This window comes from Nylanderia fulva, unplaced genomic scaffold (genome assembly GCF_048542155.1).
Source record: "Nylanderia fulva isolate GAGA-0341 unplaced genomic scaffold, ASM4854215v1 Scaffold13, whole genome shotgun sequence".
Taxonomy (NCBI): domain Eukaryota; kingdom Metazoa; phylum Arthropoda; class Insecta; order Hymenoptera; family Formicidae; genus Nylanderia; species Nylanderia fulva.
Genome location: NW_028189518.1, coordinates 1,098,816 through 1,324,461, shown reverse-complemented (window position 1 = coordinate 1,324,461; position 225,646 = coordinate 1,098,816). Strand labels below are relative to the sequence as shown.

General features: G+C 29.2%; 2 protein-coding genes and 1 long non-coding RNA gene across 11 annotated transcripts; 2 read left to right on the top strand and 1 right to left on the bottom strand.

Moving 5' to 3' along the window:
* Positions 1-12,133: 12,133 nt before the first annotated feature.
* Positions 12,134-15,276, top strand: LOC114932549 (MAPK regulated corepressor interacting protein 2). Of its 2 annotated transcripts, none has more exons than XM_085479719.1 (4): positions 12,134-12,386; positions 13,364-13,473; positions 13,564-13,689; positions 14,011-15,276. In XM_085479719.1, the coding sequence occupies exons 1-4, from the start codon at positions 12,382-12,384 to the stop codon at positions 14,085-14,087; spliced, it is 318 nt and encodes a 105-aa protein (XP_085335845.1). In that variant the 5' UTR covers positions 12,134-12,381; the 3' UTR covers positions 14,088-15,276. The 2 variants fall into 2 exon arrangements, with proteins under 2 accessions (XP_085335845.1, XP_029160656.2); XM_029304823.2 differs by having other exon boundaries at positions 13,361-13,473.
* A 36,023-nt stretch (positions 15,277-51,299) lies between these two features.
* On the top strand, positions 51,300-219,768 carry Nmdar2 (glutamate ionotropic receptor NMDA type subunit 2). 8 transcript variants are annotated; one of them, XM_085479749.1, is made up of 19 exons: positions 51,300-51,587; positions 131,741-132,241; positions 135,022-135,193; positions 177,386-177,564; positions 177,858-178,275; positions 180,422-180,605; positions 181,040-181,178; positions 194,792-195,021; positions 205,939-206,086; positions 206,922-207,105; positions 207,374-207,483; positions 208,259-208,371; positions 209,028-209,312; positions 210,352-210,533; positions 210,688-210,923; positions 211,452-211,645; positions 214,042-214,158; positions 215,455-215,556; positions 216,285-219,768. In XM_085479749.1, exons 2-19 carry the CDS (start codon positions 131,951-131,953, stop codon positions 216,337-216,339), a joined length of 3,339 nt encoding a protein of 1,112 aa, XP_085335875.1. In that variant the 5' UTR covers positions 51,300-51,587; positions 131,741-131,950; the 3' UTR covers positions 216,340-219,768. The 8 variants fall into 8 exon arrangements, with proteins under 8 accessions (XP_085335875.1, XP_085335873.1, XP_085335878.1 ...); XM_085479747.1 differs by having other exon boundaries at positions 207,374-207,513; XM_085479748.1 differs by lacking the exon at positions 51,300-51,587 and adding an exon at positions 96,328-96,685 and having other exon boundaries at positions 207,374-207,513.
* On the bottom strand, positions 136,478-136,896 carry LOC146724459 (uncharacterized). The gene is made up of 3 exons (XR_014924046.1): positions 136,849-136,896; positions 136,635-136,767; positions 136,478-136,561 (listed from the first exon to the last, which is right to left on the bottom strand). It is a non-coding gene; the product is annotated as an uncharacterized LOC146724459 (long non-coding RNA).
* Positions 219,769-225,646: the final 5,878 nt, after the last annotated feature.

The window sequence follows — 225,646 nt, the reverse complement described above, 5'->3', positions numbered from 1 at the left end:
TTTGTTTAATTCAATATATGAAAAATTTTTAAGATTATGTTTTTTTCAGCAATAATTCTCATATTTTTCAAACTTTTAGAACATTTTTACAAACATATCTAATAAATTTTTTTAAAAATATTTGTTATCAGTTTTAATATTGATTTTATTCAAGTGGCATTTAAGTTATTTAAAAATAATATTTATAATAGTCATTGCACGTAGATAAAATAATAGATGCAAAAAATTATGCTTCAAGTACCTTTTGTTACGCCTTTTAATCAGCATTGATCACATATTCTGTAGCTTATTGATTATTCGGGCCAATATTGAATCTTATCTTCTGTTGATCCTGGCTGTATTTTTTTATGTAGCTATCTTTGACCTTTATTAGATCGATGAAGGAGAGAAATTTCTTCTGCTGTCGACTAATTATCGTTGCTTGATAGATATTGTCGACAGATATGTAAGCTTCTTTATGATCATGTAACTTGATAATCGTGATTTGACGAATTAATTTACAAACGTAGCGTGACGTTATTTGTCTCCGTTTATTTTATGCATCTCTAAATTTATTTTACGTGTTTTCGTTCTGCATTTACGTGCTATTATACATATATGTATATAATAGATTTGTATATGCAAAGTACATACATTTTTAAAAAATATATTTTTTAGAATATATTTTTAAAATATATTTTTTAAAAATATATTTTTTTAAATATATTTTTTATACTTATTGATCAGTTTTGATTGTGTATTGTTTATAACTTAAATAAATTATTTTTCGGTGCTTTAGCAACTGAAAGTATTAAAGTTTATATAAATATATGTGTTTATTTCAGAAAAAATTTGTTTTAACATATATCTTCTTCGTCTATGATTAATTGATTTTCATTACTTTATTTCATAATTTGATCGTTCGTATTTTTTAGCTGTTTTAAATAAATTTCTGTGATTCTTTTCTCCTTTTTTTCATTTTACATGTTGATTGAGCGAAAGGAAATTTATTTTTGTAGTAGGATTTGGTTGTATTTGCAGGCGAATCACGAAACAAAATAAAAATAAAAGGAAATTGCTGAAACGTAGAACAAGTTGCAGTAGGTCTGTGCGGCATATCAGCATCGGAAATGAAACGAAAGACAAAATCCTGTCAATGCTAGCTGTGTTTGGCATATTCTTTGTTTGTTTTAAACAATTACAATTTTAATATTTTGAATATTTTTTAAATTTACAGATTTCTTTAAGAAATGTGACAACATATGTCAAATTATAAATCTAATTTGTAGATAGAAATATTTGTATTTTTTAAGCTCTCTATATATTATACCTATATATTATAAATTAAGAATTCTTGATTTATAAGAGTTACCAAATTATATTATTTTATCTATTATATAGATATATTATTTAACACAAAATTTATTTACTTTATTTAACATTTTATTTTTTTTATTTCAAAATTTTGTGCAGAAATATATTGTTCTCAAATTTATCTATATAATTAAAATTTTCCAATATATTCATATGGATTTCTGAAAACTAAATTAATAAAATGTTACACGCGCGCTTTATATCAACTATTATATGTATATGACGTGTTTTCTAAATATTTTTTTATTATCGAACGAAGAATTATTTTATTAATATTTTCCTATATTTTAAAACACGCTCTTTCATTTTTATAGTTTTAATTATGAACTATAATAATAATACAAATAATAAGTATTATACATTATAATATACATATCAATGTTCTATAATTATTTAGTAACCTCGCTCACAGTATACAAAATATCACCAAACTTTCTTCACTGAACTATATAAACTCAATGGTTATGTTTATATATATCTTTCTCTCTCACAACGTCTGTTAATTAACTGAACACTCGGGAAACTACATATATCAATTCCAAACGCGCACTTTTCTCGTCACGCTTTTTTGATAGGATGAGAGAACAAATTAGCATTTTACTGTTGTTTTTTTTCTATTAAAAATAAATTCACGTAAATCTAATAAGCGAATGTTGGTGTGTGCTGCTGTAATTATTTATTTGATCAATTATTTACTTGTAAATTTATTTGTTTGTTTGTTTAACTTTTCGATGAAGCATGACCAATTAAGACAAGAGTACCGTCAATGTTGATATTAATAATTGTAGAAAGTTCGAAAAACGCGCACATATATGTTTTCGTCTATATTAATTTATTTCAGAATATCAATTGCTAATTTTATATGTGCTCCTCACGTTCAGACCAATCTGAGATTAGATTTGACGCAACAATGGTGCATTGTTAATTCAATGGCACAGAGGAAACCAAATTTGGAATGAAACTTAAATTGGATTAAATTTGTAACGAAACTGGTATATCATCAAATTCGAGCGTATCACTTTTGCTATCAATATCGAACTACCATAAATTCCGCTGGGTACATTTTACGAGCATATGCAATAGAGCTTGTCACCGTATTTCGCAGATTATTTATCATGGACCAAATAGCAACATCAACCTTTTACATTGGTACTTGAAATATTTGTTTAACGGAAAAACAGATAATATTGCTTTTTACCTTAACATATATTTTTCAGTTTAAAATACATTGTTATGATAGCGTAAAAATAATTTACAAAAGATGATAGACATTGGTTCGTGCAGGTTTATTTCTACAATATGAAAACTGTGCAAAATATTAATATATAAAAATAGATCGTTATGAAAGAACAAAGGTTGGGAAGAATTCTCATATTATTTTTATTCTGCTTGCTCCTAAGTGTTTTTGTGAAATAAGAATCAATTAGATTTGTTAGGGACTTACACGTTGATTAACGAGATCACGCTTGATTAGCGGAGTTTACCTGGCAACATACATAGCTGTCTATTATCATCAACTAACTGAGGTAGTAAACAAAGTTCTGTTCGCATTAATAGCTAGTACGGCAGCTCGTCGTAAAGTTCGTTAGCGCCTGTCCGATATATCACACATACGCAGAATAATATCAAGTTCGCGCGATAAAAAATCGAAATTATATGTATATAGTATACATACATGCTCTGGCAATTGACATTTGTTAATATATTATTTGTTAATATCCGTATTATTTCGCTAAATATAAATAATTAAATTTATTAAAATTTATATTGTATTATCAAAGGAATCTGTAATTACATTCCACATGATTTTACATATTTGCATTAACATTATTATTAAAATATTAATATTATTATAATGAAAATTGTATTTTCATTTAACCGTACCTACACGAGAAACATTGAAATTTATAATCTTCTATGTATTAAGAGTGTTTTTTAAATTCTCATGTTCACGCGCGCATGAGAGAACAACCCTTAATAAAGAAATGCTTAAATATTTTAATATACATTTTTTCCCTACAATTAAAAATAAATATATAAAAAGTACCTACTTATAAAAAACTACAAAATATTACGTGAGAAGATATTTATATCAGTTATCAGCGACGTGGAAAAATTACCAGTTTCTTCTTGAAGGGATTTGACATACGACGAGTCAGCCAAAAATGGAAATATTCCGCGCCGATGAAAGATATCGGTCGAAAATGAAAGTAAAAAATTCCCGGAGGAAAACGCTCGATTTAGGGATGGACTGTGCGGGGAAAAATTGCTGTTATGACGTTAGCATAAATTTTGGAACACACGTACGCGCGGACATAAGCACGAGTGAGTTAAGCCGAGGTAGATTGCGAAGAAGGGGTGGCTCGAAGGCATGAATACGAAAAAGGGTTGTTCTCTCGTGTTCGCGCAAATCCTCGAAGCAACGGCATCGAGAAAGGAGAAGTCGCGTAATCCCTTCGACCGACATTTTCACGTTCTCGACGAGGCATATCGAGATATTGAGCGAGCGCAACGTGTGACGGCGACGAAAGATTTTTAAGAGATCTTTTAAGAGGAAAATCCTGCCAATGGCTTGTCTCGAACTCACGATTCTCTTATATCGTGCACTTATTCGCTATACTTTCGTTCTCGTTTCGAAAAACTCGAAATGACATCTTAATCCTATTACTATAATTCTGATAAACTAAAGTTCAATTTTTTGCGGATTTTTTTTAAGCTTTCGATTTAGGTGATCTTAAGTGATTTTTTAATAAACTTTCTCTTATGTTTGATATTAATAAAGAGAATGTTTGTTGCTAATATGTTATAGTATATTTTACTTAAACATTGTGATATAAACAGATTCTAACAATTATTAATTATTAAATTAATTTGGTAATAACTATAGGTATATTAAAAAGGCCTAAACGAGCAAACAAATTGTTAGAATTAATTATTTATTACATTATACAAATCGTTAAACGGTCGGTGAAGTAAGAATATAAAATCTGTTAAAATATGACAATTTGGAAACATATAATATTAGTTGAACGATAAACGGATTATAATAATGATACTAAAAACGGAAATATCTTCTTCATTATTATAATCCGTTTATCGTTCAACTAATATTGTTTCCAAATTGTCATAAATATTTTAACAGAGTTTATATTCTTGCTTTATCGACCGTTTAACGATTTGTATAATGTAATAAATAATTAATTCTAACAATTTGTTTGCTCGTTTATTAGGCCTTTTCAATATACCTATAATTATTATTTATAATACAAGCTTATAACAGTTCATTTTGTATATTTTTATTTTTTATAATTTTAAATAATTCTATTATTAATTCTCGTTAATTTTGAATAATTCTTCGCGATAGAGAAATTCCAGAATAAAGACACACGTAGTACATTGTGACAAATAGTCTGTACGTGATGTTTCGGTTATGTGGACTGTGTTGACGGAAGCAAGTCGTTACTAATGCAATATTTACATAGCTGTCTGTTCCAATCAAGAAGATCGATTGTTATAATTATTTCATCCTTCATATCAGCGCGTATATGGAGCGGAAATACCTACAAGACTATCAGAGATCGCCGTGGCGTTTAGAAACTGTAGGCATTTATCACAGAATGCAATTCCTAGTCGTTTCCTGGTTGAACATTTTGAAATGCGAGTTCACCATAATGTCAAGTTAACTTTGACCTTATTCTTGACTGATTCTTTGCATCATTACCGGAATAATATTAGGAAGAGAGTAAAGTAGATAAGAGCTTATTCAGTGTTCCAGTACTAATGTTCCCTCAGGCCTTATAGAAGTAATTATAATTACAATGCAGTATAAAATAAGTAGATTATTAATGTCGAAGATAATGTTAAAAAATAATTTAGTATTTAATATGTATGTATATATGTATAATTGCATATATTTTAATAAAAATAATTAATAATTATATCACATGTATTTGAAATGATATATAAATATGTTTATCATAGAAAAAATTATAAAAGATGGAACACATTTATTATTATTTATTTTTGTTGAAAAATTAAATTTTAATTAAAAAACGCTGGTTTTTGTGTATATTTGTTCAAACATTCGCGCATTTAAAAAATTAAAATAATTTCGTAAAATAATACATAAGTTTACTTTAAAAGCATATAAGAAAACTTTAATTTCTAAAGTTTAGATATAATTTCTATATTTCTCTGAATTAAATAAAGACTTTATCATTTAGAATAACAATTTTAATTGATATTGCATACAGTTTAAGCATGGAGCATCTTTAAAGGGGAAAAGCATTTGTTATCATGAACTCTACCATGGCAATCAAGTCTCCCATTAATGGAATTTCCCAGAATGCAATACTGAAATCAGACTATTGAAGAATTTAAACTATTCAAATAACGAAGTTGGGAAACTGACACAATAACTGGCGTTCATAACGACATTCGACTCCGACTGAATTTTACGTTGGCCAATACGATTTTTCTCGAGAGAGATTGTCATCTACAAGCTGTCAAACACATCTGTTAAATAAATGATGCACATCTTCTTTTCGACAAGTAGAACCCATCTTGTTTAAAACGATAGTCTGTACATAAAAAAGATCCGACAAAAAGTAAAATACAGATAATAAAAAATTGAAAAAAATAACATACTAAAAATTTAATTTATTAAATTTAATTAAATTAGTAAAATTAATTAAATTTATTATTATTAAAAATGCAATTAATTAATTATATTAAATTTTATTTTAATTGTTCTACAAAAAATTGCGACAAAATTTATTGCAATATTTTAAATATTAAAGTTGAAAATATATTTATCTTTCTTTGTTTATCTTTTGAGAATCTCGCATTTGTTAATTGACAAACAAAATTTGAAGAACCTATAGAATACAGAGTTGTATTTTTGTTGCTAATTAAGACAGAAATTAAATAAGAACTCGTGAAAGTAAAATGAAAAAAAATATCACTCTTCTGCAATAAATTTAATTCCATTTCAATTTTTATATGAACGAGAGATTGCGTATTTTCAAAATTCGGCGTATCTCATTCATAGTTAAATTCTGCGAATTTCTAGACTCTAGTGTAGCGACATTAATCTGTGCACAAGATGCACCTTGCAAATTTCATTTACATGGCGTATCCAACGTGACATGACACGTGGCATCACAAAAGGAATTAGTGTTCAATTTACGCTAAAATGTTATAAATCATTAGCAACTTGTGTCTAATTACTTATTTAACTTTACGTCGTCTCCTCTGAGGAATATTGGTACGCGTTTTCCATAACATATCATGGTGAAAGCATGGTAAACTGTTACATAAAAGTATCATGAGAAATAATAGAAGCTTTAAACATCGCTGTAATTAGCAGCCGTTATACTTATTACTTATTATACACAGAAGCTCGGTTATTTTTGTACGTAAAATCCTTTAGTAATGTTTTCAAATAAACCACTCGTTACGCGATCTCATTAAGTTTTCATTGTTAATATATAAAACGCATGGTAAATTTCCACATTGTTTTTAATTAAAAGTTATAACAAAATCAATAGTCCAAATAATAGAATTTTTGCACATAAAATTATATGTAACAACTAAATTTTTATTTTACTTGAAAGAATAAGATAATAAAAATAACATTACTTAAATTTTTTCCTGTATTATTTGTCAAAAGTTTTTTAGTGTTACTTTGCTCGTGCATTTCTGACTTGAAAAATTTATAAAATCTAAAGTAATATTATTTTTGGCGAATATTTTCGACGTTGCTTGATAATAAATTTTGCAACATTGATCTTTTTTCGTTTACCTCCTCTCTCTGAAGTATCTTATTCGTTGCATAAAATTTTATGAAAATCAACTTTCAACCAAAACATCGTTTGCCTGATATAAACATCATCCGGATCTTCTCTTTCTTCGTTTTTTGCTTCTGCCTTTTTTCTCTTTGTTGCTATTTTCTTGCCTCGTCATTTATGCATCTCTCCATATCTATTCAGAAAAACTCGTTATGACGAATGTAATTTGTACTTTGAAGTCTAATTTATGCGCAAATAATGTGAAAGTACAGAGAACTAATTTCATTAATATTCCATGACGAAACAGATGTTTTTAACGTCGGAATAATCCAGTTTACCACATCTACGCCAATCCGTTTTTCCAATCGAATGATACATAAAGAGAAAGTATTTTAATAAAGAAATACACACATATATATATATATATATATATATATATACATATTTTTTTTTTTTTAATACCAAATCTTTAATTAATTAATTAAAATACTATAAATTCAAATATTTTGTTTGAAATCTTTCCCTCTTTCTCTTTTGAAGAATAATCATGAATTATAAATATTATTTTCCTAAAATATGAAGAAAATTAAGAGATAATCGTAAGCATTTACTTGGTATTTTTTTATAGAATAAAAATCATAAAAGCTGACATATATAGCATGATATAATAAATACGATAAAACAAAAAATGCTCTGATTTTAATCAGATTCTATCCATTAAGATCATACGCGTGCATGAACGTATATACAATATTTCGCTGATATACCAGATTTTTCACGTTAGCGTGCAATCAATATCGATCAATACAGTTCGCAGCGTGCACTCACGATATAAAGCAGAGAAAAATACCGAAAATCCGTATATGTTCTTCACCATACTGGTCACATGGTTAACATGAACTAGAAAGGCAAGGTCAAAGGATCATGGTGTAGCGTAGCGAGTTCTATAGAGAGGAAGAATAGTATATAGGTATATATGGTGCATATACACACACATATATATATATATGTATATATATATATATCGGAAATCGATGCATGTGCCTGCCTGTTGCCACATTGCAAACGCATTTGTCCGATTTCATGAATGCATGTATTGCGCATCGCGTTCTTTCTGTCTCTCATACATGACCTGTGACTTCACGCATGACAATTCGCCGCGATTTATCGTCAATTTTGTTTCGCAATCGCGAAGGCGTTTGATTAATCATCTTGGTGTGAATTAGGATGATTTAGTTTCTTCAAATGCGAAAAATTTTTTTTTTAATTCGTGTCACAATAATAATTATAATAAAGTGTCGAGTATGTTTTTTTTTTTGCAACAAAAACTCGTAAAACGATTATAAAAAATATGTGATATTTTTTGACATTACTAATTCTATAAAAGTAAAAAAAAGTGTAAAAGGACAAGACATCTCATAATAATGTAGCTAACTACAAATATTTTTGAAAAATTAGTACTTATAGTTTAATTAATTTTATATCTGTATTGCATATACATATACGGAGACTGTCAAATATGATGCAATTTGAATAATCTGGATGTAATCAAACCTGTATCTATTAGCATGCGATCGATAGATACTTAATAAACACTGAATTCCTGGTTAGACGCATCTCTAGTTAAGCAAGCCGCTTTAATGATATTATCTTCTGATGCTATTAAGATCATCATTGCAAAACACATGCAACTTATAGGGAAAGTAAATAATCTAAAATATAATCTATTCTCGAATCATATTTTTCTTATCACCTTAAAAAATATCTTTGTCTATTTATGCGTTTAGTTTCTATTATTTTATCATATTTATATTACAATATAATAATTTAACTTTATTCTTCTAAATCATTATTTCAATGTACTTCATCAAATAAATACAGTCTTTATAAATTAAGCAAAGATGTTTATTGGTAATGCTATGTATATCACCATCAAAACATCCGAGATAAGATTTTTTTTCATTATATATATAGCATATATAATCATCTTATTATTTTAGTCTTTTATATATTTAAATATCAGCAGAATACAGACTTTATCATACAGTTTGTTAGGATGATTATTTCTCGATTAAATTACAATATGTTTTCACACATATATAACTGTTCAAGATATTTCATTGATTTCGATTTCTCGCAGATATTTGACGAAGAGAGATAAAATAAATTATCAAATTTTATCAAAAATAAATTCTTGCTTAATGTTAACAAATAATATTATATTTTATATATACTTTATTCCTAAAATCATTACACAGCATGCGTTTTTATCTTATCAAATATGTATATTAAATATACGATAATTAAGAAATATAATTTCGTAAATAATTTCAGATAATCAAAATCACAAAATCGTAGTTACAATCTTAGAAATATATTTGCGTTAGAGCAATTAAAAATGTACACTAAAAAAGCTCTTTAATTAAAATATATATATATATATATATATATATATATATACATATATATATATATATATATTTGATCAAGATTAAAAAATTTTATTGCAACTGATAGGTCTTTATTACAATACTACTGCTTGACAATAATTTAAAACTGTTTTATTTAACCCGATTAAGTTTAATAATCAAATGCATTTTAACGCATTTTGAATTTTGATGCGTTTTTAATTGTAAGTGTATGTAATGACATAGTTGAGAAACAATTTAAAAATATTGTATCTTTTTAATAATATCACAAGACACTTTTCGCAGTTTCAAAATACCTTTTTATTTTGAAGTAATATTTATAGAGTAGATAATAACTAGAGATGTATATTTTTATAATAAAAAAAAGAGAGAAAAAATTCTTTATATTTTACTGATATAAAATTCTTCGTATTTCACTGACCTTTTTAAAAAAATTATGTTCATAAAAATTGTATTGGAAAATCGAGACTTATTAAAATATAAGACAATAAATAAGATTATTAATACATAACTGAAGTTAAAATAATATTAATAATAACACATATTACGAAAATAAAATTAGAAAAAGTAAATATTATAAAATAAAACATATAATTGAGTCTAAAAATCATCACATTTTTTGAGAGCAGTGCATAAACGATTGTGTTAATATGCAATAAATAATAAAAATATATTGTATCTATATAAATATGAATCTTTATTTATTTTTATTTTATATATATTTTATTTTTGTTATATCCTTATATTGCATTATTTTTAAACGCAAAAATTAGAAATTTGTTTATAAAAGATAAAAAAAGTCATAGTAAATATTAATTAAATTTAATTTTTAAAGAATATTTTATGAAAATATTTTTTACGAAGCACAATAAGTGATAAAATCGTAGCTGAAGCAAAGATTAATTATATTTCTTTATTGATTTGCCAGCTAATTCCATCTTTATTGTTCAACTTTTTAAGCATGTATACAGTATAGATTACCATATGCGAGCGAAACAAGGAAAAAGCGCAATGTAATTAGCGTAAACTTTTGTGCTCATTTAACTTTTAAACTCCGAAGTAAAACTATCTAGGCAGAATGCTTGAAGATTAAAATGATTCGTCACAGTTTAATTATATATTTTTTTTATTTAAAACGCGTCTCACAATTTCACTACTGAATATTTTGATTTATTTTTCCTTTATGTTTTTATTTTTGCGCAATTATGTCACTTTAGAAATAATAACTTTAAAAATAGAGAAAATATTTTCTGGGCCAAAAGCATTTCTTTCAAATTTTATAATGAGACGTCGATAGTGTGTCACTTTTTGAATTATCCTGATACAAGAGAAAAATATTGCTTTACATCTTCTACAAATCTTAACTATATTCTTATACGTAATACTTTTTATTTTGATAAGAGCAGAACAAAAAAAATCGATAATATGATAAGTTTTGAAACAAGTTTTGTAACAGTTAAAGAGGGTCTGCTTTTCCAATTCTATTGTGTTACGGATGTATCTTTTAAATGATGACTAAATCTGCTACAAACAGTAGAATAAAATGGAAATAATTTCATTTCCCTTATAATCTTCTTAAAGTATTCTTATAAATTTTTAAGGGTTTTTGTCAATGTTGACGTAGAAAGAATGCCTATAAATTATTATATATTTTTTAAGAGAAATATATGTAACATTGATGTTGATTGCAGTTTGTATAACTTATATTTAATGTACATTTTTAAATATATATAAAATATATGTAAAAGTATATACCTATATACCTATATACCTATATATATATATATATATATATATATATATATATACATACACACATATATGTAAATATTGTTTACATAATTTAGCATATATATATAAAAATATCGTGTGTTTTGAAAAAAATTTCTTATTTATTGTAAATATTTCAACAATAATATCGCACTAATAATTTAATAAATTTGATGCTTTTGATCCAAGCATAAACAAAACAATTTTTTATAGTAAATTTTTTTACATTATATATATGTATATTGGAGTCTATTGCGCGCATTGCACTTTTATATTAATTAAAATAAATTAACTTTTTTTAATTATTAAAATATTATACAATGTAAATTTTATTATATTATTTTATTAAAAATATTATTTTTAATTGAAATTGTTTAATCAAAAGATATAAATTGAGGCTATACTTTCTTTTTGTGATATTTTCTCTTAATAATAATAATAATGTTCATATGTTCATAATGTTCATATTAATGTTCATGTATAAATTATACTCACATTATACATTCGCGATTCAGAAGCAGTTTATTTGAATACAGACACGCACCAAACAATGATTTTACCAGCAGCGACAAATATTCCTCACTACATAATTCTACACCTCTCAGATACATGCAGATGGCGGTGTTGAACAAGTCTGTGGTTAGTTAGCATCTTACAGAAAACGCTAGGATAGCTACTTTCAGGCCTTTCTGCTATTGGCTAGAAATTTCTAGTTATTCAATATCAGCCAATCAGTGACGTTTTGTCGCGTGTGACAAGTGAAATATTTGATCTATGCTACGTCTATCTTGATTATTCTACGGCTGTGTCGCGGGTGATTGTTGACAGTCAACTGCCGTAGTGAACGGGTAGGCTACGCACAGCTGGGCGCTTGATACATTGAACGCTCTTTCCTTTAATCAGCGGCACTGGAGCCTCGTCCGCCGTACGCGTCTCGACGCAGCCTGGTCCAGGCAACTGCGTACCCTGACCATCATCACTCACCGCGACAGATCGAGTCGCTTCGTCGTAGGAGTGGACAGACTCCAGAAGTAGGAAAAATGAGGTATTTATCACCGTGCGAGACCTGCTGGCAACTCAACCATCATTTTCACACGCGTCTCTCCTTGCGCGTGCATCTCTCCGCGGGTGTCTAATTCGTCGCCGCTGTCGTCTGAATTTACATCCAATTTGTAATCTCGAACGAGAGCGTGCGCGAGAACCCGCGTGATGGCTACTCGGTGAAACGCGAGCGAGAGTGCACGGGCGGTAAGGTATAAAGCGCGTCCACATTTGTCTTTGTCGCCATTTTTCCCGCGCTGATGTTTCCGTTCGTCGATTCGCGCCTCGTGCAATTATTATTTGTAGACATCTACAGATCTCTTCGAGCAAATTTCCTCGTCGAAAAATTGAATCATTTCCTGTCATTCTTGACGACGAGTATCTGTGTCGATTTTTTTTTTTTTTTTTTTTTTTTTATTTAAGCACCTACTGTACGTCTATTATTGTATGCGAAAGTGTCACAGCTATGGCGGGTTGCATATACAATGTGAAAGCGTGTTCGAATTATGACATTTCAAAAATAGCTAGACATATTTTTTATTATAATAAATATATATTTTTATTATAATAAATATATATGTGTATAAATATATATATATATATAAATATATAAATATATAAATACGTGAATCCTCTGCAGTTATTGCTTAATTATTATTTGCAAAGAGTTACTGAGGAATTTAATTATTATTTATGTGATCTTCATTATATTTATGTTAAAATTTAATATTTTAAATTATATGTATATCATGCAGGCAATTATAAAAGGTCAATCTTTTTAATTTATATCTTCTGAATTAGAAATAATTCTCAAAGACTTCTGTTAAATAATGTTTCTGTATTTATAAGATAACGCATAGTTATAATTAAAGTAGATTAGATTAAATATTAATTGGAATCAAGTTTTTTTAATGTTGTATCATAGATGAAAAAATTATATCTTTGGAACAATTGCTTAGTGTAATTTTTTATTTGTAGTAGTAGATCACAAATAACTACGATGAATGGGAAGAGGCCCTCCTCAATACCCTCTAGACATCAGCCAGAAACTCAATCGCAACATGGTGATTTGATTAATTATATCTGTGATTGTAAGTATATATAGATGATTTAATTTAATTAAGTAATTGTATATAAATTATACAAATATGTTGTTCTAAAAGAAGTTTATCATGTTTCAGCTTGGAATTCTGTATCTAGAGAGCTAGATATGTGTCACAATCAACCACATAGTAATTCCTCCAATTATAGAAATGGAGCATCAGTTACATATTATCAAGAACATGAACCAAATCCACATCTGAAAAGTAAGTATTATGCTTTCCTGATTTTATCTGAAAGTGACAAAACAGATCTTAATAATTTAAAGATTTAAAGATGTTTTTATATAAAGATTTATTTACTACAATTTCTTTTTTTCTTGATTATTTATCAGAAGAATTGTACAATAAGAGGAGACTCTCATTCTATTGAGATATTTAATTTTCTTGTATATATCTATATATTGCTTTAATATGCTATTACTGTTATTGTTTTTATACTATGCTATTTTTTGGTCTAGTAGTTTATTATCATCTAGTATGATGTTTTCGGTGGACATGTAGAATGCATCTCACATATTTTTACAGATTTTGAACCTTTCAATTTGGAGGCTTGGTGGGGACAGCGTGTTGTGCAAAGTATCACTAGGAATACAAATTCCTAGTGCCAGGCCCAACATGCTGATTATAATCGAACATTCTCAAACAGATATAAGAAACAAAAAAGATAAATTAGGAAATTACAATTTCGATTTTTTTATTTGTCAAATTTATTGTAAATTCAAAACTGATAAAATATGATAGTTTAGATATCTACTTATATATTAGGTATCTACTTATGTATTTCGATAACGTCTCTGAAATCTTTTAATAAAGAAAAGAGGGGAAAGCAGATAATAAGAAAAATAACTGACGAACTTAGCAAAAAATAGGAATCAGGAAACAGCTAAAAGAAAGAGAAATAATAATAATAATACAGAGATAGGCATATATTGCTAAGCGATTAATTTAAAACATGACGAAACATTCCCCTTATCTTCAATTGTATTTCAATGAAATATTAATTTTCTCTTGATCTTTTTATAAGTGTATATTCAACAGGAATTAGGAAGATAAAAAACTTTCTTGTTTCTAATATTGTCTTTGCAAAACTCAAGAGAGAAATTTAACAATTAAGAATATTACACCAAACTATTTATTTTAGCCACTAAATGATGCGTTATATGTTTATATATATATATATATATATATATATAAAATATAATGTATACTTTACTATGTCATATTTTCAATATTATTTAAAGAGAAACGATAATTATATATACATATATGTATATATACCTTTTTTATCTTCTTGCAATGTTGGGCGACATAAATCTGCTGCTCAATGATGCACAAAGCATTTACAACATGCTCAACCTTGTTTAATAAAAATTGCATAGACAAATTTTAGGAATTGTACCTTTTTAGGATATACACGTACATATACTTTTACACATATTGCATTTCACATTTCCAAGATTTTTCACTCTTACGTCCATAAAGTGATTGCACTTTAACTAAATAGCTAATATGTAAAATATAAATGAAAAAGTGTTTTCCACTTATCAAAAGAAATTTTATTAAGATATGAGAGATAGGAGATATCGCACTCGAAATTAATGATTATAACATGGAATAGTGTGATAGTTCTTGCGATTTCAAATACGATTAAATATATGTATATCGTATGTATACTTATATATATGTGTATGTATGTATATGTACATCTATGCATGTATAGCTATCATATAAGTTTAATCAGATAATGTTTCTAATGACAAAACAATAATGAGCAATGTCTTTCTACGCAAATGTGAATATTTCTTTCAGTCTCTATTTCCACACTTACTTATCCGCATCCTATCACACATAACATCATATATAAGAGTAAAATCTTTTACTAAATATATATTTTGTGTATTTTTGAAAAATATGGAATTTGTTAGTGTCTTGGTATGATTACTATTGCCAGGTTCAAATACCTCACATTCCATTCGAGAAACGTCACGCGAATAGTTTCCATATCAGTAACCCAATGCACTCGAAGAATTCATCGTTTCCCAGGAATTTCGTATATCTTATCGTTGTACGAGATTGACCTAGCTAGTATACAGAATATTATAATCGATTACTTTATTATAGATTCTTATAGTATTCTATATTCTGAGGATATTAAATTTTTCAGCGAACAAATATTTTAATATAAATATTTTAATAATTAATATTTTAAAAAATATAATATTAATTATACTAAAAGTGCTTTAAAATTTTATGCATATCGAAATAAGCATTACATTATTTTGAAAAATTAATTTTTGCACTTTGGAATTACGTAGGAGAAATGTTTTTTATTTATTTTCTTTTTTTTATTAATGTAATGCATGCATGACCTAGTATACAAAATATTAATCGATTACAAATTTGTTCTAGATTCATATATTATATGTTCTAAGGATATTAAATTTTTCAGCGAAAAAATATTTTAATAATTAACAATTTTAAAAATTTATATAATTTGAATTATACTGAAAGTGCTTTAAAATTTTATGCATATTGAAATAACAATAAGCATTACATTAATTTAAAAATTTAATTTTTGCACTTTGGAATTATATAGAAAAAATAATTTTTATTTTTTATTTTCTTTCTTTTAAAATATTTATTTCTGAGTTTCTTTCTTTTAATTAATGTAGTGCATGCATAAATGAGCATCAGAAAGGATAAATAGAATGTTAAGCAATTATTGCAATAGTTAAATTAGGTATGTCAATTAACATATGTAATAATAATTAAAGTTTTTGTTTTACATATCTGACAGTACATCATAAATAGTTTGAAATTGCGCGCGTTCGCCATGTTTGTAAGGCAACCACGTGACTTCCGCCAGTTCACATCCCCTCGCGCCAATTTGCGTTCGCGCCACAGTTGTCCAGACCAAAAGTATAATTGCTCCGTGTTTTTCTTGTTGTTAATCAAAAGTGAATTATGCATGTGTTGAACTGTCGGTTTTTGCACAGAAGGATGAGACTAATCATTATACTAAATCAGAATTCTTCTGAGGGATCTTTGTATCGTCGTGGATGACTTCCTGAAAAGATGCATTCCGCAGTGGTTAATCTGGTAGTTACAACTGTTGGTGAGTGAATTCATTTATTTTACTTGTGATTAATTGTGCAATTATCTGTACCTATAACATTGATTTGCGCGCATAATTTTGTTGCTTTATTACTTTTTACATTTTTATATGATGTAACTGTATGCTATATATGTACGTGATTATTCATTTTAACATAATTATTTATTGGTTATTTATACTCATGATGATGTGACATTAATTTTCATTCATAATATTTTAAAGAATATTTTCAATACATTTTTCAAATTTATAAATGAAAAAATGCAATTATATTTTAATATTTTTACTACATTAAAATTGATCAATTATTTTTAAAAAATCATTCATGTTACACATGTATATATTATTCGCATTTTACGCGTATAAGTATATGCGTGAATAAAATTTGCGAAGAGGTTTTACGATAGTTTCACGATATTTATAGTCTATACTATAGTTTTACGATAATTTGTCAAATGTACTCTTCGTTTAAAAGGGCGACTCTTATTTTTATGATTATGCACCCATAACTATTAAAATGTATCTTACGAAGTAAAAAGAAGCACAAATATACTATACGTATATATTTCTTATTAAAAATCTAAATTTCGACGAATATGTTGCAATTTGATAAATATGTACTGTGTGTATGTATTTTTATGTGTGCATGTAACCACATATATATACATATACAGACATGCATATCAATTAAATTGCATCTTGCAAATATTTGTCGATATTTACTTCAAATAATAATATTTCTATTACCTTTACCTATATTATATTCCAGAATATTTTTAACTGAACGAAATTAATTATCTTTATTATATTCTTTATATTAAAAATAAATTAATACAATGGTCGTTCGGATATTGAAAACAAAGTGATAGATATAAGGACAACTTATCGAGCTGAATATTCGAGATGTTCAGTCAACTACCATTTATTACATGTATAAATTATAAAACTACAGTCATTATATTAAAACTAACGCAAATTACAATCATTCTATAAACGTTTCGACCGCACGCGGTCTTCTTCAGTATAATTATTGAAATATAAATTCTTACAATTCACATAATATCGAAATTTAATTATAGTTATTCAGAATCAAGAGTTTTTGAGTAATTAACGCGTGTTTCAATCCGTCCTGTCCAACAATGTTCGCCTCGATATGATCCCTGATTTTGTTCAGATCTCGGATAGTTTCATCGTTAATATGCGAGAAATTAACCCGTTCCGTAGGCGCTATCATCGTTCTTCTTGATAATTTTGCTACTTATTAACAGTTATTAAGGATGACACATAACAAACCAACAATACAGAAAGACAGCTCATTTTAAACTCTCAAGAGTTTAAAATGAGCTGTCTTTCTGTATTGTTGGTTTGTTATGTGTCATCCTTAATAACTGTTAATAAGTAGCAAAATTATCAAGAAGAACGATGATAGCGCCTACGGAACGGGTTAATTTCTCGCATATTAACGATGAAACTATCCGAGATCTGAACAAAATCAGGGATCATATCGAGGCGAACATTGTTGGACAGGACGGATTGAAACACGCGTTAATTACTCAAAAACTCTTGATTCTGAATAACTATAATTAAATTTCGATATTATGTGAATTGTAAGAATTTATATTTCAATAATTATACTGAAGAAGACCGCGTGCGGTCGAAACGTTTATAGAATGATTGTAATTTGCGTTAGTTTTAATATAATGACTGTAGTTTTATAATTTATACATGTAATAAATGGTAGTTGACTGAACATCTCGAATATTCAGCTCGATAAGTTGGCCTTATATTTATCACTTTATTCTTTATATTATTTTCATTTTATTCATTATTTTATACGAGGCTGACCGAATTTAAAAATATTAATGTAAATATTAATTTTAAATGCAAAAGGAGTAAAATATTTTTATATTTATGTATGTCTAATTCTGGGGGAATATCTGATGTCGTACAGAAAGTTAACGGAAACGACGTTGCATGACTAAACTTTCCTATTGGAAACGCTATAGAGTATTGTACAATTGCACCATGCCGATCACGACGTTTTCGTCTCACTCAGGTTTGTCCGACGTAAGCGCGAGAGCTTGAAATGGAAACCTCGGGGACAGATACAGCGAACGTACCGTGTATATGCGATCGTTCCATCGAATAGCAATCGAAGATTATATCGATTTGATCGAAATTCACGCTATCCCAAGGAAGTAACGGCACCACTGTGTGCACAATCGTATCTTTTTTATTTTCTTTTTTTTTTTTTGGAAAAGAGCGAAAAATGTTTTTTCGCAAAAACTCTCTCAGGAATAGAATCTTAGAAATCGTTTCCGAAGCGAGAAAACATTTTACACAAATTTACATAACCTTCTTGAGCAATCTATTAAACAATGTTTTTACTTGCATAGAAATTAATGAACTTTATTGAGGAATAATAAAGAATTGTAAAACTAATATACCTAGTTGCTAAAGAAAAATACTTTGTGCTTTGGAAAACTGCAAAAAATACCGAAACAAAACGATAATAATTTTAGACATGATTTAAAATATAAACTTTTTACAATATTTACAACATAACTTTATAAAATATAATTTAAAATACACGCGGAGAATTTTTTCTTAGAATTTATCCTAAAAATCATGGTAATCGTGGGACAATAGGTATGTTATTGGAAAAATTTTATAAAAGTTTCTTAATATTATATTTAAAAAAGAATTTAAAAACTATTTTCTTAATGATTGTGTCAGCATTTATATAAGAAAAATAAATGATTTTCATGATAAAAGACTAATGCATCATTTTCATGATCTATGCATTATAGAGAAAACGTAAAGAATAAAATAAAACAAATACATTATCTTTGTATTTTTCAACATGCCGTTTTTTTCCATTATTTTTGTCTGAAAATTTGATGCAATAAAGATGTCAAACAAAATAAGATTGAGCTATAATAATTCAAGACTCGTAAAATTTTTGCATTAACTTAAGGTCGTTTCGCTTGGGCATACTTTCTTTGTCATTTCGCGATAAAATGCACTTATGACAAATAATGCATGACAAAAGTCTGTAAATATTTATCGTCATTATAAATTGAAAATAAAAAATGTTTATAACATTTTCAAAATATACATCTGCTATTAACATGAAATGGTATATACATTATATAAATTATAAATTGAAGTAATTATATAAATTATATATAAAACAGAATTTATTTTTATTTTTAACAATAAGACATATCATCACTTTTATGCCAAATGCATTTATTACCGAATAACTGGGATGTAATTTCTATAAGTTTTGTGGTTAATCATGGTCACGGAATTGCTCGCAATATTGTAGTAACATTCACATCAGCTTTGGTGAAATTGCAGATTTTATCGGTCGCCTGTCAAAGATAAACGATATATTAGATATGACGGCGTCTAGCCGACGCAATCGTTATGCTTTACTTTCCGTCCGTGCTTTACGTCCAACCGTTTTATGCCTCACATGGCAAGATTTTATTTAGAAAATTACGGTTACAACTCCTCTGTGACCCTAAGAAATTATATCTTTTACATTTTATCATCTGTCGATTTTTGTTCCTTGTCATTTAAGTAAAAAAAGCTCACGGCCTCGATAGTTATATGACATATCAAACCGAATTATCGATTAAAAATAACAAAAAATTATTTATTAATATCGTCAATACTATCGGAAATTTCTTATGATGAATAATGGAGGATTCTCGTAATAATTTTCGAGACAGCAGTTTGATCTCTCTCAATGTTTGTAATTACGAGCCGATGCAACAACTCGCATTTTATTGTTTGAAAAAAAAATATTTCCTCAAAGGGGCAGTTGCATTGTGCGCGATAAAATGTTTGTTCGAAAAACATACTGAAGCCGTTAGTAGATCGAATGCATATTAATTAGAGGGTGCTCTTTGATCTGGTACTGTATGCGACGCTGTATTGCGCTTGAAAGTTACAGTGCGAATTCGCTCGAAGTTGGGCTATTGCGCTATGTCGAGAAAGGTCGGAGGTATTAGCCGAAATTCTCGTAATTTCGTTATTCATTGGATAGAAAGAGATTGAACAGGCAAAATTAAAATTCAGTGAAACATAAATATAAATACGATATTGTGGAATTCATTTTTGTGAAGGAAAACTTGCAATAAATTGATATTGCAATTATATAAGAAATTTTTTATATTTTAAGCTATAAAGATAGAGATAATTGTACTTTGTTGTCTTTCACTGAACTATTTATAAAAATTTGTTTAAAACTTTTCATTTTTATAAAAGAAAAATGTCATATTTTGTAAAATTTACGGCTTATAAAAATTTATATAATTACATATATTGGATTATTAAATAATTAAAATTTAAAAATTATTAAATAACAAATGTTATGAATCTTATAAATGAATGTATAATTTAATGTTATAAGATTATAATTTAATATAATAACATTATGATTTAAATTTTAGTTTCTCTAATATTTTAACTGCTAAAGTAAATTTAATAGTCAGCTAAAATAAATTCCAAAACATATCTTGTGCCCGAAGATTAATTGATTGCACGTTAATTTATAGACAAATATAATGTATGTTTTGTCTTGATTCCAAACAATAATTGTTTATTCTCACTATTATTTTAATTGTTGGAATTTTTATTTTTTTGTTTTTTTCACGTTTTAATGCTTTCATATCAACGTTCTTTATAAGTAAATTTTCAGCTTCTCATATAAAGATAATACATATAAGCTTTCCTGTAAAGTCTTACGAGAAACTTTGTTCTCTCAAGAAAAAAGTTTCAATGCCGTGCAAAACATAAGCGTGCTTCTTCAATTTGTATCTAATGGATCTTGTTGTTATACATAGCTGATAGGATTTGTATAACAAGATCGGAAAGTTCAAAAAAGTTTAGATCTTGCTTGGTACATGTCAAAAATATTTTCCATAAACAATTTACGCATTTTATATATATTCGTTTTATATTTTTTTCAAGTCACTTTTCTTAATTCTTGATCTCTAATTTTTTAATTTTTAATTCTTTTTAATCTTTTATGAAAGTATTAGCAATTCCAAAATTATCTAAAATGTTACATTAAGTATGCATGGATTTAACTCTTGTGGACAGAATAATTAATTTTATGCCTTTTTATAAGAAATGTAAATTTTTCAAAAAAGATCTTAGACTCTTATAACATCGTTTATTTCCATTTCAAGATGTGAATATATTTATTCTTAAAGAATATTTGCGGTAAAGTTTTTGACAGTTGAAATGACATTTTTAGAAAGTATCACTATAAAAGAATAGTAGCTCTACAATTCTTCATTTCATATTATATGTATACTGTTTTGTTATTTACTCACATCATTTTATATCTATTATTATTTTATATTCTCTTCCCTTTTTTCAACAATTCCATGTAATACAGATCTATACCAACAAAGTCTAATTGTTTGTGCAATAATATCGATATACACACATATATATGTATATATACACTGCATATAATTACTAAATAAAATTCATGCATAGTAACCATCTTACTATTATTACTATATGGAGATTCAGCATATAACCGCGAGGTAATGAATGGCGATGTACGTACATATATATGTATACATATGTTTAATTTATAACCGCGTGGAAATTCAGAATCAGCGCGATGCTCAATAGTGTTCGTGACATAGGTATAATGTTCCGTGTAACTTTTTGGTGGTTAGTACTTACTCTTTGCGACATGTTCCATACGTAGGATTGTTAAATATCGTAGCCGAACTGATTTACATGCTTGTTTGCGGTTATACCGATGTTTCGAGTTACTTGATTCTTACAATGATATGTGTTCAAACGTCATGAAATGTTGCACTGACAGAGAGAGAGAAAGTGTGTGAGGGAGAGAGAGAGAGAGAGAGAGAGAGCTGCTTGACGATAACACGTTTACAAACGTGTAGAGAACATTGTTGGACAGTGATGAAAATGTTATAACGTGGCGCTCTCGGAAACTTGTCAGGATCGATAATGTAAAATGGGCCACAACATGGGCTGCCTTTTGTATGAAAAACTTTTGCACACGAAAGTGGACGGTACTCTCACAATCAGTTGGAAATCACTATAGAAAGATAGCAAGGTGATAGCTTAAACTTAGGTTGAACATAATATTTTATGTGTGTAGAAAATTTTTTTTATCCAATTATAATTTTGATTTTAATTTTGCTACCTATGGTAACAAAATTATTTTTATCATATGTAATATAAGGCTATTCGAAGACAGTAACAAAGAAAATTAAGCAAACGATAAACTTAAAAAAATACATATAATATAGAAATTAAAAAAAAATTTTTATAGTTCCTTTTTCGTTCAATGTACTATCAATGCATTTTAATTGATACGGCTACAGTGAAAAAATCGCATAGCATTGAGACACAATGAAGCGTTATATGGTACACACTCACATACATACACAATGGAAGTTAAGTAAATTACAATAAATTAGCGCGTAAAGTAAATTTACTTTACCAAAGCGGATAGAACGTCGCGTTGATCGTAAAGTGCGATCTTTTTATCGCGTTCCGAAGAGTTTAATTGGCTTGTTTGAACGCGCGTACAGGTATAACCATGTTCGTCTGCGTTCAATGTCCACTATTAATTTACGTACTCTTTTGTAGTTAACCCCGCTGTATGCACATACAGGTATAGCTGCGTTTTAAACGCATTGATAAACGATACCATAACGGGTCAAATCGCTTGTCAAATCGTTGTTGCGTTCCGAATTAAACTGTTAATATCGCATTTCATCAACAACGAATAAACTTAATCGCAAATCTGCGTATCGTGCAGATCTGTGTATTGCGCAAGAGAGTTCGATAGGAGTTCAACCTATTACTGTGAAATTATTTCTGTAATCGCCCGCGGCGAAATATTCCGCGCTGTAAATCCAAGACGAGTCTATGCTCTTTGTTGATTTATTTTTGGCTCGATGAAATATTCTTCGATAAATTTTCACTTACGATAAACACCAAGGCAGTTGAATTTATAACGCTCGATATGCTTTCTTGATATATTATTTGTTTTTGATTTACGTTGAATAATGTTTTCGGGAAGAAACCAATATAACTTTGACGCATAATACATCTTTCTTAATTTGTTACGTCTTTTTTTTAACTTTGATGTGTAAATATTCTAATTGCATTATATTTAAGAAATTTTTATGTAGCTTCTTTCTTTTTCTTAGAATTAAATGTTGAAATGTAAAGAAATAACTATTTAAAAAAAATGCTTATTTTTTGTATTACAAATTTTTATTATGCTTCCTAGAGTTTCAATATATTTTAATTAAAATATAAAATTGATTTCTCTAATTTTGAAATATTTGTTTAAAATAAATAATATAGTAGGTATATGTTATACTATTAAAATACATATTTAAAGATTATTTATTTTATACAAATTACAATAATAATATATTATTATATGCTTTCTCCTCTTTTTCTCTATAATGCGATGTATTATGCTTTGTGAATCAAAGATGACGTAATATGCTTTGGATATATATTTAATCCAATTTTCAAGAGAAATAACAATTTTAGTATAATTATAATTTACTATTGTTTTAATGGTTGAAGTAGATGTATATAATTAAACTATTAAAATAATAGTACATCATAATTATAATAAAATTGTTATGTATATTCTGTTTTAAGCATATGCAAATATAAATTTAAAGATTCCATAAATTATAAAACAGACAAAATTAATGCATATCTAAAAATAATTATGAATATATATTTTATTTTGAGGGAGATACATTATTATATTATCAAACTGTTTTGCTTAATCATTATTAATCGCATAATTTAATATAGTAGTTCATAATATAAATTGTTATAGCTGTGATTATTACGGATTATTACGGACGATTAATGTGTGTCTAGCATAATAACAATTTATTGAATGAAATAATGGGTATAATAATAACTGACTATAATAAGTTTGTTATACTGTGAGCGTGTGTAACAAAATGTATATTATTATAACATAATTTGCTTGAATTAATTTAAAACATTTATTTTAGCTATTTAAAAATAAGATCCATTTGCCAGGTAGATTCACAGTTGCGTGGACATGCACAATGCCCAAGGCGCTATTTTCTATACATCCATTTTGAATAGCCAATACCATCTATGTTACATATATCATTAAACCATACATGAATAAATAAATTAATTCTGTAGCACGAACATTATAGGTGATTTTGAGTGTGTGTCATTATATGCATATATATATATATATATATATATATATATATATATATAGAGAGAGAGCTTTTAATTATAATAATCTTTCCGAAGTGTAAACCGTAAACGCGCAAGTAGTTCGTGCACATATGTAGGCAGACCTTTTACTACGCTAGTAGTATACATTTGCGTGACGCATCCGCAGCTTATCTCAGTCGCGGTAAATTAATTCGTTGACGTTGCACCGTGATGCGTACACATCAGAGATGACTCTAAACTAAATCAAGTTGAGCTTGAAATAGGTCATGCAAATTGCAAAAAGGAATGCATGCGGAATATGTGAAAAAAAAAGAGTTCACAAAACACAGTAAACTGTTGAATGGTTGATCCTGTGAATAGTTTGATATTTTTTGGACGGCGTTTTGTTTTTGCTGTCAGTTGTTTGTTATTATAAAGTTTTTTTTTTAAGACACACAAGTAGTACTAAAATTATTTTTTAAAGACATTGCCATTACATATGGAAATAAGGTTTATTAATAATTCGTGAAATCTGTCACTAAACAGTTAAAATTAGATTTTAGACTCGGAAATTAAGTATAAATTCAATAATTGCGGATGCGTGAAGCGGTTAAGATACGGCCATCTGAATTACCACAAATACAGCCGTTTATTATTTGCGGATTATGATATGCGGCCCGCGGGTCTGCTAATTTGTATGGAAATTTCCAGCCGTCGCCACGAGTAAAATACGCGTGGCATAGTTATCCAGCGTTACAATATCAAATTATCCGCTTCATGTGACGTTGAATTTGCTGTCGCCAACATAACGGCTACCAGAGTTGTACGCGACAGTGCGCATGAATGTGTTATTTAAAGGTAGTTTATCAATCATTGATCGCATTTATATAGTGGTAATCGAGATACTGATTACATTCACTCAACAGTTGTCTGTGTCGATCCGCGTCTCATCTCTTCTGACAACGAATACACGTATTTGTAAACAAGAAATGTTTTCAAATGTCTTTTTATATACAATAGGTATATTTTAGAGCAAAATATTATTTTTTAAAAATATGATTGTTTTTTATAAATTGGAAGCAATTTACTTCGTAGAATTTTTTTTATAGATTTATTACAATTGATGCTGACTTATCAATTATAGAAAAATAGATGACGTAATAAAGAAATAATTTTTTTCATTCTACAATACATAATATGTCAGTATAATTATTTTCTTATTATTAGTATTCAAATAACTATCACAAACGGCGATAGAAGGGCGATTAAACTTGGATCAACACAAATTATCTAAAGATTAGCTGTGATGAATTAAAATAATCAATCAGATATTTTGTCAAACTTGAGCTTTTTATTGAGTAACGATTTTGTAGTACGCTCGGGGTAAGAACAGCTGAAGTATTTGCCGAACTTTTTGAAAGTCGAAAATGTAGCACGAACAATAGCGAAAGAAGGAGAAAGTATGTGGAGGCGTGTTTAAAAGTTTTCGATAAAGCATCGACTTTTTCGACAAACTCCGATATTAGCTGCCAATAATAATACGTGATATTAAGATTGCTGCATCTAATATAATGAGAATAAAATTGTGAAATTCAAATTTTTTTTACTTAAAATTATTAAAATTTTAATAAATTCGAAGTGACAGGGCATTGCAATTTTTATACGATTACACACATATATACACACAAATCGTTTTCATCATCACATTTTCTTAGTTGATAGCTGAAAAAAATTCATTTCAATGTAAATAATATTTTATTTATATGAAAATTAAAGTACCACGGAACGTAATAAATTAATTATAATATCTGTCAACAAACAGAGCAAACGAATATATTGTGTTTAATTATTTTAACGTTAATTGTAAATTAACGAAGCATGTATATAAGAGATCGTTAATCATAACATCTCTGGATTAAAAGTATAAAAAGCGATCTCACCACTTGCTCGATTTTATCTTAAGATAATTAATCATAATTTATATATATATATATCTTTTGCCAGAATCATGTCGATAAATTAGAGATCAAAGAGAGAACGTTTGCTAATTAAAAAGGGCTTTGTAATATTCTGCTGCTGCCTAGCACACTATACAAAGAAAATACGCGAAAATAAAGAAAATATTTTTCTCTTTCCAGAAATTGAGCGTTAATATTAAATATTTAATAAAAATCGCGCAAATGCTTTAATGTCTCATAACAGAATTTCTCTCTTTGTAATAAAATGTATTATTTTATCCAAATTGTTTTACATACACACACATATGCAAAAGAAAGTTTGCACCTAGTATAAAGCGTTTAAAAATTAAAGTAATTAGAGTTATGCAGAACGGAATTATATCGTTCTTTCGATGAAAAACTTTTTCGTTTGGTTATTAAGGTATTAAACGAGCACGTAAGAATTCGTTCGGAAATAAGCGTTTGTAGTTGTACCATCGCTGTTCACAAAGCTGCTTTGTGTGGTGGGCATTGTGCGCGCCGAACAATCAGGAGCTTTAAAGAAGCCGTCGCGAGTAACGCAAAGTAATTCGTGCGGAATAGATTGTCCCAACTTTGCTGTCGTATCGACTGCCACGAATTCCTGTCGGCCGTTGTTGCAACAGGGAACAATTATAGTCTTGCACGTAGTGGAAGTTCAACGATCCTTAGAAGTCAAGCGAATTGCAGCATTCTCGAGATAACATTGTCTCCGACATTGTTACGTCAAAGGTTTTCCACCATATGGTCGCGCGGCTCGTCAGTGAAATATGTATTCACATAAAGCATACTTAAAAAAAATATATATATATATACGCGAGGGAAGTCTTGTCACATTATGTGTCAGCATAAAGGAAAACACGGCCCTTTTGCCACCAAAACATGTCATAAAATAAATAAAATATTTCACCTTTTTTGTTATTATACAGAATGCATGTTTGTTATAAAATCATATATTTTCTTGATGACATATGAATAATTTAGTTTTCTTCATAATAATTTAATTTTTAGAAGAAAATTTTGAACAAAAATTTATTACATGTGATTTATTTGAAAATATATAATATAATATTCATTACATAATTACTGTCTCTTTAAAGATAGCAGATTACTTCTTAAAAAGAGTCATATAGAATAAATAAAAAATACTGTAAAATTAGTACTAAAGGATGCATACTAGAAAGAAAAACGTACAATTGAATTTACCGAAAAACGAAGTTAAAAAACTTGAGATTCGTATGATATTGTTTGTATAGTTTCTGTATAGTACTTATCTTTGTAAATACTTTTCTTTTTAAACATCTTGCTATGCAACAATTTAATTTTATCACGCAGTCATGGGACATTCATATTGCGTTTCGTATATATCCGGCTACAATCGCATAACGAAGTTTGTTGGAACTCGCTGGCAGCGGAAAGACCAAGTCTTCTAGATCTGTAACAGAGCTCTCAAAGCAAATACTGAGCTAGAATAGAGTTTACGAGGAGGTCGACTGCTCATCGTGTTAATTGATACGAAGTTACTTGGGCGACGCGCGAATAACACCGTGGAATAGAGTCTCGTGCTCGGACTCTCATGAGTCTTTGAAGTACGTGTCTTCACGCGTTAAAATGAATGGATAAAATGAAGATAGATGCGACAAGCGAGGATAAAATATTATCAATAGGAACTGGTAATAGGGACATAAAAATGTCTTTTAAAGATCAAACAGAAATTTGTGTTACGAAACGTGAATCAAAATTGAAAATCTTATTGAGTTGCACAAACTTTCTGGATCTTAGTGTATTGGATCAGTAAATTTTCCGCTCACTTCTTTTAAGATTGATTTTGGTAGTGAAAGCAATTAATGATCACTTCAAAATGTACTAAATGTACGATCACGAAAGTCGTATTTTTTCGACATTATCGATATATAACGTGGTATTATGTTTTAATACTATACATTTCATGTTTCTTATCTTCGAATCACGCGTATTATTCATAATATTGTATTATATCTTATAACATTGCGTAATTTTATTCTCTATCTTTCTCACGACAAATAATACGAGAGATTTGGAGATGAGAAGCACATATGAAATATAATATTAAAACGTAACTTTGTATCACTCTAATTTTGAATTAATGTAAAATTACCAGATAATTATTTTTCTCTTATTATATGTGTCAAAAAATTGCTAGTTGTAATTTAGTACAAAAAAAGAAAACGATAGAAATATTCGTTCGAAATATCCAAGCACAGTAAAACCGTAATCGCGAAAGGGAAATAAGAATATACTTGGCGTTTAATATTTCGATCCTACATTTGATACATTTCCGGGCGATCCTGCTGACCACAATTGGATTTTCCAGAAATCCCTATGGCGAGTTGAATATCCGTTTTTGTTCGGCATATTTTCCATCGCTTTCACAGTCTCTTTTAGCTCTTTCTCTCTCTTTCTCTCTCACTCATTCTTTTTTTCTCTCGCATATGATGGGAAATGTACGCTTGATCTACCGACTAATCGAGATTAATGGGAATTGCAGGCAGCATCCGTTTACTGGCATATGTAGATCCATCTTTCGATATGTTGAAAATGCACACAGCCATCACCGAGCTGATGTTAATTAATCTTCCTTCTTCACAGAAAAACACGTAGGAAAAATCACACGCAAATCTCATCATGTTTTTTTCCTAGGAATCTCGAAAACAAAGAAATGACATATAGTACATATACTAGTGACATTTCTTTCTCTGTCTTTTGTGGTGCATCATATTGTACTTATACAATACGAAAGTTAAAAAATATATATATATGTAATGTGCTGTTTCTGGATTATTTGACATTACATTACAAAATAAAAATTTAACATATAATAATCAATAGAGAATAATAATTAATTTTTTCTAATATAATAAAAAATTCGTAAAGAATTTTTATGAAAATGACATACTAATTTTATATGTATGTATATACATATTGTATATTTATATTAATATTTGTCTTAATCTTTTTATACTTAACTATTGATATTATTGTGCATTTAATTCTTAATTTCTTTTACTGACAATTACGCGAGATATTTAATACGTGTTTACCTAATTATTTACGTTGGAATTATTTTAAACATATTTCTTGTGAATCAAATATGTCAAACATATCTTATGTACATAATTAATCACAGTTGTGATTTTACAATTTATCACACATTTCTCAGATGTGCTTATTTTTTGACTTGCAAAAAGTATATTAGGAAAATTAGGAGATTTTAAAATATAAAATTAATTAAACTTTAATCAAACTTTAATTAAATTTATCTTTTTTTTATTTACATAAATAGACAGCACATTATTAACAATTTAAAGCAAATAAGAGAGGGAGGAAAGAAGATATATAAAATTATTCGTTTAATTTTACCATGAAAATTTCATAACTTAATTTTAATAATTTAATTTGTATAAAATTTAGTTTGTTGAAAACATCGATAGCAAGCATATAAAGGCATATATTTCATACTTCTGATTAATAATTTTCTATGTGTAAGTGCAGCATTATTCCAATAATCCTTTCTTATTGATTATTTCCGACAATTTTGTACTTATTTCCTGTCTGGCTTTAGTTTCCCTCACTCAATTTGCATAAAGCTCTAAAATCTACACTTACTTCAATCACATATTATACACAAGATTAAAGTTGTTATATAGAAAATTGTGATCTTTTTTGAAAGAACTTCTTTGATTATTAATTTTCGAGAGAATTTCTTTGATTATTAAATTTTTGGAACTTTTATAATTATATCAATATTTAATATAATTAATATCAAATAATTAATTAATTTAGATATATGTAATAATTAATTAACTAAAATTAATGTAATAATTAATAATATTTAATAATTAATTAATTTATTTTTTGCGTATTAATTGAATGTAACGTAGATAGAATAGATTATTGATTAATTGTACCTTTATACATTTTGATTTATTATTTACCTTCTTGGTAATGTATTAAAGAGATACATTTTTCAAAATTTAATTTAAATGAGCATATTTCTACATTTTTATTTTAAATATAGATATAGATATATTTCAAAACTAACAATAAAACAATAAATTAATAAAAGTATTTTTTATTTAAATATTTTTATTATTTAATTAAATACCGTTACAAATCTATTAAATAATATAATTAAATATTTGAAAATTTTGCACGGAAAATTTTATAATAATTGTTCTCATTTCTTTATCCGCATTTTATATAACGTTCTATCTCGATCATATGTCTCAAGGACATCAGTTTTCGCGGTTAGAAAACGTGGGTTGGATCGCTGACACCACATTTTCCGCGTCTCATAACCCCAAGAGACTTTAGTTTTTTTTTCTTTATAGGCGTTGAAAGTTAAAATTGAGGATCAACTTTGTAGGCCAAACTTGTCAGCAGTTTGCAATCACTACTCTGTTTGTTGAATAATTCTGAGGGGTTAACATTTGCAAATATTTTAGTTCAATATCGATGTCTTCAAAAATTTTATTCAAAATTTGAAAAATAGTTTTGAAATTTTTTTTGATATATCTTTGCAGTGTACTATTTAAAATATAAAATCTATATTTATATTTTAAATAATACACAGCAAATATATAATGGTCTTATATATTAATATTTACTTATTTACTTTTTTATTAACAACAAATAATAACAGTAAAAAGCAATTTAATATTTAATATAAAACCGACACATATTTTTAATTTAATATAAAATCAACATATTTGCACTGTTTTGCTTTAACTTATACTATATCACTTATTTGATTAGCGTGAACACTTTTTTATAACGTGCGTTTTGCATTTTAATTTTAAAGATTGCTGTGCAAACACTGATTAATAATATATTAATGCTTTTGTGAGATGCAAATGATAAATGCGACCCGAAAATTATCAATAAAGAAAATATGTATTCTAAAAGCTCTATACGAGATGCACTTTAAATCGCTCAAAATGTCGTCTATGTATAATAAATTAAGACACGAAATATCTAAATGTTTGTCTTTGCCTCAACCTGACTTCTCGACGCGATATGATTAAGCTTCACTTTCACGACACCTCTGAAGTTCGTCTTGGAAAGGCTTCCTTTGGATGGACTCGAATTTTACCTTTTAGGTAGAGATCGTCGCGTAATTCCGTCCTAAGATAGTGGCGGGTCCATTTCGCTAGAAATTACTTTAATTAAGTCGCTGTCACATAGGCGTTTGTCGACGGTTGAAAAATCAGAACGCTCTGTTCTAAGAAAGAACTTTAATCACGTTTTGTCGTTGATCCGTCTATCTAAATCGTAGAACTTTATTACTCTCTCATTGCAGAATACTAGATTAAACTTCATTTTGTATCTCTTCTTTTTTAGTACGAAAAAATATGTTGTACTTATCGTTTTTTACCTCTCTGTTTTGCAATGATGCATTTTATAATTTGATTTTTTTAAATGCATTATCGCAAAATAGAAAGAGAGAGGACGATAAAAGACGATAAGAGATTTTATAATCTTTGATTTTGTTAATTTTAATTTTTTATTTTGCGGGATTTACATTTGTTAACAATAAGATGAGTTTTCTGACCATGAAGTTGCGTTTGCACACAAGAATTAATTAATGTCTTGATTAATGATACATTTTGTCCCTTATACATTTACAAGATATGATCTCGACTGGAATTATGTATAGCGACCCACTGTCAAGCTGGTTCTCGTATAACTGTGATAGGTCGTAATATAGGATTTCTTATTATTAGAGATATATAGTGAATTGTTTAAACAAATTTTATTATTGACTCATATTTAATAATAGTGAAATTTACGAAAAAATTGCAAATATTTACACATACAAATCTTATAAAAATATTCAAAATATTATAAACGTTTTTTCGTAAATTACTTTGAGATGAGATTTTGCTGTAATTTCAATTAATTATTGTTATTTCAGCTATGTATTGTAGATTACACAAAAACGTGTTCATATAATTTGAGTTATATAAATGGAATTATATCTCTTCAGTATACATGATATATTAATATTAACATTTAAGAAAGACAACTTACCAAATAATTGCAATTCACGTAAAGTAATTTTATATAAATTAATAATTACATTTATTTTATATTACTTTTTATATTTAATAATTTTTATATAATTATCTTCTTGCAATCTTTAGTTTAAATATGCAAGTCAGTTGGTTTGAACATTATAAGAATGAGAGCATTTAAACTCCGACAAGGAAGTAGAGTAAAAAATAGAGAAAATTTAGGAAATTAAGGTGACGTACATAATTACGTTGCTACGTCTTACGTGAATTTTCATATTTATCTTCTACGGTTAAATATAATATGTAATTGATTTTTTATTCTAATAATGTGATTATTTTTTAATGTTTAATTAATAATGGATATATATTATTATAGTATCAATGTTTCCTTGTTGCGCGCATTACTGTCATCGTAACAAAAATAATGGAATCATTAGCACGCCGTAAAAATCATTAGCTGCGTTCTTACTTTTTTTCACGACTGAATGCGAAAATCCGCGCATATAAATCGCCGGCAATGTCTCTCGCTTTTTCAAATACTTTCTAGCACACCCGACTGCGAAATAATTCAAGCTCCACAATCGTCTAAAATATAGTAGATATCAAGATATTTTATGCATTACGTTAATTTTTTATTCTTTAGAGAAAATTATTGTATCTAATCTATTAAGAATATTTACATTTTCTGAGGTAAAATGATGTTATATTTGGTTACTGAATGTATCACAGATATAAATATTTCTTATACTTATTTTTTCTCTCAATATGGTTATTTATGAAATGTATAATGGATTTCATTGAATTTAAATTTAAAAAAATTACATATATAGGGAATATATATGTGAAATATAAAAAGGAAATATTGAAGATATATTGCTCCAATCAAAGAATATTTCTGATAGTAAAATGATTAATGTAATATTATGTTTTATCACAATTGAAAATGAAATAATTATTAGGATAGTAAAGCTTTAAAGGCTTTCCAAAGCAATTTTTGTAAGCAACGATAATTTATCCTTTAAGTTGCATTTCTTGAGATTGTGCAAAAGCATTATTGAAATTTATAAGTTAGCACTTTCGGTTTTCTACCAGTGACGAAATTCTGAGCAATATTTGCCATATCATTGGAAACTCGTAGGATTCGTGAGAAACGATAGAAAAGTACATCGGAATTCCAATTTAAATGTTCTATCGTCGATTACATTGATTGGTTCTCTCGCTCCCAATGTACGTTCCCGAAATTTTATTCGAGAACTTCCTGTACCGATTTATTGACGACTGTTCTCGCAATTCTCAATCTCCCTCCCGTGATATATTGAATATTGTTACGACAAAGGGGAAAAACTATGTGTTATATAGATACACATTAAAAAAGAGAATAGCATATATCACCGAATACCTATTTAAGAAATGTTATTAATTCTAAATGGAGAAACTTTACAAGAAGTTGCACATATTAACTTTGATGGCTACATTTAAAAATATAAATATAAAATTTAGGACAAAAGAAAGAGAAGCATATGTGTCGCAGATTCTTTGTAAATTTCTTTTTATAAAAAATTTAGATTTCTTTATTAAATTTCGTGCTATATAAAGGTTTACGTTTTTGTAAAAAATTTATTTGACAAGAAATCTACATTGTATATCCACATAATGTAACAAAAGTGACCACTGTTCGCTGCAACTAATCTTGTAAAAAGTATATGCTTTAAATTTACACACACAAATACATATGCATGTTTATAAAGCATATATGTACATGTATGCATAAACTTTTTGTGCAAGGTAATATTTAATAAAAAAAGAAAACAAAATTTTTTATAAAGAAATTTGCAAAAAATCTGCGACACATATTTTCTTTTTTGTTAAATATTTTTTCAATATTTTTAAATATATCCGTTACGTGATACGAGGATATATGCAGATATTTAGAACATACAGATATTTGCAGAACATCATTTCATATTCATATATATCCATATTAATGAATTATTACTCGAATACCTAATATAGTGATATAAAATATTTTATTAATATAGTATAAAATATTTTCTTAATAGTTCTGTTTTATTTGACTGAAGTTATAAGAATAATTAAATCCTAAGATTATCGGAACATTGTGCTAATACAAGTGGATAACAAATAAGCCTACTGAAAGGGATTAAGCGATTAAAAGCTTTAATCCTAAGTACTTATTAGGATAACAAACTTAATACCAAATATAACGCTTACTATAATCGGTCCGTTCTATTATATTTGGACAATTGGTCAACAAAGTCTACAATATTGCTGCTTTACATGAGAGTCAAGCAAAGATCAATATAGTATAGGATAAGAACCGTGATCGATGTTTCTACACATAATATACATAATCTTGCAAATAATATTCGTCGAAAATAATTTCAACAATAACTTAAACTTTATAATAATAAAAAATAGAGGAATAATCTTTGAGTAATAATTAATAAACAAATATGTATGATTAGATGTGAATGAGAATACTTTTATGAAATCACGTGTTACATTTTTTTTTGAAAATTTTTATTTCATAGGAGATTATTAAAATTTTAGTTTTTTATTTTGTCATCGTTATAGTGGAATATTTTAATTCCAATAATTTAATTATTTTCTAAACAAAAGAAATAAGAAAAAAGTATATAATAAATATTTTGGTCAATTTCATCAAATTTAAATTACAATTATAAATAAATTTTATAATTAAGACTTTTCATAATTTTTATTTATATAAAAATAAATATATGAAAACGTAAGCTTTTTCGGGATAAGATTAATGTGCGATTTACTTGTTTTAGAAAAATACTTATGTTCTTTAGTTAAAGCAATTTTAATGCAATCCTTTTCAGGATTGTATCGTCCATAAAAATTTACCTCAAACAAGGTTACAGAAAATTGTCATTCACATTCTCTTCACGTATTGCTGATAAGAATTTTAAGTAATTACTTATTATTTCTACTAAATATGCATTTTTTGTTTTATCATCGCGTGCACGTTGTCTCGTGCAAATTTTTTGTTTTTATTTATTTCGTACAACTGTAGTTAACTAATTATTGCGAATTTTTTTTGCTGAAATGTGAACCAAGTTCTAGTAAAAGTTCAGTGAATAAAAATAGAAAAGACAAGACTATATAAACATTTTAAACATACATTACATGTTTAAATTAGACTTATTAGACAATGATTTGAGAAATTATTACTAATAACAGCAGTTTTTTATCGATTTTGATTTTTTTCTGAGAAATTTGTCATTTTTTATGATATATCAAGCATTGTTTTTTTCTACAAAAAAAATTAAAATTATTATTATAGTACTTAATTGGTTGATGAGATAAAAAAAAATAGTAGACTAATATAATGATGTTAGAGCTTTTTGAGATGTCATAAACAGAGCGTCCACTTAATTTCCCCTGATCCTCACAAATTCAAAAGTCCGAAACCGTGCCAGAGGAGCGATTAATTGCGATTTATTATTTACAACTAGTATACTCGCGTATGGAGGTTCCGATAATGGAACACTCGGGATTTAACGTAACGTCTATTTGTATTCCGCATATCGCTGATGCACAATTGAGACAATTCGATGTCTGTTCCCAATCGTTAAACAAATAATTAATGCATACACATGTGATGGTTTGTAAATTGCTATCAAATTGACGCGATTGCATTTGCGACTGGGGCGATAATCGGAAACACCACAATTCTTATTAGTATAAAATGATAATTTCGAACACAAGTGACACACGATGAAATGTATTCGCAAATATGAATTTATCGATATAATTTACATCGTATTTGGTTTCAATGCCCCCTAACCTGAATTTTATTTCCTACTCTGACATGCTTCGATGGCAGCCAATGTGTTTGAGGGACAAAAAGGGTTTTGTATAATTCACTGAGAGGAGATACTCGACGTTTCCGCCGTCGGAATTTGTTCCGACAGTAGGATGAGACATTGGAGGAAGGCGTACTAGAATCTCTCCATTATCTCCAAGCGTTTCACTATTTGAAAGTTTTATCATTCAAATGATTTACTATTCTGGCATAGTGTGTTTCCTTATAAAATAGTGTGAGATATTCTGATTATTATAGAAAAATATTAATTTTTTATAACACAATTTTTCAATGGAATTTATAAATAATCATAATAATAATAATTATAGTTGGAAATAGAAATACAATAAATATATATGTATTTGTGATGTAAATCTCTAAAGCTCAACAATATTTGTCAAATTATGTTTTTATTTATGAAATATAAGCTATTTCTAAATTATAAAATATGTATAGCAAAATGTATAACATTTATGATTTGCTTTGCATATTCTATTAATTAATGATAACATTTTTTGGGCAATTTTCTCGTGTGCTTCAGAAATTGTCAAATTATTTTTTATTCATGAAATATAAGCTATTTCTAAATTATAAAGTATATATAGCAAAATTTATACGATAACATTTTGATTTGCTTTGCATTGTATTAATTAATGATAAGATTTTTTGTACAATTTCCTCGTGTGCTTCAGAAATTGATTAAATCAATTTATCGAGTTTGATGTAAACGTAATTATTATCCGTCATTGGAGACGGTCATTAGTGTATGTACCACACAAGCACGATAGATTAATTTTATCTATATTTATGGTGGCTGTTCGTATGCTCGTATGTTAATCAAGAAGCTATATATACCGCGATATTAAAGAATGAAACTTAACTATAAATAAAGGAAAGATTATGAAATAATAATTTTTTCTGTTTTCAGTAAAATAAAACATATTCTATAAAATGACTTAAAAATTGAGATTCTTAAAATTTTCGAAAAAATTATAATTACGATAATAAATTAATTTATTATAAAAATTATCCGATTGAGTTTATATATATTACAATAGTTATTATAATATTTATTATAAATATTCAATATATATTTGATATAAATATTGAATAAAATAAAATAAAAAAACAAATATATATTATTAATTCGATATTTTAAATAAAAAATTCAATACTTGAAAAATTGTGAAAATCTAAAGAATATCTCTTTTTTTTCAAAAATCAAAATATTTGTGTATATGTAAATTTAAAATTTAACTTCAAGCAAACACGAGTTTAAGAACTTTGACATTTTAAAATCTGGAAGTATTCAAAAAGTATTGGAAAAGTTAAATATACTTTTAAAATCTTATATTTCACTATACATTTTACGTTGTGCAATGCCAAACTCTGTTTCCAAATTTAGAAAAATTTCGAGACATGTCTCAACAATGTGTAGCATGCAGTAAGAAATTTTCAATGCAAACAGGGCAAGGTTGTGCAAATGATATCATCAAACCGCGATCACGAACACAAATTATAAAAGATCACAGAGACGCTTCGCGAAGCAAAGATGAGCTTTTTACCCGGGCAATCTCTGCGGCGAAATGTTCGCACGCGTCGTCATATAAACCTGCCTGCCTCCTTGGAAGAACGGCACGCTCACGTCTCAATATAGAACTATCGCGATCATAGTTGGAAATATTATAGTGACATGATCTTTTATAAATTAACTAAGTATAAGTAAACTTGATTAAAGTTTGATGTCCATCTAAATTGGAAAATGTGGTGAATTTGTGGTCGTTTGCTCGCTTGATCATAAATCGCACGTCGGTCATAAGCACAGAGATACTTTTGCTTTTAGGGTATGTCATTCAATCGGAGTTGTAAGTGTCTTTAGTGGACTTGCGGTTACTGTGGTCCACGTTTATTATACCCGTGTCCTTTCATGGACCTAATTGAATCCAAAAAGGAGATTTGATCGATTTTATTTGATTCACTAAAAGGTGATGTAGACATTCTTCTTATTGTTAGATTACTATCCGTAATGAGATATGAATCAAAATTAGTTTAGAAAATAAACAAATCCTTTCCCCAGCTTTGCAAATTATTTTTTAATTATATATATAATTTATAGAATTTATTATATATTTTAATATGTTTATTTATTTTTTTACGAAGAATTACATTGCATTTAGAAAATAAATTTTATATGAACAAGAATTCGTATAATTTCAGTAAAATCAGTATAATTTCTATTGAATGTTATAATTCCATTTCCATCTATTATTTATAGAATTTGAATATTCAGATCATAAATATGAATTAAAATTTTCTCTTGAAATATTTTCTCCTTTTTGTTAAAACGTAATAATTAATCAAATTAGTAAATCATTTAATAATTGCATTAAATTCAAATGTATTTAAATGTAAATTTATTATATATCAATATGTGTATCCCTTTCACGAGAATATATACATTCATATGGTATATTTTTTACGTTATTGAATAAAGAATTAAAAAATCATTAGCTACTTACAATTTCTTTAAAAACAAATTAAATACAATTATAAGGATAGTCGTATTTCGGATAAATTTTGTGCGCTTGTACTCATGTGTATACTCACAAACGACAGCCATATAAACGAACAATAATAAGCGTGAGGAATGCGCATTTATTCGCGGTAGAAATTAATATCGAATTTCATGATCTCCCTTTTATCCCTCTCTACAAGTACTCCGTTCGTTGAAACTCGTTATCCCGCATCCGTGGATATATAACATATACAGTAACATGGGATAAAGCGCTCGAGAAAATGCATCGCTTGCAATTTCGGTTACGTATATGCGTATTACATACCGCGAGCATTAACGACGTCCCACATAGAGATACATCTATAACGTATCAAAACATTTCTCTGCATGCATTGTTAGGCTTCATATTCTTTTTTTCTCTTTCTCTTCTTTTTTCTCTGTGTGTATCTTGCTTGAATAATGATATACTCATACGTGAAATGTGTAACTGTTGCATTTATCAGTAAAATTTCAAGTCATAAAAAATTAAAATGATTAGTTAAATTAATGTTGAATATTTTGGATTTAAATTATTATAGAATAATATTTCGTAAAAAACCACTTCAAAAAGATCGTGTTTCCACATAATTTTATTTAACATATAATATTAGAAGTTTTTTTATTCTTGTTCTTATGTGTGTCAAATTTGGAAAAGATTTATTACCAATATAGGTGCTATTATTGCGCCTGCTTGTGCATATCTGTTTAGGAATATGTTTTTCAATTTTTCTCAAGCATTTGTGCAAATGCGCATCCGCGCATATTCTTCTCGCATCATTCATTTTTATATCTTTCTCTCGTGCGAACTATACGCGGTAATTTTCATCGCATATCACTTGGATTCATAGTGCGATGTCGTACAACTTCGAGATCCTCTTGTTACTTGTGCGCGTATCTTTTCTTCGGTACTTTGTGTTGGATATACCTTTCTATTGCCATATTTCTATTCCCATAAGCGTTTTTTTATTGTTCAAGATATTAACATAGGTCATTCTATGGAAAATATTTTTTCTTTCGGCAAATTTGACACGTTACTTTCCACCTTTAGACAGCTTTGTTTCGCAGTCGTCTAAGCGTGGCTACATTTTGTGAATAAAGACAGCGCAACTTTTTTTCCTTTTCTGCAATTTTTTGCGATCACAAAAATTTTTTGGTAGTTTTTTTAATAAATCTTTACATTTTTTAATAGTATCCGATAAATGTACATATTTCATTTTCTTTAAGATTCACTATTTGTATATATTTTATGTGTTATATATTTTATAAGTGTGTGTAACAAAAGCATATAAGTATATTATATAGAACTCAGAATTTACTATCATTTATTAAGAAAAAAACAACCATTATATTTTATATATTAATATTAATAAAACATGATAGAAGAATGTTGTATACAATAATACAGATAGCTGTAGTTTTAATTCTTTTTTATATTTTTTTATATTAAGTTTTTAACAGAATTTTACTAAAATTAATAAATTCCATTATAATTGTTTTAATATGCATATCTGGAATAATTGTATAATTGGTTAACACTATTAATTTTGTGGATACTAAACGAGTTTTCTCCTGGAATTTTAAATATGCATATTAATTACGCTGCGGTAATCGGGCTTTTTAACGTTATCTAACTATATAACTTGGTCTTTCATTCAATTTATGATACGCAAGTCATTACTTTTGCTGGTGTTATAATTCTTTGAAAAAAATGTTCTACTGACAAACGTATTTTGTAATCGCAAAAATTTTATTTTTTCAATTTTATATTTGAATATTCGTAAAAAAGTATAATTCATAGTATAAATTTGCATAATATACAAGAGCTTATAAAAAATATAAAATATATATATATTCATATAGAGTATATAAAGTAAAAAGTTTCAGATGAAGGATGTAAATTTTAAGCATGTCTCTCTCTTTGCAAATTCTCTCTTTCGATAATAATTAGAGGACAAAAAACCAATGTAAAAGTTGTAAATTCCATTATAATTAGAAATTAGAAATTAAAAGGATATTGGTTTTGAATATTCATATATTTCGAGTTTAAATGCAAATTTGTATTTGTTTGTCATAGCAACTTTAATGGACTGTTCTAATTTATTTCTTGCAATCGACGAATTAAGAAATTAAGATCATAGTATATTTTTTGTTGTAGGCATACTTTTATATTTATAAAAAATTATAATGTTGTTAAGAAAGAATATAGTTATGACCATGGTGTTTAAAGAAACTTTTTTTCACAATGTTTCATTTACATTGTTAATTATAATAAGATTAAAATAATATAATGTGTCTAAAATATTTTTATAAATATAATACATAAAATATATTATTATATATACATATAATTAATATATATCATGAGTGCAATATTGAACGAAATTGATTTTTGTTGCAAATAGTTGAAACGATACCGTTGCAAAATTAATTGTGCAGAATGCACAAACTTGTATTTATAATTACATTTAGCATTCATTGACAACCATATCGGCTTTGTTGTTGACTGTTAGATGATTTGGTTGTTAGATTTTGGCTCTGTTAACGGAGCGGTTTATAAATAAATGAATGGGTTAACAATATATATGCTAAACACGTCGATTTGTAACGTAGTAATTTGCGATGAGTTTCGTGTTTGATAGCCGAAAGCTATTTAGCTTATTTAGTTTACATCTGAAAGTGATGCGGTTCATGCTCTAGAACAAAAAGATAGAAGCGACCACGCCCTTTTCTACGCCGCGATTTTGCTCACGCCGTGGTAAGACTGTAAATGTATAGATGTAAAGTAGGTGCAAAATTACTTTCAAAATTACTACACTCATAAATGTTCAACATTTACTTTCATTATTCTTTGGAAAAAAGCTTCTCGGTTTTGTTAATATTTTATCCATTTGTATTATTGAACATTCATATATTTTTCGTTCCACAATTTACATTTTTAGAATGCTTAAATTCTATAAAATCACAAGAAATTAATAAGATATAATTCTGTCGTTAGAAATTACTGTCGTGAGAGTAATATTAAAATAAAATTGCACATAACGATTAGCAAGGGCATGTTTTTTACTAAAAATTTAAAAATTTAAATATTTTATAATGCAGCGTGTATTTTTTTCAATATTTACAAAAAACGCAGTGTTTATTTTCAGTTACACGTAGTCTATTTATTATAATAAAATATCTTTTAGTTATATGTGAAAAACAAATACCCGAATAAAAATAATTGTGACAAATAATGCATAATCGTTAATTTTTAACTACTCTTGAACTATATTAATATTACGCATTTATTTAGTTTATCTAAAAAGTATGAAAAAATATATGTACGCATATAAACATATATATACATAGACACAACATATTGCTGAGAGTAAATAAAAAACATGACACGCTGCTGATGAAAGCTTTACTATAATTTGCCGGCAAAATCTGCTATTTACACATTTATATTCGGTATAAATAATTCGACTCTTTTTATGCATTCAATGCGCATGTACTGGTAAAATGCTGAAGATAATTGAGCGATCTCTATAAAAGTAGCGATATTACAAATGCTACTGTTATATACGATACATATTATTTGACGAAGTTCAAGGAGAAGATTGAGTTAGATGAATAAAAGATCAAGGGATAAGAAACTCGCGAAAAATTTGCAAGATCCGTGTGCGCATATATTTTACAAATTTTTGCTGCAACACAATATCCTGTTGGCAAAATACAAGCGTCAAATGAAAGAATTCCTGGTACGTTTTTCGTGTACCAAGGTACAAATATACTGAAGAAAATTAAAAGAATCGATTCAATTTAGTGGAGAAATGTGACTTCGAGTGGATACAATTAAATTAATCGGGATCGCGCATTCGGGAGGATCGCTTTGCTATTATTTTATTTTATATTAAACGCTAAGACAAATCCGAATTTTGTTTTAACGCTTCAATGACGCCGCCAATAAATACGGTAAATGTCAGATGAAAAACTTGCCAATATATTTCGAATAAGAGGAACGGAAAATTGCTGGGCGGAATTTCGGGTGTGAAATTGGCCGAGCAAAACTTTAGTAATATATTGTGCCTCTGTAAAGTAGATCTCACGCAATGTTGATTGTATTAAACGCGCACATATTTTGATTAGGGAACTTATAACGCAGTTATCTGACGCGTTCTCTCCAAATTTTACCAACTACGTAATAAATTTTTATTACGTTTCTAATAAGTAACACTGTATCATGCGCAATTTTATTATTCGCTTAATAAAAGTTCATATCCAGTTTTGGAATAACGTGACACAAAATAATTCTTTTTAAAACATTTTTTTATTATTAAATACATATAGGTGTAGTGTTGTTATTTAAATTAATTTATAATTACTTGCAATTTGCAATAAATTGCATTAACAGAAAAAGTTTGATAATTTCGGAAAATTATAGCATGTATAATTATTACATTGCTATAACAATATTTAATTTAAATGCAATTTTAACATGTTACAGATTTATGTATTAAATAAATCTATTATACATTCTAAATGTTTATTCATAGTTTATTTCTAGCTACGGCATTAGCTGCTGTAGAAAGAAAAACGTGCCAAAGTATCATATTTTTTACTAAATGAAATATTTTATGGTAAATATGCATCGATCACATATATACTAAAGCCTTCTCTTTTAGTTAACGTGTATATACATAGTAACATGGTTTTAAAAGCTTAATATTGCAGTTTCCGTCTCTATCGAAATCACATGTAAATGAATTCGCGGAAAAAGCGCAAAAGACCGGCGTTCTATCACCGTTGGACTGTATTTGCATCCAATTTCATCAATAATACAAGCCGTATGAAACTTTTAATGAAGTTTGCTGCGAACAAAATGCCGTGAATGAATTTATAAAAAGGCGTTGTCGTCACTTAATGTTTATAATTGATGAGTAAATTTCTTGAAGAACTTTTATTGCCGTCGGAAAATCAGAGAATCTAGCGGTTCCTCGAAAACATATACCTGTTGCAATTCCAAAAATCGTCGGAGATTTGTTCAATAAAAAGCATTATTCTTTCGGTAAAATGAATGTCATTCAAGGATCGTTTGGGAGGCGTCTTTTCTGTCGAGCATCCCAAGGAGAAGCGCCAATCGTGTTTTTGCCAAGTCAACTACCGCAAGTCGGGGGTCGATGACTGCTGACGACCGTTCGGCTCTGATCGTCGAATTCTCAATATTATCTGTTGAGTTGTCTGATCCTTATTTTGCAGAATATTCCTTTGATTATATCTCTTTTAATAAAATTTATAGAAGTTATCTCGTAGGCGTACTAATTTATATTCTTTCGACTTCTATTAAAATATGTTGATAATTTTACTAGTAATATACTGCAAAAATACTTGCTTAAAAGGAATTCTGGTAGATTCAACCAGTAATTCTGCTTCGCCCATTTTTGAACAGAATTTTTATTAATGCAACCAATTTTTTTCAAGTGTAGGAATTGAAATCAATAATTTCAGAATGTAACAAAAAATGTGTACTTCTCATCGGATGGATCGAAATATTACGTTCTGCAGAGTATCACACAGTTTAATTAAATATGTTTAAATTATTTAATAATGTAATTTTTCGGTAAATATTATATATGATTCAAAGAAAAACATTAATATTTATTACTACTAAATTATTTGCATATATTTCTTCAAATTATAGATAAATATATTTCTTAATTATTGATATATATTCTTAAAATTTTTGATATACTATATATACTTTTATACTAATATATAATAAAGATAAAGTTTGTTTGTTTAATTCGGGTAATCTCTAAAAACTACTGAACCAATTTGAAAAAATTTTTCACTGATGGGATAGCTTAGATTTTCCTAAATAACAGGCTATAAAGTTTGCTGTGTCCAATAATAATTTTTTGAAGTTAATTAATGTGAACGCTGCTATAATTAAATTTTATATTTGTATGTTTCAGGAGAGAGACAATGTAAAATTCGGGAGTGCCGTTAAATGTATCGCACGTATAGATGCGGGAGTGTCGTTAAATGTATCGCGCGTACAAGTGCGGGAGTGCTGTTAAAAGTATCGCGCGTGTGCCAATGCACCTTGACGACCCTGACAACCTGAAAGGAGGAGGAGGCCTAGAAGAGGACTCCGGCAGAACAACTCTAAGGTACTCATATCGTTATTTCTTTATTAATTATTATAAATCACATTTAATTCAGTTTATTCTTTGAACAATTTAAACAAGAGAAACTTAGAGATGTTATATAAATTTTTAAGAAATATTATTAAATATTTATATTTTTATATAAATTCTGTGAAAATTAGAAAAATGTTTTTTAATTTATAAAATTATTTTATCATATAATATATTTATCTAACTTATTATTGTTATGCGTCAAATATAAAGTTTGACGCATTCAGTATTAATTTTTTTGAAATAGTATTAATTTGAACGGTACTATAAATTAGTTTTTATATTATTTGTATGCTACAGAGAGAGACAACGCGTAGCTTGAACATCAACTACTTCGCTGTTGTGCATCGGTGTCAGTGAGTGAGTGAAACTTTTATTTAATTTTAAGGCAACGAATTTATAGATTGTAGTTGTAAATTGTAGATTGTAAATTGTAGATAGAGAGAGAGATTCGTTGTCTTAAAATGGATGGACTAGAATAAATTAGCTCAAACTTAGATTGAACTTTTGATAGATGCTTTTAATATACATAAATAAAAATATATTACACAAATAAGTGTAAATTAAAGTATAAATTAAAGAGAGATATAAAGAATTTTAATTCAGAGATTTTACTTCTTTTATTTAAAGAACGCGCTTGTGATTTTATTAACTGTACATAGTAACAATTGCGTTATCAAAAAAACTTATTTTTTTTAACAAATGTTAATTATCCTATTTTTTTGTAGTCTATCCATCTATGTAGTATGACATATAAAAATACTTTGATTGATATAAATCCAAGATACCGATCAATTAAATAATGTATATAATACGAATGTTTCTAATGAATTTTATTTTATTATAAATATATTATAAATTTTATTATAAATAATATTATTAATAATATATATATATATATATATAATTATTATTATTAAAAAAAATAAAACCATTTTGATCGATGACTCGGCGTTATGTTAGTTAAAGCAAAATTAAGTTCAATAATTTGATAAACGATATCGTGATTTCTTACAATCGCATCCGAGCGTAAAATTACGCTCATACGACACTATGGCGATAATTAGAAACGGAGGGAATTTCTCTCTTTTATTGATATCTGATAAAAGTCAAAGCTACAACTTTAGATTAAATATAGTCGCAGACTCATTGTGGCCAATAAAGGTAAGTCCACTGGCGCAAAAAAATAATTGATTTAATCGTATGAATAACCATATTGTAAAACATAAATAAATAACGTGATATATTCGATCTCTTGAGATTTAATAAAAGATACAATTCTTCAATTATATATGTGTGTGCGTATTACCCAACATATACAATACATAGATTAATTTCTTATATGATTTATCATTAATAACTCACACGCACGCACGCGTTTACATATATACACACACGCGTGTATATTGCGCAATATGAATTTTTAAAACTAATCAGTATGTATAATAATATTATGTAAAAGAGATATCCAATTATAGGAGATGCGTGATTTTAACAATGTCATTTCCACGAAATTTTCTTAATTAGTTTGCGAATTTAGCATTCTTGGATGTCATCCGCTGATTTCAAATTCAAATTTTATAGTTTTTTCGTAGATTTTTTCGCGTTCCTTTATGCCACTGACTTTTTCATTTAAACGAGCGATTACAAATAGCGGTGGAGACGTGAATAGTGGTCTTTGTTGAGATGAATACATTTAGCGAGTTGATTACTTTTGCCTGAGTGGATGAACGATATTTGTGCTATCGTGTAGAGGCAATTTATATAAACTTCATACAATATAAACTTGACCAATCGATATGAAAATAATAATGTGTGAAACCGTCCAATAGGATTCGAAATTGATGTGAGGCCAATGGTAGTTGATAGACATTTTGCCTTTTATCAATTTTAGATTTGTTCACTATATTCGATATACGAAATTTGATAGCCCAGCTATATTTACATATTTCCTAGCAACCATAAAATCGTTTAAAATCGTCGATCAAAACATGCACATATATAAACTGCACGAGTTAAAATGTAGAAAACTTATACAATTGCATTGCTTTGATATACATTAATTTTTCTTATATCTTTATGCACAAAGCATTTCAACATTTTTAAATAAAATATATATTTAAAAAATATTAGTAAATATTTTAATGTGGAAAATAACGTTTTAATAATTTTTTTGTAATTTTTAAATAATAATACATCAGAATACAATTAATACAAAAGAAATATATTTAATATATTTTTGTAATTTTAAATAATCCAGAATACAAAATATATAATATGCAATATCATATAATAATTTAACAATATGTATAACTAAATAACTTTTGATAAAAAAAAAATATATTTTTTACACCATTCTACGTTTGTTTCATAAACCACAGAAAAAATTTTTTAAATATAAAACTATGTCATCATTTATGCTATATTATTATATAAAAAATCTATTAATTACTAATAATGAAATAATTAATACGTGTCTAATTACAAATTACTTTTTCCAGTAATATATATATATATATATATATATATATATATATATATATATATATTATTCTGTTTAATTATATAATATCTAGTTAGAAGATTGAGTATGAGACTGAATGCGACTAAAATGTAATTGTGACATTGCGTGATATTATTCATGAACGGAAGTCAGCCGGTAAGCTATTGGTATTTTGCTAATTAGCTTCAGTGACTAGTAGAGAAACTGGAATTCCTCCTAGTGGACTATGCTATATCTCAGAGTTTGCATTATGGTTACGCGATGTCGCGCGAGAACCTCGTGCTCATTACGACATGGAACTTAGTTAAAATCGTACACTCAAAGATTAGTTCCGGAATTCCATCACGGAAAGGTTATGGCATCTTCCAGCCACAGCGGTTGGTTTATATTATAACAATGCCAAAGTCTTTTGCCAACGGATAACACGCGTTTAACTAAAACTATAATTCAATACGGTGCTTCCTGCGATTAGATAGTTTCCCGCAAATAAACTCTGCGATTCACTACTGCAATTTAGATATTTGAGTTATACGATCATATTAGCCGCAGTTAGAAATCATTGCCAATATTTGATTAATACTTGACATTTTAACGAAAAAACAAAAATTTAATTTGGTATAAGTATTTTCACAAATTAATAGTCAATATCTAGCATCTTAAGTTTTATTATGAACATATTAATAAATAAAATATCACCATTTCAATAAAATGATTAGCCTTTTAATAGTTCCATAAAAGAATTCTAAATCTTATTTTAACTTCAATAAAATGTAATATTTACACAAATAATTCCATGTCTTTTTTTTGGCTCGTATACTCTCTAATCGGTTTGGAAATCAAACATCGTTTTGGTTTTTTTGAATGCGGCGATCTGTAAAATGCATTAGTCTTTCGTAGGAATCTTGCTTTCCTAGTCGTTAGAAAATGGCGAGAGTGCATTAAGGATGTCGAAAACAAAAGTCTCTGAAGGGAGAGCAATGGAGGACGTTCGTACATCTTTGCGGGTGTCTTTTTTTCTGTGTTCCCTCTTCTGTAATGTTCTTGAGATGCAGCCACAATCTTTCGCGGACCCCACATGGATCGATATTCGTCTTTTTCGTTCCACTTTATCCTCCTTTCTCCCTTTTCTACTCCTCTGTCAGACAGATTCGCAGATAGACATTGCAATTTTGCGCTCTTCCACAAGAACTCTATCGTTCTATTGAGGCATATAAATGGGTGCTATTATATAAGTCGTACTGTGTTACTTTTCGACGCAACTTTGAAAGATACAATCTGTCGGATTTTCATTGATACGACTTGTTTACTTCATCAAGAAATATTTTCTATTTATCTCTAAGTAATTCATAAGATTCGAAATTTGTTTTTCACAAAATCAGAATATATAAATGTGTTGCTCTACATATAGTTTTCTCAATTAAAAATTTAAAATATTGAAAAGAAAGATTTTTATTGTCCATAAATGTGCGAATCAGAAATCACGTTTGGAGTAATTAAATGACACGTAATTTCACCGATCTTCGTCGGATGAAAGCCTATGTATAGTTTACTCATGTTGACATTGTCTTTGTCTTTTGTTTCGCACGTATAATAGTATTCTCGGATGATGCTTGTTGCTTGAATTCCTGCCTTGTTCCTTCACAACAGCCTTACACGGACATTGTATTTTCCTGAAAGGAAAGGGAGGGAGGGTGTAATCCTCAAGGATATATATTCTAACTACGAGTTAATGCGTTAACGCGTTATACGGCATCCCTTGAGAAACATAAGTACGAACTCACGTATAGAAATTATTGTGACGTGTATGGTATTGTACTGTCGGTATTACGATGAAAATTCATTATTACTGTATTTTAATTTATTGCAAAATTATACTGAGTTCTTTAATATAACGGCTTACATCAATGGCTGATATAAATTGCTAATTAAGAAAAGATTTGCATATATTACATATTTAGATGTGTTTTAACGACAAGCTCTCTTTTACAATATATATATATATATAAGGGTATATTATTTAATATTTTACATGTAAAGTACATATGCATACAAATTCATATATTATATAGAAAATTCAGTAGAATATAAAGAATACACAATATATTAGAAAGAAATAGATTTTAAATAAAAATTAAATTTTAAATAAAACGAAGGTTCGAAGATATTACATATCTTCATGGCATGTTGAATTTTATTTGAATAAATCGCAGAGCAAGCTCTTCTAATTCGCTCTGTCATGTTTTCTCTGGATATTGGTATCTCGCAATACACTTAGTATATGTGTGTGTTGTTTTAATTTTTCTTATGAATAAAAGTCCAGAGGTGTCAAGTCTGGGGAACGTGCGGGCTAATTATGATTTATGAGGGGAAAATCTTGTGGAGGCGATATTTTTTTTAAGCATCTCCACTTATTTTTAGGAAAAAATGTTTGCTTTCACATGATTTTCCCCTCATCTTGTGGAGGCGACATTTTTTTTTAAGCACCTCCACTTATTGTTAGGAAAAAATGTTCGCCTTCACAAGATTTTCCCTTCGATATTATACATCTTTCGTTTCAAACATTTTCTCCTATCTCGAAAACTGTAGGAATTATTCAGGTGGCTTGTTTTAAATATCTCACCCTGTATAATATAAATTATTGAATGAAGTATTAACACAAAATATTTATGTATGTATTATATTATTATATTATTTATAGTATTATATTATTTTCTTATACGTGTTATAATGATTAATATAGAATTTCAAAGATTGTATTTTTTTTTTTAATATAAAAAAAAATATATTTCAAAAAATAAAAATTAAGATAAAGATAACGAAAGATAAAGAAAGCAATTTTCATATATAAAATATTTCACGACCATCATTATTTTGATATAGGGCATATACATATGTCCGCGTATAAGCGATATATTATTTATTCCAAAATGATATATCGAAAAATTTCAGAAAGTTTGCCTCGCAAAAATGTACAGAATAAATATTATATTTATATTTCACTGTTCCACATTCAACGGCTCATTTATAACACAAAATTCGGGAAGAACATCAGCCGGCTTCCTGCCAAACACTCGAGTAACATTCCGCACATTAGCCCTTTCCCGCGGAATTTCCACGTTTCGCAGGGCAATCATGAGTTCGTGATCTCCCCCACGGGGTATTGGGATCAATCGCGATCTACGTAGACATTGCAGGTCTTGGTGTAGATAGGTGGTGGTGTCCCGAAGACGCGGAAGTCTATGTCGGAGTTTCGGGGCGAAACGCGTGCGCGGGTGGTTTTAATCGGGGGCGGGGGCGCGGTCACGGGGACAGTATCGTCGCTCTTCAGTTGGGTTTGGTACGCGTCTCGCGAATGTGCGCCCACTGTGCGCCTCTCCGTAGAGAGCATCTTCGTTCGATCCGCCGATTTGGCGAGTCGCGCGCGAAACTCGCGACGAAGGCAGAACCCGGTTTTCTATTCCTTCTCGGACACTTCGCCGAAACTTTTCTCTCGTAATATCGACCACTCCAACTCGACAGTCCAATTTTGCGGGAGTAACAATCGCGAATGCCACGTACATGTTCGAGGCTCGAAGAGTATTTACTAGTAATTCTTTCTTGACAAGACGAGCGGACTATCACATGACGAGGGGTGAGTCGGTGTGTTTGTGCGAAATTTTTTTTTTAACTTGTATATTAGTTAAAGCACGTACGTTACTCGTATAAATCGCAAAAGAGACGATTACTGTGCGGATGTTTCAGTTGGCGCCGGATGGTTGACGTAACGAAGTTAGATGTGTAGGGAGGAGAGTTGACCTTGTGGTCCTGCGGAATGTATAAAATAAATGGATGATGTGACCTGCGGTTTTGTTACGTGGGAGCGATTTTGTTAATGAACTATAAAGTTAGCGACGTTCAATTGTCATTAATTATATAGATACATGTAGGAGGACGAGCTGTGGGATAATCGGATTATAATTTTGAAGTAGAGATGACAAAATTAATGATTGCACTCATATTATCCGGATTTTAGTATTTATCGAGTAATCACAATGTCATTTTGGCGTTGCTTTCAACTTAAAAATGCATTTTTTTTAATATTAAAATTATATATCGATACAAACATATAAATTGGTTAACAATGCTGAATTAATAGCGTCAACTATATAATGTATAACTTTATTTATATTTATATTTATTAGAGAAAAAAGACAGAAAATATTAAATATGTTAATTAATTTTTTGCACTGTATATTGTTAATTTGACAATTGGAGAATAAAATATACATGTATATAAACGATAATATTTCAGTGCAAACAGTTTTGAGAAATTATATGGAATTCATGAATAACTTGTGGTTAAGATATACATGAGCGGAACGATTTAAAAATGATCGCAAAGAATCTTAGAGATCTTATAAAAATTGTAAATATAAACATTTGATTTTATATCATTTTAAAAAGAATTAATTACAAGATAAGGTTGATTCTTGAAAAAATATTTATAAATAACTGAAATAGCGATAATCAGGGTAAATAATTTTAAAGCTGAAGAAAGAAATAGAAAGAAAGAAAGAAAAAGATTGCTCTTCTTCGTAGAATTTTAAATAATTAATTTATATTAATTTGAAATGTTCGGTCTCTTTTAGAATATTTCCAAAAATTAGTGTTATATTACTACATAATTATAATTAGTAATGAGGTGTAGAAATATATATAATATTTTAGAGAACTTATGTTAGTGATAACAATTAAACATATTTAAAAGAATAAGTAATTAATATAGAAGGAGATTTAAAGAAATCTGAAAAAATAAACAAAGAAATATATTTTTCAAATACTATTTTTCCTTGTAAATTTGCTTAAATATATTTTCCTTTGACTAACTGTAATGATTAATGAAAATTTGATATAATGCTAAATAATGCTTATGTAATGTTTCATAACTTTTTATTACTTTATTCTTTGTGTCTGTTTGTTTTCTCATATATATGCGTAATCAAAAATGCTTTGATAAATGTACGTCAGCAGAACGCATTTGAAAATAAAGGATAGTGTCAATGTCCAGTTATGATTGAAGCAATGATAATAACGCATATAAGGGTGTCTAGATGTTGATTATGGCTGTTTCGATAACCTTGTGTAAGCTACTTGGTAGTGGGACGCAATCCGGTATCGATTCGCGTTCCGTTTAATGCGGAACTCTTGTGTGTATTGATGGCGCACACCCCGAAACAAAGGTATTCGGCAAGTGGCTTAATTAAGTCGGGGGGAGTGCACTTTGTAAGGTGTGACAAAGGCGATGCCTTTTGTAAAGATTTGTATTTTTCGAGAGATGGAAAAAGCAATAGATTCATATCGCTTTATGATACAATATTTTTTGTGTTTTATAAATGTGTCACAGAAAAATTAAGAAATTTTAATATTTTTTTTTCTATTTTTATAAAATAAAATATGAATAAAAGAGATGAGTCGATAATGATATTTTGTAATCTGTAATTAATTTTGTAGATTATTATTTTTAGTGGCCTTAATTTTTTATTTCTTATTTTACTGTAATAAATATATTTTTATTGTGTTAATATATATAATATTATACGTATATTTACGTTATTTTTAAAGTAAATTACATTTGTAAACTAAATGTTATAAATATATGTATATGTATATAGGTACAAATCTATAATATAATTAGATTGTTAATATGATTTTTACACTTAATTATACTTAAGTGTTTTTGTGTACACAATTATATCACACGTATATCGTACTTATAAAGATAAAAAAATTATTTATGATTTTGCATCCTTCCGATAATCCTTCCGATAAGTATATTGTTCTGAAAATTGACTGTTGTTTTACAAATAATAAACACGTGTAATTGGCGATATTCCTCATAATCCATATACTAATTCGTATAAAATTAAATCAATCAGCAATTCGTGCAAAATAATTTATCATCACATTACATCGATAAAGACGACTGTTTTAATCGCCCTTTTGACCTTTAGTCCAAACGATTTTAATTATGTATTTAGTTTGATAAGTATGAGTTGCTATTCGAGTTATATAATCCGACATATCATCTCTATGGATGATATTTACATGTGACTCGTTAAACTTTCCAGATTAAACATGGATGTGGTAAATAGACGAATGAGATTTTGTGTTCTTCCAGTTAGTGTCTATTATTGACGGTACTATCTTTTCCGACGTAATCATTCTGTGCCATATTTTTTGCATTATTTCAACAAATTATTTCTAAGAGAATATGAGTTGTTAATAACTTGTATAAGATTCAAATTGTTAATATTAATTGTAATCATTACACGCTTTTGAATACCTTATATACATTCTTTAAAACATTGTAGTATAACAACTAGAAAAAAAGAGAATATTTGTAATATAAATTTTTTCCTTCATAAATATTTTTGCTTTATAAATATTTTTTATTTTAGAATCATTTAATTAAATTAATTCTCGACACATATCCGATAGTGACACAAGAAAGACAGAATTTTGCAAAAAATATAGCTTCTATAATATTGTACGTGCATATACTTCATAATTTATATTATTAACGAATTTTATTTAAAAAAAACTTCAAAAATAGAAGATTCTATATATAATTGATATGTGGACAAAAACTGTCATAATAATACTCTAAAATATCTTTTTTTCGTCTTTTATTATGGTCTGCTTTAATCATCTGAAATTTTATATTATTGATTTTAATTAAATAAATGCATATGCTTACATGATATATATATATATATATATATATATATATATATATATATATATATACATATATTACAAGTTAGATTATTAAATCAATGTGTTTACATAATAATTTCTACCGGTAATTGCGTGATGCGTATATATGAAACTTTATTGTGTAGCAACTAAATATTTATTATTAATAGTGTGTAAATTGCTGTCCCTTAGGGTTAATTTAAGAAAGTTTACCATAAATGACAACTGTTAATTAATTATCAAGTTGTATGCACTCACACAAGCAAAAGTATGACAGGATATAAGTGTATATATACAGGATATAAATAAATGAAGTTTGAGCTTCGAGCTGTCGTCAGAGTTGAGTGGCCTAATTGGCGCGACGGTTCAATTTCACGGTTCGAAATCCATGATCGAACAATATTTTCTCGAAAAAAATTAAATGAGATGCTAGTATTGACTTTGAACTCATATATTAACTTGTCATCTGCACGCATCTATATTTATGAATTTATGAAAAATAAGCATTATATATTCAGTTTATAACGTGGAATGATAATTTCGCGTTTTTACAGCTATTTTGATACACAAATTAATTACACCTTTTGTTTGCATAATTTATAATACAAAATATATTAAAGCAGATAATTTATAAAAATTAAGAATTATTTATAATTATTAATAATTAAAATTTTGGAATATATAGGCATTTACATGGCGGTAAATAAAAATTAATATCTTGTCAATTAAAATTGCAAAATATATATATATGGAATTTATTCGAAATTCTTGAACTTTGCAAATTTGTAACTTACGGTTCTCTATCTTTTCTGTTTGCAATAATCAGTAATTATAAAGTTATACATCACGTGGATTATTGACAAAATGTAAGAGCCATAAGAGAATATCGAGATAGATTAAACGAGCCGTGCTGGTCAAGCACGATTACGAAATTATTTGCCGTCGAACGAATACAGGCATGTTTGATTAATGAAATTGATTCCACTGCGTGTTACGTGTTGTAACTTCGTTATTGTGCTTCATCTTGCTTGTTCGTTATTAAATCGACGCTATAGATAAATAACATCCTATAAATAAATAATATTGGATGTAGAATCATATAATGGCCGTGGAATCATACATGTACAAATTCTTGATTCTTGAAAAGAATAATTAATGAATACGATAAATACATTTTTTAATGGAGTTTTACTGTAACAATATACATTGTTACAGATCTCGTGTGTTATCACACAATTGTATAGTTACTTTGAATTTCTATAAAATGCAACATATGTGCGTAATATCTTTTATCATGATCAAAATATTTTTGTCGTGATAAAATATATGAAAATCAAATCAAAACTGTTCCCTAAATTATTATTGATAATTAACTCTTATTGCCTCGTTTGTTTTATCAGTTCTGGCATTATATTTATTTTATATCATTATAATTCCTTTGTAATAATTAACAGAATTCATCAAGAAATAGGTCACGTAGTTGAAAATTGCCTTTGCTTAGAACAAAGGGTAAAATGAAATGAAGGATAAAGGTGAATAGTGTGAATACTGAGGCGACATTGATTACCTTTTCACCATATTCAAAAATTGTTTTATAATTATAAACAAGTTAGAGGTTTATTAGTATGTATTATCTATATATATCAGAATATATATTATAACTTTATCAGATGATTATTATCAGTAACATTAAAATGTAGGTATACAGTACATACATATTTATTTAAAATATATTTATAAAAATATCAAATTAAATAATATAAAATAAAAATATTAATAAAAAAGAAAAATAGTTATGCTATTATTTTTATTAAAAATTAAATCTATGGTTAAGAAAAATAATTAAGAAAGAGGAGCCGAGCAAGGATCGTGGTTCTCGCTATTTCTGTCGTAATAAATCACCTATCTTCAGCAACTACTGCGGTTAACATTGTTAATTAATGATCCTTGTGTCGACCGGAACACGTGACAGGCTGACACAAAGAGTAGAGATAAATGATCCCTGATTGTGCAATTTAGAAAAATAAATAGAAAATATTTTCTTTGACGGTCGATATTTAACGTTAATCGTGTACGATCGTCACAGAAAATGTTTATATTATTATTTGTGTTTGTACGTACGTGCAACTACATAATTTACTTTATATTAAATAATTCAAATATATAAAATTATAAACGTCGCGTAAAATATTATTGAAAAATAACATTCTATGTGAAAAATTTTGATATTGAATAGGAGTTAAGTATCTGCGGTTTTTTCTTACACGTTACGTACGGAGATGATAATTAACGACGTTAATTAATAGCCAATGAAACATTAGACACAACCGTTGACGGTATAAAGAGGGATCAGATAAATAAGGCTCGAGTAGCTGGTAGCTAAAATTATTTTCACCGAGTCACAAAGCTGTGCTTGCGGCATTCTAGATGTTTTTTTTTTTTAAAACGTTGCGCGTTGTGCTTATTACTTGCAGTAAAAAATTAACAAACACGATCGCACTAGTGTAATTAAGATGAGAAAGAAAAATTGATATGTCAAACCGCATAAATATCACCGTTAGAAGTTATAGTTATATCATCCACCATTTCTAATTATCCAGATACTATCTTAACATTCGCGTTACAACAAAACGCTTTTATCAAGAAAGTAATGTTTAGTTTCTCAATTTTCTCGGCACGAACTTCTATAGTTCTATTCCATTTATCCGAAAGGATAAAATGAAGGGTAAAATAAGAGAGAGTGTGGGGAAGAATTCACTATCAAAAATAATGATAACATTTTTATATTTCTAGCCATCTCTTATAACGTTTCAAGTAATATATTACCTATCACGTACATATCACAGGAAATACGAGTCTGATTTGCGATGTTCTATCTCTCGTGTCATTCGAGAAATGACATCTTGTCTCTAAGGATTAGTTTCATGATTGTACAACGCTCTAGCGCTTCTAGCTATCCTTATGATATAAAAAAAGCATCGTTAATTAAAGTCAAGTGTTTTTATATCATCAGACCTAATGATTCCTTGTCCATATAAGGTAAATGTATCGTTATAGACGATGTTGATGAGACTAATTAACACCGTCATGCCGTGATGCAATTTTCAACTTGACTCTGATATACTGTCCAGAGAAGCACATCATTACCGAAAGGATGTAAACGTTGATGCTTTTAACAAGCTAATACAATAAGTGTCAAAATATAGATTATTTCTTGATAGCTAACTTTTTGTTTTATATGGAAATTAGGACAATGCGATCAGCAGTATGAGAATACAATTAATTCTCAGACTGAAGACAAAATTAATTCTCAGACAAAAATTGAATTTTAACTCCTAAAAGTATGTATGATAAAGAGATTTTATCTGTTTTTATTTTTTTACGCAACATTTTAAAATATGTCATAAAAAGTATTTATAATGAAAATATACTGACTAAAATTTTATTTTTTTGTAAATAGTAAACTGTTTTCGTTTGTTTGTTTATTTTAAATATGCAAAATAAATTTTCTTTGATAAAGTGGTAAAGGGAATTATATATACATTCATCATACATTAGATTAATACATATTGCAATTTTGCAACAGTAATATTTAGTTTTAGATATTAACATAGAAAAAAGAAAAATGATTTGAACGTGATATATTATATATGTATACATATATATAGATGTATGTGTGGAATCTTTGTTTTGTATATAAAAAAGTTGAAAAATCTATTCTTTTTAATATTTTTGATTATAAGAATATAATATTAATTACACTTGGCTGCAAGTATCCAAGAAAGAGATTAACATATTTGAAATCAAGTGATACAAGTGAAGACATAACTTTTATTTTCGTTTTATTTTTAAAAATGTGCACTTTCATACGCGCAAAGACGGTTCGTAATATACGTAGCTAATACAGCGGATATTGATCGACGTCGCGACATGATTGCGATATCGAGGTTGATCCCAATATGTCGTCAGGAGCAGATAGTTGGAAGCAGTAAGAAGCTCCTAAATATTGTGAGGATCGTATGAACGCGAAAGAGTTACGTATCATCCCTCTGATATTTGCACAACTAATGGACGATGATATATCGCTAAATTTCTCTGTTCGATAAAAGATCAATCAAAAATAAAAATAGAGGACATTCGGGTTTATATGATATATGTCAATATACGATATTTTCGGATATTAACACTGAGAATGAGCACAAAAATCTAGAAAATCTTTTATATTTGCAGTGCCAAAGCGGTTATTTTGATCCGAGGATTAAGACTAGGATATTCGCCGTCTCGAGAAAATGAGAAAACGCGAGGAATATGTCTTTTTTGGCGAGACTCGTCGGTTGCGTTCGCTAAAAGGCTGGATCAACATTTGTCCATCATTTATTTTTGTCACTTTCCGTGCGCGGTTTATTGCTCCTTCGAATACCCTTTTCGTTTTTCCTCTACTAACATTTTTTGCGTTTTGTTCTCTCAGAAAACGAAAGCTTGAAAAGAGAGAATGTGGAAAGGGGAAAGACTATAAAATAGCGATTTTGCGGAGGAATGGCGTATCCGTGGCAAATGTTGCTTTGCTACATTGCCATAACGATGAAAAATAATCAGTAACATATATGTATACCTATATATATGTACCGTAGGGCAAATAATCGTAAAGCGGATTTGCGTGAAATGAAGTGTAGATTGCAATAACTTTTCGCGTCTTCGATATTTTGTCATCATTGATATTCGATTTGCCTTTTTATTTCTTCACTTGTACAAACTTCTAAAACTTTATTTAATGTTAGCGGGATACAGGATCCTTGTTTTACTATATATCTAATGTAACACATATTTAATTTTGTATTACGTTACCTATAAATATCTCTTAAATTTTGTTCTATCTTGTGATATATATTGTACGTTTTGAAACATAAAAATCGCGTTTATACATCTGATATTTTTCGTGATGCGTTAAACATTTCATGTATACCAATTTAGCTCTGTACAAAGCTGTGAACGATGAAATATTCATATCAATTTTACAAAGTAATTTCAAATATATTTGTGGATATTGTTCAGTCCATCGTTTCACGCTTTGTACGAAATAAAATGTCATAAATGTAACTGGTTGAACTGGTTTTTAATTTCTTTATAATTGTTATAGATTATATACATATAACAAATATTACTAGTGTTAAGATTTAATCTAAAATATTTAATAATATTAAATTTCAAATTTTTACAGTTACTTTGAAATTTATGAAATTTATTTATAATAATTGCATTGATTAATACACGAAATATTATTTTAATAAATAAATTAAATATTCTCTTTATTGTAACATTTAATATAATATTATTATATTGTGTTAATACAATTTTTCAATTGCCGGAAATGATAATATTAATACTTGAAATTCATCTTCCCACAACAGTAATTATTTAACCGCAACAGTGTTGTCGAAGTAGTTGCACGTTTGCGCGAGTTAACGACGCAAGTACGATGAATGCATCTGCCCGATATTATTCACTAGCGAGCAACGTAAACATAAGTATTTATTGCTGTTGCATATATCGTCGTTGCAACGCTGACGATGCATTCTGCGTGGGTAGTCGCGCGAAGTGCAAGGCAATTTTTTCTCACAAAAATCAGATTTTGGTAACTCAGTACGAAAATGTATGACACGACATTCTCTCTCTCTCTCTCTCTCTCTCTCTCTCTCTCTCTCTCTCTCTTTTTGTAGTAAGAAATATATCAACAAAAGATTATAATAATAATTATAAATGAACAAACATGACTGCGAAAAATTACAAAAAAGAATATATTCAATATAAACAATGATTCTAAATAAACTACTTTAATAATTGACTTATAGAAATTCTTAAATATTTATCGAGCACATTTTAAAGATTAAAGACAATATTATACTATTTATCAGATAAGAAATATTTTATCGGTTCTCAATATTAATAATAATATATGATATTTTAAATCGGCAAATAGAATTCAAGCGCGAAAAATTAATTCTTTGGAACTGTATTTCTTGGTTTGAGATTACTAAGTTCCATATATAAATTAATCTCGAACTTACATATGGAGAAATAAGCGAGAAAAATATAGGTCCGAAAAGTGGTAAGAGCAGTCGCCCGGAAAGTGAAAGACGCGGGTTTGATTCCCGCTTTAGCGACTTTTTGGACCTATATTTTTCTCACCTATTTCTCCATATGTAAGTTCGAGATTAATTTATATATAGAACTTAGTAATCTCAAACTAAGAGATACAGTTCCGAAGAATTAATTTATCGCGCTAGGGCTCTATTTGCCGATTTAAAATATCATATATTATACTATTTATCTTTATTTTTATTTATATCAGATATTTTATGTGTTTATATTTAGGATGTTACTTAATATGTAATTAATTTTACTTTTGTTTGCAACATTGATAAGTTTTTTTTTTTAGTAAGAATCCCTTTTGCAATAACTCCAGAACTTCAGATTTATTAAAATATTGAACATTTAAAAAAGGGTAAGAGATATAATCACGGTAAAAAGTCATTAATAATAAAAATTGATTTCAGAGATAAAAGCTTGCATTATTTAAGTTATTTTTGCTTATTTTTAAAAAATATCGTACGGGAAAAGTTTCTCTGTGCATAGAAATATGAATTTTCATGTTTAAGTAGATAAATGACCTAGGTGAGGTATTCCATTACTTTGTGTTTAAGGGAATGTAGTTGGGAAACAGAAAAGTGCTAGGTAAATTGTATATAACATCGATCAAGATGTCTGTAGATGGCAGATAATATCTGCAATTTCTATTTCGCGATGTAATTTATACCTTAAACACGTTTGCTAGGAAGCGTGGCTTTGATCTCGTTCTTCTTTTGCGTGACGAGATTGTAATATCTTCCAGAAAGAATCTGTAAATCCCAAGGCATCTCTATACTAGCTAAAGAGTTGTTTGTAAAGAACGAGTTAATAGGAAAAATGCAGAATATGGATGAAGTAGAAGAAATTTCTATTCTACTCTATCCATAATTTCTGTAAAAATATCTTCAGTTGATATAAAATAGGAAGAAATAAATAACGATTATTAGACAAAATTATTAGGAAAAGATAGAAAATAAAAAAGTGTGCGATATAATTGATAATGTTGGAATAACTGGAAATAAATAACAGAGAAAAATAAAGAAGAAAAATAAAAGATAAAAAAGTATTACTTTTTAATTCTATAAATAATCTATACAAAAAAAATGAAAAAAAGCTTTTAAATTAAGTATTATAAAATTTTTGGATAAATATAAAAGTGTTGAGTTAATAATTAAATTAGACAAGATTATTAAAAAAAGAGTTAAGATTAAAAAAATATGTATATACATATTGTATATATATTATATAGAAATCAGTAATGAAATAAGATCAAATAATATAATTTAAATTTTACATTAAATGAATAAATGTTATAAAATTTGTAAAAAATGATAAATAGTTATTTAACAAACGTTATAAAAGTATTCAAAAATTACAAGTATTAATTTTATATTATTAGAGAAACTCAACACTTTTATATTTATCCAAAATTTTTATAATACTTAATTCAAAAGCTTTTTCATTTTTTTGTATATATTATTTATAAAATTAAAAAATAATACTTTTTTAATCTTTTATTTTTTTTTCTTTATTTTTCTCTGTTATTTATTTTGTTATTCCAACGTTATCAATTATATCGCACACTTTTTTCTATCTTAACAGAATGAAATATTGTTTTGATCGATTGTTACAAACTACCCTTGTGATATATTACTAAATTGCATCAAAATATATCTATAAATTATTCTAACATTTAATATAATTAATATGTTTAAAATGTATAATGTAGTTTTTTATAAATAATATTACATATAATATTATCAACTACAATTATGTTCTTGCCACTGGCTTGTGTCTCAAATATGATTGATGTAGAGGTAAATAAACTGTCATTCTGTAACATGCTAGCGGTAGAAAAATTCCATATATAACCAAGAGTCGCGTTTTTTCACAACTGTTCAAAAAGTGCTGTATCGATCTCGTAACGCTTCGATATATTACGTCATCACGTCTGTATCGGAACTCGTAAAATTTACGATACAATTTATAGACGAATATGTCTAGTTGAACTATAAGAAATAAAACTTTATGTATAATCTAATGTATGCTATTTAGAAAATTAGAAAATTAAAATATCTTTTGTTTTATATCTTATAATTATTTAAATCTATTTTTGAATAATATATTGATACAATTTTTAAATCAAATAATACTTGCATTATTCTCTCAGTAAAGTATAAAAGCTCACACACATATTAATATAGAGTTAGATATTATACCGTATCATAAAAAAGGAATTGAAAGTTGCATTTTTAATATAGACCACTTTGCCGTCCGTCGTATGCAAACGCTTGTCTATTTGCTCATTGATCAAACGTGAAAATCGAGCCGACTTTCAGCGACTCGAAGGTTGTAAAAATCAAACTAAAAACGACTACATCGCCGAAAAGGAAGCAGAATTGATAATATAAATATCGAACGCGTGGTTGCGACAGAGTAGAATATTTGCACTTTTTGTCGATTTATTCGCGTCGTTGAACTTGCACGGCAGTGCACATTTTTTTATATATGTGTATGGAACAATTACCAAGTGAGTAATTTATTTTAAAAAAATGCACATAGAAAATAAAACTATACGAATTTTTTTCTTTAAAATCTTTAAACGCTCAAGTGTTACTGCACAAATTTAATGACAGAGAAAAAATCTTTGAAGCGTTAAGCTCTTTTTATTATGTGCAAATTCAAATGGGCAATTTTCTATAATTTACGATTCAATATTTTTCGTAATTTTTATTTCTTTTTTTAATTTTTAACTTTTTATTTACATTTAAATTAGAGTATTCTTTTTTCCATGATAATCTCGATATTATTTCAAAATTTTTTAATTCTTTCTAAATAACATATCTCAATCAAGTTTAATGATAATATGATTTATTGTTATATATCAAAATTTTGTAGTTGAAACGTTGAAAGATAATTTATATATCATAATATTACATAATATAAATAACACAGAAAATACAACAGATTTATACATTTATAACATTATAAAAGTCTATACTTTTTTTGCGCATGATTCATGCTGAGATATAATAAAAAGACAATAGGAAATATTAATGGAAAATTATTAATTATTTATACCTTTGATTATTGCGATGTTACTTGATACAATAATTATATGTTCAAGATTGTACGATAAATGCTACATTTGTCAATTGGATGTGAACTGCAATTAATCAGTACAAAAATAGGTCAACGATTATTTCAAATACGTATCTTCATCGGAATGTATGGCAATTTTTTCATCTTTTCTTTTGTTTTTTATTTCACTATCCGTATCTGAATCAATGTTTTCCTTCTTTTGAAAGCATATGACGTGCGAGCACGTTAACACTCGATATTTGCTATAAAACTGAGAAATGAATTTCTTGTCGAAAAATATTTATTTATCCATATATATAGTCGAAAAATATATGAAATACTGGTTATAAGCATAAAGAAAGAATAATATATACATAAATGACAATATTAATCATAAATAGCATTTGAGCAACTTTATATATATAAAATTTATTATTATTGTTCTATAAAATTATTATTTCGTTAAATTAGAACTTGATAAAATATCTCTAAATATTTCATTTATTTATTTCAAATTTAGAATACTTACACTTGCAATAATTTTAAAAATATCGCAGGGCGAGAGATATTGTCATTGCGGAAAATATTATTTGTTAAAACGACATGGGTGTAGCATTTTTCAATCATTTTATTGAGTATCTATTCCTATATTTTTCTGTTACGTTTTGCTTCTCTGCGTTTTGTTTATATGAGTATTTTCATGCGAATCGGTCTTACTATGTTTCAGACGCGACGGCTATTGTAATATTGATTTAGTATTTGCGTCTTTTTGGCGCGTTTCGACATTCGGTAGGGCTTGTCGAATGTAACGTGTCCATTATTGGTAGTGCAAAAAAAAGACCAGCATGTACATTTGATTGCGGGATAAAAGGGGATCGATATAGTCGAGACCGTGCGTACATTGAAACAATAACTGACAGGCTAGCGCTAGGCTGATATTAATCAAATAACCGGAATATAGAACAATAATCGGGGACATGACACACCGACGAAAAATGGTAATGTTTTCGGAGCGTGAGTAGGAATGGAGATTGGAAAATGGTTGAAGTTACAACTTATCCAATGTAAAACTGATTGGTCGCAAGATAAAATGAATTAAACGTACTCGTCCATCTCACGGATCGAAACAGAAACGCAGGACCCTTTGAAATTAAAACTGGACAATAGATGTGACAAGTGTAAAACTTAATAAACATATTTGCATTTTAAATAACATACGATTTAAATTCTCTGGTCTATTTGATCATGAATAAAAGGACTTTAGCAAATGCGAGATTTCGTCTTAACGCACCGGAAAATCCGATTAGCCAATGCGTTCAAAACAGGTTCGTTTAATGAGAAAACGCTTTCTGCATTCGCATCATATTCTATTTAAATCGAAATACATGCTGTTTATAATTAGCAATGTAATTTCCAATTATGAAAGCGTCGCCCAAAAGCGTTTTAATTTCAAACATCCATGCGTGCTATTTCTATCTCGAAAGATAGATGAGTATATGCAAATCTCCTGCATTTCACTTTATGCTGCGATTAATTAGCTTTACGCTGGGTAACTCTTTAACTCCTATTTTCAATTTCCTTTTTTACTCACCTCAGAAAACATCGTCATTTATTTATTAAATAATTACAATAATTACGTAAATTACTTATAAAAGTGTGAAAAATAAAATTAACATCATAAGTTATGAGAATTAATATTTAAGTACAATATTTGGAAAAAATAATTGTTTATGTAGTTGAAAAAAAATTAAATTAATGATTAAATAATATCCTATTTAGAGAATTTCTTACAAAATGAATATCTTTGTGAACGTGTTACTGTAATAACAAGAATAAATTAAACCCTGACTGTGTACGATTAAAAGGAGACTCGCGGGCTATAATTACGAAAGAATTTATTATTGTTCGCAGGTTTACATTTCGCAGATTTCTCCTCCCATCACAAATTTATCTGTGAGACGTTGCTAATGAAATTTGCTTGCGCGATTACATTAATCTTCATCAACCGACATCGATCAATTAATAGCGATCATCCGTGCACCATAATTTTGAGTTATCTCAGTCGGTTTCGTCATGATCTTTTGTTCACCATTTTTTCTCCGTCTAACTTCCGGCTTTTTATATCGGTCCGACGAGCTACTTGCGTCAGAGTGCCCGTAGCTGTAGGATGACTCCGCAGAGAGTACCCTTTCCTTGTTTCTTTTCGTACTTTCTTTCGTTTATCCCTTTTTTCCTTTCCTTTTCCGTGAGCGTAATAAAAATACGCCACATGCGCGTCATTCTCGTCAGAATTTGCACGTTCTGGCTGCGTTTTTTATTTCCTGGACACAGCGCGAGCTTTCCCCGTGAAATTTTCATATTTACATAGTTTTCAGCATTTACAAAAAATTCGTATTGCATTGAATCATACCGTTATTCTTGGTAACATAATACCACGAATGGATCGTGTTTTCGAGAACCATTGAAAGATTTTTAAATATTGATTTACTTTAGAGATGTATGAAGATAATAAAAAAGGATTCGATAACAAGTAAATTGATAATGCAAGCTTTTGTAAAAATTTAATATGTTTCAAATAATAATAAATTAATTGTTTTTCTAGTATGTGGCATTTGCCATGAAAATTAAAATTTGATGTAAAAGAACAATTGATATAAAAGAAAAAAATTATTTGTATATTAGTTTAGTGTTACCATACTGTAATAGTAGCATATATCATTATTATAGTAATTTCTGACCAAAATAAAGTTGATTTATATTTATAACATACATATAATAGATTCAATTTGTTGTTAAAAAATCTTTTGTTATCTCGATCAAGAATTTCTGCATTAAATCTTTTAACAATTAAATCATTGCGAATCGAGTTTAAAATTATTAAAGTTTACAAATGCCATTTATCATTAATTTTTATGTTTTGCTATAACAAGCTATTAATGATAAATATAATAAAATTATACACGATTTAATAAGAATGATACAATATTTTACGATAAAAGAAAATATATGAGATAACTTATTATATAAAATATGGATCCTTTATGCATACTGCATTAATCGAGTAAAACGTGATTATAATTCCATTGGGTATTTTTCATTAATAAAATTACAGTTACGATCATGTTTGTAAAAGCAAGATGTTAATGAATTACCGCATTGCCTCGTTACGTTTTACGTCTGTATTGGTTAACAGTAATTTCACAGATGAAAGAGACTGTTCGGATTGCATTAGTCTTGTTTCAATGATTATTGAACTTTGTTCACGTACGTGATGAAATCCTCTTTTACCAAATAAATCTGTTTCCATTACACGTCGAATCATACAATGTTGAAATTCGAGAATATGGGTATAAGAGAGTTGTAACATAAATTTACATTGTCATAAAAATTACATAAACAAATATATTTTCAAAAATTTATTTTAAAATGCGCACAAAATATCACAATATAATGATTGCCGTATTTATATGTATATATTGTATATATAATGTGTATTGTGTGTATATATACATAATCGTAATTAACAATTTATTATTGAATCTTAATGTGTCAATTCAACATTTTAGACGCAATTTTAAATTTAATAACGGTGGAAAATTTCGCAAATATTATTTGCATCAAATAACAAGTTAATTTTCAATTATTTCTCGTTAACGATAAACGCTGAACAGATACGTCAGGCATCATCGCATATTGTAAATTTATTTTGTAAATCTCGCATCCATGCCTGGTTAAATTTTAAGAACTGTTGAATAAAATTTTATCGGAATACCTGCGGCAAATAGCTTCTCCGATCAGCCTCTGGAACAATTACTGCTGCCGAGAGCAAGGCTTTTTCACCGTATAAGCGTTAACAATTTTCGTTAAATCCGATATCGTGCAAACGAGTTAGGATTTCATGGTTCTATGAGCCAAGCCTACTGCGGCCGGATTATGCTTGAAAAAAAATTGGTTACGTATAATATATATCATGTTTCTATCGGTATTTTAGATAAAAATTCATATAATAATATAATCAAATTATGCATTTTATAACAGTTTTGCGTTGTTGGTTTATGAATATAAATTCTTTCAATTTTATATTGTATATGATTCGTCAATGAAAACATTGCCTTTCGATGGCTTGAAAGTGGGATCTCTGTTATTTTTTAAAATGAAATATGAGATATAGAATGCAATAAAAAACAAGCAATAGTTCAACTTTAATTCTGTACGTGTGCTATTAAAAACACGATCTTTTATTTACTTATATGCTTCCATAAATTCGTGGATTTGGTATTTCCAGAATCCGCAAATCCTTAAATAAATCTCTATGTTAATTCTCTAGAATTATGATAGATGCCTTAAACTGTTGATTTTAAACTAATCCGCGATACAGCCACGACATAAACCAAGATTTGCGGATTTAAAGGTCTATAAACTTAAATGTTCCTTCATAATGCTGCTCAAATACTGTGTATTGATGAACATTTTATATATTCTAGGAAAACAGATATTTCGAACTTTTCCATCTAATTTCTACCGTATATTAATATACATATCCGTAATTAGTTTAAAAATAGATTTTCAACTTAAAATTGTAGTTTTAAATTTAAATCATGTGTTATATTTATATGAATAAAAGAATATCCTTACATCTTTAATAGACTTTTATCAGTTTGTCAAATATTTTATTGCAAATTGAAGATAATCTTACTTGATTAAAACGATCTTTTTTTATATATAACTATACTAAATAGGTGTTGTAAAACAAATTCGAGACTGTTTTGTTATTTTCATACAATTTTCGTTGTCTTTAAATACTTTTATGCAATTACTCGTAAAAGTTCTCATACTTAGTATTTTATAAGTTATAAGAGCTTTAAAAGTTTGACACATTGGGAATTGATGCACGGAAACGATTTTTCAATTTGCTGCATCTTCCTTCTTCCACACAAAAGTGAAAAGATTTATAGCAGTTAAACGGCTACTAAACGATTGCTTAACAATTCGATATCATGTCTATGTCACAATGGCACACAATGTCGCCGCAGAAGCATGTATTTTTCTTTTCTAGCACTGAAAATAACTCGATATATCTTTAATTAAAGTTTCTTCGATCACGAAGAAGCTAATAATAAGTAACTTTAAAGTACACAGTCTATAACTAAACTTTGTTCTCAATAAAAGATGAGACGTCCGCAATATCGTTCAAAATCGTTCATTGTCATAAATAACTTGCATATCAATAAATTTTTCGAAAGACATTTACTTCAGACACTCTACTAATTCATTTTTTACCATACTGCATAAGCAATTTCTGCTTGATAAAAATATTCTGATTTATTTTGTGCGTCAATTATTGTCAGTTTCATTAGAAAAATGGTTAAAGTTATATTTATAATCTTCGCAAAATTAATATGACAAATCATGACAAATATTAAAAATAAGTATTTTATTATATAAAGAACAATTTTCTTTTTTTTAATAATAAATAAAATTTGTAATTATAAAAAAAATTATGAAATTTGAAGTGATTATTGTAAAGAAATACTATTTATTTTTAAATTAATATTCACATAAATATTGCAGATTGTTTCTCTTATTGTCTTTATATTTATATAAAATATAGAAATTATTTTTTACTACTTTAAAGTTGCACAGAATAAACGATCGAGATATTTCTAAAAATATCACAACTTCAAATGTCAGGACACTGCTCTATATTTAAATTCTTAGCATCTTAAGTCTTCTCGTCTTTGCGGAGCCACGAACTTCTCAATGTTCAGTGACAACACGAACTTTGACGTTTTCTATATTTTCTTTCATGTCCGCCTTTTTGAAATCTTACCACAAGCGAGACAAATACGATTTTTCTTAATATTTCAATTTTTTTGAAAAACATTTAATTCTCTTACAGACTAATTCCATAAATATATAATACAATTTATGATTTGTTATCAAAACACGTAGTGTTTCAAAAACGGTAATTTTTCACGTTTGCAAATTTTATTTCCGTTTCTTGTTTTAGTTATTGTAAGATTAAATATATACTAGGATTTTGCGAATATCGAAAAGGATTTTGCGTGGAATCTAGGTGTTACGTGCGGAGATATATTTTTCCCTCGTCACGGTAGATTTATAGGTTTATCGCGCGCGTGGTACATTGCGGTATTAAGAACATTTTAATCATGAAGCGAGATTGCATACTTTTATCTTTCTTCCATTTTATTCTAGCAAACGATACCTATCTAATTGCTTTCGATTTTTTTATGAAAAAGAATAAACATCTCAAACACGCATACACATAAACTTGAAACGTAGAAATATATTATTTTTTAAATAGATATTAAATTTTTCTTTATGTAAAAGATAATAAATAATAATAAATAAATTATAATGAAAAAATAAATAGGGCACACGTTATACTTTAGTTCTCTAACACGGTATTTACGATATGTATATTTACAATATATTCATGACACGCGAATCATTACAAATACAATCTGCTTTATATTATTCGCGCAAGGAATATAATGAAGAAAGAAACGACAGATATATCAATTATTTTTCATATAGAGTATCTATTAAAGCAAATCGAATTACGTATCAAAGTTCTCACGAATATCATCGCCGTGATCGTTCGTCGCCGTAATAAATGCTTTAATCGGCTTTTATCACACTGCTGCCCTTCGATTCCGCAACCACGCTGAGGAAATATCCGAACACTTTAATGCACTCGCGCTGAGGTTAAATAAAACGAATGAAGTTACCAATAATCAATAATCGTACCACACGCACTTGCCAAGAATCAATTCCATTATGTCTATTTAGCATAAATGAAACGTCACATTTCTGATGAGTTCGAACGGAGAGAAACAACGAGTTTTTTTATCATATATACTTCTCATGATACTCTTTTAAAACGAACGCGGTATAGAAGAAGGACATAAACAGGGCAGAGCGACAGAATTGCATATGTCAATATCTCGTACAAAGAGCTGTGAGAAAGCCTTGCAGTTATAAGATCTCGTTTTCGAATAGTCAACTTTGTTCTTTCGTCTTTTCTTTGAAATGTATATATATATATATACTCGTATACTATTATACGTATCTGTATCTGATGTATTCTACATAGAATTTTACTTTGATTTTGTCTTAAAAAATCTGATTCTTTACTTTGAATCATTTATTTCAAACAAGTATATGTTTGAAGATTTTTCTTATTCTATATTAATATTGCGGCTTAACAATTCGTTGAAATTCGTATATTGAAGATAAAAAGGAATATCTTATACATATTACTTTCTTCTGCTTTTAAGGTACAAAACTACTTATTACTTAGCTGTTCTTGCTCTTAAATATCGATATACGTGACTTCATTTTGCATAATAACTGTCGACTATTATAGGTTTAAGAATTTGTAATTTTCATGCATTAGGCAGTTGCACGTATTACATAAAAGGATGCAGAAATGCGATTTAGAATTTGAAACTAGGTCATCTTGAGCAGGAGATTGAGATCTTCTATTCACAATAATCTCATAGTATTTTTTTTTTTTTAAGTAACTTCGAACAATGGAAAAGTTTGTTATATTTTTCGCACTTGATAATGTACGGTTGAAACTGTTTCTTTTCATGAACTTTTTGATGTGTTGGATTATAACTTAGTTAAAGTTGAAATATTAATCTGTTAGTAGTAATGCCGAGTTTGCTCCAATATGCTTGTTAGAATTTTACTAAATAATATTTTATTTTTACACACGAAGACATAATAATATTAAAATAATTTATTAATATTTATAAATAAAAATAATAAATTAGATTAACAATAAATAAGAAAAATAATTTTTTTCATGTAAAATACTTTTCAATTTTACTTCTATATTTAACATTTCATATTTAATTCTTTACATTTAAATTAAATTTTTTGAGATTTATATTTTAGAAACATGTATGTAGAGGTACATGAAAAACATTATTTTATATTTACAGTTTTTTAAACGACAGAAAGTTCTTGTCCAGTTGCATATTTTTTACATGAAATTTTCATATACGTAAAAATCTTTAATTTATTTTACAGCATTTTTACATAACATTATAGTTTCTTCAATAAAATTTGCAATATGAAAAACGCTTTACCGCTATCATTATGGATTTTCAATACGGCATACTTAAATCTTTCGTGGAACCAACACCCTATTCTAGAGAAAAAGTATTCTACACATTGCTTCTCAGCATAAATGGTGCATTTTACACGCGGGTCACGCGATATCCGTCGTGAGTGCTTTACATCGTATCCTCAAAGGGGACGGAAATTTTCCGGCGTTCTCCGCGTTAACTCGCGCGGCATGTGTATGAGGTTTCGTAACTGCAACCGACAAAGTTCCTGGGTATTAAGAGCACGCGGGCTCAAGAATGCGCTCGCGTATTTGTTGCAGTGTTACACACTCGTGCGGAAGGTCGGATACTAGCTTTCTTACAAGGGTGGCGTTTGCGACAACGGAATGCAACGGGAACGTCGTCGTAAATCTGCGAAACTGCGGCTGTGGGGTGTGCGAGGATTCGAATAAACGACAGGAACAATATACATAGGCGAGAGAGCGCGTCGCGCTGCGTCACTTCCCTCATCCGCTTATGTATATTCGGCGGTCGCAGAAAAGCAAATATACCGCGTGCAAATAGTCCATAGGAACACACAAACGGAAATTAAATTTATCTAACGATCCTCGGAATTTGTAGACGACCCGGCGGATATAACTTTCAGGATTTAACTTTCCGGCTTATTTCTTCGTTCCTGTATGCCTGTTTCATCGAATGAGAATTCAAATCAACCTCGATGTAATTCATTCCCGGTAATTTCGTTCCTCCAATTTCTGGTGAACGCAAATATTTCTTGCGGCTCAACGATCTCGCAATTTGCACACAAGCGCGTGGAATACAAATAATGTAGGATGAAACAACCTTTATAAATTCCTTCATTCTTGCTCGCAATTTTTAATGTAAGAATATAATCTTATATTTTTCTCACGTCCTTGTAATGTAATTTAATTTATTACGTGATATAAGTTGAAAATTTACAAAATTTTATCGCGCCAACAAAAAAACGATGCCGTAATAATTTCAAGCGTCAAGTTCACGCAATCTTCGGTTAATCACAAGTTATTAGTGCGCCCTTATGAAACTCGTGTGCAAACTAATTTTCGGATGTAAACATATGCGTAGGGAAAAAAGTTTCTCTTTATTATTCACAATTTTTTGGAACTTTTAAAGATGGTTTTTTCTTATTAAAAAGTTTGTTCAAAGATTAGCTCTTCGTAACTTTCTGATTTTCATTCCTTTAATATTCTAATAATTTTATTAATGTTACAGACAATATATAAAGAATTTAACTTTTATTTTAATATTTTTTATTTTTATCAATTTAGAGATTTAAAAATTAAAAGTTGCCCATTTATATACATATTTTAAATGTGCATTATTTTATAAAGAATAACTACTAATTAACAGAAAACGAACCAAGATAATCACTTTAATGATATTTAAAGAAAAATGCTGTTCTCTCTCATTACGTACTAATTATTTATATTTCACATAAGCATACAATTAGTAAAAAAATTTTTAATTTCAAGTTTCATATAAACAATAGCAACTTACAAAACAAACTACAATTACATGGTGTTTTCGTAATATTCTATATCCACAACGAATATGAATAATATTAACTCCACGAAATACCTTTATGAGATAGCCATACAAGCAATCTTTAATGCACCGTTGGCAGTACCGGATATCAAAGGTTTAGAAAGAGATTTCCATTTGGGAGGGCTAAACGGAAATTGGACATGCGTGAATACACGTGGCTGCCAACTGGAAAAGCTCGCCTTAAATTCAACCTTAAAATATCGACGCGGAATACATCGAGTGGCTGGGCAAAGTCTGACCGTGAATGCATTCGCTCTACTAGATGCATGACGTAGCATGAAAAGACGAGATGAGAAGCACGTCAAAACGTTTATCGCCAGGCATGTCATACATTGTGAGAGCTTATTTCTTTAACGTCTTTGTTTGAGATTGGGAAAGCTTGTGTGCAGCTTCGAAGTTGTGCCATCATTTCAGACACAGTATGCATTTCAAACATATTTTATTCATTGGTGTAACATTTTTCAGTACATTATATAAAAAATATAGAATATCAAATCAATGATATTTATCGTTATTCATGTTAAGGTTGAAAAGTATTTTTTTTCTGTAAAAAAAGCTGCTGCTTCTTTGAAATATAAATCGTTTAGACATGTATAAAGTTGCAAATTTTTTTTAATATGCCCAATAATATGCCATAACATTAATATATATAAGATCTGTATAGTTAGAATTAATATCGGAAATATATTCAACACATATAATGACATTGTGAGAATTCCCTCCAAGCAAAAATGAAAGATGCAAATCACATGGAATATCTGTTGATAAATCAAGTTAAGTTTCTCTCTGAGGTAGCTCATTAAACTCTATGTAATCTGATTTTCGATATGGTCGTACTCGCAAATTAACATGATTGCGTTTCAGTAGCAAAATCGATCTTTTTATTTAATCTAAGCGTACGTGCATCATCGATAAAAGATATGCTGGCTCACGTTTGCCGCGTTGTTCACACGATAAACGATTTCAATATTAATACGAGTTAATATTAGTACAATAATGATAAGGGTAGTCGAGCGAGATATCTTAGAAATATTTAGAATACCCATATAAACGTATATTGTAGGCGTACGTTTCGGATAATATTAGATACTTTTTGCATGATATGCAAAATGGAAATCGACTATTTTCATATGATATTAAAATCTCACTATTCTCATGTTCTGTAAATATATATACAGAGAATATTGTACATTTTACATACATTTTATTATATGTTATATAAGTTATGTTATATCGTCTTGAAAAGTTAATTTTAATTTTATTATTATATTATATATCATATATTTTTAAAGTTTTCTATTTCTGTTTCAAATTTAGAATATAAAAATAAAACTTGTTTTTCAAATTTGTAATAAGTTTTATTTTTAATCTAAAGAATGTTAAACATATTTTAAAGATAAAATTGAGGATACATATGATGAAAAATAATACACATCTAGCTTGAATTATTTGTTAAAGAAATATGAAGATCAACCTCTCGAATAGACTTACGTGAAAAATGGATGGATGGATTCAATTTTTTGTTAAATTTTACATATAATGGACCTTTTTACATACATACATATGTAGAAGAATTTGGAAGGCTGTGAGAGATTTTATGTCCAAAAATACTGTGGAATTAATTCTTAGCATAGTATCGAGCGTTTTTTTATCGTCGAGATAAAAGCTAAAGCACAGAGGTAGAACTGACAAATTTTTTATCCATTACCCGCTTAAACTGAGTACACCACTAAAAGTTCAAATGGGAAGAGATTGCCACAAAAATGTCCATGTCTCGTAGCATTTGCTCCGACAATGATTTTAGCTTTTTTAGTTATTGCGGCTTAGTCGATGCCATGTGTAGACACGCACAATCGCGGTTGCAATACACTACTATAAACGTAGGATGAATATTTTTAGACGGCAGTTTTCCGCTTATTGCGATGACGTTGACCGGAAATACTACGAGTACTCACTTACGTGCGCGAATGTATATTTTTCTAGGAGAACCGAAAGAGTGTATTTTATCAATACAGTCTTCTGTTCATTTTTCTGCACGTTGCCGCGAAGCTTTATATATTAATGGTTTTATTATTAGAGAGAAATAGTGTAATTGTTTTTCTTCGGGTAAGGCAAGCGAGATTACGGATATTTTCCGCACGTAGTAGAAAGATTTATGTAATACCAACGGAATGAAATATGAGAGTAATTAGTGAAATCCTTTTTCCTTGGTGCGAATGCAAGTAATTAAAATTGGATAAGCGGAAATAAAAAAGCTTCCGTTGTCGTTCGGAGAAGTACAGGTGCTATGCGAATTAATCAACGAGAATTCCGTTTGCAAACGAAAGTACGTAATATCGCGTTTGCGTTATTAAGTTCATTTATTCAATTTAATGTATTATTGAAAATAGTTAATGGCTATATATGTTACTTATATCAATAATACCTGCATATCACTCAGATTCAATGATGAAGATTTTCTTTTAAAAATTTTTTGTTGTTTCACAAAGATAATATTATCATTTTATTTTCATATTTTAGAAATAATTCTGCTTTATTAGAATTAAATTTTATTAATTTTGTTTATCATTAAAATGATCAATTTTACTTTAAATGCGATTTCATGTTCTTACATATTTTTATGTTACATAATACAGTGAACTTTCTGAAATTTGTGATAAGTACTTTAAATTGAGAAAGAAAAATCTCCTGATCTCAACTCCTCTCTGAAGGATCATTCAGGACCTTCATATTTCCACAGAGAAGTCGGTCACGACTGGTGCCATAACAAAGCTTCTTACTGTCTAGATAACGTAATCTTAGGGTCATAAGGTGAACCTCATTTATTGTAGAAGTTTATCGTGTGCAGCTGTTGTGGTTATTATTATTATAACTGAGCATACTAAGAGAATATGTCATACAAACGACAAAGAAACAAATTAAAATTATACAGAAACAAACTAACAATAAGATAAAATAAAATAAATTTTTAAATCTTTCTCTCTCTCTCTCTCTCTCTCTCTCTATCTCATATCTCTCTTTCTTGCAGACAATTGTAGAGACAAATTTTAAAGTATAGAGACTTTTACATGAATTTAATTATTCAAACATGTTTGAAATTTTCAACAAAAGAGCGAGCGAGAAAGAGAGTTTATATTATTTTAAAATAGAATATATGCAATATATGCATAATATTGCATAATGTTACACACAGAAAAATATCATTCTACATCCAAGAAAACAAATTACTTATTTTATTTTATTTTGTTTAAGTAATAGTTTTTTTTAACAAAGAATATTTTCTTAATAATAGTTTTAAAATATTCTTGCCATAAGTATTAAAAAAGCTCAGCATCTTGTATTCAAAAGAATCTATTCTTTTTTTAAGAACATTATAAAACTTCATTAAAGCAAAGTTTCCATAGACTCTATATGATAAGAAAACCGAATTTTTGTATTAATTGAATACTCTTGTTTGAAGTACTAAACTTGCTAAGATCCAGAATATATTTTAAATAAATGTGATGCTTATGATAAATTTATAGTATATTTGCGGATATATAAACTTATCAAATACTTAGAATAAATAATATTTATTTGTAGGTAGTATATATTTTTCTGTGTGTAGTTTAAAATTTTTCTCTTCTATAAAAATAAAAAATAATATAAAAATTTAATTAGGAAAATGAAAACATTATTAATTTAAAAGTAAAAGTTTGATGTGAAAATTTTTTTTAAAACTGTAAGTACATCCAAAATAATTCACTTGACACATACGCAAGAAAAAATTCATTAAGAATCCTTTTCATTCGAGTTAATTACTTTTATTTGAGAACAAACAAAGCAAGCGTCGTGCGATCAAACAAAGTCAATTAATTCATTAAGATGTTTGCTCGAATGTGGTAACATTAATTTAAAAGGTATCTCACGCAACAAGTGACTGTAGTAATTCTGAATTAAGGAAGAAGGAGTGTGGTTTCAGTGCTCAAAAATAAATAACATCTCGTTTATTGGGCTATCCGCGAGTCATTGTTTCAGCTTTTCTCGAATTAAGTTGCAAGTAATATATCACGGAGAAACTTGCATGTTCTCGAAAGTTTTGTGTCGCTATGTGTCGCTGTGAACGTGTCGCTATGTGTGAGACATAATGCACTGCCACGTTATGAGACGCGATATCATTTTGTGGCCATGCGTGCGATGAAACTTTGTCAACGCGTTCATTCTTTTGTCGTGATGTAACTAATTACGAAACTAATATGATACGAAAAGACTGAGACGGCACATTTGAATACCTAATTAGAAAAGTTTAACTTGTTGAACCGTGGCTGAAACTGACTAACTTCGTACAAAGAAGCTTCGGCTGGGAAGACTTAAGTCGTTGCTCCCTGATCGTCGATAATTAAGCTTGTGCGTTACACTACAACCTTCAGGTTAGCATTATTGATTAGCTTTAACTAGAAACCATAAACTATATGTATATTGTAACGTATGGGTAAGGAAGAAAATATATATGATGGAAGTTTAATGAAAGAGGGTAATAACTGGAGGAAATTATGTAATTATTTAATTAATTAAAACATAAATCTATGCTTATTATCTAACCTAGCTAATTATATTAATATATGTAAATTTACCGTCTGCTATTTACATACACTACAATAAATTATTTACAAATTAAATTTAAATTATAATTAGAATTACAATTATATAATTTATCTAATTAGTTATTTATTCCTTTTATCTGGAAAATAATAGTGAGCATTCCATCTTATGCGCGTATCTGCTTGTTAAATACTATAAATAGATGCTATATATATTTGCTCGTTAATAAGCAGAAGCGCTTACGCTTATTATTGCACAAGAAGGGAGCACTTAAAATTAACGCTGCTTGAGTTCCTTTTGGCTGCGAAATAAACTATTTGCTACTTCGACATATATTGCACTATTCAGTAATTAGTGCATCTCGTTATCACATGTTTCGCGGTGCATGAATGAGCTTTGCCATTTGCCGTTTGGCAAAATTAAAGGAGAGAGTGCGTATATTCGTAACTATCGTTTTCGCAGTAGTAAAACTTTTGTTTGTTCTGGCGGGAACCATTCATAATCGTTATGCGAAATGTGATTATGTGCGGATGATAATTCACAATTAGCTCACGTGTTAGGATCTGAAAATACTTTTGCTCTGCGCGCATGCGTGTGTGCGTGTGTTTTTTTAATGCAATCTATATATTTAATTTAATCTGTAAAAAATACAATATTATTTAACGTATTATTATTTGAAATAAAGATTTACATAATGAAGGTGTTATATAAAATATAAATTGTCATATCAGTCGAATATGGAATATAATTTATTTTGCATCAATTTAGCGAATGAACACTTGCTTAAGTAAACACTCGTGTTCACTGAAAATTAATGACTCGTAACTAAATAAAATCCAATAAAATATCGTTGTAGTTACTTAATACTAGATGTTGATGCCTAGAGACGGATTCGCATCACGCCACTCGTAATTAAACGTAATTTAAGTTTTCTAATTTCCGGGAGCCAACGTGGGAATTTCCGGCAAGCCATTTATTATATCGGCGCGGTATAAACAGTTTTCAGTTTACACGATAAATATACTCTCAACGTTTAAGAAGTACTAAACTCGTAGTCGATATGACGTCTTTCATTACAAAAGTGACTTTAACTTTCTTTGGCGTGCAGAGAGAGTGTTTTCATGAGGAAACTGCGAGATTCCGCGAGGAAATTCGTGGCTTCATCATACCGCAGGCCATTTTATCATTGCGGTATGCTACGCCATGTTTTTACTTGTAAATTAGTCGTTGGCGTAAGAACCCGGACTCTTTATAGTCTTACCAGTCTTTTCTAGATGCTTAATGAAATTCCCGTGTTAGATGCTTGTTGACAAGTTTTTAGTATTGTAGATATTTACTATACGAATAAGCATATTTGATGATGAGTTAAATTGAATAATTTCAGTTTCTTATTCTAATTATTTCTTCTTAAAGATCTTAAGAAATGTCACAATATATTTTTATGTATTTTTGGTATAAATATACGAACAACTTTCAGAAATTTTTAATCGTATTTATGCACAGAGCAAGAATTTCAGATTAAGAGTCTGAGACAATAAATTTTTCCTAGACCTTGACTCTTAACATTTCTTGTTGGAATTCTTAAAGATTGCAATAGTACTTTTTGGCACAGAACGTAGAGCAACTGCCAAAATTTTTAATTATATATCTCTACATAAATGTAAATACGCGCGAGATAAACGCAGCTTCTTTTAATGAAATATATTTTACTGCGCACTATGACATAAATACATGGAATATTAAAGTTCATATAAAGATTTGAAAGTATACATTAATTACTTAGGCAATTAATGCATCATGAAATTTATCCTTTCTTTATTTAATCGGCTAATAAATTAATCTCTATAGTTTAAAATACATTACATCATTTAATATTCCGTATACATGTTGCTCGGTAATAATCGTCGCACCTCTCATGTGCAGATAAAGCGAACTAAATTATAGAACAGTCTGTGTTTTGTGATCTTCGCAATTGTTAAGAAAAATTAATTAAAAAAGATCAGTCAAAATGCCATGCGAATATAAGCGCGGAGTGAAAAGAAATATTCTACTGATATTTATGAATTTATTATTTTGTGATTAAAATAGAAAGTTATGTCACACTCACCGATTTGATGCGCAATAGCGGAGTTGTAGTACACAATGTTGATCTGTGTAAAATACAAATAAATATATTTAACTTATACATGAAACCATAGTCCAAAATAATAAAAAAATATTTTTTAAAAAATAACTGTTGCATACGATGGATTTTTAAAATTTACCTCTTTTAAACAAATATTTAATCAAAAATTATGTAACTTTCATAAAAAGTTTACATTTAAATTTTTAAAAATTATGATAAATAAATAAATAAATATATACGTATATATATCTTTTTTATACATTAATAATCAAAAGTATTTATAAATTTTAAACAATATTTATATACATATATGTATAATAATATTTAAAAAATTTTTAAATAGAAGTTTTTCTAGAATATTATATATATATATATATATATATATATATATATATTTACATTACATAATAATGTGAAATGAATCACTATACTATGGAGAGAAATGAGCAATTAATTTCACAAATAATAAATTAATTTTGTTAGAAAATACTTACTGCACGATTGCTCCGCCGTTATCTGATGTTTCTCTAAGCCTGTTGCTTCTCTCTTGATCATCTTTTACTTCTTAATAACACTTACATAATACTCATTCGTATGAAAACATGCATAATTATAATCGCGCGCGCATTAATCAGAAGAATATAATAATCGCATGGCTTTTACACTCCTGACGCGTCATTTCTCAGACAAGACATGTACTTTATTTATTATATTGCGAGGCGATAATTAATCGCGTCTTATCATTTTTAATTAAAAAGAGTAATGGCCTCTTAGTATTTACTGTGACCACGTCTCGTGAGATAAAACAAACAGAGCATTTCACTCTACTACCTGCCTGTTTAAATCTGCCGGGAATGATACGCACGCGATACATATGCATATGTACATGCATAGTTGTAAACAAAAGTGCGATTTATTTATAAATCAAACATTATGCGACTGTTGTCATATACATATGTACATATGTACATATGTATATTCATCGTCTATACAATATTTTACATATTATAAAATAAATTGATGTAGAATATTTCTTTGAATTTAATAATTAATTATAATTAATCAAAGTTGTCCAGACCTGGAAAACCTGGAAAAATGAGGGAAATATGTAAATTTAAACTTTATTCACAATTTCTCATAAATGCTCAATATTATTGCATTATATACTAGTTCATGCATTAACTATTATTTTTAAAATATATATTAAAAATTGTTCCTTTTTTGAAATTTAATATAGAAATTAGATACATTTACCAATGTCCAGTTTATTTCAATTTTAATATCTTTAGAGGTTTATAAAAACTTAAATTTTATTTTTTTAACGTAAATTAAACATTAAAATATATCATTTACTAAATGTTTTTATTCTATTGACTTTTCTCTTATTTCTTATTTTCCTTTGCATTTTTTCCTGTTGGTTTAAATTCAGGATTATGTTATATTATTAAACTGCCAAGTTTGTGTTGTTTTTAATAATATAAGCTATCTTTTCTATAAATACAAGTGAGAAAGGTCTTACTTTTGAAATTTACTTATAATACTTTAAAACAAAAATTAATTTTCGTTGGAATGCACGCATTTACATCTGCATTCGGTTCTCAAGGCCTTTTTTACTTGTATTTATATTTAATATAGAAGAACCTTGATAGTCTTAAAATATTCTTTTCTAAATCCTACTTCGAAATTTACACATATTGTGGTCATGGAAAATTTTCGCATTGTTATCTGGAAAACATGGAAAAGTCAGGCAATTTCAAAATTCATTTTTTGTAGCAACCCTTTTTTTTTATTAGTTGAATCATTTAATTCTAAAATTTTTCAATTATTAATCCATTTTGATTCATACTTGAAAAGTATATATAACATGAAATATCTACTTTAGTAATTAGCAAAATTTAATACAACAAGATGTCAAAAGAGAGGGATCGACTTTTAATGAATAGAACGCTTGTTTACGTTTGGCGACTCTATTTTCATTCACGCAGCGGACTTTTACGAGCAGGAAGCAGTGTGAGAGACTCTGTATATCGTCGATCGTCGTATTGTCTTGTAAAACGCAATCATGGCACGTGCTAAGAAAAATAAAACGCGATCATTCTTTACAATTAAGCATTGTTAGCCTGCGCTATTAATTAATTTTTCGCGATTGATGATTTATAAGCGTATTGTAATGGCATATCAAATATTTATCAAAGCTATTTCATGCATGCTTTGAACTTTTTGCTGCTTAATTATAAACATATTGTAACGTGTCAATAATCTTCAAATTAATAACGTTAATTTCATCGTATTTTGAATATTGAATGGATTCGAATAAAGAGTGTTGAAAGCAAATCATAGTACAATATATATATTGGTGCGATTAAAGTATACTTTTAGAGATTACTTTTGTATCGCAATATCATAAATAAAGTCTGTGTTATGTGCGATTGATATCACTTCGGAAATGCAAAATGCCATCCGTGTGTTGTATTTTTTTTATTAATGCGTATGCAAAAGACATCAAGCAAGAACGGAGTAATCATAACATGAGGAATATATAACTTATTTAATTTATTGATTAACTTGTTTTCTTTGTGTCAACACAATCTATTTTACATTATTGTATAATATGAATTATATATATTATAAACATAAATCGATTCGTTGTATACTACAATTCCATTGTTGCACATTTTGTTGATGAATGGTGTTAAATATAATTTTTTATTTTAATTTCAAAATAAAGAATTCTGAAATATATTAACATTTACATAAATGGTGATACCTTATATTTACAATATTAATATACAATAAACATTTAAGAACATTAAAATTTATATGCATAAACATTTGTTTCAATAAATTTGAAATCTTTAATTTTCTAAGAGAATGTATTAATTATTTATAAATAAATTTTGTATATTTTCTAAGAAAATGTATTAATTATTTATAAATAAATTTTGTATATTTTATATTAAAAAAATAATGCGATCGATGAGATAAAATTATTTTTCTTTGTTTCTTTTTTCCGCGTGGCAAATATTATAACTTCAATAATGAACAGCACGTTATACTTTAAATTTTTAACTGATTATTTTCGCGCCGCGCAGTTAATAAAATTGTACGTGTTATCGAAGAGTTTGAAAGTTACGAAACTTTAAAGCAACGTAAAGTTGTAGCGTAAAGTTGCTAAGAGCGAGTAGAAAGTCGTTCTCCTAAAATCAAACGTACTTTTCCTGAGGGACTTTTCGGAAGTATCATCGCTTAAGGGTGCTCGAAGGAAAAGAATCCTTCAATAACTTCTCACAAGCCTGCAATATGAAAAAAAGACACGTATACGTTCTCAACGTGTTTTTTTATCTTAATTATTTTTGAGTAAATCATAAAATGTTAAACAATATTTTTTGCAAAAAAATTAATAACAGTTTTATCATAAATCTTTTAAATAAAGTAGCAAAAATATCGGAATTTTATTTTTTATGAGCATAGCACAAAAATATATTATTTTAAAGAAGTTACAATTGACGATATTAGTTCTTTTGAAAAAAATTTAAGAATTTATAGAAGAAATGCTGTTTCTGACATGATTTGAGAAATGTCTGGAACAGATTGAAATATTGTCAAGATCGCCTAGTTGAGAACCATTTACATAAAAGTTTTAGTATGGCAAAGTTACGAAATTTGCCGCAGGAGCGACGAAATTACGATCATTTTGATCCCTTGTAAAATAAGCGATAAGAAAATTATTTTATCTTTATCTTTATTATATATCTTATCTTGAATTGTTTTATCGAAGAAATTATAGTCTTTATATTCTCACATTTGATGACTGTCGAGTTTTATAATGTCTCACAAAATTTGCAATATATAATAACTAAGATTTTTGAAATTATTCTTAATACTTACAGTAATAGAAAAAATTAGGCGATCAAAGTTAAGCAATCAAAATTAAACTTATATGTGTATACACATATCTACAATTGAAATCAATATTTATAATAAAAAATATCCCATTTTACATCAAGTGCAACTGATAGTTATAATTTCAAAATGCTTGCGATGTAAAAGTACAAAATAATATTTTCAACATTTAAAATCTCAACAGTTTTTGAATTTGATGAAAAAAAAAAACTTCAGGCATGAGAAAACTAAAGGTTCCTGTATAGCCCGAAACTGTAATCGAAAAAGCTCTCATGGTCGTTGCGATTTCGTCACGCGATTTCGAGCGATAATTTAGGAAATTGCGGGCTGGATGAGAAAAAGGCGATGAGAGTCGTTGCGCTTTCCATCTATTTGAATACCGTTACCGACCAATTTCCTCTCTCGTCTGCTCTCTTTGTTCGAGCTGGCTATTAACACCGTAAAATGAAAATCAAATTCGCGTGTAAACATTGAACGAAACTCGATTTTTCCAACCATTCAGTTTTCGTCTTTTTCTCTCTCTTTCTTTAACTTTCTTTAATACTTTACATGCATTTACATGTATAGGTATGTACAACGTTTTAGATAAATAAGTCGTGAAATTGAAATCGAGATGTGTGTTGAATTTACGAACCACGATTTTCTCGGCATTTGCGCGTTGAACAAATGTGTCTCGAGCGGCCGGAACCGTCTCTCGATTATTGAAAAACGTCGAGATGCACGAAGGAACATTCGATCGCGTCCGATAGGCGTTTCGCCGTAAAATAGTACCCCTATCATGTAAATATCCGCGACGTGATGTAATTTTATTTACGCTGAATCTACGAAATAGCGTGCCTGTACATGGTTTCACTGCGCACAAACGCAATCGTAAAATGGCTTACATAAATGAGTGTCTCGCTTCGCAAAAATGTCACTTCGAAGGATAGAGTTGAAGTATAGAGAGAAAAATGATTTCTTTTCTCTCTTAATTGTACTATCGAAAAAATATTCTTTAATCTTTCTTAATTCTTAACCATTTTTTTTTTTTTTTTTTCATACCTTTATTGATATTTCCAGTCAAAGATTTCAAGATCTTAGGAAGGTTTTAATGACAATCTTGAGATAGTAATAAGAGTATCATCCTTTTCTAATATACAATATAATAGCTAGAGGCATCGAATATTCTCTTATACCCCTTTTTATCGTTGCAGAGCGCGTCTGCTTGCTTTCCTCAAGTTGAACTTCGGCGCCTTCCCTTTCTTAGTTTTTTCCGCTTCGGAAATCCACTGTGAAAGCGCGGCGACGACGGAACTCACGTCGTTTCCTTTTTCTGGTTCCCTTGTCCTTGTGAGGACTATCCAGCCGCGCTTTTGCGCCGGCGTTGACGTCTGTGAGGGAAGCTATATTCGCGTAGATCGTTTCCGCTCTCCAGCACTCGTGTCGTGTTACTTGATACCGTCCGTCTCTACACTCCCTTCATTGTGGATATCCGTTTCTGACGAAAAAAGAACGTTACTCGTCACGTCGCGCGAAAAGATTGAACCTAAACGTGGTTCACCTATTTGGACGCCAGTGGTAAATCTCATACTAGCAGAATTCAAAGCTGGAATACTCATCCAATAGGAGAAAAAGATCCCACTTTCAGTCGAAATGTGTGTCCAAAGATTATAGAAGAAAACACGGTTCTTGAAGTTTTTGTATTTCTGCTCATATCATTTTTCACAGAGATATCTACCGTAAATCTTGTTGCGTATGTTCTTTTATAAGATAAATAGAAGCATTTTTTCTTTTTTTTTTATATCTAACTCTACTTTTTTTATAAACTTTTAATTTCTTTATAATGTTTTTGATTGATTTAATAAAACAGAAGATGTTCGAAGTATGCCTTTATTTTTTCATAGCTTTTAAAATAAATTATTATTAATAATTAGAATAAATAATAAACAATTTAAAAATTAATTTTCTATTGAGACGAGATCTTGTGATTTTAGAGTGAGTAGGCAAATATATATAGTATATTCTTCTGTCATGTAACAAAACGAATTTCTCGCGTAGGAATCAGTCAACCTTGAGCTATTGATATATGTATATGTATATGCATATATATACATATATATATATATATGTATAACCCAAAATTTAGATCAGCTTGTGGGTCATGGAAACCATTTGTCCATTTAACTTGCGAATCGTCGTGTCGGATTTCGTTTTCAACACAGTCCGAGAAATTTTAATTAAACGTTCCGTATATGTGCACTCTCTCAAGTAAATAGAGTCTGGAAAAAAATTTCAATTCGGAAACTTATCCGAGAATTTAATCCTAGCCTGATAGTTGGCACAACCAAGCTCAAATAAAAGTGTCGCATTTAGTTCATCCTATAAGATTTTTGTTATTACACAAGATTTTTGTATTTAATTGTCTGTCATAGATGAAATAAAAATAATGCATAGAAATTGGTTGGCTCTTAAAACAACACATTTATATATATAAAAAAAATATTGTTTTTTTTCTATATTTAAATTAAATAATTTCGTTTTTATTGATCGGAACGTTTTAATCATTATCTGTCTCGATTATGACAAAATTATTATATTTTAAACATTATTTTTTGTTAAGACATTATGTAATTTTCACCTATTGTTCATAGAGATTGATGAAAGAAAATAATTTTTTAACATTATATCAAACTTAAATGTTTTGTAATGGAAAACTGAAAAAGTGATAAAGATTAAATAAAGACTAAATAATAATTTAAGCAATTTTTTAAATTGTAGCAAGTTTTACATTTTTGTCAAAATAATTTTAATAGTTTTCTATTTTTATTAAGTATAGTTTATAAATAATTATAATTTTATGTTAATATATACAAACCAATTTATCGTACGAGAGATAGTTTTGTTATTTTGAGATATTTAGTAATGTACGCGCGTAGATAATACCTACATAAAATCATATAACAATTTTATGCAATTAGTGTGATAAATTAAGGGGAAACTTGAAACAAACTAATGAAAGGGAAAAAAGTGATGCGAATTACATGGAAAATTAAGCTCTAGAGATTCAATTCAGCAAAAGTTTGGAAAGGTTTGCATGAATAAAGTGTTGAAGACTGAAATAAATATTTACCTTCATGCGCTTAATTTCGACGCTTAGGTGACAGGCCTGCATTTTACATAAAATTTTATCCCCGAAATATTTTCATGTGCCATCCACTGGGAAAACTTAGCAAAAGCGCACACGTTCCTCTGATGTGCCTTTGCAACACTTTGCATTTAAAATTTACGAAAATTTCTTAAAGAGAAAGACGTCGATTTTGTGTTGTCTTGAAGTCTTGAAGTCGCAGTTAGAAGTTAAGTCGATAAATTGGAGCAAGTGCATTTAATTTTGCAAATGTATTACGATCGCTTTGTGTAAGATAGTTTTATAACAATATTATTCTTCTTCATAGAATTAGTGCATTAATGGACAAATATGGAAAATTTATGGATATTTCTACATAATAACTTTGTAATTCCATGCATGAATTATGCGCCCCATAAATTTATGAATTTTGAGCAGGTTATATAGATAAAGAATCTATATAAAATATTTTATCGTGTAAAATAATAAATAAAAAAAATTTCCAAAAATATCAAAATGATTCGTGTAATAGATTATAAATCTTACAGTATTTAGATTTTAATATCTATTTTTTTCAAAAAATATGTCATTATACATATTAATGTATCTAATATTTAATATAATAATATTAATTGAATTCTGTTCATAATATAATACAAAATATACTTCAAAGATCAAACTTAAAATATTTTCTTTTTTTAATGGAAAAGCATTATTCTGTCTAACTTAAATTTAATGCCGTATAGTTCATGCATAGAGAAAACTATAGCTTGATTTGATTCATTTAATAATATTTGTTGACTAGCCATTTAAAAAATTTTAATTTTTCTACATTTTTATATTTTTAATAGTTAAATTGGTATGCGCTTGTTAGTAGATTGAAGGACATTAAGGATAAACTCTAATTCCTTTATCATCTTCCTGACAAACTTCCCTGACGGATTTCCCAAACTTCAGTGAAAGTCCGGTATGGGTATCGGAACTCTCCTTGACGCTTTCCAATGTAACTTTAATAACATTCAACATCGAAAACCTACAGGAGCGCTACATTCAGGGTAGCGGACAAACTTTCCCGTTGTATCTACGTGATATTACTTGGTGCGGTTATTGTTCCGCAGAGGATACGTGCGAATGTCTACCGGAAACGGATCAGAATTTGTCGCTTTTCCTACCGCAGATGCCGTTGTCGTTATATTTGATTCATCACGCGTGATATGATGCGTTCTAGATTATATTGCACCGAATTATGCATTCTACTAGACCATAATGTACAGATAATAGGGTTTTTGTCGGGTTCTAATGAGATGCGGGTCAAATATTGATTTGTTGGATTTGTATTATAGAGTGATTCCACGAACTTTGTTATGTACGTTCATGAATTTGAGGTATTGTATAATATATGTGTGTGACATGTAGGAACATATAATTCATGCACAATATAATTTATATTTTATTTATTATAAGAAAAGAGAGAGAAAGAAAATTTCATAACACTATTTATAAAATTGCAAGCTCATGACGCTATAATTAATATAAGAACTTATAGTAAATATGTTGCGAGAAGGGAAGGAAAATACTAGAAGATATATAAAAACAATATGATGATTTTATATAAAAATCTAATTTTACATGAATACAAGAATTAAAAAAACTTCATAAATCTTAATTATTTTCTGTTAACAAATTACAATTTAATGAAATGCTATTAATCTACTAAAAATTATATAGACATATACTCTATGTTATATAAATGCATGTTGTATTTTAAAAAGATTCTCCATTATACAAGGAAAAATATTACGAAACGAATACACTATTTTTTATCACATTATTTATTAAATATTTAAATATTAAAAAGATTGCGCGTATATATGCAAGCATTGAGTAATTATTAAAAGAACTAATTTTTAAAAGGCCTTATTTTTACCTAGAAGAACTAGAAAAAAAATAATGTAATGACATCAAAAACTTAGCCTTTAGATAAATATTATTAAAATTCTAATGCAAATGCAAATGTGGATGTATACATTATGCGTTAATATTAAATGTGTCTATATGTTGGCTTGTCTAACATTCAAATATTTTGATATACATGCATCTGAAATAATTACATCCGCATTGCTTGATGATTTACGACCTAAATCACAGCTAACGCAATATGAGAGCAAAAATGTAAGACCGTGTTATGAAATATTTATTGTCTGCAAAATATGTATATTTGCTTTCACCGAGAGAGTGATTTTATCTTTTGAATATTTTCGCATTTCTCATAACAATACTAACGCCCATTCATCTTTCTTAATGCGTTTCTTGCATGTTAATACAATGTTTATATTTATTATACATTCAGTTTTAATGCTAATAACATAAAATTTGGATAAACATGCTGAAATAATAAATAGGAATTTGTTTATTGAGAGATTTATGAGAGATTTCTAATGTTATGTTGGAATATTAGAATGTATAAATAATACTGTTAACTACATATTTATATTTAACTATTTAAATATGCGTGTACATTATACATACATTATGTTTAAAAAGTTTAAAACCATATATATATATTTTTTTTAAATATACATGAAAAAATTGTCAGAATAGAAATTTAGTCATTGTATGACTTTCATGCAATACTGGATAAGAATTCATATAGAGAATATATAAATAAAAGATACTTTTTACGCAAACCGCCTGCAGAGAAGAAACAAAACATACAGTTTATAATACATTTCGCTCGTAAACTGTATGACGGATGTATACGAAATTAAAGTTTTAGCAGACAGAAAAGAACTAAATAAAATTCATACAAGTTTTGCCATATATTTTGTGTTTTTCAATATTCTACACACACGCAAACATACACATACACACAATAATTGTTTAAGTTATATTTTTTATTGTGACAAATTTATCCATATTTATTTTCAAATTCCTGTAATTTAAGTTACTGAATTTGAGAATACATGAAACATATAGTATTATATTAACGAACATTATGTAGAGATAAATTAACACACACACACATATATATATAACACTACCGATTATCGAATTTCTAAATTATGGGTAATTATCGAATATGCTTATTACTGTCTGCTATTGAATTACTAATTATTTCAACAGATTAATCGATTATTAGGTTATCAGATATATATACTAAGTATGTTGTTACACATATTAATTTATTTATAGGTTCGTAAATGTTTAGTATTGATATATACATGAGGATGTTGTTTTTTTTTCAAATTTATAAATATATTAACAAATTCAATAGAATATAGAATTATTGAAAAAGTAGAAATTCTCAAAGTAGAACATAGGTACGTACAACATAATGACCACATACAACACTAATACAAATCTAATACAAATACGACAATAAGAAACGAACGAAATATCAATTGAATAAGAAAGTAAAAGCAAGGAATCAGTATTCCAAATTATAACAATCTGTCTTTCAACTGAATAATTTTAATCTGCTTAATATAAGTTTCTGACGCTGCATCTTCAAGCATCTTTGTTCGCTCAGCTAACTCATATTCATATTATTCAGCTCTTCAAAAGGGTTGTGGATTGCGCATAATCCTTTTCTTTTAGAATAGACGCTTGAATTCTTCCTCTCTTTTTTCTTTCAAGTAGGCTCATCAATTTCTCAATTAACTCAATTAATAAAGAGAATATGCAAAATAGAATCCTATTATAATAATTAGCATAGCAATAGCCAGCAATACATGCATTGACTTTGCATTAATCTCATTTAGTGCGTCAATGTAGTGTATATTTTGCCAGCACTTAGAATTTTAATGTTGGTTAACGTGTTGTTGCCATCGGGCATTGACCAATTTTAACTAATGTATAGCGTATGCAATCGATTTGTGTTTGCAATACGAGTTAAGTCACATAATAATTTTCCGTAATATTAATTTTTGATATTATCGATGTTTGTAACAGTGCGACAGTTTTATCAAAGCTTCGATGGCATAAAAGAGCTACATTTGCATAATAAATCATATTTTGATCAAATAATTATTGAATATGTTAGTTACATATTATTACATTTAAATATTTAAATTCTTTTTGATTAATTATTTTTGTATTGATATTTTCAGAATTTTCAATTCTTATATCTGTGGATTCAATTTTTCTTAACTTTGGAGACATATAGAATGATTTATTTTAGGAATTCTTTTTCATTAAAACGCATAATAATATTTTTGCATTTTTAAATCCTTGATTCATAGGAATTTAAAATTTATGGAACTCGAATTCTACAGCTCTTATCGATCTCGAATTCTTGTACTCGGTAGATATATTTGTTGACCTTAATTTCTCTTTAAAACGAAGCAATTGCACTTTTATTTAATATATGTTTTATATAATATTGTTATATAAATAATTTTAACTTATAATTGTGATTTGCTTATCACTGCATATATATCAAGCATAAAATCACTAAAATTTCTGCTAAATAGATACAGAAAAAAATCATCTTTTTTTAATATTATGTATAAAATATGTTTAAATATATTTAAATAAATTTAAAAATTTTTGCATAATAATAAATAAAAATATAAATAAATAATCTTACGTTATATTCTGTGGATTAATATAACGTGATAATAAAATACTTGGATAAAGAAAGAGAAAAAGCGGGAATTCCGAATGTATAATATGTAATAAATGTGACAAATTAGAGAATATACTGCAAAACATAATTAACAATAAGTTCAACAAATTAACATTTGTCAGTAAATTTACATTATTGCTAATTATACACGCCTATTGTTACTTCTCAAATCTTTAAACAAAAGTATCGTAAATTTGTACTTTAATATAATTATCACATTAAATATCTATTTATTGATATATGTTTATTTTATTACAATTATAATTATTATAATTTTAAAAGAATAATTGTATTAAACTGTGCACATTAATAATTTATAAGTTTATACGAATTTATAAATTATTCTAATTTTATGTTAAATTTCGACAATTTACACAATTTACATATAATATAAATATAAATATTTACATGGTTTGTGTATATAATATGCATATGCGTAATATATGTTTGATCGATTCTATTTTTTTCTCAATTTTGACAGAATTTTTACTATTGTTTTGTAATAATTTATATTCGCACTTAAAATAAAAAAAAGCACATATATAACATATAAATTTTCAACATGAAAGCTTTGAATTATCGTCTAGGTGCCGTAAATTTAGATACATTTTCTTTTGAACGTAAATATATAATTTATTTCTCAGTTACAATTTTCTGAACATTTTATATTATAAATATATGATTTTTATTATGTTTCTTTCTATTATATTCTATATTATTTAATTTGTATTTTTTGCTTCTAAACTGCTTGGCATCAGAAAATTTTGAGATGTGGGTTAAATAAATATTGTGTATCATATCGGAATCATTGATTAAAGTACAAAATCAAATAAAATATATACTTAATAGAAAAACAGGATATTATGTTATAATTTAATCGAAGGAATGTTATAACAATCCGAGATATACAAAAACTTACTATGGTGAAAATTATAAAAAAAAAAATTTATATTTATTAAAATTAATAATTAATAAAGTTAAAATTTTATACTGTGTGGCACTTTCATTGTCAGACAAAATTTTAAAAATAAAGAAAAATTATATATCAAATAATTGTCATTGCATTATCGAAATAAATACAGTATTTTAAATATGCTATATTCTGATATTTTCAGAAAATGACATATGAATATTACATAATTTTAAAATTACTTTTTTTAATCAGATCGTACCATTTAGTTTACTTGTTCCTTTGAATAGTATAATAATTAGAGACTGTGGCAGCGAAGTTTTATTCGGTAGGTTTCATTCATGAAAGGAATAAGAATGAAATAACATTTCACTGACATATGCAACTTTTGATTAAAATTGTAATTGTATTTCCGTAGAGAAATACCATCTTTTGAAAATACGGTTGCTTTATCGTAACCACCATGTTAAAAGCGTTCTGCTTATAATAAAAATTTCATTTGACCGTGTTGAAAGAAAAACCTTTTCTATTAACTCACAGAACACATTACACGTGTAATATAATTATATATTTATAATTTGCAAATCTTGCTTTATGAATTTTCCATTTTATTTTATTCCGTTTTTACTTTATCTTTATTGGTAATTTTTTGGTTTTCGTAAACTAATTTTTAAGTAGAGACGGATCACCTTTAAATATTTAATAAATCTCAAGTATATTTTCATTAAATTACCATTTCGAATTTTATTTACAAATACTCTTCATAGAAATGTGAATCGTGGATATAATTTAAAATGTATTGTACATATAAAATTAATAAAAACATATAATAGAAGTTTTTTGTAAAAGTGGCTTTTGTGATGTCGTGCGTAATGATATTTCTTTTAATTTTGTATAACGACCAAGCAATTTCTATGCTATGTTCCATCTCACATATTCCGGTGTCGCTTTCTTTTGATCGTTGTTCTGTCGCCAGCCAACTCGCAATCGAGATTATATCTTGTCTGTAATGCGCGGTAGCATCCAGGGAGATGTTTCGCATAATTGCAATTATAAGCTAGCTGTTCAATTTCCAGAATTTTTCTTTTCTCTCTTGTCTATAGTTTGTTCTGTGTGGCATCTGTTTTTTGTCCAATTTTTACTCAATTAATATTGTTATTTGCACAAAATAAAGATGCAAATAAAATCGAATAATAAAATCGAATTTTTCACAAGAGAATAGGACCCAGTGAGAAATGATGGTTGAATCGACGTCGATTCGTTATCGAATCGATGTCAAATTCGTCGAATCGATGACGATTTGATCAATCATTTCTCACTGGGGACTGTCGTTCGATGTATGAATGTAAAACAAAGGATATTCTATTTACTTCTATAACAAAATGATATATTTATTAAAACGATAGAGCACACGCTTTTTGCATAGAAAAGAAATAGCATTTACATCTAGCATTTTATTGACAGGTAATAATTATTCAGTGATCATTTTATAAACGTGAGATGTAAAATTCAAGGGCTCTAATATCTACAGATTTTAAAAGATAATTTTTTAGAATATGAATTTGCATGTTTAAGTAGTTGGTAAATTTTTAAAATTTTAGGAAAACGAGACGAAAAGAAAACTTATAATAAATCTAATTTTGAGAAATAAATATTTGTTTATTTATTTGTGTGTTAAAATTCAAAAAGTGATAAATTTGAATACCTAAGAAGTATAAAAAGATAAAAAGGCCCAAAATATGTTTTTATTAATTATTAACTGATAATTAAAAAACTAAAAGAAATTATTGCAATTCAATATTACTTGATAAGAAACTCGTTACACAAATTTTGAGTATCAAAGTAACAAGAACAACTTTCTCGTGACAAAGCTTTGTAGGCGTGTACGTGTAATGTTCGAGTTGTTCAGCAATACGATAGTTTTGTACTAACCCAATCGGGCGGTAATACTTAGAGTTTAGAGAATTTGTCAACAAAGTCTTGCGAAAATGGTAAACTTCAGGGAAAGTTTCCCGAAGAGCTGAAGCGGATTAAACGAGGTATCGTTATCCATGTTCTAGATTATAGAGGCGGTTCTATATATTAGGGGCGTGAGAAATAACATTTTTCGCAAACGGTGGAGAAGTATCGACTCGAGATATCGGAAAGATGTTGTGATTTTCTCGCGAAGATTAGAAAAGAAAGCAAGGGGACACAGAAAAAATGAAAAATTGCGTTTTTTAAATTTTTTGATTTTTATATGCAATCGGATTCGCGTCCGAGAGTTTTTGATCGCTCGATTATGGTAGATCTTGACATGTGATTTTTCCCGATTGCATGCGTGACGACGTGCTGATATGTTGATATACTTTACCGTAAATGCATAGGGGATTTACAAGATGATACTTTGAAACAAATAACCTTATTTCGAAGACTTTCTATAAAAGCTCATAGTTTGCGAACATCAGAATTGTCTCAGAATCTGACGTTTTATTTATCTTTCCATTAAACGTTAAGTGCACATATTGAGAAAAATCTGAGATATTCTTTTTCCAATTTTTACATTTTGTTAGAATGCTCGTATGATTTGTAACATTTAAATATTTTCCACTTTGAAATAAATTTTCATTCTCTTTACTTGAAAAAGGTATACATATATAATAAGTATATATAGATATATATTCTATGAATATTTTTAAAATAGCTCTATAAGCATTTAAAAATTGCATTGAAACAGCTATTGTTCTCTTGTATAATATTTCTTATTCTCGACCAATTTCTTAAAGTCTCTAATGTTCGATAAAATTGTAGTTATTATTACAGTCGTCTCTGTGTTTGGTGCCAAAAATTATAAGTATGGTTACTTACTTTTAGATTATTTACGACAGAAAAAAATTTATTTGTTAATAAACAAGGTCCGGAAGAGTTCCGTTTAACAATATATTATATTTATATATATGCGCACAAATTTCTGCGTAGACGTTTAAATACTCGTTTAACAATTTCCCTGCATGCAAAAAATCCAGGAAAGGATCCAAAAAACAAGAGATATATGTATGACAAAAGATATACATTAAATGTGAAAATCAATAAAAATCTCGACAGCAATTGAAGTGGCGCAAATATGGGCCGCATTAAAAATCTGGTCAAATCCAGACTTGCGGCCGTTTAACTTTATAATGAATACCACGCCATTTTATATATCAGGCGCAAGGATGGTCCTGATATGTATATTTCCAATTCTTTTAGATAAGGCTGTAGAGTGGCAAACTTGCATGGTGCTAGCAAGTGTCGTGGCACCGGCAAAGCAATTTCTACCAGGGAGTTTCAATTTAAACTAATTAAGCGAAAATATATATTGACAGAATAAAAGAATTAATACTATTAATACCACTAATAATATTAATAATATTAATAATATTAACAATACTAATAATATTAATATTCAATATTTGACAAGTGGCGATTTTCATCAGCTATATATACAGTGGGAGTAATTATTTAATGTTACCGGAGTATCAATCACCTGGCGCTGCGCGCAGAATTAAGCGAAATGGTGTAATATTCTTAGACGGCTACTACAGTTGAAGATTAAATTTCGCATAGTTTCTCTCGGTATGCAGACGGTGAGACTGGAATATCTAGTGCGGAGTCGATGTCTCGAACTATGGAAACGGCGTTGTTTCCGCGTGGTCCGACAACGGTGAGAGTGCGACGACAAATTTATTGTTCGATATGACATGAGAGAATACGTGCGGGAAAATTTATCGTTGTAAGATTCCGTGACTCGCTACTCGGCAATGGCAACGTCCTGATGAGATGACATCCTCGCGGGAGAGAAACATAACGTCTTTATTTCACGTCGGCGGATCTAGTGTATGTATTGTTATTTTATTAGAAAATTGAATTTTCGATTCGTGTATAAGCGCCTTTAAATTTCTATTTACGCGCAGCACTTTGCGAAGCTGCGAGACAGATTATAAGTGCGTCTGACACTTTCCGGTGCGAACGAAAGGGAAGGCGTCGCCGTTTTATGAAGCTTCCGATATCGCAAACCGGAATTCTTTCGCCAGTTTCGCGCAATAACACCCTGCAATTTCGCCTCTCCGGCGTTTCACGATAGCTCCCATTTTCGTTCTCTCTTTCTATCTTTCCTTCAATTATTCCGTCCTTACTTGTGCAGCCGTAAAAGAAGAATACTTTGAATGAATTAGATTCGAGAACGACGAGAATGCCGAAAAAAAAAAAAACAGCGACTAACGACGAAAATATGATGAAAGAAAAAGTCGAAATTGGACGCTGGCTGCGTCGGCTTGTTATAATTATGCGAAGCATTGGCTTCCCCGGAGGATCGTCGCCGTTTCTGCGCGAACAGAATAGCTATATTCCGGAATTACTGCCAAGAAGGCAACGCGAACGAACGAGAATGTGTCACGAGGAACGAATGCTGGAAGCTCGCAGAGAGAGAAGAGTACCACCGGGGAAATAGCGAAGAGAGCTTTCGGTCCTAATACGGACGCATTCTAATCGAAACAACAATGTGAGAAGGGATTTCAAATCAAGCGAGTTATCCCTCGAATCTGCGGAACGTGACAAGCGTCTATTTTGCTCTAGTATTCTTGTTTTCTTAATTCAATAGAAAGCAGAAAGGTAAACTTAATTTTGGACGTAGATAATTCTCGCTTTGTGTTCGGGGGCTTTGAACACGTGCGAAGCTGTATTACTTGAAAAAAAAAATAAAAATGACAAAACAGATTGCGTTGAATAGAGAGAAAGAGCGAGACAATATTCTTTAGACTTGCCTGGTATTAGAATTGAATATTGTCTAATTTCCATAAACCGTCCCGCTTCAGCGACGTTAACTTAATTACGATGGAGACAGAGAGACATAATTCGCCTGTAAAGCCGGTTCGGTTTAATCTGAAAATTGGAAGAATGGTCTTTTGTGATTATATGCGATCATAATATGAATCTTACGGCAGGTCACGATATGAAATATGTTTTTAGTTTTCTAAGGGAAGAGAAAGAAAGAGAAAGGGTGGAAAAGGTAGAATAAATGAAGTGCATAAAACGCGCGAGATGAGGAAACGTGAAGGTAAGGATACAAACGGCTTCCGTCGTTGAAATCTATTAAGTACCAAGAAATATCGCCGCGTGCGTGCTTGTCAGGTGGTGAAGAGTCTACGTCAAGAGAGCAATTCCATTAGCTGGTGCGATCGGCTTTCTGGAACGGACACCCTCCGACATGCGCAAGATATCCTGACAGAGATATCGACTGAACGTGATTCATAAACGCAGACAACAGAGATAATTATTTTTTAAGAAAAATAATAATCGGAGCACTTTATAAGTTAAAAAGAATGGGAAGTCTGGAATGTATAAAAAGCAAGTCTTGCAACTTTGTAAACTTCTCAGAATTTTTTTACGTGTTTCTTTTTCCTTATAAATTTTCTCTCTTTTAAAAATGTAAAATTTAATCATCTACATATTTCAAGTTATATATTTTTATAAAAACGATATAAGAATGTGCGCGAAAAAATATTTTTATTATTATAGATACCTACTCATATTATTCTATAAATCATAATAATAACATTATTTTCATTTTTGTTATTGAAAGGGTTTGTCTAGATATTATGTATACTTTATCTAGGCAATAATTTGTTACGGAAGCACGCTAAAAATAGGCTGGCGCTTTCTCTCGTCGCGATACAACTTACACTTTATTGTTAACGTCATACTATCCACACTTCATACATAAGAAGTAGAGTGAACATATGCGCTGTACGATCGTTGGCACTTAAGTCAGGATAGTTTAATAGGCAACTTTGAATTTGCAACTAAGTTCGTTCGAACGCGCGTCTGTATGCAAAAATACGTGAATGAACGCAATCAAATCGTACATCTCTTGACAAATGTATGTCGCCAAGTTCCGAGGTATACTCTGTCACACTGAATGATGGATGATGCTGAGGTAATCGCTCATCTTGAATTATTATAGCATATTCAGCATTTGATACTCGACTACTTTTTTTACATGTATGTATAATATATTGTATAATATATATACATCATACATCTTATACGAGTACATACATATATGTATGTGAAAACTCTTTATAAATTCCACTTTTTTTTTTACAAAAAATTAGTTTATAAAAATAGAAATTATACAGATAAAAGTATTATAAAAAATATTACAAAACACGTTTTTAACGCATTAAATATAAATAAATAATTTTATATATGTAAAAACATAGACAACTTAGCCAGAAATAATTTTGATGAAAGGAAGACTACCAATTATTTATCAAGTTGTAAAATGTTAGTTATCGATCTTAACTCCACGCGCATAAATAATTCCTTCTTTTTTAATGATCTCTAGGAGTGAGTCAATTTTCCGCATCGTTACGTAAAATAGCGAAAGTTGGTTTCGGCTTATATATATTTATATATATATATATATATATATGTATATATGTGTGTGTATGTGTTCCTTCAAACTCTTGAAACTTCGATACTAATGATTACACTGTACGAGTTTTCATGTAGAACCGCCAATGTCTCGTCTCTCGTCGTGCACGAGAATTTAGTCACTTATAGCAAATGTGCCGAGGTGCAAAATATACCGCATGAATTTTATCGGAATAAAATACTGCGCGACCACACAGTATTTTGATGCATTAATATGCAAAGGATGCGGGCATATATTCATAGGCGCATATATTGCCATTTATATCGAACAAGCGCATCGGTTGCGTGGGTGCGCGTTTGTATATTCATGTGTTTTAGGATGGGAAACAAGAGGGTATAAGTGCATTATCTTTTCGTGCGTTTCATTACACACACGTCGCATTAAATTGTACAAATGATCAATCACACGTATATATTGATTAACAAATTTCTATAGATTTATACAATATTTGAGAAATTAAATACATGCACGTTTGACGAGGGATTGATGATAAAATTAATTCTTGAAATTGTATTATAATGTTATATTTAAATGTATTTTCTATCCATAAAAAGAATATAAACAATTAAAACATGCTTGAAAAAATCTATTAAGAAAACTGAATAATCTTTTAAACTGCGATACTTTTGGAATTTTTTTTAAAGATTGTTATGCGATAATATAGGGCAATATTCATCGTAGCAAGGCAATATCGTGAAAAATTGAAATGGTTGGATGCGCCCCAATATGCGCTCACAATTGTATACGTCTGTATACTTCAAATGTCGGATTGACTTTTCGAACAATCGATCTGAAGCAGGAATAAAGAAATTTACGGAATTTCCTGCTTCTATTTACGCGTCCGCAACATAAATTGCGGGATGTATTTCTCGTGTATCCAAAGATTAACGTTGCTCTCACCCTGCGCGTAATTTATAACAGTTTGTCCGTACATAAATTATTTTTTAAATAGTCATAAATAATTGCAGCCGCGGGAGCATAACACATATGATGAAAAATTTGAACATTTGATGGATATTTTGTGATATGTCGGACCCGCGTGAGTTACCGCGTCGTGTACCATAATTTGCGCTCACCACGTACACGGCTCATACATCTTAATGATTTTGCACGAGAGGAGTTATAGGATTAAGATGAAATCTTGTAGGTGTACGTGGGAATTCGTTCGTAAAGTGCATACGAACGTATACGCATACGTGAGCAAAGTGCTGCGGAAAGTCGGCGCTTAATCCAAATACACTACGCGTTGCGTAGCGCCATACTTAGTACCGGATTAGTATTAAATATAGAGAATAATGCCTCACGTACATAAAACTGAAATGTTGGACTTGTTCTGCAATTTGTTTTGCAACTGCGCGCAGTAATGACGAAGAAATTAAGCAATTTTATGCAATTTTTCAGGAGACAATTTAAAGGGATTATTCAAAATATTTAACTTCCTCGCTGTTGACAACTTTTGTGTATTTCATTTCATTATCCCGTCTTTCCTGAGTCTTTTCGCTCTTTCCTTGCGATAAAGATAATTACAATTTTATTCATTTCTTGAATACGATTTTATGATTAGATCGTGAAAGATATTTTTTTTTTTTATAAAAATAAGTGATCGTGAAAATAAGTAATTGAAAAAAGTAAAAGTAATAATATTAATTTTTGCTATTTTACTTTATCATATTAGAACATTATTTGTAACATTTGTGTTTGGTATTTTTAACGTCTCTACTTAGGCATTGAGGTTGATTTGTAAAGCAAAGTGATTGGCAACAGCCAATCCATTAATGTAAATACTATTTGAAAGTACATGATAAAATTTGCATTTTACATTAGGACGTATATAACGATATATATTATTACCTATATATTATATAAAATTTAGATTTTTGAAAAAAAATATTAAAAATATAATATGTATATAAAATTAATTATTTTTATTATTATGCAATACTTATAAATGCTCTTCGATTGCGAGAGAACACAGTATTTATAAACTACTTCTCATCTTATATTTAAAGATTTTATAATTTTTTACATTTTTTTGGGAACTGCAATTAACGCAAAATTTAATTGTTTATTTATGATGCATAAACATGTGAATCGTAGTATAATTTGGAACAGTCCACATCGTAAACGTCCGTTCTAACCGGTAGGCACTACTGCCGGAAGGAAGGAAATCGCGTGTCCTGTCCATTCTCCAGAACTGCGTTAGTTGCGGTCATTGCATCGCATTCGCACACCCGAGAGACCTTGAAACAGCCCTTAAACTCTGTAAATCTAGCAGGATTGTTTCCGCTGGTTTAGCTATGAAACAACAACAACAGCTTTAGGGACTCGAATTTCTTCCAACACTTGCGGCTTTTCAGCTCGAGTGTCCTTTTATAGTGCCATTAATAACAATTTACCACGAGAACCTCGCTGTAACATGATACAACGGTTTCTGAGATTTTTGTAATATGAGCGACATTATTTGTATTAATAATTTTATGTTGATCATATTTCAACAAGAAATACTGAAGAAGGCGAATTTAAAATTTGCTATTCTTCAAGTTTATCATTCTCATATATAAAGAAATATTCGTTTATACTTGGTATTATATTACGGCTTGTTTCAGAAAGTGGATTAAACATAAGAAACTGATTAAATCTATTCTGTATACCGAGTCTCAACAAAAGTAACTTAACTACGTAAATTTTTTACGTAATGAGATATCACGGATTTTGCAGAATCGTAATTTTCACTTCTATTTACATGCTTACTTATAAATTGAAGTATTTTATATTAACTATCTCTAGTATATATTATATTATTGAGATAATAATTAAATCATTGTATGATAGAGATTATTAATTTTTTTTATTCTGTTATATATTTTTATAATGTTCAAGCGCTTTTTAATCTTTTTATGTAAACATTTATTTTGAGTTTCTAATCGGATTTTTCGACAGTTAATTAACTTTAGTGACAATATTTGATTTATCAAAAGAGTCAGAGTTTCATAATTTAAGTTCTAAAGGATTAAAGTCGTGCATAAGACTATATCGATCACCAAGTTTTCTGTTGTCTTCGTGCCCATTCATGTGAGAAAAGTTTCGCTTTACTTTGTCGACAAATGCGATCAGTGATTCTTTGGCCACTATAAAAGTAAAAGCGATATCATGTTCGCGCAGCAAAGTGTCTTTGAATGTCCAGAAGAGAAATGAAACATAAAGAAGAAGAGAACAAAAGGAAATGTGATGTTAAACACATGAAATTGACATAGCTAATGGTTAGGTAATGTACTCATTTGAGCAATTCTCTATTGTACAACTGACAGAAAAATTCGATTTGTCAAATTCGATGTTGCTGATGCATTGACGTGATAAAATTTATGCAATGATAAAAAGATAAAGAAGTGAGAAAGAATCACTGCGCGCTATTTTTTTTTAAAATAAATATAGATTATTATATAGTATTTATTTATTTTATATAATAAAATTTTAAAAATTATTTTAAATTATCAAATATAGATACATACATTTACGTACAATTACGTACTTTTTCTTTTTCTCGTTCTTCTTTCTTACTCTTCAAGAAGAAGAGAAATATTTTATAAACAATTTTTTAATAATAGGACGAATTTATTGATAGAAAGTATTGAGAGAATACTTTCTAAACTGCTTTTTTTTTGTTTCGTATTTCTATTGCACACGACGTGACAATTCTCAAAAAATGCGGACGACACTCTGTCGAACACATACATAGTCACTCAGGAGTCTAAAAGGGTGAAGAGAAAATGCATGGAACTCGAAATCCATCAATGAATCGGAAAACAGGGATATGGTTCGCTCCCTTTCAAAGTTTACCAGTGACCCTTAATACTATAAAAAAAGAGAAAGGATGTTAAGTTTTGGTAGTTCAGCGGTTAAAAAAAAAGCCTGTGAAAAAATATTGGACACGACGTGAAATATCGGACGAGGTGTACGAAAACAGCAGTTTACTTGTTGGAAGGGATTTAGCCACGAGATTTTTCTAGATCGTTTAAATTCCACTGTTCGTTGTTATCTTCTTCAAACTTTCCGCAAGAAAAAAAAACAGATATATGTCATATTTTTGGTAGAAGATTTTTGTTGCATGTGTTTAAGAAATAATACAATAAATTTTAAAACAAAAGAATTTTATAATATTATAATATATATCACGCGAATAATATTTTATGGCAGAAGGAAGCAATCGAATTAGAAAGAACAATTTTAGATAACATAAAAGCAAGAAGAAGATAGAAGTTGCTGACAGCACGAGAGTGAATAAGATATTGAATTCGTGCAAAAAAGAATTTCATGTAAACCAAATCTGTGCTTAAAATCATTCGCTGACTACAATAACAATTTTTTTCTTTTGCAATATTATATTAATATTATATCTTTGTAATATTATATCTTTATCATTGTAAAAATGGGTTATTTTGATTATTTTACTAATCGTTCACTATGATAAATGTTACATGCATTTTGTTCTCTTTTTTCTCTCCGTCTCTTTTTCCATCATCGCTTACTTTTTGCCTAGTGAAATATTTCAGTGAAAAATTCTTTCGCGTTCGCAAAAGCGCACTGGACAGTCCACCGGGCGTCGTTTATATAGGAGACCGTAGACGGAAGGTAAAGTCCTTAATAACTCCCACATGAGGTTATCGCAAGAAATGACGCACTGTCGGCTAGCATAGCTGTCAAGCTCCGAGTTGGAACTTGCACGGTGCTACATAAAGTTTCTAGAAGAAATTGTGGAAAAAAAGGCAATGCGCCATTTTATGCTTCTACCTTCTAATCTAAGTCTACCCTAGTTAGATTATATACATTATTTCCGAAACTTTTGCCTTATTCCTTAAGTAACTGATTTTCATCTTACAAGTCAACGAGTTTGCACTTAAATTAAGCGTGTTAATTTTGTTCCGGTCTAAATAATCGCTTCACCGGCGAAGAGCTTCTTTTTTGATAACAAGCGCTAGTTTTCTCTATAGCTCGATTAGCGTCGCATACGATGTTGTTTCTCGACGAGAAACTTTCCGTGGGAGCTTTTTATAAATTGCATATAATTTGACGACTGTCAACGATACAATGACTCGGAAAATTAAAGCAATTTTACACGAATAAATTGTCTCTGAAAATCCTTTCTAGCACATTTCCGACTTTAATGATGTCCAGGAAGTTCATTGTCTTTGTCATAAATTTTAAGTTTTTAGAACGTCTCTATACGTAGAACGAAACTTTCGGAATTCTGTAAAATGTTTTAAGATTTTATGGGTTTAATGAATTAAAAATGACTGATAATTTTTCAACGTTCTCGTACTATTATTTTTATTAGTATTTTATTATTATTAGTATTTTATAATAAAACTTCCTAGATGATTATAGATAAATAATAATAATGATAAGACATAGTAAAAAATTGTAAAATAAGATATAAATGTTATGGAAAGATAATGGCGAAACGCATCAACGTCATGTAATCTCCATCACTAATCGCTATTATATAGATAGGTAAAATGAAAAGTTGGAAACACGTTCTGGGGTTTAGAGAAAGACAGATTAAAACTTTTTCAATTCCAGAAGTCGATGAATCTTTTGGTCTGCTGAGAAAAATCTCGTTTCTTTACAGTCGATTAGGTTAAAAAAGTTTTTTTTAGACCCTTCTACTATTCAGTTCAACATTAACTCAATTAATTATATAACACATAATATTCAAACTTTTGTTAACATATGTAAATTGTTTCTGAACAAAGAGCAAGGTAAAATTTACACAAAATTAAATTAGCCGTTTATTTTATATTTTATACAACTCAAATAAGTTTGTTCGTATTTTTATTATATGATAAATTTATTACGTACGTATTTAATTAAATGCAATCGCATGCCTTAATACACGTACTATAAATTTATATAAGTTAAAAACACAAAAACATTCATTTATATTTGAGTTTATTTTGACTGTTTTACAGTTAATAATTTCCATTATATTCACAGTATGGAAATAAAATCTGCAATGAGACGGTAAATTAATTCGGTATAAAGACATATAATGTCGGTTAGATAGAGATGGCTTTAGAAATCCCGTCGCAAAGCGCACTCGTACGCTCGAGGGGAGAATACCTTTTATGTATAAAGAGAGGATGTGTGTACCAGGGCGAGCTACTCTTCCGTACCTTCCATAAACAAAGCGCAGACAAACTCTTTATCCGAAGTATTTTGAGTGTCCTTGATGTCTTTGACGAGATGCGCCTCACGATAGAGTCATTTCAAATATTTAAAAAAATAGCTATCAAAGAAATCAAATAAACCGATATTGTATAATTAACAAAATGAGAAACTCTATTCTTCTAATTGTCGGAATAAATTTATTCAAGGGGAAAAGGTGTACTTAAAAAAGGATTTACGTCTGATACGAAGAAAAGATTTAATGTACAACATGAATGTAAAATTCATCTTTACGTGACTTTACTCTGAATGTCGAGATTCATTTAAACAGATACTTCGAGAGCAAAAATAATTCTCTCCAAGAAGTCCTTTCATTTTTAATTTTATCATTTCGCGTTAAATACGTGTAAATGCGCCGAGTTAAAATGTTACTAATTTTATTTAAGTTATAAAAAGCGTAAAATCTGCATTATAAATTAAAAAAGAATATGTAGGCAAATTATATAAACATTTTATACTTTGAATAATTTTATACTTTTGTATAAATTATATCGTTACAAAAAAAGGATATTTTTTTCAATAAATCATTAAATATTATATTATATTTATCATTTGTTGATAGAAAATATGGTACGTATAGATTTATATTTTGTTTTAAAAATAAAGTGACTTCATTTTCACTTTGTCAAGCGCGCTAGTAGAAAAATACCGCACGGATCAGACTTATCAGTGATTTGCCACACTGCACTCGCCCGCCAGTGACGTAACATACCGACGACACATATCGATAGGTGCGACACGGTCGTGGAGTGGATGCGACAAACACCTACTGTCCGCAGTCCTGTGCCAAAGGGCCAAGGTCGCTTTTATTCCCGAATATCAGTGCCAATGTCGTTCTGTCGTGTCAATAGAAAAGTGTAGAAGAGGTTTCTGGCCTATCTCTTCTTTATGATTGTCTCTGACACGGAGCGGTTCGAAGGGAAAAAGTTCGATTTACCGCCAGCCGGCGCGGCGCGGCGTTCCGATCGATTAACGATAGGAAAAAACCGAAGCCGCGAAGCGCAATTTTCTTTATCTAACTCGCCTGTTCGCGTTTCTTTTGTTTCTATCGGCAAAAAGCACGTCGCTTTTGTAATGAGATTGGGTCACGTACCGTAGGAATGTCAACGATATAAAATATTTCAAGAGAGCGCCGTGCAGAGAGTTTTTGGTTGAATGTGAGATTACTATTTCAAAACGCTCGGATATTTCTTCAGGTTGACGTGCTTCACATATTTTATCGTTACCACTTTAATTATCAGAGGTGCAGCGCTCGATCTTGGATCTGAAATTCTCTCTTTCCGTGTTCTTTCATAATGATAAAAATTCCTATGAAAATGCATGAAGTTTTGTTCACACAACAAAACAGATTAACGTTTTAGTGAAATTTGCTTTTTTATCGTATATATTATTATGATTTATTAATTCAGGAATTAATCTAAGAAAAATGAGGTTTTTTTTTTAAAAAACCGATAATAACTAGACATATATAATGCAAATAATCGAAAATATATTCTATTCAGGTAGGCAGATTTCATTTCCGATTTATTCAAATGATTAATCGAACAAGTCTCGGGGCGAGTGATCTCCTAAGCTGATCCTCGACTACGGCATAAATTTAAACGAGACGAGCTTTGTCAATTTCTTATAACGTGGAACTTGTACATGAAACGAGTTCGCATAGATCCAGTTGACAGGAAATATTGCTCCGTTATTTTTCCACGAACTGCGGCGGTCTGTCACCTTGCGAACCTTCGGGATGCGTCAAGTTTTATTTCCGTTTTCATAGATACCAACAATTTCAAACTGCCGAGGGTCACGAAGCCATTGCATTATGACCCTACTAAAAATGGTTTGGCAGATGAAATTCCTTTACTATCAAACCCATCGTACGTGTCTTTATAAAAGATGGATAGGGATGAATGTTTTCCTATAAATGCAAAATGTATGGCGTTTGTTTTACGAATTTTACTCGTATCAGTGACGGGAATTTGTCAACATGAGTATACATATATTAACTACGTTTATTATACTACTTACACAGAAATGCTTTCGCGTTCCTTTACCTAAAAAGAATGAAGAGTTTAATGTAAAAATATTAGTGTTCGTTGACATGGCATAATAATGCCGTAGTTATAATAATGTATAAAGTAAATGTATGTGTATAGGGAAAGTAGAGTTTTATATATTATAAAAGTTTAAATTTAAATTTGTCAATGCAACATTTTCAAAACATCACAAGAATATTTTAATGAAAAATATAAACTGTTCTACAATAAAAATGCTGTGTAAATAAAATCTTAATTTAGATGATTCTGCTAATTAGACGTGCGAAATTTAATTTAGTATTAAAATTGACACACTAATTTAGTTTTCAAACTATGATAAAATGTAAAATGAAATTTAATATTAAATATAATTAATTAGAAAAATTATAATTAGGAAATTTTGAGAATGTTGTAACTTTTTAAAAACTGCAGAAGAGTACTTTATCTCTTTTTCATAAGTTGATAATTTCAAGTTTGCGGTATTTCAGACGTTTGGATTCAGACGAATTCAATTCGGTTAGATTGATGAATCTTTGAAAGGATTATGTGAGAAACAGAGCAAAAAAGTGAGGATTACAGTGTTTCTAACCTTGTGAAATTGATAATGACAGGAGGGTATGGTATTCTCGGTCGCTTTTCGCACGTGAAAGCTTTGAAGGGCTCTACATTGATCTTTACTCCGAAAATTCTGTCTCTTGGCACTCGAGCGATTGAATATATTAAAATCGTTTTGCTTTGCAAAGATAATTAAGCTTAATTGAATCTCTAAAATTGAAATTCTAGAGCGGTACTCGTCTGCATAAAAGATTAACACGTTTTACTCTACAAATTTGTGATTAATTCGTTCTGCGAGATGCGTCTATACGTCAAAGATCCGTTTCCATTTAGGATGAGCTTATTCCTGCGTCTAATCTTGGATTAATGGTAGCTTTGCGTAACGCTATTGAACCAGATTCGACAAACGCGTGTTTCTATTCAATCTCCGCTCTTAGCTAAATCATTTATCAACAAGTATAAAACGTATCCTCCGCGGTATTAAATGCATCGAGGGATTTTGAATAAATTTAGTACGTGGCAATGTTAGAACAACAACGCATATTTTATTTAATCCCGAGCGGTAACAGTTTGTTTTGTTTAATATATGTATTCGAGACATATAAACAAGTATCTCAAATAAAGCGGTTAGAAAACAGTGCAATTGTTAAATATTCGTTTTGTATTGCTCATTTAGGGAATAATATGATAAACTGTGACAATCTGGGGAATGATTCATTTCTTTCGACCTATTTTGCATACACCTGGAATTTTCCTTGAATCCCAGTAGAAAATATTACACTTGTGCTTCATTAACTGTAAATTTAATAACGTATTCATTTATATTATAATTTGCATATATAATATTCAGTAACTTTCTTATAATTTACATTAAGTACATTTATTTTTACAATATTTTTACAATGAATTGCATTTCCAAATTATACAATTATAGCACAAAGCTTTTCACAATACATTAAAGTTTATTTTATATTCTTATATTCTTATAAAAGATATTTTTTTAATTTATTGTTCTCTCTTTTTCTGTCTCGATATTTTTAATATGTAAAGTTATTATTTTACCTTAAAATTATTATTTTTCTTCAACTTAAAATATTTTTACTTCTCTTGAAATGCGGAAAATTGATTATTCCATTAAAGATTCTTGTCGAAAATCTCTCGTTTATTCAGAAATTCAGGAATTTATTAAACGAAGCATCACGAACAAGTCGCGATAGAGAAGATCCGATGACTTTTAAATCTTTGTGTTTCACGGCAAAGAATAGACGCTCCAACTTGCGCGTAAACAGAAGCTCTTTAATTAAGGATGCAATTAAGATGCAGAATTTCACCGTACTCATTCTATCTCTTCGAATTCCATTTTGTGTTCTGGTCAAAATAGATTAAGACATTATTGTTAAATGTGTCGTTTAACTTAAATGATATTATTATTAACGTTACAAATATTTGAGATATACTCGTGTGAATAATAGTAATATTATCTCAATTATGAATATTCTACTTATAACATTTTCAGTTCCTCTAACAATGAATGAAGTAACGCCAATTAAATCGTTAAAGGCTGACTATTTCATCTGTTTTAGCTTGGCTGATATTTTCAAAATTTTTCCAAGGATTTTTAAATTTATTCTTTTCATGCAAGTCTTACAAAAATATGTTCCTTCCGCTTAGGAAGCTTACGCGATCGTTACTTTCGTCCAAGTTTAACAGCTTTCTTCAAAGACGCGGTATTTCTTCGTATATCGAATTTACACACAGGCAGGCAATCCGCAATTCTTATCCCAGCTATTATTGACCGATCAGCAGAAAAATCTATATATAATACATATATATAATCTAAAGGAAATATATATACTTTGCAATTTTATACAATTTTTTTCATTTTGACATGCAAAAGTAACTAAGCAAAAATAATAATATATCAAAATTTGCACTTAAAGAAACATGATAAAATATGTATGTATATTTCATCTAACTCTGTTTTTATTTATGATCAATTAATATGGTTAATACGTTTTAATCTGCTATAAAAATCCAAAGAAGCTTTTTTCTATATTTCTATATTTTAATATCTTTTTATGGAGTTTCCAAAAAAATTATTTATACATTTTGTTTATATATAAACATGTATAAATGTTTTAATAATTTAATGAAAAATGTAAAATTATAGGAAAAAGTTTGTGTTAAATTTTTATACCAAAACAGATAAAAAAGTATCTCTAATACGTTATATTTAAAAAATGCATTGATTATGATAAACATTTCAGGATGTATATCTGAAAGGATAGAGAATACAGATTTACGTTACATTAATTCACGGCGTTAGTTGGTTTGCACGATGCTAAAGGCCGAGGCATCGATACATTATACATTCTTGTAACGCTTATATGCTGTTATGTCACGTTAGTGCCATATAGGATCGAATATATAACATACATACTGACGTACATTGATCGCAAGCGTATTTTAAAAGCGCTTTCACGATGAACTATATATTACTCCGGCTTTTTTCAACAACTTCGTTTCCAGCGGCAAACATGACGAGGGTAACGTTTGCACGCATAGAAACGCGCATTTTTTGCACCGCGAGCACATCGATTATGCATAAGGATCGCGTTTTAGTTGGCTGCCGATAGATTGATCGTATATTTTCACGGGTGCAAAAATCTTTTTCCGGACCTCTGGGCAATTAATCTATCGCCTCGCAACATGTTACGTGCACGATTTATGTCGCCCCATTGAGCGAACGGTGATTGGCGGCCAACTATTGGCATTGTCCATTGGGTCATTTGAAAATAGAAACCGCAAAATAGCATGCATACTCAATACCGATGAATTTATATTGAATTTTTTAATCAATTTGAGAACAAGCGAATTGGAAAATTTTGCAATCACATTTACCTCGCAGTCGAGAAGGGATTTATCCCGAAAAGCGATATACATACATATTGAAAAACCTGGTTGAGAAACTTTTTAAATTACTTAAAGAGATCAACAAAGCGGTAAAATAATAACAATTGAAAATAAATCCAATATTTCCAATACTTTCTTGTTTATTGGAACAGTATCAAATAAGTTTTATACAAGGACGCGAACAGAACGTATTAATTTTACATAATTCGTTTTAAAATCACTTATAAATGTAAATGCGTGCCATTTATTTTGAAAATATAGCGAAACAAAACAGATTTGAATATTATGAGGACATTATCATATTGAGCATTTGATTGAGTAGAATAGAGAAAAAAACTCGAATACAATCTTCTCTACACATATCTTCTGTAGCAATTTGTGTTTTTTTTATAGATTTTTACTATGCGATAATAATAATGTACATAATTTTTGATAAATTGTAATCGTCGCGTGAAAATCACGATGAAAAAAGCCGCTTGGGAATTATTTTGTATTCGCGGCGAATGCGATAAAACTCAATCTGGATAGAATAATAGCATATATGCAACGACTTCATCGGCGGCGGATGATTGTTTGGTATAGTTTCACGCCCCGTTTCAAAAGTGAACGCTTTACCGGAACGTTTCCTTTCCCGAGATGCTATTGTATGATCCTCCGCTTGAGCACACATAATCGTTACGTAGCAGCACGTCGATCCTGGCCACAATGCAGTCTTCGTTCGTGCCCAATGTGGCTTTTATCCAGAAACAATAGAACTGTTTCCAAATGTGAATAGAATGATTTAATAATACACAAAATTTCTTTGTTGAATAATAAAGAAAAGATTATTCCGTTACACTCAGTGAGAGTGTAAACATGACGATTTAATATATAATAATATACAAAGTCTCTTTCTTTTGGACAAAATTTCTTTGTTGAATAACGAAAAAAGGATAATTCCATTACATTCAGTAAGAGTGTAAACATAACGATTTAATATATAATAATATACAAAGTCTCTTTCTTGGATAAATAAAGAGAAGATAATTTTATTTTAAGATTACTCGGAGATAGTACATTTAAATCATAAACTCTATATTTTTTCCTTAAAAAAACTTATGCACGTATACTATTTTTTAAGAAATTAAAGACATTTCGAAAAATAAAGACATATGTCAGAATTATAATAGAAATCATCTATTTGTATGTACAAGAGAAATGCTTATAAACACGTCATCGCATTTCTCAAAAATAAATAGAATCTTCAAATAAACAGTATTTCGAACAGTATTAATTTTTAAATTTTTCAATAAAAATAAAAAAGAAATTTAACGAAATAAAATAAACAGAAAAAAACATAAAAATTTGTTATATATACAAATATATGTACATTCGGAATATAATTGTGATAATTGTCAATTCTGATAAATTAAACATTGATAATATTTTTCTATATAACATATAAGAAATATGTAATATAATCAACTTATTGATATAAAATTAATCACGAGATATACGAACGTGGATTTTATTTGTCGACGCGCACTCAATTTACCGCAACAAATGATTATGACCAACAGTTTACTGATATGATGTGATAAATAGTTTGCTGATCTAGTGAAATGGAACAGTGAGCAGGTTGACGATCAACCGTTAGTCTGAGCAGCATAAAATTACATGGGAGTTTCAGAAGCGAGTAGTAACAGACCGTACAAGACATCGCTTTGGTCTGCAACAATGAACATAGCGTGCTTTGCAGATCGGGAACAATGTTATGCACCTTGAAGACGAATATTGTTCTGTAAGTTAGATGCAACTATCTTTGGGTAGTCTCAGATAAGCTATATGTACTGACTTCGTTGCTTGCCAGAGCTTAGGTGAAAGTGTTCCACATTAATCATACATATGTACATATACATATATATATATATGTATATGCATGTATATAAAATATGTGGACGTACATATATGCACATATGTGTACATTATATATACACATATGTATCACATATACATCTTAATATATATGCATATAAAGTTCTCTTATGACCTATGACCCTAAGGGTATATTTCGGACATGTATGTAAGTTTACTATGTGTCATGACTTGAGATTAGTTGTGCACGAGAATGCTTTAGAATTAGTCCAACTGTAAATGAAAAAAGTTCCATACATCTAACAGAACTGTTATACATATAGATACCTCATATTGTATAGAGCAAGAGAACTTTCGCATATACAAAAAAAACTAGCATTCGTAATTGTAAAGATGAGTAAAGTAGTGTTTAAAGGAAGCAAAAATATTTGCTAAATAATTTCTTTCACTACTAGATTATTAATAAATTAATGTAACATAATAATTTTCTCATTTTTGTGTTAATCAAAGTTCTATATTTTAATTGATTTTACAAACCTGAAATAAGTATTTTATATACATATTTCTCTAGTTAGAATAATATCAAGAAATCAATATAAATACTTATGTCTTCTGTTATGTAACGAGAATGTTTGAAAATGTTTGAACAAAAAATATTTCAACGAATTTCAGTTTATTTTATTTCTTTCTTTTTTATTTTTTTTATATTTGTTTTCTATTTGATTAAATACATGTTTTTAGTTGTTTGTGTATATACTATATCGCTTTAAATAATATTTGATTAAATACATGTTTTAGTTGTTTGTGTATATACTATATCGCTTTAAATAATAATTGTTTCAAACACATAAATAAATAAAATAACGATTTAAATAATTATTTTTATTTCTCTGCATTTTAAATAATTGCATTAAAATTATTGATTAAGCAAGAATTTTTATTTGCGTGGATTAAAATCGATAATTAAAAAATGTAATTTAAAATATTAAAAAATACATATATAGAATAAATGTATTTCTGCAAATGATTTCGAAAAAGCGTATGAATGATTATTGCACGCTCGTAGAATTCAAATATGAAAAGAATTTCTCTTATATATTTTTCTATTTTTGTTCTCAATATTCAATGATTTGGAACTAATACATCATAATATCTCAATATCCGTTCACAACGATTGCCATCTCACTTTTATACCGTTGAGCTAATAATGGATCTCGCGCGTCACATTTATAAGGAGTAGGTATTTTTCTCCACAATGCAATACATATCTTTGAAAATATTAGATTTAAACGCGTTAGCCTAGTGTGTCGCAAGAAGTTCCTCGCGTTGCAATGTCAGATAGTACATTACGTGAACTTTTCTGGACATAAATAGGAAGCGTTTGTAACCTCGATACAGTCGGTGGAGCAGTAAAACGCGAAACTATTTACGAACCGCGCTTCCTAGACAAGTGCTCACACAATTCGTCTCTGAAGAAATTTTCCGGCTATTTCAGCAGAGATAAACGAAACGACACGAGGGAAACGGCCGTTTCCGCAGAATCGCGAGTTACCAAGAGAGAGTCCCCGGGTCTCCTGTCAGAGATTGCATAAAACGTTAAGCTTCCCCGGTATATATTGAGCGCATACCGTGCACAAACCGCGCGTGCGGTTTATATTTCAAAAGATAAACAAAAACGTCCAGTTTGACGTGCGATTGGTTTGCTCTAAATTTTGCATAGTCCGCTTGTTGCGACAGCGTGAATCATTTCGCGAGAGTGACGCGCTGCTCAAACGCGATTCCGCGAGACACTATCTCGATTTTATTTACCGATGCATGCATTATTTAACTGCGAACTCATATTTCTTGAACGCGCGATATTCATCATGGAATGCTGTTGTAGGCATTTCATTCTAATTTTAATTAGGTTTATTAAAACATTAGGGAGGTATTTTTTAAATTCCCTTAAATATTGAGAATATTTTTGAAATATTATGGATCATTTATTGTGTCAACACATCCATAATGAATTTTTATGTTTTTGCTTCTTCTGCTTTTTCATTTTTTTTTTTATATGTATGATAGTGATATTTTTTGCTTATTTTTGAGATCATGATAACATTTTATTATTCTTAAATCTGCATTTATTGTCTGCATTTTTTTGTAATTTTTGATTATAATTATTTATTTATATATATTTGCATAAATATATAACATTGGATATTTATCCATCAAGAATAAATTTTTAATGTGCTCATATTTTTATATTAGCATTTCATTACACATTACCATATTTAATGTTCTGTGCAATTTTATTTCTTCCATAAATACATAAATCTTCATATACGATTAGTAATTGATTCAGAATAAATAATAGTACATGGATAGCAGTAATTTGTATAAAGAGACAACGCACAGACAATGTGAAAACTACGTTGTAAAATTTGTTAAGAAACTACCAAAGTTCAAGATCTTTCTTTCAGTTTCACCTTGCGAACCTCGCAGCACTAGAATACTTTTCTAAAGTTTTGTGCATAATGCACTCATGCACTTTGATGCAACTTGCATCCGGCAATGCGTTATGTATTAGTAAGTAAGTAAGTGGGTTAATGTAAGCGGAAATGTGGTGACTGCTCGTAGACGTACATAATATACGCGTAAAATCCTTTTCGCTTAATATGTGAAATATACTTCGTTGCGTGACGTACTCATAGCTAGTAATCAAAAAGAATTTTTGATTACTAGGTATACATTAATTTTAAATATATAAATATACTATAATATAGATTAATTAAAGATTAAAATATTATGTAGCATCTTTGTAAAATTATTTATTACCAAATCGCGTACAAATGCTATTATATCGATTCATCAATTAATTTTTATTAACTATAGAATTAAATAATAAATATGATTACGAATTAATATAAATTTTATAGATAATTTGTACAGGAAACTTTGTGTAGAATAAAGCTTAAAGATATCACTAATAAAGAGTGAAAGAATGTTTAAGAAATGGTTTAAAAAATATTGTGTAAGGATTGAAACAGCAGACTTTAACGAAAAAAGAAATCGAAGGGAAGTCCAACAAGAATTGAACAACCGCGAAAGGTAAACTGAAAAAGAAAACACGGTAGTAAAGGGAGAGGCAACCAGCGATAAAAGTGAATAAACGCGAGACGAGGCATCTTTAAAGGAAGGGTCTGTTCGAGCTTTTGTGATTTACTAACCGGAAGAAGATCAGAGAGCAGGACGCGAGGGATCTGCGCTCGAAGTATATCCGTTCGTAGAAGTTAAGTAACGAAGCTTCTATGGAAAGCCATATCGATGCAGTTAGAGGCTCTCTATCTCTTCTTTGCTAGTATCAGCAGGGTCGAAGTGTTCGGACTTTCAAGTAGCGAAAAGAGGAAGGTTGTTCTCAGATTGTTTTTCAATGGGAGTCGATAAAAACCGTCATTTATTTTTCGAATAAAATATAATATCAATTATATTACGTTTTTTGTTTGATTTTCTATTATCATTACACTTGGTGAAATATATGATATTTGTCAAAACATATAATACTGAGAATTCTGCTTTTCGATTTATCTCGTGTGTATTTAACGAAGTATTTTAACAATTAAACAAAAGAATATAGAGAAATATTATTATCAATAATAGTTATTACTATGATTGATGTTATTTATTGTTTTCACTTTTATTTATGCAAAATATTCACTAAAGAAGATCGTTTACATTGTTGCAATTCTAGCGAGACAAAATGTAACATAAATACAAGACAAAATATAAATGGAACTAGAATAATGTTTTTTTTTCATGAAATACCGGAAAAATTGTATATCATTTTCTTTTCAAATCAAATAAATATTATACGAGATAAGAACGCTTTTGCGAGTTCTGCTTCTTTGTTATCGTTAAAAGGTTCTTTTTAATTTGTCTCACGTTTCATGTTATAAGGAATACAAGAGGGACGATTCGAGCTAGGGGTACTTCAATATCAAATGATTTGTAAGGAAGCGTGAGTCGATTGTAAGGCGAATTCGCGAAAATCAAAGTATGCTCTTGGAAAATACCGGGCACTCTTTGGCGCGTAAGCTCGCAAAGGCAGATGAATATATGTCGAAATGGAAATGCTTTCGAGGACCATGCGCGGATTATATTGTAGAGCATATATACCCGGCCGCTCGCAAACTCGATGCCGCAGATACTCCCGTATCGATTCCGGGATCATGTCCCTATCGACACTTTTCCCTTTTCTTTCCTTCCCGTGACAGAATTTCACACGGTCGTCCGTGCGAATCGCGCAAATCTCTGCGATTGGCCGGAGTCACGCATGGAATTCGATTATCTCGGATGAAACGCGAGGAGGATCGGGATGGCAGGAGCTATGTTCAACTATAGACGACATTGGACTCCGTGTAGGTAGGCAATCAGAGAGAAATTCGAATATTTATTATTCTCGAAAAGTAGACCGTTTTCGAATAAGATAGTAAGAATATAAATTATAATTTAATATTAGAAAAAATATGGTCATCTTTTTTACGTCGTTCGAACGACAGATTTATATTTCACAAATAAATAAATGGTCGACGTTTATTATGTTGAAATAAAGCTTCTATCGGTATAATGTAGATCCGCATATTAAATGATGAGAATAAAATTATTAAATTTTTTGCGTTAAAATATGAAATGTTTTGAATCCCACATCATAATGTATCAAATATTATATAAAAGTATGAAATGACTTGTTTTTCTGGAAGAGTAATAGATATTGCTTTTATACAGATTTAAAATTTTGAGATCTCAATTTCTATATATGTTATACAATACAATATATAAAATTAATTTTTTATAATACGAGAAAAATCGAGTCACAAGAGTAATTTTTGTGTATCTATTAACATATTATAAATGATTTAAAATTATGCTGCGCGTTAAGAGTTGTATAATTTTTGAAACATTTTAAATTTTTCTTCAATCTCTACAGATCATTAAGGAAAAATAGAAAGAAACTAACAGGGGAAGATACTTATAAATGATAATATACAAATACATAAATTGCAGCGCGTACTTTATTTTAAACAAGTATCGCAATGTATTATAAATTGTCTCATTTTCTATTCTTATTCGGAAAATCATGATGTGTGCAACCGGTGAGGACGAGATAATGGAAGCGGAATTACGATCGTGCCAATGAAAACAATACCACAATTGTGCACATACCGTACGACGTCGACGCTCCATCGTAGGTCGAAATGTGTAGTTTGCATTCACCGTAAACAGGAATGTCACACAAGTCTATATATCGTCCACAAAAATAGTCGCAATATATTATACACCGTAGTCTGTAAGTTTGCCAGAAAACTACACGGCAATTATATTTTTCTTTCTTTTTTGCTTATAACATCCAAGCATTTCAATACCAAAATAATGTATATGTATATGTAATACGGATTCATACATGCGCGTTATATTTTCGTGATATAAGATATACTGCTCTTTTTAAATGAATATTTGAGGACAGCGTTTCTGATTTTCTTTAACAATAAATAATTTAATAATAATTAATGCGTGTAATAATACTCCGTGTATTATAATTGTATAAATATTGTGGTGTCAAATAATATTTGATGGAACGATACTCAATACATATTTAATGATCCATGATAATTTATAAATCTTGCAATATTAAAGTAATATCTTGCAATATATAAATATAATCGAGATTTAATGTTGTCAGAATTGGAGTGTCTATGTTATTTCACAGGTAAATAGGATTTCTGTGGACGATAAATCAGTGAATCTTCCGGTGAATGCGCGGCATTTCTTTGCACACGGAGTATGTGAAAACGCTTTTTCGAGATATGTTTAGACGCGCGCAAGAACCCGTACATGGATTTTGCGTTTCGGAAAATGGAGTCCAGATTTATCTACCGCGTGACCTAACAATAACGGACCCACATAAAAGGCGGATGATATCTTATTTTCTACTTTGTTCCAGTTTCCCAAATAATCCAATATACCCTCTTTACGTTATCGTAAAGCATTGTCGTCATCAGTGTTATTTATTTTTCTGCACCCACTGTTGGCTTTCTTTAAAATAAGGTAGCTCAGTAGTTCTTAAAAAAATATTATATAATGTTGTACAAACGCGAAATTAATTAAACGAAAAATTATAATTTGTTGAATATGCACTGATCAGTCTCTATAAATTGTATAAATATGTAATACTCTTTTAAAATCAGCAAATCAGTAAAAAATGTCATAATTAAAATAATGACAAGAGTTTGTCAAAGATTAGTAAGTCTTTCATTTATTTTCAGTGAAAATACACACTTTATTTCTCTGTTTTATACTTCATTGACAGTTAGATTTTATTAAAGAATTAGCTATACAAAGTGATTTTTCTTAGTAAGATTTCACTGTTTAGAGTGTTATATCTGAAATCACTGTTTATCAGTGATCATATACTGATTCTTTAACAAACTAGGCTTTCTCCAAAGAGAGACATTTCTCTTTTTTACTTTCAATACTTTTGATATCTATTATGCATATTATACTGTACAATTAATATAAAAAACCTAGAATGTAATAATAGCTATTATTAATAATCACAAATTTGACATAATTATTTTGTGTCGGTTTTTATTCAATCTAGGGCCGATTTTTCTAACTTCTCGGTAAGTTTATCTGACAGGTAACATATTTTCGTCTCTTTTCAGATAAGTTCTAAAAAAAGAGACAAAGATACTTGTTAGGTAAAACTTACCAAGAGTTGGAACAACCAACTTTTAGTCTATCAAATATATATAAACAGCCGCGAATGTCATATCCTTCAAGGTTCGTGCGTCTAATAGTAGATCTCTCTATCCCTCTCGTTTGTACAACAGTACACTACATCATCACATCGGATTTATACTCGAGACGACATCGGGTGTAATGACCGCGAAAAACATGGTTCGCCACTTTTACCGCGTACACGCCTAGGGATTACACGATTTATCTTCTTTATTCGGCATTCCTAGGAGCTATCCAGGGGAGCATAAGAGCTCGCAACCCCCTGACGCGACGTAGAGACAGGATCCCCACAGTATGTACCGATGTCCCCGGAGCTCGCTTTTGTCTTATTGAATTTATCGTCTCGTCGGGTCTAACTTCGTGCAGTGCTGCAGCCAATGGCGGATCGCCCTCTTATTCCATAGAGTTACTCACGTCCGTTGGGATGGCGAAGAATTGGTTAGCGAGAATAAGAGGCAAAAGCGTAAAAGTGTAGGTGATGGAGGGAAGGAAAAAGAGAATTTAAGAGTATGGCTAATTTATGAGGAGCAACAGTAGAGGAGTATTATTTCTCAAATGGGAAAGCGTGAGATCTTACGTGCTGTTGCTTATTCAAGATCTAAGGGCGGAAATAAGATATTTACTGGTCGATCAAGTTGCGACAAGCACGTTGTTGCGTGAGCTTTTATCGCGTCTTGGATGGGGTTATTTTGTGGGATATATGTGCGATAAATTCTATTTCTATCTATAAATAAACTTGCTGTTTATCGATTGCGGATATATGTACAGCGAGAAATAAAGAATTTAACGCCGCATATTTGTAAACAAAAATATGAATCACTTATAATTGATTAATATTGCTATTGATTAGATTATTAATCTATAATTATAATCATTATTTTATATTTCCACAATAATAATTTTTGTTTATATAATTTTGTTATAATAAAAAATAATTAACATTTTATAACAAATTTTTGAAAATAATATTTTTGATAAATTTTATAGCATTAAACATAATATTAATAAATTTTCTTTAGACATCTGATTAACATATTCGAGCTTTGATTTACATTTTTTTATTACTTTCTTTGATTAAAAGCAGTATTGTTCAATCAAGGTTGCTTGAAGTATTACATGTAAAACTACGAACACATTTTACTTCAGTAAGATAATTCTGTGAGATAAATTTTTGTCGTATTTAATAAGTTGTATACGATTAAATTTCAATTTTCCTCTTCTTTGTCATTCGACTTCAAAGAGTTTTGATATCCATGCCGTTCTATTATATTCAAGAGAAGATAGAATCGAAAAATCTTTTAGTACGGACGTGGCCTGCTATAAAACTTGTACTTTTTATTTTGACACAGCTTGAGGTGATCTTCTTCCTTGGTTCGTAATAGAACAATAAAACAATCCACACAAACTTCCCCTTCATAATGAAAATTTCTTAACTTTCAACAAAGAAGGACTTTGGAAACGCGACTCAAAGTTTACGCGATGGCAATTTACGCAGCGACAAGTGATAAGACTGCAAGTTTTCTCCGCCATATTATTAGCATAGAGACTGCGTTGATAATATTTAAATCCGAAATACAAATCTCGGCGTTGTATCATATATTGAGGTCATGTTACTACTATGAAATACGCAATAAAACAATCTGTGTTAAAGAAAAAGAATAGTTGCAAAAATATTTATCAATATATTTATACATATACTTCTTTATACTTAGAAATATCTTACATATTTAAAAATATGAGAAATATTATTACATTTAGAAGAAATATATTAAAGCAAAGTAATTTAAAACATTTTTTAAATTAGTTTCATATTTAATAAACAATTTAATTATATATATATATATATATATATATATATGTGTGTGTGTGTGTGTGTGTGTGTGTGTGTGTGTGTGCGTGTGCGTGTGCGTGCGTGTGTGTGTGTGTACAAGGAAAGAAGAATCATTTAGAATATATATTTATTGATAAAAATGATAAAAATGAATATTTTTTTTATAATTACTTTTTAATTTGTTTAATCTGAAACTTTGTAAAGTAAATTAAACTTTATAATTTACTGGAATCAACAATTTTGTTAAAATTTGCTTTAAATTATAAAAAATAATCCTTTGGTAATTTATAGCGATAATTTCCTAAAAGAAATTGATATTAACACGCTTTAATTGTTTTTTTTTTAGTGCAATAACTGACACATTTATTCGCGCCAGAGCGTAAAAAGACACGTAGATATATCAGACGGAAGAGAGAATACAGAGAAGTAAAAATTAAATAAAGCTGTGAAAGGTCGAAATGATATCTAAAAGAGTGCTTTCTTCTAGATCTTTCTATAGTTTTTAGTATGCCATAAGTACTTTTTGTACATTTACTGCTTTTTAAAGACTTTTAATACACGTTGATGTAGTATGAAAGAGATTATTTGTGGTCTCTGTCTGGAAGCTTAATTCTCTACGTTACTAAGAGAGAATTAGCTCAGCATTATTCATCTTTATAATATAATCTTTCTGGGTAAATAGCAGTAATTAATCTAATAAAATGGAAACAATAGTGTGAATGTTAACATGCTAATTTTAGTTTACTTATTTTAAACAATATGCACGCGAATTTCTATAGTAATACGTAATTATTAATTTATATAATATATTATATATATATTTATATATATTAATCATTTATTTTAATTGATCTAGTGATATATATATATATATATATATATATATATATATTATATAATTTACCATGTACACATTATATAATTTTATTTATATAATAAATATAATAAAAAAAAAGGAAAAAAGATTATTTTCAGATAACTGAGTTTTTCGTATAAAGTTATTGAAAATAATCAATTGTCATTTTTAACGTATATAGAAAATATGGAAGATTAAACTTAATCTTCCAGTAACATTTATAGTTTTATTTATGGATTAAAAAGAATCAGAAATATTTTTATCATTTAATAAATGCTTGTTTAAAAATGACAAATATCGATTAGTGTTGTCTATTGTGTGTTTCTCTCTCTTTTTTCGAATAATTTTGTGTCGTTAAATTATATAATCTAAAACTGATATATATAATTAAACAATTAACTTTTGAATTGCTGTATCAATTATTTAAAAAAATTTTGATATGTGCACTATGCTATAAATATTTTCTAATATATTTAATATTTAAAATAATTAATAAATATGAAAAATTATAGATATACTTATAATAGAGAGATAACAAATTTTAATGCGGCATATAGATAGCTAAATGTTTAAATTTACAAGACATCACAAGTACTTTCCATTACCTTCAGCAAGAAATTCCGCGATGGTCCTTGAGGGAAATAAAGCATATGATCGAAATGGGCATTATTATCCTGTATACTCCAGAACGTTATGTACTTACATCCCTCTACTATAGTATATTATACATTATGTATTATGTAAATGAGATGCCAACGAATGCAAATCGTATGCGCAGTTGCATCACGTGTTTCTGCACTACTGAAACTGTTCGGTTAACCTCTTAAGCTTGCGGCCGGCTGTATCATTATCATGCGTAACCGTTTATAGGATATCCCCTGAGCATCATTCCAGTCTAATTGTGACTAGTCTTAAAGGTAAATTAGTCCAGTTCACAACAAACGCATTATTAGTAATCAAGGAAATGCAGTTATAGTAACTGCACACAGCGCAGTTTATCATATAAAAGGCTGTACGAGATGTGATTAAACATATCTATATAATGAATTAATAATTTTTCGAAATACATCAATTTATAGCAATAGCGTAAACGAAATTTTCAGCTGTTTATGTCTGATTTTTAATTGAATTAAGAATTGCATATCGTTAGATGTATTAATTATTTTCTTAATACGTAACTTTTACGTAATATTATTTGTCGTGTTATATTGAAGTGAACAAAATTTCTTCCCAAAAAGATGAAGAGAAAGAAGTGCTTGAGCGGAATGCGAATTGCGAAATGTGCACTTGTTTTACCTTCTACTTTCTTCTATATTCTCTTCGATATTTTTGGCGTATCTCGCTTTATGTTTTTCAGGTGAGGTTGCTTGCTTTTCGGTTAGTCGCTCGTTTTTCGATATTCTCTTTGCAGCAGCATCTCAAATTCGATTCGTCTGTTGCGTAGCATCGAAAATCTTTTTACACCTTTTATGGATTCGACCTCAAAGAACTTACGTGCAGCGCATGTTTATATTACTGTGTGCATAAACTATTAATGTCGAAGAACAATTTCGCTTCTCGATTTTGTCAGCTTTCTGTATTTGTTTTCTTCTTCATATTTCCTTTAGACATGGTTGTATTATTAGAGCATATATTGTTGTACGCAATTTCGCTTATTTTCCGTCTTCGAGAATACTTATTTCTTTCCTTGCACAACTTAATAAGAAATTTCCCGATTTCTAAGAAATCGATGAACTCAAAATTGAGACTACATGTCCCGATTCATCTATTTCTACCTCTTTTCAAAATCCAACGTAAAACTCAATCCTCGCAAAACTCAATCATGGTAAATTATTGCGTCTTTCCGAAGACTCTTTCCCCGAGTTTATATATTTTTTTAGATTGAGAAATCATATAATCAAAAAGATGTGGAAATTTTTCTTCCCTAATAACAGTGTTGTGCTTAGATGATTTTAAAATTAGCTATAGATAAAGATGAAAATATGTAAATTTATCTTAAATAAGATAAAAGTTTTGTTTTAAATATATCTAGATAAAAGATAAAAGATAAAATTATATGGCGATTCATTCTAGATAACTTCTAGATAATACTATTGTTAAGATCGCTTATGTAAACACGCAGTTATAAAAAAATGTAATTTATAAAAGGGATATAAAAATATATTTATATTTTTATTTGTAAGTTTCTATTGCTTACTGCTTAAATTCTGCTACTTAATAATAATAATAATAATATTTAAATATTTTTATATGTTATGACTCTAAACCAAACTTTCTGAATATTATTCTAGATAATTTAATAAAGATAACACTCTTTTATTTAAGATACAGATTATACATATTTTCATTATCTATATAAAGATAAGACGACAAAACTTAATTTAAATGATATTATATATATACTTTTATTTAAATAATAGCAAACCTCCCTGCCTAGTAATCAGAAAAAGTTATGCACAAGCTTGAGAAGGAACAGTATTTGACATTTAATTGACCTCTCGATACGGGAATCAGTATAGTTTCCATCCAAGCTTCCCACTGATCTCGGCTTTCCGGGTTATTTCGCTCAGTACATACGTGGAATGAATCCTTGATTGAATATCGAACTGCGGTCCGATGGAAAAGAAATTGAAATCATCGTTGATTGGGGAACTATCAAGTGATATGACAAATACGAGGATACGAATCAAATCCTGATAAATGATTAATCGGTTCTTGGGTGATGAAGTTCTTTACTTTCTTTCCTAATTAAATTTTTGTTATTATAGATTGATGAAATTTATAAGTAATGAAAGAATGCGAAACATTATATATAATTCTTCTTTCGATAACTTACGTTTTCAAGAAATCAATATTATAAAATTCCTTTGGAATATATTATTATTACATTTAAAAAATTATATTATTTATATAAAGAGAACGAAAGATTAATTTAATATCATATTAATTACATATTAATTACTTTGACATAAATAATTCAAATAGGAATGAAAAAGCTGTGAAGTAGAAGTAAGTTTGATTTTGGAAAAAATGCATTGATGACAATGAATTAACACATACACGCATACAGTCATAGAGTCACATACCATTAAATAATAATTAAGATAGAAATAAAAAATGATGGATAGGAAAACAGAATAATATATAGTTTTGAAATATAGTTTTAAAAAAATTATATATAGATAAATTTATAAGTGCATTAATATTAAAAAAAGAGGTATACTTTATAATCATGTCGGTTGCATTTTTTTACTAATTGTGAGAATAATATTGGAAAATAATAGAAAATTTTGATGTGAGAAAAAAAATATAAATGTGTGTGTTTTTTATTAAGTTGACGCTGTTTAATCGGAACACCGATTATCGGATTGTCATTTATCTGAGATACCGGTTATTCGATATGACAAATGCATGTCATATATTCGGATAATGTACTGATACTGGTACGAAACATCGACATTGACGTAAAACCGATCCATTTCCGTGATCTACAAGTGACTAATCACAAAAGCTTCATGTTAGCGTCAGGCAGTGATTATATTAATTTAATAACAATTATGAATAATTTGAATTAATTATAACCAGATTTTTTACTAAATATTGTCACTATTCGTATTTGTTTCAACAGATGATATCGAAGTTGAGAATAAGACAGTTATTATTTAAGGCTGCTTAAATTTGCATTATTTATTTATCAACGCAATACTGTTGTCATTAATCATTGTTTATAGAAGCAATTTTAATTAACCTACATCTAGTTACTTAATCTTGTCAAAAGTTTGTAACAGGACTTGTGTTTCGTTCAGATAACTTTTAGACTTATTATAACAATGAATCACAAATGCTTCGCACGCTAAGAAATATACTATGTAAAATAGTAGAATGCAAATTTATTGTTTTTACTGCAAATTTTGCAAGTGAAATATAGAAATTAGATTTAACAAATCCAAACATTTTTCAGAAGCAAGATATGCTAATAAGATAAATGCAGATAATAGAAGTTTAGAAAACTGCATACTTTTCTACTTTGAAAAAATACAAAAGTACAAAAAAAAAGGAAAATGCAATAATTTCTGCTAATGAAAAAAGTAAAAATTTTTAAAATGTATAAAAAGAAAAATGAATGCATCAGCTGATGACATATCTGGCGAGAAAATTCGTGGTATTTGTCAGACCGGGATGCATCAAAAAAATCTGACGAAGTGTTTGATATAAAAAAGAAATTCCTGGTCACCTTAACCATTACGACTTGACATATTTCACTACATTGTCCGTGCTAAACTCGGTCATTTCCACAGTTTACTACATCGCAGTTTGCATACAATGCAGCTTCCGTCCTTCTCACACAGTACGGTGCACTTCAAAGCTTGGTGCTTCTGAAGATGAAATGTTCAAGAGAAGTTAAAAAATTTTTTAATTATTTTAAATTTTTTTGCGAAAAAAAAATGATGAAAATAGTTTAGTTGCTACCATCAAAAATTATATGTTTAATAATTTATCTAGAGATTTTTGAAATCCTTTAAAGTAGAAAAAATATTATCGAGCATTAAATTTTTCGACTTTCATAAATTAAAATTTATTTTTTAATGGTTAATTTTTTATTATTTAAACGATAAGATATATATAATATCTTCTTTTAAATTCTGTACTTTTTCGAAAGCAACATAATTGTTTTAAAAATACGAATTATTAGTATTTCTCTTTAAAGCTATGGAGATGAAGTAAAATTTGTGTATCATTAAAAAATATCAAAATACACTGTAAATACTGTGAATACTGTCTACAATTATCTACCAGGAATGTACGCAGTACATTCATCGCTAATACTATCATCAGGTATAAGCTGGTTGTTAATCGAATATGTAATTATCACAAATAGATCATAGTGGTAGATAGAAGCTTCCCTTACAGCGGGGCTAATTTGGAGCCTTAATAGAAGGGACAAGGGTTTAGAATGAACCGGACCACAGGAATTTGCGATAGCTAGTAGTCGGTTTACCAAAGAGCAATCCATATGGGGCATGGTTCAATATCGTGAAACTTGATACGTGAGGATGATAAACGCGGGTCAAAGCAATACTCGGCAGCAAAAACTCAACCTACATATCGTACCTCTCTATATGTGCCAATATCCCCTGTCGACCACTCTAATCGCTTGTCGATTCGTTCATAGTCTCCAGATATGTATGTATGTCAAGATATGTAGATACTTGTAGATACCTCTAATCGCTTGTCGATTCATTGATAGACTTTAGATATGTCAAGATATGTAAAAATATATCTTTTATCTTCTCTTTAGATGTCGATTATTTTTTATTCAACATGTCATTCAAATGTATAATTAAAGAATAACAATTAAATAATATGTTAATATTGAAAATATTCGATTAAAATATTATATATATTTGAAAAATATACACATATAAAAAAGAAAGTTGTATAATTTATAAAATTTTATAAGATGTCACATATTCATACTTTACATCATAATTTCATATTTTTATATTTTGTTAAAGTGATAATAGTACAAACAAATTTTTAAATATATATTCTTACGTAATATATATATATATATATATATATATATATATATGTTTTGAATATAAAATAATTTGTCTTTGCGATGATTAGATCATGTGATCTAGAATAGCAAATATTTGATTTTAAAAGATGCTTTACAAAGAAGATCGAAAAAGATAAAAAAAGGAGAGAGAAGAAGAATGAGCGCAAGGAACTATAGCAATAAACTTAACAAATCTGATAGAACGAATTTATATTTATCTGTTAAAAAGTTTAAAAATAATTTATATCGAGAGATACTGTAATTGTCGCTATACGTTTATCTACACTGCTTTCACTGTTAAGCCATTAAACAATTATCTGTATAAGAAGAAATGTGTATCTGCATTAAAGCTTTTATCTCTATTTATTTAATTCTTTAAAAGTTCTTGCAAGCCATTAATTTCTCCAATTACTTTATAATACGCATTTAAAATATTTTTTCATTAAAGCAAGGAGAATTAGTAGTTGTATTAATTACATACAACTGTAATTGCAATACGTAGTAATATATATAAATAGAGTATTTTTTATTATACATATATACATACATATATATATATATATATATATATATATATATATATGCACATGTATATAACTTACGTTATCATATGTACCATATTTCATTACATTAAAATTATATTTTTTATTATATATTTTATTCTATATTTTATTATATTAAAATTGTATTTTATTATATATATATAACTTATTTATTTATTTATAAAACAAAATATTATAGAAAAAAATTATTATTTAAATAATACAATAATTATTTTGTTCTTTGACAGAAAAAAATTACATCGAGACATTAGTTGGGTCTACGTAAATATGGGAATGAAAATCATTACTATGCAAGGATGTTTTAATGCAACTCTTTGCCATTTAATTTGAAAACGACCGCATGTGTCTGCATTTTACATTTGAATATATAATGCCAGCTTAAGATTAAAATTGTTTTTCGTATGCAAAGTCAAATATTATTCATAAACTATAAATCAAATTTACACGTGATATTAATACACACGTGTGCATCAGGCTTCTATTATTATAATTTTCATGTAAATCGCTCTACTATTATGTCAATGAATAATGGCAGCTTCCGAGAAAGATAATTAGATATTTAAAAAATATGTATAGCGTTATGTTGTATGCATTTAAAATATAAATGTAATCGGAATACGACAGTAGATCGTGTAGTCGAAACATTGCAATAATGAAATAGCTGTCAATGTATCGAAGTTAAAACAAATGTCATTCCCAATACAGCTCCGACATTCGAGAAATAAAGCAGGAAGTGTTGGCAGTTTATCATTTTTGTTATCGACAGCACATCATTTATTTTATATACAAGTTCGTGCCGATTAATGAAAGATCATTTATTCATGGTAATAATCGTATTTCGTATATACATACACAGATACAGCTTTTGTAGAATGTTCAATTAGAAGTTTCAAAAATTAGGCTACTTTAAAAAGCATCATAATTTAATTCATATTTGTTATATCCAAAAGTTGGAGGATGGAAGTTTGATCATATTTAAAATGATAATCGTATAATATATAACGGTAGAAAGCAATATTTATGTTTCATGTACGAAAGCAAAGTTATAAAAAATTTTTGCGCCACAAAAGAAAAATCTATATTAGAATGGAAAATTTTAAAAGAATTTATTATTTTACACGATTTTTAAATATAATTATAATAGTAATTGAGATAAGTATACGTAAACACATTTAATTTTTATTTGAAATATATTAAAAATTTTTTTATTATAAAAAATATGATATGATAAAACCGCAGAATTTATGAAATTAGAAATTAATACAATTATTTTTTTTTATCGCTACATTAAAATATATGAAAAGTACATTTTTAATAGAATGTGATTAAATTAATATATGTAAATAATTTATGCAAAAATTATACAATACGTACGCAATGCATATATGCATACAAATTATAAAATTAGTTAAATTATATATTTTAAATGACAAATTGAGCAAAACTGATTTAATATTTTTGTCAGTTGCACCTTTGGTGTTTCAAATTGATCTAAACCAAAAGTTTTTCAAATAAACTTCTTTTAGTGAAAATTGCCAACTATTCATCGTTGAACTTGCACGAGACCGAAAGTTTCCTTCGTTATGGAACTTGAAAGCTTGTTTCTTAAAGAGAAGTATTCGTGTAAAGTCCCGAAAATTAGTATCAGGAAATCTATAAAACTAAAATAAAAAGACTCGTAAAAAAATTGAGTATCTTATCTTAAATATTTTAAAACACTTGATATAATAATTATTTAGATATTAAGATACTTTATTTCTAAAATTAATTTAAATTGACTGAGTTATAAAATTTTTATAAAAAAAAATATGTATCTGTTTTGCCTAAATCGAGTCTTCAAATATTAAATAGCTCTCGATACATTTGACTTGAATTTTAATTCTTATTGCTTTTAATGTATTTACTATAAAAAGAAAAATATAAAATTAAAAATAATTTTAAATTCTCATTCAAATATTCTTATTTAATTAAAAAAGATGTCTTAAAGTACTGAATATACATATATTATAATTTTATAATGATTGAAACAACATTCTCTTGCTTGGTCAAGAAATAATCAGATCATCAACAATCAACAACAAGTTAATTGCGTTATAAGTTTGTATTTTATTTTCTTAGTTTGCTTGCCTGCAGCACTACTTTAATTAGCTAACTTTAATAAATTCTGACCTAGTTTTACCATTCCATTTCATCATGCTTCTCTCGCAGATGATGCGTATTAAATTTGCACATTGTTTAAGAAAATTATATAACATGCACAAAATATCCAGAGGCAATAAACATTTTTTTATTTTTTATTTCTAGAGATTTTTTTCTCTTGCGGTTTTAATCCACGGAAACGAAATATGTCAAAACTACAGACAAAAACTTCCATCAAATTGGAATTTATCCGATTAGATTTTACAGATTTACGTCATCAATGTTCAGACTCAATCCGATAGACATGTATGATGACAGATAGCAATGACCGAACGTTTTATCCGATTAATCCTACGAGAATTGGTTACTATCGCTATATTGGCTGTCTATCGCTTCGGTAGTTCGAATACAATCCTCCCATAAAGCAAAACCTTGTATTTATTATCTTGTACTATTGCCAGTCGTTGAGTCGTTCTTAGTAGTAAGGGAGGTATATGGAAATGTTATTCTTTATTGACTTTATCAACCCAAAGTAAAATATTTGGAGAGTTAATCAATAAATTTGTAGCAGTCGATTGCCTGATAGCGTAATGGCTATATTTCCATGTATCTGTGTACTCTCCTTATCTCAGGGAACGAATCGATGACTGGCGTACGTATTAAATGGTGTACGTATTATATATTATTATTTTAAAAAATGCAGGTCAAAGATATATCTGTAGATTTGCGAAACAGTCCTGATTGAAATAACAGCACGAAAGATAACTGAACTGAATAGAGCAATTAAGTATTCCCAGAATAAGTTTCTTTTTATATTTATTCCGATGTTAAATTAGAACAGCAAAATTAAATTATTATTTTTATTAGCTTTGATAAGTTATATAAAAAAATCATCTTGAAACGTTTTCTTTATATAGAAATCTCGTTGTATATATTTATTTGTATCTATCTCGGCTTAAATTAAATAATTTCGTATCACTGAGAATATAATTCGAGAAAAACCTAATAAAAGCAAGAGAGATTTAATCTTAAAAATATAAAAAATATAATTATATTTCAAATATAAATTCTTCATTCAAAATTTAATTTTTTTATAATATTTAGGTTTGAATTATCGCTTCACTCGATACTAATAAAATTTTAATAAATGTTCCAGGCATACCAGGCATTCGCAATGGGACAGCGTTACGGTGGCGGAAATTTACGTGCATGCGGTTGCGTCGCGTCGTCGCGATGCTGAAGTATTCGTGCGTGTTGTGAATGGAAGTGCAGTGGCAAGATAGCGCGAGAAAGCGGGATAGAGTTGAATTAATCGCCAGGAGATCGCCGCGTTGTGACCAATTATTCGAGCAACAAATCTCAAGCCATGAAAACCACGTGGATTCTCTCGTTAGTGATGTCGCCCTTGCTGGTGCTGGCTGGTCTGCTTGGTAGCTCGAACCGAGAGGGAGGCCTTAGGGTCGGAAACAACAGGGGTACAGTTGCTAAGGGCATAACCGTGGGTAGAGGAAATTCGGCAGTTCGTATCGGTGAGGGCAGACTCTCAAATACGACGAGGCAGCGTTTATTGACTACTACGACTTCCACGAGCGCGCCACCAGCACGTTTCACGCCGCAGTCTTCCGTGGGAAATAATTATAACATCACCGATCTTAAAGTAAGTAATATCTTTCATAATTCATCTTGTGCTAAGTAAAGCATGGAACCGACTTCAAATTTGCCAGAGGATCGTTTTATTGAATATAGGTCACTTGGAAGAAATATTTTTATTAGAGAATTTATTTAATTTGATATATATTGTACATATAATAATGTTAATGCACTTTCCGGCGATGTGAAAACTATATTATATAAATATAATTATATATGTTACATAAATATTATTATATTTTATTTAAAACATAACTTTCTCTTTAAGTTCATCAAAAGATACATCTCTATTCAATTAATATTATCTAATTAATATTTTCAAGTTTTTATGTATTTAATTATATTTTATACAAACTTTTTTGCATTTTTCTAATTTAAAACAATCACCAATTTATTATGTAATAACTTTCGCTTTATGAATTTTTTGTTAGCAAACTTTCAATCGAGTAATTTTTGAAGTTAGTTACTTTGATTATATTATGAAATATTTTTTGCTTAAATTATTATATCCGTCAAATTATTCGCGCTGAACTTTACATAGAAACATCATTAACAAAAAATGTTCCGACTTACAATTAGTTTTGAAATGTATAAGTCATCAAAATAATAATTTCAAATAGATGTTAATAAATTCGTCAAGTTAGTAGTTTGCATTAGATAAGAATGATTGCCTCGTTTCTTTTCGGACTTAGAAAGCGAATTTCTCAGAAGATTTCCCGTTCCATTTCCCGACATTCATGAATTTTTTCTCGATTTCTCAAGCTCGTGCAGGCGCACAATGGGTCAATTTACAAATACTCTTCATTCACTGATTGCAGCAAGCACCCATTTATACATCGAAATAGAGTGCATAATTACAGCGGATAGACATATAACTAACGCGATTCATTACTGATAATCGATATGGATATTACGACACTTCTCTGTATTAAGTTCGTTATTCGTTAACGATATGAGAAATATCACTATGTAAAGCTTTTATTCAATAAATGCTATAACAGGGCAGTAGTTTTACGGATTTAAATATCTATAAAAAATGTTAATCTTATTTATAAAAATTAAACGCAAAAGATAAGAAATTTATGGAATTATGTATATATAATAGATTTGTATTCTTTGCCAGAAAGAATTTAAAAAATAATAAGGAAATTAATGATTAATTCGACCATTGGCTCTTGTAAACAAGTATGGTCAAATTAATCATTAATTTCTTTATTATGTATATATATCGCGTATATATATAAATTATTCTTAATGAAATAAAATAAAAAATAATAAGATTCTTACGTTGAGAAATAGGCATTAATTTGTTAATATAACTTTGTTTTTGAAAATGTTGATTAGTGAAGAGTTAGTGATTGGTTCTGTTATTTATGAACATTTTATGTTGTTAAAAAATTGTACGCGATATTTGTATCTTGTATATTTGAAAACTATGCAAAAATACATTTACATTGTCGCGCATAGGATCAAATCATCGATGAGCTTATTTTTTCTTATTCTCACTGTTTCTGATAAAAAACATTATTGATATCGTTAATAGGCTCTGAAACGTAAACTGTTGTCCAGTCTCAAGCCTATACGTTCTATTCGTTCGTATACCGATCGATTTATGCAACAGGTGCACGCCGATCCATTCTTGTAGTAATAAAGTGAACGAGACGCCCTTGCTACAATTTTCTGATCGCTTTGAACACTTAATGCATCATCGATCCCGATATGCTGAATAAGCGATGGCTGAAAATTATAATCAGCTCTTTTGTTGGTGTTCAGAAACGTTATAGCACTGCATAATTACAAAATTGCGAATATAGAATATTGGATAAAGGAAGAATTAATTATCCAATTTAATAACTTTTACGTTATTCAATGACGCAATTCGTTATATATGCGGTTATATTTCAAAAGTTACACCATAGTAGGACAATAGAATGTGCATTACATTTTTTCTTATTTTTCTATATAAATTTTTACAATTTGTGTACGTGCATATAATTTTCTAACATCATATAGATAAGGAAAAAAATATTTTTTATTTTAAGTGTTATATTTGATTACTGACAGTGTTTTATATACTTAGTACAAGATAAATTTTTTTTATATATTTCTAAAAGTTAAGTCTCTTTTTATTACACAAACAAATATTTTTATTTAAAAATTCATATTTTAAATAATATATGTAGTTAAACACATCTTAATCTCATTAAAATTTTTATTTAATATATCTTTATGTTTAATATTATAATAATAAAGTTCTTTGCGTGACTAATAATAAATGCATAAGAAAAATCGATATAATAATCATTAATTCATATTTATTATAATTATAATACAAATCCAACGCAACAAAATAATCAGCAATGTGATCGAAATTGAATTGACAGAAACTAACAATAAGTGTATTTTTATATAGTAAGAATACTACACAATATAATATAATCCGACACATAAAAAACGTCACAAATGTCGATAATGATAAAATCATATGACGTATGACGGTTGTGCGTTTTCCAACGCGATTGTATGTACACGTCACTATCAATGTATCGTTATGACGTTCGATTTGAAATTCGAGTTATTTGCAATGTAACGCGTCAGCTGCATTTAGGTAGAAACTTTACAAAATATCGTTCTATGTATGTGATCTGTTGACAATCTTCATCGTCGCGTTTGTCAAAGCGAGATCAATTTATCATGAATGTTTACTTCACGTTGAGCAAAATCTAAAAACTCACGTTCGTAAACGAACGCATTTAACTACAATTTCTGTCATTTTTTTTGTAATAGGTGGGCATGATGGTGCCATACAAATCTTTCGGCCAAAGGGAGTACACCAGAGCGGTCACCACCGCTATTAGCGCGCTGCAAAGAAGCACGAGAGGTCCGAGATTGGGATTTTTCCAGCGATATGATTTGCATGTCAAGATAGCAATGAAGGAGCTCACACCCAGTCCTACTGGTAAGTAAAATTTATCAATTTTATTTGACTAATTTAATTGTATTTCGATGTGTTGTCTTCTTTTCATACATATTTTATTGTATCTGTTCTTCAAATGCGCTTCTTAACATCGAGGATCACTTTAAATTATGCAATTGATTAAAATTGAATAAAAAAAGGTTGAAAAATATTTAAAAAAATATTTGAAACGTATAGTATTTTGAATGCAAAGTTAGGTACCTATTGAATTTTTTAACAAATGGCAACAGCGATTTGTTTTGCATTGGAAATACGTTATGTATTGTACACGGATGCACGTATATATATGCACATGTATGAAAAAGAAATTTGCATTTCTATTTTAAACGAATAATAAAATGCAAATATTCTAAAATCTGTTCTTATTATCAAACAGATTTAAAAAACGTTATATATACAGTATTGGTCCATACTAATTTATTATCTATAGCAGAAGATTGTATAATAATCATCCCTTAAATTCATACAAGTGAGAAGATTAAACTATTCCGACAATGACAAAAAGATTTTCAATTGATAATATTTTCTTATCATTGCGATCGTAAGAGGAATTATACGTGAAATCGTAAATTTTTTTTTCGAATTTTTCGAAATATTAGATTATAGAAAGAAAAGAGAAAGAGAAGAGAGAAGAAAGATAAAGGGAGGGAAAATCAGAAAATTGCATAGATCGATCCAAGCCTATTTTATGGGACATTGCAGACTTTTATGAAAGAAAGCTTGGCCTTTATCAAACACAATCTAAACGTCAGTATTATACGCTCTCTTCCATAGTATCGCTCTCTCTACATGCGCGTAGAGTACAAATCAGTATTTCAATTGTGTGATAAAAGGAATTCTCCACTGCCAGTAGAATAGAAAATAGAAATTTAATATATTCTGATTTGTCGTAAACGATTTATGTAGCTTATTCAATGTTTTTTTCGCGAAACTCTGAAATAAAGTATAAATCGATTGATTGATTTTACTTTATTACACAAATATTAAAGAATAATTTTTATGTTACATAATATCTCTGTACAGATTGTAACATACAAAGTATTAATTGCCGAATGATATAAAATAATTAATATATATATATATATATTAATATTATTACAATATATTAATTAATATATTACATAAAAAATCAAACATGCAAAAAGAGCACACAGATAATGGAACTGTTGTCATTTATTTTAAATAAGATGATCCTAAAAATAGATTTTTTTATAAAAAAATAAAATATCGACGACAATCACAGCCTGTGCGAATGTCATGCACAAAATTAATAAATTAAAATGAGATATCAAATAAAACTCATTTATTGAAATCTAAACGTTTCAATCCACTTCGGGTCTTCTTCAGTAGCTGCAAAATACAAAAAATAAAGAAATAAAAAATAGTCGTTAAAATTATAAAAATATAAAACTCGTATACATACAATCCGCAAACAAAATAAATTCAGGATATGTTATTCTCCTCACTATTCAAACCGTCCGGCCGTCGAAGTGTCTCCCTAACGGTGATCATCGTCAGGAAGGAAGCAGAGCACATAAGTGACTCCCTTACCAACACTAATCAAAGTTACAACAAGATTATGTAAATTAAACGTAGAAAAATCCACAAGAATAAAAAAAAACGGAGAGAGCACTCACCCCAACAGTAAAAACAGAGAGAAGACGATGTTACATGTGACACATCACTTTAACGACTGCGCGGTATTCTACCTCGGCACAGTCGATACATATTTACGCAAAAAAAAAAAAAAAAAAAAAACCAACTAAAACTTATCGGTGCTCCTATCAAAGGTCTAACAAAACCACGGATATATAAGATCACAGAGCTAGGTTTTGGTAAATTTTTCTATTAAAAGATCAAATATATCATTTAATTTATCAGTATCACTGTGTAAATTTAAGCTATTCCTTTGACGTTTTATGTGGATCATTTCCGATATCAAACGTTTACCTAAAAAAGGCTCCTCGTCTAAAACTTTTACATCCTCCCAATTAAAATCATGATTTAGTAATCAATGCTCTGATATGTCTGATAATTGTGACGCGTTTCTTTTTATATTGTTGCGATGTTCCTTCGTCCTAGTTTTTAACAATCTACCCGTCTGCCCTACGTACGACGCATCACAATCCGTACAATCAATTTTACTACATTGTTATGGAGTTCCTTTGGTAATTTATCTTTGGTCACCGTTAGGGAGACACTCCGACGGCCGGACGGTTTGAATAGTGAGGAGAATAACATATCTTGAATTTATTTTGTTTGCGGATTGTATGTATACGAGTTTTATATTTTTATAATTTTAACGACTATTTTTTATTTCTTTATTTTTTATATTTTGCAGCTACTAAAAAAGACCCGAAGTGGGTTGAAACGTTTAGATTTTAATAAATGAGTTTTATTTGATATCTCATTTTAATTTATTAATTTTGTGCATGACGCACAGGCTCCGATTGCCGTCGATATTTTATTTTATTGTAACACAATAATTCAAACCGAGTATATAAGTTTTTATTTTTTTTATATAGTAAATATGTAAATAGTTGACATGATAGACAAGTTATTAATAAATAGCTAATGAATAGCTAATGAATGAGCAAACTTAGTTTTATACGTATAATTGGTACTTGCAATTCTAATTGTCATCTAATTGTCATTGCATCGGCTAATTAGAAAATGCAATAATGACAGATGACATGCAAATGCATTAGTTTTAATACAAGTATTTATTATGTATTACTACAATTATGAGTAATTATTTTGTATTAAAACAGTCAATATATATCTACTTTTATTTAATTCTTATTTTATGTTTCACATAGGAAAAATTAATTACTCATAACATTTCCAGTGTTATATAGAATTGCTTATAATATTTTTGAGTGAAATAAGAAAAACAATACCTTTTATATTTAATAAATATAAAATATCTTTTAATTTTTATAATTGTACATATATACGCTTTGCAAATTAGTTTATACTACTTTACAATTTTTCATTTTTTCGCTGAAAAATATTAAAATTTATGCTAAATGCTCATGAGAAGCTTTAATAAATTTCATATAGCAAAAATAGATGGAAATAAAATATAAATTTTCCAATTATAGTAGGTTTTAATAGGATGGAAAATATATAAAACATATATATCTATTATACAATATTTGCATATACTTATATTCACATAGCTTTATATTCAATTAATTCAGAGTAGGAGAGATCTATATTTCGTTGATGCAAATATTGATTGAGAGGCAACAGCTTTAAAAGATATGAGAATGTATTTCACATTTAATCTCCATCTCTAATCGTTGATTAAAGTTGAATTATGAAGAAGATATATATATGTTAATCTGTAGAAAATGTTAAGGTTTTACTCAAATTAATTAAATAGAAGAATTTATATTAATCTAATTTAAATTTTTAAATTTAATCAGTGTTCGATTAAAAAATTTATGAATTTATCCTCCAAATTGAAGATAAATTTTAGAAGATATCTGAATATTTCTACAAATACTTGCATTTTTAATTCTTAAAAAAATCCAATTTAATATGCATTTTCTAAAATTACGATGTGGATTGTAAAATATTAAGCACTATTTTTACATGCTGTGAAGACTTAAAGTTTAATATCGAAGAACGAGTGTATTGTCACACATTGGCTTTTTTCCTGTAATCTTTCCTCGTAACTTCAATATTACGGAGAAATTAAATCTACCGTAAACATTTCACGAGTTCATAGTCGCGCGCGGTAAATGACAATCGAGCGTGCTGACGATAGGTCTTCCGTGAAGTTTCTATTGACGTTGGCGATAGAGAGTTCGAGGAATTTATGAAAAATCGAAATCGAGCTGAAATCGGATGTTTTCATGCTGCTGCGCTCCATCGAAAGAAAGAAAAACGTCGGGCGCAGTTCTGCTATGTAAATCACATTAGGAAAGCTGGACGACAGCCAGGCGCCGTTCAGACATCACCACACACGCCGCACTTTTTCTTTCCCATCCATTGTCACATGCCAGATTCAGTCATCGCCTTTTGATGAATACATTGCCCAAGAAATGATCGTATTACTTTATTGCACCACTGGCTTAAGGAGTGACGGCAATCACTTGGCTAACGCAGCTGTGTCGCTTGCTGGTTCATTAAATTTTCGTGCTGTAGGAAAATTCTGAGCGCCAATGCAGAGTGGAATTAATGGAGCCGGCGATGCGGAGATTGCAAAGTAAAACGCACAGAGGCACTGCAAATGCGCACGAATATTGCGTTCGTTTGCGACAATTTCTCGGAAAAGCATCTTGTTTTTGCGGATTCTGCTTGTATTATTGAAGTAGGATCTTTTTAAGAAAGAGAGATCCTCATCGAAACTCCAAGAACGAAAGGAATATTATATAAAAAATAATTATCTTTATATTTACTTCAGGGAATAATTTTATTTATATATCTTTTCTTATATTTATAAGTGTTCTTCGAATGTAAACATTTTTTAAAGGATTTATAGATATCTTTTATTTATGTCGAGATATTCAGTCGACATATCGAGCATTGCGCGAAAATTCTTGCGTAGAGCCAGCAGCTCTGTGTGATCTTATCATATACTTCCGCACAATAACAGAACAGGGAAGTAGTAGCGAAATGGCTTGCCGAAAACCGGAAACGGCTAGGCCGCAGGGCAAATTGAACATCGTGGTTGAACGCAACGGCCGCAACGGCTGACATGTGTAGAGTAAATCATGGGTCAGAAGTCACGCACGATCGATATCTGTGCTTTCGATATCACGTGAACAATTTCCAGATGTATAATAGCTGTCTTACACAGTCGCGTTGATTAAAAATTGAAACGTTCGTCTATAACTGATATGTCAAAGAAACATTTTGTCCACTCTCCACATATGTGGATAATATACAATACATATATAAATTCTATATAATAAACAAGTCAATTAACAAAAATATAAAGTAAACTAAGTATATATTATATATATAAACAGATCTAAGATCTTATAATTATAAAAATCTGTATTTATTAAATTATTTATCAAGGGATTGGGATAAAAACATGAAATGATTATAATCTATTTTAGATTATTCTCAGAGAAATTCAAGAATTTATTTTTAATTTTATATGTCGCATATCTTAATATATAATATATATTATCCTAATATATATACATATGAGATATTTTGTATTCAATATATTATAATTTGTAAAAAAATGCGTGTCTCTTTTTGTATTAGGCGATACATAAAATTATAAATAGAATTTGGTCTCAAATATTTTTTTTACATATATATGTATATACATATAATAATAGACTATTAAAAAAATAGATTTAAAATAAAAACGTTTGATTATAAAAAAATTAATGCAATTAGTTAATTCTCTAATTAATTGCATATGATAGAAAACTGTGAATTGAGAATTTTTCTCAGATCTGTAACTTTGGAAATTTCTTTCTTAATGCTAATGCATTATTCCGAAAGCTATATCGAGACAAATTGAAACTTTTACGATGCAATACAATAAAAACGATGAGGAAAGTTTAGAACTTTGCAATTGTTGGTGTAGCTTTTGGATTACTCGCATATCGACGGCTATAAAGCTAGGTTTGTGCCAGCAGCAGCGCTCTGCGAAAATCTATCGGTAATTTCAGCTGTCGTCACTAAAGGAGGTCGCGTTACATCTTAAGGGAATATTATCACTCCTCGTCGAATAAAGTGATCTAATTAGTTTTATCAGGAGCCCAATAATACCGATAATGTTTGTTCGGATTGGAGCCCCTTATCGATTATTTAAAATCTTATTAGTCTTCACGTTGACTCAAGGGATCGAATGGATAAGCGCGCTTTTGAGCTTGTAAGCTGCCGCCATCTGACGAAAAATGCTTGAATTTTTACACGTAATTTTGAAATGCGCGATTTCGTCGTAGCATCTAAAAGAAGCTCCAGATGCAAGTCAAGATTTAATGACAACAACATTAACATATTTTAAATAACATGTTTTATAACAATTTTAATATTTTGATAAGTTTGTGATAAAATATATTCGAGAAAAAAGTTTGTGATAAAAATTCTTTTATAAGTTTTTCATACAAGATGAGCACAAATATAATTATGCGAAATTAAAAAAGGTGAGAATTATCGATTCGCTTTATGAGCAAAGTTTGATGAATTCTCTTGGGGCTACACTAAATTAAAAAGTATAGAGAAAAATATGTAGCTATATAATATATTGATGATATCGAATTTTTTATCGGGCTTGCAATAATAAAAATTTTAAATAATAAATGCATTTATATAGAGCTTATCATTTAAATCTTACCGTATAGTTTTTATAGATAAAGCTATCTTCGAGACATTTATTATAAGAGATTTATTATTATTAAAGAATATAATTTGCAATTTAACATTAAAAGGAAATTTACTGTTTTATGCGATTCTAGTTTGAATTAACTCTGGTTTAAATCCAACTTCATTTAATACCAAGCTGAATCTGACATGCTTATCTCTACTAATTACTTGGAACCAATTAATTCGACTAGAAATGAGAAGTTAGAATATTGAAGCGATATAGTTATATTTTATATTAATAATTTATCATTTATTAATAATTTTTTTAAATCCATATCTAATTAAACTTTGAAAAAGACAAATATTACTTTGCTTTGTCTACGAAAATATAATCTTATTTCAATTTATAGAAATTTTGTCAAATTTTCTATTCTTTTACAAATTTTCTATTTCTACTACAAATTGCAATTAAAACTTTAGAAAGACAGAAACGTGCGCGTGTACATGTACATCTCGACTTTATAATTTGCACAAAATTAATAAATAAAAATAAAATTGGAAAACATAGCAAAGAGAAAAGTGATGATAAGAAGCAAATATTTTATTTTGAAAGAATAAAAATACAAATCAATGCTCGTGTAAAATTTAAAATTAATAAAACATAAAAAGTAGGCCAAATATACGAGCCAAAATAATTTAGATGTAAGAATAATTAAAAATTATTTATTCATAATATAAATGTAGACGTTTCGACTTTACTAGGTCTTTATCAATATAATTAACCGCATGTATAAAATTATAAAATATAATAAAGAAATTTAAACATAATCTCGCAAGCTATGTAAAGACGAAACTTCGATTATCATTCGATTTAATTACAATGGTTGAAACAATTATTCTTAGATGTCTTTTGTTTAAGACCATCTCTCAAATAAATGCACGGAGTCCAAATTCTTGGCCTACTTTTTATGTTTTATTAATTTATATTTTATTTTGCTTAAATAATCTATGATGAAGAGAAGTAGCGTGTATTAGTTCTTTCATAATCTTCTAAATTACGTTTGCCTGATATTACAGATTGCACTATAAATCCCTTCTCTCTTTCTTTATTTTTTCTCTCTTTTAAAAATTATATATTATTTGATTATTTCTACCAACAAAAAGATTATTAAAATTAATTAATAGGATATTATTTGAAAAAGATAGAAATTTATTATCAAATTAATAATATGCATAATAATAATTATTTTAAACTATCTTTTGCATTAAAGCGAAAAGAGAAATGATTTATTGTAAAATATGAAGTACAAAATATTTTTATTTAAGAACACGTATCAAATTTTTAATGATTAAATTCCAAATGCACATAATTTCGTGAAGAAAATTGAAAAAGTGGTAAAGTATTTTGCAGAGCTGGGTACCGCAAAACTTTTACCATAGTATATTGGCCGAAATAGAAGATCAAAGATATATTCGAGAAGTTTAGAAGCCAAGTTTTTCTAAGACCCGTAAAGGTATAAGTAAACTAGACAGATGATTTCCTTCCGCGCTGTGTTCTGTTCTCTTTCTTCTCTTTTTTAGCCAACTCTATTATTACGTTGGCAAGAATTTATGTCTTTTTCGCGGTTTCTTTCCTACCTATAACCGAAATAGTTTCAATTTCCTGGTCGCACTTTCTCCGTGGCACATAATTTTGTTTGGAATCGTTATAATTGCGTTAATGAAAAATAATAACAAATGCGAAATAGACTGTTCATTAATCACAAATTATTATTTAATTATTGTTGAATGTCTTATATTATCAACTAAACTTTCTTGTATTAGCTATTATATTTTCTAACGCTTATTTTTTCCAAATTTCGAAACGTAGATTTTTGTCACATTTATATTAGAAATTCTTCTTGCATTTATGTCAAATATAAATATATATATATATATATTTCTTATGTATATATTAACTCACATGAGATGAAACTTGTGATTAAGATTTCCGAGTAGTTAATCTACAGCCAATTTACCGTTCGTGACATCTCCGTTATTTGATTGCATTTACTTTAATCAACGGCAAAGCTTCTCATATATTAGTTTCCGAAATATTTTACGATATCTGTTTGCCTATACAGTACATTAATATTTTGCGGTTTATTAAATAATTTGTTTGGAAATTTTATTTTTTAATTACTTTTTAAGAAGTTCAAAATAATACATGTCTGCTTACTATAGATGAAATAAATAAATAAAATCATAAATAAATCATATCTTATATTATATCACACAATCATGTATAAATATAAATTATTCACATATCAATTAATAAATATTAGTTGATAAAATAAAATAAAATAAAAATAACTATAATTCAAGTACTAAATAAGCTCAGTTATTGGCAGACGTCTTTTATTTACACAATTTTTACTATTATTCCTCTACATACATATGCAAAATATGTATCATGTAATAATTATTTAGCGAAGTTTTTGAACAATCAATCAACATTTAATTTAATTATTAAAATCAGTATATTGTAATATAGAAGGCTCTATGTTTGGCATACTGTTTGAAACGTTGATTGAAGAACTTTTTTTCAACTATTTGCCTTAACGATTCTTTGTTCACGTCCTTATTAAGGATTCTTTGCCTGTTAACAGGGCCGAGAAGTAGGTTGACAAAGAATAGAAAAAATATAAAAGTACTTTAACAAAGGCTGTAATAGCAAACATTTTCGCAAATTGGAAGACGTTTTCTCTATATGCATATAACGATCTCTCTTTATCTTTATATACATATAATAGATTATATATAATAGATCACACATAAAATATATTACACATACAAAGTAACAAGTATTTTTCAATTAAGAGATAAAATTTGATTGTTATGTATTATATATTTATAATCGATATAAAAAAAAAAATAAAACAGAAGTATATAAAAAAACTGATTAAAAATGTTTTACCAAATAACACATTTAATAACTAATAAATAGATATATATATATATATATATTGTTACATTTATTACTATATATTTATAGTAATAGTAAGCATATGACTGAAATTAAATCATCAATCATCATTGTTTTTGTTTTTGAAAAATTCTCATCCCTACACATCCATATAAGTCGCATATAATTGTTTTTCTCAATATATTGTTAAGGTCGAAAAGAAAATTAAAGCTATACATTTCACATATAGACTAATATAAATCTTTAGCTCTGCTTATTAGACGCGTTCTCCGAATGGAATTTTTTCGGGTTCGAAAAGAAAAGATATGCTTTGTCATCTTTCTTGAATAACTTCACGATTGTCCGATCGATTTCACCGCCGACTTGCCGACGACATTCGCACAAAGACTCGCGCTGACCTTTCTTCTCGGCAAGTTCGAACCATTCGAGCAAACGATGTTCCCTTATCGCGCGTCGTTCCGCAGATTGATGCGACCATACCGCACGTTTCACGGCGCTCAAATTGGTATGCGTCATTGATTCGTAATTTGGAACACAGACTTTTGGTTCATTAAACTTGATTTTCTTTTTTCACTTTTTCTCTCGTATAAATATGTTCTGATGTGACGAAGCATTTGCTATTTAATACTATATCAATATTGTGTGGTAATAATAATTTTATTTCTGTTTCGCATACATGTCCAAGATTATGCTATCAAGATCATTTTTTGAAGTTCTTACAATATTTATGATATTTATTAATGCACAAAATTATATTAAATTTTTATATACGCTCCTTTGTTCACAAATTTGTGATGCAAAACGTTTTGAAATCAAGGAAAGACAAATAAAATTATTAATTTGTTAACATAAATACAATAATTTGTTAAATATAAATACTTGTTATAACTATTGTAAGATAAAATATTGAATTTTTCAAAAGAAATAATGTTGATTAAATTTGATTTCCTTGGTATAAAACGAGATCGTATATGTATACCTATTGACATTTAAATCTTGAAATGCGTTTTTATAGACAGAAAATCAAAGTATTTTTCTCATAAAAGTTATTGATATGAATTGATTTATATAAAATGATTTTTGTGAAATTGAAAAAAATAATCGTAATCCAATACATCGCGTTTTATGATCAAAAAAATAAAAAAAACTTATCATACTTGAGAGAATTTAGTTATATGACATAAATTTTTTATTTTATCTCTATCATCATTTTTTTTCTCTCTTCTCAAAAGATATTTTATTTGCGAATCATTTTACTATATTATCACAAATAATTAAAAGAATTATTAACAATAATTTCTCAAAACACATAAATTCTTAAAACAATAATTCTTAAAAAATTTTTATTAATAGGAGAAAGAGAGAGATTGCTTATCAATTATTTATCTCTTTTCTATTTAAATAGAAATAATTTTTGTAATTTTTAAATATATTATAATTGTATTAAAATATTAAATGAATATATAAATATTTTACGAATATACATACATTTTTATGTATGTGTTACGCTGTTTTATACTGTCTTATACGTACTTATATTAATACATCTTTATAGATGACGTAAAATGAAATATCATCTTTCTTAATAACTTCTTGTAATTTTGACTCTCACGAATAAAATAATATGATCTTAATTTTTTTCGGTCAAAGTGGATTAATCTTGATAGCCCTTGCTACCCTTGGTCATTTATTAAATAGAAATTTTAGTCGTACTTATACTATAATTAAACGTTACTATGGCAATAAAATCCTTCGCAATATATCGATACGACGCGACGTTCTAGATTTGGTTGTCGATATCTCATCGCCGAGAACATTTAATCAATCTTGTTGCTCAGTTGATCTATCGATCAATTGCGTCATTGGACTATGTACGCGGGTACATGTATATAGAATTTCCTAGAGCCTAGATACTCGGTCATTTATCACAATAAAGAGAGAAATCAAATCGATCCGTTAATTAAACTTCTCAACAATTTCGTAATGCTTTTTTCTCATCAGTTCTTGACAATTGATTTTTCCGTTTATCAAAAAATAAAATCGATCACTTCGCGAGGAGACGTTTCGTTTTTCTTATTGATGCGCATTGTTATTTCAATCGCATCAATTTCTTTCTTTCGATAAGTAAATCTTGAGAACTTCGCGAAAATAATAGGATCTCTTATCGAAAGAAACGAATTGTGGATAACTGTATGGGGAATTTATTCTTAAATATGTGAATGTCTGTATATAGTAAAAATAAATATTAATATTTGTTTGCAGACTTTTTTACGTAGCTTTCATATATAAAATTTTACTTGTTACGTACATATATATATATACATTATTTAACTCTTTTAAAATCAATTTCTGTTTTGATACAAATTTTGCATGAATATATATATAATTTTCAGATTATAACTGAAATTTTACTTGTTACGTACATATATATATATATATACATTATTTAACTCTTTTAAAATCAATTTCCGTTTTGATACAAATTTTGCATGAATATATATATAATTTTCAGATTATAACTGATTGCGAATAAGTGAATTTTCGAAAAAATAAATTGAAAAGAGCTAAAGGTTTGCAAAACCTTTGCATTTAATTTTATTATTGACTTTAATTTAAGGGATTACAGAGTATGTAATTAGTTCAAACAATCTGTATTTAAATGTAAATAGAATTTTATTAAACGTGAATAGAATTTTAGAGAGAAAACAGTGAAACTCAAGTTGAAAGTAAAGAAGTTCGTTGTACATGTAGAGGGACAAACGGTCAAAGGAAATTGCACTAGTCTACCCTGTCGACATCTCTCTCGAGGGTGTAACCGGACGGGACTCGGTACTTGAGAGCGGATACGTTTGAATTTGTACCTTCTTCCTGATCAAACTTGTATAACAGCGCAGCGAGTCAATTTGAGATATTGTCAAATACAGAATATATATTGTAGCGAGCTCATTGAAATTGGCAAACAAATGACGATATAGAATATTTTTCGGCCGAACAAAATACGATAAAACTAAAATTACACCAAAAATAAATTGCTTTGTGTTTCGTATGGAGGAAAACTTTTTTTAATTAGCAATGTTACAAATAATTTCTCGTTCGAAGAATCAATTATACAACAGTGTAATGATTCTAATTATTATAATAATTACAGTCATTGTGTAAAGGGCATTCTACAGAAAAAAAATACTCGCAATTCTAAAAGAGAGTGAAACTTCGAGTCGAGAGTTTGTTTTAAGAGTCTATCTTTCTTCGAAGAACAGTCAGACGAAAGGACAAATGGAAAGGACGCTGAAGTAGGTCATGCCTGGAGCACGCACTGTTATTTGGTTTGGAAGATGAAAAGAACGTGGAAAGGCAATACTCCGCAGCTGATATCGCTGCGTATTACCTATCTTTCTCTCTCTCTGTATAGAGACGAAAAGAATGCACTTCGGGTGTGTCGCAGAATGACATTTGAGGGAGAGAGACCGCGGCAAAAAATAGAAAGAAAGAAAAAAAAAGGAAAAACCTGCTATCCCAATGCGCATCCGATAAGTGAATTGCTATCTTCAGTATAAGGCGATCGATGTGCGGCCAACTGATATGAGAACAGTGAAATCGAAAAGAGACAGAGCGCATGTTGTGTGGTCCGCGTGGATACGTATAACACAAAGGCCATTCAGTAAAGTGATTCGGCGCGAAATCTCGTAAGCCGAGTGTACGCGTTATGGTTTTCAGCGTTTCGATGCGAGTCTGAAGCGCTCTTATGAATATTTGATGCCGATATCGTTACGTCGGATTGTATGCGTATCCTGTTACGCGACGCGAACAGGCTCAGCCATATTTCTGCAAAATGGCTTTATGAATATTAAAAAAAAAAAAGATATTTGCAGTTTCGATTTTATCAATATTATCCAAGGCGCAAAGTATAATATCTGATAGACAGTCTTCCACATTTGCAAATAATCTTAAAATATCAATTACAGGATGATGATATCAACCTGTTTATCTCCATTTTAACGAATAAACAGCCGTTTTACTAATTAAATAATTTTCAGTATCATTAGCTGCTTATTCAAAATCTATACACGTTTTAAAATTTTACAAAATGCAAAATTTGTGACAGAATTTTATTTATATATTAATCTTGTTTTTCCTAGTATCAATATTAACTATAATTACTACTAAAATTTACTTTACTTTTATTTATTTACCAAGCAAACATCAATTTTGCTGCTTTTTTAAAGTATATGCATGCATAATAAAAATGCAATTTGTAGCTCATGATCTTATTTGTAGATAATTTTCCGCATGATTCTATTGAATCTTTTTAAGGAAATGTGAAATTATTAAATGAAAGTATATTTTGTATGGTAACATGTTTTTTAAGTAAGTTACTTTTTTTCTTCTCACTAGCTGCATACATACATATGTATATAAATTATATTTATAGAGTCACCTGTAAATTTTTTATAATTATATAAAAAATAAACACATAATGTAAATGTTGAAATTTTAAGCTAATCTGCTCACATAGATTCGCTCGTAATATTATTATCACTTGTATAAAATTTCGGAGCGCGAGAATGCAATTAAAATAATGTAATGAAAAAAACATCGTTGTGTTGTTCATTCATGGATTGGTTTCATCCATGATAAAAGATTCACAATCTTGATCATAAACATCGTTTATTTACACGAGTTAGTAAACGTGTATAAGATTGCTTCTCGAATATTTTCATCATTGTTATATTCAGATTTTCCTTGTAAATTCTATCTTCAGTAATACAAATTGAATTGTTTTCTAGCATGATACGGATTTTTCGTAGATATTTGTGTCGATAGAATGACATTCAATTACTATACTCTTGAGACCGCGATCCGTTTACTTCGATTCACTAGCATCAAACAAAAGGTTTTGTCCAAACGAAAGACTTCATCCAACTCACTTTATCCGATTTCCAAAATTGTCAAGTTACATTTATTGCTAAAGTTTACTCAGCAAAAGTTGAATCCGATACTTCGCGATACAATTTCGATATATTTATATCCACCTATATCTTATATGGATCTTCTTTTGACACTTTATTATAGGCGTGACATATATTTTATTGTAGGTATATGTTACAAAATATATAATAAAATGCGCACTTTACACTTTAATAAATTTCAAGATATTAAATTAAGTTGAAATAGTATACAATACAATATGTATAAATATGTAAGAATCAAGAATATAAGAAATCAACTTTTAAATTACATACTTGATTATATGTTAAATCTGCATCGTAATTTATTTAAACAGTAAGATTCTATTCTATTTAAATTTGTTTTTTTTATTTTTATGTATTATAAAATTTATAAAAGAAAAACAAGAGAGAGAGAGATGAGATAATAAAGGGCAAAGAGAGAACATTAGTTAAAAAATTTGAAGAAAAAAACAAAAGGGAACCTAAGAATATTCTCAAAGTCTCATTAGTAAAAATTATAAACGAACCTTAAAGATGAAATTATTTAGCATGGAACGAAATGCTTTATATAATATAATTTTTTTAGCAATGTGTCTTTGTGTGAGGTTAAATAACGAGCGGAGAGCAATTGCTTTAATAATTACTCTGGTATAACAGACTAACCGGCTCGTTATTTCTCTCTTACCAAGCTATTTCACACAGAACGATGTTAATTTCACAATAACAGGGAGAATTTCGTGCTCATCACAAGCGTGTTATGCCATCAGAATCCAATTTTGTTCGTAAGCATTCGTGTACCTGCGCATATTAGGTGAACCGATGAACTTGAATGACATAAAGTTGAAGATATATATGCTGCAAAATGGCGTACAAAATCATATTGCGCTTTTCTCTTATTTCTTCATCGAACTATAAACCGGTCATTCGCGAGCGAATGCGCTCTGATACCGAATTCCATTAGAGGTCCTGTAACCCTTCTTGGTATGACAGGACCGGGAACTCGATCATTCTTGGAGTATTCTGGGACATATTTCATGAAGAAATCTGTCGATAAATATTTCCCGGACATGTTATTTATTTTAAAATTAAATTTACGTATTAACGAAACATTTTCAGCAAATATCAGAATAAAAACGGAATTTTATGTAATACATAATTGCTGTTATACTAATATACTATGGAAAATTATTTATAGATACGTTATTCTATAATTATAATTATTTGAATTTAATTATATTACGTATTTAATATTGCGTAGGAAGCAATTTATTTTTGTAGTTAGAAATTCCTTACAATAATTTAATGTCTGATAATATTTGATATCATAATTAATTCAATCTATTTAATTTGTCCAACTATTTCTATAATATAATTATAATATAATTATAATTATACGACAATATAATTATAATTATAACAAACTACCGTCCGTCATTCTTCACTTATTTTCTCGTGATTTATATAACGCGGAGTAAAACTCAAAGAACTGTTGAGAGATATGTGTTTCATGTAATTACTTAACGAGCACACGTGTTTGGATGACTGCGAATGAAACAAAATTCATTCGAGCAACTACTTTACTTTTGTACGTGAAGTGGCAAAACAAAACTCAACGAGTTTTGTCCTTAGAAGTGAAGATCCTAATTACAACACAAAGAATGAAGCATTATATTAACCTCCCTTATTCTCTATTCAGAATGGCACCGAACAAAATTACGTGTCCTACGCCCTTTTACTTTCATACTGCGTAGCAAGTAGGAACGTGATCACGTACGGAACTCGACTTAATTAGAATCTTGGGCTGCACTAGATATAGTAATCCATTGAAATTCTTGGATCGCGAGATTCAAGTTCCACGACGTGATACACTTTGATTATCATAGAACCTTTAAATGTATGAGCGCTTGAAATTAATTTTGTACATCATAAAGTATGTCGATCGATGTCTATTAAAATCATTTAAATATAAAATTAATAATTAGTACTTTTGCCTGAATAAAATATATATGAATAATCTCACAGATTTAATTATAATTAAAATTATTGTAGCTTTATGAATATCGAAATATTTGAATTTTAAAACGTAGCATATCCTAATGTTTACAATATCATTAAATTACATACGTAACATAATTGGAATTTTATTAGATTAGCAATTGATCAGATTCACAGAATTTATAGAAATATTATTGAATTTCTTAAATCTTATGATATGTATAATAATATAATTTGACTTTAAATTAGTTTGAAGGAACTTTAATATTACGACTAAAAATGTTGAATTTTAAAATGCAATATATATAATTTTATAAATATTTGATATGCAATATAATTTTATATTTACAAAGATTTGGGATAATTTCTATTGACATATAATTAAGATTTCTCGCTACTGTAAATATTACTATGAATGTTTAAAGCAGACTCTCGTTTATTCAGTAAAACACTTTCATCGCGTATCGAGTAATTAAACGTTATTGATTATTCCTTTGGCTTTTTACGCTTTTGTCTTGATTGTTTATTATATTAGCATAAAATGTAGACGTGCGAAGAAAAGTCAGCGAAATCAAATCAGGGGTTACCGCCTACTTGGCCGAGTCGCATTTGCATATCGAAGGGAGGAAGTTCTTAAAAGGAGTTATTGTAGAGAGGACGGATGTTGACTGTGTCAGTATCCTGCCTAACCCTGTTTTCATGATTCGCTTCGCAACAAGGATTCGTATCGATTGGCAGCATTCTATTTACGAGATAGCGGCGATGTATGCTCATGCAAGTGCAAGCGCGAAATCACAAGCTTCTGTGTGTGAATACAATTACCTGTATTAATCGATTATCGATAGCGCGTCTCATATTGTCAGTTGTGGTTGGTTTTATTAGAAATCGATAATGTACAGCCTAAAACTCAGTATAAGATGGTGATATAATAATAATAATAATAATAATAATAATAATAATAATAATATAATGACATGATACATCGTGTGCACGTATATGTGTGTGTGAGCGTTGTATTACTGTAATTTTTATTTCAGATAGAAAAGAGGTAGTCTTTTAATTTAATGAAATTATGAGATTCTAACAAGATTACGTGTCGCAATTTTTAAGTATGTGTCAGATTTTTATTTCATATAATAATTGTTTCTCCCCGCAAGAGAGAGGAACATCGTCGTTCCTCTGTCCTTAATAACATGCTATGGCCGTTTATTGCATCAAGACCAGACGAGTTCTGGCAAGCAGTTAGGCGCCACTTCCGAGAAGAGTATAGAATTATGTTTAGTTAAGCGGGAATTCCATTACGATTAACGTTTAAATTTTAATAAATCCATTTTCCTTTCTATAACGCATAATAGTGCCACATGAATCCACTTATTATTGCTAATTATTTGTTCTATTAATTGAATTTTAGTTTCTGTCTTATAGATCTAAAATTAAAATTGCTTTGAATTCGTGTACTTTGATGAAACTTATTAAATTTGTATCTGTATGTAAAAAATATTTATAAACGCTCTTTAGCATACGCAGTATATTTGAAATAATTCAGTTTGAAGAGAAGAGAAGTCATTAGTATATGACAGCATCTCCCGCTTACATATTTTTTCTCTCACTTAATAATTCTTGTTATTCACCATTAATTATAATTATCTCAAACGAAGTCCCTTTGTTGTCCCAGGATTAAATAAATACGCACAAACAATGACACCGCGTTTTTCGACCTCGCCCACGTTAAGCCACGAATATTAACCCCTGTGTCGTTCCACTTCACATAAATATCCTTTCTCCCCCCATCCTTCGCTTCTTATCCTTTTCATATTGCATCAACATTCGAAAGCCGACCCGCATTTTCATTATGGGAAGTAGAGTGCCAAACGGAGTTGCAACGAGGGCGGTATGACGAAGAGGACGAGAGAGAGAGAGAGAGAGAAGAAAGGGTGGGTGGGAAACTCTCGTCTTTTCGTCCTTTATGTACGAGCTGAACCCCGACAGCCCTCGCTGCGTGCGAAAGTCCTGGCAACCCTTAAAGTACCGTGGACCGCCGCCGCCGACGCCACCACCGACGCGTATATCTGCCGCGGTAACCATAGCGACCGAGCACATGCGCGATGGGGTGACTCGGGCGATCCGCCGTTGAGCATACCACGGGGGTGGTTTTTCGTGTTGGCACACCCGGGCGGTTAGCTGGGCGGTGTCTGTGGCCTTCACTTTCCTCCCGAAAATCGAAGGCTACGGGGGTGGTTGTAGCCGTACCTTTTTCCTCTGCCTTTCCTATTTATCACCTTCTTCGTTTTGTACCCTCTCTTTCATTTTCCCTCTTCATCAGTCCTTCCTCTATCTTCTCGCTCATCCTCCTTTCCTTTTATATATATCTCTCTCTCGATCTCCACGCGTTTTATTATCTTCTTCACTTTCTCTTCTTACCGCGACGTGCGTTATATCTTATCGTCGAACTCGTGTTGTCTCTAAAAGCTTTTTCTCGGCGAGCGTGAGCTCGATACACGTGTCAGCGGGAGACATGTGAGAGACTGTCGTTATACGGCTGCATCCGTCGCATACGATGCGGTGCACATGTCAAAACAAGGAGAAAAAACAAGTGAAAGTGTCGCAGTGCCGACGTGTCGAGCGTGTCCTGTGACTGGCAGAAGAGCGAGCCAGAAATTTTCGTGGTCTGTATCACTCGAAGACCCTCGAGCCTTGAAGGATCCTCGAGCGATCTCGAGCGGTCGAACTTCAATTCCAAACGAGGACGCGAAGAGAAGCACCGCGTGGATGCGACGCGGATCAACCGGAGCTTTTCCGCTGCGCCAGTGAAACTTCCTGGTCACGTGAGCAGCGCGAGGGGTAGCTAGGAGAGCGAGAAGAGGGGAGGTGAGAGAGTTGAGAGAGTGTAGCCGTAGTCAGCGGATACGACGAGAAGCGGGATACGTTATTCCCGCGTGAAAAGCCACCGATGGATCCTCCGATTCTCGCCTACGGCTACGTCTACGATTAATCAACTCGCACGTTCGCAATCGGTTAACAAGGCGATTAAGTTTCAACCGATTCGCCGTGTGTGCTTTCTCCGTCGACGAATTCTGTCGTAAATAATTCGCGCATTACGTTTTGTTATCATGAACGCGGAGATGAAACACGCGGCGGCAGAACAGCTGATGCATGACAGCTCGACGCGCGCCGTTTGCGACACAATTGACCGGTCGATAGTGCGATGATTTAAATAGATCTCTCGTGTTTGTGTGCCTCCCCCTTTTGCCTTGAGGACAATTTGGAACGAAGTGACGAAAATCGGATCGGCCGTGCGCATCGATACATCCATCTCCGGTGAATCGCGTGGATGCGTCCAGTTTCGATCGAGAATGACCTGATTCCATCTTCGGAGTTAGGATCGATCCCGGAGAGTGTGTGTCTTCTTCTCTCCGTCGGCCAGCGTATTCGTCACCTCGGATCTTTCTCTTGTAGATTCTCCGAAGGGATGCCGTGGCGCGACCGCGGAAATGGATCCTCATGGGTAATCACGTCGCGGTCCGACACCACTGCCAGATCGATTACTGTCAAGTAAATCGTGCGATCGCGCGCGATTTCCCTTTCACGCTACTCCAACAAAGGTATTCTTTCATTTCGGTGGGTTCCATTGAAAGGGACCATCGATCGCGAGAGCGTCTATACAATTAATCACAAGTTGAAATCTCGAATACATCTATCATTTTAAATTAAAAATCATTTATTTAAAAATTTAAATCAAAGTACTCACGTCTCTCTATACTCTTAATTATTTATATAACATATATGATATTTGAAGAGTAGAAAAGTAAAGGCTTTGAAATGTGTGTCTCCTTTGTATTTCTTCTCTTCAATTTATAATTATAAATAATAGCTCTAATTGCTATATAAATGGTTATAATCTACAATGCTGATTTTATATAAATTAGAGAAAATGCACTTTTTGTAAGTATAACTCGAAATAATTAGAAACTATATAATTGTACTATAATTAAACATTTAATTTACAATAATCTCTTTCATTAGAATATCTTATACTCATACAATCTTCACAACTCCAAGTTTTACTTCTAAACTTTCAGCTTGAGCTAATAATAATCGTTTAAAAGTTTGATCGCACCTATTATTTCTTTTCTTTCTCTCTTCATGAAAATCTAAGTGTTCATAATATTACTGTAATTCCTATAGTTTTGCAACAATTTCATTCAAAATATTACATTCACATAAATCTTTATCATCCGAGCGTTATAAGCACCGGCAAAATATATATATATATATGAATATATATATATATATATATATATATATATATATTGTGTATATATTAATGAACAATTTTCATTATGTGTCTCGTGTAATATGTCTCGCGGGAAAATCATGGTTCGTGCATTTCCCTCGCTCTCGAAACGCATCCGCTCTCACATACATCGACATGTTATGCACGAATTAATTTTGTTAGTCAATTCCATCAAAGTTGACGTAATGCTAACTAAACGTACCAACACAGATCTCTCTCTCTCTCTCCCTCTCACGATAAATATTTCGATCGGTGAATACTGAATACTCACAGTGTTATCAAGTGGTGCGTGGATGACGATGACGCATCTGCTTGCATAATACTGACCGAAAATGCACTCCTCTATCCGTGTTTGACTCTTCTGCAAATGTCAACTGCAGCCTCTTGGCGCGCTGTTTAGGAAACTGCATCGATTAAATCTTCCCGGAGCCGAGTAAACATCCAATCTTAATAGGATGACATTCTTTATTTTTCTCTTTCTTACTTGTTTCGTTTTATTTACTTTCATGTACCGTCGAAGACGCGACATTACGTTCTGTGTTTACGATGGTGCGTTAAAATGACGTCAGCATCATGCTATTTTCACAACGAACTCACACTACTCGTAACCGATCGTCGCAATATACAATGTATATGCGTGATTTATCGCTTCCAGTCGCGAATATTCATTCGCATTGCGAACCGGTTAACGACATACTCCTGCAATGTTTCTTTGGTTATCGCATCTATTATTGTTGCATGAAATATTGATTTATTGCTCTCCATTCACGAATATCTTAGATTATATTTGAATAAAATGCAATAAAATGCTTATTTCTCTTTTTATTATTAATTTATACTAAAGCACAGTTTTTCAATGAGAAATGATCATATTACATCTAATATAAAACTAACTAAATAATTTTAAAAAATTAAGAATTTGAAGATTTTATTGTAGAAACACTAATAAATTATGAATATATTTTTATGACATGTAGTTCCATTAAATAAAGCATTATTTCATAAAATATATACATGAAATAGTTGCAAGTTATATGGTTTTACATTATATTATTATTACATTGTATGGTATTACATTGGTATTAATACATTATATAATATGTATTAATACACATGCTGCTTTTAAAAGTTTTAAAAAATGATTAATATAAAATATAAAGTATAAAACTTTTTGAATAAAAGAAATAAAATTTAATATGTAACTCTTTTTTTCAGTGAAGCATTTTTGTTGATGTTGTACTAGAAGAAAATTACCAATATTGTAAAACGATTAGAGCTAACACAAAGCACAACTTTTCCATATAAAGTTTGTTCATCGAATACGGCTCACTTTTTCTTTCCAAAGCTTCGGCTATATAGGAGCAACTTTTACTGCGTTAACAAGTACTCCGCAATTGCACGGAGCTTGGATTAAATCAGCCGGAAAACCGAAGGGTGCTGTATGGGGTCTTAATAGCTGCTTTTTTTCGTTTTTTCCCCTACTCATTTTCTCTTCTCGCCTTTCACGAATTGGTAACTTTACACTTTGTTTCATGCTGCAGGCAGTAGGCAGGCTTCGAGTAGTCTGACGAGGTAATTTAATGGTCCTGTTTCATTTTACAAAATTACTTGTTTTACTTATTATATCATTGAAATAAGAAAGATTTCATTTACTATATTGCGCGAACAAATTATATTTAAACATTGAGGTTGATATTTTTTTCAACCAAAAACCGGCATGTAATTTGAATGTTCCTTTATTAATTAAAACACAACGTTTTGACCATTAAATTGTTCGGTCCTTATCAAGTGCTACATACAATTACAATACAAAATTACAAAAAATTAAAATATTGAAAATTAAAAAATAAATACACACGATTAATTTACAAACAGATACTGATAACTTTAGCCCTATCTATGATAATGTTATTAGATTGACTTAGGTATTTTCTCTTTTTCGTACGTATTATATATTCTTATATTCCGTTTTGCGTAATTAACTTCGACGTTGCTAATTTTTTTGTAAAATTTTTGTAATTTTTTATTGATCGTAGCACTTGATAAGGACCAAATTTAGTGGTCGAAACGTTGTGTTTTAATTAACAAAGGAACATTCAAATTACATACCGGTTTTCGATCAAAGAAAATATGAACCTCAATTTTGAATTCTCTACTGACGATTTAATATAATTTACTGTTATATTTAAACATCTTTAGAGAAAAACTATTCTGTGTAACGCTTTAGATGATCAAATAAGAAGTAAAAGTATATTAAATATTTTCTTCAAATTATTTTGTTAAATATTATTTTATATTATTTTGTCAAATATTTATATTTATATTATCTTGAGTTTAAAATGTAATTAATTACTTCAAAGGGATTTTTTAAGGAATGTTATATTAACTTTTCATCTCTTAGCATGCGTGCAAAGTTTGAAATTTCTTGATGTACTTACTTCAACATGATACTGGCTATATCTTCTGGATAATGAATAAATCTTAAGCTACTTTTCTGCATTATCTAGATTCAATTTTCTTAAAATAATTTTTAGTATTAATTTTAACATTAATCCTCTTTATTACGAGAGTGCGCTGCTCAAGTTAAAAGCAAAGATAACTAACTTTCAAAGTTACAAAATACAACTTAAAATTTAAAATAAAAATTATACGAATAAGAGTCAAATATGTTTGTGGTCAAACGCTTTAATTTTTAATTAATATGATATATATATGAAACATAATTAATTAAAGTTATTAACAAATTATAGCCGTATTTTTCATATAAAGTTTATAGTGTTTAGCATGTTTCATTAAAATTCAAGACTTAATGAAATTGGCTTTTAATCAGGAAAATACATATTTCACAAACTAGTTAGATGACATATTAATATCCATATATTTGTTTTTGGTGTGTGTATGATGTTAAAGGACAGTATCTAAAGTACAAATAAAATTACAGAATACTGAAAGGATAAAATTTAAGAAATTTAAAAAAAAATAAAAGCCCGAAAAGTTATATATATATATATATATATATATATATATATATTCGGAATATAATATCTATAGTATATATTTTTCTAACAGCGCACCATCCCTTGTTTGTCAAGAGAAAGTGGCTGACTGTCCAACGTCAAAAAAGCAATTTCAGATTGTGTCACCCTCGCGTGATATACGATAGGCCGGTCTAATCTTTCTTTGCCCACATTTTATCACTTATTGTTGTTTTTCGATTTCGTCTTTTTAAATTCCGTTCACGATGTAATTACTGACCAGTGTTGATATTCGAGTCACGTGCATGAACCACCTGTAGATAGTAAATATATACAATCGTTTCAAGTTTACTTGTGCATTATTAATTGTGTAGCAATAATAAATAATATTTAATAAGGAATACAAATGTTTTCATAGCAATATAATCTTTACACTAATAAAGATGTTTGCATTTATTATTTATACTAAAAGCATTACGCATATATATTATTTTATTTTATATAATTTTTATTATAATTAAAATAAAAAATACAAAAAATGCAAAAGTTATTTAGAGAGTTAATATCAGTAAATAAATATGATTAATATTATTTTATTATATGTAAATTTTATTATATTATTTATTATAATCCAGATTATTTTTGTTATACGTATATTTTTTTAGTATAAATTAATATATTAGTTATCTATTCCTGAAAATTAGATTTTTAAAAATATATTTTTCTATATATTTCCGTCAAAAGGATTTAAAACTACTTTTTCTCTCTGTATTTTAAAATAATACTGAATTGATGCTACGATAGAAATATTATACATAACTGTAAAATAATAAATTAAATACAACGCTATTACGATTTTTTTAATACTTGTGTGAGAAAATATGGGATACAGATGAGCTAAGATATTAATGTTGAACAAATATTATAAAAATTTTATTGCATTAATATCATTGATAAAAGTTTTATAATAAAATTGTCAACTTTGTCAAAACTCATTTGATTGAATAATGTTACTCATAGGATAATTAATTGTTAAATATTATTAATACTTTTTATTAAATATATACGAGAATTATATAATGCTATTAAATACATAATTTAATGAAATTAATGTGAGAAATGGAACGTTATACAAAGTTCTATGATTTAATAGAAGTAGAGCTGCATTTTTCTCAAATTTTCTAATTTTTTACAATGCTGAGCCTATATGTATATTTTATTTTCTTAGTAAGTTTTAGAATAAATTAATTACGAATTAAAATAAAAAAAAATACTAGTTAATATATAATTGTACATACAGAATAATGTACAAAATATATTAATAATGCTTGTGCATTTTATACATTATATTTTCATATAATCGTGCAGTGGTTTCAGTTTGTGGACATTACGCGCTGAATTTCGCGCATGAAGCACATGGATAAGCGGATAGTCAAACTACAATAATTGCAATGATAATTTCGCCTCAATTTTAAGCTCGTAATAATTTCAAAGCATGTTGAAATTATTGATAACCACAGCTCTATAATTATAGCGTACGTTGTTATTTGTTATCGTATAATGCAACAGCTTTATGACGAAAATCGTTCACTCATTAAAAAAGCTATAATCCATTTCATTTCCGTAAACATAAAAAGATCGCGATTATAAAAAATGAATAATGTTTTTTAATATCAACTTATATATTCCCTATTGGAATAAAATTTATAATAAAATCAGGTTTAAAAAATTATTTATCTCATTAGAAGTGAAATCTATCCGTAGTAACGTTTCCTGTCATGCAAAATAGTCGAATTATTGAGAATGCAATTCAACCGTTAATGATGAGAATTTCTGCCGACTTCTGTATCGTATTGCACTATCAATTCGTATTGAATTTAATGTCGCGCGTTGGATTGCAAGGAAAAAGCAGTTTGTCATCCCGTATGAAAGTGGACAAAAGGAAAAAAAAAATCGACATTTCTCGAATCAGCAAGCTGATGAATTGATGAAATCAAATTTTCGTCCACATATGAAAAAAAGAGAACTTTGTCCATATATGATTATACAATCTGTGAGTTATATAAAATAATTTTATTTATTTTGAAGATTTTATATAGCAATTTATATTAATTGCATTTTAATATGAATAGTACATTTAAGATAAAAAAAACTGAATCAAGCAAAATAAATTTGCAAAAAAGATATCCTTTGATTTATAAAATTGCTATTTTATATTATTAATTAATTAGTAAAGTTTTGCACACATTATTATATTAAACATTCATTAGTATGCACAATATTAGAGAAGAAGACACGCTTTCGATGTAATTTTTATGGCATAGTTCTGACTTAATTAATCATACTCCATTATGATAGAGCACGTTGATGGGAATTATTCATTTCCATAATCAAAATAACAAAATATGTACTACTTTTGCTTCTAATAAAACGCTAATGAAAAAGACGTAGAATTGAAACATCAAAAGCTTTTCAACTAGAAAAAATAAGCTACAATGCATAGCGACGGCCTTGGGTCCAGACTAGAAAATGGAAATTTAATTAGAGCACGCTTCGTCGGATCCTTACACGTTCTTCACTCACGTCAAATTTAATTCTAACTTTTTAAGTTGGATAAAAGAAAAGAAATGAAGTAAACAGGCAAAATTGAAAGAACCTATTCAAAAAGATAATGTAAATAATAGAATTAAAATTTTTCACCAAAGATTTAAGAAATATCGTTAAGGATGTAAGAATTCTCCAGGGGTGGGTGAGAAACGTAATCATTTGTTAGTAAAATGAGATATGTTAAAGATAAGAAAAAGATATAAAAGAATTAAATAAAGATATTTATAATTAAAGACGTATAATATATGGATATATAAATATTATTATTATAACAAAAATAAAATTCTTGCTCTCTTTTTTTAGATTTCAAGGATTAGAGAAGAATCTTTGCAAAGATAAAATCTAAATTTATATGGATATTTGAATAGAACGAGAAAAGTTTGACAATTTTGATCATCAGCTTTGATATATAATAGGAAATTTAACATGATAACAAATTGTATTGTTAAATTTTACGTGTGCTCGACACATTTTTATTATTTTTAACTATAAAATCGTTTTCCAACAATCTGCGCTGTTTCCTTGTTTCCTAAATAATACGTTTGTTAAAGAGGTTAATTGCTATGATTTTATATTATATTGGAAAATGTTGAAGAAATTTATTTAAAACTGAAGATTAATGTTAGAATTCGTTTAGATATAAATTTATAATGAATATATCATAAATTAGCATTTTTGTTTACTGTTGTTTATTAAATAGTTTATTATAAAAACTATTTTAGTATTTTATTTTAAAATACTGTTGTATTTTATTATTTAATATAATTTGTTTAGCGCAAATATTAATTTAAAATTTAAAAAAGATTTTTTTTACGATAAAAATTATCTTATCCTATTAATTTAAAAAAGATTTTTTTAACGATAAAAAGATGAGAATGGATATTAAAACTGTTGAGTAGAGGAGAGAAAATCGAAAAAGAATTAAAGAAATTGCTGCTCTCAATATTAATAAGATAAAATTAGAAATGATAGAAACATTAAAATAATGGGGAGGGCTTTTTATGTTTGAAAAGCCATGATTAAATAGAAGAAAAACGACTTGGACTATTATAGTAAATTGGGATTACTAAATGAGGATGAAGACTAATATAACGAATATTAATGATGAAAAGAACAAATTATGCTTGAGATCCAAAGATATCACAAATCGCTTTCTTTCTTATCCGTTTATTTCTGAAAATTAATTTTAGTCTATCCATTTTTAAAAGTTTTATTATTAAGGCGTCACTGAGGAAAACTTTTTTATTTATTATATATCCCTAACTATGATAATTAGATATTTGATAGATAGTATCCGATAGATATTATTTAAATTTTAAAATCAAATTATATTTTCCATTTGTTTTATACAAAATAATAATTTCTTTTTTAAATCTTTGAATTGATTTGAAATCTTTTCTAACAGTATAATTAGTATAATAGAACGTTATTGCAATTTTTGCCAAATGTCCTATCTAACCTTAAAATTCTTTAATAATGTTCTTTGTACCATACCTATACTGTTTCAATTCCCTGTAATCTCGCGGTTCGATTTCTCTTCTTCCCCATTTCGTTGTGTCGCACAACTTAGGATGATTTAGAAGAAGAGGACAAGAGAAAGAGGGAGAGAAAGAAAGAAAGAAACTTATCCCTGTCACCCTTTGCCCTTATGAAGCCATATATGATTTTAAAAGAATAATAACTGCTGATCAATAGAGAGTTTTGATATTATAAATGTATTCAACATAGTTTTCCTTTCTTTCAGTTCCCTTGAGATAGAGAAGGAAAAGGGAAAATGAGAGAAAAAAGAGAGCAAGAACAAATCAGAAAACCATTTACTGTGTTAGTTATTTTCTTTGTATGAGTCTTCTGACTTTTCTTGTGAAAAATATATTATCAAAGAAAATACGCCAATTGCTCGATTTCTTTGTGTAAATAAATTTTAGGAGTTAGTACGAAGATTAAGTTTCAAATATTTGTAACACTTAAGTAAAATGTAGTTGTAAATGTATAAATATGTAGGGATATATTATTTTTTGTGTAAACGTATTAGATATATTTATACATTTATTATTATAGGTAAAGAAAATAATATTATAAAATATAAAATATTATTTTAATTATGATGTGTATGGATGCAAAAATTTACACCTTCGTAGTTTTATTTTTTATTTGTATTGGAAGAAACGATTGCGAGTGTTTTGTTTTTATATTTTATCTCACAATGAATTGCATCAACGCAGAAGTGTAGATCTTCAAGAACTCTTGTACATACAATTGAAAATTCTGTCGTAGTGTGAGAACATTTAGATGCGTGTTTTGCAAGCGTTATTAATACGAGAAGCTCGTCTCCAATCTGTATCCCTCTATTTCCGTTTGTTTGAAGTCCCATTTCTATCAATAATTCTGACAGTATGTCGAAATGTGGAACGGTTTGCACAGGTTGACATCGAATTGAGATCTTGTCGGATAATGCTGTCCGGATATTTCCGTGAATCCTGTTATCGGCGATTTCCTCTTGGCATAAATAGCTCTAATTCGATACATCTCTCGACTCGCAACTTTAACAGCTATCTAGATATCCAGAATTTGTCGGAAAATATCTATTTATATACATATACGAAAAAAATACATCATTTGGAATAAAATAAAGTTTTCTGCTTTTGAAAAACTTATATATATATATATAAATTGATTTTTTATAAAAGAAAATATAATCATTAGAAAGAGTATTAAGAAGAATTTTTTTTATAATAAGAATTTATATTGTACTAATTTCTGGAGAAAAATTTTAATGGGGGATAGATTATTTTTTAATTTAAACATATTTTTTATTTTATTATATATTTTATATGAGATTATTATATCTCATAATATAGAGAAAGGACTGAAAATCGAGAGATAAATGACTTTTATCGTATAAATAATTAAAGTCATTTAATACAATGTGATTTCTGTCAATATTTATTTCGAAATTTGTCAAAATTATCTGCGTGCATTCAAATTTCAATATGCGCATCTCTACAGTTCTATTTACTGATACCATGCAGATATTTCCCAACGCGCGAGTTTTATTGGGCAATACAGAACTATTGTCAACTTTTTCCATTGTTCATTTATTATTCGTACTTACGAGGTCTCTCACACATTGATATTTCGGATAAAAGACCTAAACATTGATGAAACATTATCGATGGTAACGGGGTTGAGAATATGTTTCACGAATTATATTATCGGCATTTTCCTTTAGCGCGGATAGATCCAATCTGATCTATCCTAGGGAAATTGCGTTTTGCAAGCCAGAAAAATTGCATTTGCGGTGGCTCACGTCAAACGTGAGATTACTGTGGTAATCGCGTATGTCGGGTATAGCTTAATCAGAATAGATGTAGAATATAAAATATTTGACATTAAACTGTACATAAGCATAATTTACATACCTAACATTAAAAATATATCTGTTTATCTTATTTATTTTCTTGCAATTTTATACACGGAAAATTTAAATATTAATGATTGATTTAATATATATAATAATTATCCGTTTGTTTATTTATTTAATAGAAGATTTTATTATCATAATTATTTTTTCTTTTTAATTTGACATTTATTATGCCATGCTTATAAGCTCCCTCAAAGCGAATTGTTCTTCATAACTGTACAGCTGTTTAAATGTTACAAAGGTAACAGACTAAATCGCTGTTGTAGCTCTACAAGTTTCATGAACGAGTTTCTTGCGATATTATTTAAAGTTTAAGACTTGAAGTTTACTGAGGTGGTCATCGGTTGCGGGTTTCCGCATCATATGACTATGGTCTTTCCAATGTACTTTCCAAGATCCAGGATTTAATCGAAACCAACATGACTATCTTCCTAACTTCGGTATCGGTTTCCACTGATGCCACTAGTGATGTAACTTGCAAGTTTGTTGAGAAACACTCTCCAAAATCTTGGAATTCTGCGGGTGCCTTTTCATGTTAACTACGATTTCCTGTTGCGGAATGAACGCGGGTTTATTTATCACGCATGATTTCATTTGTCGCCTCTGTAAAATTAGTTTAGCTCGTCGCGCTGGAAACATTCAAGCGAGTGTGAGATTAGAATTAAACGATGCTCTCATTTGATATATTACTCTACTTTGAACTGTTCTAGTTTATTATATTTTTGTATTACGCAGCTTATATTATTTGTTGGTATAATTTAGTAAATATTTTTTTTATTAGAATTGTATAATAATAGATTACTAAAGAAGATTATTGAAATAGAGAAAAGACTCTAATATTAAATAATCGTAAGCAAAAAATAGCGAGCTAATTAAGAGTTAAGCGTGGTAAGCAATGTGCAAAATATTCTTCCTTATTAAGTATTGATTATTTGGTATGTCTTTATCCTAATTTCGGAAGGTAATAATCAATTTAATCATTCCGTAATCCTTAGCAACGGACAAGTGTAATAAATTTTCCTCTATAATGAACTGATAATGGCCCAATATTATAGAATCGAAAAACGTACAAAATAATACTTGACAAGAAAGAATTTTGCGCACTGGTTATTGTTTTGGTTTTTAATTAACTTACGATCATTTGCTTGTGAATATGTAATAGATAATATTAAAGATATTATGAATTAATATACATATATCATATAAATATGATAAATTAAATATATATATATATATATATATATATATGTGTGTGTGTGTGTGTGTGTGTAAAATTAATAAGAAAAATAGGTCAATTAAACGAGCAAGGTTTAGATGTTAAATAATTTTTATTTAAATATATCTATATATATTATGATTGAAAAATAAACGTTTTGACTCATTGTCAATCTTTTTCAATACAATAACATAAAAATACAAAATATAAAAATATATTTATGTAAAGTTTCTATCGTGTTCTATATGTTTTCACATTTTGTATTTTTATGTTACTGTATTGAAGAGAAGACTGAGTACTGTCAAAGTGTTTACCTTTCAGCTATAATATAACATATTCAAATAAAAATTATTTAACGTTTAAAATTTCCTTCCTCGCGTTTAGTTGACCTATTTTTTCTTATTAATTTTTTAATTTACACCAGCCTAATAATTATGAAATTTTTATATATGTATATATGTATTTACTCAATATCTCTTTCTTTATATGTTAATGTATGTACATAATCTTTTTTCCTATTATTCTTATGAAATAAATTTAAAGAAACATATAAATGTAAATAAATGTATATATTATATTATATATATTTAGTTTACGTATATGTCTGCTTAAATTTATTTCATTTAAAAGTTAAAAAAGCTTCAATGAGATTTTTGAATAATATAAAACTAAATTTTAGATTCTTTTTATTTTTAATAGCTTATTTTTATTTGATGAAAATATCTTGCGATCTATTAAATATAATAAAAATTAGACGCGATAGTTAAATTAAGTTTTATCAAATGGATAATTATTAGAAAATGTTGGAAAAGAAATGAGATATTAGCACATTTTACGAGCAAATACATTTATATCACGAGATATTCGATTCGTTAAACTCGTTAGATTCGTTAACTCAATATTTCGTTTGTGATACTATTATAAAATTTCACCGTTCTGCTGATAATATATGTCATTTGCAATGCAAATTTTTTGCTTATCACTTATGGGTATTTTATGAAGAATGTTAATTTCCATAAATCCGATTAAAATATAATCCGATTTTTTTTTGCTTTGTCATGCAAGAGCAAATTTTTTTTGCTTTGTCATGCCTTTTCGTATTATTCTTGTAGCCAGCAAAACGTTGCTCCATTGTTTGCGCAAATGAGAGAATGTAAGAGTAAATGCAAACAATCGAAGCTTTGCTGATCGGATAACGTTTTCGTTGATATCTATACTGCATTTTACGACAAATAATAGATATATCGGAAGGAGGCAGGGAAAACGGACTCGTGATGTGGGATGCGCCATTGCACTCCCATTCTTCACGCTCCGTTGTTACTTGGATTTACAACGCTTTTCTCTCGTGTACGTTTTCACTTTATCGTACTATATCATATTGTCAGTAAAACTAATGTACGAGCACGTTTGAGACGATAGAGAGATATTCAGTGAAAAATGTTTTGTTAAAAAAATATATTTATCTATAGATTTTTTTCCCTTTAGTTATATTCTTGCGCTTTACATTTGAATGAAAATATGTTTGCATTTTTTTAGAAATATTGACGAAAAGGAGAAAGAAAAAAGAAAAATCTAGCAAGTAATATGAATAAATATATTTTGGTTATTGCGTTGTCACGATAACTTTTCCACTTTATTATTATGTAGGAGATAGAGAGATGTGTGTATTATATTTTTCAAGCAAAAGTCAGAGATATTTGCGCATGCGCTATCAAATACAAATGTACAATATGCCATGATAATTAGTAATTAATATGGCATTACATGCCGCAGAAGACAGTTCCCCATCAAGCGGATGAAAATCTCAATAATTGGTTCAGTCGTGGGTCCTGACGCTCTAGATCCTCGCGAAATTATCGAGCCGATTAATTGAAAGCGTCGTAATTGCTTCCGGCCAATCTTGCTGGAACTTGGCAAAAAATAATAATTGCAACAGCTGTGTGAACTGCTGAGAATATTGTTGAGTTATCAGCAGAAAATGAACACGCAATTGGATTTAATTATAAACGTTGCTTCTTTATATCAACCGAATTCACTTAAGAATCAATTTATGATACAAATATTGTAATCAATATTTTTTAAATAAATCTCGAAGAAATAGACAATTAACTAGACGAATCAGAGTAAAATTTAAAAATTTGAAATAGGTGATATTATATATTTTTTGTAAATGTTTTATATATACATATTTCAATTCAGATTAGCTAATAAAGTTTTTAAATTGTCGAACTTGTATTCGGAGCATATATAATTGCGATTTAAATAAAATTTTAAAATTGTTTTATAATAGCAAAGTTAAAAGCATTTATAAGTATACAGTGCATTATACTATTGTAATATTGCTAAATTGACTTTATTAAATTTATTTAATTGAAAATTATTTAATTAACTATGTTTAGTAAAAAATATTTCAATATGTTTTTTTTAGAAGTGAGAATTGAACCAATTTTACAGAGGATAGATATATCAATTTTAAAGAAGATAGATCTCTCTTTTAATTAATAAAAACAATGTTAATGAAATATTTTTAATGGAAGAGGCTAAACAGTTTTGGTTAGAAGAGACAATATTAAAAAATTATTACTTATTACTTATTTATTATTATTATACAATAGCTATTTAAATTACGAAGAAATAAAATTAAATGATGTAATTAAATACTGAAAATATTTATACAATTGAGAAGTAAAAAATATCTAAATCTAATAAATCCACCAAAGCAAGCACTCTAAACAAAAGTTTAAACACGTTTGAAAAATTTAGAAAAAATTTAAACATTTTATACGCAAAGAACATATATAACTTAATGTAATATATATTCGAGATTTCACTTGCGATTACACATCCTTTTCCTGACGTAGAAGTAAAATCTCATTTATTTTTCAGTATCTTTTTACCGGCAACCTGCAAAACATTTCCTGGATGCTTCACAAATTTTTCAATCTCTGTGTCTATGTAATATCATCATGTGCTGGTGAATCAAATTTTGTCTTCCTTCTCTAAAATATAATATTATCGTGTATTTAATTCATGAGAGATATATATTTATAGTTTTCAATGTTAAATAATTATATAAACGTTATTAAAAAATAAAAGTGTTGCTAAAGTGTCTTATCTTGTTGTGATATGTGTTTTTCGTGATGCTACGCGCGCACGTCAGTTAAAAATTTAAATAAATAAAAAATATATATATATTAATTGGATCATAAAACTATATCATGTCATTAAAGAAAGTTTTCAAAAAGTCCTGCAAGTAAAAACTCTAGAAAGTGTAATCGTGGTAAGAAGATGTCCTACAACTTTTAAATGTGATATATAAATGTTCAACGGTGACATAATGACGAAAATACGAAAAAATTACATAATAGTGACTAAAGTTATCAAAAATAAAAGCAGAACGTGTATCATAAATAACTTGGACTGCGAATTTGTCATTCTGTGATTATGACAATGTACCTGACTTCCTCCTGATGATGAATATATTCCTGCAAAGCTGAACGTAAATTCTTTAAAATTATAAATAGAATAAATCAAATTTGTGCGATTCAAGAAAGAAAAAAAAATGCGCAACTTATACATTCTGTTGATGGTGAGCATACTCGTTACCTCGACCAGAGAGGTAAAGAACCGCTTGAAATCGTCGATCGGTCAGACTGGTCATCAAAAATTGACCAAGAACACCAGCAACTCCACATTGGAAAATCTTACTATTGGCATGATAGTGCCACATACAAATTTCAAAACGAGAGAATACACAAAAGCCATCAACAGTGCTCTCAGTAATCTGAACAAAGGTTATACCAGGAATAAGAACCAGTCCAGCTTCTTATTTCGGAACAAATATCACCTGCAGGTCAACCACAGAATGATGAGGCTGACGCCGAGTCCTATAGGTAAATACTTTCGTGGTAGATTAAATCTTAAGAAGAACAGATTATTTTGTTGTTAGATGTATAATAATTAATATTACACACTCACACATACAATACATATACATATAATTTATTTATTATTTATTTATTGTTATATTATAACTTATTCCCGAGATATTAATTAAGTAGAATATTATCGTACACGTTAAATAGAAACATTATTAGAATAAAAGAGTTGATTAATATACATATAAAATTTAATGTTTACTCAGAATAATTTTATCTTTTCAAAACGTTTCTATTTAAAAAAAAAACATTATTGCTTTGGATATAAATTTTTTAATATGCTTTCTTATCTGATATCAATTTTTATAATCTTTATTTTTTATATTTAATAATTTATTTTTATTTGCAATGTAAAGATATATATTCTTGAATGCAAATGTATAAAATGCAACAAAATCTTAAACGTTATATAATTTTGTTAATCAGTTTAAATCTTAATTATATGAAGAGAAATATTTTTTTTTACTTTCTCTTTCTTGTTTATGATCCCACTTTATTATTTTCAACTTTACATTTTTTTAATTAAAATAAAGATAAGAGCAAAAGATTTACGCGCATGTAGATAAGCACCGCTGCAACTTGCGGCGACTTAGCGAATCTTGATGAGGTTCTAACAGATAAATATAAGCATACGAGATAAAGAAGAAATAGTTGTTTCTTCTTTGAGTATCTGGCGCCCGTGGTTTTCTCAGCTAATATTGTGAGGTAATAAGGTGGTAAATACGAGTGACGATATTAAACTCACAGAGCCTTGCCACTATATTTTTTCATTAACATTAACAATGTGACACAGTATTATACAGGGTGTCTCACAATTATTGGACATTCTCTTAATAGAGAGATTCCTAGGATTATTTAGAGACGATTTTTCTTCAGCAAAAATGTCGAGGGAGGTCATCATTTTTTGCATGTTCTCAATTTTTGCCATTATGTATCTTTGTAATTTTTATTTCCACAAGGCTTAGTTTGCGAAAAACTTTATTTTCAACTGCTTATAACTCTAAAATTATTATTGATGCATCAACATTTTTACTGAGGAAAAATCGTCTCCAAATATTCTAAGGAATTTTCCTATTAACATTTCCATTAATTTTGAGACACCCTATAAAGTGACATTAAAAAGCCAGATAACAGAATTATAAAATTAGCATATTTTTCTAGTCAAACTTTTATCCATATGCATAATAAGTTTATGAAATTTCAAACAGTACGGAGTACTGCAAATTTGCAAGAAGCAAAGATCACTTTCAATATAACTCTCGCGTGTGCACTCTGCGATACTTTTTATTTTCGTTATTCGGTTTTAGTGTTTGAAGTCGGGTGAACATCGCCAAGCAAACACGGCTTTCTCTCTTTCTCTCTCTCTCTCTGCACGCGAATCCCCTTGTAATTTTCCGTCCGACAACGTTGGCCAGGAAGATTTCGCCGCGGGAAATATTTCTCCGTTGCGTGTTTCGCCATGGGAGTGATGTACGATCTGTCGGAATTAACATTGGCGGGATGCACATTTCTCCTGCATCGCGAAAGATATCCCAACGTGCCGATATTTCAGGCTTAACTCACACGTCGACGGCGGGGGATAAATGTCAGTGTGTTTACGCGCTCGCTGTCATCCGGTATATGATTTCTGTGGAACATTTCTCTTTTTCGAACGATATTCGGACGAACGTGTACTGACTGTTTCAATCTCTCTGTTTAATATCGCAACCGCGATCCACTTTACCGTAATAACGTGCGCTGTGAACTCTAAGCTACGGCCTTTTTTTTTTTTTTTTAATATATGACAGAGAAAAGATTGTGTAACGCATAAAAAATTAGTATTGTTAAATCTTAAATAGTCACAAAGTGCGACATTTGTTTTTACATTTTACAACAATTTACATACATCAAATATAATATAAAGTACTTATAAAGTAGTCAACTGCTATAATTTAGATTGAAATTTATCTTTGAAATAAGTTATAAATTAATATTCAAACGTAAATAACAAGTTTTAAAAACATGCATTAAGCAGATATCGATTAACTTTGTATTGTATTTTACTGCACTAGGCTGCTGGGTATTAACTTTCATTAGATACCTGTTTACGGAGCGCTACTGTATACCCTGCAAGCTAGACTTAGATATTTACTCAGGACACGTTTCGGTGTGGATTCAATTAAACTTGCGTCGTTAATTTGTACCTTACGGTGAGAAAGTTTGAAAACCGTGGGCACTGTACTTTTACTCTCCAGGTTTTTGTCGTGATGTTACGCCGAATTTTCCTCGGATGGATTTTAATTAAGAAAAACTTGAAAATTTACGATTGACGATGACCTAGCTGTCACGTATTAAATTTGCATATAAAAGCGCTCCTGTTAATACGACGAAATAATTAAACAGTAAAACGGATACGACATAAGTTTATATTATCTTCTTTTATGCATTCGCGTTACAATACTATATTATAAGCAATAATTCCATTAAAAAGCACACACACACACACATATATTATATTAATTCAGTATCTAATTATGTTAATTCACTTACTTTATAAAATGTTATCTCTTCCTAAAATATTATATACATTTTATTTTATAATTTTTTTATATTATATATTTTTTTAAGATTATTTGATAGAAAAAGGTAAACAATTAAATTTTTTATAAATTTTTATCAAGTAAGAAAAGCATTATTACTTTGAAATTATATAGAATAAATAATTTTAAAAATTATGTTAATTATATTAATTTTAAAAATGCAGCCATTTGTATGTATACCTATCGCGTAAATCAAGAAACATGAATTATAATTTAATTATTATAAATGCCATAAAAAATGTTATTCTCGATTTTCAAATGTGATTTATAATGAAAATAATAATTGTCTTATTAAACTCCACTAATCGTTAAAATAGTTGTTGATGCCAACTTTAAGATATGTTAGCTTCAGTTTTACTATAATTTTGTTTTCTTAGCACGTTCCTACGATCGTATTTAATTTCTTTCGCTACTACTTTGAACGTGAATCCCCTTAGTAAAACAAATAAAGTTACAATGTATTTCATTCTACTGATATATCGTTGTATAAAGGTAAACAAATATAGTTAATCGAATTAGTAGAAACTTACGTCTAAGCAGAATAGCTATTGTGCCAGTAGAATAACATTATATATAGTCAGACATGATAAATGACGTCTTTACAGCTAGAATAAAGAGGATGATTTTATTATATTTTTGACGTACTTGTATTTATCCTGGAAGGCAAATGTCTATCTATAGAAACGTATAGCTATAGAAATGTATTGTCCACATTCATAATTGGCTGATTAATTAGTAGTGCGGTTAAGCCGGCTATTGATGTACAAACGTTACACCGCAACAGCCAAGGCAGCATTCCCAAGCTAGTATCCTCGATTACGACAGTAATCATTATCAATATTGTAATTACTGGCAAAATATCTTTGTGGCTAAATTCGATTTATCAGGATTGCCATTATTGACATCGGTAATTGTCGGGCGGAATAAATGCGATCATTTTCTGGGATGTCGACGCAGATGCGTTATTATTGATAACTCGGGATTGGTGAAATCCTGTTAAGTTGTTCGTAAATAACGTGCTTAAAATAACTTCGCAAATGTAATTACGAAAAGAATAATTTTGATAAATTACACATTTAATTATGTCAACGTTTGATATTAATAATGAATTAATAAATTATATTAAATTCTCGATTTTCCGATAATCGTCATATTTATGGTTCATTGCAGGAAGAAATTTGTAATCTGTCAATCTACAAAAAATAATGAAATGTGATCATTGTAGAATTAAATAAGAATAAGGGCATTCAATTTGACAGGAGCATTTAATTCGTCAAATGAAAAGACAGCCGTGTTTACAATGCTAATTTTATCGCGTCCAATTTAAATGCCATATGCTGCTGCATGTCAGAATCCTTCTCCCTTTACCGATATTTTATTAGAAATTATTAATTTTCACCAAACACGCAAAGTCGTAAATAACCCATTTATCGATTTAAATCAAACACCACGAGAATTGTAAATAATCCACTCGTCAATACTTCACGAGAGTTTAAAACGAGCGGCTCGCCGAGTTTGTTCTCCCATTCTGCACTTTTATCGCTTTTAGAAATATTAGTATCAATAGATTTCGAATGAAATAAAATATTGTAAAATATTTTTTTTATTATAGTTGCTATATTATATATATATATATATATATATATATATTGAAACATTTTAATAGATATATGAGTAAGAGCTGTTATTTGCTTTTTTATTTGAGTATTATTAATTTCTCTAAAAAACTATTGCAATGTGTGAAGTATCTGAGTAAAACTTGATATTTAAATATATAAGATAACAAATAGTTAACAATATTGTTTAAGATAACACTAAAAAGACTTAGGAAAGATTTATGAAGATTTATGAAAATTCTATTTGAAATAACAATGCACTTGTTATTGTAACTAATAAACATATAATCTTATAACATTATTTTATCTGAATTAATAAAAATTAAATTTGCTTTTAATTATAAATACTTACAAAGCATTGCATATTTAATTATTTTTACTGTATTTGTTATTTTTACCGTATTTGTTATTTTTACTACGGTTTATCTTAGCGGATTACAAGTCCTATCTCAACAAATTACGATCGCATGATCGACGAAACACTCGACTGTAGTACATCTCACAACAGATACACAAGTTAGTTTCTGATCAAAGGAATTTACCTTAATCGATTTGTTGTTTATTGATACAAATTTAACTACTACATATTTATTAATTCAAAATATATTATAACATACGTGTAATATATTATAACATTTAGAGAAAGAAAGTTATCCATATTTATTGATTTAATTTAATATAAACAATTTCTAGATATAATTTTTTGCAGGAATAAATGTACAAACTACTAACAATATGTGAAAAACATATATGTTTATTTTATATATATATATTACATAATAAAATTATTTTTGAAAAGAAGAGAGAGATAATATATCTGATAACATATTTGATTATTTATGCTTTTGGAATGTAATTTGTGATTTTATAATATATTCCAAAAGCATAATAATTATTACATTTGTTGACAAAATTGTGTATATTATGACTAATTTCATCTTTAGTGTTATTTTATTTAGGCATCAAGGTAGCAAATAAATTATTCCATTAGTAATTACTACGGCTTTGTTGATGATAATATTTGCAGATAGAGTTCTGCTTATACTGAAATAATATTGTTTAGTAATCAAATTAATTTTTATTATAAAGTTATTACAAATGGAGTTAATTGCGTATTTTCATGGCATATCAAAAGTACGAGTACATTACCATTACGCATATTTTGCTTTCGATAATTTCATTTTAACTTCAATTTTATTTTATTTTAATTTATTTTCACTTAGCATTCAAATTAAATTTATTGAGAAAAATTTCATTATGAAACATAAAAGATGACGTAAGTCAATCACGTATTAAATTAAAAGTAATTGTATTAACGTTTTATAATAATAGAAACAATTATTTCGATAAATTATCAGTTGCATATAATTTTAAGCTTATTAAATACAACAGCAATTAGTACGTCAAATATATTTAAATCATATCTTAGCTTTAGTTTATTTCTAAAATAAGCCTTGGAAAAAAAGCATTTAAAAATTATAAAAGTATAGTAATATAAAGAAGAAAGTTAGAAGTAAATAAACACAAAACGTTTAGAAATAAAATGTGATTACTTGTGACGAGAAACTACAAAGAAGCGAGTTTATTCGCACGTATAAAATATTGTAGATCTTTTTGTTGAAATAAGTATAATTAGTTTCATAGTGTTTTGATAATAGTTTGATCTATAAGAATTATTAAACTCTGTATAAAAAAAAATAATATAAAGAAAAGCGCGTATATTCTTCAAGTACGTATAAACATTTTTAAATTGCGTATGTAAAAATCATACATGTAATGTCCAAACCACAATATCCTACACAAGAGATTTTAAAATTCGAGATCCATTGTGTAAAGAGACCATATCGGTCATTGGACGAAGCCAGTCAACTTTTCCATGGTGATCGATCTTCTCTAGAGTACTTGACAGAACGTAGAAGAGTGTTCGTATTTCATGAAACAACATCACATCATATGAGCGTTTTTCGGACCAGAAAATGTTTTTAGTCGTGAATTAAATGCGACTATTAAATATAAGGATTACGAGATTCGTGTTACATGAGCATTTTGTGCATCAGCAAAACAGTTTTGATTGTTGACAAACGCATAGCTTATTGTTAAAATTATACAGACATTCCGTTAATTACAAAATTTTAGTTTCTGTTTTATGAAAATCAGTTTAACTAGTTAGGTTTCTATAAACAGTTGAATTTTATTTGAGCTTGACAAAACTGTACTTTTTTGTATGGTTCTATTTTATTTATATCTTCTTTTATAGAGCAGAAATTTTTTTTATAAAAATTGGTTAATAATGCATTTTATGTTAAAATAAATCACACACATGTGAAATGTCGCATAATCAATTTTTATATATTCTTTCATTAATAAAGAATCTATTCTTCTTACAAAAAAATCAAACATTATTTATTTTTTAGAAAATCGATTGTAAGGTAAAAGTTCTTTAAGAATATACGGAATATACATATATATAATCAAAAGTGTTATAGCTTGCTTAAATCCAATTACACTATGCTTTTTATATATAGAATTTTAATTCAATCTTGTGGTTTCTGTGCTCTCTATTTAAATTCAATTAAGCAAAGCAAATAGATCTTTCGCGTAATGTAAAAATCCGTTAAACTATTATAAAACTTTAACTTTATTTCGCACTCATTGGAAAACAATAGAGGAAAACAATAGAACGAAAACGAGGTCAGTTGGCCAAGCAACTCTCTGCGTGGGACAAGTCGGACTGCATTCGAGGTCCGAGTAATGCTTTTCATCGTTTTTCATTTCTTATTTTTCAGAAAATAGGTATGCATGTAATAAAAACGCGGAAATAAATTTCACAGAAAAGAATAACGCGATTGCGGCCGACACCAGAAAAAGTTGAAATTGCATTCACCGTTTTATTCCCGCGGCTAAATGATGCATTCGACATAAAGATGCGCCTATCAACTTTAATTGAATAAAGATTTGTGCGATTTATTATAATTTGCAGAGCACAATAATGTCTATCATTTGTCTCTCAATATTTAGCCGGTTTTATTATTAATAAAAAATATTGAATAATGAAAATTAAAAGAGGACACACATAGACATACAAATATACTCGTTAATCTGTATCAATTTGATTCTTGCAAATTGTAAACTGTTAATGCATAATTGTATTAAGAAGTAATTCTATTATTTAATATTAAAACTAGATATTTTTGAAAATCTTTTTTAATGTAAGACAAAGAATTAGGAATTTTTAAAAATGTAAAGGACAGTATAAAATACATAATACAATATAACAGACATAAATATATTCGATTATTAGAATGATTATTAACGACGATGGGGGGAATTTGTGTTGCAGCTATTTTAGACTCGCTCTGCAAAGAATTTCTCTCGGTGAATGTATCGGCCATCTTATATCTTATGAATTACGAGCAATACGGACGAAGTACGGCCAGTGCTCAATATTTTCTCCAATTGGCCGGTTACCTAGGAATCCCTGTGATCGCATGGAACGCCGACAACTCCGGCCTCGAGAGGGTGAGTTCATAACAACCAAAGTATAAAGTGAAAGAATTTATATTTCTCTCGGACACGCAAACAATTATCTGTGAAATTTTTATGACGTTAAAGAATTTCTCCGGTTATATTGAAATATACGAGATCAAACGGCTGGGTGCAGTTGCAGTAACACGAGTTTCTGCACTATTTACTTTGAAAGTATTTTCCGTAATATAAAAAACTGAAATTAAATTCGGACGGGGAAAATATATCGCGTACGCGTGTTTCATCATCGTTTCGCGGAACATGGCAGAAATTTTGTCGATCCGCAGCGGGCTTCGCAGAGCAGTCTGCAGCTGCAGCTGGCACCATCGTTGGAACATCAAACAGCGGCGATGTTGAGTATACTGGAGAGGTACAAGTGGCATCAGTTTAGCGTCGTCACGTCGCAAATAGCCGGTCACGATGACTTCATACAGGCGGTCAGGGAGAGAATGTCCGAGATGCAGGACACATTCAAGTTTACCATATTAAGCGCCATCCTGGTCACAGATCCCAAGCACGATCTTCAGGAACTCGTAAACAGCGAGTCCCGAGTGATGCTTTTGTACTCGACCAGAGAGGAGGCGATTCATATTTTGACCGCCGCCAGAGAGTACAAAATTACCGGCGAGAATTACGTGTGGGTTGTCACACAGAGCGTTATCGAAAATCTACAAACCCCCAGTCAGTTCCCGATTGGAATGTTGGGTGAGTAACAAAATTATTTATATTCGCGTATTTGTGGTTACCGGATTCAGAAATTTGTGCAAACTCGAAAGACCGCTTTTATAGTAACGCAGATTCCTAGTTACGTCAAATTAGCGTAAACTATCTCGCGTCTGTAGTATATACGTAAATACTTGTGGCTATTAAGTTTAATCAAATTTACGCAATTGTAGTAAATACTTTCCAAAATTGCAAAAGTGCATGTAAAAAATAGAGAATGTCTTTACAAATGTATTTATTGTATATATATATATATATATATATAATAAATACATTTGTAAAGACATTCTCTATTATATATATATATATATATATATATATATATATATAATTTAAAAGAAGAATTAGAAAGAATTAGATATTTAAATTACGATAAAGGTAACTCTTTAAAGCGCTTTCGTAATTTAAAATAAGACATTACACATAGAAATGCGTGCACGTAAAACGGAGAGCAAGATTCGAAGCAATTTTTGTGAGTTATCGACAAGTAGACTTTATTCACAGAAAATATATATGTATAGAGAATATATATGTATTATCTCACATCTCTTTTTTGAATGCACGGGAATTGCGGTTAAGTCAAGAGTGTATTTACACATCCGTTACACATACGTTAACATTCAGAATACGTCTTTTATCGGGAAGAATGCACGATTCTCGAGTGGGTAGACAGAAGAATTATTCACACCGTGACCAGAATCACGGAAACGGAAAATTGATTCCTTTCTTGAGATTCTCTCCCGAGAATATCCTTGAGGGAAAAATAAATTCATCGAATTCCATTCTGTGAATCATGTGAAATAACATAACCCGGATTGAATCTCCGCATTTTCGTGGACTAAAACTACCGCGTAAACTCGCGCTGCGAAAACACCTTGATGCATTTCTTAAATCTTACGATTGCTGCGAGCCGAGCAGAATAAATGTTGCTTTTATTCAATACTATTTTCCCGTATTGCTCAAGTACCGTTCAACCATCTTCTAGAGTTATGTTTTTTTCAGATAATATGAAAAAATAAGCATTTTGTACAAAAAGTTTGTTATACAAGCTACGTATTTGTAGCTTTGTAAAATTACGAGAAGAATATAGGAATTTTAAATATTTCTTACACGAGTATTTCGCTGAGTCTTCAATCAATGTGTCAAACCTAAGTTATACCTAAGAATATATCAATACAACGCAAATTTTGTCGACTTGAATCTTTTCGTGTTCGAGTTTATCGATTAACAAAAAAAAGTGAAGATGTTTCGGCGATTCTTGTACAAATCACCGACATTTCACGGTCTTTCCATATATCGATTTATCCGTATTTTTCGTTATCTCGTCGACATTTTCGATATTTATGGAAATGTAGCTGACACGTCATGTTGCGCAAAAATCTGGTTGAATGAAGCGTCTTGCGATGTGTAAAATTTCCGTGAAAATTCTATACAAAAAGAAATATACACACGTCGTATGTGTTGCAATGTAAAATGAACATTTAGCAATAAAATCGCGAAAGAAAATTGACGGCAGGATTTATACGTTTTATGGGAAAATTCATAAAATCAAAAACTTTTTATTAAATTTGTTTCTTTTTTGTTTTTTATTGCATTTATAGAATTTATATTCCACTTATTTTCAATATACAAACTAGGTTAACATTTAACGTCCAGGAAAAATTCGTAAAGAATATCAAAGTAAAAATTTTGTTTTAGAAAGATGTTAAAATATTGTATTAAATTTTCTTGAAATAGGATATATTTTTTACTGGGGCAGCTATTTTTTAATACAAATGGACTCGTGGATCGTTTATTTAGAAATAAATGAACAAAATAAGAGCACTAAAGATAAAGTCTGGTTATTTGAAGAATCCAATTTCTGTAAACATCCGCAGATTCGAACAAGATTACGTATCACAAAAAGGACGAGTAATAATCCCTGTATTGAGAAATAAAATCCGTGTCTCGTGAATTATTTATAAGCTCGCTTTTTCGTCTATTTTCATCCGATTACTATCGGCAGAGAAAGGTGAAAAATTCAGAAAATCTTTGATATGATCGAGACGGTCGTCAAGCGAGCCAATATAATCTCCGTCGTTAACGAAATCAATTTAAACAAGCTCGCTCGATATTTTTTTTCTTGCAGGCGTGCATTTCGATACGAGTACTGAGAGCTTGGTAAGCGAGATCACGACGGCAATTAAGGTCTATGCTTATGGTGTCGAGGACTTTGTCAATGATCCGAAAAATATAAATCGCAGTCTGAACACTCAATTGAGCTGCGAAGGTGCCGGTGAATCACGGTGGAGCACGGGGGATCTATTTTTCAAGTAATTTCTCGCAGAATTTTCTAAAAAGCTGATAGATTTGTGTGTTGTGCGTTCAAGCAAAGTTTTCTGATCACAGCAGAATTTTTCTTTGAACAATTTCACTATGAAATTTGTTTCCATTATTCAGCAGATTTGCAGAATTCTTCGAATATAACATATAGAATTTTTTTATAATATATTAGAACACAATATTTATTATTTCTCACATAATATATTATAAAAGTTACGATATATCTTTCTATTATATAAATATCAAAATTATATGTTAATACTTTCATATTTTAGTAGTTTTAATTTTTTTAAAATAATCTTTATCTAATAACTTTTAAGCTGAAATAAAAGCTCTTGCGGAATTTTTAAGTTATATGTAACACATTATATTATAACACATTATAACGTATAACGTAACAACTTGTTATTTCGTGTTTCTGTAGATATTTGAAGAATGTTTCCGTCGAAGGTGATCAAGGAAAACCGAACGTGGAGTTCACTCAAGATGGTGTACTAAAGGCGGCGGAACTGAAAATTATGAACCTTCGGCCAGGAACCAGCAAGCAACTCGTCTGGGAGGAGGTAAACCCAAATCATTTTGCATGCACTTTACCTTTCGAAACTTTATCTTCTGAAAGTTATTGCTAGTCACGCCAAAGGGTATATAAACACCGCTTTGAGCATTTACAAATAACTACGTAAAGACGGATGAATAATTAAAGCAGCGGACCAAGATTAAAACCTCAGCGTCATTACTCGGTGCCTGTACTAAATACTGAACTTTTTCACAAGATTATTAATGCAATTAGATATTTGCATGCATTTGCATAGAGTTTGCATAACAAACGAAAAAAAATTCCTAATGTGAAGAATTTCCATTAAAACTATGCAGTGTAAGAAAACACAAATGGACAGCAGCACTAGAAGTATCTTTCTTTTCTGGCTAACGTATAATCGTTAGCAAAATTACCTAAAATTTTTACATACAAAAATTAAAAGTTATCTCAAAAACAATACATTTCCGGAAATCTTGTGAAAGAAAGAAGATGCTTATTTTTCACAAGAAATGTGATAATGTCAGGACATTTCGTTGATTAATTATAAAATAGTACCACAAAATAAATTTCTAGACTTAACATAATTTGTCGAATTCAAATTTTTAGAAAAAGGATATTTTCGTAAAAAAATACGCAATGGGCCAGAAGTTTTTTTTTCCATCGTCGCGCATGAAATGGTTTTCGTACCGAAGAGGCGTTATCGAGCAAAAAAGCAGAATTTATCGCCCTCGATGCCGAAAAGGCTCAAAGGGAACGCCGCTATATATATATATATATATATATATATATATATATATAACACTGCGATCGTCTCTTTCGTTACGTCGGATTTACGGCACTGAACCGCAGAATTGCGGTAAACTTTAGCTTCCTTTTGCATCTAACGATATGCTATATATCCCTCTTTCGAACGTATTTGCAAGTGGACAAGAGCCGCAAAACGAAGTGCCTCTTTATTAAGAACGATCTCATTTTAATCCGCATCTTTTACCGTTTTCATAGTACCGGATCATCCGTTATAATAAATTAATAGGATAGCAAAAGCTTCCGCGTCTTTGGTTCATTGCGAGCGAAAGCACGTTCTGTCGCGCCAATGCTTTCTAGAAATTGTCAGGCTTGGTCGAACGACTCGTAATCGTGTTATGAATTGCCGTGCGATATATTGCAAGATGCACTAGCGTCTATAGCCGGTGGAAACGGTAGTAACACTATTGTCACGTACGCAATAGTCGAGAGAATATTACGTGGTGCTTCGCCACGGATGATATTACTATGGTATCCCTTAATGCGCGCTATGGAAATTTCCAACGAGGAAGATATCTTCTTAGGAAAATTCTTTTTAGAGAGGTCGCGATGTGAATTTCGCATATAAAGTTGCGTGCTAAAAAATCCGCGTACGTTTTCCAAACGATTTCTCAATTCTTGTGACTACACGGAATCATGGACTACGTAAATGTTTATTTCTCAAGAGATATTCTCTCTAATTGTATAATTCTATTATTCTATGTTCTGAACTTCATATGGTAGAATGTAGATAAGCGTATTTTAATATATACATATATATATATATATATATATATGGTATATATATAATATTGGACTTATTACAATACAGGACAAATAAGTTATATTTTATATGCGTGACTACTACATTATATTATAAAATAAATAAATATAGGTAGATAAATTTATAAAAGTAAAAATACAACTCTACAATGAGATATATAAAATTTACTTGCATTGTGCAAATTAGAAATTATTTATTTTTTATAAAATTGCTATAGCTTTTTATTAATATAATAATTTGATTAAAATATTACCATTAATTTAATCGATTGACTCATTACATAAATATTTAATAGAAAATACATATAACTAGTGTCTATATATAATATGTACATATATTTCAAATTTTTATGCACACTTTTTTGTCTAAGATATAAGCTTTTCTGAAATCTCGTCATATTATAACATATCGTTGAGCATCCATCAGAAATTTTTATTATCGTTTTATAAGTTTTAACAGCAGTATTAAGTTTCGCAAAATTGATGGAAATTTCGTCAGGAATGCCAATGAAGTTTAACTTTATCTTTCTCGCACGACATGAATCCATCTTTGTTCGGCATGCCATTTTATCCAAGAAATTCTTTCGTCACCTCATTAAAGTTTAAATCTCTCGCATCTTGAAAACCGTGACGTTTCGACACAAGCAAGAATTTACTATTTATCCGCTTCGATAAGTCCGCCGTTGTTAAACTTATCACCGAAATAGATTTTTTTGCTGAGTATAGTTGATAAAGCTCTTATTTAAACTTTTCAAGCAATTTATATGATATATTCTCATCCATACTGGCGGTACTTTTTAATTTGTATTCTGATAAAATATTGTTTTTTTCAACATTCTTACATTCAATATCAACCGTCTCTGAGAAGTCTTTTTTCCATATATTATTTCACAGTTTTATGTCCACATAATTATCGATTTAAAAATCTATAATTGCGTATAGTACGATATGAAAATTATTTTTTATTGCTCATACATAAATATTGCATATATCTCTTTTAATACATTCATAATTAAAATTTAAAAAAAGCTATTGCGAGTTAACATATATATTACATTATATCGGTAGAAGCTTTATTAATATTTCATGTTTTGTTCATTAATCAATTCAATAATGATACAATAATTATATGCTAAAATTTGATGACTCAACAAGTTTTGACGTGTCTTGACACATCAATGCAAATTCTACAACAAAATTGAAAAACTTATCGCAGATTAAAACATTTATTATATCTTTCGGTAAAAATTTTGACGTTGTTCTATTCATTATTCAATTTAACAAGGATACGATAATCTTATAATAAAGTTTGATAATTTAAGTTTCAATATATTTCAACTTTAAAGTTATGTTTGCAAAATTTTTGATAGATTTCTAAAAACTTCTCGTGTCTTTTTTCTACAAGTATATAAAGATTCGCGTAAATAATTAATTTTTCGTATACAAAATTATAAAATAATACACAAAAACTCGTTATTTAAGAAGTATAATATATGTGAAATATATATAACACATAAGAAATAATTAATTGTGGAAATATTAATATAAAAATGTTCTCCAGATAATTAATATTTTTTTAAGAATAAGAGAGATATTTGACATAGATATATAAATTTAAACGTCTCAGAAATAAAAGAGACGTGATTGCACTAGTTCTGTCCGAATCTAACATTTTTCGTTTCGCGACCTATTTATCCACGCTTATCTTTGCAAAGCTATAATTAAAACGCTATCAGTCTAGTACCTCGGCTCGTCACGTAATGAAAGCTACGTTAAAATTTCATTAGCCATCCCGCGCAACGGGAAACGAAACTTTGTTATCGCGACACCCGCGCGACCGCCTCGATTCCAACAATTTGCGCGTAGGTCACAATTTTAATTATTTCTTTTAATTCAGAAAAACGATCGTCTCGGTACTTTGCCGCTTTGATGAGCTTCTCGCGCGTTCGTCGTCGTCATCTCATTTCTAATTATATCTTCCGTTCGTATCACGTTGGCGCAAATCATTGTCGGCGGAATTCCATATAGTATATTGAGATCCCGTATTTCCATTTATTCCGTTCTGACAGTGACGTCCTTCCGTTTCGCTGCTAGAAATAATTAACCGGAGATATCGAAGGCGAGCTTGGTATTTCCTGCGTAAGATCGAGCTGACAAGTTGATAAGGGAGAATATAATGTATGCATGGTATGTATATTATTAAAAAATGCATATTTTTAAATTAAAATATGATAGAATCGGAATTTTTAGTTTAACTTTATTTGTTTCAAGAGAAATGGTTAAACGCAGGTAAACGGTGGACCAGGCTTTTCACAGAAAATAATAAGTCTAGAATGTTGGTACTCCATGCTATGTGTATACAGTATACATTAGCGTGGTATAAATAAAGCTATTGAGCGTGGGCTGTTTCATATTACGAGTTTATTAGAGTCTCAAAGGCAACGAAACGTTTAGCATCTTTATAGCGCTTACATAATTAACTTCAACTATTGCTTAAAAATTCCCTAAAAGAATTATGTTGCCGTTTAATGTTCTAAAAAGATTACTATATTTTATATACATAATTACACATATAAATGTATAATGTTATGTTTGTGTATGAAAATATATTTTTTTAATACATATAATTATTTAAATTAATTTAATATTATTTTATCATATATATATGATATAGCGTTTCTCTCTTGCAAAACAATTAATTCTTATATTTGTTTGCAAAATATCTTCTCACAAATGTCAATTATGAATTTTCACTGGGAACGTTTTTCATCAATAAATATATTTGTTCAACGTAATGATTTGTAAATGAATTAAAATATGTATTGCAATTGGATGAAAATTGAATAATTTTTGGATCCATCTCTCTTTATTTTTCTCGCACAATTCTCATAGATAACAAATGCCACGGCTAAAATTTCACGATACTGGCAATGCATCATTTTCCCGGTATGCGCGTGTTTTCCGCACATTTCGCTACTAAATTGCCTTTTGCAAAATAAGCGGATTATCGGATCAAAGTCCGATCCGCGGTCCGGCATCGCGCGCGAAATGCGTCGATCGACTAATCGCGTTACGTATACATATATATGTGCTAAATACCAATTTCCGATACAAGAATCGCTAAACTCGTGTCGGAATGCAGTTTAGTCCGCACCCTCCCTGTAATTCGCGCAATCGTGCGAAATTAGGTCGTCACTTAGGGAGCTGGGGAGCTAGAATTAATTAGTGTACACGCGTTTCTCATTCGTCAGCGGGATAACGCGCGCGACTCTGACAATCAACTGCACACAGCAGGATGTATATGCGACGGACACTCGCCACTCGGTCGATGTTTCAAGTATGCTCTCCTTGTGCATGCATAGAGTGAGATAAATCGCACTACGTATACTATAGTATATATCTAGGTACGCGGGAAAATCGTTGTAAACACAGTCATTTACAATGCCACTCTTGCGCTTAGTTTGCTAATTATTTTACGTTATTTTGTTGTTTACGAAGTCATTTCATTAATTTCAATTCATTAGTTAATTTCACATTTTAATTTGTTTATTTGTTTTCCAAATCTTTTATCTTTTATTTTGAATCTGTTATTGAAGTCTCTCGTATAGTGCTCTTATATATTCTCTATTTATTTATTTCATATACAGACGTCATCGATGCTGAAAACTACGTAACCAAAATATATGAAAGAGAGAGAGAGAGAGTCGCATCATTTAAATATTATGTATAAAAATACAAAATATTATATAAAAATAATGATAAGGTATCTTTTGCATTTGAAATAATTATTATAATTTATTATGTTGTGATGCTTTGTTTTAATTACGGAAGCAATTTCAATAACGATGTAATATAAGCAAATTAATGATAAATATTAATTAGTGATTGAAGACGTGAGTAATTTAGTAATGCTTGGAAACTACGAAGTCTCCGGGATTCAATGCGGATATGAACAAGTCACCTTGAACTGTATTCGATGAAACGGCAACTTTCGTCGATTGCTGCTTTCACCTCGCCCTTTCAAAGAGCATTGTTTTCAGATATTGGCTGAGAATACAATAAAAAATATATATTCTCTCGATCAATATTTCTTCCTGCGGCAGTCCAGATTACGGAAAATATATTTCAACAAAATACTGCCTTTTATTTTATTTACAAAAGTCGAGAAAATATATACCGTGAACATTTTTATTTTACAACACTAACGTAAATTTATTATAAAACGTATAAATAATTATAACTCTTAATTGTTGGCAAAATTATTTTTATTCCGACATACACGAACATCGAGAGACAAATGGCGCAATTAATTAGAGTAAGTGAAATCCAATTATTCAAGTGATACAAATAGGTACAGTATTGTAATGTATAACCTAGATTTAATTATATAATATTAATTGATCAAATAAATTGAATGTTTAAAATAATATACATATATAAAATGGTATGATATAAACCGGCATAGAAATAACATAGAATAAAATATCGATAAGTTTTTAAATGACTCGCTCAAAGAGGCTACCCGAGAGTTAGCAAAATATTAATGATGAATTTTTACTATCCGTGATAATTATTTCTCGATCCATCTGCAATAGCGGTCATGTTATTTCGAAACGTTTCGATTTTTCATAGCACGTAAACCATGAAGGCGGAATACCGCGATAAAACCTGCCAATTTTACGCCAACTTTATTTTTGGCACTGCTGTTATATCGATTTTTTTCGTTCTATATATTCTTTTAAATGGATCGCGGGAATCCTAGACGATCCAAAGGATTACGTCGCAAAACCTTTGATGCGGAAGCAAAATAACAAGAATGGGGGAGAAAGAAAAATCAATTAAAGTAGAAATAGCGCGCCGAAAGAGTCAACAACAGCGACAAACAAGAATGATTTGTGAAGAAAGCACTTAACTTTTTGATAGATTTTCCATTTAAGTGTATAAATTAATATTACAAATCAATTAATATTATACAATTTATTATATTATATATTGCCACATAACTCCAGCTATTTAAACCATTTAAAAATAATTGTATTATGCCAATTAACTCGCAACAGTCATTTGCTTCTCGGTATTAGTACGCAATGTATTTTTCTGAGCATTTAATTGGTTATTCACTGAATAAATTGTAAAAAAAATGAAATAAATTATAAAGGAAAAATATAAGCATGCAAAATATTAAAAATGTTATTTCTTTTTGTCAACAAGTACACAATGACAAAGTCCGTTTTTTGTGAACAGATTCGCAAAAACGACATATCGTGTTATTATCGATGAAAAAATAACGAAAAAAAATAATTAATATTTTGCCTTTTATTATTTTTTATTCTCTTTATTGTTTTCTAATAGGCAAGTGATGAATATTCTCTAAGATATTTCAAATTTTTTGAGAGATTTCTACAATATCAGAATATTAAACATAAAGATTACTTTTAAAAAATGTGTTAAAAATGTTTATTAAAAATATTTAAAAATAATTAAAATTCTTTAATGAAACCAATACTATGATTAATAACGAATAATTAAAAATAAAAAATCTATCAAATACTTGTAGATATAAAGTTAGTGAAAGTTTAAAACTGTGCATTAATAATATCTCTCTCTCTCTCTCTCTCTCTCTCTCTCTCTTTCTTTCTCTAAAATAATTAATAAATAAAGTAATAAATTATTTAAAATATATAAATGACATGCTTATAACGCACACTATGAGCTAGTGTAATAAAAATTGATTCTAAAAGATAACAGTATTGACAGCATAAGAAATAAAAAAATATAGAAGTTTAGAAATCAATTTGTCATCATTATATGACACGAAGATACGATCTATTGTTAAAAGGATTTTATTTTCGAGTTATAGTGCACATTTTAAAATGATATATTACACGTAAAACTCGTGAAAAGCGACGAACGTGCCAGATGCGTCATGTATAATTATTCTAATTAACTTTTTCCAACCCTTTCTCTCCCTTATTGACACCTTGATTGAAAATGTGCATGTAGATAATAGTTTTCTGCAATTTTGTTGCCATCGCCATTCAGGATATTGAAAGTCAAGGACCGAAGTATGAGAGTCCTTTGTGACTGCTAGCGACAGTAATTGGCGTTGATTATGTATAAATTATTAGTTCTATAATCGCGCTGGGTGGTAATTAGTCAATTATCGGAAACACAGAGAAACAGAAGCGCGCGTAGTCTAGCTTCTGGAATTAACTATCTGACCCAATATATCATCGCGGTCACTTCAAGTTTTTCGATACGTCCTAGTGTATAGAGTATCTATACATAGACAATGGATGCACGCGTGTACTATCTAAGATACGCGCGGCGCGTACAAAGCTAATTAGCGAAATTGCTCGAATAGCGTTACCCGACGCTCCCATTTACTCGTCAATGATGTTAATTGCTAAGAGATAGAATAGGGAAATTGATCCAATAAATGCGTGTATTTTGCTTGTACAAGAAAATGATTTATGGTTAGTTTTTTGATATTGAGTATATACATTAATAAATACAATATTTTTTTGAATTTATATAAATGCAGAGCGAGAATGTAATGGATATGTTTCTTTAATTTAATGAACATGATTATATTTCTCATTTGTTCTGCACTAAATTTATATTTTTTATTATATCAAGAGAGATAGACAAAATTTATATATGTGTATGAATGTTCACTAGTAAATTATTTAATTTTAAATTATTTGTTAATTATAAAAAAATTATTAAAAAATATAGTAATTTTCTGTACATTGAGAATATTATTTCAAATTTTATAAAAAATATATTTTTATGTGCAATTATAATACTTCTCTCAAGTGATAGTAAAATTTTATAATATATTTGTGATATCTTTGATATTTAACTCTCTTTTTCTCGATGAAAGATTATCATTGGTTTTAATTAATTAACGGTTCAATGAAAAGCGAATACAATCTCGCGCAAGAGAATTTAAGAAGGATCAAAATTGCAGCATATGTATGTGTAGTCTATGGCATTCTGTCATTTTATTTACTAACAAAAATCCAGATTCGCCGGCAATTCGGAGTACAATAACTCTCCGAACTTGTGGTTGAAACAGTATCGAGTCGTGCACGTGCCTCGTTTTCTCCTGCCAAGTTGCCCGAGTTATGCTCCTTTCCCATTCATCTCCTCGATTGTGGTGTTCTCGGGACTCACTGCTGCCCCCAAGCGAGCTCGAAAGTTGTCCTCTCTCGAGGGAGAAAGAATATTCTTAAGAGAAAATATACGTCGAAAGTTTTGCAGATTAGAGGGCAGTCCAACCGGGATCCCTGGAATTGTGCCAAATATTGTCGAGACGTATCGCGAACGATTCCAGTAAAACGTGGACAATGTACAGCGTTCGGCGTAATCCCCGTTTCCTTTTACCTAACCTGGCTTATCGAAGGGACAGCCATTGTGGCGGCTTTATGTCGCGGTCGAAATCCTCATGGGCCAATTAACTCTTCCGCCCGAGGGTCTTTTGGTATTCCTTAATCCGATAAAGCGGTTTTGCGTGTCACACGCCGTTACATTTTTAAATTATCCGGATGTCGTAACCGTGCAGAGAAATTCAACAGAAAGAAAGCAGTAACATTATATTTTAAAAATATTTTTCGACAATTATATTGAAAAATTAAAAATTATGTGAAATTTGTTTTTTTTTTTTTGTATGTTTTTTTAAATATCAGAAAGAATTGAATTCTTTTTACACATTATTTTATATTTCTGCTAATTTGTCTCTACACTAATAAATAAAAATAAAATAATAACTGTTTTGTTAGCTCACATATTATTATGGAAACTTATTATGTGAATTAAATTATCAAATTAATTATGTTCTTGATAGCTTTATTTAAAATTAGGAAATATATTTAGAGTGACGCTAACAGTAAACAGTATTTATCGTTGAGATAGCCTTCACGTACACTCAATATGCCAATCTACAATGCTTCTTAACTATAATTATTGTGGTTATTGTGTACTAGAAAGTTTGTGTTTCGCTACGGAGCAATAAACTGATTAACAAGATGTAACTGCTAGCGTGCCGCGAACTAAACAGGCGGCGGAACTTATAATTAGCGAACATGATGTGCTAACGAGATTGCAATAATTAGGAGATTCTACGGAGATTTTACGGAACATTCAGGTTGACGCCACGTCAAAATAGCATTTGTGATTGTCTTGACGGTTAACATGACAGAGGATATCAACGCCAAAGAACGCATTACGGTACATCGCGCAGCATGGTATAGTTAACCGTATAATCTCGAGTCCGCGTAATAATCTGTTTATTAATTCATAGCATGTTGATCTAATCATTAATTCATCACCGGTGCTTTGTAGCAGACGCCGTTTCGTGAGGTATTTCGCAGCGAAAGTTTAATTTCCGAACGTTCCTCGCGATTCACCGACTCACATTATATCGCGATCCGCAATTTAAATTAAGTTGGATAATAAAAAAAAATTGAAATACAATGTAAACACAAATAATATATATATATATATATATATATATATATATATATATTATTTGTGTTTACATTGTATTTCAATTTTTTTTATATATATTTATATATATATATATATATATATATATATATATATCTTAGAATTATTATTTTTTTAAAAAAGAAAGAAAATTTGGAAACTATTATTTTTTTACTTATTAATTTTTATATTTAAACATAAAAAAGTTCTCGAGTTAAATAATACATAATACATAATGGTTTATTTTTTAATATTGTATATACAAATCTTATTTTCTCCTGAAATTTATAATCATATCCTACTTCGTGTCTCTTTCAAATACGACATTGTTTTCGTTTAATCGTGTTTGGATTTCGCGTAGCCGTGCGTTAACGCATGAATACGATACGTATGCGTTTGTCAAATGCGTTTGTCACAATTCCAGTATAAACTGAGAATCTGTTTACAATAAAACGCATACAATATATGCATCTGCGTGCATTCTGATATTAATTCGCAGACATGGCATTCGGTAAGTGAGAAGAAGTAAAAATGACATAAATTTTTGTTTTAATTACAAATGTATAAATCTCTCGAATCCTCGATCCACGGGGGAGAGATTTCACGACAAAAGCTCGAGTATTTCATTTAGATTTTTTTTTTGTCTCTCGACGATCGTAGGAATAAAAGGTGGACGATCGTGCTGCCATATATAGACGTGTATATGAATTTTCATGACGACACGTTTGGTGCAACCCTACTCTCCCGTACAGTATCAGTTTCTAATATGTAGATGTCTCGTCCGCATCGAAGTGCATTGCCGGTGAAGGCTCTACATATTCAAAAGTTAGACGACGTTTACGCCAGAGCAATGCAATTTCATTTTATTGGCCCTAGAAAGTTGCTATGTACTCTGCACGAGGAACTCACCTATTTTCTTTGCTATAGCGTAGTACATGACTGTCAAATAAATTTTGACGGTTGACGGGAAAGGGCTGCCAACGGAAAAACGCGCGATACATGGGAAAAAATAACGGAAACGAACCGCATGGACGTTACGTTGCTGGATATGCGCAAATAAACTGCCCTAGTTCGATCTCTTGTTCACATCGCCGTAAAATTACCTCTTTGAATCTGACATTTTGAGATGCATAGAATAAATCAATTCGCGTTCAAATACACTCGATTAAATGCGCCCCACTCGTACATCGATGAATAGTCGATGAAGTAGATAATTAATATAGATACACTCTATGTATTTCGATTTTCGAATTATATTATATGTAGTTGAGAAAGTAACATTCAAGTAATATATGTTTTAGAAAGTTTCTTCTGAGAAGAGTATACGGAAAAGAAAAGTAGAATTAATAATATTCTATCGAAAATTAAACATTTTATAAAGAAAGTAATATAAGAAATATATCTTTAAACATATTCTAAAATTTGAAACATTAGTGAAGCTTTATGAGTTTTTCATAAAAAATGTATATATTTTAATTTACAATACATTACAAGTGGATTTTTATTGAATATGACAAAAATTGCGTGGAAGAATTTTTATCTCATTTAAATACTTTGAAATCGATTTCCGATAACATGTAATGACAGTAAAAATTGATATTACGTTTTAGAGAATTCGAATTAATAGATAATTTCCTCGAACTTTCTCTGGCTTTTTTTCTGTATCTTTTCTATAATGAAGAAATATCCTTCTTGATAGGCTCGCAAATTTATCTTTTAATTATCAGAAGTCAATATATGTATACATTATTGACGTTTCTATTAAGTAGCAAGTGTGTAAAACGCTATTTTTTTATGATTTATGACGTTTAAATTTTTACGCGTTAGTTTTCTTTACAAAAAATAAATTTCCGGAATCGTATTTTATACAAGAATTATATCAAATTATATAAAAATTTATATAAAGCGCATGTACTATAAAAGAAATATGTATAATGAATAAATAATATTAAAAAACCATTAATGTTTGTTGCATAAAAGCTCAAAAGAATTCAGAATTTATCGGTAATATAAATTATACCAAAGTTTTTTGTGATATTTTTTATTTAAAGTATTATTATCGTGATGGTATCATAAATAGTTCTATTTAAGATACGCCTAACAATAAAATATCGATTTTACTTTGTGAAATAAAATTTTGAAAAATACAATGCGAAAAAGATGCAGAACAATATAAAGGCAAAAATGTTCTTTTAATAATTTGTCCACGTGAGTTACTGATGCAATGATCACATATTTTTACCCGGGTAAGCCGGGTCGACCATAAGTTTTAACATACGGGAACATCCGGCGTGTACAAATGGTTTGAATAGCCGTTGTAAATTATGTCAAAGTTACTTTCATATGTTGTTGGTTTATTTGAATTGTCCTTTTTTTTAAATTAATATTTTTACAAAATAGAAGTAAGTATGAAAATTGAATTAATTTAGCTATGTAATCAATTCTTGATGTCTTATGTAATAAATTATGATAACATATATTGAATACACATTGTGACAAAATTGTTTGTGCTAACAAATTGTTGACGAATTATTTTCAAAATGGTAATCATTATTCATTTTTAAGCAGTTATTTATTGAAGCATTTTAATAATTTAATAATTTTAATAATATTCATTTCTATTTTTAACATTATCTTAAGATATTTTCTAAGATCTCTATCTCCTACTTCCTTCTTACAAGCAAAATGACTTAAGTTACAATCGAACTAATCATAATTGCAATGATAAATTTCCTAAAATAATAGCGTCGGCGAATGATGGATGTATTATAAAATTTTCATCGACATTGACTAATGATACCCCATTAGCGAGCACAGTTTCATCTGAATAGGTAGTAAATTGCATGCCCGATAGAGTAAGAGGCGATACGCGTGGGAAGCGATTGAAGCACAAGACGAATTTCAGTTCATCCGTGTGCGCCTAACTTCTTCTTCGTACTAAGTCATCATAATACGATCCAGGAAAGTGCCGGAAGAACCTCGTAAATTGATCTTCATTTCGCGTCATATTTTTATCACTGACGTTTTCTTTCTTGCTGAAAACAATTTTATGTCATCAAGTATGAAGAGGTGATGCAAAATTTAAAATCATAAAATTAAAGTTACAGTCTAGTGCAGCAGTATTTTACAAATTATTTTAATAAAAGTTTTAAATATATATATATATATATATATATATATTTAAAACTTTTATTAAAATAATATATATATGTGTGTAATATAAAAAACTGCTAAAAGTTTAATTATGTTTTTCTACAAGAGACATCTCTCTTTTGAATTAACTATTTAAATAAAAGAAAGAGATGAACATACATATACTCTTTTCAAAATTATAGAAATCATAAAGAGAAAGAAAGGGAGAAAATAAATAATACAAGATTAAGAAAACCCATAGTAGAATTCTAAATTGATGTTAAATATTAATTTCAATATACTATGCACAATTTTTTTTACAATATTTTCTTAATGAAATGATTAAAGTCATAATCCTTTCTTCTATGCGAATAATATGACATTAAGGAAAGATTGATTAAAATTGCTCTTGTGTCTGATCATATCTATTTTTTGTCTGTTAATCTACAGATCGGCGTTTGGAAATCCTGGCAGAAAGAGGGTCTGGATATCAAAGACATTGTCTGGCCGGGCAATACTCATACTCCTCCGCAAGGCGTGCCGGAGAAGTTTTACCTGAAAATAACCTTTCTAGAGGAGCCGCCCTACATCAATCTTGCACCGCCTGATCCTGTGACCGGAAAATGCTTGGTGGATCGCGGTGTTCATTGTCGAGTAGCCAAGGACGCCGACATGGTCGAGTAAGTTTGAGAAATTGGATTCTTTTGTCGAAGGAATATACAAACGCGTTCGCCAATGGCTTACATTGATACTCATACATGCGACATTTGTGAATTCGCGATTCTTAAATTAGTAGCCACTAAACGTTCATTATATATAATTTGGGATCAATAGTTAAAGAAGTGAGTGTGCTAGTGGCTATATTTAGAATCGCGAATTTGCATACGTAGCAAATGTCAATACTTATATTATAGGTATGTGTGTGTATATACAATGTATATTAACATATGTACAAATACATATATGTACGGTATATGGCGGACATTCTTTTTTTACTGAAATTTAGTAATTATTAATAAAAATTAAAAGTATTTTTGTATTGAAAAATCAATGAAAGACAAGAACCGGGTCATCGATTTATCGCACAACGATTTTAATTGTGAGCAAGTGCAACTGCTTATTTTCAAAATTTTAATTATTATTTATTATATAATTAAACCGTTTTATATTTAAAAGAAAATGTAATATATATTTTATGGGCTGTAGAAGTTGCTGAGCGATTAAAAGATTAAACATCGCGATGATAAACATGACTGCTCACAAGGGAATAGACTATATACTCGGAAACACTGTCTGGCTATACGCTGACTATTACTACTTAATGTCAGTGCTTCGTGCATTTCACTCCGTAAAATGTATGGAACTTGGTATTTCAACTTAATACTTTTATTTTTTGTTAACATAATAACAATAGCAAATAGGAATAATTACGCGAATTTATAAAACATTTCTATAAATTATTTATTTTTACTTTCCTCATATTGTTTTGCTTTATTTCATATTTACAAGTTGAGATTTAACCATTGCCGTATAATAAGTAAGCTCCAGTCAGAAATTAATATTTATCAATATATATATATATATATATATATATATATATATTAATATTAATCAATATTAACATAACGGATTTGCATATATGTAATTATTAATATGATATACTATATATGTTGCAAATGCTTTAGTTCGTGATATTCGAGAGAAAGCGATTTATCATACAATTCTGACTAACTCGGTGTTGCTTTTAAATAAAGATTAAATCTTAAGCTCCAATCTCACGCTACACTGTGCACTTATTTCGTTTACAAAGGAGTTTTAGTACATGTGTTGCTTTTATACCAAATTTGGAAAGAGCCTTGTGCACTTCCAATCCAAAATTAAAGGGTCGGCCTTTGAAAGCACTGAACGAGCGAGACTGGATTAACACTCGCGCTTCCTATTTTTAAGAGCGAAGAGTTGACATTTATAGTGATACATAACGACGTTAATATGCGGTAAATTTAATAAGTTCGGGAAGCACTTTGCGACGTTGCTTTAGGCAAATTTCTCAAGTTCGGGCTTCAATGTTTGTATAACGGCGGTAAGCAAAAAAAAAATATATAATTGCGATGGTTACAAGATTTTAATAATTAATTATCCAATATTCGATGTTATTTTCGTCGGCTCGTTTCTATCGACCTTCTTGTTGAGCGTGTGCTAAATTGTTAAAATTTATTGAGCGCGTTCTCGATGTCGTTTTCCAATTTGAAGTATCATCGACGTCGTTTGGGGTTACAGTTTCTAGCAGACGCTCTCTGCATATAACGATATTTATTTACACGAAACAGGGTCACGCAATATACGCTAAAAACTTGTTTCTCCGTTTGAATACTATAGTGCATGCGACAGCTGTTGCAACGCGCGTGTTCAGTGTAAACTCGAGGATCCACGGAAAAATCCATTTTTGTGCAAAACAATGTAACATTTTGCTGAAAACAGTGCGAGCCAAAGTGGCTCTCTCTATATATTTTGTAATATTTTTTCTTCTATATAGCGAGAAAATAATTCCATTAATGACTCCATATTTATGAATTATTATTGGTTTAGGAAGGATTAAAATTTAGAGATCAATATTGCAGTATTTTCGAGTAATAACTTTTTAACAAATTTTTATTTTGAATGAAATTTCTTTTTATTCATTTGCATTTGTCTCTTTTTATTTTATAAATTTTAATTCTAGAATACTTTGTTTATACATTGATAGATTATGTATTTATCTATTATTTATCTTTATGTATTATATATGTATATATATATCATTGTTGAGTATTAGTTAGTTATTTTAGTAAAATTTTTTTTGAGTATATACAAAATAAAATTATTGATTGAAATACACAAGAGCAAAAAAAGGAATTACGATTTAATGTATATTTGTGTATGTCAGGGAGTCAGATGTGAATCGCATTTGGAAAATAACACTCCGACAAATTTCCTAAAGATATCTGCAAGAATAATAGTGTGGAAGTAATTGAAACTCTTTTTCCTTTTTCTTTTTTCTCTTTCTTCCTTTCTTTCTATGCGCACGAAGAAGTGTTAGGAAATTATCTCGTAGAGAAGAGTACCTCATAAAGTAGAGAGAGGAGAGAGGGAGAGAGAAAGAAATCAATTTTCTGTTTCAATTGTCGATGCCACAACACTAGATTCTATGAAGAAATTCCAAAAAGAATTTATATATCGTATATTCGCAATAAGCTGAAAATTATATACAATGTAAAATTATAAAAATGTTTAGATTATAATGTTACGCATTATTTTAATTTAAGAAAAATATATATTTCATAAAGTTTTTATGAACCTAGAAATTTTAAGAATATCTCTCATAATTTCTGCTTATTGGTTTGTAACTACGAATTTTATTAATGATTTATATATAATTTAATATCTCGTATATAATTTCATATCTCGTATATAATTTAATATCATGTATATAATTTAATATTAGATCAAATTTCCATATTTATAGAAAAAAATTTTATAAAATATGTAACGAATCTTAAATGAATTAGATCCAACAATTGCATCACGTTTGAAGTAGGTCGCGCGCCTATATATTTACTTTGACAGGCAGAATTAATGCTTAGCACGTTTCCTTCAAGTAAGAATATTTCGGAAAAGATATAATTGAAAACTTTTTGACAAGTTGTCACATGGAAACTGTCGGTGTGAGAATATATTATTTTTCTTTTGAAATAAATTTCAAAGTTGCCAAATGTGCAGCTGCATTTTTTGTCATATACGATTACTACAAAGATGACGATTGTACGTAATGTGAAAGTTCCAATAAAAAAATTATTTATACTAATAGTTCAGTATTTAAAGTACATTATGCTCTTCTTGCCCTTTATTACATTTGTCTTAATAATAATGTGCAATATAAAAATTTTTATTTTTAATGATTTATACAGAATTATTTGTGAAGTATAACACATGTATATTTAAAAGAACACGTGTATATTTAAAATTTTTCATTGTGGGGAACGTGGAGTGTACTCGATTCTTCTTTTACTAATGAAATAACGCTTTTTATTTTAACAAATTGAATTAATGAATTTTTTGTTACGGAATATATTCGTGATCGCAGGTGCACAAGAGATGCATATTTAAATAAGGAAAGAACAGAAAAAAATTAAACCATTAGTGAAAATATTGCACATTGTACTACTTTTTTATGTACAAATGTAAAGTAAAACTAATTACTGTTAATAAAAAATAAAAATCGTATTCCATCAGTTAGAGAGCATTACCTAATTGCTAATTGTGTGCAGCCTGAAAGACTAGTGCATTATTCTCCCTTAACGAATTGATATTAGCGCTGTAAGAAACTTGGGAAGTTGCTGCTCCGGTGCAGAATAATTGGCAATAAATTATATCTAACTTAACGCTTCACTCATGATATATCGTCGGCACGAATGCCAATTTGTCCATGTTACATTTTAAATTTTTTCTTTGACCCGAAGATCACATTCTCATCTAATTAAGCTAGTATTACAAACGAGATAATAAATGTTATCGTATACTCATTGGAATTATCGCATCGGGATCATTTTCGACAAAGAAAAATGTGTCTCTTTTGATTGCATTTTTAATGAAATTTTATTAAAGCTTATTATAAGATAAAATCTTATTATAAGATAAAAGCTTATAAGATAAAATATTTTTTCTAAGTTTATACATGTATATACATACATACTTATGTATACATACTAAGTAAGAGTATATATTAAAACATACTTAAATACATATATATATGTATTTAAGTATGTTTTAATATAATAATAAATTAGTAAAAATGTTTTATATATATATATATATTATGTATAAATTGCAGCAGCAGTGAAACTAATTAATCGAGTTATTATCTCTTTTTAGCTTTTCCGATAATTCTCTCAAAAATAAAAAAATACACATACATATATATGTACATATATATAGGAATGTTCGTTTGAGAAATTATTAATTAAAATTTTTTTTTGAATTTTTACGAAGAAAGTTCGGAGAAGGCTGTCATAGTCAGATACTAGATCTTCCTCTGAACACTTGATAAACTACGATCTCTGGACAGGATCGCGAAATTGTGTATTAGTATGCAAATCGGTTTAACAGATTAACTGATGTCCTTTACTGGAAGTAGCCTGAGATACCTACAAAAGTAAAGGTCGGGCCCTTATCTTGAGAGGGAATGTAAATGCGTTCTTGCGAAGGACGTAGACCTTCTCGTGGCTTGGAATGCAGCCGAAGGCGGAAACGGGCGGAATTGCATTATGTATTCTCATGCGAAACCGTATTAATCCTGAGATATCGAATTTGATTTCAAGATTTATTACGCGATTTATAAATGTATTCGAGATGTTTTTTAATGCGGCTATAATTTTACAAATAACTTCATACATATAAAAGTAATGAGAAATAAAAGGAGAACGTATAAACTTTCTTCATCATTTCTGTATGCTAAATTCATTTCTAAAGTTACGCTCGTATATTAGAGCACTCTCGGTTTATATAGTTTGTTATAATTCGGAATATCATATTTTCCTTTATGAGGTCAATGAAGGAGCACCGCTTATTTGAGACTCTTGTATAGAATAGAGATGTTTTACTAGGAGTTGAACTCGAAAATATTATAATTAATGATGATGGATTATAATAGACAATTTAGCCAATAACAATTTTATATTGATCGAATATATGTGATTACAAGTACGGAAAATTTCTAAAATTTTTTAAATAGTAATATAATAGATTACAAGTAACAAACTTTTGATACCTACATTTAATTAAATTATACAAATTAACATACTTGCACAATCACTTTTTTTTATTGTGTTATTTAAAGTATTTCTAGTAATAGATTTTGACACATATATATATTAAATATCTCGTTAATCCAATCAATTTGCTTGCTAATTATTGACGTTCCCGAATAACACTCGGAAATGCGAATCGGCGATAATCCACAGCTTATATTGACAGTGAGTTTATTACGTTAAAAGGATAAAATTCGAAACAGTTCAAATATTTTTGGTCAATTTCGGTTTACATTAAACCGCAAAATCCGTCGACCATGTGAATATATTGCATAAATGCTCGGATAAAGACCCGGATGCCACGCGAGCGAAATGTCGATACGAGAAGCAGCTCTCCGACGGAACTCTTGTGTAATGTTCCTTGGAAATAACAACGATCCCTCTTTGTAACTTAGCGCCCTTTGTAGCAGCCTTCTACTTTCGTGTGAACGAGAAAAGAATCTACTTTTCTCAAACTAGTAGCACGCTTGACAGACCGTCGGGTAATTCGATAAAATTCCAACTGAAGACAGCCGAGAAAATTTGTTCTAAAAACGTTAATTTTTTCACAGTATTATTTTTATTTTTCTTTTTTTATAAAATAGAAAAATAATCAAGCTTTTTATATTTATATTAAATACAATTTATGTACAATATTCACATAATTTTTTATGTTTTAAATTTGTTAAGAAATATGTTACTGTTATATAAAAAGATATCTACATTATTTTTTTTTTTAAGAAACAGACTGAACAAAATAAAGTTATATTTTTTAATCTTATTAATTTTAAATTTCTTACTAAAAATTATTATCATTCAATGGAAGATAAGTGACAGCAGTTTATGAAAAATATTTCGTGAAAAAGAGTATCTCAATCAAAAGGTTAATCGCGAGGGTATCTCATATCATGGTAGAGTCATTCAATCTTCCAGAAATGATTTGTTTGTCAATCGGTCGCAAAAAAGCCACCGTTCATTTTTCACGTTTCTGATATGTACAGCAGAATGGATTCGAGTTGATAACCGAGGATTATCTATCGTGACACATCACTTTCGTTGCATCAAAAATGCGGATTTAGAGCGTATTTTTGTGGCATTTGCGCCACTAGGACAATTGAAGCGCGAACAATGAAAATACCTAGAACGGGATGGAGAGTATTATTAGAAACGAGAGCGATTTTATATTAATTGCAGTTAATGAAACTGGCACGTTACCTCTAGGAATATCAGCGTCAGAACGTCAACTAAAATTAAGCGCGATAAAGTTCGTGATTAATGCAAAACACTGTTTGTTTTGGCATAACACACACAGACATATACATGCTATGTTACCCTATATATTACGTCATCGCAATAGTAGTCTCGTGTTACTGTCAGACAAACGTGTTCGTGACTTTAAGTACACTTCATTAGTCGCCCGGCGGGAGAAGTTGCATGCGTCACTCACTGCACAAGTCGAGAGTGCATTTGAATTTGTGGTGGGATAGTTTAATTTTTTGTTGGCTTATAAAATTCGTTATTTTATTACTTGCTCTCATAAAGAAAATATTATAGGTGAATATATAATATTTAATATAGTATGCACATTGCAAAATGGCGTTATAAAAAAAAAAAAGAACGATCATAAAATCTGCCGATATGATTATTTTTGAAAGCACATGTAAAAGCGGGCACAATATTTTTTCACACGATGCTTATTTAATAAAAATAACTCAATTTTACTTTTAAATCAACTATTTTTTATAAAGGCAATATATATTTCAATAAAAATTTGTTTTAATAAAAATATGAGTTTGCTCATATAAGACCACTTTTAAAAATTAATAAGGAAAATCTCTTTTCTTGTACATAAAATTTTAATTTATATTCGCTTTTAAAATATTATCTAAGTAATTTACTTAATTATTTTATGAAAATAAATATTAACACATTGTTAGAAAGATGTACAGGTAAATTATTATATTTTAATAGATTTTAGTGCATCAAAATATAACTATTTACTACAATTGGGAATATGGAGACGTTTGATGTTAGAAACATCATCACGTCGACAGTAGCAACTCGCGTATATTAAATTTCAGGATTATCGAATTGTTACATCATAAAGGATATTAGTGCACGAAACAAGAAACTCATTTCCATCCTCCAAAGAACTTATAATTTTATTACCGTAAAGTTGGCATAATTTTGATGAAAAACTAGAAGATGCATTATAATATAACATACAAATTATTTTATATTTTTATAAATTATCAATTGCAATATATTTCTGGTAAAGTACTTATTTACGATACTTTGACTTCAATTACTGATTGATGCTAAAACACAAAGCAAAATTTGTTCAAGCACCTTTATCGATCTTGCTTATAGAAGATATGAAATAATTCATAACCCGGAACTACCATTGTTCAATCATGCATAATTTCGAATGCTTTTATGTGAACAAGCTATTCTTTGTATATTGTGTTTACTAGAAATCTCAGATATAAAATTTGGTTAACTAACTGCTATGAAAAATAACAAATTAATAATTTATTAGAAAATCTAATTAATTATTATTATAAATTTTTTATATTGCTAAAAGAGATATTGAGCTTTACGAAACTAATGCAATCTATGATTTTATTTAAGCAAACTCTCTTTAATTAGTAACATATACAACAAATGTAGCAAAAGCATCTTTTTGAGTAGAATAAAATGAAATTAATCTACACTTAGGTTTATTTGATACACACATATATATATATCAAATATTATCTCACAAAACATAACGCATATTACATTAGGTAATATCGCCAAGACTCATGTTAGAAATGTCAAAATTACGAAAAGTAACATGTAAGTTCGCGCTCACGACCCGACACATTACGCGACTGCAACTGAGGAGTCGAAAGCATTACTGGCGCGAACTTCTCTCGCTTTTAATGTGACATTACATTTTTCTCGGTAACAGGCGCGCTCTTCTACGAAATTGTAAGCGTCCTTTATACGTGCCGCTGCGAGAGAAAAAGAAAAAGAGCGGCAATAAACGTCGTTGGGTCCGCTTTATGACTGTGTCTTTGCCACGACACTTTTCGGAGGCATCGCCAAGCTGACCTACGAATACGTATTCGATTTTTATCGCCCTGCAATTCCGGCATATGCTTCCATTGGGACCTCGCCTTCTGCTCTTTTGCTCTCCCTTCCTTCCGTCCCGTCACAAAATATATATTTGCTTCCTATCTGCTTTACTGCGCACGCGATGCTCCCCTTTTTATACCTTTTTCTTCTTGACAAATATTGCCATTCCAGACAAAAAAGGGTACCTTATTGTACATTGATGGGTATCATCAGTAGTAAAGTGCAATTATAGTCCGACATCTTTTTATCACGTATATCCTAATCTTTTGTGAACAAATACGAGTTTTAATTATGTTATATTGATTAAAATTCTATTAAAATTATTATACAATTATTCTTTAAAAATAATATATGTTTTAATAAAAAATTAAATAAAGATATACATATACTATATATTTATATATGTATACTTATGCAGTTCTCAAACCTAGAATAATATAAAAAAAAAACAAACGATAGCATAAAATACAAAATTTTGTTTACACGTATTGGAATCCGATATTTCTGTTCGTGTCAGCGCAAAAATTCCATTTCGACATCGTAAACAATGACATGGAAAAATTTGCCGAATACGGATAGTTATATCCTTTATCAGGTATATTCAACTTTTATTTTTTTTCTCGCAGGACAGCTTATATCTCAAAAAAACATTATGATTATTAATCAAGATTAATTATTTTTATGTTACATATTGAAATGATAAAAATAAAATAATCGTTCTGATTTATTTTTCAAGCATAATCTATGTATTAATGTGTGTCTTTTTATTTCTTTATATAAAATTATTTTATAAATTTAACAAATATTTATTTAGTAAAATTTTGAAACAAATAGCATCACTTTCTATCAATTATTTTGATATAATTTTGAGCAAGTCTTCGATACATTTCTGAATAAACATGAATAAAATATTTTTGAATAATATAACTGGATGAGAGAGATATATATAAATTTATTTTATTACATACATACATACATATCACCTAAAGGGATTTTGGCATTTTTAAAATAATGTTACCAAACTGTTAATCGGCAATTTGAAATAATGCTTCAATGGAATCGGTTACATTCAATCAACCGCAAATAAAATACGTTGAAATAACTGTTCGAAACAATTATTACTTGCCACCGCCAATTTGTGCAATTTAATATTGGAAAATCAATATATTTGTATGGCGCACACACACATTTATGTGTAATGTACTATATGCTAGAATTAAATTTAATTGTAACATTATGTGAATTAGAAATATATGAATTTTTTTATGAGATTAAAATTTTTAATAATTATGTATCAAATATTAAAACGATAAATAATTTCAATCAAAATTAAATATCTTCTGTAGATGTGGATTTATAAATTTTTTTACAATGTCAGCAAAATCATATTCGCTTTAATGAGCACGATTTATAAAATTATTTTCTTTCTTCCTTACACTTTAAAACTAAAAAAATAAAATAAAATAAATATATTTGTAATAAACTATTGATATTTTTCAAGAAAATATTTAAAAATATTAATAAATAACAAAAGTTTAATATTTGATTTCTTTTTAAAAAAGTACGAAACTTCATATACTCACCTGCATTACGAGAGCCACTGAAATTCATTTACCTCTTTAGTTTGTCTTTTCCTATTTTTACACTCCTTGCACTTTGTTTATCTTAATAATATTGCGCTCTTTCTGCATCAACATTAATCATAATTTAGACTTTGCACAGAAAAGAATTTAATGTTACTCTCAGAGCGAATCTTGTTAGTTGAACCCGTCAGATGTATGAAAGGACTTCATTCCGAGGGGCGATTTTCTCAAAAGAACGGCCAACAATGGCTGTCAGTTCTTGCCGCAACGACATCTGGTTCGGATGGCACGGTCGTGGTGAATTCAATTGCGCCTTGCTTATACTGGAATAAAGAGTCTACCAGGATTGTAAAGAATAGAAGAACGATTAAAAGCAAAATTTTTTAGGATGGAAGATCAGGACGTTGAAATGGAAATTTTTCCGGACATCTCTCATTAACGTTGACTAACTTCAGGAATGTTTCTTTTTTTTTAAAAATGCAAAGTTGCTTTACTGAATACGTCACTCAATGTTTATGCAGGAAACGCACTCTATTTAAATAGAACTTTTTCTATTATGTAACTAAAATGGAAATTTTTTAATGGAAACAGTATAGCGTTACTTTACAATTAAATATTGTGAGAACTTTTGTTTTTAAATCATTACATTAATTATTATATTTTAAATGACAGTATATTATATAACAAAGGTTTATATAACTTTTTAATTTTCCCTTCTTAAATTTACGTTTTTATTGTTTTGAATTAATGTTTTTAGATATGTCTAGTGTATATTTATAAATTCTTATTTTAATTATCACAGTTTCCTATAAAGTTTTAATTATCAGACTTTTTAAAACTTTTTAATATTAATCTTCAATAAATTTTTATATTTTTAAATTTTTTAAATATATTTATTTAAAAAATATTTATTTTTAGTAGCATTGTGCGAGCTGTATTGAAAATATGAAAACTCTTTCGAAAGACTTTTTTGTTATTATATTCTTTTCCAAAAAATTTGATTATCAAATACATATAATATCAATATGATATATCGTTGGATACAATTTCTAAGCGTTTATTTTTATTGCAGAATGGATATTCAGTCAGCACAGAAGAATGAGAGCTTTTATCAGTGCTGTAGCGGATTTTGCATCGATCTGCTACAAAAGTTTTCCGAAGAGATCGGGTTCACTTACGAGCTCGTAAGAGTGGAGGATGGCAAGTGGGGCACTTTAGAGGTGAGTCCGGGCAAAATTCATGAAAGGCAATGCTTACTTACATTGCGCGGAAGATAAATGTGTCTTGTAATGCAACGAGAAAACTCTCGCGAAGCATTTACCGCATCTGCCCCGGCGAGCTTATCTCTTCTCCTTAAACGCTTAATATTTCTGTTTTGTCAAGTTTTTTTGGAAACAACTACATATTGCCAAAAAGTAACGATTCAGATGTGACAGATTATTTCGTACGTCTAATGTGTCCATTTATACATTTGTCATATATAAAAGAATAACGATAAAATCATGCATTCTCTACAAATATAATATATTTAGTTGCGAAGTATAAAAGCCAAGTTATATCTGATGATATAATAACTTATCAAACACGTACGTTGAACTAGCTATTGATGACCGTGATTATAAAATGTACGCATGAACGCGCTTTCAACACGTTTAATTTCCGTTATACAAAAGTTATTTTCATCATATATGTAGTTCAGCAACACTTTCAATGGCCTAAAAGCATAATTTTCCGCTTATCATGCATTTCAATCACGTTATAGAATTATCATTGTTTTGCATTTATCTCTTTGCAATAATGTGACATGTATTAAATTAACATCAATATAATGAAAACAAATATTTGTTTCAATTTTACAAGAAAGAATATGAAATTATTTTCAGTTTCATTTTATTTTACACATTGATTGCGTAAATTTATTTACAAAATTCTACAAATAATTATATTTAATTTGAGTATATCTTTTTAAAATCCGATAAAATTTCGCAAATAAAAGTCAATCTATTTCTTGATTGACACATTTCTCAAATAGCATTTATGAACTATTATGCGCAGAACGGAAAGTGGAATGGGCTTATAGCTGATCTGGTCAACCGGAAGACGGATATGGTGATGACCTCATTAATGATTAACTCAGAAAGGGAAGCAGTGGTCGATTTTACAGTACCTTATATGGAAACTGGTATCGCTATAGTTGTAGCGAAAAGGACAGGAATAATATCTCCCACCGCATTTCTAGGTAAAAATTATAAAGACAAAATGATAGAACAACATTTACAAATTAATAACATTTAAAATAATTTTTTTTATTATAGATAGTTTTAAATAAATATAAATTGTAGAATATAATATTCGCACTAGTATTATTACAAAATCTTTTTATGCATAAATAAAGAAAAAATATTTTGCAGAAGCAGAATTTTTCAAGTGTTATTTCTATTGTTATATTGCATAAAATAAACATTAATGTTGTAATTTCCACTTTAGTATTTAAACACGATTTTCAGAACCGTTTGATACGGCTTCATGGATGCTGGTGGGAATTGTCGCCATACATGCCGCGACGATAATGATATTGCTTTTTGAATGGGCATCGCCCTCTGGTTTCGACATGAAGGTAAACCCTTCAGGCGCTGCGCAAACACTGGTATCTTTTATTTCGCTTTTTTTATCAGATGTATATGTGTTTCTTATGTCATGTATATTCGCACTTTTATCTTCCAATGCACAGATATTATATAATATCATGTGATTAAAACGATTTAATTGACGATTTAACTTTAATGCATGTTTCAGTGTCTATCAATCGAAGAGAAATCATGTACCTGAAATAATCGTATATGTATAGTATTAGTATATAGTTCTAATTTACAATTAAAATAATATATGTCATATCTATCTATCTATCTATATATATATATATATATATATATATATATATATATATATATATATGTACACATATATACATACACACATATATGTATACATATATAAATTTGAACATTTTTATATTTTATTTCAGAACTACTTTTAGTTTTGTAAGAATTTGTTTCATCTACACATTTTTTATGTAAACTCATATATTTTTTATTTACTATTTTTTCTTTAGTATTATATATTATTATATATTATTATTATTGCACGCATTTCATGTACACACATTTGTTATTTAATACAACATTATTATGTTCTTACATATAATATTGTTGAAGCAAAATATGTATTTGTATGATTATGAAATTAAATTTTTATTGGAATAAGAGAAATAAAACACGATAATGAATTTTTTTTCGAAACATACATACACATAAGTAGCTTGAAATTCTGCTTATGTTATTATTACTGTAGAATATTTTTCATTTTAATGCGACATCGATGTGTCTCCGCAGAAGAATCCATCGACAAACCATCGGTTTTCCTTCTGCCGCACGTACTGGCTGGTCTGGGCCGTATTATTTCAGGCTGCCGTCCATATCGACTCCCCCAGAGGATTTACAGCCAGGTCAGTGAAAGGATCCTTGCTCCCGACGTCGTTTTCCTGACGAATTTTAATTATCGACCCGAGATAGAACTCGAGAAATTAGTCTTCCGCCTCTTCACTTACCCATTCGAGATCGGTCGCTGCGCATAAATGTAGGGAAAATGTTTTCAAGCAAACATTCGTTTGCGACAACCGTTCTAAAATGTAAATTACTCCAACTGCTTCATAAATCACATTTTGAATTCACTTTATATAAGATATGTTTTCGTCGACGCTGTAATTTGGATTTAAATTAATTTGAACACTTTAATTAAAATTAAGTTTTATTTAAATAATAATACAATACAATCCTTTGAGACTACGATGGAGAATGTCACAATTAGAAGACCAAAGATAGTAGTTTATTGAAATTAAATTATGTTTCGGATAAAAATTGCAAACACAAATTTCGTTAAACAGTGTATGTTATTAAAAATAAAGTAGTAAACTATCTAATATATACTATATAATTATAAAGATACAAATATAGCTGCATTAAAACATAATTTAATAAATAAAAATTGCAAAATTGTCATTTACAAAGATGTGTTCTAAAATTTCTTTTTCTCTATTGATTCAAAATAAAATAAAATAAAATATTTGCAACGTTCGCAACAAAAAATCGATATTATCTGTAGATTTATGACGAACATGTGGGCATTATTCGCTGTGGTCTTTCTCGCCATTTACACTGCCAATCTGGCTGCCTTCATGATTACGCGGGAAGAATTCCACGAATTCAGCGGCGTGGACGATCACAGGCTCGCTAAACCATATTCTCACAAGCCCATGTTCAAATTTGGCACCATACCATGGAGTCACACAGACAGCACACTGGCAAAGTATTTTAAAGAGATGCATAACTACATGAGCACCTTCAACAAGACCAGCGTTACGGACGGTATCGAAGCAGTCATCAGTGGGTGAGTGATCGAACATATTTTGGAATTCATTTTTCAATGTTTATTTGACGATGTTTTCGTATTTCTGAGACTCAAAAGGGAATAAATTAAAATTATCGATCAATAATTATTTATTGTAATAAGAAGAAAATAGATACATAAAGGATTTAGTTGAAATACTATACACTGAAAAAAATTCATGTACTTTTACATGGAAATTATTAGTTCAGAACTGGAAAAGTTACTTGCTTATCACTGTAATTTTTTTTCTATTTGTTTTAAAATGAAAATACATATTAATGTAAAAATACATGTAAAATATAGGTAAAATTAAAATTTTTATTAAAATTTTATTTTATAAGTATTTATCTATTTTATTTATAACATTATTTTATAGCATTTATACATTCCTAACATTTCCTATGTGTAATTACAAGTTCAGTGAAATGTTTTTAATCTTGAAAATTCCATGTAAGTATCAATATTGCATGATTATGCTGGGTCGGAAAAAAACCTAGCTTAATCATGTAATTTTACATAAATATTTTTTTCAGTGTAGTTAGATTTCTGATTGAAGTGGCAAAAATATTATTAAAAGCTTTTGTAATTTTATACAACTAATTAGTATGCAGATATTATTTTAAACAAAATAAGATTTTAAAATTAATAAAATAAATTTTTTAAACTTACTATTTTTATTTTATAAATGCAGAATTTTCGGCGCGCTGATATAAAGTATTTTACACAAATTATTTACGTTCAAACAAAATTTTTATTTAATTCATATATTCATAATCTCGTATATTGTATGTAAATCCGGTTAATCGAATAGTCTATATCTATATAATAAAGAAATCAGGTAAAATTATTGATAGGATTAAAAAATCATTTTAAATGGAACATTTAACTAATTTAATGCTATATGTACTTAGGGATGTGTGTGTGTGCACGTGCACTAGAATTAAAAAAATTCTGCAACATTGATTTTAATATTAAGCCGATTTATAATATCTTTCCGGGCATTAAATGAGGCAAAAAGATCCTATTATAACTTTTACAGAGAAATGGACGCATTCATTTATGATGGCACAGTCCTAGACTATTTAGTCGCCCAGGACGAGGATTGTCGATTGCTGACGGTCGGGCAATGGTACGCGATGACAGGATATGGTCTCGCATTCTCTAGGAATTCAAAGTATCTACAAATGTTTAACAAACGGCTGTTGGATTATAGAGATAACGGTATTTGGATGATTTTCAAGTTTCTTTAAAGATTTTATAAATATATTTTTACATTTAAAGAAATTGTCTTTCTCCATGATTCTCTAAATATAGCTTCATACATTTTTCTTGACGAATTTATCATTGCGTTCCAACATCACCTCATCAATTCTAGGGGATTTGGAGCGATTGAGAAGATACTGGATGACTGGGACGTGCAAGCCTGGGAAGGAAGTACAGAAAAGTAGCGATCCTCTGGCGTTAGAGCAATTCTTGAGCGCGTTTCTCTTGTTGATGATGGGTATTCTTCTGGCGGCAGTTTTCTTGCTTTTAGAACATCTGTATTTCAAATATATCAGACAGCATCTGGCAAAAAGCGACGATGGTGGCACATGCGCTATTTTCAGTCTAGTAAGCATCACGGATTTTAATACGAGAATTTTATTATAATTTTTTGTACTATATCTTATATCTTTTATACTATATCTTTTTATACTATATCTCTGGAACTGGGTCATACATCGCTTTATTATTAAAATTGCGTACACAGCAATTTGAAGCATATTTAAATATCAAAATTTAACGATACTTTCAGAAAATATAATCGCTTATCTGATCATTTTTCATTAATAATTATTTATCAGTCATATATTCCTGAACAAAAGAATCTGAATTATAATAATTTATCAATATTACAGATAAAATCGCATATGTGTGTACATCAATTTTTTACAATTCGAATTATTTGTATAAGATATTCTTAACATTACCTACAAATATTAGTAAACTTTTATACATATTTTCATCTTGTCGCATTATTTGTTAGTCGGTAATATGAAGAAAAATTTATATATTCCGGAAAATTGAAAAAAAACCTTAAGAAGAAAATTTTGTAAGAAGTAATCACGCGCGCGAGCAAATGGTACGTTTTATTTACAGAGTGTGGGAAAATCCTTGACCTTCCGCGGTGCAGTATACGAGGCGCAAGATATCTTGAGGCATCATAGATGCAAGGATCCGATCTGCGACACCCACTTGTGGAAGGTCAAGCATGAGCTCGACATGGCCAAGATTAGGATACGACAACTTGAGAAGGATCTCGAGGCCCATGGAATAAAGCCGTCTCAGACCAAGTACGCTCCACCCTCTCCTTAATAGTCTAATTCCGTGTATCAAACTACGAAACTACTTGATTACGCCTGCTATTTGCAATGCGATCAAGCGAGGAACCGGTGATCAACAACCAGTTAAATCGTACAGTTCGCAAAGAGAAACTTGTTTTCCGAACGATTAACCGTATTTCTCGATTGACTTCAATCGCTCGATCGCTTAATATCTGATTATTTTTTTGTGAGCGATTTTATTTTAGCGATTTTCTCTTGCCGTTTTCGATCGGTTTTACTTCTTTTTATTTAAGCAAAAACATTTCACAGATTTCGAGGATAAATCGCCTCGAAGTTTGTATCGAAAAATCTATATTACTGAACAGAAATTGTTTTCCGATATGATTAATCTTTTAATACTAGAATTTTTGCTAGATCAATATATATTATAACATGACTGCATGATGAGAAAATAAAGATTTAGTATTACGAGTTATTGATATAGAGAATCTGTGATAGCAATCGGGAATATAAAAAAATGCTGTTATCTTTGAAAGATTGGATTGAAAATGAAAGTAAATCAATATAATGCATATCTGAATGCAATAACTTTTTCGCGTAACGTAATACACGCACACGAGCGCGCAACAAAAATTAAATCAAATTCTATTTTAAACTCAATTTTATCCTAAGTCAATCTGAGATAATATTGTAAAAGATATAACTTTATTATATACTTTCTTTATATAGAATTTAAAATGATTAAGAAGATAACAGAGAGTCTATTTTAAATATTACGGGAAAATAATTTTTTGAATTATTTGTAATAATTATATATAATAATTAAAACATAATTTTTCGTAATATTTATTGTAAAATAGTTTTTTTGTATATTCTCTTAATCTCTATAAATTTTTTACAGAAGAGAGTACATATAAAAATAGGTCGCGAATTTAAATTCAACGCGGCCGACATTGAAAGATTAATCGAGCCAATTTTTGATCAAGTACAAAATTTTCCACGAGAAAGAACGGTGTTCAAACCTCCGACCGACTTACACATCCTTTGGATTACGCTTTCACGAACGATACTTTCCGCAGAGTGCTGTCGCTTGTTTCCTATCCTCTGAAACTAGGAGCCCTTGTTCTGGAAAGCTTTCTTTTGAGTCTTTTTATCCTTCCACACTCTTATCCGAAAGTTTTACTTTTTAAAGCGGAAGTGGACCCGTAATAAAAGTCTACGCATGCAGTTGCACACAGTTATTCTACTTGTCTTTCGTAATATCTTGTACAAACTTACGCTCGGTTCTTCTTGTAAATATTTATGTTAAAGTTTAATTATTGCGAAAATTATTGTTGTACGGGTATAGCAACGCTGATGAAGCCGCGCATCTCGAAGGATGAATAATTCGCAGACCGAGCTTAAGTGTAGTAACCTACTTTCTAAAGTCACTTGGAGTCTTGTTCGCACAGCATGCACCTGTCTAATAATATATACGGCAAAACGTGCGTTTTCGATGGGGCGTCACAAATGCGTATCGACGTTTCTTAATATCGTGTAGAAATCCTATCACATTTTTAAGGTTTTTGTTGTTGATAGGATTTCTTTCCAAAAATTATTGCGAATCGTGCTATATGGGATTGATATACGTATGATGCAATATTAAATGAATAAAGTCTGGATATAAAAAGAATGATTAAAGATTTATTTTTAACGGTTTTATATAACATTTACAGAATTAATATCGTACATCTTTTTCATACTGTTTGTAATATTTTTATTATTAATGTATTAATATTTCACTTTTATTGTCATATTTCGAGAGATATATTTCAGAAATGTACTTCTTCTTAAATTTTCAAATAATAAAACTTTTTGATAAATTCTATTCACACACGTACATTTGTGATAGACTTCGAATATTTTGTATTTATTTTAACATTTTAGCAATATATGAAATTTCCAACACTTTTTGCAATGAGAAAAATTGTAATATAAGAGAGATATCCATATATAGCATAGATATTCCATTGAAAACGCGTATTTTGTCATTTCTACTCACTTTCGGTAAATTATATAACATCGTATATATATTTTTACGCTTTACGTACGTTAATATCGTATCAATTAGCACGCGCAGTTGATTTTTTCTTTATTGTCCGTCTCTTTTTCTGCGACATGTGTCCACATTCTCACTGCATAATTGGAAAATCTATATATTCTTATTTCGTGACAAGTGAATCTATCTGTGCGTCGTGTTTGAAAATTGAATGAAAAACACTCCACGTAAGTGGAGCATTTTATACGGGTTGTCGCCTCGAGCGAACGAGGATGGATTTATTTGGGCGACGTTATAAGCGATAATAATTGGTGGTACGACGGTGAGAAGGAAGCCCTGGCACATATCCACGTCGGCTTTTTTAAAGGAGGAAAACTGGAAGTCTCGGCTGGTGGCGAGGGTGCTTCCAAAGCTCGGACCGCTATTCGCAACCGGAACCATTGGCGGTGGAAGCTCCGCATCCGCTACCGCCATACTTCGATTCGTAAGTCCGCCACGCCAAACCACACGTAAGAATGTTCAGTGACGTAGGAATTATCCACGAAAAATACTCTTTAAAAGCTTCGATCAAGTTTTCTTCCCTATATGTACTTAATATCGAAATTTTCATATTTAATAAATTACAAATTGCGTTTGAAAGGAAAAAGAAAAAAGCTACTCTTGTTAGCTTTGTGTCTTTGGATAACTGATGACATTGTATACATATACACATTTATCTAACATCACCTACAAGAAACACTTAAATGTGTGTTGTTTATTTGCTCACATCGACTACTTGTAAAGCTTATAAAATGTATAAAATTTCTGTTTTCAATCTATCAGAGACTCTGCTGCAGAATTGATGTCGCGTTGCTGATGCATTGCCTTGTAGGGGAGCTGTAGCAAGACACTCTTTCGCTACTTTAAACATTGAAAGCGTTAAAGCTTCGTACATATAATTACATACCACACGATTGGCTCACTCACTTACACTTTTGAATCCAGTAACGTGTTCCTACGTCACTGCACTTCATCGGTTTGAGATGATGTAGAGAAAGATCGTTGAAGAAATCGATCATCGATATACATATATTGCCACGATTCGCGCGATCCCGCGAGGCTCTGTTGTTTCGTAAAACTCGCGTGATCTCGGTTGACTTATTTTCCTATAATGAAGAAAAACGTACAGATACACACGCATACACATACACATATACAGAAAAGAATGAAGAGACGCTGAGCGTCACGCGGATCGACGATGGCACGCCTCGTCTAGAGAGACTTATTCGCATAAACAGAATAACAAGGGGTGTAGAAGGGATATAGTTGCTTCGCTTCTGTAGATTAGTAGATCGTATTTGCATAAATTATACGCATCAAATATATTATATATTATATATATATCTCTATATCGCTCACATACTTTATTTTTCTTTCTTTATTATTCTTATTATCACGGATTTCTTACTTTAATGTGCTCGAGAGCATGGCATGCGAATTATATGAGGAAGTCCGTAGATACATAACTTCTGCGTGTCGAGGCCTATAATGTGTGCATTATAGGTAATTACCTGGTGCTAGGCAGCTTGTACCGATTAGTCGATTAATTACCTATAATGTCTGACGAGATGAGGACGCGGAGAGAAAATTGATTTTGGGGATATTAAGGGAAAGCGCCGTGACCGGAGGCAAGGATGTGGAGGACAAAGAGCATGATAAAGTTGATTTTGTATACGTGTATAGGAGATTTTCACGGTATTACGACGACGATAACATGATCCGAAATTGTTTATATATTCAGGTATATCGACGCCGTCGAGGTCGCCCGTCCAAGGGACATGAGCAGAAACCATGTGGTCAGCACAGAATATGCCGAGAGGTTCTTACCCACGGAGATTTACAGGTAAGAACAACAAGGATTCATGCAATATTAAGTTGAAAGCATCACTGCTTAGATCGCGTCAGATTTTACATGGAAAATATAATAGAACAAGTTTTTAATGCAATCTTTTCTATCAATGCTTCTATTATTTTCATTTTTTGCGTGCATATTATATAATTCTCCATCTCGTCTCTTTATAATTTCAATAAGCGATACCTACATTATATAGTATAGATATTATAAAACATACGTTTTTTTTATTTTTTATATATAATTCTTTAAATGTTTAAAATATTTTTGTACATAGTTTTATATTATATTATATTAATGTAAGAGATTGTGTAAGTATAATATATACATATATATTTTTTGAGTATTTTATCTATTAATAAATCGCGGGGTCATTTATATTGTATTATTTAAAGACATACAAAGTGTTCCAAAATTAATAATAAACCTGTTAATAATAAATTAAATTAAATTAAAATTTTATTAAAGTAAACGTCTACATGAAATTAATAAAAAAAAGTGATTTTGTTAATATTTTATTTCCACAAGGCTTTGTGAAAGACCCGTTATTTTCAACTTGTAACTCAAAAATGATTGATTTCTCGACATTTTCATTGAGGAAAAATCGTCTCCAAATGATCCCAGGAATCTGCCATTAACAGGTTTACTACTAGTTCTGGGATACCCTCTACTAGATTCGTTTGAGATTTTTTGCAAGAATGAGTTATTGCCTGTCGTAGGATCCCGGATGACGCAACTAGGACAGAAATCGCCGAAATGGAAACAGTTCTGTGATCGTAAGAGGATCGCCTTCAGTCGTCCGATCCGGAACTCGTCCGAGCGCCGGAAGTAGAAGCGCGTGGACGGACTGGCGGGCTTCCGAAGACTCCAGAAATGATGCGATCTAACGCGAATCACGTCCTATTGTTTCTGCCTCGAACAACGAGTCCCATCCACATCAACTTCGGCCGAAGAGGCTAATCGACTGATATTCGATTCTTAGTGTCATCGCACGTGTGACGAAGCAACGAGTGAAGGAAAGTCGTCAGTGGCGGTCGATGATCGAGAGTCGACCAGCGACTATGAAGCCTACGAACCCGAAGATGTTTTATAATTCGAGGACGTGCACTCTCGTGTTGACATATGCGTTAACGCCCTCGAAACATGCATCCTTTGTATCCTTCGAAGTAAGTGTATTGAATGGCAAATACATTTGCGTATGACGATTGTATTTGCGATAGTGATTGTTGCGAAAGAAACGTTTTTTAGAAACTACTGAATCTTTGTGATGCGAAATTGTACTTGACAGTCGAGCCAGATTTTTCGGGTCTTCGAATTCGATGGAATTTCTTTCTTTTTTCTTTTTTTTTTTTTTAATACACAATCGATAAATTGTGTCATAGATGTCGAAGCGTCGTACCCACGTAGTTGTGTCTACGTGCAAAGATTCCTTTCGAAATTTCAACCTGTGCCTAAAATCGTCTGGACGCGATTCGCGATCGAAGATCTTGACGCGTTGGTTAATCGATCAGGCGTCTTGAAGTATAGTTGAAGCATTTCGATAGAAGCAAAGTCAGACTTGAAATCTTTTGATACGCGATTATCTTTCATCGACACAAGTTAGTTTTCATTCATTTTTTTTAAATATTCATGCATTTTTATAATTAAAAACATTATAAAGCAAACAAAATTTCCACAAAATTAAAAAATAAATATACATTCTATATACGGGTATTCATCAATAGGATTTCTATAATATCAAAGCAAAAACTACTAGGGGAGACATCGCATTGTCTATAAAGCTTTTGTTTATTTCAATTCTAATTTCTTTATTTATTTTTAATTAATATTATAATATATTTTTATGATTATTTCGGATATCTATTTTTGTGTCATAATTTTTTTGAAATAACTTCAATTTTTATAAAGAAAAAAATCAAGATTGTACTTTAATTTCTAATTTCTATCAATTTTTACGCTATAAACTTTTTTGTATTACATCTATTTATTTTTAAACATATGTATATATGAAGCAAATGTTTTTTACCCTATTATTTATATTTTGATACTTATATTTTATATGTAATGATTTATAATTTTTTAAAAGAATCGCTAATATGTGAGAGATATATATGAAAAAATTGCAATGAAGGATTATATGATAATTGGAACCAAGGTAAAACTTGTGGTAGGAAAGGTACACGTTTATTCAGGCACCAGCAATGCAATAGATAGTTATGAAATTCCTAAATCTATTAAAAAGAATACATTCAACTTTGTACGAACTCATGCCAGTTTCTAATTAAATGTCATATGTCGATTTGAATCGTCGACGTGGACGTTGACGCGAAAGAATGCAAAAAAAAACATAAAACTAATCGATATCTTGATGGAAAATGTCAATGTGTACCATATATATGAAATACTTACATGATACCTAAGCATGTGTATCGAATAAAGTTAGTGTAAATGAGTTGATATAACTATAAATGTAGTACGATATATATACATATATGTATATATGTAAATATATACATATATATATACATATATATATATATATATATATATATATATGTATATATATGATCATCAATGAAATATTCTAAAAAGGAACCTACTTGGAAGACATAACATGCTCAAACCAAAAGTAATATATAAATATGAGGTCAATCGAGCCACAATATGCGCGCGTATCGCGGAGTGTCAGGACTCGTTACTTGAAATCGAAGAAAGAAGATATATGAAGCAAATCATAATCAACAATAAAAATACATACATACAGGCAACAAATGCAACAAATCAAAAGGGTCACAAACGAAGAATTGGGTTATAAACGAAATGGTGAATGTGAATTATTTTATTTGTACTGTTGTGACGCGGTGCCTGAAATTACGAGTTATATGTCGAATATGCAGCGATCAATTCGTAACAATTATTATTCTTATATCCTTTTCAAATATTTTTAAGACTTATTATACGTAAATTTTTGTGAGTTGCGTAAATTTTTCATATTTCGAAAAATAAAAGAGAGAATGTCGTCGTGATCTTTGACACAACGTCCTGGCAATCCGCAATGAATCACGATTATTCGAGGTGACGAATCAAATCCCCCGAGCAAAGTCGAGTTTCACGTGCGCATCGAATTCGAGAATTAGAATTAAGATTTTACCACTTATGTCGCTGTACATAATTGCATTGATTCGTATGAATTATAAAATGCATTGCAAGCTATATGGTTATTTTCCATTAAATAAAATATTCTCGTTGTACACAAAATAAATTCATTTGATCATAATAATGTATACGTGAAGTACTTATAAAAAATATTAGATATTATTATTTGCAATAAATTATTATACAACTGGATTTTTTAATTTTCTGAAATTCTAGATTTAAATTATAAAACTTTTGAATAATATATTTTTCTAAATTATATATCTCATACTTGCATAAAATTCTAATAATTAATTAATTAAAAAAATAAAATATTAAAATATTAAAATAGAAATATTTTATTTTATTCAATTAGTATTAGAAATTTTATATAAATATTTCTTAAAAAATATTTTTAAATGTACTTTTTGAATACATTATTATGCATCAATTTTACAAAAATAGACAGATTATTTATATTATGTTAAATATAAATTCAAATATATTTGTACAACGAAATTTATAACAATATTACAAATTTTCCACTATTTATATTTTTGCTTTTATATTATATACAAAATTATGTTTTCCAGGCTTGCAATGCACATCAAGTTGTATGCGGAGAATATAAAATTCGGAGCGTGTTTCGATAGCTTACACAAGAATCTCGAGACGCTCACGATCAATTCCGCTTCATCACATTCATTCTTATGAAGTCATTAATTATCCGTACCTACTAATTATCGTGCGACATGCGTGTGTGAATGAGTTAGGAGACGAATTTTCGTCATCCGGACAATTTTAAGAAATACGTTGCTATCAGAGGAAACCATATTGTTACTGTTGTTGTTAAAGATAAAAGGAAATGTTACGTTGTTAAGTCGAGATAATTATTCCCAGAGAATATTAGCACGATGTATTCGAATCGTGATAATAATGGAGCCGGCAGGGTCGCTCGAGTTTCTATATGTGCTCGGACATTCGTACAATTGATGATCTTAATCTTTATACATGTTTGCGCGTTTATTAAACATATGTTAAAGAAATATATGTGCATAATATGAACAATTTTTTATCTCTTATTACACACGAATTAATTATATATTCTGATATATTGGAAAGATTTTATTATTTTAATTATTGTACTTAAATAATTTGGTTAAAACTTTACATATATATATATATATATATATATATATATATATATGTAATAATTAATTTATAAAATTATTTTTTATAGCAATTTAAAAACTTTTTATAATAACTTTTTATATTTTATATAATTATTTTAATGTCAAATAATCTCCGTCTTGATAAGTTTCTCTTTCAAGAGTATTAAAATTATATTTTCCTACAAATATTTTATAGTTTCTAAAAGATTTTATACAAAGCAGAAAATCAGACAATGTTCGAGCCACTTAATAAATTATAAATGTAAATACGCAAAAAATATTTGAGTACTTTGATTAATCGATTACATCAATACTGCCAGCTCCAAGCTCTCATATACACTATATAATTCTAATTAAGCTTCTAAAAAAAAAAAAAAAAAGTAAAACCTCCGTACACACACATCAATCCTTTATCACACAGGCTTTCACTCTTGAAGGCTCCCTTGTGTGAGCGTGTGGAATGAAATTCAAGCCTCTCACGGACTCAGAATAATGGAACGTGAAGATTTGTGACAAGAATCTTAGATCTTGGCATATAATACTTCAGAAGTGCATTCGTATTCGCGATTGCATATGCGAGATCTTTCCACACGCGCGACTCTTTCTCGCTTTACAGCGAAACATTCGTCTCCGTTGTTATAAATCTCGCAATAGTGAGTGCTTTCGCGTATGCATTCCTAAGCTTGCTCTCCCTGCCTGTCCCCTTTTTCCTTTCTACGATTACGTTAATTTATCCGAGCGATCATATCTCGTCACAGACACAAATATCTCGCATTACGGTCCTTTTCTATCGTAGAGTGTGCGCACTCACGATTTATCCCGAACTCGAACTTGCGAAACTTTTCATATACATATATGTGTATCTCGCGAATGGAAAGAAAGCTTTTTAGATATTTACGTCGACAATAGCCTCCTTATGCTCACAAGTGCGTTATGACGGAGCACCGTAATTTACGTTGGCGCAATAATTAGCGACTCATTAACTTAATAATCAGCTGATAAGATCAAATAAAGAGAAATAATATCGTACGATTCGATTCGACGATATTAATGATTATTAAACGTCAATGGAATATATCGAGAATTAATGTGAGTGTAATGGAAATTAATCCTATGGAAAAATTGTAACATATGTTCTTCGTCGCTTCTTTCAAATATCATCCAATGAATCGGAGTTTAATTAACTTGAGCGTCTATTGGAACGATTAACGCCGCAAGCGTGCGTTACGATTTAATCGATTGATTTTATATGTGAATATATAGATATACCGTGGGCCTTTATATATCGAATGTGATGTTAAAGCAGTCAGTATATATTCATCGAGCGACGTATATTCCTCAAACACTGCCTAACTTTAAGCTGGTTTTTATCGGCGGCGAGGCAGCATACGAATTGCGAAAAGGATTCAAATCGACCACTTGGACGATACAGAATTGAATTCGCATTTGACAGAAGTTTGGTCTATCCTCTGTTCTATCTCACGAATAATATAATGGAGAATTGTAAATGTAACGATTAACATTTTCTGAACAAACAATTTATTTCTTACGATTTTACGTCACTAAAAGAATCAGTAAAAATAAATGAGAGCGCTATTATATGTAGAAGCAAAAATTAGATTGCATTGGTAAAAGTAACCTTGCGCAACAATATATAAATAAAATTGCAATTATTAATATTCGAGAAGATTATTTATTTATTAACATCAATTTTATATTATCCTCATTCGTATTGCTTAATTAAGTATTTTATGCTAAGTAATTAAGTAAAAGCATTTTATTGTAGTGCGATGTTACTGCTATTGCAATTTAAGCGCATTTTACATCGATACATAAAAATTTGTGTCATATATTGAAAATGAATACACAATTGCGGAACATTGTACAAATTTCCAGTTTCTAGAAAACTTGTTTGTCGAATTATTTTAACTAGAACAGTTCAAAAAATTAACTAATTTATTTGATTGAATAATTTACAAATTATTGTAAATTTCAATTATAATGTAGATAAGAAAAGCGGTGCTTGTAACAACATAAAATCTATCATCGACAACGATTCATCAATCAAAGAGATTGCGAAGTCCCGAAAAAAAATCACTGTGCGCACACACGAAATAGCGGCCTTAATAATTTCCAGTATGGTAGTCGCTGCGAATTCCTCATAATTGTAACTAGTAGATGTATGCTGAATTTTTTCAATCCGATAGGGTAGATGGCGATCGACTTATTCCTTTCAAAAACTTCGTCGGACTCGAATTCCTCGCCTTTCAAACTTTCTATTGCTGGCCGAAACTCTTTCGATCACGATCTATATGGTGAATTGTTTAAATAAAAACGTTTTGTTATGTCAGGAAGAGAATACACAAGCGGAATATTGTTTATTCAAATCTACAAAAATTTATAGTTTTTAGAGAAATTTATTTTCCGACAGATAAAATCATATCAATCACTCCGATTAATTAGTTGTTTAGTCAAAAACTTTAATATCAATGTAAATAGAATGTAAATCACGTATGGCAGTTTTCTATGGTAAGTTGAGATATAACTTAATTGATGTTTTATTGAACTAATCGAAAATTTTTTAAATATAAGTCATATAAATATGTCAGAAAGAATAGTGATGCTACTTTTTATTGTTTAAAACTTTACTTACGTTGCATCGCGCGAGGATCGATACAACGAATAAGAAAACGCCACTTTTTAACGATTTATAGTCCAAAAATTATTTTATTTGAGATGCAAAAATTTTATATAGACAGTTCGGAGTTTTTAATTATAATTTTTAAATAACAATTATTATTTCGTCGTCATTATAATCAAAGAATTTCTTAAAAATATTAAAAAAAAAATACATCTTTATATTTTATACTTTGCTATAGGAAATGTCTTTATCTATATAGAGGAAATATTTTCAAGGAGTGTACTCGCGCGAGTCAATAAAAAGATTTAATGATCGAAATCACCCGATCGCTACATCGAAACGGTTGCGGCTACGCTCTCGGAGCGCATTAACGTAAAAAAAAACAAAAAAAAAACAAAGGAATTTTAACCCTTAGATTAGATACTACGAAACCACCAAAGGCGTCGCACCTATGTAAGGGTCGCGCCGTTTTGTGCCAACCGAAAAGATTGCTGTGACATCACAATTAGAGGTATCATATGAGTATGTGTATACCAAAGGTATATGAACTCGTGTGTTGTATATCGTACTCGTCGGTGTACTTGTACCATAAAGAAAGCTCCTCCTTCGCTCGATGAATCCTCTCGTCCTTACTCTCCGTCTTCGTCGTCGAGGATTAGGATTAAAACAAACAGAGAATCTTAGGATTAGCTCTTTAGTAAACGCGGCTTGGAAATGAAACTTCGCGAGATCCCTATGTGGTAAATATTTAATAAGAGTTCCTCCTTCTCTTCTCTATTTCGTCCCCGTCTGTCTCTTTTGAGGAAAGTTGTACTCGCGTTTCTAATCCAAGAGACAGAGAGAAAACGAAAGCAGGAAGGACTGCCGCGATATCGAAAAGCAAAACTTTAATTCGATCAGAACGACGACGTTCGTAAGTTTTGCGGCGAGGTAAAAGGACGAGGGTGAAACTCGAACGGGACGAATGGGATTGCTTCAAGATTTGAAGTGTTTGTATTTGTTAGCATGCACGCCTTGATGGGACGCGCGAACGATAAGGGCTTATAAGGAACATACGTGGCACGTGATTGTATGTTGTTTCCAATAAAACATTGTTGTTTTGTATATTATTGCTCCTGCTTTTTAATCAAGCTCTCATCCTTTTCAGTATATTCTATATTCCTTCTCATGTGAAATTGAACCAATGCAAAATATGATAGCACGTAATATATGTGCTAGACAAAAATTACAATAGATCAGAAATCGTTAAAATAAATTCAAATAGCAATATAATATAAAAAACTAAATAAACATTTAATATATGAATTGTTCAATCTATTTAAAAAAACCCAAAAAAAATATATATATATATACAAATAAAATTCGAGTACTCAGAATATCACAAGATAGTCTCTCATTTATGATTCTTATATAGTATACATTATAATATAATAATTTATTATTTATGAAACATGCAAATTTTGCACATTAACTTATTTCTTCCATATTTTTTTATATACATTTCTATTTGTGAACATTTAATTATTTTATATTATCTACACTTACATTTATGTTTAATTTATGCAAATATTTTTATTGCGTTAATATGTATACTTACTCTCAAAGTATTATTATCAATTGTAGGAATTGAGAATCAATTGCTGGAATTGGCGATTCTTGATTCATCGATGGCTGGTAAAGAGATAAAAGAAAAGAAGAGTTCAATAATTTAAAAAGAGTTCAAGAAATTTAGAAAGTTGAATAATATGGATAAAAAATCAAATGCACAATAAAAGTATCACCTTAAAAAAAATTTATATATTGATTTTAATATTTCAATCTTTATTAAATATTTATTTTTATAAATGTTACGATTAATTGTCAAAATAAATTTCTATTTAAATTATAAATAATATACCCAATAAAAAAAATTAATCTAATGTAAAATGCAAATTGCATTATATGTATATTTTTTCATTCTTTATTTAAATAAATTAATACACGAATAAAGTATAAAATTTGCTGGTTTTACATTATAAAAAAAATTCATATTAATTTCCATATATATGACTTCTCATTTAAATTTTTATGTGTAATCCAAAATCAAACCGCCAAAGGCGACGTTAAAACATGTTTACTCTTATATAGTCAACGATTGTAATTTACACGATTTATGCAAAATAATACATAAAATTAAATTGCTTTATAATTTATCTGAAATCTAAAAATAATGTGCAATTTTTTTCTAACTCGCGAATAGGTTTCGCGGCCATAACGGCGCCAATAGAGGCAAAACTATCGCGAAGAATCGCGCTACGATCTTCCGATAAAAATCTGAGAACTTGGCCACGGCGGATGCATGCTAAAGATTTCATATACATCGTATCGTATTACGATGGGTTCACGCCATAAAGAACAACAGCGACCTCACTGTCGCATTGTATTGTAAGCGCATTGTTGCATACTGCACGTTGCATTTACAGCCCCCTACGGGATACCCCGTTGCATCTCCTCGGCACGAATCTGCATTTATTGCCACCTAAATAAAGTCCCGTGGCATAAATTTCTCGTTATGGCGTACCGGTCCAACGAGCGGCTCACAAATAAAACGAATCTAAATTCATCCAAAGTGTGATGCGTGCCTCGCGTTCCTTTTTATTCCTTTTATCGCTCATACGTGTGCAAAACGAACGACTGAACGAAAGGCGAAGCATAGAATCGGCGTATTCTCGAACAATATGAACGAGGCTACGTGGAGATATGAAAAATGCTTACCCGGTACGCACATGACTCTATTGTCGCGGAGATGTTGTTACTCGTATTTATGAACTCTGTAAAAAATAAGCGAGTTGAAGAAGAATTTATTTTTCGTTAATAATTATACCAAGAAGCAATTTAAATGACAGAAATAATTTTTTACGGTGTATATATACACATATATATTTATTTTAATTTATCTATTGTACGCTCTTTTTATGTTTTTTGGAAATTTTATTATATTAACCATTAATTATGATGTGCTTTAATACTGAGACCTGCAACGTAATTTTACCTCAGGAAATTGCAGACGCGAATTCGCAGCGAAATTTATTTTACTCGATTATGGCAACGTCTTATGTAACGTTATACCTATGTATCTACGACGCACGATCTC

Bases quoted from the DNA above. Each gene is read 5' to 3' on its own strand.
- Nmdar2 (XM_085479747.1), top strand. From the start codon at position 131,951: ATGAAAACCACGTGGATTCTCTCGTTAGTGATGTCGCCCTTGCTGGTG. The intron at 178,276-180,421 runs GTGAGTAACAAA...TTTTTCTTGCAG, and splicing joins GTTCCCGATTGGAATGTTGG to GCGTGCATTTCGATACGAGT. The intron at 208,372-209,027 runs GTCAGTGAAAGG...TATTATCTGTAG, and splicing joins CCCAGAGGATTTACAGCCAG to ATTTATGACGAACATGTGGG.
- LOC114932549 (XM_029304823.2), top strand. The intron at 13,474-13,563 runs GTAAGTATATAT...ATCATGTTTCAG, and splicing joins GATTAATTATATCTGTGATT to CTTGGAATTCTGTATCTAGA. The intron at 13,690-14,010 runs GTAAGTATTATG...ATATTTTTACAG, and splicing joins ACCAAATCCACATCTGAAAA to ATTTTGAACCTTTCAATTTG.